Source organism: Xiphophorus maculatus, chromosome 14 (genome assembly GCF_002775205.1).
Source record: "Xiphophorus maculatus strain JP 163 A chromosome 14, X_maculatus-5.0-male, whole genome shotgun sequence".
NCBI classification, from domain to species: Eukaryota; Metazoa; Chordata; class Actinopteri; order Cyprinodontiformes; family Poeciliidae; genus Xiphophorus; species Xiphophorus maculatus.
In genome coordinates, this window is record NC_036456.1 from 25,398,359 (window position 1) to 25,677,823 (window position 279,465).

Sequence of the window (279,465 nt, forward strand, 5' to 3'; positions counted from 1 at the left end):
TGCATGGATTTGCATGTCTAAAAACATGAAAAACATTAAACTGTCAGGTTAATTAGTTTCTCTAAATTCTCCCAAAGTGTGAGTGTGTGTGTGCATGGTTGTTTGTCCTGTCTGTCTCTGTGTTGCCCTGCGACAGACTGGTCACCTGTCCAGGGTGACCCTGCCTCTCGCCCAGAACTTTAGCTGGAGATAGACACCAGCACCTCCCGACCCCTTTAGGGACGAGGGTGGATGGATGGTTTATACTCAGTTCAGAGAATGTGTATCAATGTGTGGCTGCGTTCAATAGTGTGAATATTCAGTTTATAAAGACCTATTATTAGTTTAATACCCAGAAGCAGTTTTGGTTGTGTAATTAACAGTTTCTGGGTTCAGTAGGTATTCTCTTGAGATGAGTATCTCAGATCAATCAATCAATCAAGTTTATTGGTATAGCACATTTCAGCAACAAGGCAGTTCAAAGTGCTTTACATCATGAAAACATAAAAACATAAGAACTCCATACAGTCAACAATTGTGAAAACCAGTAACAGATATTGCATGTTAGCATCATCAATACTCATCAGATATGTTGATCAATATTGGATTTTTTATGGTTTGAAAGCAACCTAAAACAGTGTCTTGATTTAAAGGAACTCAGTGTTTCAGCTGTTTCGCCTTTTCTTTAAGTTTGTTCCAGATTTGCGGTGCATAGAAGGTGAATGCTGCTTCTCTGTGTTTGGTTCTGGTTCTGGGGATGCAGAGCAGAACCAGAAGACCTGAGAGGTCTGGAAGGTTGCTATGACAACAGCATAAAAGAAATTATAACGGTTGACTGATGGTTTTGGATAAAAAATCACCCCAAAAAATATATTTATGACTTCTGAAAATACATTTCCCTTTAGAGATCAGTTAGTTCTTGGTGATGTTCCTCTAGGGGCTCGGTGTTGTGACGACCACTTGACCGCTGCTCAGGAGGCGAAGACTTATGGTTGAAGGCAGCCCTTTGTTAACCAGTGTGTTTTTAATCTGCGGAAGAAAAGACAGGTTGTTAAGATAACTGATTGTTTGTTTGAGACACTTAAGACTTTACAGGATAATCAGCCCAACCTGTTTGGCTGAAACTGCTTCTTTATCATTTGTAGTCAAGAGGTTTACTGACCAGAGCAATGATGGCATCAGAGCCGTCCTCCATTGACAGCGAGGTAGAGATCATCATATTCAGAGCGATGATATATGGTGTGCCTGTAAACAGAAAGCCAGATTTACATTAGCCTCAGGAATGAAGAAAACCCCTGATGCATTTTAAAACACGATGAATAAGAGAGAAATCTACTCACCGTTTCCAACCGTCACGATAACACACCGAAGGTCAGAGTGTAACAAAGTGTTCGAGTAACTGTGGAAGTAATTTAAAACAGAAGTTTTATTACTAGATTGTATATAAAGTTGAACAGTCATTCCAGAAACAAAGTAAGTTTATCTATGAGAACATATGAGAAAACGCAAATATTCCTACAGTTACAGCTGCAAAGATCAAAACATTTTTGTCATAAATGCTAATATTAATTATGACAAAGTGTTATAACTAGCTAACTGTATGGACCTTCTTCATTAAGACTGGTATCAATTGGTAAACCAACTGGTTTACAAAACTATATGGTGTGGTAAACCGAACCGCACCATTGCTGGTTTGGAGTAAGTATTAAGGAGTATTGGTTGGTATTATATAACATGTCATGTTAGTGGAATTAAATTAAAACCTATAATATCTACATAGTGGAAGATATTTGAATTGAAAGATGATAAATGTAAAATACATTGAAACCCACTGATCAGCCCAGTTATACCCAAATGATACAGCTTTACTTTATCAGCAATGCTCTTCAGTGTGGATGGTGTTACTAAGTGAAGAGGACAAAAGCTGCTTTCTGTATCAGTTAAATATTTTAAGCTCCTTTAAAGGAAACTATGTTTTCTGTTGTTCATTCAGGATGCTAGCATAACAATTAGGCTTATTATAATTATTATTATAATTATAATCACATCAATCTAGTTTGTACCTTACTTACATCCTCAGCCTGTAGTTGGGGATGCTGGGTTTGGAAATATTCCCAGTGTAAGTCTGTCCATTAGACATCACTAATATAATATAATTTAAATATTAATGACAGTTTAGTCATTATTTTTCCCACTTATGATGATTTGTGGAAAAGGAATAAGTACCTATTACGTCTCGAGAGGAGCAGTGGGCATATTTGAAAGCAGCTGCAAAACTCAACCATCAGGCATCACTAATATAATATAATTGAAATATTAATGACATTGTGGTCATAATCGGTCATCACAAGACACTGACCTTGCCTGGACAACAAAACAGATGGGGTGGCTCTGTCCATCTTCACTGGCCGATGGCGTCCAGGTCAGAGAGAAGTTTCCTGATCCCGATGACGTCTTCACCACGTTGTAAGGTCCGCTGTACCGGAGGCCGGTGATGCTTTTAACAGAACACAAACAGATTGGTTTGGTTTTTCTTTAGGTCTTAATTTAAATAATCCAGAGAGTCAGATGAATTTCCTTGACTGTGGTTTTCTCATACTTAACACGAGAGGGATTGTCGCATAGATTTCTTTTGTTTTAGTGAACTTCCTGCTTCTGTCGTGCAGTTATGTGACAGAACATGCAGAACCGAATTCCTGACTGGTTAAAACCTGCAAAGCTGGTATCCAGTTTGGCAAGTTTTTAAGTTTCATTAACTGCAGGGTGGAAGTTTGGAAGGAAGCCAATGCAGGTCAAGTTCTTAGATTATAATTAGACTTTAGTATTTATGCTTTCATTCATTTATGTTTTGGCAGAATAAAGTTTAGCAAAGCAAAAGAAGGGCTTAGTTTTTGGGTTGAGTACTTTCCTTTCTTTGTTGTCTTACTTTAACAGCAGTAGATTATTGATAAGACATGCAAAGTCTAAGCAAGAAAATGTGTAAAAGTATACTCATATGATAACCACGAATTCCAGCCGACCATTGGTCGGCTGGAATTCAAACTTTGCCCGTCAGTGAATTTCAGGAAATGTGTTTTGATTTCACTCACACAGACTGAGTCGCCTCAGCTCTGATGTTGATTACCAGAGCCTGACCAGCGGGGGCGAAGAGCTGAGCTCTGTTTTCTGGAGTTGGAGGCAGAAATCTGGGCAGATAGGCGCCATCTTCACAGGACGGTACTGGTGGACCCACTGAAGACACAAAAGCAGGAAAGAAACTGAGCCGAGATGTTAAGAACGTCTGACAAAATTTCTATCAGGGAAAGAAAATTTTTTATTTGGAATCTTAATGTTTGAGATCTTTGTGTTGAACTCAATTCTTGTTTTCCTGCATGTGCAAACATTTTATTGATTTTACTTATAGATGTCTAGCTGCAGATGTTAAGGTATTGTACCAAGATTTTGGTCAAAGAAAATCATAAATGGACTTTTTAAACTCCAGCGCAGCATTTCATCGCCGTAAAACAAGACGCCCTCAGTGTGGGCTTGTACCTTTCAAAACAAACTGCAGAGGTATCTTGCTGATGGCATCATTGGTAGTTTTTACCACCTGTGAGCCGTTAGTTTGAGTCAGAATTATGTCCTGTTTGGGAAAATCCTCGATCACCAACTGGACGGCGTATGGAAGCACAGTATTGCTGTATGTTGGGCTGAATGACAGAGAACAGTTCTACAACGAGACAGAAAAGAGACACAAACATGAGCAAAAACTTAATATTTTATAATTATTAGCTCTACTGGATTATCACATCACATGAGAAAAACCTTCAAATTTTACAATTGTTAGAATAATTTCAATGTGTAATAATTAAACATTTCTCCACTCACACCTATGTTGCTTACTTTTGTAAAACTTTGATTGCATACCAGGATATTTTATATACAGTTTTTATTCATTTATCAAATCAGTCACTTTTAAAACTCTACAACCAATGAGCTGTGTGCATCATGAAAATCAGAAATCAGGATGTTGTATTTATTATTTATTAAATATCTGGGGTTGGGTGACTTCTTAAGTGATTTTTAACAGTAAAGATGTGACCCTTGCTCTCACGTCTCCAGTGAAAATGTTGCTTCAGTGTAAAATTATTATCATCGTCTTTAAGATTAAAACCTTTGAACTTCCATAAATTATTCAATATTCTATACAGACAATCTCTTTGAGACAGGAGCTCTCACTCTGCATAAAATAAAATAAAATGTAATAGAGTAAAAATTATATGTTGCTGGACAACTTAAATAGTCTTTTAGGATTTAAATTTTTTTTTTTTGCCCAATGGAAAGCGACATTTCAAAAACAAACAAACATATGAAACATCTAAACTGATCTTATTAATGCATCACGGAGGGAATAACTTTAATAACTGTGATAAAGTTTGATCAAATATTTACTTAAACTGCAAATATCTTAGAAAGAGGATAACCATAAATGTGTAAGATTATTAAAATTCTCTCCAACTGTTTGGATCACCAATAAATGTGACCTTGTTACTTACGGATGAGACGTTGAGGACAGACGGCGGTGTACACGGGTTACACTCTGAAGCTGATGTGTTTCCATATCTGCATCTCACTTTGTCTCCATCAGGGTCAAAGGCCAATAAATCTATGTTTTTGGCACAGTTTGAAGGAATTCTGGGAGAGAAGAAACCTCCATATTAACATCACAAACCTTAATTTGTATCTCGGGATCTTGTTCACGAATGGGGGAAGAAGGGAGCGGGAGATCGACAGGCGGATTGGCGCAGCGTCTGCTGTCAAGCGGGCGTTGTACCGGTCCGTCGTGGTGAAGAGAGAGCTGAGCCAAAAAGCGAAGCTCTCGATTTACCGGTCGATCTACGTTCCCACCCTCATCTATGGTCATGAGCTTTGGGTCATGACCGAAAGAACGAGATCGCGGATACAAGCGGCCGAAATGGGTTTTCTCCGCAGGGTGGCTGGGCTCTCCCTTAGAGATAGGGTGAGAAGCTCAGTCATCCGGGAGTCACTCAGAGTAGAGCCGCTGCTCCTTCACATCGAGAGGAGCCAGTTGAGGCTCGGGCATCTGGTCAGGATGCCTCCTGGACGCCTCCCTGGTGAGGCGTTCCGGGCACGTCCCACCGGGAGGAGGCCCCGGGGAAGACCCAGGACACGCTGGAGGGACTATGTCTCTCGGCTGGGAACACCTCGGGATTCCCCCGGAGGAGCTAGAAGAAGTGGCCGGGGAGAGGGAAGTCTGGGCCTCCCTTCTGAAGCTGCTACCCCCGCGACCCGACCCCGGATAAGCGGAGGAAGATGGATGGATGGATGGATGGAACCTTAATTTGTGGCTCAGTGGGCAGAGTATTTGTCATGCAGTCGGAAAGTTTGACTCCAGACACCGAACACCAAGTTGCCGACTGATCTGCATATGATCTATTGAAGATGACTTTACTATAAAACTGCAGAAACAGTTTTGCAGAGTTAAAATCAGAGGATATGTGCCTAAAAATGAGGGTGATGGCAAAGACCCCAACCAAGATCCATGGTGCTAATTGTCAAAGACAAACTTTGAAAAATACCAGACAAGTCATGCAGAACTCGTCAGAACATTTCAGTCCCAGTTAGAGTTTTTCCATTGGTTGTTAGAAGAGGTGTAAATCATTTTCCATAAGCAAAGTTTTGCCAAATGTAATAAAAATTAGAAGAAGCTCTTTTCCCCCAAATTAAATCCTCTGTGCATTGCCAATCTTTAGAGAAGTTCCTGTATCATTTATGTACAAGCATACATTTTTCATGGTTTAATGAAGCATCCATATTGTACATCGTACCTCAAAGCAGGGAGGATGGTGGTCTGTGGGGATGTGTTGGGTTTTCCGATGTCCGACCGGTTCCTCATTTCAACGGCAGTCACAGCTCTCCAGGATGAAATCCCATTTTGTATGCTATTGATCCAGTTTCCACTAGCCAACCTACAGTGGACATTATTGAACAGGTTTTCAGACATAGCAAGAGTTAATTCAGATCCACAAAACCTAGGAAACAGCTACATAATGCATATCTGTGATGCCTGATCATATTTGTAAATATTTCTTTATTATTGAAAGGAAGTGTTTTTTACTGGCTGAATAAAGTTGTGAAAATAGATCTTTAGATTTGGTTACTTCTCAGTGATATTTTTAAAGTGAAGAACTCACACAGTCTCAAATCCAGCGTTGTTGGGCAGCAGACGAGTTATCGCTCCTTCTCTCTGACACCATTCACCGCTTACTTCCTCAACCACAGACAAGTTGAGTGTTTGTGTTTGTGCTCCACAGTTGCCATTACATTGCCATGCATCACTATCTATGCATGAGACAAAATTCAACTTATAGCGAAGGATCACCTGTGGATTTAAAGCAAAGACATTTTAAGTGCAATCAAACCCTAAAAGACAAATAAAAAATTTGCCAAAGAATCTTGTCTTACTGAGACTGAACCATCTGCAAAAGTTTTCCCTGGGTAGTAGGTCATCATGGTGCCCAGAAAATGAGTGGCTTGTGAAGCTCTGACCAGCAGCAGCAGCAGCAGCGGCAACAAGGAGAGCAACATGGTGAAGGAGTCAACGTCTCTTCATAAATGCTGAGAGACAACAGAGACGAGGAAACACTTATATTCCTCTCCGCCTCTGTTTCAAATTATTTTAATGTGTCTTGACAGACAGATGGTGGAATGTTGTTAAACGTGTAGTTAAACCCATTTACACGTAATCGCTGTGTGACAAAATCAGGATGGTAAAAAGGAAGTACCGTGTTTTCTGCACTATAAGGCGCACCTAAAAACTTTCAGTTCTCTCAAAAGCCAACAGTGCGCCTTATAATCTTATATATGGACCAATATTGAGCCACAACTGGTCTCGCAACTACGGTAAGCAGCCGCCGACTTCATTTTCCCCCATAGAAGAAGAAGCGCGCGGTGCAGGCTGGGTTTTGTGTAAAGACCCCAAAATGGCTCCTATTAAGAGACACGCTTACGACGCCGAGTTTAAGCTCAAGGTGATCAGTGACACAGTAGAACATGGGAACAGAGCAGCAGCAGAGAGAATTTAACATGAACGAATCAAAGGTGCGGAAGTGGATATATATTGTGATTGCACTAACGTTTGATTTACCGTAACAGTATCAGACTGTTTTTTACGTGTTTATTGAATCGAGGAAAAGTTCCCCTCCACTATATGTTATACCTTGCTGTTGTTAAAAGATAAACTGTGTCACCAAAATACCACGTCACTGACTTTACCTCGGGGAAAATAATAAAACAGCTGTTTATTCATTTTGGGAATGAATGGAGTTTTCAGAACGCTGGTTTGTAATCTATTAATAAAGTTTGACTGACCTATCTGACTATTTTGTTGACATTCCCTTTAGCGCAGTTCCATCTAATGGATGCATAACGTAACTCCAGCCTCTAATGTAGCGTCTATTCTATGCGCCTTATATATGAAAAAAGTTTTTAAATACGCCATTCATTGAAGGTGCGCCTTATAGTGCGGAAAATACGGTACATTTTTATTTGTACAGCACTTTTCACAGGTAAAATCACAAAGTGCTTCACAAACCAGACTTGACTAATTGAGGAAGCTAAGAACCTCTGGAGATGATCATGCAAAGAAGGATTCTTCATAAAATCGAGAAGATTATGGACAATCCTAACCATCCTCTTCATGAAACTGTCTCTTCAGTCAGAGGATTCTTCAGATTTGCTGTAAAACAGACTGCTACAAGAGATGGTTCCTTCCAACAAACATCACAGTCTAAACATCTCTGAAGAATTTAAATTAATGAGCTGCAGCAACATTTAATTTCCCTTTGGGATTAATAAAATATTTTTGAACTGAATTAAATTTGAATTGAATATAAGCAGTATCTGCACCCACTACCAGTGTCCAGACCCAACTCTCAAAAGACAAGTTTTCCTCTGTAACAGAGTCAACAGGCTGAATTTACGCTCCATTAATTACATTACATTACCATTGTTATCCAGTAGGGGCCGCTGTTGTAATTTCTATGATTTCCATGGTACCATTGTTGGAAAGCCTGTTATGGATTCTGTGTTTTTCTTTCTCTCTTTTGTCATGTTTTATCTGCTTACACGGACATGCTGCAGCTTATGTAGCCATCTTTTTGTGTGACTGTCGCCAGTCATACATAAACAGACTGGAACTGATTAGACTCCTTTAGGGAGGAAACAGATTACAGAAAAGAATAAAAGCTAAACTCTTCCTACAGTCTTCGTCTCACTCGGTTTCATCCATAAGATGAGCTCAGTGTGGCGCAGCGCTGGACGGTGAATGAAACTAGGGCACTTGAACGCCTCATTGCGCCAGAGCAGGGTGATAGCTGCTGCTAAGTTGCTGCTGCATGGAGGTGATGGGAGCGTTTTATGAACACTAAGTTTGATGCCACTGAGGGACTTTCATAGCACCTTTTCTTGAATATTTGTTTAGATGTGTTACCTTGAGCTAGTTTAGCAGAGTCCAATCACACTGATGTTTGTATCTGCTGTCCAGGAATAGCTAGAGTATTACATGTGGAGTCAGGCCTTACTTTTGTTTATATCAGTTCACAAGTTTGTGCATAGATGCTGTGTTTGTATGTTTATGATAGTGACAATTCTGCTTCAGATGTCTGACGTTGGGAAGGAAGCTGTAGCTGTTGCTCAATGTGTTGAAAAGATATCCTCACCTGACGTTGTTCTACATCCAGAAGGCAACTGCCTCTTTATCGGGTAAAATATTTAAATCAAACCAGAAAGAAATTAAAGATAACATTACTATTAACAGCTTTAATAATAATTTATTTCAAAATGTGAAATAAAGAAAAACAGTATGAGATAAAAACCACCAGTCAAAAAGAGTATTTATGATTTCTGAAGATATATTTTCATGTAGAGATCAGTTAGTTCTTCATGATGTTCCTCTAGGGGCTCGGTGTTGTGACGACCTCTTGACCTCTGCTCATGGTGCTAATACTTATGGTTGAAGGCAGCCCTTTGTTAACCAGTGTGTTTTTAATCAGCAGAAGAAAAGGCAGGTTGTTAAGATGATTGGCTGTTTGAGCTTTTCACCTATTTCCCACTTGTCATGTTTAAAGATTATCATGCAAAGACACGACACAGAGGAGGAAGACACTTAAGGCTTTGCAGGAAAATCGGCCCAACCTGGTCAATAAAAGGTCGAAAACAAGAGGATTTCTGACCAGAGCAATGATGGCATCAGAATCATTCTGATATAGACAGCGTGGTAAAATGTTGTTAAACTTGTTAATTAACTCAGTAAAACCATAAAATCATCTGGTATGATGGTATTAACTGGAACTGAAAAACCGACTGTGCAGTTTACACGTCACAGGTCACCTTTTATAAATCAAAGATGAAATATTTTTTACAATGAAGTCAGTCAAGAAGTTCTGTCACACATACAAGCGTTATCTTTGGGTAAAAAGAAGTGACATATTCCTGTACTCTGAAGTTTCTCTTTGTCTTTTTCTGTCTATTATGTTTGATTTTTCTCATCATATTTACATGCAGTGAAGACGAAGAAAGAGGCTGTAGATGCCACAGTTGTGTTAACCGAATATTTTCCTTCTCTTCAAATCTGAATGCATTTTTTCTTTTTCACAGATTGCAATTCACACCTTGTTCATTTGGTGAAGAATAAGCATATAAATGATCATTTATCTCTCTTGATAAATAACTAAAATTATCACAGCAGCTCAGAGTCAGCTAATGTTGATAAAAGAGGTAAAAACAGAGGGACTGATGCAGTGGTGGATGAAGACAAAGTAGCGATCAAGCAGCAACAAGGAGGCCAGGAGGAAAAGCAGAAGTTCTTGTGTCTGAGAAGAAAAGATGGGAAAATGTTCTGCAACAAATATAAACTATGATAACAGGCAGTTATCAACGGGTCGCAAGCCCCACCCAGCAGGTAGGCCGACTCCTTAAATTACTCCTTAAAGATGTTGCCATTTAAATACATTTAGCCTTTTAGTTGTAATATAACACATTTTGAAAAATGCATTTAAAATTCACACTTAATCATAAATTTTCTACAATATTTTCAGACAATGAATAAAAAGTGCCTTGATATAGAACTGTTTCTCCAATAAAAATATATTCCATATATTCCCTAAAGCTATTTATATCTGAATTAATATAAACATATTTTCATTATTTTTTAATGAATAATCTGCTACTTTGAACAATAATGGCTATGCATGCCCAAATTATAATACTAATATAAAATCCACATTGCATTAAAATTTTTTTTAAAAATATTCTAAAAAGTTTTTGGCAACAAGAGGAATAGTTTTAACTGTTCTATGTTCTTATATTTTTCAATAAATATATAAATATACGAAGTCATTAAAATATAAAAGTATTTCCAGGTGGCCAGGTCTAGATGTTGAATTGCATAAGTAACTTATAAAGTTCATCAATTTAATACTTTTTCAATTAAAATGTTAGATTAAATTTTATTACACAACAGCCCAGATTAATAAATTAATGAAAAATCCACAATTCATCAGAAAAGTACCAAAATATTCAACATATGAATAAATGTGAAATCCTGTTCTCCATGTCCATGAACTTAATCGTGTATTTTTTAAATAAAACATTATTATCTGCAATTTTATACCATAACGACCAAAATGAATAGATTTTTTGATAGTCGACAATTCATTAAGAAATTACCAAAATACTCTCAGATGAACATCTACAGATAAAATCATATTCCTTTCTTCAAATGTCTCTAGATGAAATTCTTCTTTAACAAGCATTTGTTAGCTGCCATTTTACCACACCAGTCAAAACTAATAAATTAAATAAAACTCTGTATTTTATGAATAAACTGGCAACATTTTTCAGAATGTAATGTTTGCATGCAGAATAAGATCAAACTTTTCTCAGGTCCACAGATTAAATCCTGTTTCACCCCCAAAATTATCAAAATATTCTCAGATATTCATGTACATGTGGAAACATAATGCTATATTTACCTGCTACATTCCAATGGTGTTTCAGAAACAAATGTTAACTATCATTTTATTCCATACAAATACAGATTTTTGTAACATAAAATCCACAGAAATTACAAAAAATTGAGATTATATGTGGAATCATATTATTATATTTTCTTATATCCAGAAATTGTACAGGTTGATTGATGGTGTTAAAAACACAAAAGGATTTTTTTTAAATCACCCCTAAAAAAAGATATTCATGTCTTCTGAACGTATTTTCCTGTAGCGATCAGTTAGTTCTTGGTGATGTTCCTCTAGGGACTCGCTGTTGTGACGGCCACCAGACCGCTGCTCAGGAGGCGAAGACTTATGTTTGAAGGCAGCCCTTTCTCAATCAGCTTGTTTTTAATCTGCAGAAGAAAAGACAGGTTGTTACCACGACTCAATGAGCTAAAATCGGAACTTCTTCTGAAAAATTCCAGTTATTTCCCAGTTGGCATGAGCTGTTCCTGTCAAGACGCGAAGATGCCACACAGGTTTACAGGAAGAAGACGATTAAGACGTTACAGGAAACTCAGTCCAACCTGTTCAGCCGAAACTGCTTCCTTATCATTAAACAGGGCTACTAACCAGAGTTATGATGTAATCAGAATTATTCCCCAGCGACAGCGTGGTAGAGATCATCATGTTCAGAGCGATAATATATTCTAGAAACAGAAAGAATTAACTTTATGATCTGGGCCAGTAAAATATGCTTAACTTTGTGACAGAAACTGCAAACTCACGAGGTCCTGGAGCCGAGGTTGTTACGTTTGCTCCGGTTGAAGCCAGGGTGGTGGGGGTGGTAGTAGCTGTAGTTATAGCTACGGTGGTTTGCTCGGTCGTTTGGTTTGTGGATACTACAATGGGGATTGGTGTAGTAGTAGTAGTTGTAGTAGTAGTTGGAGCTTCGGTGGTTTGCTCAGTCATTTGGTTTGTGGATACTACAGTGGGGATTGGTGTAGTAGTAGTAGTTGCAATTGTAACTGCTGTACTTTGGAGAATGGTCTGGTTTGCAGCTGATACAGTGAGGTTTGGTGTAGTAGTTGTAGTTGTAGTTGTAGTTGTAGTTGGAGCTACGGTGGTTTGCAGAGTCATTTGGTTTGTGGATACTACAGTTGGGATTGTTGTCGTTGTTGGGCCTGCAAATAGAAAACCAGTTTTGTTTTAACCTCAGGAATGAAGAAAACCACCAACTGACTTTAAAACATGAACGACAACGGAGAAATCTACTCACTGTTTCCAACCGTCACGATAACACACCGAAGGTCAGAGTGTAACAAAGTGTTCGAGTAACTGTGGAAGTAATTTAAAACAGAAGTTTTATTGTTGTATTTTTAGAAAAATATAAAATGTAACAGTTAGTAAGGAAACAGAGTAAGTTCATCTATCATAGGGTGTGAGAAAACTAAATTGTTCTATTGCATTTGCAGTTGAAAACGTCATCAAGTTTTTATCATCCATCCATTTTCTTTACAGCCTAGTGAGGTCAGGAGGCTGTCGGTCTCCAGCAAGACATTTCAGACGAGAGGCGGAGTCACCCTGGAGACAGAGTTACCCTGGAGACAGAGTCACCCTGGAGACAGAGTTACCCTGGAGACAGAGTCACCCTGGAGACAGAGTCACCCTGGAGACAGAGTAAGACAGACAGGACAAACAATCACACACACCTGAGGAGAATTTAGAGAGACCAATTAACCTGTGGGAGGAAGCCGGAGTACCCAGCGAGAATCCACCATGCACAGAGAGAACATGCCAACTCCATTCAGAAAGACCCTGGCCAAGAAATAATCTGCCAAGGGAACTAGATCTTTTTCATCAATACTAAGAAATTCCTGACTTAAATAAAGCTCCTGTTTCTGGCTGAAAAGTTACTTGGAAATTAGTTTAGTCTTATTTCAAGCATACTAAGATATTTGAACTAGAAAGTGATGATTGGCCAAAAATACTTGGTAGAATTTTGTGTTTTTGCAGTAAAAGCGGAAGCTCTTTCGATGTAAAGATGTTTGCGCTGGTAAATGTGGACAGGCATTTATAAATGAGCTGATTTTCAACCTGATCAACTGAACAGATACTCCAACAGCAGCACTGGACACATTTACAGCACTGGTTGGTATGAAAGGGGAATTACATCACAGTCATAAAGTAAAAGTAATTTAAGATTCAGCAGAAGAGACACTGACTTTGCCTGAACAACAAAACAGATGGGGTGGCTCTGTCCACCTTCACTGGCCGATGGCGTCCAGGTCAGAGAGAAGTTTCCTGATCCCGATGAATTCTTCACCGCGTTGTAAGGTCCGCTGTACAGGAGGCCGGTGATGCTTTTAACAGAACACAAACAGATTGGTTTGGATAAGTTTTTATCAGATTATTATCTAAATGATCTGGAGAGTCAGCTGACTCTCCTTCACGGTGGTTTTCTCATACTGTGCCCAGGAGGGACATGTTTTTCTTGTGTTTTTGTAAACATTCATGCGTCTGTGACCCAACAGATAAAAACCAAATTCCTGACTCTGGGTAAAACTTGTCAAGCTGGAATCCAGTTTGGCAAGTTTTGCAACTTTCATGAGCTACAAACTGAAGGTTTGGAGGAAAAGCCAATTCAGCTCAAGTACTTTAAAGCAACTTCAGGTTGCTGCTGGGACGTATTCGGTTCATAATTAGACTTTGCTGTTTTTTAAAGTTTCCCCAGAATATAACTTGGCAAAAGAAAAAAAGGGTTTCATTTTCGGGTCGAGTAGTTTGCATATCTTGTCAGTAACCTGCAGCTGTTAAAGAAGACAATGTTACTTTGAAGAAAGCAAAGCCTCAGCAGCACATTGTCTAAATTTACGTAAAGTGACTCTTTGAAGGATAACCAGATTTATTCTGTTGAAACGTACTTCAGTGATCTAGAATTTAAAGATGAAATGTGTTTTGATTTCACTTACACAGACTGAGTCGCCTCAGCTCTGATGTTGATTTCCAGAGCCTGACCAGCGAGGGCGAAGAGCTGAGCTCTGTTTTCTGGAGTTGGAGGCAGAAATCTGGGCAGATAGGCGCCATCTTCACAGGACGGTACTGGTGGACCCACTGAAGACACAAAAAAAAGAAAGAAACTGAGCCGAGATGTTAAGAATGTCTGATAAAAATTACAATCTTTCTCACTATCAGGGAATTAAAATGTCACTTCAGAAAATCAATCTGCAACTTTTATGTTCAACTTTTTGCAGCTCAACTTTATTTCCTGCATTATTCAGTGTATGAATATTTAATTCCCTGTACTAAATATCTAACTCAGAAGTTGGAAAGATATCGTATCCACACTTTACGTCAGTGAGGATCATAAATTGACTTTTTAAACTCCAGCGCATTTTCATCGCCATAAAACAAGACGCCATCAGTGTGGCTTGTACCTTTCAAAACAAACTGTAGAGGTATCTTGCTGATGGCATCATTGGTAGTTTTCACCTCCTGTGAGCCGTCAGTTTGAATCAAGTTCATGTTTTGTGTGGGAAAATCCTCGATCACCAACTGGACGGCGTAATGAAGCTCCGTATTGCTGTAGGTTGGACTGAATGACAGAGAACAGTTCTACAACGAGACAGAAAAGAGACACAAACATGAGAAAAAACTTAATATTTTACAAATATTAGCTCTACTGGATTATCACATCAGGGTTTAAATATGTCAAATAATTAGCTGCGCACTTATTCCAGTGCTTTTGTACATTTCTAAAACTATAGTTACATATCTAGACATTATATACAAACATAATAATGACATATTTATTTATTTACCAAACAGAAGCAGTGAACTTGCTCATTTTGAAAACTCTTGAACTCATGTTTGGATCACCAATAAATGTGTAAAATTATTAAAAGATTATTAAAATTCTCTCCAACTGTTTGGATCACCAATAAATGTGACCTTGTTACTTACGGATGAGACGCTGAGGACAGACGGCGGTGTACACGGGTCGCACTCTGAAGCTGATGTGTTTCCATATCTGCATCTCACTTCGTCTCCATCAGGGTCAAAGGCCAATAAATTTATGTTTTTGGCACAGTTTGAAGGAATTCTGGAAGAGAAGAAACCTCCATCTTAATATCACAAACCTTAATTTGTGGCTCAGTGGGCAGAGTATTTGTCATGCAGTCGGAAAGTTTGACTCCAGACACCGAACACCAAGTTGCCGACTGATCTGCATATGATCTATTGAAGATGACTTTACTATAAAACTGCAGAAACAGTTTTGCAGAGTTAAAATCAGAGGATATGTGCCTAAAAATGAGGGTGATAGCAAAGACCCCAACCAAGATCCAGGGTGCTAACTGCCAAAGACAAACTTTGAAAAATACCAGTGAAGTTATGCAGAACTCGTCAGAAATTTTAAAATATTTCAGTTCCAGTTAGAGTTTTTCCATTGGTTATCAGGAGAGGTTTAAATTATTTTCCATAAGCAAAGTTTTGCCAAATGTAATAAAAATTAGAAGAAGCTCTTTTCCCCCAAATTAAATCCTCTGTGCATTGCCTGGGTTTAATGAAGCATCCATATCGTACATCGTACCTCAAAGCAGGGAGGATGGTGGTCTGTGGGGATGTGTTGTGTTTTCCGATGTCCGACCGGTTCCTCATTTCAACGGCAGTCACAGCTCTCCAGGATAAAATCCCATTTTGTATGCTATAGATCCAGTCTCCACCAGCCAACCTACAGTGGACATTATTGAACAGGTTTTCAGACATAGCAAGAGTTAATTCAGATCCACAAAACCTAGGAAACAGCTACATAATGCATATCTGTGATTCCTGATCATATTTGCAAATATTTCTTTATTATTGAGAGGAAGTGTTTTTTATTGACCGAATAAAGTTGTGAAAATAGATCTTTATATTTGGTTACTTCTCAGTGATATTTTTAAAGTGAAGAACTCACAGAGTCTCAAATCCAGCGTTGTTGGGCAGCAGACGAGTTATCGCTCCTTCTCTCTGACACCATTCACCACTTACTTCCTCAACCACAGACAAGTTGAGTGTTTGGGTTTGTGCTCCACAGTTGCCATTACATTGCCATGCATCACTATGTGAGCATGAGACAAAATTCAACTTATAGCGAAGGACCACCTGTGGATTTAAAGCAAAGACATTTTAAGTGCAATCAAACCCTAAAAGCCAAATAACATTTTTTTTTACAAAGAATCTTGTCTTACTGAGACTGAACCATCTGTAAAAGTTTCCTCTGGGTAGTAGGTCATCATGGTGCCCAGAAAATGAGAAGCTTGTGAAGCTCTGACCAGCAGCAGCAGCAGCAGCGGCAACAAGGAGAGCAACATGGTGAAGGAGTCAACGTCTCTTCATAAATGCTGAGAGACAACAGAGACAAAGGACATTTATACTCCTCTTCCTCTGTTTCTTATCTTCCCACTGGGACTCGACCCAGAAACGGTGGAATGTTGTTAAACTTGTGGGTAAACTCAGCAAAACCAGGAAATCACCTGGTATGTGAACATTTGTTGGAACTGGGACACTTATCAGATCAGATACGTATGAAGGTCATGTTTCTTTATACATTTAATGTTAGAAAAAACAAAATTATTATCTCTGGTAAAAATAAAGCTGTTTGTCTTCTTTTGTTCTACTGATGGGTTAAATTATTCTCATTTCATTCAGATTTAGAGAAGACAGAGAAAGAGATTGCAGGTTCTATCGCACTTAAAGATAATATCATTTTGAGTTTTTACGTAAATCTCTGACATGCATTTCTTTCTGCATGAATGATTTTGTTCAATGTTAGTTTAGAAACAAAACCCAACTCCTCATCCCCTGGCTCAGAAAAATCCTCCCTTGCAAAAATAAAAAACACTTTCTAAAGCTTCTCCAGCACCACAAGATTGTTTTTTTTACTCTGATGTATTAGTGAGAGGCTAAAATTTAGATATCAGGGAAAGCAAAAAATTAGTTTAATATAAGAACAAATATTTTCCATCTTACTTAACATTTTCCATTTACAAAGAAATACATTTACGTGAAAAACTATTTCAGCGTCAGTAAAAAGTTACAACATTTGATTTCCAGTCTGTTCAGCTGCTCAGTTAACATGAAAAATATTTTTTCCAAAATATCTTGAATGGACAATATACACAGAAGAATATAAATCTATGCAAACTTGTGGTTATCCAGCATATTCTGTAATCATCTGATTGCTCTAAATGGCTGCTATTACCAAGGCTGAATTATGCATTAAAATGTCACATAAGAAACAAAATCAAGGTAAAGACATTAAAATGTAACATTTTTTTATTATTCTGGCACATCTAAACATTTAGCTCATAAGTAGTTGTCTTGAATTTATTTACATCATGAGAGACGTTTACATGCATTCTTTAGAAATATAAAAAATTGTTCCAGGTTCCAACAGAGAACAAAAAAACAGATGACAAAAACCATTTAAACCACCAACTTTCTAACGTTCAGTAAAAAAGCTGTTCATATGACAACTTCAAGGAATCCACACGAAAATTTATTCGACAACCAGAAATAAAATTGAATTATCCACATTATTTTCACATGTGATTTATAAATAAACCAGTTAAATGCATGTATAGACATCAAATAAAATATAGTCAACAATATACAGACAGGAGATGAAACAGTGAAGCTGAATAAAAACATCTGGAAACCCATTTCATTTTTCCACAGAGTTCAGTAACATTCTGACTTTTAGCCACTAGGGGGCAGCTGTTGTCATTTCCAGTGCACCTTTTCTCCGGATGGTTACGATTATGTTTTGTGGTAATCCTTTATCAGTCAGTTCATTCTTAATCTGTAAAAGAAACAAAAAGTTTAGTTATGATTCAACTATGTTTGGATTACACGGATTATTCAGTTTTCTTTCACCAAACTGGTGGATCCGTCACTAGACATCAGAAATTATCTCTTCCATTCATCAGTTTTTGTCACATAGTTTCAGCATAAAGTAACTTTAAGTATCTTTTGCACACGAACAGATGCATGAACACTGCACAAACATACAGTACAATCTTGTTCATTAATTTTACACATAGTCATGAGTTCCTGAAGATATAGTGATAAACTGTAAAATTGACAAAAAGACTTCCAAAGAACTATAAAACTAATTCAAATTGTTGATTTCATGTGAAGCTTCCACAATTAAGTTAATAACAGCAATTTGTACATTTTGCCTTTGTAAAATCATATTATATGTTGTTTTTATGTTCATTCTTGGAAAAACATTGTTTTCCTTAAGTTAAAACATTTTGTTTTACAGTAAAACAATGACTCCAACATTTAAAAAAATAATATTACCAATGACAGAGCCATCTAACCAGGAAAGAAAAAAAAATGTTTTATCGTAATTTTACACACGAACTCTGGCAACCACAGCTGCCGGCATTTGACCGTGAAATTTACTTTTTTTTTTTTTACAGTGTACGATGAAACAATAACAGTTAAAATAATAATATTAATAATAATAAAAGAACAGTTTTGGATGTAAGAAGGGAGATTTTTCTCTGAACCTCATGTGAAATCTACATTTCTTTTACCATTCCACATTCAGAACATTTTCAAACTGCACTAATAACTAAAACAATTTAAAACATGCAGAAGACGTTTGTTGCTGCTCGAGTGAAAGTCACATAATTTACGAACCAGTTGGATGATTGTGTTGTAGTCATTCTCCAGTGAAAGTGTCGTTGAGATCTTTGCATTCAAAGCCATAACATAATCTAGAAAAAAAAAAAAACATGGAATCAATACAATAATCTATCACAGAAAAGCTTAATTTATATAAATACTTCAACTTCAACAACATCTCACACATTTTTAAAAATTGAATTTATTTATACAGATTCGTTGCACATGGAGTGATCTAATTTCATCATCAAAATCAATTTTTCTTTATTAATTATTATCTAGATTATAAATAATAATGTTCATTTCTATAACTCAATAATTGGTTGTTTTGATAGCTGCCTTCAAGTTGTTTCCATATCCTTGTTACAGGTTAACCTTTTCCTCCCACATTTTTTATTGTCTGAAACTTAATTTTGTGTTTTCATCATCTGTAGGCCATGATAATCAAAATGACAATAAAGGATTAAAATATTTTAGTTTACATGATGAATCTTTAAAATCTATTAGACTCAAAAAAATATCCAACTTTTTTAAGATTGTCAGATTTTTTTAGTTGTACCTGTAAACACATTCTGATAGTGAAACTACTTAACATACGTTGGTCATACTTACATGGTCCTGGATCCGATGTGCTTGTAGGCGGCGGAGTTGTTGGCGCACTGGTCTGAGTTGGTGGTGGCATGACTGGTGGGACTGTTCCGAAGACAACTGTAGTTGTAGTTGGAGCTGTTGGTGCGGCTGTAGTTGTAGTTGGAATGTGGGTTGTTGTCGGAACAGTTGTTGGGAAAACAACAGTTGTAGTTGGGAGTTGGATGGTTGTTGTTGGCCTGGGTCGCATGGTAGTTTCTGGGTAGGTGGTTGTTGTTGGCATGGGTGGCAAGGTAGTTTCTGGATAGGTGGTTGTTGTTGGCATGGGTGGCATGGTAGTTTCTGGATAGGTGGTTGTTGTTGGCATGGGTGGCATGGTAGTTTCTGGATAGGTGGTTGTTGTTGGCATGGTAGTTTCTGGATAGGTGGTTGTTGTTGGCATGGTAGTTTCTGGATAGGTGGTTGTTGGTGGCATGGTAGTTTCTGGATAGGTGGTTGTTGGTGGCATGGTAGTTTCTGGATAGGTGGTTGTTGTTGGCATGGGTGGCATGGTAGTTTCTGGATAGGTTGTTGTTGTTGGCATGGGTGGCATGGTAGTTTCTGGATAGGTGGTTGTTGTTGGCATGGGTGGCATGGTAGTTTCTGGATAGGTGGTTGTTGGTGGCATGGGTGGCATGGTAGTTTCTGGATAGGTGGTTGTTGGTGGCATGGGTGGCATGGTAGTTTCTGGATAGGTGGTTGTTGGTGGCATGGGTGGCATGGTAGTTTCTGGATAGGTGGTTGTTGTTGGCATGGTAGTTTCTGGATAGGTGGTTGTTGGTGGCATGGTAGTTTCTGGATAGGTGGTTGTTGTTGGCATGGGTGGCATGGTAGTTTCTGGATAGGTGGTTGTTGTTGGCATGGGTGGCATGGTAGTTTCTGGATAGGTGGTTGTTGGTGGCATGGGTGGCATGGTAGTTTCTGGATAGGTGGTTGTTGTTGGCATGGGTGGCATGGTAGTTTCTGGATAGGTGGTTGTTGTTGGCATGGGTGGCATGGTAGTTGTTGGGACGGCTGTAGTTGTAGTTGAAGCAAGATATGAGCAGAAACATGATTAGCAGTGCAAAATAAAGAATTGATTTATGAATAATAGGAAATAAGAAAAAATTTTACTCACAATTTCCAACTTTTACAGTGACGCATCTAAGGTCAGACTGATACACGGATGAAGCCAAGCTGTGGAAATAATTTAGTTTGGTAGCTTTATTATTATAAAATTATTGCCTTTATTTTAACTTAGTTAAGTCTAAAACCAAACATTTTTATAGACACATTTGTCATACCTAAAAAAATTCATTTGCATGAATTTAAATGATGAGTACTTGGCCTTTATTCACTCATAGCCAGCTTTTAGCATCTCTGCTAGCTTCTGAGATTAGGCTAAATGGTCACTCTACAATGAGCTGCGTGTGTCTACGGTTGCTTATTCTGTGTTGCCCTGGGAGGAACTGGTGTCCTATCCAGCCTGATGGACAGGAAACAAACCGACCTGAAACCACATCTTACAACTATTTGAAGAAAACCAACTTACCTCGACTGGACAACAAAGCAGATGGGATGGCTTTCTCTGCTTTCAAAATTAGATGGCGTCCATGTCAAGGTGAAGTTTCCCAATGCCTGTGAGTTTTTCACCACATTATGGGGACCGCTGAACAGGAGACCAGAGATCCTTTAGGAAACAAAACATTAAGATGTTTTTAGGTGATAAACGCAGTGCTTCCCAATCTAACCTCTGTTGTTTTGCTTCTGCCTACGTGGATTGAGTGGCCTCTGCTCTAATGTTGATTTCTACTGCTTGATTGACATTGGTGAGGATCTGGGCTCCGTGGTCCGGAGTTGGAGAAAGGAATCTGGGCAGATAGACTCCTTCGGAGCAGGACGGCACAGCAGGATCCACTGGAACAACAAAGGAAAGCAAGAAATTTAGCCCTGGTGATATAATTTAGGATGGAAAGCCTGATATTTATTTCCACAAGTTGCACCAAAAGTCTCTGAGTAGCATAACAATGTAACTACTTGCAAACTCAACCATAAATGATAAAATGTCAACTTCTCAATGCTAGATTGGACTTTAAAACGGCTCCTAATGGTTGTAAAACCCTGAAATCTGAAAATAGTGTTGCACCTTTCAAAACGAACTGGACTGGAATCTTGCTGATGGCTTCGTTGGTCGTCTTCGGCACCGAGGAGCCGTCGGGTTGAACCAGATTTATGTTCTGCCTGGGGAAGTCTTCCATCACCAGCTGCACTGCGTACGGCCCTTCGTTGCTGCTGTTTGTTGGACTGAATGACAGAGTGCAAGACTGCAAGAGGACAGAAAACATCAACGCTAAGTGATCTAGATCAGAGGTGTCAAAAGTGTGGCCCAGGGGCCATTTGTAGACGTGGACTGATTTTTTTGTGGCCCCCAAATGCATTTCAAAAATGATACAAATTTGGCCCGTCGATGCAGATGGAGGCTTTTAATTTATAATCAGGGTAAAAATTGTTACCACATGATTTTCTTTCACAGGTAAAATACAACACAAAGTATTTGTCTTATTATAATCAAGTTTTAACAAAAGATAAAACCAAATTTCACCGGAGACTTTTAATAAAAAGCCAACTTTGCTGCACAGAAATCAGCTTTTATTCTTTCTTGAATTTGGCTAAATATAGCAAATGTTTTGAAACGAAGGACAAATCCTGTTCTTCTTAATGGAAGTAAAAGTATTCACTTGAGCCCAAATGGAGCTGAAAATGAGATGTTTCTTTTTACTACAGCAAACATGCAAAATTAAAGTAGGAATAAGTAGTAAGCTTATGACAATTTCTAGAGATCTTGGAAAATTTCTAAAACAAACAAAGAAATTTGCTAGAAATTTTTGTTAAGTTTTTAGGTTAATAGAAATTTTCAACAAAAAAATTTAATTTCTGCATTTCAATTGTTTTTAGTAAATTTTTGAGATTAATCACAGAATTTCTGAGTTTTTGGCAGAAATTAATTTTTTCCATATAAAATGGTGCTATTACACTTTAAAGTTTTGAATCTACAATAAATATCGAGCTACTTTATTTGCTTAATTGTTGCTTGTTGCTCTTGGGTCCGCTGCTACTTTGGAGTCCACAATTTTGGCCCATGTGGTAAAAAATCTGGACGCGCCTGATGTGTCTCTTCCCACATATGTTTGCCATGTATTTTGAAAGCGCCAATAAAAACCAAACAACACAGAAGCGTTTTGTGAATTTAGGCGCCGTTACTTACAGATGAGAGGTTGAGGACGGACGGAGGTGTGCACGGGTTGCACTCTGAAGCTGATGTCATCCCATTTCTGCATTTGACCTCGTCTCCATCGGGGTCGAACGCCAACAAGCTGACGTTTCTCGGACAGTTTGAAGGAATCCTGAAATCGCAGGATTAAAAAGTCACAAATAATTTTCCACAGCCACGCCCAGACTCCTTTGCCTTAATGTGCTTGATAAAAGTTGCCTAACTTGTTCTTTTGAGATTTTATTTTCGTCAGGACATTAGTGTTAATCTTCTCTTTAGGGAACAAAATGGTAAAGACACTATAATGAGTCTGGCTGAACTTTTCTGCGATTGTTAAATCTTGTTTTGGAAACCATCTTCTCAACTTAAACACATGACTCACAATTAAATACCTGTAGCAAGTCTTATCTTGACTGCCAAATTGTGTGAATATAAAAATAAAAACTGTTTGCAGTGTTAATACACTGTAAGAACTCAAAATCTTACCAAGTCTAGTTTCTAATGCAAATATCTGAGTACACTTGAAATAAGACAAAATTAGCTTACAAATAACATTAAAGCAAAAATATATGAACTTCTTTTAAGTCAATAATTCCCCAATATCGATGAAAAAGTATGAAATTATTTCACTTATAACAGGATATTTTTCTTATGCTTTTATCCTATAATCTGCTAATGAAACTAGAACCTTTTCATCAATATTATGGAATTAATTGACTTAAAACAACCCTATATATCTTAATGAGAAGTTACTTCTAAGTTAGTTTTCTCTTAAATGTTTTAAGATATTTGCACCAGAAACTGGACTAAAGATACACGGTACGGTTTTGTGTTTTTGCAGTGTAATGTCCACATGTGTGAAACTTTTGCGCCATTTCTGAATCAATTTAAGGTTCATGGACCTCCTCTTTGTGCCACTCTAGTGCAAAAAAATGAAGATTCACAGAGATTTAAATGCAAACATTGTGTCTTAGAAGATACATTTAAAGTGTAACAACGCTGAAAAATTGAATCCTGCAGGTTCACCTCAGAGCTGGGAGGATGGTGGTCACTGGCGAGGTGTTGATTTGGTTGCTATCAGACCGGAAACTCAGCTCTACGTCGGTCACGGCTCTCCAGGACACGATGCTGTTTATGATTCCAGTTATCCAGTTTCCACCATCCAACCTGTAGGGGGAGCAATTGAGAAGCTGAACTTAAGACCTTTAGAGACGTGACGATGGAGGTGCAGAGTTTTCATCGCTCATTTTCAATTTAAAAATCACAAGAGGTGGGTAGTAATTAGTTCATTTTAGTTTACTACTACACCATACTTTTTACTTTTAATTGAGAAATATTATTTTGAAGCATCTCAACTCTTACTTGAGTAAAATTTCTTGATACTTCACCCAATGCGAGTTCTTTCACTTAAAGAAGAACAAACATATTTTAGACAAAAATGAGATAGATGTACAATTTCTGTTAAAGTGAGACCTCTTGTTCGTAGACAAGCTTTGTTGTTCATTCTATTTTCTATCTGCTGAGACTTTTGTGTTGTTTAGAGATCAAGTAAATATTCTGTAAATATCATATCTCGCTCCTATACTGATTTTTACCCTGTTTTAGCATGCAGTTGAAACCAGTTAAGAATAAAAACACAAATACAAAACCAGACCAAACTTTTCTTGTTTTAAATAAATCAGAATGACCTAACTTATTTCAACTTGCAAAATGCCACAACAATAAGAGAAAGAACGAGTTTACACACATAATGGTTACTATCTCTTTTAACAATGAGGACAATGTGGCTTCAGAAACCTTTGGTAGGCCGACTGAGACATTTAAGTTAATTACAGTCACGCCTGTGGATGTACTTTAAGGCCACACCTGGAACTGTCTGCTCTCATGTTTGACACGATGTGAAAGTAAAAAGAAATCAGCCAAGATATCAGGAACTGTGCAGCTTCACCAGCCTGTTTCATTCTGGGGAGGAATTTACAGACGCTTGACTGTGCCGTGTTGATATGTCCAAACAATTATATGAAGTACTGACATGATGGAAATGTCCAACCATCATACCGCTCAGGAAAGAGACGGGTTCTGGTCCAAAATGTGCAGATTGGCCCCAGAACAAAAGGTAAAGACCTGAAGCCATTTCTCCAAAAGAAACATCACAGGTCAGAAAATAGTTTGCAAATGAACAGAGGGACAAATAAATTCATTTTTTCCAACATCTCCTGACACTTAGGTGGAACAGTTTGATCATGATGACCATCGTTACGTTTGGAGGAAAAACGAGGATCCTTGTACAATCCTAACAGTGAAGTACGGGGGTGGCAGCATCATGCTGTGGGACTGTTTAGCTGGTACAATAATAACCTTCAGCATGCAGCCAAAGTGGTTACAAAGTGGCTTCAGGACACGTTAGTTTGGTGCAGCCAACACAAAGCCCTGATCTCAGTCCGATGGAGAAGTTGTGGGTAGAAACGACTTCAGAAACTTCAGGAATTTCAGCGTTAGACCCAAACGAACAGCTTCACAGAAAATTATTCCTGATGCTCACCAAATGTACATAAAAATCAGAATTGAAAGAAAGCTACAAAATCTACTCGCAAAGGTTTCCGTGTTTATTTGGTGTATGTAAACATTTGGTTTCCACTTTACATAGTCATTATGTATTTTATGTTTCAGTTTTATAAGTTTAATATTGAAAAAAAATTATTTGTAAAGTGTTTCACCTGCTTAAGGTTTGGTACACTGAAAAAAAACACAAAATCTTACCAAGTAAATTTGATCCATCATTTCTTGTGCAAATATCACTTAAAATAAGACAAAACTAACTTATAAATATCTTTTCAGCAAAATATGAAGGATTGTTTCAAGTAAGTAATTCTTTAATATTGATGAGGAAGTTTTAGTTCCACTGGCAGATTATTTCTCTTATAACAAGACATTTCTTTCATAAGTTAAATAATCAATTGATTAGAACTAGTCCTAGAACTTAATTGTCAATATTAGGGGATTACTTAGTTGAAAGAGCTAATTTTTCTAGCTGAAAAGTTACTTAAAAGTTAGTTTTGTCTCATTTCAGGTGAGAAAATATGGATCAAAACTACTTGGTAAGATTTTGTGTTTTGCAGTGTAACTTTGTTATTTATTTGTAGGATTTTTTTTCATCTTAGTTTTTAAAATGTCACAATTTGCTCACAGCTTTACATTCTTTGTCTGCCTGGAAAAAGTTACATTATTTCACAGGTTAACTTTTAATTCGTACTTCTGTAATTTGCTTCTACTGGAGTAAACAAATGTTGAAGTAGTTTTAGTTTTTACTCGAGAACAACCTGGCCATCACCAAAGCCTGACTCACGAAAGCTGAAACGGAGCGGTGCCAGACACCAGGCGGGTCGCGACGCCTTCTCTCTGGCACCATTCCCCTGGGCTTTCCTCCACCACGCTCAGCTCAACATCCGCCGTCTCACTTCCACAGTTGCCGCTGCAACTCCACGTGTCGTTGGCTGCGCAAGCGGCGAAGCTCAGCTTGTAGCGAACATTCACCTGCAGATTAGTAACAAAAGGTGTGAAGGGAAGCTGAAGTTTGGAGGTTGTTTTCAGGGAATCTCATCTTACCAAGAGAGATCCATTGGTCGTCATGTCCTTTGGGTAGTAGGTCATCACGGTGCCGTAGTAATTGTCGGCTTGTGACCCGCAAACCAGGAGCAACAGCAACGCAGAGAGCAACATGTTGACAGAGTCGACAATGAGCTCTACACTTTCAGAGTCAGCCTCTTATCCGCTGCCTCTCCTTGTTCATTCTCATAAAAATAAGATGAAGGTGTGGTTTCCATTCAAAGAACATGAATTACACAGCAGGGATTAACTATGCAGCAGAACAGGACCTAAAGAACCCAGTGGGTCTAATTAAACCAATCAAACTGCAAAATTACAAAATCTTTCCAAGTATTTTTTGATCCAGTTTATTGTGAAAATATCTTGGGAAACATGAAATAAGATAAAACTAACTTCAGCAAGTCACAGGAGTTTGTTTTAAGTCAATTATTTAGTAAAGTTGGCAGATTATTTCACTTATAAATGGAGAAAAATGTCTTGTCTGCCGGTGGAACTAAAACTTTTTCATCAATATTAGAAACTTAAAACAAGTACCAATTTCTTTTTAATTATTATTTCTTTTAATTTAGTTGCATCTTGAGTTGTATGATTGCTCATGTTTTCAGTTTCTTTGTCAGCAACTTCATAACTTCAACTGCTACTTTCAAAGCCTCTTCCTGCAAATCATTATACAGTCCAGGTAACAATGTGGGAATATTTCAGTAAATTAATCAGTCGAAATTTTGTTTGTTCAACTCACAAAATGAAATTAACTTCACAATATATGGCTCATTACACACTATGATATGTTAAACTCATTTATTTGAGTTAAATTTAATGAATGATACTGAAGAAAACACAAATATTCAGTTTCTTAAAACGTTTTGAAATGACAACATCGTGGTATAAAGTTTGATTAACTGAGAAAGAGATCAATAAATAAAAATTAAGTGTACAATCACTTTGTTGGGCTCCTTTTACATAAATTACTGCTGCAGTGCAGCGTGGCATGGAGGTATTTTACTCAAGCAAGAGTAAAAATACTTCATAATACAATTACGCAAGTAAAAATAAAAAGTACAAGGTAGTAAAAATACTCCTAAAAGGAAATTTTTAAAAAAGTTAATTAAGTAAATGTAAATGAATAAACCTAACTCTGTCTCTTAATCTACCAAACATGCACATATTTTTTAATCAAGGCTGGATGGATAAATTTATCTGAATTACTTTTAGATTTCAGATTAGTTGCTTTCACTCATTCGCTTCTGACGTTTTGACGTCAAAACAAAAAGTCCTGCCTTCAAAGACCACAATTAAATCTGACATTTACCTCGTCGCCTAGCAACACATTTTACTTTAATCACGTAAACAATACCAAGCCTTCGAGGCAGCTGCTTTTACTTTCTGTTTGTTACAAGAAAATATTTTTATGATCAGATTAGGCGAACAACTGCTGCGTAGCAAAGTAAAAAAAAAAAATTAAAATATTTAAACAAATTAAATTCAGTTTATTTTTGTAGCTCCGATTTACAATTTGTCTGTTTACAAAAAAACTCAAGTCAAATAAATCATGCAGGCGGATTCTAAGGTAAGTTCATCCACTCCAATTAATTCTGGTTGTAAAATAATGCAGTAAAGTCCAGGTTTTTATTCAGTGGTTAAAAAGTTTTCTATCCAAGAATATTTGCAGCATTCACTCCTGGAGAATCATGCAGCGACAGTTTTACTCAACGTTACATAACAAAACAAGAGGCGGAGTCTCACCGGTTTGGTAAATATGAGGTCGACAACGTAAGTAGCCATTCCTGTTTATCAAAATAAATATTAAAATAGACACAGAGGAGAAGAAAACAGGAATTAAAAGAAAAACAAAACAAAAATCTATGAAGTTTAGTAAAATCTGTCTTGGCCAGTTCAACCAAGTGAAACTGTGGCTGTTCATGAAGGAGGGCGGTGACCTGATTTACAAAAAGCCTCAGTTTTTGTTATTCTGTGTCACTTTTTCATCAATATTATGGAATTAATTGACTTAAAACAACACTTTATATCTCATATTTTACTCTAAAGAGTTAGAGTAAAATATGAGGAAGTAGACCAACTCTTATGTCATCACAATTTTTCGGTACTCTACCCTCCTCTGATAAACACAGGAAGTCATCGTTAGATTAGTCTAAAAATATATAAGATAACAAAATAAATTAAAAATCCTAATCATTCATTTTTATTTCTGTCTCCAACAGAGAGGCACTGCTTTCAGTGAAAAGTGAGCAACAAGCCTCGAGAGAAACGCATCAATAACTTAGACTTTCTGTGTTACTTCACATGAAGCAAAATGGCAGCAGATTCATATCCTGCAAAATAAACATATTTACTTTACAACTTTACTACTTGAAATCTGCATAAGTGAAACATATCCGGTTTTCTTTTGTGGTTTAGTTTGATTTTCACTTTCCATTTCAAAGTCTTGACACTAAAGATTCAGGCATGTCTCTTTGACTGTCAAGATACAAAAGATATAATTAAATTCCTGGCTTGTTTACCTTAATTACTGCTAAATGTAGCCAAACCAGAATCCCTCCTGAATAACAACAGCTGCTTGTTGGCGTCCAGCTGGTAAATCCTTTTTAATTGTGCTTTGTTTTTATGTTTGTAGATGGATTTTCTTCTGCTTTTGCTGTTTATTTCACCCCACAAAGTCTGAAACTTTAAAAGTCTTTTTTTTTTAAAAGGAAGCATTCATGAGATTCTGTTTATGCAACAGCCACAGAGTTTCACACTACTGTACACAAAGTAACTTTAAAAACTTGCTGCTTTTAATGAGTAAACCAACCATTAAACTTTGACATTTTCATCTCAAATAAACTCAAACACGGATCTAAATTATCATATTTTGACACTAATGTCAACCAGATGTGTTTAGAGCAGGCAAAATGGGATAAAAGCAGAATTACTTATAAATATTTGTTACTGAAGTCCACAGAAAAAATGTAATCATCTAAACAATGACACAAGTAATAGGAGAGTTGGGTAGAGACTAGTTACATTTAATTAATTACAATTAACTGAGTAACTGTTTTGAAAAGGTTTAGTTTTAGGAGTATTTTTACTTTTTGTTTTTACTTGAATACTTTTATTATTGTTAGAGGCTGGAGTTTTTGTAGAGAGCTGTTTTGTCCACCAGGGGGAGCCACAAGGAGGCTTCTGGAGGAGGATGGTCACCGCGCACCTGTGCGTTATCAGCCTCATCAGCACCAGCAACACCAGGGTGGCCAGTTCGCCGGCGCCGGAGTGTTATACCTGTTTTGGTACCCTGAGCCCCTCTGAGCTTAGTTCTCTGAGAATTAATTTGTGTACTCTGCTAATCTGAGCCTTTTTCCTCTGACCTTCTCTCAGGATTCCTCCAATGGAACCGTCCCTCGGTCGACTACTGTCCGACTACCTGCCCGCCCTCCGACGTGCCCCCCTTCGGCTACTCCCCGCCATCGGAACCCTTCTCTTGTGCAAGCACCCGGACTCCAGCCTCTCTACGACCTACCTCCCTGGCGAAACCTCTTCATCTCTCCCAGTAAGCAGCTCCATTCCTCCTTCCCCATAATTCCAACTACCCACTTACCTGTCATCTCTCCAGTCCTCAGATCACTGACGCCCCGGATCCAGTGGGGCTCGAACTAATTCGTATTTCTCTACTGTTGATCTGTTCATCAATAAATTTTGTTTATCTGATTCCTCCATCTCCTGTTTGTGTTCTGCATGTGGGTTAAGCGAATAGCGTCCAACATGACAGTTATGAAGTATTTCTGCTCTTACTGGAGTAAAACTTCTGTATTTTCTATTCATTGAAGGAAAAACAAACATGTTTTAACCAGAAACCCACCAGACACAAACACACACCTGCAGTTTTTGTTAAAGTTTCAAACATTTTTTATTGACAGGAAGTGTTTTAATTTTTATTTTTGTTTGATTATTATTTTGTTATTATAGAAATTATTGTCATTTTTCCCATTAAAATCCCCAAATTTCCAAATGACTTCATATTTTGGTCCGTCTGATCATTAAATTTTTAAATATTAAATGATTTATAATTTGATCAGTCACTCAGTACTTGAGCAAACTTTTTACCAAATACTTTTTCAAGCTACTTTTTACTTTTACTTGAGTAAAATTTTTGAATACTGAGTAACAGTAAAAATAAAAAAGAGTATTTGGGAAAACTAGTATTAAAGTGTTGCGTAACTGTTTCATCATTACGTCTGATTTAATTTTAAAGTTATGCAATTATGTTGTAATAGTTTAATCATTATGATGACTCAGCTCCAACAGCTTCACTTTTTTTTCTACTTGTATAAAATGCTTAATTAGCAAAGTTATCAAACATACTGAGGGCGAAGATGGTGGGAAACAAGCAGAGTTGTAATTTATTCTCCAGTAATTTTGTGGTTTTTGTTTTTGTTAGGGTGAGTTTCACCTTTCACCTTTCACCTTTCACCTCATGATTTCTGCAGATTTTCACCAGCAGCTTCACGGCCGTAGCTTCGCTTTTATAAGTAATAAAGTAATCAGCAACTAAGTAATTATTTTAAGATGATCAATAGTTTATTAGGCACCAGTAAATCATAATAAATATACTCTGAATCATTCAGCTTTGACTATGCTCTGAAGTTTATACACTCACCTGTTCTGTTTTAATTGACCAATTGTAACCCCTCTGTGACATGATGGTCGATCATTTAGTGATCATTACAGTTTTTGGCGTCTATTATATCCAATTCTTTCTGATAATGTGATGATAAAGGTATATTCCCAATTATAAAATGACATCTGGTCATTGAGAAATAAGTCATAATGCATCAAAATATGGACTCAATATTTCACTGTTTTCACCATAATGTCGACTTCATTTCATTTGCACTTTGATTCTGATCAATTTATGACAGTGATTGATTATTGGGGTCTTTCTGCATTGAGTCTCTCCACTCTGGCTAATTTTAAATGATTTTGAATTAAATTTTTCTTATGTCAAGATGAATCAATCTAATATCTTAAGTTAAACTTTTATGTATTTTCATAATTTCCTGTATGTTGTTATGAGCTGATCAACTCTTGCATCATGGGAAACATTTGTTTAGAGTTTGGCTCTTAATCTACTGTTTTATTATCAGTTTTAATCAGTGCTGTCCACAACTATTTAAATTCTGACCCTTTATTAAAGAAACTATTTAGTTTTTGCTTTAATTTTGTGGAATTTACAGTATCTATATTTCTTTTTTGAAAACAAAATCTGCTTGTTGTATTCATTTTTCAGATGTACTTTGTTTTTGTATCTGGATATTTAGTGAGAAACAATAGACAAGACAATTTCCCTCCATCTTCTGGTCTCAATTCTGAATTACATCTTGTGTTTGCTCCTGTCATTTTAACCATTACCAAATTATCACCCCATAAAAAATGAGTAACACTCTAAATGTGAAAGTAAAATCAAACTTTCCTATATCCTAAAGTATCCTAAAGTCTTACTTTATGACTTAGTTTGCTGAAAACTTCAGGAATAAGTTGGATTAAGACGTACAAAGAAATCAGAAAAGCAAACACTTTCCCCTGCAGGAATCAAGCTTCATTCTCACAATTTTCCACTAGGGGGCAGCAGTCATATGCTGTTATTTCCACTGAGTTGGAGTAACGAAGAAGAGACTAGAAAAAGAAAATCTGAACTGGTCTGGAAGGTTAATACAACAACAATAATAACAATAATAATAATAACAGATCAAACCATCCAGTGATTTATAAACTAAGAATAAAAAGTTTATTTCTTACAAAATACTTGAATAATCCTGCCTTCACTTTAAGGCTGTACCACACAAGCATGTTTTTAATTAGGACAAAATTTTAAATTAGTGCTTGAATATTTGAAATCTTAAACTTTTTAATATATGTATATATTATACCAAAGTAAATAAACTAGATGCTCTTATTCAGGGTTGGTAGATAAGTATAGGTAAATATCCTCTGGTCTAATTCCTTTTCAGGGTTAGAATAAAAAGTCTAAAAAGTCTAAAACGTTGTTGCTAAGGAAATTTTTCTGGATTCTAGTCCTTGTTCTGAGTTGCTAAATAAATGTAAGTAAGTAATTATTCTCTGGACTCTAAGTGCGCTCTGAATTTGTGAAAGTAATCAGTTCTCCACCGTTTCATATTTTCTAAGAAAGTGTTTAAGTGTTCAAATGAAAAAAGAAATTCATTCTTTCTAATAAGTTGCTTCTACTTTGTCAGATAAGCTGCCAGACCTGGAGTTCACCTGGTATGAGGAAACGATCTACAAAGCAATCGGAGATTAAAATCTCACACAGCAGTGAGAACTTCATGTTTGTAGATCACTGAACCAATATTTCCTACCCTGAAACGTTGATACTTCATTACTTTTTTATGTTATTTCAAATAACAGAAAATAAGATAAGAAATTTCTTCTCAAAGACTTTTATGAGATTTATGCAACCCTTCCAGATTCAACTAGAAACGTTTGAGTCAATAAAATGGGCACCAGGTTGGTATTAACTTTTAAATACTTATTTTATTGCAAAACAAGCATTTTTTTGTATTCAAAATAATTTTATTGTATGTCACATCTTCAGTCTAACATTCATTCCCAGCTAAGCCATGTAAAATCAAAATGAAATCGAATATTTTGATGTTCATCATCATGCAGAAAGCTTCATAAATGTGGTTGATTACAGAGTGTGAAAAATAAAATCCTGAATCAACGAGTCACTAAAACCATTTTCCTGCAAGAAGTCGCCACTATGTGGCATTTTTTACTTCCAATGAACCGCTGCTCAGGATCCTAATGCTGATGGTTTGTGGCAGCCCATAGCTAATCAGTTCTTCCTTAATCTGGAAAAGAAAACACACAGTTGTAAGTGAGATAGAATCAGTGCTTCATCATAAACATTATTGATTCATTTCTGTGCTCAGAACAAATTTAAAATGTGTTTAAAGCTTAATAATGTCATGATGTGTGCTTTGATGGTTGACTGAAATGCAGAAAGGCAGAGAAGTGAAGTAAAAGAAAATGTTTAATAACAAAAATGATGGAAAACTTTTTCTTTTCTTTTTTATTTTTTTTTTATCACAGGGAGCCAGAGCAGAACAAAAACCATAAATCCAATGGAAAGGCCAGCAGGGAACCAGGGAAGAAAGAAGACAGTAACCGGGTTTAACAAGAGGAACCAGCAAGGACTGAAAATGAAAACTGAAAACCTCCTTAATACCAGGAGGTTGAATTATGAACAAGAGAGAGAGAGAGAGAGAGAGAAAAGCAGTTTAACTAGAAAAACCAGCTGAAGCTGGGATTGCTGTTACTCACCAGCTGGGCGAGGGCCTCCTTATCATTTATCAGTGACACGGTGGCTGAGATCTTTGCATTCAGGGCAATAACATAATCTAGAAGATTAGGACACAAATTTAGCACAGAATAGTTCAGATTAACACCTATTTCATATTAAAGGTCCCAGTAACAGCTTCAAAAGTGAAACTCTGATACTTACATGGTCCGGGTTCAGGTGTTGTTTGGTTTGCAGCGGTACTGATGGATGTAGTGCTGGTCGTTGGTGGTCGGGCTGTTGTTATGCCCACTGCAGCTGTTGGTGTACTGGTAGTGGGTCCGGTTGTAGTTACAGCTGCAGCCGAGTCTGACAAAACAAGAGATCAGCAAAGAAAAATCAGAGGAGTTCAGGAACAAATGGCAGCCATTTTTTAAAAAAGGAGAAAGATTGAAGGCTTCCACTGACTTTCTGCAACCGTCACAACGACGCAGCGAAGGTCAGAGGTTAACACGGAGCTGGAGAAGCTGTGGAAGAAAGTCAGAGAAACTTTATCAACCCTTTAAATACAGTTTACTCACAGCGATGCGTTAATATCCACAGTGAACACATTTCAGAAAGATTTACACCCTTTGATTTTTCATATTCAGTAGCATTACAGTCAAACTTCAGTGCATTTTATTAGACTGATGGATCAACAGAAAGTAGTTCTGTTGTCTTTACTATTATCAATTTTTTAAACTATTGAAAAAGATTCTACAATAAATGACTCAAGCATTACCAGATTATGGTAACATTTTAGTCAGGATACAGAAAGTTGATTTTTTTAATAATGCCACTCAATTAAATAAAAAGTAAATAAATTAATATGAAAATAAAAATTATTTAAAGCGATATTCATTCTTTAATTTATCAAACAATGACATCATGTTCTGTAACAATTTAAAGTGAATTAATTGCAGTAGTTGGAGTTAATTACGGTGTTCAGTGTTGAAGTGTCTTAGACAGAATATTATTGCAACACAATATAACTTACTAGTATCCTGCAGATCTGTATCTATTTAATAGTTTGTCTTTTACTGACTGCTGATGTTTTACACATGGCAGATAAAAATTTCATAGATATAATTGATGAAGACTGTGCTAGCTTTGATTATACTTTGAGACCAACTGCACTTCTGATTTTAATGTGTCTTACTGGTAAATGGAAAAAATGTGATGTTTTAATTGCTCATTTCGTGTTTTCATGTTTTAAAGTGCTATACACATAAAACTTGATTAGATTTTTTGGATTTGATTTTAAAGCTTTACAGTGACTTTCTTCAGTTTCAGTGTTAGTGAAGACGTGTTGGACGGTCGAACGCTACGGATGAGTCCAGTGAAAACCTGAAATCATCTGAGATCTGGACCAAACTGCTTCTCATCTCGTCTTGTGAATATTTTCAAAAAAATATTGAAAATCACAAACTGTGGATTGTCTGTTAACAATTTGAAGGCACATTTTTCTGAGATAGTCCCTTATTGACTCTCTGCCACAAAGAGTTTCTTTTCTTTTTAAGATTTTTTTTATCATTAGTGACCTTTATTGACAAAAATGAGACAGGAAATGGGCATAAAAAGGAAGCAAAGATATGCAGCAAAGGATTCAAGGTCTGGAATTAAATTGAGGATGGATTTAGCAAACTTTCATGTAATAAAAAATATTGATGCGAGTGGATACTAACTTTGCCCGGACAACAAAGCAGATGGGATGGCTAAGTCCTCCTTCAGAGTCAGATGGCGTCCATGTCAGGGTGAAGGTTCCCGACCCTGATTCGCTCCTGATCACATTGTACGGGCCGCTGAACAGAAGGTCAGTGATCCTTCAAACACAAAAATCAGAACTGTTAGGTGATATTTCGCGAATTTCCACATGACTTCACATTTTAAATGACCTCCTTTGTCCATCCATCTATCGTCTATACACACTTATGCTTGTAGGGTTGCAGAAAGGAGACTGACTGCTGGAAACAGTGATTTTTTCCAGCAGTCATTGGGTGAGAGGCAGGGCACACCTTGGACAACCACACATACCTACAGACAACTTAAATCAGGGGAATCCAAACTTTTGGCCAAATGTATACACAATTGTACATTCAAACGTAATCACATTTGAAAAACCAACACACCTAAAATCAAGCTAACAAAGTAGCTTCATGTTTATTGTTAGTCCAAAACTTGAAAGGAATTTTTGCAGCGGTTTATTCAGGCCATTGTAGATATATATATAAAAAAGGATTACATTTCTGCCTAAACCTTTTGTGATTCATTTTGTGATTAATCTCTGAAATCTTCCAGAAATGTGGAAATTTATTACTTACTACTCCTTTAATTTTGCATGTTTGCTGTATTACAAGAAACACAGTTTTCAGTTTCTCTTGGGCTCGATTGAGTAAATTTATTTTGAGTAATAACAGGATTTGGGTCACTTTCTTTCAAAACATTTGCTATATTTAGCCAAATTCAAGAAAGAATAAAAGCTGATGTGGGTGCAGCGAAGTTGCTTTTGCTGCACCCACTGGGTTTTACCTGTTGTTAAAACTTGGTTATGAAAACATGAATACTTTGTATTGTACTTTACATTTCCCTGCATTAGAAAATTACGTTGGTAGCAAATTTGACCCCAATTACAAATTAAAAGACTCCATCTGCAGTCCCAGAGCCACAAATGGCCCCCGGGCCGCACTTTGGACACCCCTGATTTAGCGAGACCAATTCAGAGTATGTGGAGAAAATGCAAACTCCGTGCAAAAAGAGTTCAGGCCTGGATTTGAGCCCAGGACATTCTTGATGCAAGCATCACAGCTACCAGTAAACACCACACGCTTCTTTGCAGTGAAACTAAAACTGTTGAATGACTAATAACAAAAACAGTCAAGTTCAATCCTACCCCTTGTTTCTACTTTAAGCTCAATCCAGTCTCAACAAACCCGTCGAGCTGGAACCAGTTCTTTCTACCAGGTTGTTGTGTTCAGCTCAGCCTCTTTGAAACAGTTTTTGCTTTCTCTTACTCAGACTGCGATGCTTCGGCCCTGACAGTGATTTCCAGGGTCTGATTGATGGTGGTGCTGATTTTTGCCCCATTGTCTGGAGTTGGAGGCAGGAATCTGGGCAGATAGACGCCTTCAGTGCAGGACGGTGCAACAGGATCAACTGCAACAGAAATAGTACATTTGTAAAGCGCATCATTAGAATCACTTCAGGTGTTGGTGTATAAGCACAGATCAGTCTTTCTCAAGCTGTGCCCCCAAAACCCTGGTGGTCCGCAGGTGCCCCCTAGTGGTCCTCGACGTACTGCATATACAGTAAATGACAGTTTATTTAAGCTCAAAGTGTGACACTTACAGTCAGCTTACCAAAGAATTGTGTTTAAAAATAACAATGGATAATTAGCTTAAGCCTGGGTCACTCAAAAGAAAAGCTAAAGATGCCAGGATTACCTATATGATCAGAGGAATTCATGTCTGCAGGAATATTATTTTTGCAGTTTCTCAGATCGAACGTCTGTTTTTAGAACATTATTACAATACACAGCATGCCACCAACACCGCTGCACCCCACGCTGACTAACTGCATCTTAGCACCTAAAATAAAATGAATATTTACTTCAGGCTTTCTTTGACTGACAGAAAACTTTAGTTTCTGCCGAAGCAATTCAGGTTTATTATTCTTTTATTATGCTTCTAAACTATAAATGTACTTGTAGTAAAGCACGGTTTTTAATCTTTTTTTATCTCCATGTGTTTTACATCATAGGAAAACTTAGAATCTACACTTTCAGAATCTGCAAAGAACTCAAAAAGTAGACTTACAAAACAGAACCATCCATCTCATTAGGATGAACAAAGAAGACTTGAGTAATTTTCTGTACATGTAAAAGAGTTTAATAAAAGCCTTTGTTGTACCTTTAAAAACAAACTGGACAGGTATCTTGTTGAGGACGTCTCCTGTGTACCTCTGTGACATTCCACCATTTGCTTGAGTCAAGGTGATCGTCTGTCCGGCAACGTCCTCCATCATGAGCTGCACAGCGTACGAACCTTCATTACTGCTGCTGGTGGGGCTGAATGTCAGAGCACACGACTGCAAGAAAGCAGAAAGAGAAGAAAGGGTCTAAACTAAAATCACAACAAAATGTTTACACAAGCTGAAACCCTGAAGGTCAAACAGACTCAGGAGAACTGAGTTATTTCTGTGAGCACATGATTCAGATTTCAGTCAAACAGAACAATTGCCTACATTTCCTGTAACAAATTCCTTTATTTCTCTCGATCTGGAAGAATGTTGGAAAGTTTGATGAGCTCCCAACTCCACAGAGTGAATACATGCATGTGCATTTAGATCAGTGTTCAACTGAGTCAGGACCAAGAATGCAGCTCTGGAAAAAATAAGAGCCCACTGCACTGAACCCCATTGAAAACCTCATAATTATCCCACCAAGTATTGATTTCTGAACTCTTCCTGAGTTAAAACGTCAGTATTGTTGTTTCTAAATGAATGTGAACTTGTTTTCTTTGCATTATTTGAGGTCTGAAATCGTTGCATCTTTTTCCTAATACTGACCATTTCTCATTTTCTGCTAATAAAAACTAAATTTTTGCTTGGGAAAAAAGAGACATGTTGTCAGTAGTTTATAGAATAAAAGAACAATGATCATTTTACTCAAACATATTATAAAAAAGCAAGATCAGAGAATCTGACCAGTTTAAGAGGTCTCTTAATTTTTTCCAGAACTGTATTACTTATTACTCTGATGTCAAATTCTACTCAGTTTATATGGTATATAAAATGATCACCAGCCAAATAGAAGATCAATTTTAATTTATAAGACTCACATTAAGGTGTCATTTTCTTTTTATCTTTTTTACCTTTGACTTTGGAAAAGTTTCCTTGATGACTAGAGGACAACTGGCAGATTTGTAGTTTTTAAAGCTTATCTTTAACCTGATTACCTGTCTAGAAATATAAATAAGTTTATATATGGTATATATATATATATATATATATATATATATATATATATATATATATATATATATATATGCAAAACGTACTTAAATTTATAGTTTGGTTGGTTAATCAGTTTTAACCTGAGTGAGTTAGACTTGATTAACTCACTGGCTTAAATAAAGTTTAATTTATTGAAAATTGCATAGATATTGTTTCTTACTGTAGCTGCAGAATTCTTATAATTGTCATTAAAGAATAATTAGTTATCTGTTCTTTTACTACAGACCTGATCCAGGTGTTACTTACGGATGAGAGGTCGATGACAGGTGCCGGTGTGCAGACGTCACACTCGGATGCATTTTGTGCATCTCTGCATCTTATTTCATCTCCATCCGGGTCAAATGCCAACAGGCTGATGTTTCTCTGACAATTAGAAGGAACTCTGGAACAACGAAACCAACAAATGTTTTACACCCACATTTTGATCCTATCAGTGGTTAAAACCCTCAGTTTGTTCACAGTTTAAAAGAAAAGTGTTGTGTTCAAGTATCTTGACTGATCAGTTCTTCTACGTTTCTTTTCTCTACATTGTTTTGTTTCAGCTGCATAAAAAGCATTTCGTCCTTTAAGGAAAAACTTACCCTAACAGAACCCATTCTCTCCTTAAGTATATAATTTACGTCATAAAACATTTTCTTGTATGTAGTTTTTGAAAAAGACTTTAGCAAAGTGTGAATGTTGTTTTGTCCCTAAGCAAATATGTGAGAGGAAATGCTAGATTACCAAAATATGTTAATTTTCATGTTGTTTTTTGTATGTTAGCATTATTGCTTAGAGTTATTGTAAAGATAAAACTGACTTAGATGTAAAGCCTGTCGTTTGAAGACGGGACTTACAATCAATAAGACTAAAACTCAGATTGAGGTTTAACAATTTTAACAATTATATATGATGCAAATACCAAGAAGGGAAAAATTAAAATCACCTCAGAACAGGAAGGACCGTGGTCAGTGGAGATGTGTTGGGTTTGCCGGTATCGGAGCGGATTCCTCCCTCATCCTGCATTTGGACTCTGAACGAAGCAATCCCATTCCTGTTGTCTGTCCAGTTCCCACCAGAAAACCTGCAAAGGGACAAGTTATCAATCAATCAATCAAATTTTATTTGTATAGCACATTTCAGCAGCAAGACATTTCAAAGTGCTTTACATCATTACAAACACAGAAACACAATGCAACATAGAATCAATCATTAAGTCAAGTTACATCAATAAATTTGTAATTGATTACATTTCAAATACAATTCTAAACAGGTGGGTTTTTAGTTGAGATTTAAAAGTTAGAAAGTTTTCAGACGTAACTGGTAGCCAGAGAACCCAAAAACTGCAACATAAGCACTGAAAAATTAAAGGTATAAAGAATCCATCCAAGAAATGACTCAAGTTAGAGTAAAAAAGTATTTTGTAAAAAGTCTCAAGTACTGAATAACTGATCAAATTATTAATCGTTTGGGTGAAAATTACATCAGATGAACCAAAACATAAAGCTAAGTGGAAAGTTTGCTATTTTCAGGACGAAAATTACAATAATTCATGTAAGTAACAAAAATAACAAAATCAGGCAAAATAAATGTTTCCATATCCGTTTCCTTCAATGAAAAACTTCAGAAACTTTAACAGAAACTGCAAGTTTTTGTCTGTCTGGTGAATTTCTGGTTAAAACATGTTTGTTTTTCATTCAGTGGGTAGAACATCCTGAAATTTTACTCTAATAAGGATAGAAATACTTGATAATAAAGTTACTCAAGTAAAAGTACAAAGTACAGTTTAGTAGAAATACTCCAAAAAGAACATGTTTCCAAAAAAGGTACTTAAGTTAATGTAATTGAGTAAAAGCTACCCAATTCTACTAAGTATCTCCAGAACAATGATTAAATGTCTTCACGTTGATCAGTTCTGAGTTTATTCCTGTGTTACTCTGAGGTGAACTCACCCAAACTGACTCAGCTGGCTCCCATTATTCACACTGGTAACCAGTCTTTCTTTCTGACACCATTCGCCGCTGATTTCCTGGATTTTGTTCAAGGTTATCTCTGAAAAATTGCAGCCGTTTCCACAAACCTGTGCATCAACCTCTGCACATGTGCTGAAGCTGTACAGGTAGCGAGCCACGGTCTGTGGATTGAAAATAGGAGAGTTTAATAAAATCCAGAGGAAAGGAGAAGCTATAAAATGGTTGAACTCACCGGGAATCCACCTGCTTGGAGGTCTTTAGCTGAGTAGCTGTACACAAAGCCATAATAATCAGCCTGTGACCCGCTGATCAGAAGCAGCAGCAGCAGGACAGACGATAACATGTTGACTGAATCAGTGCCTCTGTGCACAGACTGGATGTTGTTAGAAACAAAAGGCTTTGTGCTTGAAGAGACTCCCACTCCTTCCCTCTTTGTCTGCTAAGCATCACAGATACTGAAGGTCAGACAGGATAAAGTCACACAAAGGAAACAGACTTTACCTGGAATGAGGAAACGTCGCCGTCTTTGGGGTGGAAGGTGTTGAAATACAGCAAAAACAAATTACAAATTACATTTAAACAGGAATTTAATTCAGTAAAGGGACAAATTTTAAACTCTGATATTTGTGAAATTGTTCGCACAATATTTCTGTTTATGTTTCTTATAGGATTTTATTTATTTATTTTTTTTACTCTACGGGTGTTTTTCACAGTTCACTGTATTGATGGACTTTAAAATATTGTTGTCAGTTTATAAATCACTGGTTCTGGTTCTGGTTCTGGTCTGAATCCCCAGAACCAGAACCAAACATGGAGAAGCACAAACCCAGCTGCTTAGAGTTACTTTTGGATATTAATAAATGAAGCTTTGACCAACATTTTGAGGTGCAATGATGGCACTTGATAAAATGCAATGTTTACTTGTTTACTGTCTTTTATGACTTTGTATTTTTGTGACTTTGAAATACCTTGTTTTAAAAATAAAATTGATTGATTGATTGATTGATTGATTGATTGATTGATTGATTGATTGATTGATTGATTGATTATGTGTTTCTTGGTGAATTTATTTGAGTTTCTCCTGCTCCGCCTTTTCTTTTTGCTTACGCCATCAAATTTTACTGCTACATTTCTCAGAACAGGTTCCTCTTTGTCTCTGTTGTTCTGCCAGGAAACATGTTGGCATAATGAGTCACAGTCAAACCTCTTAATGGGTCACATTCATCACTTCACCTTCTTTCACACCTGGATGAATGTACCAGCAGAGCTTGATCCACCTCGGACATGACAGACACGTCCCTGAAGGCGGCGTTTGTTTGGCCTCTTAGTTTTTCATTTTTACTCCTATTGCATAAACATGTGGGAAAGATTTCCTTTTTTTTTTTTCCTAAACAGGACGGATTACTAGTCCTGGTATATTTAGTTAAAATTACTTCTAAAGATAAAACCTTATCTGAACAAGGACAGATTTTACATATCTTTTTTCCTTTTCATAAATACAAGCAAATCCATTTAATTGCACAGAAGAAGCCATAGTTTAATACAAGTGTTGAAGGATTACTCTGAAACTCATCATGTTTTGGTCATAAACTTTATTTACATAGGGAGAACAAAAAAAAACAACAAAAAAACTGTGTTTTCCCATTTTCTCTGTTTTTATTCTCACATGGCCCTGCTGGTGCATAAAACACAATAATGCAAGAGGGAATACATCAAATAATTGTTTAAGGCTTCTAATTTTTTACCTTTAAACTCATCAGCATTTCATAACAGAACAATTACTTTCATGTGGATCATTCCTCTCACGCCAAGTTTTGTTCATAACCAGAACTTTTCACTTTCGCCTTTTCAGCTTTTTACGTTTATTAACCATGATAGACTGTGTCTACATAAAATACTTTTAACAGAAATTTATTCTGCACAAAAACAGAAAGGTAAAGCCGTCAGCAAAATATCATCAAGAACCGTTTCCAGCGTAAAATGCAAAGAATGCAGAAAACCTTGATTTTAACATCGAGAAGCGAGTCTGGGATCCTAAATGAAGGACCTTTGATTTTGTTACCAAGCTCTTCTGGAAACTGAATTTTATCCAAAAGCTGTCTTTTTAAAGGCTTTATTCTATTACTAGGAAAAAAAACAGTGTTACTATACAATTTTATAATTGGTAAACAACTGGAAATATTATGCATTAGAGTATTCTGGATAATAACTTTTCATTAAGGTTCACCAAAATAAGTATAACCCCCTGAATGTGAAGAAAAACTGAAGGAAACATATTTCTAGCCACATTGAGGCTCAGATTCAGGCTGTCGCCTTCACCACACCATCACTTAACAGCTTTAACATTATATCTGGAGGCAGCCCTCGTCTTTTCAGCTCATCTTTGATCTGGAGAGGAAAACACAATTCCCTAAGTTAAAATAACATTTTGTCAAGGAAGAATAGCAATGCACAAAAGGAAAACAAAAGTAATTTACTGCAGAAACAAATAAACTTAGCAGATTAGAATAAAACTGATAATCATTAACATTGAGCAAGGTTACTGACCAGCTTTATGATGGTTGCAGAGTCATTCTCCAGTGATAGTGAAGTGTAAAGCTTTACATTCAGAGCCAAAACATAATCTAGAAGAAGCACAGAGAGTCAACATTACTACTTAAAACAGGATCATTAATCAATAAGGATCATTGGCCATGTATTCTGTGGTGAGTCATCTTTTCCAACATTTAAATCTTTAACATTCATTTTAAACCAAATGCAAAAATATGTGTCCCTATGGAATATTTTGTCCATTAGCTTCCATTCAAACTCCATTTTGTTGAAATGCAATTTAGTTTCTGTTTTCCTGGAATTTAAATTCCTTATATATGTTTTACAAATATCTTTATTCATTATTTCCCTAAATAGTGATAGTAATTATCATTATTATTATCATTATCATTATTATTATTATTATTATTATTATTATTATTATTATTATTATTATTATTCACTAAAAAATAGTTTACTGTCAAATAATGTGTGGGTATTATTTATTATTATTATTATTATTATTATTATTATTATTATTATTATTATTATTATTATTATTATTATTATACTCTTATTACCATAGCAACCAGTAACTGGCGGCTCCTCCCCCTTTTTTCTGTTGCTGTCTGTTAACTGTGTTAGCATCAGCTCTGTTTTTTTTTACAAGTATTATATTTTCACATATATTTTCAACAAATTTAAATGTATACATTGATTCATGTGTATTGTCATTATTAATGCTGCTCATTTTAGCTGTGTTTAATTTTACAGCTAACTGTTGCTAACTGTGGCTAACTGCTGCTAACTGTTGCTCACTGTTCATTGGGAAATATTGCCCTGTAGTTTGTTTAGGGTTATTTGCTCGTTTTTATTTAATGTAAAGGGGCAGAAGCTGTCAGACTGATGTTAACTACCAACTTGATTTTCTCTTTTAAACAAATACAATGAATCAGGTTGCCTCTGTTGTGAAGTCGGCCATATTGGACCAGAGATGAACATAGAAGAGTTACACATGCACAAGCCAACATTCTTGTTCGTAAGTGCAGATTGTGTTCTGTTTCAGTGAAAGTGGATTTTTCTAAAGTAAACTGTACTCCTTTGTATTCAGTATACAGAAATTCAAAGTGGCGTGTAATGATGTAATGAGGATGTAATGAGGATGTGATGAGGATGTGATGAGGATGCTGCTTAGGATGAGGCACAGCAGTTGATGATGAACCATCTACTGTCAAACAATATGTGGATGGAAACTTTCAAAAGACCATTTCTTTAGTTCCAGGGACAACGATGGAGCACTTCATCAAGAAAAATGTAACCATAAATGTTGCTGCTAGTTCCCTGCCATTACTTATAATAGCAAATCTAAAAAACTACAAATTTAGCAGGTTTGGTGAAGATCTCTAACTTCAACTTCAGTCACACTTACATGGTCCTGGTGCAAATGTTGCAGAGGGTTGGTTGGTAGTTGGTGGGAACACAATCGTAGTTGAAGGAAGTGCAGTTGTTGTGGTGGGTTGATCGGTTGTAGTTGGTGGAGGTGCAGTCGTAATTGGTGGGGGTATGGTTGTAGTTGGTGGGGGTGGAGGTGCAGTCGTAAGTGGTGGAAGTATAGTTATAATCGGTGGAGGTGCAGTTGTTGTTGGTGGGGGTGCAGTCGTAGTCGGTGGAGGTGCAGTCGTAGTCGGTGGAGGTGCAGTCGTAGTCGGTGGAGGTGCAGTCGTAATTGGTGGAAGTATAGTTATAATCGGTGGAGGTGCAGTTGTTGTTGGTGGGGGTGCAGTTGTAGTTGGTGGAGGTGCAGTTGTAGTTGGTGGAGGTGCAGTCGTAGTCGGTGGAGGTGCAGTCGTAGTCGGTGGAGGTGCAGTCGTAGTCGGTGGAGGTGCAGTCGTAATTGGTGGAAGTATAGTTATAATCGGTGGAGGTGCAGTTGTTGTTGGTGGGGGTGCAGTTGTAGTTGGTGGAGGTGCAGTTGTAGTTGGTGGAGGTGCAGTTGTTGTTGGTGGTGGTGCAGTTGTAGTTGGTGGGGGTGCAGTTGTAGTTGGTGGGGGTGCAGTCGTAGTCGGTGCAGTCGTAGTTGGTGCAGTTGTAGTTGGTGCAGTTGTAGTTGGTGAAGGTGTGGTTGTGAACGGAGGTTGGATTGTCATGAACATAGTTGATGGGGTTGCCGTTGTAGTCGGAGGGGAAACAGTTGCTGCAGCTGTGGATTATGCAGCAGATCAGCAGCAACATTATCACTTCAGGAAAATGTTGCTTGAATTCAAACTGAAAAGAAAAGTTGAGATTTCCACTCACTGCTCCCAGTCGTCACAAAGACACATCGAAAGTCAGACTGGTAGACGGAGCCGGAGGAGCTGTGGAGGTAATTAGAGAAACAGCTTAGATATAAAACTATAACCCATCAATTCAGTTTAACAACATATTAAAAAGGTAGATTATACAAACACAAATTAAGCACTAAATGATTTTGGACTTTCTCAATAATTAACCATGCAGATCCCTTTGGTGTTAAGAGATCGGAATAGAAATAACAAGACCACACGTAAAAAATATGAAGCAGCATTTTGAGAAATATTAAGAGTTTAAGCTTTTTTCCATACATTAATAAGATAAGACACTAACTTTGCTTGGACAACAAAGCAGAGAGTTTGTTTCAGTCCTGCATCCCTGGCTGATGGTGTCCATGTCAGGCTGAAGTTTCCTGATCCTGATGAACTCTTGGCTAAACCTATTGGTCCGCTGAACAGGAGCTGAGTGGTCCTTTAATAAACAGGAGAGACAGTTTGTTACATTTATATTTCCAATTTTTCCAACCTGCAAAGGCATCAGGTGTTTTTAAAGTCACAAACTCAGGTTATAAAATGTGGATTCAACCTTCAAAGTCATAATTCTACCATGTTTTTCATCCAGTAATAAATATCACAGTTTCAAATTAAATTTTTAGCTGTCTAATTAGTTAATTAACCAACTAATCTGCCTTCAGGCAGAAGATTCAGAGCAACCAGAACAAGAACCAACCGTCTCAGAGACAGTTTCTACCCGATAGCAATAACAAAACTAAATGCAATCAAAAACAACCATTAATCATCATGAATGATGTATGTGAGAATGTGGCTGTTCTTATTGATTAGTTGTTGTTTTTTTTACCAGTTATTTGTTAATTCTTACATTGTGTGTAAATTGTGAGACAGTTATTTTTTGTTTTTAAGCATATGCACTGACTGATGGCACTTTTTAAATTTCGTTGTTCTTGTGACAATGACAATAAAGATTTATCTCATCTTATCTTAAATATTTAAGTTGAAGCTAAATATTTTGCTCATAGCTAAATATTTAGGTAATTAAGTAAAGTAAGTTCACTTGCTGGTAACCGTTAATGGACTACCAAAGTAAACTCCTGCTTTCAAATCAGTTCCTGTCATCTCTTTATCATCATTTCTTGCTTTCTTTTCTTGTACATTTCAGCTTAAACCAAGAGATGAGCCATTTTAAAGTTATTACAGACCCTTACCAATGGATCTACAGCAACAGTTACTGCTAAGGAAGGATTCAGTCTGACCAGGAAGTGACATGGACGTTCTCAAGACCCAGTTTTTATTTTGATAGTCAACATGTCAAAGTGCGGTTGTAGGATGGTGAGGTAGGCGCGGTGGATCCAGGTTATGGTGAGAAAAATGATGATTTAATTATGAAAGTACAAAACATCCAGGCAGCACAGGTGAGCAAAAGGCTAGGAGCTCAATCTCTGGTAGCAACTGGTACAGGGCAAAAGCAAAGACATGTGACACGACAGGATAAACACAACAGGGATCCGACAAGGAGCAGGGAACCTTCCTTGTGTATTCCTTCCTTAAATACACAAGGAAGGTAATCAGGGGAAATGAGGGACATCTGAGGACAATCAAGGGCTAAAGGGACAACATGGAGACAAAAAGGGAACACAGAAACCTAAATAAAACATAGAAAAACCAAATCCTCACACAACATCCACTTATTGGTAGTGAATTTGCATATTAACACAAACATGCTAAATATTTAGTTTGCAAACTAAGTTTGCAGCTTAAAGTTGAGCTTAGAGCTAAACTAAATATATATTGATCTAAATAAACAGCTTGCTAAAAAATTTAGTTTGGAGATAAAAAATAAATTTTGAGCTAGATAATTAGTAGGTAAAATAAATATTTAGCTTGACGGTAAAACTGTCATTTGGAGCAAAATATATAACTGACAAATTAGCTTGCTTATTAAATATTTAATTTGAAACTGACATTTATACACAAATGAATAAAATGGTGAAAATATGACTTGTGATATGTAACAGGCTAAATCACCCAAATCTTTGCTGATCAGTTTTGACCGTGTAACTTTAAAAACGGCAGCCGGCCGTTTCTGTTGGCATTGGCAACGCTTTTTGTTGGCATCATAACTGTTATGCTCAGACAACGGCTGTTTATACTGTTTTTTCAGTCAGAAACAAAATGAAGAAAACTTTTCTTGATTCTTGTTTCATTTGTATTTGATTCATCAATGTTGCTGCACTTGATGGGAGTTATTTAATGCATGAGGTTAGATTAAACTCCATGAAGGGTTAATTTTAGAGATCACTCACTCAGCCTGAGTTGCTTCTGCTCTGACGATGATTTCTAGAGTCTGGTTAACGTTGGTGAGGATCTGAGCTCCATGTTCAGGAGTTGGAGGCAGAAACCTGGGCAGATATTCACCTTCTGTGCAGGAAGGAGCTGCAGGATCCACTGGAAGAAAATAACAAAGAAACAAGTTAATTCTAGCTGAAAGGAACTGGTCAGTTTGGTCATTAAATCAAACATGAAGCTGCTGGAAGGTTAAATTTTGTTTCATCATGTTCGTTCATGAACTTTGGGCCAAAGTTGTGACTGTCTATTTTAATCGGTAATTGCTGATATTTCAAATGTTTTCCAACAAATCCAACATATTCAGCTCAGAAACAAACACTTCAAGTCCAGAGCAGCTCAATGTAGCTCAAACTAAGCTGATAAACTGCAGTTTTACCTCTGAAAACAAATTGGATAGGAATTTTGTTGATGGCGTCACTGGTTGTTTTCACTTCCTGAACACCAACACTATTAGTCAGAGTGACGTTCTGCCTGGGAAAATCCTCCACCATCATCTGAACCGCATACGGACCTTCATTGCTGCTGTTAGTGGGACTGAATGACAGAGAACAAGACTGGAAGAGAACAGAAAGGAGAAGAAAAAGATCCAAACTGAATCAAAGATTAAGTGGAATATTTTTTATTGTCATTTTACTGAAAATCAGATTCAACAGATAAGTAAGTAAAAGTAAACTAGATGAATAAAAATACAGTAAAGTACAAATAAAATTATTAAAAGTCCAATGTTAGAAAGTGCATGGGTTGCATGCAGGAATGAACTCTTTCTAATTCACTCATTAGTCACGTTTAATAAAGCATGAAGTAAATCCAGCCTAATCCAGTTCCTGTAACTCAAACATTTAATACTCACTGATGAGAGGCTGAGGACAGACGGAGGAGTGCAGATGAAACACTCTGAACCAGCTGCATATCTGCATCTAATGTCGTCTCCATCTGGATCAGAGACCAGCAGGTTGATGTTTCTCTGACAGTTTGAAGGAACTCTGACAGAAAAAGAAAAACACACCTCTATCAGTCCTTCAGGTGTTTGCTTCATAATATTAACCTGTCTGACTGGATCTTCATGTTTCTTCCTGATAAGACTTTGTTTTTAATCATCACTGTGTTTCCTTATGGAACAAACTACAGAATAATTTCAGTTCAGTTTGTAATGATAAACTTTCTACAGAACAAACCGACCGATTTATTGTCCATTGATTTATCTGATTAATTGTTTCAAATACAATATTGTTCACTTAGAAGAATCAGCATCAGCTGGATTATCAAATGAATAAAATCTACTTTTGTAAAAAAGCTAATAATCATTTTTTGCTTCTGATTCACAGAGTTTCATCTGCAAATGCTGACAAAAAATACAACGATGATCATCTCAATACGTTGCAGTCAGTCAAAGGCTTTAATAATGGATAAAATATTGTAAATAAATAACAGGATTACCTCACTAGAGGGATGATGTTGGTCTGGGGTGATGAACCTGGTTTGTTGATGTCAGAACGGTTTCTCAAGTCTAAGTGCAATTCAAAAACTGATGATACAATCCCATTTCTGTTTTCTGTCCAGGTTGTAGGAATAATCCTACAGTGGATGATAAGATCTACATTTTTATGGTTGAAATAATGCAGCATTTAAGATAAAATCTCTAAAGACAAACAAAACTATGTATTATTTTTATGAACTGACGAAAGATTTTCTTCTTTAGAAAACAGGAAAACCTAATCAGCCCAACTGATCAATCTGTCTTGCAGGAGTTTAGCATTTTTATCTGTTTTCAGTTATAATTTGAACATAATAAAATATATTTATAAAAATTTCTGATATATACTTACACAGTACTATATGAATTCAGGGATGACAAGCCAATCTCAATATTTACTTTCTGACACCATTCACCTCTGCTTTCATCGATTAGATAAACTGTCCTCCCACTACAGTCTCCACCACAAAAAGAAGAGACAAACTCTTCACATGAGCTGAAGCTCGCCCTGTAGTCCTCGGTTTTCTGTTTATTTAAAGAGAAGATTGGTGAATACATTTTATTTTTTCCTGAAAAAAATCTAATACTTTATTTTACAAATAAGCTCAACTTACTTGGTATCCTAATGGCTGAAGTTCTCCAACAGAGTAGCTAAAGACGACGCCATAGTAAGAAGCTTGAGCTCCGCTGATTAACAGCAGCAGCAACACAAACGACAACATGTTGACAGAGTGAAGGTTTCCTGAGAAAGACTGAAGGTTACTAGAGACAAATGAAGTTATTCTTCCACAGACAGGCTCTGGTCCACACCCACTAGTGATGGTTCACTGGTATGTCACAGCATAATGGACCAGGATGTCGTTTACCTGGTATGAGGAAAAAATCTGATGGCACAAAGATTACATTCAAGTTTAAAAAAGTGTGAAATATGATTTACAGTAACTGAAAAAGTCATAAATCTTTTGTTTAAGAAAATAAATGCACTAAGTGAGAGGAAACAATTTTATTTGTGAACAGATTTTAAAACTCAACCAGCTTCTTTTGAAGAAACGTCAAGTTTTTATATCAACACAGCTCAATATTTAGCAGCATCCATTAAATCCAGCCTTTATTTAATATAATGTTTTGATCATTCAAAATGTGAATTTATGTCAACAAACCTGTTGGAAAAAACATCAACTTAGAGATTAAACAAATTTAATGACATTTTATATTGATAAACATTTAATGACTTTAAAACAGATTCATATATTTAATACATTGTGTCAAAAAAAGTTAATTTAAAATAAAAATGTTGGTTTTGTGGTTGCTATTTGTAAACCTAAATAATATCCAGCTGTTGGTTGGAAGGTAAATATTTCATCCACCAGATATTTCTCCAGCTCACCTGAGGTTAAATTTAGTTTTGTTACATTCCTTCATGTAGTTTAGGTGAAAAGTGTCTATATTAATGTGTAGTAATTATTGATATTTCAAATATTTACCAACAGATTCAACATTAGCATGAATATAAATTCCTCTCTGTGGGTCCAAATCAATCTGATCGATCTGTGCAGCTTTTCCTCTGAAAACAAACTGGACAGGGATTCTGCTGATGGCGTCGCTGTTAGTTTTCACTTCCTGTGAACCGTTATTGTCTGTCGAGTGAAAATCCTCCACCATCATCTGAACCGCAAACGGACCTTCAGCACTGCTGTTGGTGGGACTGAATGACAGAGAACAAGACTGGAAGAGAACAGAGAGGAGAAGAAAAAATCCAAATTAAAACTGAATCAGACAATTACAGATTAAGTGAAATATATTTTATTTTCATTTTATTGTAAGTTACATTTAGCAAAACATGACAGGGAGCCTGTGGAATCATTCAACAGATAAGTTGATAAAATTAAACTAATTACCTATATAAATACTAATCAGTATGTTTCTGTGCAGGTGCCCCCTAGTGGTCCTCGACGTACTGCATATACAGTAAATGACAGTTTATTTAAGCTCAAAGTGTGACACTTACAGTCAGCTTACCAAAGAATTGTGTTTAAAAATAACAATGGATAATTAGCTTAAGCCTCGGTCACTCAAAAGAAAAGCTAAAGATGCCAGGATTACCTATATGATCAGAGGAATTCATGTCTGCAGGAATATTATTTTTGCAGTTTCTCAGGGCGAACGTCTGTTTTTAGAACATTATTACAATACATAGCATGCCACCAACACCGCTGCACCCCACGCTGACTAACTGCATCTTAGCACCTAAAATAAAATGAATATTTACTTCAGGCTTTCTTTGACTAACAGAAAACTTTAGTTTCTGCCAAAGCAATTCAGGTTTATTTTTCTTTTATTATGCTTCTAAACTATAAATGTACATGTAGTAAAGCACAGTTTTTAATCTTTTTTTATCTCCATGTGTTTTACATCATAGGAAAACTTAGAATCTACACTTTCAGAATCTGCAAAGAACTCAAAAAGTAGACTTACAAAACAGAACCATCCATCTCATTAGGATGAACAAAGAAGACTTGAGTAATTTTCTGTACATGTAAAAGAGTTTAATAAAAGCCTTTGTTGTACCTTTAAAAACAAACTGGACAGGTATCTTGTTGAGGACGTCTCCTGTGTACCTCTGTGACATTCCACCATTTGCTTGAGTCAAGGTGATCGTCTGTCCGGCAACGTCCTCCATCATGAGCTGCACGGCGTACGAACCTTCATTACTGCTGCTGGTGGGGCTGAATGTCAGAGCACACGACTGCAAGAAAGCAGAAAGAGAAGAAAGGGTCTAAACTAAAATACATGCATGTGCATTTAGATCAGTGTTCAACCGAGTCAGGACCAAGAATGCAGCTCTGGAAAAAATAAGAGTCCACTGCACTGAACCCCATTGAAAACCTCATAATTATCCCATCAAGTATTGATTTCTGAACTCTTCCTGAGTTAAAACGTCAGTATTGTTGTTTCTAAATGAATGTGAACTTGTTTTCTTTGCATTATTTGAGGTTTGAAATCGCTGCATCTTTTTCCTAATATTGACCATTTCTCATTTTCTGCTAATAAAAACTAAATTTTTGCTTGGGAAAAAAGAGACATGTTGTCAGTATTTCATAGAATAAAAGAACAATCATCATTTTACTCAAACATATTATAAAAAAGCAAGATCAGAGAATCTGACCAGTTTAAGTGGTCTCTTAATTTTTTCCAGAACTGTATTACTTATTACTCTGATGTCAAATTCTACTCAGTTTATATGGTATATAAAATGATCACCAGCCAAATAGAAGATCAATTTTAATTTATAAGACTCACATTAAGGTGTCATTTTCTTTTTATCTTTTTTACCTTTGACTTTGGAAAATATTTCTTGATGACTAGAGGACAACTGGCAGATTTGTAGTTTTTAAAGCTTATCTTTAACCTGATTACCTGTCTAGAAATATAAATAAGTTTATATATATATATATATATATATATATATATATATATATATATATATGCAAAACGTACTTAAATTTATAGAGTTTGGTTGGTTAATCAGTTTTAACCTGAGTGAGTTAGACTTGTTTAACTCACTGGCTAAAATAAAGTTTAATTTATTGAAAATTGCATAGATATTGTTTCTTACTGTAGCTGCAGAATTCTTATAATTGTCATTAAAGAATAATTAGTTATCTGTTCTTTTACTACAGACCTGATCCAGGTGTTACTTACGGATGAGAGGTCGATGACAGGTGCCGGTGTGCAGACGTCACACTCGGATGCATTTTGTGCATCTCTGCATCTTATTTCATCTCCATCCGGGTCAAATGCCAACAAGCTGATGTTTCTCTGACAATTAGAAGGAACTCTGGAACAACGAAACCAACAAATGTTTTACACCCACATTTTGATCCTATCAGTGGTTAAAACCCTCAGTTTGTTCACAGTTTAAAAGAAAAGTATCTTGACTGATCAGTTCTTCTACGTTTCTTTTCTCCACATTGTTTTGTTTCAGCTGCATAAAAAGCATTTTGTCATTTAAGGAAAAACTTACCCTAACAGAACCCATTCTCTCCTTAAGTATATAATTTACGTCATAAAACATTTTCTTGTAAGTAGTTTTTGAAAAAGACTTTAGCAAAGCGTGAATGTTGTTTTGTCCCTAAGGAAATATGTGAGAGGAAATGCTAGATTACCAAAATATGCAGTAAATGCCTAAGTACTAACTTTTCATGTTGTTTTTTGTATGTTAACATTATTGCTTAGTGTTATTGTAAAGATAAAACTGACTTAGATGTAAAGCCTGTCGATTGAAGATGGGATTTACAATCAATAAGACCAAAAATCAGATTGAGGTTTTGTCATGATGGGTGCGTTTTTCAAGCCCACATGCAGAACACCACACAGGAGAGCAATGTGAAATAAATTTATTGAAAAACACTGCTGGCAGGAATAGTTGGCTCGGGTCGGGTCCAGGGAGAGAGGCTGGTTCAGGGAATCAAACAGTTCACTAGAGAGGCAGAGGGAGGTGATGAGTTCAGGTTTGTAGGAAATGACAACGTTAAGAGTGAAGGGGCAGATCTTACTTGTGATCGGCAGGTTAGAGAAGTGGGAGGGTAACTGCAGCGTCCGGGGTTTTAGTTCTCAGAGGTTCCAGGTGGTCGTCTTGTCTGACAGCGGGGATCCAGGAGGCAACGGGAGTACGTCGGAGGAGGAAACACCTTGAGGCAGGAGAAGCAACAAAGAAAACTTTCACTAGGAGCAGATCAACAAGACAAACCAGAAACAAGCTTCTAGGGGCTCAGAGGTACCGTGACTGGCTAACACTCAGGCGCCGAAGGACTGGCAGTCAGCTCCTCTTGAACATCTCGCTGATGAGCCAAAACTCGCATCAGGTGTGGGATGACGTCATCCACGCCCTCCGACGGAATGGTAAAGGCGCCATCTAGTGGTGGAGAAAAACGAGTGCATGCACAAAAACTCCACAAAGGAGCTAAAAGACCCCGGAACATGACAGGTTTAACAATTTTAACAATTATATATGATGCAAATATCAAGAAGGGAAAAATTGAAATCACCTCAGAACAGGAAGGACCGTGGTCAGTGGAGATGTGTTGGGTTTGCCGGTATCGGAGCGGATTCCTCCCTCATCCTGCATTTGGACTCTGAACAAAACAATCCCATTCCTGTTGTCTGTCCAGTTCCCACCAGAAAACCTACAAAGGGACAAGTTAGAAAGTGTTCAGCCGTAACTGGTAGCCAGAGAACCCAAAAAATGTACTCAAGTAACAGTAGCACTCAAAAATTAAAGGTATAAAGAATCCATCCAAGAAATGACTCAAATTAGAGTAAAAAAGTATTTTGTAAAAAGTCTCAAGTACTGAATAACTGATCAAATTATTAATCGTTTGGGTGAAAATTATATCATCAGATGAACCAAAACATAAAGCTAAGTGGAAAGTTTGCTACTTTCAGGACAAAAATTACAATAATTCATGTAAGTAACAAAAATAACAAAATCAGGCAAAATAAATGTTTCCATATCCGTTTCCTTCAATGAAAAACTTCAGAAACTTTAACGGAAACTACAAGTTTTTGTCTGTCTGGTGAATTTCTGGTTAAAACATGTTTGTTTTTCATTCAGTGGGTAGAAAATCCTGACATTTTACTCTAATAAGGATAGAAATACTTGATAATAAAGTTACTCAAGTAAAAGTACAAAGTACAAAGTACAGCGCAGTAAAAAATACTCCTAAAAGAACATGTTTTCAAAAAGGTACTTAAGTAAATGTAATTGAGTAAAAACTACCCAATTCTACTAAGTATCTCCAGAACAATGATTAAATGTCTTCACGTTGATCAGTTCTGAGTTTATTCCTGTGTTACTCTGAGGTGAACTCACCCAAACTGACTCAGCTGGCTCCCATTATTCACACTGGTAACCAGTCTTTCTTTCTGACACCATTCGCCGCTGATTTCCTGGATTTTGTTCAAGGTTATCTCTGAAAAATTGCAGCCGTTTCCACAAACCTGTGCATCAACCTCTGCACATGTGCTGAAGCTGTACAGGTAGCGAGCCACGGTCTGTGGATTGAAAATAGGAGAGTTTAATAAAATCCAAAGGAAAGGAGAAGCTATAAAATGGTTGAACTCACCGGGAATCCGCCTGCTTGGAGGTCTTTAGCTGAGTAGCTGTACACAAAGCCATAATAATCAGCCTGTGACCCGCTGATCAGAAGCAGCAGCAGCAGGACAGACGATAACATGTTGACTGAATCAGTGCCTCTGTGCACAGACTGGATGTTGTTAGAAACAAAAGGCTTTATGCTTGAAGAGACTCCCACTCCTTCCCTCTTTGTCTGCTAAGCATCACAGATACTGAAGGTCAGACAGGATAAAGTCACACAAAGGAAACAGACTTTACCTGGAATGAGGAAACGTCGCCGTCTTTGGGGTGGAAGGTGTTGAAATACAGCAAAAACAAATTACAAATTACATTTAAACAGGAATTTAATTCAGTAAAGGGACAAATTTTAAACTCTGATATTTGTGAAATTGTTCACACAATATTTCTGTTTATGTTTCTTATAGGATTTTATTTATTTTTTTTTTTTACTCTACGGGTGTTTTTCACAGTTCACTGTATTGATGGACTTTAAAATATTGTTGTCAGTTTATAAATCACTGGTTCTGGTTCTGGTTCTGGTCTGAATCCCCAGAACCAGAACCAAACATGGAGAAGCACAAACCCAGCTGCTTAGAGTTACTTTTGGATATTAATAAATGAAGCTTTGACCAACATTTTGATGTGCAATGATGGCACTTGATAAAATGCAATGTTTACTTGTTTACTGTCTTTTATGACTTTGTATTTTTGTGACTTTGAAATACCTTGTTTTAAAAATAAAATTGATTGATTGATTGATTGATTGATTGATTGATTGATTGATTGATTGATTGATTGATTGATTGATTGATTGATTGATTGATTATGTGTTTCTTGGTGAATTTATTTGAGTTTCTCCTGCTCCGCCTTTTCTTTTTGCTTACGCCATCTAATTTTACTGCTACATTTCTCGGAACAGGTTCCTCTTTGTCTCTGTTGTTCTGCCAGGAAACATGTTGGCATAATGAGTCACAGTCAAACCTCTTAATGGGTCACATTCATCACTTCACCTTCTTTCACACCTGGATGAATGTACCAGCAGAGCCTGATCCACCTCGGACATGACAGACACGTCCCTGAAGGCGGCGTTTGTTTGGCCTCTTAGTTTTTCATTTTTACTCCTATTGCATAAACATGTGGGAAAGATTTCCTTTTTTTTTTTTCCTAAACAGGACGGATTACTAGTCCTGGTATATTTAGTTAAAATTACTTCTAAAGATAAAACCTTATCTGAACAAGGACAGATTTTACATATCTTTTTTCCTTTTCATAAATACAAGCAAATCCATTTAATTGCACAGAAGAAGCCATAGTTTAATACAAGTGTTGAAGGATTACTCTGAAACTCATCATGTTTTGGTCATAAACTTTATTGTCTAAACATAGGGAGAACAAAAAACAAAAAACAAAAAAACTGTTTTCCCATTTTCTCTGTTTTTATTCTCACATGGCCCTGCTGGTGCATAAAACACAACAATGCAAGAGGGAATACATCAAATAATTGTTTAAGGCTTCTAATTTTTTGCCTTCATGTTGATGGTGAGTGTATGTAAACTTCTGAGTTGAATAAAACTCGTCAGCATTTCATAACAGAACCATTACTTTCATTTGGATCATTCCTCTCACGCCAAGTTTTGTTCATAACCACAACTTTTCACTTTCGCCTTTTCTGCTTTTCACGTTTATTAACCATGACAGACTGTATCTGCATGAAATACTTTTAACAGAAATTTATTCTGCACAAAAACAGAAAGGTAAAGCCGTCAGCAAAATATCATCAAGAACCGTTTCCAGCGTAAAATGCAAAGAATGCAGAAAACCTTGATTTTAACATCGAGAAGCGAGTCTGGGATCCTAAATGAAGGACCTTTGGTTTTGTTACCAAGTTCTTCTGGAAACTGAATTTTCTCCAAAAGCTGTCTTTTTAAAGGCTTTATTCTATTACTAGGAGAAAAAAAAAACAGTGTTACTATAAAATTTTATAATTGATAAACAGCTGGAAATATTATGCATTAGAGTATTCTGGATAATAACTTTTCATTATGGTTCACCAAAATAAGTATAACCCCCTGAATGTGAAGAAAAACTGAAGGAAACATATTTCTAGCCACATTGAGGCTCAGATTCAGGCTGTCGCCTTCACCACACCATCACTTAACAGCTTTAACATTATATCTGGAGGCAGCCCTCGTCTTTTCAGCTCATCTTTGATCTGGAGAGGAAAACACAATTCCCTAAGTTAAAATAACATTTTGTCAAGGAAGAATAGCAATGCACAAAAGGAAAACAAAAGTAATTTACTGCAGAAACAATTAAACTTAGCAGACTAGAATAAAACTGATAATCATTAACGTTGACCAAGGTTACTGACCAGCTTTATGATGGTTGCAGAGTCATTCTCCAGTGATAGTGAAGTGTAAAGCTTTACATTCAGAGCCAAAACATAATCTAGAAGAAGCACAGAGAGTCAACATTACTACTTAAAACAGGATCATTAATCAATAAGGATCATTTTTCATGTGTGATGAGTCATCTTTTCCAACATTTAAATCTTTAATATCCATTTTAAACCAAATGCAAAAATATGTGTCCCTATGGAATATTTTGTCCATTAGCTTCCATTCAAACTCCATTTTGTTGAAATGCAATTTAGTTTCTGTTTTCCTGGAATTTAAATTCCTTATATATGTTTTACAAATGTCTTTATTCATTATTTCCCTAAATAGTGATAGTAATTATCATCATTATTATTATTATTATTATTCACTAAAAATAGCTTACTGTCAAATAATGTGTGGGTATTATTTATTATTATTATTATACTCTTATTACCATAGCAACCAGTAACTGGCGGCTCCTCCCCCTTTTTTCTGTTAACTGTTAACTGTGTTAGCATCAGCTCTGTTTTCTTTACAAGTATTATATTTTGACATATATTTTCAACAAATTTAAATGTATACAGTGATTCGTGTGTATTGTCATTATTAATGCTCTGCATTTTACCGGTGTTTAATTTTACAGCTAACTGCTGCTAACTGTTGCTAACTGCTGCTAACTGTTGCTAACTGTTCATTGGGAAATATTGCCCTGTAGTTTGTTTAGGGTTATTTGCTCTATTTTATTTAATGTAAAGGGGCAGAAGCTGTCAGACTGATGTTAACTACCAACTTGATTTTCTCTTTTAAACAAATACAATGAATCAGGTTGCCTCTGTTGTGAAGTCGGCCATATTGGACCAGAGATGAACACAGAAGAGTTACACATGCACAAGCCAACATTCGTGTTCGTGCAGATTGTGTTCTGTTTCAGTGAAAGTGGATTTTTCTAAAGTAAACTGTACTCCTTTGTATTCAGTATACAGAAATTCAAAGTGGCGTGTAATGATGTAATGAGGATGTAATAAGGATGTAATGAGGATGTGATGAGGATGCTGCTTAGGATGCGGCACAGCAGTTGATGACGAACCATCTACTGTCAAACAATATGTGGATGGAAACTTTCAAAAGACCATTTTTTTAGTTCCAGGGACAACGATGGAGCACTTTATCAAGAAAAATGTAACCATAAATGTTGCTGCTAGTTCCCTGCCATTACTTATAATAGCAAATCTAAAAAACTACAAATTTACCAGGTTTGGTGAAGATCTCTAACTTCAACTTCAGTCACACTTACATGGTCCTGGTGCAAATGTTGCAGAGGGTTGGTTGGTAGTTGGTGAGAACACAATCGTAGTTGAAGGAAGTGCAGTTGTTGTGCTGGGTTGATCGGTTGTAGTTGGTGGAGGTGCAGTCGTAGTTGGTGGAGGTGCAGTCGTAGTTGGAGGGGGTGTAGTCGTAGTTGGTGGAGGTGCAGTCGTAGTTGGTGGAGGTGCAGTCGTAGTTGGAGGGGGTGCAGTCGTAGTCGGTGGAGGTGCAGTCATAGTTGGAGGGGGTGCAGTCGTAGTTGGAGGTGGTGCAGTCGTAGTTGGAGGGGGTGCAGTCGTAGTTGGTGGAGGTGCAGTCGTAGTTGGTGGCGGTGCAGTCGTAGTCGGTGGAGGTGCAGTCGTAGTCGGTGGAGGTGCAGTCATAGTTGGAGGGGGTGCAGTCGTAGTTGGTGGAGGTGCAGTCGTAGTTGGTGGAGGTGCAGTCGTAGTCGGTGGAGGTGCAGTCATAGTTGGAGGGGGTGCAGTCGTAGTTGGAGGTGGTGCAGTCGTAGTTGGAGGGGGTGCAGTCGTAGTTGGTGGAGGTGCAGTCGTAGTTGGTGGCGGTGCAGTTGTAGTTGGAGGGGGTGCAGTCGTAGTTGGTGGAGGTGCAGTCGTAGTTGGAGGGGGTGCAGTCGTAGTTGGTGGAGGTGCAGTCGTAGTCGGTGGAGGTGCAGTCGTAGTCGGTGGAGGTGCAGTCGTAGTTGGTGTAGGTGCAGTCGTAGTTGGTGGAGGTGCAGTCGTAGTTGGAGGGGGTGCAGTCGTAGTTGGTGGAGGTGCAGTCGTAGTCGGTGGAGGTGCAGTCGTAGTTGGAGAGGGTGTAGTCGTAGTTGGTGGAGGTGCAGTCGTAGTTGGTGGAGGTGCAGTCGTAGTTGGAGGGGGTGTAGTCGTAGTCGGTGGAGGTGCAGTCGTAGTCGGTGGAGGTGCAGTCATAGTTGGAGGGGGTGCAGTCGTAGTTGGAGGTGGTGCAGTCGTAGTTGGTGGAGGTGCAGTCGTAGTTGGTGGCGGTGCAGTCGTAGTTGGAGGGGGTGTAGTCGTAGTCGGTGGAGGTGCAGTCGTAGTCGGTGGAGGTGCAGTCATAGTTGGAGGGGGTGCAGTCGTAGTTGGAGGTGGTGCAGTCGTAGTTGGTGGCGGTGCAGTTGTAGTTGGAGGGGGTGCAGTCGTAGTTGGAGGGGGTGCAGTCGTAGTTGGTGGAGGTGCAGTCGTAGTTGGAGGGGGTGCAGTCGTAGTTGGTGGAGGTGCAGTCGTAGTTGGTGGAGGTGCAGTCGTAGTTGGTGGAGGTGCAGTCGTAGTCGGTGGAGGTGCAGTCGTAGTCGGTGGAGGTGCAGTCGTAGTTGGTGTAGGTGCAGTCGTAGTTGGTGGAGGTGCAGTCGTAGTTGGAGGGGGTGCAGGCGTAGTTGGAGGGGGTGCAGTCGTAGTCGGTGGAGGTGCAGTCGTAGTCGGTGGAGGTGCAGTCATAGTAGGTGGAGGTGCAGTCGTAGTTGGTAGAGGTGCAGTCGTAGTTGGTGGAGGTGCAGTCGTAGTTGGTGGAGGTGCAGTTGTAATTGGTGGAGGTGCAGTCGTAGTTGGAGGGGGTGCAGTCGTAGTTGGAGGGGGTGCAGTCGTAGTCGGTGGAGGTGCAGTCGTAGTCGGTGGAGGTGCAGTCGTAGTCGGTGGAGGTGCAGTCGTCGTCGGTGGAGGTGCAGTCGTAGTTGGTGGAGGTGCAGTTGTAATTGGTGGAGGTGCAGTCGTAGTCGGTGGAGGTGCAGTCGTAGTCGGTGGAGGTGCAGTCGTCGTCGGTGGAGGTGCAGTCGTAGTTGGTGGAGGTGCAGTTGTAATTGGTGGAGGTGCAGTCGTAGTTGGTAGAGGTGCAGTCGTAGTTGGTGCAGTTGTAGTTGGTGCAGTCGTAGTTGGTGGAGGTGTAGTTGTGAATGGAGGTTGGATTGTCATGAACATAGTTGATGGAGGAGCCGTTGTAGTCGGAGGGGAAACAGTTGCTGCAGCTGTGGATTATGCAGCAGATCAGCAGCAACATTATCACTTCAGGAAAATGTTGCTTGAATTCAAACTGAAAAGAAAAGTTGAGATTTCCACTCACTGCTCCCAGTCGTCACAAAGACACATCGAAAGTCAGACTGGTAGACGGAGCCGGAGGAGCTGTGGAGGTAATTAGAGAAACAGCTTAGATATAAAACTATAACCCATCAATTCAGTTTAACAACATATTAAAAAGGTAGATTATACAAACAGAAATTAAGCACTAAATGATTTTGGACTTTCTCAATAATTAACCATGCAGATCCCTTTGGTGTTAAGAGATCGGAATAGAAATAACAAGACCACACGTAAAAAATATGAAGCAGCATTTTGAGAAATATTAAGAGTTTAAGCTTTTTTCCATACATTAATAAGATAAGACACTAACTTTGCTTGGACAACAAAGCAGAGAGTTTGTTTCAGTCCTGCATCCCTGGCTGATGGTGTCCATGTCAGGCTGAAGTTTCCTGATCCTGATGAATTCTTGGCTAAACCTATTGGTCCGCTGAACAGGAGCTGAGTGGTCCTTTAATAAACAGGAGAGACAGTTTGTTACATTTATATTTCCAATTTTTCCAACCTGCAAAGGCATCAGGTGTTTTTAAAGTCACACACTCAGGTTATAAAATGTGGATTCAACCTTCAAAGTCATAATTCTACCATGTTTTTCATCCAGTTAGAAATATCACAGTTTCAAATTAAATTTTTAGCTGTCTAATTAGTTAATTAACCAACTAAATATTTAAGTTGAAGCTAAATATTTTGCTCATAGCTAAATATTTAGGTAATTAAGTAAAGTAAGTTCACTTGCTGGTAACCGTTAGTGGACTCCTGCTTTCAAATCAGTTCCTGTCATCTCTTTATCATCATTTCTTGCTTTCTTTTCTTGTACATTTCAGCTTAAACCAAGAGATGAGCCATTTTAAAGTTATTACAGACCCTTAACAATGGATCTACAGCAACAGTTACTGCTAAGGAAGGATTCAGTCTGACCAGGAAGTGACGTGGACGTTCTCAAGACCCAGCTTTTATTTTGATAGTCAACATGTCAAAGTGCGGTTGTAGGATGGTGAGGTAGGCGCGGTGGATCCAGGTTATGGTGAGAAAAATGATGATTTAATTATGAAAGTACAGAACATCCAGGCAACACAGGTGAGCAAAAGGCTAGGAGCTCAATCTCTGGTAGCAACTGGTACAGGGCAAAAGCAAAGACATGTGACACGACAGGATAAACACAACAGGGATCCGACAAGGAGCAGGGAACCTTCCTTGTGTATTCCTTCCTTAAATACACAAGGAAGGTAATCAGGGGAAATGAGGGACATCTGAGGACAATCAAGGGCTAAAGGGACAACATGGAGACAAAAAGGGAACACAGAAACCTAAATAAAACATAGAAAAACCAAATCCTCACACAACATCCACTTATTGGTAGTGAATTTGCATATTAACACAAACATGCTAAATATTTAGTCTGCAAATTAAGTTTGCAGCTTAAAGTTGAGCTTAGAGCTAAACTAAATATATATTGATCTAAATAAACAGCTTGCTAAAAAATTTAGTTTGGAGATAAAAAATAAATTTTGAGGTAGATAATTAGTAGGTAAAATAAATATTTAGCTTGACGGTAAAACTGTCATTTGGAGCAAAATGTGTAACTGACAAATTAGCTTGCTTATTAAATATTTAATTTGAAACTGACATTTATACACGAATGAATAAAATGGTGAAAATATGACTTGTGATATGTAACAGGCTAAATCACCCAAATCTTTGCTGATCAGTTTTGACCGTGTAACTTTAAAAACGGCAGCCGGCCGTTTCTGTTGGCATTGGCAACGCTTTTTGTTGGCATCATAACTGTTATGCTCAGACAACGGCTGTTGATACTGTTTTTTCAGTCAGAAACAAAATGAAGAAAACTTTTCTTGATTCTTGTTTCATTTGTATTTGATTCATCAATGTTGCTGCACTTGATGGGAGTTATTTAATGCATGAGGTTAGATTAAACTCCATGAAGGGTTAATTTTAGAGATCACTCACTCAGCCTGGGTTGCTTCTGCTCTGACGATGATTTCCACAGCCTGGTTAACGTTGGTGAGGATCTGAGCTCCATGTTCAGGAGTTGGAGACAGAAACCTGGGCAGATATTCACCTTCTGTGCAGGATGGAGCTGCAGGATCCACTGGAAGAAAATAACAAAGAAACAAATGAATTCAAGCTGAAAGGAACTGGTCAGTTTGGTCATTAAATCAAACATGAAGCTGCTGGAAGGTTAAATTTAGTTTTGTCAAGTTCCTTCATGAACTTTGGGCCAAAGTTGTGACTGTCTATTTTAATCTGTAATTGCTGATATTTCAAATGTTTTCCAACAAATCCAACATATTCAGCTCAGAAACAAACACTTTTAGTCCAGAGCAGCTCAATGTATCTCAAATTAAGCTGATAAACTGCAGTTTTACCTCTGAAAACAAATTGGACAGGAATTCTGCTGATGGAGTCACTGGTTGTTTTCACTTCCTGAACACCACTGCTATTAGTCAGAGTGATGTTCTGCCCGGTAAAATCCTCCATCACCATCTGAACCGCATACGGACCTTCATTGCTGCTGTTAGTGGGACTGAATGACAGAGAACAAGACTGGAAGAGAACAGAGAGGAGAACAAAATGTCCCAAATTAAAACTGAATCAGGTGATTATGTATTATGTCAAATCTATTTATTACCATTTTTCTGTAATGTTTGTTTCTCTGTCATCACTGAACTGATAAGAATACGCATATAATAAAATAGATTAAACAGATAAACCAAAACACAAACAAAATACATCATGTCTATTTAAGTGCCTCATTTTAGCAGCAGTTCAGCTTTTCAACAGGCTGATGGAGTCTAGTGGCTCTTAAACAGACTAGATTAGATCAACGTTATTGCTTTTCAGACAACAAAGAACAATTGCAGAGAAAATGCAAAAATAAATTTAAGAATTGCAATAGTAGCTTAAGCTAAAGGCAGCATTGGGTGGCCCTCGCATCTCTGCACTGCCACTCCATTGCAATTGTGAACGCTCTCATGACATCTATGCATTTGAATGTCACAAATGCATGACATTCAAGCCATTTTTCACATTTAATGACAAAGTAGAAAAATCCAGACTATCCTGTGTCACTGACTGCAAATGTCAAGATTTGATACTCACTGATGAGACACTGAGGACAGACGGAGGAGTGCAGATGTTGCACTCTGAACCAGCTGCATATCTGCATCTAATGTCGTCTCCATCTGGATCAGAGACCAGCAGGTTGATGTTTCTCTGACAGTTTGAAGGAACTCTGACAGAAAAAGAAACATTTATTAGAACATCACAACCACACCTCTATCAGTTCCTTCAGGTATTTGCTTCACAATTCAAGCATGTCTATCTAGTTCTCCAAGGTTTCTTCACCACAACAATTTTATTTCAGTGGTTTTGCTTTCTTATGGAACAACCTCCAGAATAGTTTCAGTTCAGTTTTCTAAAGATGAACTCTCTCCACAGAAAACACCTACTTAGATTTAGTTTACATTTATTTATCTGACAGGTTGTTTTAAGTACAATAATGTTCACTTTGTAGAATAACAATAACCTCTGAATTATCCCATCAAAACATCAACATATGTAACCGATTTTGTAAATCAGGAATAACCGTCCGATTTTTATTATATTGATTATCTTTTGCTTCTGATTTGCAGAGTTTCATCTGTATATGCTGATGAAGAATAAAAAACAAAACAAACGACAGTTATCTAAATATTTTTACTGTCAATAAAATGCTGTGTTTGTAGATAAAATATTGTAAATGATAACCAGAATTACCTCAGCAGAGGGATGATGGTGGTTTGGGGTGATGAGTTTGGTTTGTTGATGTCAGAACGGTTTCTTATTTCAATGAGCCGTGTAGCTGCTGATAGTTCAATCCCATTTCTGTTTTCTGTCCAGTTTGTAGCATGAAACCTACAATAGATCATATTGAGATGTTTAGGAAAATAATGCTGCACAACCATATCATCAAAGACCAATAAAACTAGATAATCAACTGATTGTAACAGGTATTCCTCCTTAGAAAGTAGGAAAACCCAATCAGCCCGACTGATGAAGCTGTTTGGTTTAGGATTTTTCAGCATCAGTCCTCAGTTTTAATGTGAACATAGCAAAATTATATTTCCATTAATGTTGCAGTTAACTTACGGAGAATCTGATGCAGTCAGGAATGAGGTTGAAAAAGTCTCAATGTAGGCCGTCTGACACCAATCACTTCGTCTTTCATCAACTGGATAAACTGGGAACTCGCTACATTCTCCATCACATAACCAAGAGTTAAACTCTGCACAAGAGCTGAAGCTCACCTTAAAGTTATTGGATTCCTGTGAAATTTCAATGAGGAGGTGTTGAATACACTCTTTATAAAAAGCCAGTGTGATATTTTATAAAGAAGCTCAACTTACTGGGTATCCATCTGGCTGAAGGTCTCCAATAGAGTAGCTAAAGACGACGCCATAGTAAGAAGCTTGAGCTCCGCTGATTAACAGCAGCAGCAACACAAACGACAACATGTTGACAGAGTGAAGGTTTCCTGAGAAAGACTGAAAGTTATTAGTGTCGAATGAAGTTATTCGTCCACAGACAGGCTCTAGTCCACACCCACTGTGCCATTTATAGAAGATTTAATGGTATGCTCTGATATAGTTGGCCTGAGGCTACCTGCTATGATGAAAATATCTGATGGCTGAATGTTTACATTCAAAAGTGCAAAATGTGAATGATGAGTTGTAGTAACTACAAAAGTCACAAAACTTTTGCTTAGAAATACGAATAAATTAAGAAGAGAAAAGATTTTAAACTCAGCTTCTTTTATAAAAATATCAATCTCTTCCAGCCTATATTTATACCAACACAGCTAAATATTTAGTATCATCCACTGAAAACCACCACACAGAGTAGCTGCCTTTGTTACAAGATACAATGTTTGATTATTAAAAACATGAATTTCATCCATCCATATATTTTCTTGTGCTTATCTGAGGCTGGGACTCGGGGTTAGCAAAGCAGGGAGACCCAGACTGCATGAAGGTTGTGGTTGATGAACACAGTACTGGTTTACATAAATTATCTGTTTATAACCATAACTCTTCACCTTTCACCTTTTCAGCTTTTCCATCATGACAGGATGTATCTGCCAAACAAAAATCTAAAACCTGCAGCTGTGGTCATCAACAACCATCCCCAGTGTGAAAAACAAAGAGGCTTTTATGTAACTGCAAGGAAGGCAGAAAAACTTTATTTTAGCATCATGAAATGAGTTGGGATTCAGAGACATGAATGATATGAAAGATCATTCAGGTCTCTTTTAAAAAACTTGATGTTGTTAGGCCAATAAACAGTAGCACCATATCATTTTATTCTGTTTGTGTTGGGAACTGAGGTTTTGGTTTCTTTGTGGGATTTTTTTGTTTGCCTGCTGCTTTCCCCCTTCATCCACTAGAGTATATGAGGAGCAGGCTGCCAGCACTTCAACGCCTGAGTGTTTGCCAGTAATGGTACTCTGCGCCCTTCCGAGCAAGCACTCTGTGTTATCCCTGAGATTACTTCTAGTAATCATCCTCTCTCTCTCAGGTGTTTCCTTGTGACGCCTTGGAAATTCCCCTGTGAAGCCCAAGTTCTGGCTTTCTGGATTTTCCTCCCTCGTAACGCTGTGGATTGTTACCCACTGGTTGCCCGAGTACCATCTTCGTCCCTGCAGATCTTCAATAAACTGTTCCTGGATTCTCAGCTGGCAGTCGGTTTGCTCCTCTTTCCTCTGCACCTGAACTTACCTGTCCGCCCTCTACATCCCCAACAAGAAACTCACTCAGTCAAGACCTCACACTGGAACCCGGATCACTTCAAGGACACCCACAAAGAGACCATACCCTGGAGACCACTGTATTACCCCCTGGTGGAAGTTTTTCTTCATATCAAGTAAGATCAGTCTAATTCTCCCTAAAGTTCCAATTTCCGACAACCTCAAACTCACCATCTCATTCTCACTGATCTTCAGTGTACAGACGACACCGGTTGCCAATTCCCAAGGACAAGAATCACACAATCTCACTTTTTATCATTGTTTAAATAAACTTTATTTATCTGATCTTCTGTTCTCCTGGTGGTTTTCTGTATGTGGGTAAAGAAATTGGAACCCAACATGGCAGACTGCTTTTATTGACAATTAGAAATTATATGCCTAAGAACATTTTGACTTTAAAGTATTTGATCACATTTAAGGCAACAATATAAACTTTTCATTTGCATTAATTAAAATAAGTTTTACCCAGTGATAGATGAAAGAAAGATGAACAGTTATAGAAAACACATTTCACAGGAAAGATCAGATTTATTCTCATTTTTAGCCACTAGGGGGCGGGAGTTGTAACTCCCACTAACCTACTGCTCAGCAGCTTTAGAGTTATGTCAGAAGACAGTCCTTGTCTTTTCAGCTCCTCTTTGATCTGGAGAGGAAAAACATGAAATCAGTTTTAAATTATATAAACAATAAGTCACACAACAAAACTCAAACACAGTTTCTTGCTCAAAATTAGAGTTGAGCTTTGTTTCAGGTATACAAATCCTTCAAGTTAAAGTCATATTTTGTGTAACACATACAAAGAAAAGACATCCATCCATTTATTTCCTTCCTGTTATCTGATGTTGCAGCCCAAAATGTGTCTACTCAGCATTGTCTAGGATATCTGTTCCCTTTGTGACCTGTGTTTGGTTGAGGATGTTGGAGTAAGAAATTCCTTCTACAGCCTGTGAAAATAAATGATTCAAACAAAAGGAGATGTCGGTATGTCTAGGTGTGTGTGTGTGTGTGTGTGTGTGTGTGTGTGTGTGTGTGTGTGTGTGTGTGTGTGTGTGTGTGTGTGTGTAATAATTGTAATAAGATTCTGTTGCACATCCCTGCTTCAGAGCAGAGGTAGAGCTGGGTTGTGTTGTTACTCTGTCCTCCTTGCATGTGTTTGACACATTGTCAACCATCTTTGTTTATGGGTTTCCTACCATCTCATCCTTTCAGTCATTACTGAAAGCTTGTGATCATAGATGAGGAAGGGAACGCAGATCGACCAATAAATCAAGAGCTTCACCTTTCGACTCAGCTGTTTTTCACCTTGATAAATGTGTAGAGTTCCAGCAAATCAGAAACAAAACTCTGGCTAAACCTGTTGGACTAGAATGAATCACATTGTTGTCTTTAACATTGACGTCAACAAGGTTACTGACCAGGTTGGTGATGGTTGCAGAGTCAGTCTCCTGTGACAGTGAAGTGGAGATTTTTGCACTCAGAGCCAAAACATAATCTAGAAGCACAGAGAGTCAACATTACTATTTATAACAGGATAATTAATCAATAAGGTCACAAATTCTGGTTTGAATTTTAGGTTTCCACATTTTTCTCTTGTAAAACTGATTTGCTTGATGAATGTCTTTTTGTCTATTGACTCTATGGGATAGAAGTAAAAAAAAAAAAAACATTTTCATAGTTTTTTAAATTATAATAATATTGAAATATGCATTTTGAATGGAGAGGACTGAAGGTCAGAATAGAAGCAGAAAATTAAAAGACCCTTAAGGCTAATAATGAAAGGCTTCTGTTAAGAGTCTACATTTATTCATGAACTTCTGTCACACTTACAAGGTCCTGAGTCTGGTGTTGAGTTTAGGAGGGAGGTTGTAGGAGGTGTAGTTGTTGTGGTTGGTTGTAGTTGTTGGCGTAGTCGTAGTTGGTGTAGGTGTCGTTGTAGTCGGAGGGGAAACAGTTGTTGGACCTGTGGATGGAGCAGCAGATTAGCAGTAACATTATCAGATCAATGAAAAGCAGATTGACTTCAAACTCAAGACCAAAGCAGAGATTTCCACTCACTCTCACCAGCTCTAACAAAGAAACATCAAAGGTCAGACTGGTGCACAGAGTCGGGGGAGCTGTGGAGGTAATTAGAGAAACAGCTTAGATATAAAACTATTATTTAAATGACCAGTCAATTCAGTTTAATGAAATCTTAAAACAGCAGTTTCAGCAGAATTTCAGAAACATGACTATGATTCAGTTGTGATGAACTCAATGTTTCACCATTTTCCTCTTTCTTCTCTTCGTTTGTCAGAGTAGATTTTAAAATTCCATGATTGGTCCATAAAACTCTTAGTGTTATTGGCCCGAAATATATTTGACTTGTCTCTCAAGAATGAACCATGCAAGAATTTCTGCTGTTAACTGTTAATACTGTTAACAGTATCAAAACTAAACCATGGAAGCAGCACTTTGTCATGGTGGGTGTTGGCAAAAGACTGCAGAGGTAATATGACATCAGCAGGTGCTTTGCAGAATGATGCATATTTATCAAACTGAAGACGATATTTTGCAATCAGGATGCACAAGCTGGATAGTCACATTAACAGATGGATAACAACATATGACCAATGAGTGAACAAGAAACACAAACCTGGCAGAACTACTGTTTTTGGTCCCAAAAATGTGAGGGTCAAGATCAGTCCTGCAACAACCAAAATGCTGCTGCTGAGTCCTGAACAACAGTGGTTCATAAATCACTGGACCAGCGCATCTTCTGGACCCTCGGGTCAGTGAATGATCATAATGACTGTTACCTTGCTGGCCAGACATTTTGCCCCAAAGCGAAGTCATAGTGCACCAGATTGTCTAATGCCAGCTTCGCCAGCGACCAGGTGAGTCAGTCCATCTTTTCATAACTGACCTGCAATGTCTGGCAAGCCTTTGTGAATTTGGAACTTTAGAAGAGGAGATTATTTGAGACCAGCAGAACATACAGTACAGACCAAAGGTTTGGACACACCTTCTCATTGAATTCAATGAGAAAGTGTGTCCAAACCTTTGGTCTGTACTGTACATCCAACCCTAATCTATGGAAGATACTGTTTATGTCACCAGACAACTTCTAGCTGTCACAGGCAGTTGGCATGAACAGCTGGAGTCTGGTGCTTTGCTAACATCTCAGCTAGTGCTTCCTGAACTGGCTCCTTTATTATCTGCCATGCTGGCAGAAGTCGTAACCCCAACAGCTCAGCTTTTCGAACCTACATCTCTTCATTGAAGTAAACGTGGCGGGACACCAGAGTGCCACAACACCCCAATCCTGTGGTAAGTGTGGTTCACCCTCCCATCTCACATTTACACCAGCATGTCCATCCTCGGGACAGAGGTGCCAACGCTGCAGAAAACTGAACCATTGCTCTAAAGTGTGTCGCTCTTCCTAACTCCACAAACTCTCCACTTACTCATTCAGCCCAACAACCATTCACTCTGTGGACTCCTGCTGCAGGCCGTTTAGATGATGCATGGTGGAGTTGGACAGCGTCTGCTGTTGGACACCACTGTCTCCATATCTTTGCTCAATGAGTCCACAGCCCGGTGGCTCTTTCCCCATCAGGTTATCACAGAGGCCCAGAGACTTACTGCTATTGACACTAAAATTGACATTTTGTGCAGTGCCACCTTTTCTGTCTACTATGGCACAAGAACTTTCCCAATAATCACATTCACAAGTGTATCTTTTCAGCATCTGTCATTGAGTTTGCTCCATTCAAATGTGGACACCATAATCCACACAGCTGTGCAGGAACTCCTGAGTATCTAGTCATGTTGGTCATGATCGGCCTTTCACACAGTTTTATTGCACCAGCCTGTTTCAAGCTTTCTTAAACTTAGAGGTTTTTTAGCATGGGGGGTCTGATGTAGCATATAATATGCTTCATCAGCCTGACAACTGCCACAGGTGAACTGAGTTGTAAATGCAGAAAGTTAATAAAAGAAAGACACTGTAAATACAAAACAAGATTTCTGGCATGTCTAAATAATCAAATGTATTTTCTAAATTCTAATTTGTGCAGTTTTATGGTCAATGGAAACACAACTAATAAAGATTATTAGATTAATCTGTTAACTGGTACGATTAATTTTTAACCACAATCTCCAGCTTTTTTTGGGAGATGATATAATGTTTCCAGGACAGTAAGGATGTCCTGGAGGATTTACTCCAGAAAGTATCTACTAGAAAGCATCCAAGAAGCATTTTAATCAAAAGCCTGAAATTAATTGAGACCTTTCACCTCTTCAGTTTTCATCTTGTCAATCAATCAATCAATCAAATTTTATTTGTATAGCACATTTCAGCAGCAAGGCATTTCAAAGTGCTTTACATCATTACAAACACAGAAACACAAAGCAACATAGAATCAATAACCAAAACAAAGCATTAAGTCAAGTTCCATCAATAAATTTGTAATTGATTACATTTCAAATACAATTTTAAACAGGTGGGTTTTTAGTCTAGATTTAAAGGAACTCAGTGTTTCAGCTGTTTTACAATTTTCTGGAAGTTTGTTCCAAATTTGTGGTGCATAGATGCTGAAAGCTGCTTCTCCTTATTTGGTTCTGGTTCTGGGGATGCAGAGCAGAGCAGAACCAGAACTTGAGAGGTTCTGGAAGGTTGATACAACAACAGCAGATCTTTAATGTATTGTGGTGCTAAGCCGTTCAGTGATTTATAAACTAACAACAGTATTTTAAAGTCTATTCTTTGAGCTACAGGGAGCCAGTGGAGGGACTTTAAAACTGGTGTTATGTGCTCCATCTTCCTGGTTTTAGTCAGAACGCCAGCAGCAGCATTCTGGATCAGCTGCAGCTGTTTGATTGATTTGTTGGACAGACCTGTGAAGACGCTGTTGCAATAATCAATACGACTGAAGATGAACGCATGGATGAGTTTCTTTAGATCTGGCTGAGACATTAGTCCTTTAATCTTGTCAACCTTTATTAGCATCAGTAATTTATTCTGCAACCAAAAAAATGCTAAAACCTGCAGTCAATTTCTTCAAGAACCATCTGTAGTGAAAGGAAAGATGAGTCGTTGATATAACTGCAAGGAAAACAGTAAACCTTGATTTCACCATCTTAAAGTGAGTTTGTGATTCAGAGATTTAAATGACATGGAAACTTTCAACCTGACATGATTTTATCCAAAAACTGTCATTGCAAAGATTTGATGCCCAAGCGACAATTATACCTGTAGGGATTTGGTTTTTCTTTGTGTTTATTTAGTTTTCTGTGCTCTGTTGAGTCGCTGTGTCTTGTTGACCTCCTTGTGCATTTAAACCCACCTGTGTTCCTTGTTCTTTGTCGGGTCCTCGTCTCGTCTTGTCTTCTTGTCTGTCGTCAGTTGTTCGATACGTACCAGAGACTAGTGCCTGGCCTTGCTCACTCTGTGCTGTGCTTCTTGTGTTGTCGTCATGAAACCATCATTTCCTCTTTATAAGACTATGGAGAGTTCTCAAAGAGTTTATTCAAACTGTCAGAAAAACATCAACTTTTTGGTTTTAGACCCAGAAGGAGACGACATTAAATGCTGATGAGCAGCTAATAAAGTGTATTATCTGCTCTTCACTGAATGTCCTCAGTGTTTCATCAGTAAGAATCAAATGTTGATAATAAATAAGATGGATTTGCAGTCAGCTTCATTAATCAGTCTGGATTAGAAAGAGTTCCCTCCTCTGAAATGCTTTACACAACTTTTTAAAACTCCTACGATGATGTAAAACCTGAGAGAAAAGTGGTTTTCAGTTTTAAGTTGAGATCAGATTATTGGTAATAAAATATTTGTCTGAGGTTTGCTGAATGTTTCCAGGATCTCTGCAAGCTGCTGCAGGATCAGAGCTCTGAGCTTCCTGACACAATCATATTCTTTCAGCTGCTGGTATCAGACAAATATAAGTCTAACAACTACTAGACTGTTTCAACTTATTAAATATATGAATCTGTTTTAAAGTTATTACCGGTAAATGTTTATCAATATAAAATGTCATTAAATTTGTTTAATCTCTAAGTTGATGTTTTTTCCAACAGGTTTGTTGACATGAATTCACATTTTGAATGATCAAAACATTATATTAAATAAAGGCTGGATTTAATGGATGCTGCTAAATATTGAGCTGTGTTGATATAAAAACTTGACGTTTCGTCAAATGAAGCTGGTTGAGTTTTAAAATCTGTTCACAGATAAAATTGTTTCCTCTCAATTAGTGCATTTATTTTCTTAAACAAAAGGTTCATAACTTTTCCAGTTACTGTAAGTCATATTTTCACATTTTGAATGTAATCTTTCAGCCATCAGATTTTTTCCTCATACCAGGTAAAGGACATCCTGGTCCATTATGCTGTGACATACCAGTGAACCATCACCAGTGGGTGTGGACCAGAGCCTGTCTGTGGAAGAATAACTTCATTTGTCTCTAGTAACTTTCAGTCTTTCTCAGGAAACCTTCACTCTGTCAACATGTTGTCGTTTGTGTTGCTGCTGCTGTTAATCAGCGGAGCTCAAGCTTCTTACTATGGCGTCGTCTATAGCTACTCTGTTGGAGACCTTCAGCCATTAGGATACCCAGTAAGTTGAGCTTATTTGTAAAATAAAGTATTAGATTTTTTTTCAGGAAAAAGTAAGATGTATTTACCAATCTTCTCTTTAAATAAACAGAAAACCGAGGACTACAGGGCGAGCTTCAGCTCATGTGAAGAGTGTGACTCTTGGTTTTGTCGTGGAGACTGTAGTGGGATGTCAGTTTATCTAATCGATGAAAGCAGAGGTGAATGGTGTCAGAAAGTACATATTGGGAGTGGCTCGTCATCCCTGAATACATTTAATAGTATGTAAGTACATATCAGAAATATATTTTATTATGTTCAAATTATAAATAAGAACAGATAAAAATGCTAAACTTCTGCAAGACAGATTGATCAGTTGGGCTGATTAGGTTTTCCTGTTTTCTAAAGAAGAAAATCTTTCGTCAGCTCATAACAAAATACATAGTTTTGTTTGTCTTTAGAGATTTTATCTTATATGCTTCATTATTTCACCATAAAATTGTAGAACCTATCATCCACTGTAGGGTTTCTGCTGGAAACTGGACAGAAAACATAAATGGGATTGTATCATCAACATATGGATTGCACTTAGACTTGAGAAACCGTTCCGACATCAACAAACCAGGTTCATCAGCCCAGACCAACATCATCCCTCTAGTGAGGTAATCCTGTTCATTATTTACAATATTTTATCCATTATTAAAGCTTTTGACTGACTGCAACGTCTAGAGATGATCACCGTTTATATTTTGTATTTTTTGTCAGCATTTACAGATGAAACTCTGTGAATCAGAAGCAAAAAATGATTATCATAAAAATAAAAGCTTTTTTACAAAAGTAGATTTTATTCATTTGATAATCCAGCTGATGCTGTTTCTTCTAAGTGAACAATATTGTATTTGAAACAATGAATCAGATAAAACAATATAAAATAAATCTTTAAGTTTGTTCTGTAGAAAGTCCATCATTACAAACTGAACTGAAACGATTCTGTAGTTTGTTCTATAAGAAACTAACCAGGTAAAGGTAAAGATGATTAAAACAAAGTTTTATCAGAAAGAAACATGAAGATCCAGTCAGACAGGTTAAAATTATGAAGCAAACACCTGAAGGACTGATAGAGGTGTGTTTTTCTTTTCCTCTCAGAGTTCCTTCAAACTGTCAGAGAAACATCAACCTGTTGGTCTCTGATCCAGATGGAGACGACATTAGATGCAGATATGCAGTTTATCCAGAGTGCATCATCTGCACTCCTCCGTCTGTCCTCAATGTCTCATCAGTGAGTATTAAATGTTTGAGTTACAGGAACTGGATTAGGCTGGATTTACCTCAAGCTTTATTAAATGTGACTAATGAGTGAATTAGAAAGAGTTCACTCCTGCTTGCAACCCATGCACTTTCTAACATTGGACTTTTTAATCATTTTATTTGTACTTTACTGTATTTTTATTCATCTAGTTTACTTTTACTTACTTATCTGTTGAATCTGATTTTCAGTAAAATGACTATAAAAAATATTCCACTTAATCTTTGATTCAGTTTGGATCTTTTTCTTCTTCTCTCTGTTCTCTTCCAGTCTTGTTCTCTGTCATTCAGTCCCACCAACAGCAGCAATGAAGGTCCGTATGCGGTTCAGATGGTGGTGGAGGATTTTCCCAGACAAAACGTCACTCTGACTGATAACAGTGGTGGACAGGAAGTGAAAACAACCAGTGACTCCATCAGCAAAATTCCTATCCAGTTTGTTTTCAGAGGTAAAACTGCAGTTTATCAGCTTAATTTGAGCTACATTGAGCTGCTCTGGACTTGAAGTGTTTGTTTTTGAGCTGAATATGTTGGATTTGTTGGAAAACATTTGAAGTATCAGCAATTACAGATTAAAATAAACAGCCACAACTTTGGCCCAAAGTTCATGAAGGAACATGATGAAACTAAATTTAACTTTCCAGCAGCTTCATGTTTGATTTAATGACCAAACTGATCAGTTCCTTTCAGCTTGAATTAATTTGTTTCTTTATTATTTTCTTCCAGTGGATCCTGCAGCTCCATCCTGCACAGAAGGTGAATATCTGCCCAGGTTTCTGCCTCCAACTCCTGAACATGGAGCTCAGTTCTCAACCAATGACAGCGAGACTCTAGAAATCATCGTCAGAGCAGAAGCAACCCAGGCTGAGTGAGTGATTAATACAAATTAAAGTTGGATTGTGTCAACATTTTCAGGAGTCAAAATCTGGTGTTAAATTTCTCTGACTCTAAGAATGAATAAAGTAAAAACATGATATTGTAACACTAAGATGTTGGGTAAATTTATGTTACCATAAAATAGGAGGTCATAGGTGGAGAAACAGCAGAACACTGAGAGGAATAGCGTAGCTGTTGAAGGTTATCCTGCAATAGTCAGCCCCGCCCACTCCTCACTACTACCCAGGGCTGCCTACTGACCAGTTCTCTGTCTAACAGGTCCGGAAAATCTCTGAGACCTGGGTATTACCCTAAAAGTACTCTATAAGAGATAATCTATTTAAACTGGTGGCGAAAGTGATTCGTCTAGCTCTAACTACCTCCAATCCAGAAGTTATGACCCTTTACAGTTAAGAAACAATCAGCTGAGTAGCCCTCACAGCTGCATAATTCCAATAACCACTTCTGTTAACGGTAGCCCACTTTCTAAATCATAACTTGCACTTGGAACCGGCTAGATTATGTTTAGTGACTTAGATGTAAGTCCCAGGGTCATTATTTATTCTCGCCAAAGGAAATTATGAAGCCTCCTATTTACTGGAATCATGTACATTAGTTTTACCTTAATTAAAAGAACTGAACGAAGATTAAATGACTCTATTAATTCCAATGTCCACCAACCTCTTTAGAATTTTATAGTATAAATTTATTACGCAAGCTTAAGCAGGGATATGCGACATACAAATCAATAATCAATCGTAAATAATTTAAAAACAGTGTAATAAAATTTACATGTACAATCATACTACCCTGTCCTCTTTTCCCTGACTAAAGTCGCAAGTTCTGAGATGGAATTTTATGAGCAGATTCAACTCATACCCAGACGATGGTGGATCTTTGGCAACAGGAATTTCTAGCATCCTTGGTTGAGGTCTTTGCCTGGTGTGGAAAAAACCCTCTTTAGAAAAGAAACAAAGCAGAACGGGTCCGAATCCTTTTGCAAAACCCAGTTCCTCATCCCTGAGGGAGCTTTGTCCTTCCTCCAAGTCTTGTTGCAGAGTTTGTAATTGCTGGGCTGAGACGAGACCGACGATCGAATGAAGAACCAGGGATGGGGCGATGGAACCCAGTCCTTTCTTGGCGGTGTGAAGTCCGAGCTCCCCCGTGGTTCTGAAGTGCGGTCCGTGGCTCAATCTGCTTCAGCAAGTTGTCTCTCCTTCTGCGCCGTCGGACTGGGAACGGCTGGTTCCTCTTTTCAGCCCCTTTTTATGCATCTCTCCACCATGTGTGTGTATGGGGAGGTTTGGCCTACGTGACTTTCTCCACATCTGCTGTATCTCATGAAAAAGTCCTCACATTGCCCAATCTATTTCTGCTGACCATGGTGGAAAGTCCCGTACTTCCCCTTTCTCCGTTGCTTCAGCCAAACTCAACACTCCAACCATCCTGTGCGCTCTGACCATCTGTTCAGAACTGCTTGCGACATTTCCTGTTACAGGACTGTGCTGTATTCCTCTCTTTTTCTATAACCCACTATTATGTATTATAGCTCATTAAACACATTAAATCTGTTGTTAAACCTGTTTGAATTAATTTCAAATGATTACAACTTCACATCATCACAAGTTTGATCCTTAGTTAACAATCAATCACATCTCTTACTTATTATAATTCATCAACCATAATCTTTCCACAGTTAATTCATTACAGAAATCATTACAGATCACATTTCAGAAATCATTACAGATCACATTTCAGATAATACATTTCAGAAGGTTATTATGTGATTACTTGTATTCATTTTACTATTCCTTCATATTCAATTTAATTAGCTTTTAATCAACTACAAGATTACTTATTTTCTCTCAGGCCTCTATGCACCTTTTCTGCATGCACCCGGAAAGATCTCACACCCTATGCCAGTTTTCTTGACACCCCCTCCATGAGATCGGACGGTGCTTCGCAGAAAACACAGAGTCCAAAGTCAAAAGAGATCAAGTCCATCATCACAAGTGATAGTGAGGATGTCCCGCTCATAGCAGGTAACCGGAGACAATGAAGGTGTCCAGGAATCCACAACCGCATACTCCGACAGATTGGATGGCGGAGAAAGCCAGCGTTCTGCGCCCAAATCGTTGTCAAGTGTAGAGTCACCTGAGACGGAAAGGGTGGAACGTTCCAGCGGAGGCGGCAGAGGCGAAGGCAAGTCCATGCCGAAGTCTGGCAGCGTTGATGGATTGTTGCAGTAGCCGTCCAACTCTGCCAGCAGATCCTGGAAATCCATATCACTTGGTGATGGAGATGAAGGGGAAAGGATGTCCTCAGTCTGGCATGCTTGGGGAGATGAACTGAGGTTCTCAGTTTGGGTACCTCTCTCGTTAGTCGCACTGCTGGCTTGGCATCCGACGTCGATAAACAAATCCGGAGACACGGGACGTGTAGGCGGAAGATAGTCGCCCACCGCCACAATTCGGCCATCCAACAGATGTAAAGTGGGGAGGCATTGCCGAGTAAGTTGGTGTTCCCACAACTTATGAATTACGGGCAGCCGTAGCCCCGTATACAATGGAGATGCTGGGAAGTCGTCGTCGGCTAGGCCAAATGCAGAGGTCCACACGATTTTGTGCACCCGTTCCAGGGATCTAGATGTGGAATCCGCTATGTAGGGCAAATCCTCCAGCCCTGTGGCGCAGAGAATTGCCGTTACATCATTAAAATGGCTGCTCACGCATTTGTGACACCAGCGGGCGGACGATGCCACCCAAATGAATCCATAGGATTCTGCGGTGATCCCACATCCCACACAGCAGGTTGATGCCTGAGGAGAAACAGTAACCCAGGTAACTTCATGATTAGTGGTTATCGATTAACTACATGTACTTACAATGACGAAAATGCTAAAGCGAAAGCTGAGAGAGTAGGCTGGTTTTAAGCCCGTGTGCCAGCTTGTTTTGCGAGCCAAGGTGAATTAATCACAGGAGCCGAAATGTCATGATCTGGTGCCGGTTCACCTCGATCATAGACATGAGCTGAATCATGGAATATTGCCGCGTAGGTCATCAGCCAGACAACAATGGCGAGGTCCGAGGTCTCATGAAGCCAGTAGAGGACCACCAGGATCCCCCAAACCGTTGCCCAAAGAGCCAGAATTACCCACTTTTGCATCCAAATTCGCCGTCCTCGACCCTTGATAGCCAAGGCCTGGCGCGCTAAGTAGATGAGGATAGATACTGCGAAAAGCCCTTCTAGAATGGCTGTGAGAATCTTAAATGGGGCGGTTCGTGTAGCTTGTGCGCCCCCCAGGACCAATTCCAGTATCAGGGCTGCGGTATCGGTGATGAGCCACAGGCAGACCACAACGCCCCTGCGCCAATTGATGCGAGTACGGCCCATCAAGTAACAGGCAAAGAGGGACGAAGCCAACCCCCATCTGTGGAGAATGATTGGACGGAGGATAAGCTTGGCATATCCTTGTAGCGCGACGAAGATCCTCATAGGATGTCCCTTGGGCCAAGGACCGGTGTGGCAGAAGACTACCCAGGCCAGGGTAATCCCTAAGTGCTCAATGGTACTCACTTGAATCGGTGCAAAAAGTGAGTTGGGATTTGATGAGTTGGTCGAAGAGTTGTTTTCCATGATGTGAGATGATGGTCGCTCTGGATCAGATCCTGTCGGCAGCTGCGATGAAGGTTGAATGGCTCGCAGGCACACGGCAGCTCTCTCTTATGCAGAAGTAGGCTCCTCCTTAGGGGGGAGGGGCTGGTAGTTCCTCTTTTTGCAACGACAAAGTGCTTTCAGCCACGCCTCCAAGACGATTTTGCCGATGAGTATTGCTACGGCGACGCCCAGGAGTCCTAAGAGATATGGCCATAGCACGCTCAAAGCGTCTAGCAGCCACTGTTCAACAATGTTGAGGCCTTCTTCTACCACATGAGCAATTTCTTCCACAACCTCGGTGGCGACGGCCACCAAAGTTGCTCCCATAGTCTCATACCAGAAACAGTCATGTCTATTAGAGCCTTCTCCACATTGCTGCCAATGCTCCATAGTGGTGGAGCAGGTGAGATTGGAATACAACAGGTTGGGTCCTACCCAGTCAAACCCTGAGTCGATGTTCCCTTCACACAGACTTTTCCGAAAAGCATGTCCTTCGGCGATGGCTATAAGGGGATTTGGAATGAACGGAACGGGTAGTCCAAGAATGCTCTTGCGCTTCTGGAGATGATATCCTAGGATTGCGTCGGTGCATGTCCGTCCGCTCACTATGGCCCTCCGCCATGTGCCATTGATTTTCCGCCAAGTAACCTCAGAAGAGTGAGTGTCATACTCATCTGCATAATGTTCCTGGCAGTAGCTTTCCCAACCTCGGACGGTTTGGCAGGGTCTTCTGGCCAAACTGATTGTGCATTCGAGGACCCGTCTTGTTGTGTTTCTACAGGTCATGCGCCAAGGTCTCGGGTTGACATAACTGTCAGGTCTCCAAAAAACTCCAGGCCAAATCATGCGATCTTTTGAATAAGTCGTGGCGATGTACTGGTACTTGACCCAGTAGTTTGTTGATTCCGTGAGGCATGGTGTTACCCAAGCTTCAAACTCATCTTGTTGGAGTCCCCACCACTCGTAGTCCCAATTGCGAGTGTAATCCTCGTACCAGGCTCGCAAAGCCCATTTGGCAGTAGGTGCTTTATCAGGGTCAGGGCAGTTGTACCTCCAGGTGGAGTGAATAGCGTTCCCAGTTTGCCAGAGGTCACAACGTGGCGATGAGTGGGTTTTCCTCCAACAGGTGTCATTAAGGCTCTCAAAAATTCTTTTGGCGACACATTTGTCAATTTTTGCAAAGTCCGTTTTAGGAGCGCTCAGAAGGTCATCAGGAGTTGGAAGGGGTTGTGTACGCAAATTGGCAATGTGTAGCTCCTCCAAACCAGTATGAGAGCGAACCGTTCCCTCCGGGAAGTCTCCCATAAAGAACGTCTGGTCTTTGGCTATGTATGTCCAGGGGAATGAGTTGTTCAGCCAGGTTTCAACTTCTGTACGGACTGTGCGTGTAGAGTGCCACAAATCCGCCCAGTATTCTTCTATGGCTGTAACTATATAATTCTGTCCTGCACATTGCACAAACTTATTCCAGAGGCAAGGATTTAACCAACTAAAGTGGTGTCTATAACAGTGCTTTTGCTCCTCTTCATACATAAACCGTCTAGGTCCTTGTCTGATCAGGAAAGCCGTCATGTTGGTCAAATTGGCTGATGTAGGCGGCATCGTTGTATTGATTGGAAGATTACCTCGGGAGGCATTTCGATAGGTCCAGTTGCCCGTTGGTGCTGTTGGGATGATGTCATCCTTTCTGCAGTTCAGGTGGATGTCTCCCCAAAACTCCCCTCGTGGAAGCCAGGCCCGACAGCCTGAGGACCTGTGTGGGGCTGGGTATACTACTTCGGTATCCCAGTACCCTTGACTTGGCATCAATAGCAGCGATCGACAAGCCATGTTGCAATGCCATTCTGGCATACCTCGGTCCGGGTGAATCCAGTTGCATCTGACGGTCCGTCGTTCTTTGTTGTGCAGAACCCGTATCCAGCAGAGCACTCCAGTCTCGAGGAAGTCATAGTTGTAGATCTCCCAGGTGCGATTCAGAAGGTCGTCCAGTGTGGAGTCGTTCAATTTGAAGGCTCGGCGTTCCACGTACTTTTTCCCGTTGTCTTTGGCGAACAGCCCGGTTCGGTTCTGGACAGATGTGTCGTTGTTCCATGGTACAAAAATAGCCGTAGTGCTTGTATTCCAACAATTGAAGTTAGCGTACTTAGAATGTCCGTAGGTGACTCTTGTATGCGTAAGATACCACGGTCCAACTCCGATGAAGTAGAAGATAGTAGCAAGAACAGCAGCAGCAAACAGCAGGGCAAGAAGCGTTAGCAGCCCTTTCAGGCATAGGGTTTTTCTGGTTATCGTAGTCGTTTTCCGTAGCAAGGGTTCGTTAGAGGTCTCCGAGTCGTCGTCAGTGTCAGTAGAGCTGTCTGAATCCGATGTGATATCCAGGCAATTCGGGTCTGTAGGCTTGCGCCTCATGCCGATAGCATCCATCCTGGCCAGATTAGTGCTTCCCTGGGATCCGCTGTATCAGGCGTAGTGCAGATTTTTCTCAGAGAGTTGAAGTGGCCCTGGTTGGCAGGGTTCTTTCCAACCCGTCTGGTGGCCCTTCTCTGCTGCAGGGCTGTATATATGGGAGAGGGGTAGGGTAAATCAGGCTCCAACCCCCTCCACACCCACTTCCAGTGGAACACCCTCCAGTAGTCCGGCCTAGGGAATGGGCCTGGGGCGGTTCCATTTTTCAGCGCCTGGTCTTGCCAGGATTCGTGTTTGTACCCTATTGGGGCAGGTACTGAGACGTAGGTGTACAATGATTGTCCATGCAGAGTTAGTCTAGTGCGGTACCCCCAGGTTGACGGAGTAAAAATCCTCTGGTGTGGTGGATTGGGGTAGACCCTGTCTATTTCCAATTTCAATGGAAGCCTGGTGTTATTAAATATATAACATTCTGGATTTATTTCCCTCTTTACTATAGTTCTCGCCATACTTCGTGAAGTGGTCCAAATGACCATGTCATTGAGTGAAATTTCACAATACAGTCCTTGCAGTGGTTCAAGATAATGGGGACCCCACCTAATCCGTAGCTCGATCCCCTGTAACCTGAAATACACTGTATTAAAAGTCCATGGTAGAGATCTTGGGCACATAGGGGAGATTGATGCAACATTAACCGTGTTGTCGGATCCTCTTCCTTTCCAAGCGGGCGGTGCGGTAGGGATAAATAAATGTGGCTTCATGGCAGGGGGCGTCGTGTATTCTTCACTTTCCCCCACCTCTTTTACGTTTTGGAAATTGGTGGGTCGGAGATATATGAGATACTTAAGAAAATAGGCCTCAGTGAGCGGATTGGAAACAGTGAAATCTTCTCTTGGCATATCTAGTAGAATGGAGGTGGTAGGGAGTTTTAAAAACGGGCCTCTGTCTGATAGTCCCGATGAGACTCCAACCCCCACTTTGAACAATCTAGTCACAAAACACTGTCTCCCCTTTCGTTTTTTGGTTTTTTGCTGACCTGCAGACTCGACGACTCGTTTTCCTCCTTCCGGTGCGTCCATCAGTCTTGGTTTGTCTTTCTCCATGGAAATGCTGAGGCGAGCTTCTGCCAGGCGTGAGTTTTGGATTTCTTCTTGGGAGGCTCCGGCTCCGTACTGGACACGGTGGCGTGAGTCTGCTCGTCTGGTACCACTTTGATGGCTGCTCCGACTGAGTAGATCCCTTTATAGGGGACGGTGATCATGCGCACTGACAGCTGGACATGACAGGAGGTGCTAGGATCAGAGGGCGTACTCGCCCTGTGAGCCACGCCTCCCGGGTGTTGCAAAACTCCATCCCGAAACTGGGATTCCGCTGTTACCCAGTACAGGCAAGACTTCTCCTTTGGTCTCATCGCATTGCTGCCCCATCCGTCCACCTCAGTGGTGTAGTAATACATATCTGAGCTGCGCACCCCATCTTCCCTTGGTGCATCCGGCAGATCCACTATGGGTATCGTGCAGTCATTGATGACCTCCAAAATTAGATGTGCCCAGGTGGTCAGTTCCCAGGGGCCGGTCCACCCACCGTTAACAGCTTGCTCTCGGGCGTCATCCGGGAGTGCACTTAGCTCCTCAGCTGATGGTTGGTACGCATGAGGCCGATGTACCCGGAAGACCACAGGAGAGTGGTTGGTATTCAATGGTGGAAATGACAGGGATGCTCTAGCAGCGTCATATGGCCAGGCGGCTTGAACAGAATCCCACAGGACATCATGGGGCCCTTCTTCCCTCTTCCACACCCATGGGTCCAGTTCCTCCGGAGTGTTCGGAGGGGCGGAAGGTCCTGGTAATATTATCGGTATGGAGCTCCCATAATTCGGCTGCACTTGCCCATAGGTTCTGTAATATCGCAGCGAGCTGTAAAACCTTGTCACTTGCCACCCTTCAGCTTCGCCTGTCAGTGTTACCTCTCCACTCTTCAGCTGTTCCTCGCACACAGGGCAGTGGTGTAGCTCATCTCCGTCCCACGTGCAATAACAAGTTCTTGGTTTTTCCTGGAGCCACCCCCATTGGGTTTCCAACTTAAGCCGGGGCAGGTAACCCACTCGGCAGTTCCCACAGACTGTGTTGTTCAATACCGTGACTGGGGAGACGCGAAGGTGTTGTAGCATCTCTGCGGTAGCCTCCTGGTGTCTTGGCTTCTCACGGCCCGGTCCTTCCCAGATAATGGGAAGATGGTGGTCGGCTAAACAAACCGGGCAGCCGCTTTTAGCTTTCCTCCAAACCAGCATCTCTCTGTCCTCCGACAGGACTCCATTTTTGGCCCAATCCAATTTCTTCAGGGCTCGTCCTGCCCAAATCCCTGAAGGCGTTCTTCTAATTACAACCACCCCTTTCACGGTGGCCAGTCCGAGATAGGGTGGAATGGTACATGATTCACTGGCCATTTCACCGGCTTCTGTTTCGCTTTAGTCAGGAACCGGCTTGAGCTGCTCGACTCCTTGGATCCCTTTTCTTTCCAGCAATACTGTGTTCCTATCCAGTACTCTCTTGACGATGTCAGTTGTCTCAAACTTGGGTTTTACTGCTGCATGTACAGGTTGTTCTCTTGCTTTGACCCACACGCGCTGTCCCTCTCGGAATGGCACTCTGGGCGTCAGCTTCTCCTTTTTGTCGCTGGAGCCCCGCCCCACTTCCTTCGTGGTGAACGGCCGTTGGTTGAGTTCCATCGCAGGGGCGGGTCTTTCGGCTCTGCTTCTGTCGTTCAGGGCCTGCCCTATTTCCACCGCTTGGGTGCTCCAACTGTTGGTGTTAGCATTTTTAGCTATCCAGCTTTTCACTAACCCTATGGCTCGTTCCACCACTCCGTTAGCTTGTGGGGTGTAGGGTGGCGAGTAAACTCGCATTACTCCATACTTCTGACACCACTGGTCAACCTGTGAATTACGGAAATGAGTCCCATTGTCCGTGCGCAGCTCTTTCGGGATTCCCAGGGCACTGCATACTTGTTCCAGCATGCCGACAACGCTATTGCCGTTTGCTTTCCTGGCTGCTTTTGTAGTTACAAACCCCGACATGGAATCCACCAGCACTAAGAGGTACTTCTCACCTCTCCTTCCTGTTATCCCCATGGGTCCTGCAACATCCATGCAGACTGAGCCCCAGGGGACTGTGCTTTTGATGGACAACCCATCCATCCGCTGCCCTCGGCGACCTGCGTTGTATTGACCACACACTTCACAGTCCCTTAGCACGCGTTGGACTTGTTTCACTGGGATCCAAAGGTCTTGCTCCTCCAGTTCCTTACGGGTAGGTCGCACGCCTGCATGTCCAAGGGCCTCATGCACGCTCCGCACGACCTCAACCACGTATTCTTCTGGGACCTCCCGTCCTTTGGGAGTTCTGTCCCACTTCTCGGTACCGACAAAGACGATCTTCCTTTGTTGGACATAACAGTCCACTTCATCATTCCCACGCCAATGAGCTCCCTCATGCGTGTGTGCTCTTTGGTGCTGCACTTCTATTTCCAACTGCAGCTTCAGCTCAGCAATCTTTTTCCACAAATCTTTGTGTGCCACTGGCTTGCCCTTTGCTGTCTCGAAACCATTTTCTTCCCAAATGGCCAAGTCCTCTCCGAGAGCCTGAGCGCAGTAGTAACTGTCGGTTACTAACCTGGCACTTTTGATTTTCCTTTTCACCAGCTCCAGCAATCCTTCCAGTACTGCCGTCACTTCTCCGGCTTGAGCACTACCCGGGGCCTTTCCTTTCTGGCGGCATTTCTCTTTGCCGTCCTGCTTCAGAATAAATCCCCAGTATGCCGACTGGTCGGACCCCTTTCTGGATCCATCGGTGTAGATTGTCCATTCCGGTTGTCCTGGCTTCTCAAGTGTTTCTTGTGGTTTTTTCTTACTGGTAGGTTGTGCTGGCCCAATTTCAAGCTCCGGGTCCAGCAAGATGTCCTCCCATCTTCCCCACCGAGTATTGGTGGCTTTAGTACTTTCCACAGTTCCTTTTCTTAGGTACTTGTGAACTTGGCTTTGTGTGATGACTTTGACTGGTTGTCCTTGTGCTAAATCTTTCAGCACACCCCAATAGCGGGCTAACACCGCTAGCTCTTTCTCTTCCTGCGGATATTTCTTTTCAACAGAAGTTAGGGTGTAACTCCACAGGGTAACTAAGCCTCCATTTTCGTTACTCACTTTGATCATGGCATCGTCATTCTCGCAGCTGATCTCTGCCACCAGTCTTTCTGACAAACTCCTTGGTTCCAATCTCACAGCTGCTTGAATGGCCCTTCTCAGTTCCTCTAGGTTCTGTTGATTTGCTGCTGTCCAAACCCAGGGTCTTTTTCCGTCTTTCTCGTCGTCCTCACTTTTCCTCAGGCAGTGGTACAAAGGTTTGGCATATTTCTGATAGTTGGGTACATGGTCTCTGACATAGTTGCACAGTCCCAATATTTTCTGCAAGTCATTTTCTGACTGTGGTGGTTGAATGTTCGTCAGCTTTTCTCTGTACCCATCCGAGAGTCCCAAGTCCGACGTGACTTGGAAACCCAGATAGTTCACTTGGAACTGTCCAAATTGACATTTCTTGAGGTTTAGCTTCAAACCTGCCTTGGTGAGATTTTCAACCACTTTTCGTAGCCTCTCTAGGTGTTCTTCTTCTGTGTCATCAGCAATAAAAACATCATCAATGTACACAGTTGCACCCACGTCCCCCAATACTTCCATCACTGCTGACTGGAACACGTTTGGGGAGTTCTTGTATCCCTGGGGTAACCTTTGCCACACATAGCTCTTGCCTTTGTGGGTGAATGCAGTTTTACCTTGCGACTGTCTGGCGAGTCGTAGAGAGAAAAATCCATTGGCTAGATCGATGCAAGACTTGAACTTTTTGACTCGAAGAGTTTTCAACGCTCCTTGTGGATTGATCAAACTGGCTCGGTTTGCTATCGTTCTCCGATTCAGGGCCTTGAAGTTGATAACTGGCCTCCAACCCCCTCCAGCCGATTCAGGTTTCTTCACCGCCTGGATGGGGCTGTTGGTGATCGGGTTGAGCTCCTCTCTGATGATCTCTAGGGCGCCTAGTTCCTTCACGATCTTGTCCATCTCCTCGACTGCTCCGGGGTTCAACGGATACTGCCGAACAGGTGGATGAACCCCACCTTCGATGTGATGAACAAACTTTGGGCCCAAATCTCCACAATCGTTCTTGAACCGTGCCACCTGTGCTGTAGCGATGATTTCACGTAGCTCCTCTTTCCCAGCCGGGGAGAAGTCACTCTCTTCAATTTTCTGTTCTGTCACCGTTGGTATGTCGACCGGTTTGTACCAGTCTTGCTTCTCTGATCCTGTTTGTGTTGGGCCGACTTTCACCAATCTTGCTTTCAAGCTCGTCAGCCTTCGCTCCAGTCGGCGATGTGTGCCTTTCTTTTTACTGAGTTCGTCTAAGTCTTTTACTGTGAGGAGATTGTAGGGACCTTTCACCCATACTACTCCTTTCCAGGTCCCGTATGGCATTTCTTCTATTTTCCCATTAGCAAACTGAACCTTCAGGTGTCCTGCTGTTTTTAGGTCTTTGCGGGTCATCGACACCTCCGCTCCGGTGTCCACTAGGTAGGGCACTCCTTCCACTTTAGCATAGATTTCGTCCCCTTCCCAGTAGGCATTTTCTAAAACGACCCGCGACCTGGACGCCATTACTTTGGTGACCCTCCGGCCCCGGCTTTACGGGACTCACGGAGGGCCGTCCTCTCTTCTTGGCTCAATTTCCTATACTCCTCATCTGTCAGGAACTGACCTTTTCCTGGCTGGTTTGATGAAGCCGGAGGGTTGGTCGGTTTCCCTTGCGGTCCTGGTGGTTTCTGCTGGAACGGCCGGTTCCGGAAGTTGGATGGCGGTGTTCCTTGTTGAAACGGTCTGCTCTGGAAGTTGGATGGCGGTGCTCCTTGCTGGAACGGTCTACCCTGGAAGTTGGCTGGTTGTCTGATGTTAACCCTTCCAGGTGGCTTTGCCGGTTGGCTAGCCTCCTTCTTCCTTTTGTCCTCGTAGTACTGTTGTTCCAGGTCGAATCCCTGCACCGCTACATCCATCTGAGCGACCGTCGTGCTTCTCACTGGCAACTTCACGAACACGATCTCCCCTCTGCGTCCTTTTGTCACCTCACGCAGTACTTTCACATATCTCGCAGGGGAAACGGTCTGTTTAAGTGTGTGCCACAGCGGTTCCAACCGGCTTCCCTTGTCCAGTCGTCCTCTAGCTCTCTTCACCTGGGACTCTTCATCATCCATGTCCTCCAACACCAGCCTTTCATAGTTGCTCTGTGCTGAATCTGTTCCAACCATCGGGTCCGAGGTCACGCTGGTCAGCCACAACTTTTTGGCTCCCTCGTGGTTGGTGGTAGACAACACGGTTGGCCAAACATCTTTCAGATACTCCTCATTGTTTTCGTCTGCGTTTTTACTCCTAATCACCAGCCTTAGATTCTTCAGCTCGGCGTAAGCGTCCTGTCCCGTATTAGCGGCAGGTAGCTGAGCCAACGCCCCTGGTGGTCTCACCGGGATCTGTGGTCCTGGCTCCGAAGACGTCGCCTGGGGTTCCTCTTCATCAGCCGACACTTCGTCCAGCTTCTGTCGAGCCTCCCTGGAGTATTTGAAGGCGGCTTTCTTCAGTCGTCGCAGCATCACATCATACATAATTCCAATGTATGCATTCCTGAAGTTGGTAGTCAGGGAATAGTGTGCTGTCAGTGTAGAGCAGGATGGTGTCATCAGGATGTTAGCCCATTCTCCGACTGTCGCTTCCACCTCGAGCAGCACACGGTCTCCCAATCTGCTGGCCCATCCTGCCGGGATCTGGTACTCGGTCTGGCCGACTTCTGGTACATACGTACGCCGTCCGTCTTTAGCCTGCACGGGACCCCAGGTCACGTCTCTTGCCAGTCTCTCAGAAGATCCTTCGATGTCAAAGGTTTCTATTTCTTTCTTCTTACCCCGGTGCTGTCCTGTTCGGAGTGTCCTGTGCTCGGCCGGTAGTTGCTTTGGGTCGGAGAAGACGCTGCCGTGATCGCTCTCCCCTTCTTCTTCTCCATGATGTTCGATCTCCGGTTGCTCCTCTTCGTCCTCCGAGTCACTGATGTCCTCATACTGCTGTTGTCGAAGAGGTTCTCTCCTGGGGGAGTTCAGCGGTCGAATCTTGGCTGGTTTCATCGGTCCTTCTTCTTCCGGGACCGTCGGCTGCTCATTCTTGACTCTTCCCGCTTTGGGTTTTTTCAGTTCACTGCGGCTCTCTTCAAACGAGAACTCCTTAACGTACTTTGCTGCGGAGAACCCTGGTTCAACAGGTGCCTCCTTTATCTTTATCCTGGGTGGCTGCACGGCTTTGGCTTTACCTATCTGGGTGGTGTTGGAAACCCCACTCTGGGGAATTTTCAAGGGATATTTCTTGATTTCTTGTGATGGATGGCTAATGCGGCATTGCTCCTCTAACTCAGCTGCCAATTTCACCCCTTGCTCAGTACGGAGTCGATGCAGACGGGGGTCAATCACCACCACCACCTCTTTGAACACAAAGAAATGACTGTTGGTCTTGGCTATATTCACCACTCCATTCTCCGCGATTGATCTGGCGGTGTCCCTTGGCAGATCTGGCGATCTCAGTCCCTGTACACTCACTATCACTCTTCTCATGCATTCGTTGCTGGCCGCCGTCAGGCCCCGCTCGAGTCCATGCCACATCTTCTTCCGATATTCCTCCAAACTCTCTCCTTTTCGGTAGACGTCAATCGGGACTAGGATTACAGCCCCATAAGGGAGACTATAGCCGTTCATCAAGACTACTTCTCCCCTTGTTTTTGGGCTACAGGTGGCTTCTAGCAATTTTGAATCCATTTTGTAATTTTGCCCTGCTTGGTCCTCAAGGCTGTGTCTGAACTTTCGATTGTGGATCTTGTATTTGTCATTGGTGAACACAATCAGTCCGTCACCTTCAAGATCCCATATTCTTCCAATAACCTGATAAACCCGGAGGCCGGTCTGCAGCCTAACGTTGCTGGCCCCCGGTGGTAGTTCGGCTAATTCTCGGGCCATCCTCCAGGTGTCCGATTTCTGAGTCTTCTTCTTGGGGCGACCGGGGCCCCGCTGCTCCTCGTCCGATTCCTCCTCGTCCTCGTCGGAACTGCTGGCTGCTGGGGTCTTCGAAGGTGGTAGTAGATGCCTCCTCTCCGTGCTGTGGACTCGGGGATGAAACCCGGGCCCCTGACTTTGTCGAGGGGACCAGTCCCTGGCCTCTTGCTCCAGTTGCTCCTCGGTGAAACCGCCGACGAGTGGTCCCTCGGGGTCTTCCTCATTGGCCGGTGCAGGTGGGATGTCCTCGTTCCGCGATGGACCCGGTGGAGCTGAGGGACCTCCATCGTTGTCGTCGCTGCTGTCACCGCCGCCGTTGTCGTCGCTGCCGCCCGTCAGGTCTATCAGATCCCTCGGAGGTTGCTTCTGCTGGCGAGTCGGTGTCGTGGTTCTGCTGGGCAGTCGGGATGGGGCCTCAGCCACCTCCGACTCTACCTCTTCGAGGGCTTGCTCCTTTTCCTTGCCTTCTTTGTAGGTTGAAAGTCTCTGCATGACCTCAGTATACTCTTTATATTGGCGCACTCCTCTAACGAGAGGGTTCACCAGGATTCCGTCGATGCCCGCTGCCAGTGTAGCTGTTTTTACTATGCTGTCATACTTTTCGGAGGGGCTGTAGACAGTCCGCAGCTTACCATCTGTCCATCCTTCAAGGAGTCTAGCGAACCATTCCAGCCACTCCCCAACCTCCGCCTTCTTAGCAACCTTCACCGGGCATCTGACGACCCCCAGGCGGTGGCCATGGTTGAGCTGGGTGCAGTAGTATATGTGATTCCTCACTAGGATCTCCATTAATTCCTGAGCCATGTCTTTACCGGTGGCGTAGTGAGATCCAAAGAACATCTTCTTATTTATTTCAGTCCAGGATTCCAATCCATCACCGAGTAATATTAACTTTGTAGGAAGTCGTGTTATAGTGGATTGGGAAAGACGGGATTGATGACTCCTCCAGTCCCGGCTGGTGTCGCTTGCCCCTTGTCCCATTGCTGGCTTTTGCAGGGGATCCAGTTCCCCTCTTTCTTCTTCTTCACTCATAGTTGTCTTTGTCTTTCGAGTCGCCTATCCCCCAAAGCCTCTCTTTGCACTTTCGAGTAGGGATGGGTCCAGGCTGTGTTGGCTACTGGCTTCACTGTCTGGATCTGGTCATTCTATCCTCAGTAGAAGCTTTCCCTCACCTGTATGCTATACAGTTACTGCGAGGGTTGTGACTGATGGCCTTGTCAGTCACCACTAACTCTCTTCCCTAAGAGTTAGAAACCCAAGTGAGCTATTCAGAGTCTCGCATCTGTTTTCACTGACTTGGTGTCTTTGGGGCCCGCCTACTCAGTTGTGCGCCGCCCCACGTTGGGCGCCATGAAGGTTATCCTGCAATAGTCAGCCCCGCCCACTCCTCACTACTACCCAGGGCTGCCTACTGACCAGTTCTCTGTCTAACAGGTCCGGAAAATCTCTGAGACCTGGGTATTACCCTAAAAGTACTCTATAAGAGATAATCTATTTAAACTGGTGGCGAAAGTGATTCGTCTAGCTCTAACTACCTCCAATCCAGAAGTTATGACCCTTTACAGTTAAGAAACAATCAGCTGAGTAGCCCTCACAGCTGCATAATTCCAATAACCACTTCTGTTAACGGTAGCCCACTTTCTAAATCATAACTTGCACTTGGAACCGGCTAGATTATGTTTAGTGACTTAGATGTAAGTCCCAGGGTCATTATTTATTCTCGCCAAAGGAAATTATGAAGCCTCCTATTTACTGGAATCATGTACATTAGTTTTACCTTAATTAAAAGAACTGAACGAAGATTAAATGACTCTATTAATTCCAATGTCCACCAACCTCTTTAGAATTTTATAGTATAAATTTATTACGCAAGCTTAAGCAGGGATATGCGACATACAAATCAATAATCAATCGTAAATAATTTAAAAACAGTGTAATAAAATTTACATGTACAATCATACTACCCTGTCCTCTTTTCCCTGACTAAAGTCGCAAGTTCTGAGATGGAATTTTATGAGCAGATTCAACTCATACCCAGACGATGGTGGATCTTTGGCAACAGGAATTTCTAGCATCCTTGGTTGAGGTCTTTGCCTGGTGTGGAAAAAACCCTCTTTAGAAAAGAAACAAAGCAGAACGGGTCCGAATCCTTTTGCAAAACCCAGTTCCTCATCCCTGAGGGAGCTTTGTCCTTCCTCCAAGTCTTGTTGCAGAGTTTGTAATTGCTGGGCTGAGACGAGACCGACGATCGAATGAAGAACCAGGGATGGGGCGATGGAACCCAGTCCTTTCTTGGCGGTGTGAAGTCCGAGCTCCCCCGTGGTTCTGAAGTGCGGTCCGTGGCTCAATCTGCTTCAGCAAGTTGTCTCTCCTTCTGCGCCGTCGGACTGGGAACGGCTGGTTCCTCTTTTCAGCCCCTTTTTATGCATCTCTCCACCATGTGTGTGTATGGGGAGGTTTGGCCTACGTGACTTTCTCCACATCTGCTGTATCTCATGAAAAAGTCCTCACATTGCCCAATCTATTTCTGCTGACCATGGTGGAAAGTCCCGTACTTCCCCTTTCTCCGTTGCTTCAGCCAAACTCAACACTCCAACCATCCTGTGCGCTCTGACCATCTGTTCAGAACTGCTTGCGACATTTCCTGTTACAGGACTGTGCTGTATTCCTCTCTTTTTCTATAACCCACTATTATGTATTATAGCTCATTAAACACATTAAATCTGTTGTTAAACCTGTTTGAATTAATTTCAAATGATTACAACTTCACATCATCACAAGTTTGATCCTTAGTTAACAATCAATCACATCTCTTACTTATTATAATTCATCAACCATAATCTTTCCACAGTTAATTCATTACAGAAATCATTACAGATCACATTTCAGAAATCATTACAGATCACATTTCAGATAATACATTTCAGAAGGTTATTATGTGATTACTTGTATTCATTTTACTATTCCTTCATATTCAATTTAATTAGCTTTTAATCAACTACAAGATTACTTATTTTCTCTCAGGCCTCTATGCACCTTTTCTGCATGCACCCGGAAAGATCTCACACCCTATGCCAGTTTTCTTGACACTGTCCAGACTTTTATTCAGCCTTCAAGTTAACAGACCAGAACCCGTCTCGGGCCCTCCTTACAAAAACCCACAAAGAAGAAGCAAGCAGCTCATCTTAAAGGCACAGCGCATTTCCTTAGCTATAGATCAACGTTAGTAAATGACTGTATGTAGCCACATTAATTGAAAAGGAAAAATAAATCATCTTACAGTATCAATAAAGAAACACAAGAAGATCCTGTCTTTGCAGGTGGAGAAGCTTTGGACATATAAATCCAACAAACTGTGTCTCTCCTGTTTATTAAAGGACCACTGAGATCCTGATCAGCGGGCCGGCAGGTGTAACCAAGAGTTCATCTGGATCAGGAAACTTCACCCTGACATGGACACCAATTGCCAGTGATAGAGGACTGAACAAAACTCTCTGCTTTGTTGTCCAAGCAAAGTTAGTGTTTTATTTAATTTACTGTTGTTTCAACTGTTAACTTTTTGTTTTCTCTCAGATATTTTTCTCTCCATTGAAGCTCCATCTGGTCTGGCATTTTGTTTGGTCTGATTCTTTCCTGGACGGCATCAGCTGAGATAATCCTGCTGTCTAATAATCAATCTCCCTCTAACATTTTAGTTTTATGAACAACAGAAATAATCCTAAATCACCTAATTAATCTGTTTCTTTCTTCTCAAACCTCCATTCGTGGCAGACGGCCACTTGTATTGACCCAGGTTCTGGTTCTGGTTCTGCTGGAGATTTCTTCCTGCTATAGAGGAGTTTTTCCTCTCTATTGGCTCAATGTGCATGATCGGCATGAGGGATTGCTATAGAGTCAATGATGCAATACAAGAGCTACGTGCTCATCCAGGAGGAATGAATGTTGCAACTCAATGACTTGATGTAATCTGCTGGGTTTCCTTACATAGAATGTTTTTAATCTAAATTGAATAATTAATTGTTATTTAAAGTCATAAAAGAACAAAGATGTTTAAAACAGGTAGTTAGTGATTGTTGGGTTCATCACAGCAGAATCATAATTTAATTTTCAGAAATCGTGGCATTGATAGTTGCTTTATATTTGCTTAATAGTTTGAGTTTATACAAACTGTTGTTTAAAATCTTCATTAAACTGAATTATCTGCTTATTTTATTAATAGTTTTATATCACAGCTGTTGCTTTTGCTTTATTTACCTCCACAGTTCCTCTGGCTCTGTGTACCAGTCTGACCTTCGATGCGTCTTAATGACGGCTGTTTCCCACCCGAGTACAACTGCACCTCCACTAACTACAACCAACCAACCCACAACAACTACACCTCTTGCATCCTCCACCCCAAATTCAACACCAGTCCCAGGACCAAGTAAGTGTGACAGAGGTTCATGTTAGAAAACATCACCAAACCTGATGAATGTCACCTGAAGCCTTTTTATCAGTAACCCCATTAACCTGCAGCTGAACGCCTGCATGTCGTTTCTCCATTGTATTTTCCAGGGTAAAGAGGTTTTAACCTTATGGACACTTTAAATCTGCTCTTGACCAAATATATGTTCATGAAATGTTTTCTTCTTCACAAATAGCTTTAAAAATAATGCAAGACAACAATTAGCAACATTGATAATGAAACTTTTGATCCATCTGTGTTCCTGGGGCATAAAAAGTCTTTTCAATGTTTTATTTAGCGATATGACATCATCTTTTCTTTAACAAATGCAATTATTAGCTTCATTCCTTCTGATAAATATTGTAGATTTTTACTAATTTAAAATATAAAAACTGTACTTTCTTCTATCCCATAAATTCTCTCCTTTCTAACACAATGGTCTACCCCATGTAAAAAAAATAAAATAAAAATAAATAAATAAACAATCAGCACCTCTTTCTCTCCTAAAGATGTTTAGGGCAAAAACAAACAAACAAACACAAGAAAACCCCAAAGAAAAAACAATTTTGGCAAAAAATGACACTTTAAGACATTATTTTAGGAATGTGGTGATGTTTAAATTGGCTTATTTATTTTACAAAATACCTTCACCAACTGGAAAATAATGTTATTTCTGAGGAATTTCAACACCAGAGATAAAACAGAAACTAAATTGTATGACGAACAAAATGGAGTCTGAATGGGAATTAGCAGCCCAAACGTTGCCAAAGGGACAGAAAATTCTGCATTTAGTTTAAAAGGTGCATTAAAGCCTTAAAGGGGGAAAAATATGAAAACATAAAACTTGCATGAAAATTCACCGCCTGATCAATTTCTTCTAAGTTTGCATAAACACAGCCAAGTGTTGCTTATGGATTAATGATCCTGTTTTAAGTAGTAATGTTGACTCTTTGTGTTTCCAGATTATGTTTTGGCTCTGAATACAAAAATCTCCACTTCACTGTCACTGGAGACTGACTCTGCAACCATCACCAACCTGGTCAGTAACTTTGTTGACGTCAATGTTAAGGACAACAATGAGGTTCATTCTAGTCCAACAGGTTTAGCTGCTCCTGCAGTAAAGATTTATATTTGTCTTCTGCAGCATTCCTTTTTAGATGAACAGATTTAGACAAAATGTTATTTTAACATAAATGTTAATATTTTAACATAAAGAAGTTGCAAGTGAAGAGCTCATTTAGCTCAAAGCCCCTGATTCAAAGCTCAACCCTGATTTTTAGCATAAAAATGTGGTTTATTTTTGTGCTGTGTGATTTTCTGTTCATATTATTTTAGCTCTGATTTGATGTTTTTTCCTCTCCAGGTCAAAGAGGAGCTGATAAGACGAGGACTGTCACCAGATATAACTCTAAAGCTGTTAAGCAGTGGCGCGGTGCAAGTCACAACCGCCGCCCCCTAGTGGCTAAAAATGAGAATGAATCTGATCCTTGCTGGGGAAAGTGATTTAATGTATAAGGTTTTAATCTCTCATCTGTTTCTTGTGGTTATACTTATTTTAATTCATTTAAATGAAAACGTGTTTTATTTTAATCTGAACAAATACTGTAAAGTCAGAACATTCTCATGCATATTATCTCCAGTTGTTCATTATTGCAAACGGAATAAAATTACATGATACTGTCATGATGTGTTGTGGTGAGATGGTGAGGCAGACGCAGTGGACCAACAAGTTTATGTTTTTCTGACAGTTTGAATGAACTCTGTGAGAAAAGTCAACAGTTATGTTTTCCATGTGTTTGTTTCATTATTTAAAACCTGTTTTTTCCCCACAACATTTTGTTTTTACTAAAACAACCCATTCAGTTTCATCTAATTATAAACTCAACTACTGTACACACAAACAAATTTATTTTATGCTGAATTACCTGATTAGGTGCTTTAAATAAAATAATGTTCACTTTGAAGCATCAGATTAACTTTCCCATCAAAGAATCAACTTTTGTGATCGATATTGTATTTAACAATAGGAGTAGCTGTCAGGTGATGATGAATGTAAATCATAAAATCTTAAATAATTTTAGTCAAGAAAGTCTGAAAAAGTTTAATTATACTCCGGGAAACTTATTTTTCTGCTGTGCTAAAATATCTTCTAATATTTAGACACTATGTCTGTTTTCCAAATAAGAAACATTTCACATGTGAAAGTTTGACTCAGTTCTGGTTTAAACAGTTCATCTGTGATAAATCAGGGAAACATTATCAAGATACCTGCTGGAATAAGAATAAGTAGAATGACTTTTTGTTTAGTTATTATGAAAACAAAATACATTAATCTAAATAATAAACCTTGTTGTGGTTCAGATGAAGAAGGATTACACTGGGACAAATCATATATTTGTCAGTTTTTATTGTCTAACGAATTTCAAATACCTCTGCTGTCACACATTCTCTATTTCTGTGCTGTTAGTTTGCTCTTGTGGTTGTGCTGCTAAAGTTGGAGGATGGTGATCTGTCAGGTTTGCTCACCTAGATCATCAAATTCAGACACAAGGAAAGACAAGAGACAGTTAGATTCTTTCGACTCGCGAGGAGAACGGACAGAAACCTACTCCAGTTACAATCTCTACCCGCTCTGAAAACACAAACCGCCGCATCCTCTCTCTTTATTTCATTCAGGGCGTTCCCTAGTTACAATGCACATTTCATCTCTAAGGTCACACAGCTGCAATGTGATTCAGAGTTACACTGCATATCTTCTGGAACACATGTCCATGTACGATTAAACTAAAACAAGTTATACAGATTCACGCAATCTTTCATGTCAAGGGCACAGGAACTTCTTGCCGAGCGATTATCTGCTGAAACCGGCCGCAACCGCTCCCTTACTCAAAACATTCATGTCGACCGCTTCCTTCAGTCCTTAAATATAATGATTAGTATTTATATAGGTTATAATTTTAATTCTATCACGATCAGCGGTGGTTTCAGGAAATCATTAAGACACAACAATGCAAAAAGGAAAATAATGATTGTTGAAAACCTCAGGATTTATGATCTTTATATCGATGGTGAGCGTATGAAACTTTAGACTGGAACAAAACTCTTCAGCGTCATTAAAATATTGTTGAATTATATAACTTTGATTTGTTTATAACCTTAAATGTTCACCTTTTACCTCTTCAGCTTTTCCATCATGACAGAATGTATCTGCCAAAGAAAAGCTAAAACCATCCCCAGCGTACAGAGAAACAAAAAGAGAAAGAGACAGAATTTTTATTATTACTATTTTACCATCTGGAAGTGACTTGATGAAAGATCTTTGTTTAGTTCTCAAAGATTTTATCCAAAAACTTTGTTTAAAAGAGGTGATATTATTACTCCAAGTAACAGTATTGGCATATCATTTTATTATGTTTGCTTTTATTGACAATTAGAAATAATTAATGAGAACATTATGGATTCACAGTATTTGCTCATATTCAACACAAAACTATTACATTTCCATTTGCATTGATTAAGATAAGTTTTACCCCATGAACCAGATGAGAAGTTATAGAAAACACATTTCCCAGGGAGGATCAGATTTATTCTCATTTTTAGCCACTAGGGGGCGGGAGTTGTAACTCCCACTAACCTACTGCTCAGCAGCTTTAGAGTTATGTCAGAAGGCAGTCCTTGTCTTTTCAGCTCCTCTTTGATCTGGAGAGGAAAAAACATAAAATCAGTTCTACATTATATAAACAATAAGTCACACACAAAAAAACTAAACCACATTTTTATGCTAAAAATCAGAGTTGAGTTTTGAATCAGGTTTACAAATCCATCAAGTTAAAATCATGCTTTGCGAAATATTATATAAGGAAAGTAAGTACATCCATTAATTTTCTTCCTCTTATCTGGTGTTGCAACTTAAGTAGGGAGTCCCAGAATGTGTCTACTCAGCATTATCTAGGATATCTGTTCCTTTTGTGACCTGTGGTTAGTAGAAGATGTTGTTCTAAAGCCTGGGTAAACAAATAAAGGAAACATGGTACATCTATGTGTGTATGCGTGTTTCAGATCAGAGCTATAGCTTGGGGAAGCATTGTGTTGTTACTTTGTTCTCCTTGTATGCAAATATTTTGACATAATGTCAATCATCTTTGTTTAAAGTTTCCATGTCACCACAATCTCATTCTTTCAGTCACTACCCAAAGCTCGTGATCATAGATGAGGGAATGCAGATCGACCGACAAATCAAGAACTTCACCATTCAGCTATTTATCACCTCGATAAACGTGTAGCGTTCCCGCAAATCAGAAACAAAACTCTAGCTAAACCTGCTAGATTAGAATGAAACTGAATATCTTTAACATTGATGTGAAAGAGGTTACTGACCAGGTTCATGATGGTTGCAGAATCAGTCTCCATCGACAGTGTTGTTGAGATCATTGCATCCAGAGCCAAAACATAATCTAGAAGAACAGAGAGTCAACATTACTATTTAAAATAGAATAATAACAGAAAAAATTAAGTTTAAACATAATATGTTATCCTCTATATCCTTTAGACATAATCTAAACTATAAATGAAGGAAGCCATCAGGTTAGGACCTTGTTAACAGTCTATATTTAACAGGTTTGGTGATGTTTTCTAACATGAACTTCTGTCACACTTACTTGGTCCTGGGACTGGTGTTGAATTTGGGGTGGAGGATGCAAGAGGTGTAGTTGTTGTGGGTTGGTTGGTTGTAGTTAGTGGAGGTGCAGTCGTACTCGGGTGGGAAACAGCCGTTACTAAGACGCATCGAAGGTCAGACTGGTACACAGAGCCAGATGAACTGTGGAGGTAAATAAAGCAAAAGCAACAGCTTTGATATAAAACTATTCATAAAATAAGCAGATAATTCAGTTTAATGAAGCCTTTAAACAACAGTTTGTACAAACTCAGTATTAAGCTGATATAAAGCAACTATCAATGCCACAATTTCTGAAAATTAAATTATGATTCTGCTGTGATGAACCCAACAATCACTAATTACCTGTTTTAAACATCTTTGTTCTTTTATGACTTTAAATAACAATTAATTATTCAAATTAGATTAAAAACATTCTATGTAAGGAAACCCAGCAGATTACATCAAGTCATTGAGTTGCAACATTCATTCCTCCTGGATGAGCACGTAGCTCTTGTATTGCATCATTGACTCTATAGCAATCCCTCATGCCGATCATGCGCATTGAGCCAATAGAGAGGAAAAACTCCTCTATAGCAGGAAGAAATCTCTAGCAGAACCAGAACCAGAACCTGGGTCAATACAAGTGGCCGTCTGCCACGAATGGAGGTTTGAGAAGAAAGAAACAGATTAATTAGGTGATTTAGGATTATTTCTGTTGTTCATAAAACTAAAATGTTAGAGGGAGATTGATTATTAGACAGCAGGATTATCTCAGCTGATGCCGTCCAGGAAAGAATCAGACCAAACAAAATGCCAGACCAGATGGAGCTTCAATGGAGAGAAAAATATCTGAGAGAAAACAAAAAGTTAACAGTTGAAACAACAGTAAATTAAATAAAACACTAACTTTGCTTGGACAACAAAGCAGAGAGTTTTGTTCAGTCCTCTATCACTGGCAACTGGTGTCCATGTCAGGGTGAAGTTTCCTGATCCAGATGAACTCTTGGTTACACCTGCCGGCCCGCTGATCAGGATCTCAGTGGTCCTTTAATAAACAGGAGAGACACAGTTTGTTGGATTTATATGTCCAAAGCTTCTCCACCTGCAAAGACAGGATCTTCTTGTGTTTCTTTATTGATACTGTAAGATGATTTATTTTTCCTTTTCAATTAATGTGGCTACATACAGTCATTTACTAACATTGATCTATAGCTAAGGAAATGTGCTGTGCCTTTAAGATGAGCTGCTTGCTTCTTCTTCGTGGGTTTTTGTAAGGAGGGCCCGAGACGGGTTCTGATCTGTTAACCTGAAGGTTGAATAAAAGTCTGGACAGCTACGTTATTCCTCTCAGTGTTCTGCTGTTTCTCCACCTATGACCTCCTATTTTATGGTAACATAAATTTACCCAACATCTTAGTGTTACAATATCATGTTTTTACTTTATTCATTCTTAGAGTCGGAGAAATTTAACACCAGATTTTGACTCCTGAAAATGTTGACACAATCCAACTTTAATTTGTATTAATCACTCACTCAGCCTGGGTTGCTTCTGCTCTGACGATGATTTCTAGAGTCTCGCTGTCATTGGTTGAGATCTGAGCTCCATGTTCAGGAGTTGGAGGCAGAAACCTGGGCAGATATTCACCTTCTGTGCAGGATGGAGCTGCAGGATCCACTGGAAGAAAATAATAAAGAAACAAGTTAATTCAAGCTGAAAGGAACTGATCAGTTTGGTCATTAAATCAAACATGAAGCTGCTGGAAGGTTAAATTTAGTTTCATCATGTTCCTTCATGAACTTTGGGCCAAAGTTGTGACTGTCTATTTTAATCGGTAATTGCTGATATTTCAAATGTTTTCCAACAAATCCAACATATTCAGCTCAGAAACAAACACTTCAAGTCCAGAGCAGCTCAATGTATCTCAAATTAAGCTGATAAACTGCAGTTTTACCTCTGAAAACAAACTGGATAGGGATGCTGCTGATGGAGTCACTGGTTGTTGCCACTTGTTGTCCACCACTGTTAACAGTCAGAGTGATGGTTTGTCTGGGAAAATCCTCCATCACCATCTGAACCACATACGGACCTTCATTGCTGCTGTTGGTGGGACTGAATGACAGAGAACAAGACTGGAAGAGAACAGAGAGAAGAAGAAAAAGATCCAAACTGAATCAAAGATTAAGTGGAATATTTTTTATAGTCATTTTACTGAAAATCAGATTCAACAGATAAGTAAGTAAAAGTAAACTAGATGAAACAAAAATACAGTAAAGTACAGATAAAATGATTAAAAAGTCCAATGTTAGAAAGTGCATGGGTTGCATGCAAGAGTGAACTCTTTCTAATTCACTCATTAGTCACGTTTAATAAAGTTTGAAGTAAATCCAGCCTAATCCAGTTCCTGTAACTCAAACATTTAATACTCACTGATGAGACATTGAGGACAGACGGAGGAGTGCAGATGTTGCACTCTGGATAAACAGCATATCTGCATCTAATGTCGTCTCCATCTGGATCAGAGACCAACAGGTTGATGTTTCTCTGACAGTTTGAAGGAACTCTGACAGAAAAAGAAAAACACACCTCTATCAGTCCTTCAGGTGTTTGCTTCATAATTTTAACCTGTCTGACTGGATCTTCATGTTTCTTCCTGATAAGACTTTGTTTTTAATCATCATTGTGTTTGTTTCTTATAGAACAAACTACAGAATCGTTTCAGTTCAGTTTGTAATGATAAACTTTCTACAGAACAAACTTACCGATTTATTTTATATTGATTTATCTGATTCATTGTTTCAAATACAATATTGTTCACTTAGAAGAATCAGCATCAGCTGGATTATCAAATACATAAAATCTACTTTTGTAAACAAGTTTTTATTTTTATGATAATCATTTTTTGCTTCTGATTCAAAGAGTTTTATCTGTAAATGGTGACGAAAAATACAAAATAAAAACAATGATCATCTCAATAAGTTGCAGTCAGTCAAAGGCTTTAATAATGGATAAAATATTGTAAATAATGAACAGGATTACCTCACTAGAGGGATGATGTTGGTCCGGGGTGATGAACCTGGTTTGTTGATGTCGGAACGGTTTCTCAAGTCTAAGTGCCATCCATATGTCGATGATACAATCGCATTTCTGTTTTCTATCCAGTTTGGAGGAGAATACCTACAGTGGATGATACATTCTACAGTGTTATGGTGAAATAATGCAGCATTTAAGATAAAATCTCTAAAGACAAACAAAACTACGTATTTTTTTATGAACTGACGAAAGATTTTCTTCTTTAGAAAACAGGAAAACCTAATCAGCCCAACTGATCAATCTGTCTTACAGGAGTTTAGTATTTTATCTGTTCTTGGTTATAATTTGAACATAATAAAATATATTTATAAATATTTCTGATATATACTTACACATCACTATATGTATTCAGGTATAACGAGACCCTCCTAATATATACTTTCTGACACCATTCACCTCTGCTTTCATCGACTAGATAAATTGGATACGGACTACAGTCTCCACGACAAAACCAAGAGTCAAACTCTTCACATGAGCTGAAGCTCATCCTCCAGTCCTCGGTTACCTGTGGAATTAAAGTGAAGATTGGTAAATACATCTTATTTTTTCCAGAAAAAAATCTAATACTTTATTTTACACATAAGCTCAACTTACTGGGTATCCAAATGGCTGAAGTTCTCCAACAGAGTAGCTAAAGACGACGCCATAGTAAGAAGCTTGAGCTCCGCTGATTAACAGCAGCAGCAACACAAACGACAACATGTTGACAGAGTGAAGGTTTCCTGAGAAAGACTGAAAGTTACTAGAGACAAATGAAGTTATTCTTCCACAGACAGGCTCTGGTCCACACCCACTGGTGATGGTTCACTGGTATGTCACAGCATAATGGACCAGGATGTCCTTGTTTATTCTTATTCTGTTGTATGTTGTTTTTAACTTCTTTGTACAAGCACTTTGAATTGTCTTTGGCTGAAAGGTGCTATATAAATAAAGTTGCCTTGCCTTTACCTGGTATGAGGAAACAATCTTATTGCTGAAAGATTACATTCACACTTAAAAAATGGGAAATATGATTTACAGTAACTGGAAAAGTTATGAACCTTTTGTTTAAGAAAATAAAATCACTAAGTGAGAGGAAACAATTTTATTTGTGAACAGATTTTAAAACTCAACCAGCTTCTTTTGAAGAAACGTCAAGTTTTTATATCAACACAGCTCAATATTTAGCAGCATCCATTAAATCCAGCCTTTATTTAATATAATGTTTTGATCATTCAAAATGTGAATTCATGTCAACAAACCTGTTGGAAAAAACATCAACTTAGAGATTAAACAAATTTAATGACATTTTATATTGATAAACAGTTAATGACTTTAAAACAGATTAATATATTTAATACATGGTGTCAAAAAAAAGTTATTTTAAAATAAAAATGTTGTTGGTTTTGTGGTTGCTATTTGTAAACCTAAATAATATCCAGCTGCTGGTTGGAAGGTAAATATTTCATCTACCAGATTTTTCTCCAGCTCACCTGAGGTTAAATTTAGTTTTGTTACATTCCTTCATGTATTTTAGGTGAAAAGTGTCTATATTAATGTGTAGTAATTATTGATATTTCAAATGTTTACCAACAGATTCAACATTAGCATGAATATCAATTCATCTCTGTGGGTCCAAATCAATCTGATCGATCTGTGCAGCTTTTCCTCTGAAAACAAACTGGACAGGGATTCTGCTGATGGCGTCGCTGTTAGTTTTCACTTCCTGTGAACCGTTATTGTCTGTTGAGTGAAAATCCTCCACCATCATCTGAACCGCATACGGACCTTCAGCACTGCTGTTGGTGGGACTGAATGACAGAGAACAAGACTGGAAGAGAACAGAGAGAAGAAAAAGATCCAAATTAAAACTGAATCAGACAATTACAGATTAAGTGAAATATATTTTATTTTCATTTTATTGTGAGTGACATTTAGCAAAACATGACAGGGAGCCTGTGGAATCATTCAACAGATAAGTAAATGAACAAAAAATAATAAAAAAGATGAAATTCAAATGCAGCAAAGCACAAAAAAATCAAATAATACAAAGTGGATCATTTTAATGATAATTCAACTGCTTAATAAGTTGAAACAGTCTAGTAGTTGTTAGACTTATATTTGTCTGATACCAGCAGCTGAAAGAATATGATTGTGTCAGGAAGCTCAGAGCTCTGATCCTGCAGCAGCTTGCAGAGATCCTGGAAACATTCAGCAAACCTTAGACAAATATTTTATTACCAATATTCTGATTTCAACTTAAAACTGAAAACCACTTTTCTCTCAGGTTTTACATCATCGTAGGAGTTTTAAAAAGTTGTGTAAAGCATTTCAGAGGAGGGAACTCTTTCTAATCCAGACTGATTAATGAAGCTGACTGCAAATCCATCTTATTTATTATCAACATTTGATTCTTAGTGATGAAACATTGAGGACATTCAGTGAAGTGCAGATAATACACTTTATTAGCTGCATATCAGCATTTGATGTCGTCTCCTTCTGGGTCTAAAACCAACAAGTTGTTTTTCTGACAGTTTGAATAAACTCTGTGAAAAGTAAACAGAACATATTTTATGTGCAGGTTTTTCATGTGTTTGTTTCATAATTTAAAACCTGTTTTTACCCACAACATTTTGTTTTTACTAAAAAAAAACATTCAGTTTCATCTAATTATAAACTCAACTACTGTACACACATAATCAAATTTATTTTATGCTGAATTACCTTATTAGGTGTTTTAAATAAAATAATGTTCACTTTGAAGCAACAGCATCAGATTAACTTCCCCATTGTTGAGGGAAAATGATTATTTTTAGTGCTTAATACAGTTAATCTTACGGCACGTCTAAAAGGTATATTGAACATTCTTATTTTGAACAAATTTCTTAATTTTGAACAGGTTTGTGTTAAAGATTTAAAACTAAACTATTGATGGGCAAGCATTCAGAGAGCAGTGACCAAATGCAGAACAAAGGGGATCTCTCGGTGAGGCTCCTGCGGTGTTATCAGACAACGGAAGGCCATAAAATTAGCATCTCCTGGAAGGGCACTATCACTTGAGCCTGGAGGAGAGAAGCCTGTTTGGTTCACAGAAGATCAAAAGTCTTCCAGAACTAACATCTGGGATGGTGTAAAACTGAATACAACATAGAATGTTGAAACAACTAACATTTAACTTCTAAGACATTTTTCTAAATATTAATAGCATGTTTTTAATGAAGATTGTATTATCTAATTTTAGAACTACTAATCTAGTAAATGATGAATGTATTTGAAAATTGTACTATCTGTGACAATATCAGAATCAAATGGAAATTGTTTGAATGAAAATGTTTTGTTTAGTATTAGAAGATTGCTCAGGAATTATACCTCATTTTTGTTCTGTTGATTTTATGTGTTATTTTTGACAAGACTCAATCTTTTGAGGTGCTGGGTGCAGAGGAGAAAAACTGGGGTTTGTAAAGATAACCTTTCTTTGAACCGAATTACTGGATTTAAGTTTGCCTTGAGAATTTATGTAAGGAGAGATAACGGGAGAGACTTCGGATTTCACAGGTATCTGTGAAATCTTATCTTTTCTTTTTCTTTACCCAAATGACCATAGAACTCAGGAGGCCAGGATGCAGCTGTTTGCTCTTTTGTCGAATCAGAGAGCAAATGGCCTTTGATGTTTGGCGTAAATTAGGGGGAGTTCTAAGTTTTTCTGAGTGTCCAAGGTAGCTTCCAGTTGGTCAACCAGAGGTACGCCTTAATTGAATATATTAAAAAGGAAAGACACACCTTTAGTATAAGAGTTCGTGCACAGGAGTAATAATTCAGACAGCTGCCACCATTTTGCTTTTTGCATCAGCTCTCTCCAAAGACGCGTCTGTCTCGTCTTTGTTTGTCTTTGTCTTTGACGCGTCTTTGCCTTTTCTTTGTTTTTCTTTCTCTATTTTTCCTGTCTCAGGTAATGAATGTATATCTCTGTTCCTCTGCAGTTTTGTTGTTAATTCATGCGTTGCTTTGTATGGGATTAAACTCTGTGATTCTGTGACGTCAACGCGCAGTGTTGTTTTCTCTGTGGCTGCACGTCGCCCGCTGAGAGGACCCGGGAGTTGAAGGAAGAGAGAGCCAAACTTTTTTCCAAAGTTAATTTATAAATTATTCTTCCTTAATACCATCAAAGAATCAACTTTTGTGGTCGGTACTTAAACACAGTTTCTTGCTCAAAATTAGAGTTGAGCTTTGTTTCAGGTATACAAATCCTTCAAGTTAAAGTCATATTTTGTGTAACACTATACAAAGAAAAGACATCCATCCATTTATTTCCTTCCTGTTATCTGATGTTGCAGCCCAAAATGTGTCTACTCAGCATTGTCTAGGATATCTGTTCCCTTTGTGACCTGTGTTTGGTTGAGGATGTTGGAGTAAAAAATTCCTTCTACAGCCTGTGAAAATAAATTATTCAAACAAAACGAGATGTTGGTATGTCTAGGTGTGTGTGTGTGTGTGTGTGTGTGTGTGTGTGTAATAATTGTAATAAGATTCTGTTGCACATCCCTGCTTCAGAGCAGAGGTAAAGCTGGGCTGTGTTGTTACTCTGTCCTCCTTGCATGTGAGTACTTTGACATTGTCAACCATCTTTGTTTATGGGTTTCCCACCATCTCATTCTTTCAGGGATTACTGAAAGCTTGTGATCATAGATGAGGGAGGGAATGCAGATCGACCAATAAATCAAGAGCTTCACCTTTTGATTCAGCTGTTTTCATCATCATTTCCTCTCCATAATCTTATGGAGAGGATAACCTGGTTCCACTGTGTCTGTCTCACCACCTCACCACAACACATCATGACAGTATCATGTAATTTTATTCTGTTTGCAATAATGAACAACTGGAGATAATATGCATGAGAATGTTCTGACTTTACAGTATTTGTTCAGATTAAAATAAAACACGTTTTCATTTAAATGAATTAAAATAAGTATAACCACAAGAAACAGATGAGAGATTAAAACCTTATACATTAAATCACTTTCCCCAGCAAGGATCAGATTCATTCTCATTTTTAGCCACTAGGGGGCGGCGGTTGTGACTTGCACCGCGCCACTGCTTAACAGCTTTAGAGTTATATCTGGTGACAGTCCTCGTCTTATCAGCTCCTCTTTGATCTGGAGAGGAAAAAACATGAAATCAGAGCTAAAATAATATGAACAGAAAATCACAAGAACAAAAATAAACCACATTTTTATGCTAAAAATCAGGGTTGAGCTTTGAATCAGGGGCTTTGAGCTAAATGAGCTCTTCACTTGCAACTTCTTTATGTTAAAATATTAACATTTATGTTAAAATAACATTTTGTCTAAATCTGTTCATCTAAAAAGGAATGCTGCAGAAGACAAAAATAAATCTTTACTGCAGGAGCAGCTAAACCTGTTGGACTAGAATGAACCTCATTGTTGTCTTTAACATTGACGTCAACAAAGTTACTGACCAGGTTGGTGATGGTTGCAGAGTCAGTCTCCAGTGACAGTGAAGTGGAGATTTTTGTATTCAGAGCCAAAACATAATCTGGAAACACAAAGAGTCAACATTACTACTTAAAACAGGATCATTAATCCATAAGCAACACTTGGCTGTGTTTATGCAAACTTAGAAGAAATTGATCAGGCGGTGAATTTTCATGCAAGTTTTATATTTTCATATTTTCCCCCTTTAAGGCTTTAATGCACCTTTTAAACTAAATGCAGAATTTTCTGTCCCTTTGGCAACGTTTGGGCTGCTAATTCCCATTCAGACTCCATTTTATTCATCATACAATTTAGTTTCTGTTTTATCTCTGGTGTTGAAATTCCTCAGAAATAACATTATTTTCCAGTTGGTGAAGGTATTTTGTAAAATAAATAAGCGAATTTAAATATCACCACATTCCTAAAATAATGTCTTATAGTGTCATTTTTTGCCAAAATTGTTTTTTCTTTGGGGTTTGTCTGTGTTTGTTTGTTTGTTTTTGCCGTAAACATCTTTAGGATAGAAAGAGGTGCTGATTGTTTATTTATTTATTTTTATTTTATTTTATTTTTTTTAAATGGGGTAGGCGATTGTGTTAGAAAGGAGAGGATTTATGAGAGAGAAGAAAATACAGGTTTTATAGTTTAAATTAGTAAAAAACTACAATATTTATCACAAGGAATGAAGCTAATAATTGCATTTGTTAAAGAAAAGATGATGTCATATCGCTAAATAAAACATTGAAAAGACTCTTTATGCCCCAGGAACACACATGGATCAAAAGTTTCATTATCAATGTTGCTAATTGTTGTCTTGCATTATTTTTAAAGCCATTTGTGAAGAAGAAAACATTTCATAAACATATATTTGGTCAAGAGCAGATTTAAAGTGTCCATAAGGTTAAAACCTCTTAACCCTGGAAAATACAATGGAGAAACGACATGCAGGCGTTCAGCTGCAGGTTAATGGGGTTACTGATAAAAAGGCTTCAGGTGACATTCATCAGGTTTGGTGATGTTTTCTAACATGAACCTCTGTCACACTTACTTGGTCCTGGGACTGGAGTTGAGTTTTGGATGGAGGATGCAAGAGGTGTAGTTGTTGTGGGTTGGTTGGTTGTAGTTAGTGGAGGTGTAGTTGTACTCGGGTGGGAAACAGCCGTTACTAAGACGCATCGAAGGTCAGACTGGTACACAGAGCCAGAGGAGCTGTGGAGGTAATTAAAGCAAAAGCAACAGCTTTGATATAAAACTATTAATAAAATATGCAGATAAATCAGTTTAATGAAGACTTTAAACAACAGTTTGTACAAACTCAGTATTAAGCTGATATAAAGCAACTATCAATGCCACAATTTCTGAAAATTAAATTATGATTCTGCTGTGATGAACCCAACAATCACTAATGCCCTGTTTTAAACATCTTTGTTCTTTTATGACTTTAAATAACAATTAATTATTCAAATTAGATTAAAAACATTCTATGTAAGGAAACCCAGCAGATTACATCCAGTCATTGAGTTGCAACATTCATTCCTCCTGGATGAGCACGTAGCTCTTGTATTGCATCATTGACTCTATAGCAATCCCTCATGCCGATCATGCACATTGAGCCAATAGAGAGGAAAAACTCCTCTATAGCAGGAAGAAATCTCCAGCAGAACCAGAACCAGAACCTGGGTCAATACAAGTGGCCGTCTGCCACGAATGGAGGTTTGAGAAGAAAGAAACAGATTAATTAGGTGATTTAGGATTATTTCTGTTGTTCATAAAACTAAAATGTTAGAGGGAGATTGATTATTAGACAGCAGGATTATCTCAGCTGATGCCGTCCAGGAAAGAATCAGACCAAACAAAATGCCAGACCAGATGGAGCTTCAATGGAGAGAAAAATATCTGAGAGAAAACAAAAAGTTAACAGTTGAAACAACAGTAAATTAAATAAGACACTAACTTTGCTTGGACAACAAAGCAGAGAGTTTTGTTCAGTCCTCTATCACTGGCAACTGGTGTCCATGTCAGGGTGAAGTTTCCTGATCCAGATGAACTCTTGGTTACACCTGCCGGCCCGCTGATCAGGATCTCAGTGGTCCTTTAATAAACAGGAGAGACACAGTTTGTTAGATTTATTTGTCCAAAGCTTCTCCACCTGCAAAGACAGGATCTTCTTGTGTTTCTTTATTGATACTGTAAGATGATTTATTTTTCCTTTTCAATTAATGTGGCTACATATAGTCATTTACTAACATTGATCTATAGCTAAGGAAATGTGCTGTGCCTTTAAGATGAGCTGCTTGCTTCTTCTTCGTGGGTTTTTGTTTTAGGAGGGCCCGAGACGGGTTCTGGTCTGTTAACTTGAAGGATGAATAGTCTGGACAGCTAAGTTATACCTCTCAGTGTTCTGCTGTTTCTCCACCTATGACCTCCTATTTTATGGTAACATAAATTTACCCAACATCTTAGTGTTAATATGTCATAATGTTTTTACTTTATTCATTCTTAGAGTCAGAGAAATTTAACACCAGATTTTGACTCCTGAAATTGTTGACACAATCCAACTTTAATTTGTATTAATCACTCACTCAGCCTGGGTTGCTTCTGCTCTGACGATGATTTCTAGAGTCTCGCTGTCATTGGTTGAGAACTGAGCTCCATGTTCAGGAGTTGGAGGCAGAAACCTGGGCAGATATTCACCTTCTGTGCAGGATGGAGCTGCAGGATCCACTGGAAGAAAATAACAAAGAAACAAATTAATTCAAGCTGAAAGGTACTGATCAGTTTGGTCAGTAAATCAAACATGAAGCTGTTGGAAAGTTAAATTTAGTTTCATCATGTTCCTTCATGAACTTTGGGCCAAAGTTGTGACTGTCTATTTTAATCGATAATTGTTGATATTTCAAATGTTTTCCAACAAATCCAACATATTCAGCTCAGAAACAAACACTTCAAGTCCAGAGCAGCTCAATGTAGCTCAAATTAAGCTGATAAACTGCAGTTTTACCTGTGAAGACAAACTGGATAGGAATTCTGTTCATGGCATCACTGGTTGTTGTCACTTCCCATCCACCACCGTCCTCAGTCAGAGTGATGTTCTGCCTGGGAAAATCCTCCACCATCATCTGAACCACATACGGACCTTCATTGCTGCTGTTAGTGGGACTGAATGACAGAGAACAAGACTGGAAGAGAACAGAAAGGAGATGAAAATAATCTAAACTGAATCAAAGATTAAGTGGAATATTTTTTATAGTCATTTTACTGAAAATCAGATTCAACAGATAAGTAAGTAAAAGTAAACTATATGAAACAAAAATACAGTAAAGTACAAATAAAATGATTAAAAAGTCCAATGTTAGAAAGTGCATGGGTTGCATGCAGGAGTGAACTCTTTCTAATTCACTCATTAGTCACGTTTAATAAAGCTTGAGGTAAATCCAGCCTAATCCAGTTCCTGTAACTCAAACATTTAATACTCACTGATGAGAGGCTGAGGACAGACGGAGGAGTGCAGATGATGCACTCTGGATAAACAGCATATCTGCATCTAATGTCGTCTCCATCTGGATCAGAGACCAACAGGTTGATGTTTCTCTGACAGTTTGAAGGAACTCTGACAGAAAAAGAAAAACACACCTCTATCAGTCCTTCAGGTGTTTGCTTCATAATTTTAACCTGTCTGACTGGATCTTCATGTTTCTTCTTGATAAGACTTTGTTTTTAATCATCATTGTGTTTCCTTATGGAACAAACTACAGAATAATTTCCAGTTCAGTTTGTAATGATAAACTTTCTACAGAACAAACTGACCGATTTATTGTCCATTGATTTATCTGATTAATTGCTTCAAATACAATATTGTTCACTTAGAAGAATCAGCATCAGCTGAATTATCAAATAAATAAAATCTACTTTTGTAAACAAGCTTTTATTTTTATGATAATCATTTTTTGCTTCTGATTCAAAGAGTTTCATCTGTAAATGGTAATGAAAAATACAAAATATAAACGATGATCATCTCAATACATTGCAGTCAGTCAAAGGCTTTAATCATGGATAAAATATTGTAAATAATTAACAGGATTACCTCACTAGAGGGATGATGTTGGTCCGGGGTGATGAACCTGGTTTGTTGATGTCAGAACGTTTTCTCCTGTCCAAGTGCAATTCAAATGTTGATGATACAATCCCATTTCTGTTTTCTATCCAGTTTGGAGGAGAGGTCCTACAGTGGATGATAAGTTCTACAGTGTTATGGTGAAATAATGCAGCATTTAAGATAAAATCTCTAAAGACAAACAAAACTATGTATTTTTTTATGAGCTGACGAAAGATTTTCTTCTTTAGAAAACAGGAAAACCTAATCAGCCCAACTGATCAATCTGTCTTGCAGGAGTTTAGGATTTTTATCTGTTCTTATTTATAATTTGAACATAATAAAATATATTTCCATTTATTTCTGATATATACTTACACATAACTATGTGAAGTCAGAGGTAAACTGCCAATCCCAATAAATACTTTCTGACACCATTCACCTCTGCTTTCATCGATTAGATAAACTGGATTCGGACTACAGTCTCCACCACAAAACCAAGAGACAAACTCTTCACATGAGCTGAAGCTCATCCTCCAGTCCTCGGTTTCCTGTGGAATTAAACTAAAGTGTTGGTAAATACATCTTATTTTTTCCTGATAAATCTAATACTTTATTTTACAAATAAGCTCAACTTACTTGGTATGCACCTAACTGAAAGTCTCCAACAGAGTAGCTATAGACGACGCCATAGTAAGAAGCTTGAGCTCCGCTGATTAACAGCAGCAGCAACACAAACGACAACATGTTGACAGAGTGAAGGTTTCCTGAGAAAGACTGAAAGTTACTAGAGACAAATGAAGTTATTCTTCCACAGACAGGGTCTGGTCCACACCCACTGGTGATGGTTCACTGGTATGTCACAGCATAATGGACCAGGATGTCCTTGTTTATTCTTATTCTGTTGTATGTTGTTTTTAACTTCTTTGTACAAGCACTTTGAATTGTCTTTGGCTGAAAGGTGCTATATAAATAAAGTTGCCTTGCCTTTACCTGGTATGAGGAAACAATCTTATTGCTGAAAGATTACATTCACACTTAAAAAATGGGAAATATGATTTACAGTAACTGGAAAAGTTATGAACCTTTTGTTTAAGAAAATAAAATCACTAAGTGAGAGGAAACAATTTTATCTGTGAACAGATTTTAAAACTCAACCAGCTTCTTTTGAAGAAACGTCAAGCATTTATATCAACACAGCTCAATATTTAGCAGCATCCATTAAATCCAGCCTTTATTTAATATAATGTTTTGATCATTCAAAATGTGAATTCATGTCAACAAACCTGTTGGAAAAAACATCAACTTAGAGATTAAACAAATTTAATGACATTTTATATTGATAAACAGTTAATGGCTTTAAAACAGATTCATATATTTAATACATTGTGTCAAAAAAAGTTAATTTAAAATAAAATTGTTGTTGGTTTTGTGGTTGCTATTTGTAAACCTAAATAATATCCAGCTGTTGGTTGGAAGGTAAATATTTCATCTACCAGATTTTTCTCCAGCTCACCTGAGGTTAAATTTAGTTTTGTTACATTCCTTCATGTATTTTAGGTGAAAAGTGTCTATATTAATGTGTAGTAATTATTGATATTTCAAATATTTACCAACAGATTCAACATTAGCATGAATATCAATTCATCTCTGTGGGTCCAAATCAATCTGATCGATCTGTGCAGCTTTTCCTCTGAAAACAAACTGGACAGGGATTCTGCTGATGGCGTCGCTGTTAGTTTTCACTTCCTGTGAACCGTTATTGTCTGTTGAGTGAAAATCCTCCACCATCATCTGAACCGCATACGGACCTTCAGCACTGCTGTTGGTGGGACTGAATGACAGAGAACAAGACTGGAAGAGAACAGAGAGGAGAAGAAAAAGATCCAAATTAAAACTGAATCAGACAATTACAGATCAAGTGAAATATATTTTATTTTCATTTTATTGTAAGTTACATTTAGCAAAACATGACAGGGAGCCTGTGGAATCATTCAACAGATAAGTAAATGAACAAAAAATAATAAAAAAGATGATGTTCAAATACAGCAAAGCAGAAAAAAATCAAATAATACAAAGTTGATCATTTTAACGATAATTCAACAGCTTAATAAGTTGAAACAGTCTAGTAGTTGTTAGACTTATATTTGTCTGATACCAGCAGCTGAAAGAATATGATTGTGTCAGGAAGCTCAGAGCTCTGATCCTGCAGCAGCTTGCAGAGATCCTGGAAACATTCAGCAAACCTTAGACAAATATTTTATTACCAATAATCTGATTTCAACTTAAGATTGAAAACCACTTTTCTTTAAGATTTTACATCATCGTAGGAGTTTTAAAAAGTTGTGTAAAGCATTTCAGAGGAGGGAACTCTTTCTAATCCAGACTGATTAATGAAGCTGACTGCAAATCCATCTTATTTATTATCAACATTTGATTCTTACTGATGAAACATTGAGGACATTCAGTGAAGTGCAGATAATACACTTTATTAGCTGCATATCAGCATTTGATGTCGTCTCCTTCTGGGTCTAAAACCAACAAGTTGATGTTTTTCTGACAGTTTGAATGAACTCTGAGAAAAGTAAACAGAACATATTTTATGTGCAGTTTTTTCATGTGTTTGTTTCATAATTTAAAGCCTGTTTTTTCCCCACAACATTTTGTTTTTACTAAAAAAAACATTCAGTTTCATCTAATTATAAACTCAACTACTGTACACACAAATTTATTTTATGCTGAATTACCTGATTAGGTGTTTTAAATAAAATAATGTTCACTTTGAATAAACAGCATCAGATTAACTTTCCCATCAAAGAATCAACTTTTGTGATTAATATTGTATTTAATAATAGGAGTAGCTTTCAGGTGATGATGATGAACATAAATCATAAAATCCTAAAAAGTTTTATTATACTTCAGGAAACTTATTTCTCTGCTCGGTTATAACATTTTCTGATAATTAGACACTAGGTGGTTAGTTTGATTCTGTGTTTGTGCTGCTAAAGTTGGTGGTTGATGATCACAGCAGTGGTTTCAGGAAATTATTAAGACAATCCTGAAAATGGAATATAACTAATGATTATTTAAAGCCCCATATTTTATGACCTTCATGTCGATGGTGAGCGTATGTAAACTTATGAGTGGAACAAAACTCTTCACCATCTTCATAATAATGTTGACTTATATAACTTTGGTTTGTTTATAACCACAACTCTTCACCTTTCACCTCTTCAGCTTTTCCATCATGACAGGATGTATCTGTTAAAGATGAAACTAAAACTGTCTTCAAGAACCGTCCCCAGTGTAAAGGAGATAAGAGTCTAAAATACAATCAGAAAGCAGAAAAATTTTATTTTAGCATCTTGAAGTGAGCTTCAGATTCAAAGATCTAAATTATATGAAAAATCTTTTGTTACGTCAGCAAGATTTTATCCAAATTTGTCTTTTAAAAAAACTTGATGGACAGACGTGCCGTGTCATATTGTTATGTTTGCTTTTATTGACAAAACAATTACAAATTATATGCTTAAGAACATTGTGACATTACAGAATTTGTTTACATTCAAGACAACAATATTTACTTCTTACTTGCATTAGCTAAAATACCCTATGAATCAGATGAGAGGTTAAATAAACATTATAAATCAAAACACATTTCCCAGGGAGGATCAGATTTATTCTCATTTTTAGCCACTAGGGGGCGGGAGTTGTAACTCCCACTAACCTACTGCTCAGCAGCTTTAGGGTTATGTCAGAAGTCAGTCCTTGTCTTTTCAGCTCCTCTTTGATCTGGAGAGGAAAAAACATGAAATCAGTTTTAAATTATATGAACAATAAGTCACACAACAAAACTAAACCACATTTTATGCTAAAAATAAGACTTGAGCTTTGGATCAGGGTTACAAATCCCTCAAGTTAAAATCATATTTTTTGTATAGCTAAACAAAGAAATGAAATCCATCAATTTTCTTCCTTTTATCTGGTATTGCAGCCTAAGTAGGGAGGCCCAGAATGTGTTTACTCAGAATTGTCTAGGATATCTGTTCCTTTTGTGACCTACAGTTAGTAGAATATGTTCTAAAGCCTGGGTAAACAAATGACATAAACAAAAGGAGTTGATGGTACGTCTGTGTGTGTGTGGATGTGTGTGTGTGTGTGTGTGTGTGTGCGTGTGTGTGTGTGTGTGTGTGTGGGTGTGTGTGTGTGTGTGTGTGCGTTGGTGTATGTGATTTAGCAGGACATTTTGTCAGAATACACACAACACTAGAAGGACATTTTGAATTAACAGGAGGTGTCCTGCTAATTCTGACAAAAATCTAAAAACGTAGAAAGGTTTCTATTGGTCCATAAACCCCAAAAATGCAAAAAAAAGAGATGTCCGCTTAATACACATAAACCTGATTTTGTGTATAATCTGTGTATCACCACAGTGCCCCCTATGGCAGGTTTGTGTAATAGCAATACCTCATGAATATTCACACAAGGTCTTATTCTGATTGGTTGTCTGCCGGAAGGTCCTGCTAATGACTACACTGTCCTTCTAATTCATGTGTCGCTATTTACACTGGGGATGAGTTGGCAATATGATTACTCTGTGCTATAAGAGTGAATATTTTATAAAGGTCAGGATCTTTTCCTTAGCTGTGTTTATTTTTAGTTTCTGTCTCTCTGAGTCTCCGTGTTGTCCTGTCTCCCCTTGATTGTTCCCAGGTGTTTCTTGTCTCCTTGATTACCCTCTGTGTATTTAACCCCACCTATGTTCTTTGTTCCTCGTCGGGTCTTTGTCGTGTTTGTCCAGTACCTGTTGTCACTATCTGCGAGCTTCTGCATCCGCTCCTTTGTGCTGCCTGGACTTTGTATGTTTTTGGATTTCTGGACTTCTTTCATTATTAAACCATCTTATTCATCTTACCCTGGGTCTGCTGCCTCTGCCTCACCACCCAAATCATGACAAACCCAACCTTTTGTCCAACCTTGGAATGTATGTGGCACCTAAAAATATACAGAAATTAATATATATTTTGATCAAATATTGTTTATTTAAAACATTATGGTTAATAAATGTGTGAAATAAGTGCATGGATTAAAAGAAATATGAACCATAAGACAGCCATTTTTTCACCAAACTATTTTTGCACTCCACTAATAACATTTTGTTGATTCTGGTCTGCTCTGCGTCCCCAAAACCAAGCATTTTGAAGCAGAATTTATGTCTAGACTTTGACTTTGCCATACTAACACATAAATATGTTTTGATTTAAACCATTCCATTATAGATCTGGCTTTATGTTTAGGGTCATTGTCCTGCTGGAAGGTGAACCTCCACCACAGCCTCAAGTCTTTTGCAGACTCCAGCAGGTTTTCTTCCAAGATTGCCCTGTATTTGGCTCAATCCATCTTACAATCTTTCCTGTCCCTGAAGAAAAGAAGCACCACCAGAGCATGATGCTGCCACCACCATGTTTGTTAGTGGGGAAGGTGTGTTCAGAGTGATGTACAGTGTCCGTTCTCCGCCACAAATAGTGCTTTGTATTTTTGCCAAAAATTTCAATTTTGGTCTTGTCTTATCATTTTTGCTGTATCGCAACATGGCTTCTGGCGAACTGCAAATGGGACTTCTTATGGTTTTCTTTATATAATGGCTTTTTTATGGCCACTCTTCCAGAAAACCACATTTGTGCAGTGCATGACTAATAGTTGTACTGTGAACAGATTCCCCCATCTGAGGTGTGGATATCTCTGCATTTGGTCCAGAGCCACCATGGACCTCTTGGTTGCATCTCTGATCAGTGCTCTTCTTATTCAGCCTGTAAGTTTAGGTGGATGGCCTTGTCTTGGTAGGTTCACAGCTGTGCCATGCTCTTTCCATTTCCAGATTATTTGTGGAACAGTACTCTGTGAGATATTCAAAGCTTGGAAAACATGTTTATAGCCTAAGCCTGCTTTAAGCTTCCCCACAACTTTATCCCTGACCTGTCTGATGTGTTCCTTGGACTTGATGATGTTGTTTGCTCCTAAATATTCTCTTAACCAACCTTTGAGGCAGTCATAGAGGAGTTGAATTTTTACTAAGATTAGATTACACACAGGTGGACTCTATTTAGTCATTAGTAGTCATCAGGCAACTTCTGAAGGCAATTGGTTGCACTTAGGGAAAGGGGGTTGAACACTTTTGCACACTGCACTTTTCAGCTTTCATTTGTAAAAAATGTTTTGAATCATGTATAGTTTTGTATCTACTTCACAAATGTATACCACTTTGTGTTTGTCTTTCCCATAGAATTCTGTAAAAATATGTTTGCGGTTGTAATGTGACAAAATAGAAAGGTTCAAGGGCTATGGACACTTATGCAAGCCACTGTACCTACAATAAGTAAGGCAAGTCCAATGAGAGAAACAAGGTCCAGACAATCAACAGCTATGCATTCACAGTTATCATATAGCCTGCTGGGATGATAAGATGGAAAAGGGAGGAAATTCAGTCCACTGATATAAGAATACAAAAGCTGCTGATGATGCATGGAAAATTGTGCTGCTCAGGTTGTAGCACATTGGAGTAGTTCTGTTCTTTCATTGATAATTTTACTTTTAAACTTTCATTCCTGCCTTTCTGGGGGAAAAATAGCTTTTGTTTGGACAGTTCCTTCTTGTTTTGGATACTGTGTATTTGGACTGATTTTTGGAAATATTTTTCATACTTTGCTATTTGTTATGATGCACAACCATAACAACAGGGTGTTTTACAACAAAGAGTAAACAATACTACCAATGGACAGAAAGACTTAGACTGAAACACAGCACAGAGGTAGTATTCATGGTGGCACATAAGCAGGTGCCTAGCACCAGAGCAATAGCGGCCCTCTATAATACCAAGCAAGATCTTAGGTGCATGGTATGCAGAGTCCCCTGAGACAATCTAGTATCTAAATCCAGGATGTAAGATGGTAGCATGAAAAGAATACATGGAATGCCACAACCAAGTACCCGGAATAGTGTAAAGAAACATCTGAAGGGAATGTAACCTTGAACACACCTCGATAAAATCGAAAATGCCACATATGGTGGTAGAAAATGAACAAACTAAGATCGTGTGGGACTTCCAGATACAGAAAGACAAATGGGAAAAGTAAACCAACTGGACATGGTGATCACTGAGCAGCAGAGCAAAGCAGTTGTAATGATAAAGCTATCCCAAATTATCAGAAGGAACAGAAAAAACTAGAGAAATACCAAAGGCTCATAAAAAGCATCATCCTCCTGGAGTCTGAGAAAAACATTTTCCATATAAGTGGATGACTTATTTTGGGCTGTCTAGTCCACAATACTAAATTTTGCTCTACATGGGGTCTGGTGTCTGCATGTTAGGTCATTATTTTATGACTTAGTGGTGGTGGAAGATTATAACACATTACAGGCTAGACCCAAGATGTTCAGTGTTTATTGTTGTGGTGTAAGTTTACAAAAGTTAGCAACTGTAGAGATTTACAAAGGCGCTAAATATGGTGATTTAAAATGAATAAATATTTTTCTGAAAAAAAAAATGATGTCCACATATCATGTAGAAAGATAATTCTTTGTTTTTGGAATCATTAGGTCCCAATCAGCCCAAATATCGAAGACGAATTAATAATGCATGCCATGCATGATAGGAGGTTAAAAGAGTGAGGAAGGTGATGGCAACAGTAGTGCCTGTGGTCACTGAAACCCTCAGGGTGATAACCCCTAAACTGGAAGAGTGGCTCAAACAAATACCTAGAAATAAATTGGAATGCATGATGCAGAGAAGCACACCCTTGGGAACTGCTAATATACCGTGAAGACCACTCAGACTCCAAGGCCTGTGGTAGAGGACCCAAGCTTTTTTTAATTTAATTTCCCTTTTAGGATCAATAAAGTATTTTTGAATTTGAAAGAAGGGATAACTATTCATGGAGTAATACAGAATTACAAATATAAAAATAAAAAGCATTTATTTAAATAATATTTAAAGTGCCAAAAATATGATTACTTATGTTACTGTTAGCACAAAACTTTAAAAATTGATATTTTGTCATTATCTCAATGTTGCTACTCTGCCTACATGCAGATTAGGTAGTCTAATTTGTCTGTAGGCAGGTACAACAGACAACCATTTTCTGCTGGTGTTGTGTCTGTCATTAGACAACAGTTTTTGTTTTTATGATATAAACTGAACTGCACTGCTGCTGAAATGTGCTATACAAGTAAACTTGATTAATTGATTGAACAGAAATGATTAAAAGAAGTGACTTTCCTTTTAAATGATGAAACATTGCTGGTGGGAGATACCATCTGACTGCTGCCTCCTAATTAAATAAAAATGTATGATAAACTATTTAACTTTGAAATATTGAAGGAAAGTTACAAAATATTACTCAAATAAATTAATTTTCTTGTTCCTGAAAAAAAATCAAACCTTGTATGCTTCCAAAACAAAATGGATTTCTCCTTTTGTTGTACCCCTCCTCCTCTATCAACGTGGTACAGTCCGTCAAGACCAGGTGCAAGCAATTAGTGCTAATAGAACTTCTTTTGCTTGGAGGAAGAGGTAAGACTCATACAGACTCTCTTACGATATGTAACATTGTAATTCTGAAGAATGTTGTAGGTTACTTGATGTTTGGATACACCAAAGCATCTGATTTGCTGCAGTTTAGCTAGTTCTTACCAACCATCTTAGTCAGCGTACCAGAGTTTAAAGGGAAGGTGACTCACTCCAGAATTAGACAAAACTGTATTTGGTCATTTTCTGTGTATCAGTGAGTGATATTCTTTCACAGGCACAAATTATCTAGGTAATAATCATTAGTATTAAGATAATGTTTTAATATTTGAAGGTATTGAGAACTTGTCAATAGAAAGTCAATTATGTAATACTGTGTACTTCAATACAGCATTTTCTCATACAATAGCATCAAATCATATTGTGTACAGCAGAGGTGTCAAACTCAAGTTCTTGAGGGCTTGTGTCCAGCAACTTTTAGATGTGTCTGTGATGCCACACGGCTGGATCAAATGGGGTGGTTATCAGCAGGTCATCAACTTGACTGCACTTAGAAGCTAATTCAGTCATATAATTCAGGTATTTTGGACCAGAGGAACATCTAAAAGTTGCAGTACACTGGCCCTCGATGCCTGGAGTTTGACACCCCTGGTGTACAGTGTCATGTTGTTACTCAACAGCACGTTACTCTGATCTTTGCAGGAGATGTCAGCAACAAGGTCTCAGAGAGCAAACAGAAATCCCAAACATGATGCCAGTTATTATTGCTCCTTAGGTGAAGATAAAGAGGGATTTGATGAAAATACATTAATTCATTTAAAGGTGAGTTGTGACTTTATTATGCACATGATTCCACAGGTTTGCACAGGTTTATTGAAGGATTGCTTTTTTCTTTAATCTTGCGTTTTGACATTTAAACTATTTTTATACCGCACATTATTAACACATATATATATATATATATATATATAAATATATATGTAAAGGAGGACTGAGTTTTGAAATTACAAGTACAAAAGAATGAGTGACATTTAGAAGCACCATTCTGTTGACAAACAAATGTTTATGTAATCACAGAAAGACATCAAATTAGATCAATTAAGTGATTTTGAAAAATGTTAATCTCATTTGCTACTGTTTGAAAGATCTGCATTGTTTAAAGTTTATTCTACTTTACTCCTTATGTTTACCTACAGGTCGGGGTGTGTTCAGTTGCCGGTGCTTTCAAAAAGGAGATTCTTATTGAGTACAGAGGGGAAGTCATAAGTAGAAAGGAACAAGAAAACCGATTGAAAATTTACCATGATGCACTCGAGGCTTTTATGTTTGATTTCAAGTTCAATGGACAACAGCTTTGGTATGTGACTGTTTTAAGGTTGTTTTTTATTTTATATTTAAACAAAGTGATGTAAACATTTTCAGCTTCATCAGTAAAAGTAGTTTTAGTTGGTGGAGGAATATTCTTCCGACATGCAAACATGCAAAATCCTTTCCCTTGCATGGTATAATTATTCTTATTGCTTACTTAATATTTTAGTGTTGATGCTGCCAGAGAGGATGGATCATTGGGGAGGCTGGTAAATGATGAAGAGATGAACCCAAACAGCAAATTGAAAGTTACAAGGGTGGATGGAAGACCTCATCTTTGTTTATTTGCACTCAAAGATATTGGTCCTGGGGAAGAAATCACTTATGTTTATGGTGATTCTGACTGGCCATGGAGAAGAAAGGTATTGATAAGAGTGAAAATTCTATCACAAGTCATTTTACTAGCATTGAAGACATTTTTGAAGGATATGTCATGTTGTAGTACAGAGTTTCATTATAGTTGAAAACAAGAAGTGATTAGCAGTGCCTAAAAAAACAGATTTTGGAGAAAGACTTAATCAGACCAATATTTCAACTTGGTTCAGTGCTATCCAAAATGCTAGAAACTGTCATATGTAAATTAATTTATTCTAACCTTATATTTATGAACATTTTATAGCAGGAGATATATTTTGTAGTGTCAATACACAAAGGTTCTGGTTAACAATCAGCTGGACAGGTTCATTCAGTAGTAGGTTTAGAAGTACGGACTCATTCAGTGTACATCCCTTCATTTCAGATTTCCAAAGATGAACTGTGTCAGGCTGTTGACGTGGACGCATGCGGATCCTGTTCAACTAACCCTCCAGAGGTAATTTTGGTTTGAAACGACCAACATATTTTCTAAAATAAAGTAATTGAAATGATATTTAGTACTGTTCAAACACACAGGACTTGTGTAATACTTGACATGTAAGCTGCATAAAACGGGAGGACTGAGGTTTGAAATTACAAGTACAGAAGAATTGAAAGTTGCATTTAGAAGCGCCCATACACACAGGTCCTGTGTAATACTCAACATGTAAGGTACCAGAATAAGGAGGACTTAGTTTCGAAATTACAAGTACAAAAGACTGAAAGTTAAATGTAGAAGCGCCCATACACACAGGTCCTGTGTAATACTCAACATGTAATGTGCTGGAATAAGGAGGACTGTTTTCTACATTGGGAACAAACTCATATTCAGTGAGTGTTCTTTACATTTCAGATTTCCAAAGATGAAAGGTGTCAGGCTGGTGACGTGGATGCATGCGGATCCTGTTCAACCAACCCTCCAGAGGTAATTTTGGTGTCCAACAACCAACTTATTTTCTAAAATTAAGTCATTGAAAGGATATTAAGTACTGTTCAAACACACAGGTGTTGTCTAGTATTTGATATGTAAGCTGCATAAAAAGGGAGGACTGAGGTTTGAAATTACAAGTACAAAAGAATGAATGTTACATGTAGAAACGCCCATACACACAGGTCCTGTGTAATACTCATCATGTAAGGTGCCAGAATAAGGAGGACTGAGGTTTGAAATGACAAGTACAGAAGAATGAAAGTGACATGTAGAAACGCCCATACACAGAGGTCCTGTGTAATACTCAACATGTAATGTGGCTGAATAAGGAGGACTGTTTTCTACATTGGGAACAAACTCACATTCAGTGAGTGTTCTTTACTTTTCAGATTTCCAAAGATGAGCTGTGTCAGGCTGGTGAGGTAGATGCATGCAGAACCTGTTCAACCAACCCTGCAGAGGTAATTTTGGTCTCCAACAACCAACTTATTTTCTAAAATAAAGTCATTGAAAGGATATTAAGTTCTGTGCAAACCCATAGGTCTTGTGTAATACTTGATATGTAAGTTGCCTAAAAAGGGAGGACAGAGATTTGAAATTACAAGTACATAAGAATAAAAGTTACATGTGAAAACACCCATACACACAGGTCCTGTGTAATACTCAACATGTAATGTGCTGGAATAGTGAGGACTGTTTTCTACATTGGGAACAAACTCACATTCAGTGAGTGTTCTTTACTTTTCAGATTTCCAAAGATGAGCTGTGTCAGGCTGGTGAGGTAGATGCATGCAGAACCTGTTCAACCAACCCTGCAGAGGTAATTTTGGTCTCCAACGACCAACTTATTTTCTAAAATAAAGTAATTGAAACGATATTAAGTGCTGTTCAAACACATAGGTCTTGTGTAATACTTGATATGTAAGCTGCCTAAAAAGGGAGGACAGAGGTTTGAAATTACAAGTACATAAGAATGAAAGTGACATGTAGAAACGTCCATACACACAGGTCCTGTGTAATACTCAAATGTAAGGTCCCGGAATAAGGAGGACTGTTTTCTACATTGGGAACAAACTCACAATTAGTGAGTGGTCTTTACATTTCAGATTTTCAAAAATGAACTATATCAGGCTGGTGACCTGGATGCATGCAGATCCTGTTTAACCAACCCTCCAGAGGTACTATTGGTCTCCAACGACCAACTTATTTTCTAAAATGAAGTCATTGAAATTATATTAACTACTGTTCAAACGCACAGGTCTTGTGTAATAGTCATCATGTAAGGTGGTGATATCAGGAGGACTGAGTTTTGAAATTGCAAGTACAAAAGAATGAAAGTTACATGTAGAAGTGCACAGACACACATGTCCTGTGTAATATTCAACATGTAATGTGCAGGAATTAGGAGGACTGTTTTCTACATTGGGAACAGACTTACTGTACATTAAGCGAGTGTTCTTTACTTTTCAGTTGATTAACCCCATAAAGGAGTGTTTTGGACTTCACAGTTTAAGGAACCTACCTACAACAAATAAATGCTCATCCAGACCATTATTTTTTTATATGTTCTTCTTTTCAGCACAAAGTAAACACAGAGATGGTAAGGGGAAAGAACTCAACAGAAAACTAAAACGGAAGGACATAGAGCCCCGCAGAAAATGAACACAAATAAAAATTCTGGTAAGTCACCACACCTACACAAGTCAAGAAACACCAATCTACTTAAGCTCAAAAGCACAACTGAAGCATGGTCAAAAGTAATGATCCACACCACTGAAAGGCAATAGGATGACCATTTTCTTCTTTATGCATAATATTTTGAGCAGACATGATCCAATATGTCATCTGGCTTAAATTACCATGCACATACCATATAAAACTGTACCTTGTATTAAAATGATAAACTTTCACATAGTCAATGTTCAGATGCTAGAAAATCTAATTTAGTGATGAGTAATGGGACTGTTTATACTACTTTCTCTATGCCAATCTTAATCTGAAATACATTCACATAGTTATATTTTTTCAAAGTAGCAAAGCACCACAAAACTGTAATAAGCAAAGTAATTGGAATATATCTTTAAATTTGGTTAATTTTAAGATATTCACCAAATTTAAGATGTTAAATTTGGTTAATCTCTGGTTTAAGGAAATCAGAGATATCAATCAATGGGCCTTTGCTGATGCTGCACCTGTACAGAAATGTATTTTGGTGGAATCAGTGAGATGGTTCTGAGTGGGATCTCTTTCACTGGAAAAAAGACTAGGAACCAGCATGAGAAGGAAGAACAAGTCTTTTGGCTTTGGATGGTTCTTCACCAGCTGCTGAGGCCTGTTTGTCAAACAAATGCAATTTTAGATTATGAAAAATATTTGTTTTTCCAAAATTCAGTCAAATAATCAGTCATACATACCAAGCAACCATACCAAGTGTTAACAGCAGTATAAGCTGTTTGGCATTTGCAGAAATTAATTTTCATCGGTGCAACCTACATGCTCATTTCTGTAGCTTGTCCCACTAATGTAAGTTCTTTATGAATGCTCATTTGAAAAGGGGAATAAACAGGCATTACATAATTTATAACAAAGAAAAATTAACAATTGGAGTTGGTTTTTAATAATGAATTATTTGTCTTTTTTCTAGCATCTCTGGAAAGTGCTAGGAGAGCAAAAAAGCATCCATGGTCTCCCGTAGAGGTTGCTGCGGTCATGAGGCACTTTGGTGAACACATCAAGAAAGGACAACTGGCCACTATGATAGAATGCCAGCAATGCAAAAAGGCTGAGGATCCTGCTCTAGCTAGTTGTGATATCCAAAACATAAGAGATTTTGTGAGAAATCAGGGTGTAACATTGAAAGTACTTTCAATAAATTAATCCAGTATTTCTACTGATACTATGAGTAAGTTCATCTTGTTCACACAATTTGTTTTATCTTTTTGATTTAACAATAGACCTGTAATTCATTTAATTTTGGCATTCACAGATTTTCCTTTATGTTCACAAATAGAATTGTTGCTCTAGTTCTTAGAGCAGAAGGTGCTGTAAATGCAGTCCACTTTCTGCGTAGTTATATTCCATATTTCCATGTTTGGACTTAATACAAATACATTTCATGTTTGTGTATGCCATGGTCCTGATAAATAAAGTTGGCCCTGACAATTACTGTTGGTGTCATGGGCGGAGCCAAGCACCTCATTATCGTTTGTCCTTTTAATACAGCATTGCGTCAGGTTCTTGTATTTTGAGTTCTGATGTGTGTATCTAAATTTTCAAGTGAGATCTATGTTGTGTAACTCAAACAAGATTTTTGACAACTTAGTAGGTCTTCCTAGCACAAGTGGAAAGGGGTGACTGTTTAGTGTTGCAAAAAACTGGTTTGAAAAAAGTATCCCTCTAATCCACCAAAACCAGTATGCGTGTGTGTGTGTGTGTGTGTGTGTGTGTGTGTGTGTGTGTGTGTGTGTGTGTGTGTGTGTGTGTGTGTGTGTGTGTGGGCGTGTGTATGCAATGATAATTGTAATAAGGTTTTGTTGCACATCCATGCTTCAGAACAGAGGTAAAGCTCTGTTCTCCTTTGAAACATTCTCAACCATATTTGTTTAAGTGTTTCCCACAATCTTATTCTTTTGATCACTACCAAAATCTTGTGATCATAGATGAAGGAAGGAATGCAGATCAGCAGATAAATCAAGAGCTTCACCATTCAGCTGTTTTTTCGCCACAATATATATGTAAAGTTTCCACAACTCTATCGCCAAGATGAAAACAAAACTCTAGCTAAACCTGCTAGACTAGAATGAAACTGAAAATCTTTAACATTGATGTGAAAGAGGTTACTGACCAGGTTCATGATGGTTGCAGAATCAGTCTCCATCAACAGTGTTGTTGAGATCATTGCATCCAGAGCCAAAACATAATCTAGAAGAACAGAGAGTCAACATTACTATTTAAAATAGAATAATAACAGAATGAAATATGTTTATACATAATATGTTATCCTCTATATCCTTTAGACATAATCTAAACTAAAAATGAAGGAAGCCATCAGGTTAGGACCTTGGTAACAGTCTATATTTAACAGGTTTGGTGATGTTTTCTAACATGAACTTCTGTCACACTTACTTGGTCCTGGGTCTGGTGTTGCATTTGGGGTGGAGGAAGTAGGAGGTGTAGTTGTTGTGGTGGGTTGGTTGGTTGTAGTTGTGAGTGTAGTTGTAGTTTGTGGAGGTGTAGTTGTTGTGGTGGGTTGGTTGGTTGTAGTTGTGAGTGTAGTTGTAGTTTGTGGAGGTGTAGTTGTACTCGGGTGGGAAACAGTTGCTATATAAACAGATAAAGCAGCAGATCAACATCAACATTATGAGTTTAGGAAAAACTTAATTCAGACCAAAGTGTTGATTTCCACTCACTGTTTCCAGTCGTCACAAAGACGCATCGAAGGTCAGACTGGTACACAGAGCTGGAGGAACTGGGAAGGTAATTAGAGCAACAGCTTAGATATTAAACTATTCATAAAATGACCAATCAATTCAGCTTAATGGATATTTAAAATGACAGCTTCTACAAATTTAAAGCAGCTGTCAATGCCAGAGTTGCATATTTTCAGAAAACATGGTTTTGATTCAGTTGTGATAAACCCAACTTTTCACCAGTTTCCTCCTTCTCTTATTTTGCCAAAGTCTAGATTTTTAAAATACGACAAATGGTCTATAAAGCTCTAAATGGTTTTTGGTCAAACTATGTTTTAAGGGGAGGAGAGGCTATTTTTTTTTATTCATATAGTGCCATTTTATACCACAATCAATTAACCGTTATGAAAATGGTCTGTATGTCAAAAACAAGCCACATCTAAAATTGTCACCTGTCTCTTGAAGAAGCTTCAACTCTTTCCGACACTTTTCATTTCATCACAACAAATCTTCTCCATGATGTTTCAATAACTGTTTTGGACGTATTGTGGCATTTTATAGTAAATCACGTAACTGTTACCTTCAGCTGCTATAAAAATGCTACACAAAATATGATTTAAACTGTTTTAAATACACTAATAAATTAAGACACTAACTTTGCTTGGACAACGAAGCAGAGAGGGTAGTTCAGTCCTCCGTCACCGGCAATTGGTGTCCATGTCAGGGTGAAGTTTCCTGATCCTGATGAACTCTTGGCGGAACCGGGCGGTCCGCTGAACAGGAGCTCAGTGGTACTTTAAGAAACAGGTGATAAAAAGTTTGCTAGACTGATATTTCCAAAGCTTCACAAGATGACAGGCTTTCTTGGCATTGGCATCATATTTTCAATGTAATGTAATGGTTGGACAGATGCTGTTACTGTTTTTAGTTGGGGATTTTTTGTTGTTGTTTTTTGTTTTTTCTGTTGTTAATATTTTGGTTCTAAGAAAACTTACCCCAAAACACTTTTTTTTTTGTTTTGCTTGATATATTTATATTTCAATAATCTATGTTACTCAAATGGATTTGTGTAACTTAACACATCAGATTAGCTTCAGTTTCAGACTGTTTCTCCTGAGAATGTGGACAAAACCTTTATATCTGGAAGTTCCTGTATTGATCACTCACTCAGCCTGGGTTGCTTCTGCTCTGACGCTGATTTCCACAGCCTGGTTAACGTTGGTGAAGATCTGAGCTCCATGTTCAGGAGTTGGAGGCAGAAACCTGGGCAGATATTCACCTTCTGTGCAGGATGGAGCTGCAGGATCCACTGGAACAAAAAATACTAACGTTACAAAATAATTCAAGATGAAAAAACTGGTCAGTTTGTTCATTACATAAAACAAACTTCAGCTGCTGATTGGAAGGAGAGTATTTAATTGGCTCAACATTGGTTAAATTTAGCTTTGGTAAATTTCTTTATGTACTTTGGGTGAAAACAGATTCAAGACATTCGGCTAAAAACAGACTTTTCTTGTCCAGAGCCGCTCTATGTGGTTCAAATCAAGCTGATCAATCTGTGCAGTTTTACCTCTGAAAACAAACTGGAAAGGGATGCTGCCGATGGCGATGCTGGAAGTTTTCACTTCCTGTACACCAGTATTGCCATCAGTCAGAGTGATGGTTTGTCTGGGAAAATCCTCCACCATCATCTGAACCGCATACGGACCTTCATTGCTGCTGTTTGTGGGACTGAATGACAGAGAACAAGACTGGAAGAGAACAGAAAGGAGAAGAAAAAGTCCCAAATTAAAACTGAATCAGAGGATTAATCTATAATCCAGAGATAATCCAGACACTATAGATTTTGTTAAATCTGTTTATTGTCACTTTATTTTGAATCAGAAGCAAAAAAAACCCAACACAACAGTTATTCTGTGATCCTTATTACCATTTTTTTATTTTGAACATGATAAAATCATGCAAAGAAAAACTAATTTAAAAGACATATATTTGTACCACAGTAATCCTAACATGCTTGAAAAGTAATAGGAAGACGTATCAATATTTTGATCTCAACTTGAAAACCACTTTGTGCTCATTTTTTAAGAAAATCCAGACTAATTAATGTTAATGACTGATTATTTATTGTCAACATTTAATACTCACTGATGAGACACTGAGGACAGACGGAGGAGTGCAGATGTTACACTCTGAACCAGCTGCATATCTGCATCTAATGTCGTCTCCATCTGGATCAGAGACCAGCAGGTTGATGTTTCTCTGACAGTTTGAAGGAACTCTGAGAGAAAAAGAAACATTTAATTGAACATCACAACCATACCTCTATGAGTCCCTTCAGGTATTTGTCAAATAATTTAAACCTGTCTGACTGGTTCTCCAGTGTTTATTCCCAACAAGACTTTGTTTTTAATCCTTATGTTTCCTCTGGATTTGTTTCAGTTCAGTTTCCTCTAATGATAAATTCTCTCCAAGAAACACTTTAGTAAATTTATTTTATACTGATTTATGTGATCAATTATTTTAAATAGAACAACGTTCACTTTTAACAACATTATCAGCTGAATTATTGCATCAAGCAGTTATTTATATCACCAATCTTGTTTTTAAAATAACAAGAATAGCTGTTTTGTTATATTTTTTTTAAATATGTCTTTGGCTTCATGTAACTTCATGTCTCTGGATGATTGATTCACAGAGTTTCATCTGAAAATGTTGAATAAGTAACAAAACATAATCATTTACTAATGTTGCAATCAATACAATCTGTTTACATGTGACAATTTGCAAATGAGGAACAAAATTACCTGACTAGAGGGATGATGGTGGTCTGGGGAGTTGAGTTTGGTTTGTTTATGTCAGAGCGGTTTCTCAAGTCGTTGTTCACTACTACCCTCGTTTGTACAATCCCATTTCTGTTTTCTATCCAGCTTGAAGAACCAACCCTGCAGTGGATGATGAGTTCAGCAAAGTTATTAGGAAATAATACAGCAAGACCAAATATCTAAAGACTGACAAGGCAGAATATGTTTCCACCAGCTGTTGCTTTCTAGATCTTCTTTCTTAGAAAACAGCAAAATCTAATCAATCCAAACGATGAATCTGACTTGGATTTCAGGATTTGGATCAGTCATCAGTTGAAATCTGAACATAGCAAAATATATTTCTATTTAATGATAAAGTAGACTTACGAATGTTGGTATGTAAATGTGTTTGGGCCGTAGCTATTGTAAATATCAACTCTTGTTTTTTGACACCATTCATTCCTGCTCTCATCAATTGCATAAACTGGTGGAGTGGTACAGTTTCCACCACAATGCCAAATGTCGACCTCTTGACATGAGCTGCCGCTCTCCTTAAAGTGATAGGGTATCTGTGTAATTAAAATGAAGAGTTAATTTTTTTTTTCTGAAAAAAGCTAACGTAATATTTTACAAAGAAGCTCAACTTACTACGAAGGGCTGAACGTCTCCAAAATAGTAGCTAAGGACCGCACCATAATAAGCAGCTTGAGCTCCGCTGATGAGCAGCAGCAGCAACACAGACGACAACATGGTGACAGAGTGAAGCTTTCCTGAGAAAGACTGAAAGTTTTTAGAGAGAAATGAAGTTATACTTCTACAGTCAGCCTCTGGGCCACACCCACTGCTGCTTTCTCGGAAGATTTACTGGTATGAGAAAAATGAAGTTACCTGGAATGAGAAAAATATCTGATTGGTGAAAAATTACTGGAAATCAAAATGTGAATTATGATTTGCAGTAACTGGAAATGTCACAAACCTTTCATTCAGAGAGAGGATTTTATGTGTGAACAGATTTCAAAACACAACCAGCTCCACACAGTTCAGCAGCATCCATTAAAACCAGCACACTGAGTATCTGCTTTGTTATATAATACAATGTTTGTATTTTTAAAAAGAAATTATTAAGAAACGTCTTGGAAAAATATAAACTGAGAGATTAATTAAATACATTTAACACACATTTATTTTTGATTAACAAAATATGACTTCAAAACTCAGTCATGTATTTAATGTATTGTGTCAAAAAATAATTTAGAATAAATATTTAAATCAGGTCCTGTTTGGTTGCTACTGCCTTATGAACATATTTGAAAACCTAAATAATTTCAGTCATGAAAGTCCAAAAATGGTGAAAATCTTAAACTTCAGGAAACATTTCTCTGCTGGGCTAAAATATCTTCTAATAATTAGACACTAGGTGGTGCTGTTGTACCAACTAAGCAACATCTCAGCAGGTGAAAGAGTTTGACTCACAGCCCTGGTTCAACAGTTCATCTTTATCAGAGCTACGTTATCGAGATACCTGATATGTAGAAAACCTTTCTGCTCAGCCACTTTGAAATAAAAAAAGTTAATGTGCACACTAAGCCATATTGTGGTTCAGATGAGGAAGGATTACACTCGGAGAACTCCTGTTTTGGTTACAATTTTTTATTGCTTAAGCAAAGTACAAAAACCAGAGAAAACACCAGTGCTTGCACAGATTCTGTTTCTATCCTATTTGACTCTGTGGCTGTGCAGCCGAAGGTTGTGGTTGGTGATCATAGCAGTGGTTTCAGTAAATTATTAAGAAAACAGCCATGCAAAAAGGAATAGATCTAATAAGTAGCACAAAACTCTTCAGCATCTTTATTATAATGTGTATTTATATAACTTGACTTTGCCAAGTTCATTTATAACTATGACTTTTCCCCTTTCACCTTTTTAGCTTTCACATTACGACAGCCTTTGACTGCTTCAGCAGTTTACTCTAAACCCAAACAAAAAGCGAAAACCTGCAGCCAACAGTATCAAGAATCATAGCCAGCGTAAAGAAGAACAAGGAGTTGTTGATATAACTGAAAACTTTCAATTTAACATCTTGAAGTGAGTCTGGGATTATATGAAGACACCTATGTTACAGAGCTCAGTTATCAAAATATTATGTAAACTAACAACTAAGAGTTTATTTAGAAACTGTCTCTTAAAATACTTTATACTATTATGAGGCCAAATGAGAGTGTGAAAATCTAATTTCACTCAGTTTGCCTTAATTAATGAAGAACTGTGAATATTCCGACTCCTTATGATTTATTAAAATAAGTATAACTATGAATCAAAGATTAAAGAAAACATTTTATATCACGCTTCCCAGCCAGGATCAGATTCATTCTTATTTGTGTCCACTAGGGGGCGATTTGCACTCCACCAATGCCCAGCAGCTTCACTATTATTCCTGCTGGCAGTCCTTGACTTTGCATCTCCTCTTTGATCTGGAGAGAAAAATCGCATGAAATCAGAGCTACATTATATAAACAACAAGTCACACAAAACAAAACTAAACCGTATTTTTATGCTAAAAATTAAGCTTTGGATCTAAAGAGGCTCTTCACTTAGTAATTTTTTATGTAAAAATCATATTTTCAGTGCAGAAGACGAAAGTAAAACTCATCGTGAAGCAGCAGAACCTGTTAGACTAGCATGAAGCTGATTGTTCTCGATAACACTGACGTGAAGGAGGTTACTGACCAGGTTGAGGATGATTGCAGATTCATTCTTCAGTGACAGTGAAGTGGAAAGCTTTGCACTCAGAGCCAAAACATAATCTAGAAGCACAGAGAATCAACATTATGATTGACATTCGATTGTCAGCGGATGTCTTCCTGCGATTAGCAGGAATGCAACGAGTGGATTCTGGACAGGAAGACAACAACGAAACACTTGTCTCTTCCAGTAGTCGGTAAACTAGCTGACCAAACTCTCTGGAACTCTCCTTGGGTTGCCAGGTAACCGGTTTTGGTTGCTAGGTAACGGGCAAAAGTTTTTCAAACTGTTCATTTTCTGCACACAAGAAAACATGAACTTATTGCCAAATGACAGCTGATTGTTTTTTATTTTTACGCCCTTTGGCTGTTTGTAGAAGCAGTTGAGACCCATTTGGAAGTACAAAAACTTTCAAAGCATGAATTTTGCATTGGAGGTCCGCTTTAAGTGCTAAGTGTCCAGAACAAGGTGGAGTCTGGAAGAGAGGTGAGGAAACGACTGCAAGATGGTTGGAGTGGGTAGAGAGAAATGTCAGGTTTGATAAGTACGAAAGGAAAGGCGTGCTAACCAGCGGTGAGATCACATTTTATGGTGCAGAGGCCATAAACTACTGGAATATTTAGTAAGTATGGTCAGAACTAAAGTTATTAACAATATTCATAAAAAATGAAAAGGAAAATATTGTGTTTGTTCAAGTTATTTGGATAGGAACTGTGAAAATAACTTTATTGGGGTCTCAATGAGGCTGATGGCTCAATTTATTTAGAAAAAACATAAATGATAATTGGTCTGCATCTGTGTAGGATTTTATGACTTAAGAGGACTTCAAAGCTCTTTATGCTTAAATTGGTAATTCATCTATTTACACACATATTCACATGCTGATGGGGGCGAGCTGCTGGATAGTAGTCACAGCTGCCTTGGGGCAGTTTGACAGTGATTTAATTTATTCAGCACCACCGGACCATCTGAGCACGACCAGCAGACAATTCGGGTGAAGAGTCTAAACCAAGTTCAACAATGACTGAGCTAGACGTAAATATAAATATCATTTTATTTTTGTGACCAGGGTACTCAGAGAAACCACAAGATGAAGGGACCCATAAGACTTAGACACTTGGACTTATTTCATTGGTTAATAATAAAATGCTTCAGGTAATAGTCTTTATGCTCTCTAACATCAACTTCTCACACTTACATGATTCTGAGGCTGGTGTTGAGTTTGGGTTGGAGGATGAAGGAGGTCCAGTTGTTGTGGGTTGTGGAGGTGCAGTTGAGGGTTGTGGAAGTGCAGTTGAGGGTTGTGGAAGTGCAGTTGAGGGTTGTGGAAGTGCAGTTGAGGGTTGTGGAAGTGCAGTTGAGGGTTGTGGAGGTGCAGTTGTGGGTTGTGGAGGTGTAGTTGAGGGTTGTGGAGGTGCAGTTGTGGGTTGTGGAGGTGTAGTTGTGGGTTGTGGAAGTGCGGTTGAGGGTTGTGGAGGTGTAGTTGAGGGTTGTGGAAGTGCAGTTGAGGGTTGTGGAGGTGCAGTTGTGGGTTGTGGAGGTGTAGTTGAGGGTTGTGGAGGTGCAGTTGTGGGTTGTGGAGGTGTAGTTGTGGGTTGTGGAAGTGCGGTTGAGGGTTGTGGAGGTGTAGTTGTGGGTTGTGGAGGTGTGGTTGAGGGTTGTGGAGGTGTAGTTGTGGGTTGTGGAGGTGTAGTTGTGGGTTGTGGAGGTGTAGTTGTAGTTGGAGGGGAAGCTGTGACTGGACCTGTGGATGGAGCAGCAATGTTATTAGTTCAGGAGAAATCAGACTGACTTCAAATTAAAGACCAAAGTGTTGATTTCCACTCACTGTTCCCAGCCGCCACAATGACGCATCGAAGGTCAGACTGGTAAACAGAGCCGGAGGAACTGGGAGGTAATTAGAGCAAAAGCTCAGATATAAAATTATTCATAAAACGACCAATCAATTCAATTTATCTAAGTATTAAAAAAGCAATTTCAACAAATCAATACAGCATCTGGTAGAGATTCTGAATTTTAGGAAAAAATCTTATGATTATCATTTCTTATTATTTTCCTCAGCCTTCTTCTCTTTCATTAAAATGTCCAAACTTGAATGTCTTTGACCTCAAAAATATTTGCTTTAGCATCTAAATCAGGTTTGTGTCCCAATAAGAGTCGATTCAAATGGCTAAAAACATGACAACCGTAAAAAAAAAAAAGCATTCCTACTCTTTAAACTTTTCACATTTTGTCAAATTACCATCTAAAACTTTAGTATGCTGTTTGTACAAACTGCATCTAAAATGGATGATTTTAAAGTTTTCATCACTTTGGACTTTCATGCTTTAACTTTTTAAAACCGGAGGACCTTCAGATTTTATGGTGGAATTGTAGCTATTTTCCAACCATTCATTTGATTTCTTAAAGCTCCCACACATTCAGGCTCTGTGCACAAATGAGATTTCATAGTCAAGTGTGCTGATTGTATATAGTCACTGGAAAAAGCACAATATCTTATCAAGTAATTTTGGTCTAGTTTCTAGTTAAATTATCTTGAAATAAGACAAAACAAAGAGCTTTGAGTCATTTATTTCAAAATTTTGATGAAAAACTTACTTGTTCCATTGGCAAATTATTTCACTTATAACAAGACATTTCCCCCAAGTTAGAAGTAAAATAATCTGCCAGTGGAACTAGAAGCTTTTCATCAATGTTAAAGAATCGTTCACTCATAACAAGTTCTTATTTCTTGCTGAAAAGGTATTTGTAAGTACTGCAGATGTAGACACTAGATCAAAAATACTTGGTAAGTTTTAGTGCTTTTGCAGTGTTTCTTGTGCCAAATAGATAAAAGCAGGTTTTATGAGTTAGAGACGTGCCTTTGCACCCGCTCTTGTCCACCAGATCTTTTAGAGCGGCATTCATCCATGCAACCGTTTCAGCTGACGCTCAACCTTATCAGCCCAGTCAAAAAAGTTTGATAAAAACTCTGTTTCCTGCTCACACCGATACTCGGAGTGAGACTGAGTATTATTTAAGCAGTTTTTAAAAGCACTAATGAAATAAGACACTAACTTTGCTTGGACAACGAAGCAGAGATGATGATTCAGTCCTGCTTCACTGGCCGATGGTGTCCATGTCAGGGTGAAGTTTCCTGATCCTGATGAACTCTTGGTTAATCCGGACGGCCCGGAGAACAGGAGCTCAGTGGTACTTTAATAAATAGGAGAGACACGGTTTGTTAGATTGATATTTCCAAAACTTCCCCACCTGATAGGCATGACAGAATCCCAGATAGCAATAGATGCTAATTCAATGTTGAGTTACTGGTCGAAAAGGTCGATTGATTGGTGACTGATGGTGGATCAACCGTCAAACAATCATCCAATTCCAGCCAATTAGCTCATGTTGAACAGATGTGATTGAATCAATGTTGTTTTGGTTTTGAATACTAATGACTGAAATCCCAACATCTAATGAATGTTGAATCAATGTTGAATCAATGTTGACTCAATGTTGAACGCTGTTTCGAGCGTTTAATCATTGGGTCAGAGTTCATTGTGTTTGAAATTAGGCACTACATGTTGAAATGAACCAATACTGATTCTTTAACTTTGATTCAATATAAAAGCAACAGATATGAACATGTAGATCCAAATTTAGATGATGGTTCAATCAACTTTGAACCAGCATGGGTTAACTGAACATGTCAGTCACCGACCACTTTTTCTATATTTTAAATGTCCGGCTTCAACGTGGTTTTAATATTTCTGTCTAGCTGTATTTCACTCATATTTTTGATATCTGGGATTGTTCATTGACACCACAGCAGCTCCAGAAGGTAATTTATTTCAACTTTTTCACTGTTTATGTCCAGGGTAAAAAAAGAACTGTAACTTTTCAGGAGACTCCATTTTCTGAAGACTTTATGAAGTTCCTGTATTGATCACTCACTCAGCCTGGGTTGCTTCTGCTCTGATGATGATTTCCACAGTCTGGTTAACGTTGGTGTTGATCTGATCTCCGTTCTGTGGAGTTGGAGGCAGAAACCTGGGCAGATATTCACCTTCTGTGCAGGATGGAGCTGCAGGATCCACTGGAAGAAAATAACAAATAAACAAATGAATTCAAGCTGAAAAGAGCTGGTCAGTTTGTCACTAACTCAAACAAACTCCAGCTGTTTGTTGGAAGGAGAATATTTAATATAATCAGATATTTCTCTGGCTCATTGGTTGTTAAATTGAGTTTGGTAACATTACTTCATCGGTGAAAAGTTTGATTCTCTGTGTTAATTTGTAACCCTGAGTTGATATTTCAAAGGTTTACTAGTAGATTGAACATATTCAGCTAAAAAGCAAACTTTTATAATTCATTCTAGCTCTATGTGGTTCAACAGAAGCTCAAACTCTGCAGCTTTACCTTTAAAAACAAACTGGACAGGCATGGTGCTGATGGCGTCGCTGGCAGTTTTCATCACTTGTATACCAAAGCTATTAGTCAGAGTGACGTTCTGCCTGGGAAAATCCTCCACCACCATCTGAACCGCATACGGACCTTCATCGCTACTGTTAGTGGGACTGAATGACAGAGAACAAGGCTGGAAGAGAACAGAAAGATCCAAGTTAGAGAAGGTCAATTTATTTAAAATCACATTCAACAAAACATGACAGTCTTCCTCTGGGATCATTCAGCAGATCGGTAAATGAAAACTTTTTATATTCACAGACTAAGCGAACTGCATCTCCCAGCTGGAGAAATCAAGGGCCGTCTTTGGAGATGCACATGCACTTTGGTCCACATTTTTCTTTTGACTTCCTGGCCAGAAAAGACGACTCTTTCAAACCTTCAAAGTGTGAAATGGAGGACGTTTAAACGCTGTCTGTGTGTCCAGATTGATCATTTTTGTCAAATCTCTGAACATCATTTGATCAGAGTGACTGAGGTCAACACGTAGAAAGAGGTCATCTTAAAGTATCTGGGCTGAAACTAGATAAGATAATTTAGTCAGAAAATATGTACGTTCCTTTTGTCTTTTTAATCAGTAGCTAAATTGCATGTCAGCAGTTAGAGAAAGAAGGTATTTGCAGGATATTTCAGTTTAAAGAAGGACTGGTTTGTTAATTTTCAGACCTAAGCAGAGTTTGGTAGTAACTAGTTACATTTCCTTGAGTATCTTTTTTGAAAAAACTTACTTTTAGGAGTATTTTTTACAACGCTGTACTTCAGTAATTTTATTTTGAAGTATTTCTACTCTTTCTTGAGTAAAATTACTGGATTTTCTACCCACTGAATGAACACAAACATGTTTTAACCAAAGATTCACCAGACAAAGGCACACACATGCAGGTCTTGATCAAAGTTTATCAGTTTTTTATTTAAAAAAAAAAAAACTGCTTCAGAAAAACAATTATTTTATCTGATTTTGTAGTTTTATAATTGTCTTATTTATATGAATCATTTTGGTCTTTAAAATACCAACATTTCCACATAACGTTATATTATATTTTTTAAAAAGTAAGAAAATCCAGACTAACTAGTGTTAAATTTAATACTTACAGATGAGAGGCTGAGGACAGACGGAGGAGTGCAGATGTCACACTCTGATCCAGCTGCATATCTGCATCTAATGTCGTCTCCATCTGGATCAGAGACCAGCAGGTTGATGTTTCTCTGACAGTTTGAAGGAACTCTGAGAGAAAAAGAAACATTTCAACACAGACGGGAAGAGCAGCCAAAAAATGTAATTCAGTAAAAAAGTATTTGGTAAAATGTCTACTCAAGGACTAACTGATCAAATTATCCATCAGGTAATATTTTAAAAGCACATCATCAGATAAACCAAAATATAAAGTTAAGTGGAAATATTGGTGTTTTAAAGATGAAAATAACAATAATTTATATGAGCAACAAAAAAATAACAAAACCAAGTAAAAGAAAATGTTCCAAATCAGTTTCTTTCAATTAGAAACTGATGAAACTTTAACAAAAACTGCAGATGTGTGTCTGCTGAATCTGTGGTTAAAACATGTTTGTTTTTCATTCAGTAGGTTGAAAATCCATAAAGTAACTCCTGAAAATGTTATTGAGTAGTTACGACCAACTCTGCACGTCTATCAGTCCTTTCATGGATTGACTGGTTCTGCAGGGTTTATCTTCCCAAACCACTTTAATTGTTTCTAATCTGTTTTCTTTAAAACTGTTTCAGTTCAGTTTTCTCTAATGATAAAGTCTCTCCTCAGAACACAATCAAATGTATATTATTCCGATTTATCTGATTAACTGCTTTGAATAGAAACACTTTGAAACAAAAGCATCAACATCCAATTTAAAAAAATAAGAAACGTTTGTGACTGATCTTTTATTTTTATGACAATAATCATCTTTTCTTCAAGTAACTCTAGTTTCTTCTTCAGGACTGAGTCACAGTTTCATCTGCCAACGCTGATAAAGATTATGAAGCAAATTATAAAAAAGTAATCCTTTAATATCAACATTTAACTGTCTGTAACAAGCTCTGTTTTTAATTTATCATTATAAATGATAAGCAGGATTACCTGACTAGAGGGAGGATGGTGGTCCGGGGCGATGAGTTGGGTTCGTTGATGTCAGACCGGTTTCTCAAGTCAAACTGCAAAACTGCTTTCGATGATACAATCCCATTTCTGTTTTCTGTCCAGGCTGAAGTACTGACCCTACAGAGGATGATAGTAAGATGCTCTGAAATGTTACAGAAAAATAATGCAGAAAGACCAAATCTCTAAAGACAGAAGATATTTCCATTATTCTAAAAAAAAAAACCCTGAAAAACCCAAATGAGCCCAGCTGATGAATTTGTCTTGTTAGAGTTTAGGATTAGATTACAATCTGAATAAAATAAATTATATTTCCATTTAAAGTTGAAGTGGACTTACGATTGAACTAACATATCCAGGTATGGATAATAGAAAGTGTCAGCATATCCTTTCTGACACCATTCACCTCCGATTTCATCGATTGAATAAGTTGGCCCACTACAGTATCCATTACAAGTCTGAGTGTTGAACTCTTCACAGGATTTGAAGCTCAACTTAAAGTCATATGGTACCTGTGGATTTACAGTGAAGAGTTGGTAAATAGGTCTTTTTTCCTGGAAAATGCTAACATAATATCTATAAAGAAGCTCAACTTACTGCGTATCCACTTGGCTGAAGGTTTCCAAAAGCGTAGTTGAAGACAACACCATAAAAAGAAGCTTGAGCTCCGCTGATTAACAGCAGCAGCAGCAGCAACACAGGTGGCAACATGTTGACAGAGTTAAAGTCTGCAGAGTAAAACTGAAAGTATTCAGAGGCAAATGAAGTTATACTTTCACAGACAGTGTCTGGTTCACACCCTCTGTTCCGTTCAACAACGGTCTAATGGTATGCATTAGCACAATGGACCAGGATTTCACCTGGTATGAGGAAAATGATGGCTGACAGATTATATTCTAGAGCGAATCATTATGTGGAGTAACAGGAAAAGTCACAGTTTGCTTTGGAATGTGAATTCATTAAGAGAAGAGAGAGAATTTTTTCTGTGAACAAAATTCAAAACAAACATCTTAGATTCATAGCGACAGGTAAATACTTAGTGGCATCAATTAAAACCAGCTTACAGAGCAGCTTCCTTTGTTACATAACAATGTTTATGTCATTAAAAACATTAGACGACTGAGACAACTTCAAAGTGAGTTAAATTTAATTACAAACATTTATTTAAAACAACTTAAAACATTGTGTCAAAAAAATGTTAATTCAAAAATAAAACATTTGGGTTGTATATTTGTAAATCTAAATAATTTCAGAGAAGAAAGTCGGGCAAAAGTGAAAATATTTAACTTCAGGAAACATTTTTCTTCTGGGATAAAATACCTTCTAATCACTAGACAGTAGGGGGCGCTGCAGTAGCAACTGTTTCAGTCGCTTTTATTCAGGATGTTTTTACACACGCAGGTGAGAGACGGATTGCAGAGAAACCTTTATCCTCTTCAGCCTCTATTTGCATCCAAATAAAAAGCGAAAACTTGCAGTCAATGTCATCAAGAACCTCCACACAGAAAATAAGAAGAAAGAGACTTTGACATAATTCTAAGAAGAGCAGAAAAATTTATTTTCTCTGGGATTTAGGGACTTAAAATGCCACAAAATATGTTTGGCTACATCACCAAAACATTATCCAAAACTGTCTCTTAAAAGACTTGATGCTACTAATTGGTATCATATAATTTCATATAAAATATGAATCAGAGCATTCTGACTTAATGGGACCAAATAACAGACTGAAGAATATTTTAAATATCAAACCATGTTAAATCAACCAGGATAAAGAAGTCGCTGTTTTCTTTCCCAATCTTTACAGATAAAAGAAACTAAAGCAAAAGAAATCCCTGTTACACATAATAAAAATACATCTTCATTATTTATCAATAAGTGTAAAAAATTATATGATATTAAGATCAATAAAATCCCCACAGCCATAAATGTTACACATGGAAGACGGTAATAAAGAAAAACCAAACCCTCAGTAAATATCTGCCTTAATAAATACTTCCGGTGACATTAATATTGATTTTATTCACTTTTTCTTCTGTTCATTATCTTATTATTAATAACAAATAAACAAGTATAGAAATTATCTGCATTTTATAAAGATTTTCACACAGAAATAAAAATTCACTCTACTGTTTCTGCTTATTGCAGTAACTAATTAGTCCCACTTTCCCACCATAGGCCTCTAGATTTAAAACACATAAACCCAGTAATATTCCTCTGCATGGATCAGATTCATTTTCATTGTTAGCCACTAGGGGGCGGTTAGTTATTAACCTTCACTGAACCGTCGCTCAGCAGGCGGACCTTTATGTCTGGAGGCAGCCCTCGTCTGATCAGTTCATCTTTAATCTGCAGAACAAAACATGAGATGAATGTGAGATACAGTCAGTGGTGAATTATAAAATATACTGAACAGAATCTGATTAAGGTACAAAAATATGTCTTTTGCATTCCTTGTTCTTGTGCGTGATTTTATACTACTATCGTGTTCGAAATAAAGTTTAATTTCATTTCATTAATATTAAAAATATCAGGATTTAACTGCATCTCTGCAGGTGATCACTTTGGGTTATGATTCGACATTTTGGGTAAATTAGTTTGGGCTGAACTCAAAGTCCAGAACATCACTGACCGCTTTCTCGATTTCATCCTTGTTGTCTTTCAGTGACAGCGTAGTCGAGATCTTCAGCTTCAGAACCGTAAGACGAGCTGGAAGAACAAGAGATCCTGAAAGTAACAGGAAGTAGTTCTTTATACCATGGTATAAAGAACTACTTCCTGTTACTTTCACTCCTGTTTTCATCCTACTTACATGTTTTCGGAGGAGGACTTGTAGGTTCCATGGTGGGTACTGGGATAAAAACAGCAGAAACATCATGAGTTTGGAAAATAACAAATAAAAATAGATTAAAGATGTAAAAGAAAGAAATGACTCACTGTTTCCAACCGTCACAATAACACATCAAAACTCAGACTGGTAGATAGAACTGGAGGCACTGGGGAGATAATTTAGCACAGGAAATCTTAATATCTTACTAAATAACTAATTAGGTGCACATGTGCAATAAATTATGTCACTGTTATCAAACAGACCCAGTATGAATATGGACAACAGTCTAACATTTTATATTCTGAACATAGGATGCACCAGTTTACAAAATGAACTATTAAAAGTTATTTGTGAAAGTTTTTATAATGCAATGAAATAATTTTGTATTGATCCACTTTCCTGTTTAGAGTTAAATAACCTTTTTTGTTTGGTCAATTACATTTACTTGAGTAACTTTTTGGGGGGGAAATAGGAGTATTTTTACTATTCTGTACTTTTTACTTGAGTAATATTATTTTGAAGTATTTTGACTCTTACATGAGTAAAATTTCTGCATTTTCTACCCACTGAATGAAAAACAAACATGTTTTAACCAAAAATTCAAGATGTTTTATCTTCACTGGAGTAAACATGTTGAAGTAGTGCTATTCTGACTTGAGTTAGATTTTTGGGTTCTCTACTGCCTCTGTTTGCAGATGATCTGGTGTTGACTGGTGAAACTGAGATTAAGTAGCAGAAAACGTTTGATATTTTGAGAATACATCATATTTCTGATTCACATTTACCCACTGGGTCTTTGCTAACGACCCAAATGACTCTTGAGTATGAATGTGGATAAATGGCTAACATTTATAAACATCTGAAACCAGGATTTGTTTCCCTGTAAGGAAACAGTTTATCTTTAAATCTTAGTTCCCAACTTGAACACATAATTATTTGCTGCTTTTAGCTCCTTTATATTTTGGGTAAACAGTGTGAAAACATTAAGTTTTGTTTGTTCTCTTTTGTGTATTTTGAAATTATTTATTATTCATCGGATCAGATACTGACGTTGCCTGGACAACAAAACAGATGGGATGGCTTTCTTCATCATCAATGGCAGACGGCGTCCATTTTAGGATGAAATATCCTGAACCAGATGAACTTTTGATCATCTTGATCGGTCCGCTGAACAGGAGCTCAGTGATCCTTTAACACATCAGGAAACACATCAGTCTGTTTGGTTATATGTGCAAAATGCCCTCAGACCAGCCTTAAAATTATATTCAAAATATTTTCAACATGAAAACTTACCTCTGATTAGAAACAATATTTATTTTCTACTCACTCAGACTGAGTCGCCTCTGCTCTGATGTTGATTTCTATCGTCTCAGTAACTTTTATGAAGAACTGAGCTCCATGTTCAGGAGTTGGAGGCAGAAACCTGGGCAGATATTCACCTGCTGTGCAGGACGGAGCTGCAGGATCCACTGGAGCAACGCAGGGAAAAATAATTCAGATAAACTAAAGAAACATATTAAAAATTGTTTGTCTAAGAGACAACTCTGCAGCTTTTCAAATGATGAACACAGTAAAGTAGCACAGGTGCATTTTTGTTTTGTTAGAATTGTAAAAGTCTGATGTCTGTCAATGATATTTATAATTTAAAATTGACAGATACTGAAAGGACACCAAATTAGAAAAATGATTGACTCTATTGTTGCTCTTTGTGAGGTAAAACAAGCTGATTGATGTATGAAATCAAACCTTTGAAAACAAACTGGACAGGGATTCTGCTCATTGAACTGCTGTTGCTTATCGACGCTGTTGAACCAGTGTAACCAGTCAGAGTGATGGTCTGTCTGGGAAAATCCTCCATCATCATCTGAACTCCATATGAACCTTCATCACTGCTGCTGGTTGGACTGAATGATAGAGAACAAGACTGGAAGAGGACAGAGAGAGAAATCAAAGATTTGACATCATCACATTATGGGTTTTATTTGTGTTTTTTGTTCATTCTAATAATATTTGTTCTCATTTCAATTAATTAGCAGATTCTGCATGAGTCATTAATATTCATTCATTAACTGACTGTACCGGTACTTTTTGTATTTTTTTCTCTTTCTCACTCAGTGTACAATTGCTGTCTATCTTGGGCTGTGATGTTGTATAATAAATAAGTATTCCTTCAAAATATAAAAAAAATCTAATCTCTAGAAGAGGAGATAGAACAAATAAAATATCATAATCAGTTCAGGGTTCATTTTAGAGACCTGCTTGTTAGACAAACTTTTTCTGTAAAAGAAAACAAAACTAACAAAGAGTTTGACATAAATCGACAAATTGAGGAATAATGTTTCATTTCAGTCATTTACGGTTAGTTACAGAATCAGTAAATTCTGCTTAGTAACCTTTGAAAACTAGATTTAGTTTTCCTGTAACCCGACACCAATATTTATAACTCACTGATGAGAGACTGAGGACAGGTGGAGGTGTGCAGGTGTGGCACTCCTGGATGTCAACTGCATATCTGCATCCAACATGATCTCCATTAGGGTCAAAGGTCAACAGGTCAATGTTCCTCTGACAGTTTGAGGGAACTCTGAGAGAACCAGAAACACAAACATCATGAAGTCACACCTGAAAACAAACAAATTACTTTATTTGCATCGGGAATCTTCAGGATCTTGACTTGTATTTGTCTGTTCTTTCCATCCTTGTTCGGTTCTTCAGCTTCTGTCTAAACATTGTTTCTATGTAGAACCCGACGGACCCACCGGTGGGTCCGTCGGGTTCTGGAGGTTAACAGAGACTGAAAACTCCAATGGGTTAAGGGTCAAATGGTACCTTTGCTGAGGATGTTTGATTTTAATCTGCTTCAAATTTTAATAACAAAACCTCAAGATTTGATTTAATCTGTGAGTAATTTTAAATGAAAGAGTCAAATCACGAATATTATAAAAAAGCAATGCATTCAGATGTGGACATTTTTTAAATGTTAAAGTTTAAAAACACAGAGCAAAAACAGATATTAAAGGTTTCAGGTACTTTTTGGCATGATATAAAAACTGAATTACCTCAGAACAGGGATGATGCTGGTCTGAGGTGATGAGTTTGTTCTGTTGATGTCGGATCGTTTTCTCAGCTCACGAAGCATCATAGCTTGTACATTTGAAGCGTCGTTTCTGTTGTCTATCCAGGTTCCCACAACCCACCTGTCAGAGAAGATATTAGAAAGCTTTCTGAATTCAAAATTCACAGAAAACATTACAGGACAGCAGACCAGAAAACTGATAGAAAAATGTGTCTCTTCTTGGCAACAACTGAAAATTTTATGTATTTTTGTATGATGTTGAGATTCAGCCACCCAGTCCAGTATGAGGCAAAATCCGCATCTGTCAACTTCTTGGTATCGGTAAACTCTCCCAGACACCATTCAACTCTGATTTCATCGATCTCATTCGTACAGCCAGAACAAGACCATGAATCAGTCTCCTCACATGAGCTGAAGCTCAACTTAAAACGTTCCACAACCTGCAGATCCAAAGTGTGCAGCTGTTAGGTACAATTCAACTTTTTAAAAAAGGAAAATGAAAGAATAAAAGAATCTCAACTTACTGTAAATCTGTCTCCTTGTACGTCTTTAGTGGTGTATGAAAGCACAGCACCGTAATAACCAGATTCTGTCTGGCTGATTATCATCAACAGCAGCAGCACAGAGAGCAACATGATGAATGAATCGGTTCGGCCAAACTAATGTCGGATCATCAGAGACAGGTGACTTTATACAGTCACTGTTCCAGATATGACAGATATATTTTATGGTCCACGTCTACATAATGGACCTCCAAACATCAGATGGTTGGGTAATAACAATCAGACATAAGAAACAAAGGATCTCCAGAAAATGCAGAAGTAATAAATCTTTCATTACACCAAGCAGGAGACACGATTTGCATCCAAAACAAATTCTACTTTTGTTTCAGCCTGAGGTCTTTTATGCTCCTGCAGCTCTGCAGGGTTAAATATTATCTCTCCTGGTCAGTGTGTCTAGGCAAATTAAAGATGCTCGGAAACAGAAGAATAGCAGAGCTGTGGGCACTTCTGGTTTCATCAGATGAAAACAGCATCATGGAAAATCTGACATAAAACAATCATTTTCAGACTCCACTCTGGTTAGTGGTTCATTTTGAGTCATTTATTTATTTATACATCTTCTTTCAAAGAATCTCAATATGATTAATCCATTTTATTTAATGCCCCACTGGTGCTCAGCCCACATGGGTTTATAGACTCTCTACATACAAAACATGCAAAGCAAAATGGCTGCATACGAATCACGAGCTCCACAGAAATACCATTACATTTTCAACTCAACCAGGATAAAGAAGTCGCTGTTTTCTTTCCCAAGCTTCACAGAGAAAAGCAACTAATGCAAAAACGTCCCTATTATACATAGTAAATATCCATCTTCATTATTTATCAATACCTGCAGAAAATGACATGATATTAAGATCAATAAAAACCTCACAGGTATAAATGTTACACATGGAAGATGGTAATAAAGAAAAACCAAACCCTCAGTAAATAACTGCCATAAATATTGATTTTATTCACATTTTTGTCTGTTCATTATCTTATTAGTAACTGATAAACAATCACAATTTATCTTTTTGAAGTATGCATATTTGATATAGATTTTCAAACAGATATAAAATTTCACTTTGCTTTTTCTGATTAATGTCATAACTAAGTTTAGTCCCATTACCCAAGACAACCATAAATTCCTACATTTAAAACAGATAAACCCGGCCATATTTTACTGCATGGATCAGATTCATTCTCATTGTTAGCCACTAGGGGGCGGTTAGTTATTAACCTTCACTGAACCGTCGCTCAGCAGGCGGACCTTTATGTCTGGAGGCAGCCCTCGTCTGATCAGTTCATCTTTAATCTGCAGAACAAAACATGAGATGAATGTGAGATACAGTCAGTGGTGAATTATAAAATATACTGAACAGAATCTGATTAACAATAAAAACAGAATTTGGCATTTGAGTGAAATGTGTTTGTGTTAAAGTCCAGAACATCACTGACCGCTTTCTCGATTTCATCCTTGTTCTCTTTCAGTGACAGCGTAGTCGAGATCTTCAGCTTCAGAACCATAAGACGAGCTGGAAGAACAAGAGATCAATTACTTTCACTCCTGTCTTCATCCTACTTACATGTTTCTGGAGGAGTCGCTATGAAAGGTACTGGGAAAACAGCTTCTCGGCCTTTTGGCTAAGACAGCGGTCCCCTCCTTTGGGTGGTGATAGCGGTAGTCTTTGTGACTTGGCTGTTGCCACTGATTTTGAGGTTCAGTAAATTTAGTCCCTGGGTGAGATATTGACCACTAAGTAGTGGAAAATATCTTTTACCTTTTATTTGTATTTATTGGTGTTTTTTAACTATTTATTGGTTTTAGTAAAGGTTTTAAACCTTTAACTGGTGGTGCCTCCACCATGGCGGCTATCCATGCCGGCATGCGGAGGCACCACAGTGTTCGATTTTTATTTAAGGAAAGAGAAGAAGAAAATAGAGTAACAAGATTGGACTTTTCCAGAAAACTAATCCAACAGGTGCTGAAGTTTCGGCCAGATGACCTGAATTGTATCCTTACCCTGCCTTTCAACAAAGGATATGACGTAAGTTTTTGCTCTGCCGCACTTCTCAAGGATTTTTGGACACGGTTTGAAAATGCTAAGACCCAGTTTTCAGCTTTTGACGTCGAGAAACTGACTGACAACTCCCTGAAAACGGTGATTGTCAGGATGTTCAATGAGACTGTCAGTGCTGAAGATATCTGTATGTGGCTGGGTAGACACTGCACTGTGAGAGGCCAGGCTATGAAGGTGCGGGATGTGGACGGCATCTGGAACTGTGCTTGGCGGGTCCCCATTAAACAATGGGAAGACCCCCAAGGCTTCCAGGGCCTGAAGCATCTCCCCTCAATGATAGTCCTGGGGGAGAACAGAGGCTACATTCACTATCAAGGCCAACCCAAACTGTGTCGGAAGTGCGGCGAGCATGGTCATCTGGCCGAAACTTGTGAGAAAGTTTTCTGTGGCAAATGTCGAGAAGTGGGACACACTTTTGATGAATGTACGAACGGGCGGAAATGTAATTTGTGTGGTGGACAGGATCATTTGTTCAGAGACTGTCCACAATCGTTTGCGAACAAACTGAAAAAAGGAAAAGAGACGGTAACGGAAACGGCTAATGAGCAAGTGGAAGCAGCTGGGTCGGAAAATTCAAATCTCCCGCCAGGTCCTCTGATTGGAGGAGAGGAGGAGAGGGCGGGAAGCGGGGAGGGGAAGGAAGCCCCCCCCCAGACCGAAACATCCAGTGAGGGGGGGGAGATGCTAACCGAAGGCGGAGCTAGCTCGGACTCTGAGGAAGAACAGACGGACAGCAGCGATGATGCCCCCCTCCCCGACGCCCAGCTGGCTAAGAGGCCGGCATCTGAGTCACCTCCCGACCTTACCCCCAAGGTAGGGAAGAGAGGAAGGCTGGAGGAACTCTTCGGTTCTTTCGGAGAGGAATCCAAAGCCTTCCTCGCTGGCTCATCCAATGAGGTCTCGTTCCTAGATTTTGCTCACCAATCAACCCCGAAGGACCCGAACAAGGTAACGGCTTTAGAAAGACGGCCGACACCGAGAGCCCGAAGGGGGAATGGAGCTCCAACCCGACCTGCACCACCATGTGGGAAGGAAGAGCTCTGTTCACAGGACAGTCTCTGAACCCGCCTTGTTTTAAATGACCGCCCGTTTTTTAACATGGTTTAAATTAGTCTTATCTTGTCTTTAATCCTTTAAAATGTCGTACTTGATTTTAGCCATCATACTCATGACTCTCACCTTCTCAACCATCAATGTTAGAAGTGTGAAGTCGCGAGTTAGAGCCCAGAGTGTTTTATCCTTTTTAACCTCCGTACAGTCAGATGTGTTTTTACTACAAGAATGTGCACTCCCGTTTTTAAAGAACTACACCCGGTGGCAGGACTTGTGGCCACGGCCGTCTATATGGAGCGGCTCCAATGAAAATAAAAATGACGGCGTGGCCATTTTAATAAATAACCCGCACATCTTGGTGGAGGGGAGCACCGTGGTGAGAGAGGGACGAGCACTTTTAGCAAATCTGACTTTTAACGGACAGGATTTTAACCTCTTAAATATTTATGGCTTTAATGACAAACAAGACAGGTATGACTTTTTAGACAGAAAAAGATACAGAAAATTAAAAATAAGAGATTCTAGAACCCTAGTAGGTTTTAAACTTTCTCTTATATATGCTTTTATTCGGAAATTTTTAGAACATTTTGGACTGGAAGGAGAGGAGAACAAGATTTTAACTAATCGTTTTATTGTCCCTGTTGTGCAGGACCGGGAACCAGTGACTCCAGTGCGCGGCCTCCTGTATGGAGACGCCTCCACCGTTTGGCGCAACGTGAGCCATCCCGTCCTTCCAAACAAACTCCAGGACCTGTCATGGATGGTGGCTCATGGGATCCTGCCGGTCGGAGCCGTTATGCACTCCCGCGGCATGTCTGCAACGTCCATCTGCCCCCGACCCGGTTGTGGCGCGCCGGAGTCGGTGAGGCACCTGCTGTGGGAGTGCAGTGCTGCTGTGGACCTGTGGGCGAAGGCCGGCTCCTTGCAATTCCCACACTTGCCAGCAAGGGAGGTCCTCCATGGACAGCTAGTGCTGTACGGGGTGAGCCAGCAGAAAACAAAGAAAAAGGACTTTGCTGAGATGTGGCTCACCCTAGCCACCATCAAAGACGCCATTTGGACCTCCAGAAACTTGCTGGTGAGCAGGCGCAGGCAGATGCCCCCCGTGGCTGTGCTCCGGATGGCGGCAGCAAAAAGGACAACATCAAGGGCTGCAGGTGGCGCGCCAAGGACACAGCCACCAAGAAGAATCGCCTGCGCCTCCGTGGACGAAGGAGCCGGCGCTCCACGAGCAGAGGTCCAAGCAGCGGCGGCCTGGCTCTCCGGGTGAGGCAGGAGGGAAGGAGCTTCAGGGCGGGATCCCCTCTGAGCACCAAGCGCTGTCTGGAAGGTCGGGATGGCTCCGGACTTGGGAAGGAGTCACCCCAGTCCTGCTCAACTTTTAACACACAGAGATTTTGTATTTTATAATTCTTGTTCTTAGCTTCTTTTAGCTTAAATTGATGAATTTGTAAGTTTTTAGAAATTTCTGAATAATTGCAACAATGTAATGTTTTTTAAATGTTTACAGTAACAATAAAAATTTTTCGAAAGAAAAAAAAAACTGGGAAAACAGCAGCAGAAACATCATGAGTTCAGGAAATAACAAATGAGAATAAATTAAAGACGTAAAAGAAAGAAATGACTCACAGTTTCTAACCGTCACAATGACACATCGAAGCTCAGACTGGTAGATAGAACTGGAGACACTGGGGAGATAATTTAGCACCAAAACTTTAATATTAAACTCATTTTAAAATGGCCATTAAAATATTTTACAAATAACCATAAAGGAGACATGCAAATTAAATAATTTTTGTGTGTACTTTGAGTGTCTAGGCTTGCAAAAAATGTAATTTATTCTCTCCTGGTGTTGCATAGATATTTTTATATTTGTTATGGGTTATATTTTTCTGTCTGTTAATTTTGCTCTATTGGCTTTAACATTTTTTTGGCGATGATTTCACCACATTTGCTGTGGAACTGCTAAACAAGGCTTCCAACTAATCAGTTCTATGAATCCGCCTTTTTTTTCCACACACTGATTTTGTCGTCCAATTCAGTTATGTCAAAGTTGCAGGTAAACAAGTCAAAATATTCAATTATAGAGTGAATTAATGCAGAGGATTCCTTACATCGCCTCCCAGCATCAGAACCTCTTCAAATGTCTGATTATGTTTTCCTTTTTTCTGTAAAGTTTGTTTTTGGAGATCTTATGGATCACTGCTTCAGAAACTTTCACCAGAATCAAGAGGGATTTTCAGGAAGACATTTTCTATCACTGAAGATGAAAATTATTTTTTTTACATTTGTACTTAAGTGCATTTTAAAACAAGTACTTTATACTTTTATTTAAGTAAAGGAGTTACTATTACTAGATAAGTATCTGTAAGTCTTATGTGGAGAATGTGAAGACTTCTGACACCTTTTCAGATCAGATACTGACGTTGCCTGGACAACAAAACAGACGGGACGGCTTTCATTATCATCATTTTGACTGACAGACGGCGTCCATCTCAGGGTGAAATTTCCTGAACCAGATGAATTCTTGACCATGTTGATCGGTCCGCTGAACAGGAGCTCAGTGATCCTTTAACACACAGGAAACACATCAGTCTGTTTGGTTATATGTGCAAAATGTCCTGAAAACAACCTTATAAATTGTCTTCAAACTTCTCTGATAGCAAAACACAAGTTTGTCTACATCATCCATGCAGGTTTTTATGTTGCTGCAAATTTGATCTTCATCACAACAGTAAAGATCAAATTTCAGATTTTCACCTTCAATTATTTAGAAACTTACCTCTGATTAGAAACAATATTTATTGCTACTCACACAGACTGAGTCGCCTCTGCTCTGATGTTGATTTCTATCATCTCATTAACGTTTATGAAGAACTGAGCTCCATGTTCAGGAGTTGGAGGCAGAAACCTGGGCAGATATTCACCTGCTGTGCAGGACGGAGCTGCAGGATCCACTGGAGCAATGCAGGGAAAAATAATTCAGATGAACTAAAGAAACACATTAATAATGGTTTGTCTAGAGTCTAGACAGATAAGTGGACAGTTAGTTTAAAAGATAAATTCAGTGAAGTTACACAATTGGTTCATCTGATCCGTTTTTATGATAGATGATCTTGTTGCTTTAGATTTCTGAGAAATTTCTGAGAAATGTAAAAGTCTGATGTCCTGTAATAATCTTTAGTTATTGATCAACTTAAAACAAACAAATACTTATTGGCAGTGGTGGGCTGTCAGGGCTAAAAGACAGCTAGCCTTAGGAATTTGAAAAGAAAAAGTGTAAAATGTTTTAATCATATTTAATTTTATCTATAATTTAATTTTTACTCTACAAACGAGTTGCTTATTGTTATTATTGAGGTTTCACTTTAATTTCCTACTTTAACGTGCCTTAAACGCATCTGGTGAGCAGCTCCACCTCAGCTTCAGCTACCCCTTCTTCAAAGATGCTGTGCAACAGGCCTGGTCAACATGCAAGGTCCACAGGCCAAGCTGAAGGTGCAGAGCTTCCCCTGCATCTCCCTCACTGTAGTTAACTTGGTAATTACAAAATGGCAGCCGCATCCGCTTCACCTCCGTTGACCTATTTGCAAACTTGCCTTTTTCAAGAAGCTCTCTTACGGATAAAATAGAAATAACTAAAAATGGAAAATCCATACCATACCTGGATCCACTAACACAGACCAGTAAGAACTTTGTAAGGCATGTTAAAGACTTTATCCATGAGCGCTACGAGTGGCTAACAGCTAGCACTGAGCACAACAACCTGTGGATTTTATTAACAAGTAGTGGGCGAGGGTTACTTTTCTGTTACATTCTCATACAAACTTTACTTTATATTTTTTCTTTTAATTGTTCACGTGCTATTTGAGCAGTTTGGATTAATGTTGAGATTAACAGGGGAAAAGTTTTGCTTAATTGCTGTCTGTTCAATTATGTGCACAAAATATACATTGAAATATTGCTTGATCTGCATTCTTGCTTTACTTGGCGTATTTTTAATTATTTTCATATTATTGGAGGCATGTTGCTTGGTGTGGTGCATAGTTTTTGCATTGTCCTGCAGGGACAAGGTTGACCTGAACCACGCACAGGTTCAGGTCCTGAACCACGCACAGGTTCAGGTCCTGAACCACGCACAGGTTCAGGTCCTGAACCACGCACAGGTTCAGGTCCTGAACCACGCACAGGTTCAGGTCCTGAACCACGCACAGGTTCAGGTCAACCTGTGTATCCAGTACACAGGTCCAATAACGCCACTGGTTATTGAATATTAAATGTATTTGCACCAGTGTTTCTCTTTGTGAGGTAAAACAAGCTGATTGAAACAATAAATCAAACCTTTGAAAACAAACTGGACAGAGATTTGGCTCATGAAGCTGCTGGGGCTCCATGAATACGTTAAACCATCATAACGAGTCATATTGATGGTCTGACTGGGAAAATCCTCCATCACCAGCTGAACTGCATATGAACCTTCATCACTGCTGTTGGTTGGACTGAATGAAAGAGAACAAGACTGGAAGAGGACAGAGAGAGAAAGATTACCAATGTTATATTTAATGTTCTCTGTTATGGATTTATGTTGTTTTTGTTCATACCAACAATATTTTGTTGTTCATACCAACAAAGTTCCAGAGTAATGTTTTATCATTAGTTATTTATAGTTAGTTAAATAATCAGTAAATTTTCCTTAATTACCTTTGAACATTATGCCTTCCTGTAAACTGACACCAACATTTATTACTCACTGATGAGAGACTGAGGACAGACGGTGCTGTGCAGGTGTAGCATTCATAGATACTGGGATTGGATCCATGTCTGCATTTAACATTATCCTCATCAGGGTCAAAGGTCAACAAGTTGATATTCCTCTGACAGTTTGAGGGAACTCTGAGAGAAACAGAGAACAAACATCACAAAGTCACCTGAGAACAAACAATCTGCTCTAATTATTTTATTTACATGATGAATCTTCAGTATCTTGACTGATTTGTATTTCAGTGTTTTTATTCCATTATGTTTTAGTTTATTTTGCTCCATTTATCTCTTTGGTCTCTTTTAAAGATAAAATCAATTCACAGCATTTGGATATTATTTGGAAACTTTTTCTAATCATTAAAGTTTTATGGTTAGCCTTAAAAAAGGACAAAATACCAACAAACTAAACCTACAGTTTATGCTCAACAAAAGACATCTAAAGGTTCCAGGTATTTATTAACATAACATAAAAACTGCCTGATTTACCTCATAACAGGGACGATCGCTGTCTGTGGTGATGAATTCGGTCTGTTGATGTCGGATCGTTTTCTCAGCTCATATGTTATCCTAAATCTCCCAGCTGAAACACCGTTTCTGTTGTTTATCCAGGCTGCAGGATTCCACCTTTAATAGAAGATATTGGGAAGATTTCTGATGTTACTCAGAGTTTCTAAAACACAGAAAACTTTACAGAACAGGAGACCAGAAAATTGACTAGAGATTTAATTCAGTAGGAATTTTAGATTTAGTTACTTCTTGGCAACAACTGAAAAATGTTAGATATGTTTGTATGATGTTGAGATTCAGTTACCAGTCCCAGTAATATTGGAAACTCCAACCAGTAATCTTGTTGGTGTACTCTTTCAGACACCATTCACTGCTGCTTTCATCAATCTTCTTAGTGCAGCACCACCATGAATCAATCTCTCCACATGAGGTGAAGCTCAACTTAAAGCGACGCACAACCTGCAGATTTAAAGTGAAGAGGTGTTGGACAACATACGATTCTTTTAAAATAAGAAAATGAAATAAACTTCAAGAAGTCTGAACTTACTGTAAATCTGTCTCCTTGTACATTTTTAGTGGTGTGGGAAAGAACAGCACCAGTATAACCAGCTTCTGTCCAGCTGACCATCATCAGCAGCAGCAGCACAGAGAGCAACATGATGAATGAATCAATTCTGCTAAACAAAGATCAGATCATCAGGTCACCTTTGTGACAGCTGCTGTCGTAAGAAGCTTTGATTATGCAAACATCTGAAGACCAAAGACGACAAAGTGATGCTTTACAAATATTTAAACGAGTTTGTAGGAGTGAGCTCCTATTTATTTAGTTTTCTCCTTTTTATTTAGGAAGGTAAACTTTTGTCATTTGGTTTATTTACTTTCAAGTTGTAAGTCTTGGTTAATTTTATAATTTTCTTTTGTTTGTAATTTTTGCCCTTATAGCTCAGTTTCCTGTAAAGTTAGTCAAATTTAAAATGATCCAGTTGAAAGAAATGAAATCAGGAAACTATGAGAACTCTTCTGTTTGTTCCTCTTTAGAGTTTTGCTGCAGAGATTTAGATCGAGTGAAAGATAATTATTTTATTGATGAATGTCAGATTTACCTTAGAAAGAAGATAAAAGCACTAAAACCTGCATGTCTTACCTGTTTGGATGTCAATGTTTGTATCTAATAGTATCTAAGTTATAATGTGCATTGATGATTAATTACGTGATGTGAACTAACTTTGTGCACACCAACTTTGTGTTTATTTAAATTATTGATGCAAATGTTGAGCATTGTGGTAGCTCTCATTGTTTGCTATGCAAATAACTAATTAGTATACTGGTAGTCAAATTGGAATAAACCCAACACAGTCTGAGCTAAAGGCTGTCAAATTCTGCCTAGATTATCCCTGCAGGCGTTTATAATGTTTTATAGGTTGGACTTAATGTGTTATTTTATCACAACACTACAGACCAAATTTCAGATTGTTGCCATGAACTATTTCAGATTTTTACTGTCTGTGCAGGATGGAGCTGCAGGATCCAGTGGATCAAAACAAGAAGCAACAGATTTAGAGAAATGGGTCGATGAAATATGGTTTATTTACTGCACAAACAACTCTGTGGCTTTTTCAAAAGATGAATTCAGTAAAGTTACACAGTTGCATATCTCAGCTGTTCTTATAAGAGGAAGGTTTTTGTTTTGTTGCATGTCTGTATTCAGACATTTAAAGGTCAAAGGTCCTTCAATAATCTTTAGTTTTTGTTTAATATTGACAGCTAAATAAGGAACACCAGATATATTTTAAAAAATTGACATTAATGTGAGTTAAAATAAGCTAACTGAAACATTTAATCACATCTTTGAAAAGAAACTGGACAAAGTTTTTGCTCGTGGCTTTTCTGGAGCTACATAAGTGTGTTGAACCAGAACCATCAGTGAGAATGATGGTTCTGGTTCTCTTTAGGAAAGTCATCCATCATCAGCTATACAAAAATATTTAATAAAGATAGATTCATCTTTCATTTTCAATCAGTTTATCAGCATGTTTGCTCAGCAGCTGTTGGTAAGTAAATAAGCAAATGTAATTCAGATAATTTATTTCACAGAAAATACAAATAAAAACCATCACTTCCTTTAAAATGTAAATATTAAAACATGATTAAAAGTTCAAAAATAGTCAGGATATTAAAATGAACCAGTGCAAAGACAGGAGAACAGGAAAACATGAGCTCTTCTGTTTGTTTCCGTTTTGCTGCAGAGATTTGGATCAAGTGACAGAGATAATTTTTTATTGATGGTCAGAATTACCTTAGAAAGAAGATAAAATCACTAAAAACTTGTTTCTTACATGTTTGCCTGTCAATGTCTGCATGTAACAGTAAATTAAAATGTGCATTGATGATTAATTACGTGATGAGAACAAATTTTGTGCACACCAACTTTGTGTTTATTTAAATTATTGACGCAAATGTTGAGCTTTGTGGTAGCTCTCATTGTTTGCCTTGCAAATAGCTAATTAGCATAGTGCTAGCCTTTCGCTCACACTGAGTTACATCTTGCATGGTAATGTTGCAGCCTGGGGTGGATTTTCTTTAAGGTCGTGAAAACAAATAGGGGATGTTAAAGTGAAATAAACCAGCAACGCCACCTGGAATAATAATCCAGGGAAATTGAACTGTAATAAGGACACACGTAATTTCTGCTGGAAGAAAGAGACAAGATTCAAAAAGCTCTAGAAAATGTATTGAAGTTCAGTATTTAAAAGCACTTACCAAATGGCAATGTGCTAAAACAGAAAGGTTAAGACACGGTGAATGTGGTTCAACAAAATTGTTGGTTGAAGTAAAATATTTAAATCTCAACAGAGAACGAGGTTTACCACTGGGGGACGTCGTGAGGGAAAGGGATCACCATGGACACGATGAAAACACAGCAACCAAAGAAAGGTGCTCCGACAAAATAAACACACTTAGACACCACCACCACAGGAGCCTCAATCCCTGACATAAATAAACAAAATAAAACAACCTGAATGAAACAGTGGACTCACAGTATTACTAAATATAATATTGCACTTAGTTCATATAAGAGGTGCAGTAAACGACGCAGCCAGCAGGGGAAGAGTTGATATTTTAAAATGTTTTCCATAGGCAAAACAGCAGCAAACATCCCAGAGTGAAAACTGGTAGAAAGGCTCATCAGGCACTTAAAGTGAAACAGACTATTAGTGAAGTAAGTCAAGTTTATTTATAAAGCGCTTTTTACAGACATAAAATCACAAAGCGCTGTACAACATAAATCATATAAAGCATAAAACCAACATAGGAACCACATTAAAATCAAGAAATAACAGCCTGGGAAAATAAAAATGTTTTTAGTTGTTTGTTTAAAAGCCTCCACAGAGTCAGCAAAACGGAGCTGCAAGGGTTAACCGTTCCACAGCCACAGGGCCTCCAGCACAACATCCAACACAGCATCCAACACAACATCCAACACAACATCCAACACATCAGTGCAGTTACACATTTTACATCATCTCAATTTAATTGTCAAAATCACATCTATAATCTCTTTAGCTTCTCTGATTTAGCATTAAAACAATATTAATACAAGTATATTGCTTTGGTTTTATTCAATTACTCAAAGTGATAAAGATTAATTTAAATGTACAAGAAGTAAAACCCAGTAATATTCCTCTGCATGGATTAGATTCATTCTCATTGTTAGCCACTAGGGGGCGGCCGTTTCTTTAACCTTCACTGAACCGTCGCTCAGCAGGCGGACCTTTATGTCTGGAGGCAGCCCTCGTCTGATCAGTTCATCTTTAATCTGTAGAACAAAACATGAGATGAATGTGAGATACAGTCAGTGGTGAATTATAAAATATACTGAACAGAATCTGATTAACATTAAAAACATCAACAGCAGAATTTAACTGCATCTCTGCAGGTGATCACTTTGGGTTTGATTTGACATTTGAGTGAAATGAGTTTGGATTAAACTCAAAGTCCAGAACATCACTGACCGCTTTCTCGATTTTATCTTTATTGTCTTTCAGTGACAGCGTAGTCGAGATCTTCAGCTTCAGAACCGTAAGATGAGCTGGAAGAACAAGAGATCAACATGGTATAAAGAACAACTTCCTGTTACTTTCACTCCTGTTTTCATCCTACTTACATGTTTTAGGAGGATGACTTGTAGATGTCAGAAGAACAGTCGTTAAATTCAAAGTTGTTGCTAAGGTAACAGAAACATGAGTTCAGGACAAGCAGCAAAAATAAATCAAAGAAAAACAAATAAAGAATTGGTTCATCATCCGACTTACATGTGTTGACAGGACTAGTGGTTGTCAAAGGGACGGTTGTTGCAGCAACAGGTGTAGAAGTCACATCTGGTGCAGAGATATCAACAGCAGAAGCAGGGAGTTCAGGAAATAAAAGGTCAGATCAAATCAAAAAACAAAATGAAAGATTGACTCACCGTTTCCAACCGTCACAATGACACATCCCAGCTCAGACTGGTAGATAGAACTGGAGGCACTGGGGAGATAATTTAGCACATAGGTTTTCATATTAAACTCTTTCTGAAATGAGCATCAAATAATATTTGAAATAACCTTAAAGGGTCAGGTCAGATAACATACAGCTATTGTACATCTTTTTGTGTTTATCTTTCTACAGCAACAGGAAAAGCTTTCGTTTTTATGTTTATTTATGCACAACAGAAGTCAGTTACACAATTTCATCTGCAGACTTCAAATTCATCAATGTTTTTAAATTCATCATAAAAACCTAAAATCCTCAGTGAGAGATTTTTACTCCAGACCCAGAACTTGGACTATCTTTCACTTTGAGTCACACAGCGCAGGATATTTATTTGAGCTTGAGATGGGCAGTGATAATGTTTATACCGACTTCTACTCACCGCCACTTGATTACATACACCTGTCCAAAGGTTCATTAACGCAAATGTTGAATTAGCCAATCACAAGGCAGCAACTACCTCATTTCTGTATTTAGAAATTAGTTATTGATTAGTTTAAAATAATAGTTATTGGATACTAAATTTATTGACACCAGTGTTGCTCTTTGGCAGTAAGACAGCCTGACTGAAACATGAAATCACACCTTTGAAAACAAACTGGACAGGGATTTCGCTGAAGTGGTAGCTGGGGCTCGGTGAATATGTTGAACCATCGTAACCAGTCAGAGTGATGGTCTGTCTGGGAAAATCACCAGCTGAACTGCATATGAACCTTCATCACTGCTGTTGGTTGGACTGAATGATAGAGAACAAGACTGGAAGAGGACAGAGAGAGAATATGTTATATTTGTTGTGTTTTTGTTCATATCAAGAGTAATTTTTCATCATTAGTCATTTATAGTCATTAAATAATCAGTAAATTCTGTTTTTATTACCTGTAAACATTTTCTATTGTATTCCTGTAACCTGACACCAACATTTATTACTCACTGATGAGAGACTGAGGACAGACAGAGGTGTTGCAGGTGTGGCACTCTGACGAAGAGGTTGCATGTCTGCATTCAACATTATCTCCATCAAGGTCAAAGGTCAACAAGTTGATATTCCTCTGACAGTTTTGAAGGAATTCTGCCATGATGTGGTGGTGTTGGTGGTGAGGCAGACGCTTGAGACCCAGGTTGAAATGAGATGATGGTGTTTAATAACGAAAATCCAAGAATACACAGTCCAAACAAAATCCAAAACAGTCCGAAAACTTGGCAGCACAGTTGAGCTGAAGACTAGGGCTCAGCACTGGTGGCAACAGGAAACACGAGGGGACAGAACGACGGGCTAGACAGATTAACGCTTGCAAACGACAAGGAGACGCAGAGACGCAGAGACACAGGTGACATTAAATACACAGGAGGTAATAAGGGAACGAGACACACCTGGGAACAATCAAGGGGAAGACAGGACAACATGGAAACTCAAGATAAATACATAGAAAAACACAGATCCTGACAAATTCTGAGAGAAACAGAAAACAAACATCACAAAGTCACCTGAGAACAAACAATCTGCTCAAATTACCTTATCTTAAATTTACGCACAACCTGTAAATTTAAGGTGAGGAGCTTTTGGATATTTTTTTTAAAAGAAAAACTAAATAAACTTCAAGAAGTCTGAACTTACTGTAAATCTGTCTCCTTGTACATCTTTAGTGGTGTATGAAAGCACAGTGCCATAATAAGCAGCTTCTGTATGGCTTATTATCACCAGCAGCAGCACAGAGAGCAACATGATGAACGAGTCAGTTCTGCTAAACAAAGATCGGATCATCAGGTAACCTTTGTGACGGCTGCTGTCGTAAGAAGCTTTGATTATGCAAACATCTAAAGACCGGAGACGACAACGTGATGCTTTGCAAATATTTAAAAGAGTTTGTAGGAGAGAGCTGCTATTTATTTTTGCACATAGTTTTCTCTTCATTTTATTTAGGAAGGTAAACCTTCATCATTTGGTTTATATACGTTCAAATAGTAAGTCTTAGTTAATTTTAACAGTTTTCTTTTGTTTGTTATTTTCAGCATTAAAGCTCACTCTCCTATTGTTGCAACATCTCATGTCAAATACATTTTAAATAAAAAACATCATAAGATGTTTAGAGCCAGGATGGCCACACCTTGACAGTTCATAACACTTTATACCCTCCTTATTCTGTTCACTGGTTTTATGGACTGCATTTACATTTGATCAGACAAACATTTATTTTAAAAAGATAACGTTTTCTTTGCAAACTGTGAGAAACAATAAATCTATTTTTAGTTTCCTACAGGGTTAATTATTAATCTCTTCTGGACAGTTTTTGTGTCTCAGTGGATTTTTAGTGCCACTGATATAAGCTGAGCATTCCCTCCGAATACAAACATAAAGTTTACTAAATCTCTAAAACTGCCATGTAAAGTATTTGGTGTATATTTCACAAAAAAACAAACAAAAATCAATATTTTTTTAAAAATTGATAGTTTTTTTCTTCTTATTCTCCCATTTTTGCCGTGGTTCATCATATATTGAAGTCAGCTGATCTGTTACACCAGATGTTTGCTAATTGCTGCTGGCTAGTCTGAAGGAGCTGAGTGGGGGAGGGCTGCTCCATGGGGTCTAAGCTTTGAAGCTTGGAAACTGCAGCTCTAAGGAGGGGATGTACCTCAAAGGCAGGGTTGGGTCCCTCTAGGCGTTATGAAAAGCTGAATGGTTGCCATGGAGATTAAAGGATTTAAATGTGCATGAAAGAATCAAAGCAACACTCCAGTTGTGTTTTAGACAAGGGGAAAACATCATAACATGATGTAAAGCTGAAAAAGGTCAACTTATAAAATACTTTCTCTTTGTTGATGATTTATTTTTTTACTTTCCATTAAAAATTATTTTTTACCTCTTTTGGTATAATTTCTTTCATCATATTATATCCTCACATGTACAAATTTGAAAGTTAGTCAGGATTTAAAACTGAATCAGTTGAAAGAAATGAAAACAGGAAAATATGAGAGCTCTTCTGTTTGTTTCTCTTTAGAGTCTTGCTGCAGAGATTTGGATCAAGTGACAGAAATCATTTTTTATTGATGAAGGTCAGAATTACCTTAGAAAGGAGATAAAAGCACTAAAACCTCGTCTCTTATCTGCTTGGATGTTAATGTCTACATGTAACAGTAAATTACAATGTGGTTTGAGGATTAATTACCTGATGTGAACTAACTTTGTGCAAACAAACTTTGTGTTTATTTAAATTATTGATGTAAATGTTGAGCATTGTGGTAGCTCGCATTGTTTGCCTTGCAAATAACTAGTTAGCATATTGGTAGCCTTTAGCTCATACTGAGTTACATCTTACATGGTGACAATGTTGGGTTTGGTCCAGTTTCAGTGTCATTATCATTCTGCTAACATTGGTGGCAGTCAGCTCTAAATTGCTGCTGATTTCATTTTCTTGAATAAATAATTAACTTATTAATCCTGATATGTGAAACATGTTTGACTAATCAAGCACTAAGAACATGATGTGCAACACATCCAGGTCAGTGGTGAACAAACATTTTGTAATGTGAAATAAAACTTTTCAGAAGTGAACTGTGAACTGAACATATGATCTGTTCAGAGGCCACAAATGAACCCACTCTGCACTTTAGACAGCCATTCCATCCATCCATCCATCTTCTTCCGCTTATCCGAGGTCGGGTCGCGGGGGTAGCAGCTTCAGGAGGGAGGCCCAGACTTCCCTCTCCCCGGCCACTTCTTCTAGCTCCTCCGGGGGAATCCCGAGGCGTTCCCAGGCCAGCCGAGAGACATAGTCCCTCCAGCGTGTCCTGGGTCTTCCCCGGGGCCTCCTCCCGGTGGGACGTGCCCAGAACGCCTCACCAGGGAGGCGTCCAGGAGGCATCCTGACCAGATGCCCGAGCCACCTCAACTGGCTCCTCTCGATGTGAAGGAGCAGCGGCTCTACTCTGAGTCCCTCCCGGATGACTGAGCTTCTCACCCTATCTCTAAGGGAGAGCCCAGCCACCCTACGGAGGAAACCCAGTTCGGCCGCTTGTATCCGCGATCTCGTTCTTTCGGTCATGACCCAAAGCTCATGACCATAGATGAGGGTGGGAACGTAGATTGACCGGTAAATCGAGAGCTTCGCTTTTTGGCTCAGCTCTCTCTTCACCACGACGGACCGGTACAGCGCCCGCTTAACGGCAGACGCTGCACCAATCCGCCTGTCGACCTCCCGCTCCCTTCTTCCCCCATTCGTGAACAAGATCCCGAGATACTTAAACTCCTCCACTTGGGGCAGGACACCCCCCCTGACCTGGAGAAGGCACTCTACCCTTTTCCGGCTCAAGACCATGGCCTCGGATTTGGAGGCACTGATCCTCATCCCGGCCGCTTCACACTCGGCTGCGAACCGCTCCAGCGAGAGCTGCAGATCACGATCTGATGAAGCCAAAAGGACCACATCGTCTGCAAAAAGCAGAGACGAGATCCTAAGGCCACCAAATCGGATCCCCTCAACACCTTGGCTGCGCCTAGAAATTCTGTCCATGAAAGTGATGAACAGAATCGGTGACAAAGGGCAGCCCTGGCGGAGTCCAACTCTCACCGGAAACGAGCCCGACTTACTGCCGGCAATGCGGACCAGACTCTGACACCGGTCATACAGGGACCTGACAGCCCGTATCAAAGGGCCCGGTACCCCATACTCCCGGAGAACCCCCGACAGGGCTCCCCGAGGGACACGGTCGAACGCCTTCTCCAAGTCCACAAAACACATGTAGACTGGTTGGGCGAACTCCCATGCACCCTCCAGGACCCTGCCGAGGGTGTAGAGCTGGTCCAGTGTTCCACGACCAGGACGAAAACCACACTGCTCTTCCTGAATCCGAGGTTCGACTATCCGACGGACCCTCCTCTCCAGTACCCCGGAATAGACCTTGCCAGGGAGACTTAAGAGTGTGACCCCTCTATAATTGGAGCACACCCTCCGGTCCCCCTTTTTGAACAGGGGGACCACCACCCCAGTCTGCCAATCCAGGGGAACTGCCCCCGATGTCCATGCGATATTGCAGAGTCGAGTCAACCAACACAACCCTACAACATCCAGAGCCTTAAGGAACTCTGGGCGGATCTCATCCACCCCCGGGGCCTTGCCACCGAGGAGCTTTTTAACCACCTCGCCGACCTCGTCCCCAGAGATTGGAGAGCCCAACCCAGAGTCCCCAGGCTCCGCTTCCTCAATGGAAGGCATGTTGGTGGGATTGAGGAGGTCTTCGAAGTACTCTGCCCACAGGCCCACAACGTCCCGAGTAGAGGTCAGCAGCACACCATCCCCACTATAAACAGTGTTGGTGCTGCACCGCTTCCCCCCCCTGAGACGCCGGATTGTGAACCAGAATCGCCTCGAAGCCATACGGAAGTCTTTCTCCATGGCCTCTCCAAACTCCTCCCACGCCCGAGTTTTTGCCTCAGCAACCGCCCGAGCCGCATGCCGCTTCGCCCGCCGGTACCCATCAGCTGCTTCCGGAGTCCCACAGGCCAAAAAGGCCCGATAGGACTCCTTCTTCAGCCTGACGGCATCCCTCACCGAAGGTGTCCACCAACGGGTTCGAGGGTTGCCGCCGCGACAGGCACCGACAACCTTGCGGCCACAGCTCCGATCGGCTGCCTCGAAAATGGAGGCACGGAACATGGTCCACTCAGACTCCATGTCCCCCACCTCCCCCGGGACGTGTTCGAAGTTTTGCTGGAGATGGGAGTTAAAGCTCCGTCTCACAGGGGATTCCGCCAGACGTTCCCAGCAGACCCTCACAACACGTTTGGGCCTGCCAGGTCTGACCGGCTTTCACCCCCACCACCGGAGCCAACTCACCACCAGGTAGTGGTCAGTGGACAGCTCCACACCTCTTTTCACCCGAGTGTCCAAGACATTTGGCCGCAGATCCGATGAAACAACGACAAAGTCGATCATCGAACTGCGGCCTAGGGTGTCCTGGTGCCAAGTGCACATATGGACACCCTTATGCTTGAACATGGTGTTCGTTATGGACAATCCATGGCGAGCACAGAAGTCCAGCAACAGAACACCATTCGAGTTCAGATCGGGCGGGCCATTCCTCCCAACCACGCCCCTCCAGGTCTCACTGTCGCTGCCCACGTGAGCGTTGAAGTCCCCCAGCAGAACAAGGGAGTCCCCAGGAGGAGCACTCTCCAGTACCCCCTCTAAGGACTCCAAAAAGGGTGGGTAATCTGAACTGTCGTTCGGCCCGTAAGCACAAACGACAGTCAGAACCCGTCCCCCCACCCGTAGGCGGAGGGATGCTACCCTCTCGTTCACCGGGGTAAACCCCAACGTACAGGCGCCGAGATGGGGAGCAACAAGTATGCCCACTCCTGCCCGACGTCTCTCACCCTGGGCAACTCCAGAGTGGAAGTATGTCCAGCCCCTCTTAAGGAGACTGGTTCCAGAACCAGAGCCATGCGTCGAGGTGAGACCGACTATTTCTAGCCGGAACCTCTCGACCTCACACACTAGCTCCGGCTCCTTCCCCACCAGAGAGGTGACAATCCACGTCCCAAGAGCCAGTTTCTGCAACCGAGGATCGGACCGCCAGGGTCCCCTCCCTTGGCCGCCACCCATCACACAGTGCACCCGACCCCTTTGGCCCCTCCCACGGGTGGTGGGCCCATGGGAGGGGGGGCCCATGTTTCCCTTTCGGGCTGAGCCCGGCCGGGCTCCATGGGTAAAAGCCCGGCCACCAGACGCTCGCCATCGTGCCCCCCCTCCAGGCCTATCTCCAGAATGGGGCCCCGGTGACCAGCGTCCGGGCAAGGGAACACTAAGTCCAAGGTTTTCTTTCGCCATTGGGGTCTTCGGGCTGCGCTTTGTCTGGTCCCTCACCTAGGACCTGTCTGCCTTGGGTGACCCTACCAGGGGCATGAAGCCCCAGACAGCATAGCTCCTAGGATCATTGGAGCACTCAAACCCCTCCACCACGATAAGGTGGCAGCCCAAGGAGGAGTAGACAGCCATTATTTAGGCAAAACCCTTCTCTGAGAACTCGATAACAAACATCACAAAGTTACACCTGAACACCTGAGAACAAACAATCTGCTCAAATGCCTTGATTTAAATTGCAAAGTTTCAGAGTCTTGACTGATTTGTATTTCAGTGTTTTTCTTCTGAGCTTTTTTCTGTTTTTAAACTGTTCAAGCATTGTTTCTTTGAGAAATTACTGAAAGGTTCCTAAACTCAATGTGGCTAGTTCAATATGTATTTTTCAGTTTCACATGTTAAGAATAAAACCTAAAAGTTGTTTCTGATCTCTGACTATTTTTACATTTAACAGCTGAATCACAAATATCTGAAACACAATAATTATTAAATCTGCTTTTGCTCCCTGTAACTTTTTATAAAATCAATTCACAGCATTTGGACACAATTTGGGAGTCATTTCTAATTATCAAAGCTTCATGGTTAGACTGTAAAAGAAAAACAAGCTTAGTTCAAAATTTCAAAAAACATAAAATGATTTAGAAACATGAAAATAAAAGATATCACATCTATAGTTAGTTTTATAAATGAACAATGAAGTTCCAGTTGGTTGTAGTTTTCCCCCATTACTTAGTGTTTTTGTTTAAAAAGTTTTCTCAGTTTCAGGTTTTCTGATCTCATTAGCTTTAGTTCACTATAATAACCTCCATCACTGTGAACTGGGTGAGATTCTGGTTGAGGATGTTTGGGTTGAAGGCTGAGCAGAAGTCCACCAATAAGATACACGTCTCTGGGTGGTTTGAGGTGGTTCAGGATAAAGTGTTGACTGCGTCATCTGCAGAGAGCCTATGATGTCACTTCCTGTTTTCAAATATTTTCAGAAATCACAATTTTTCTCCTTGTCTTCTGACTAATGTTCATTTTAATGTTTTTTATGTGTTTGTGGTGTACGGCGCTTTGGCCAACTGTGTTGTTATAACATGCTTTTTAAAATAAACTTGCTTTGTATGAAGGGGAGACACTGTCAGGTTGTGAAATTTCCTGTATTTCGGATACTTTCATATTTATTTAATGTGTCCAGGATTACGAGACCCAGTAGAACCTGATCTTGTCCACCGTATGGAAAATCTGTAGCTCTTAGAACATCCAAGTATTAATGTTAGTTTTAGACAAGGGGGTCAGTGGTTAATTTTGAAATATTTATTTATTTAAAGAGCTGTTTCTAAAGACAATCAAATAAATTCCCACATGGGTTTATAGACTCTCTACATACAAAACATGCAAAGCAAAATGGCTGCATACGAAACACGAGCTCCACAGAAATACCATTACATTTTCAACTCAACCAGGATAAAGAAGTCGCTGTTTTCTTTCCCAAGCTTCACAGAGAAAAGCAACTAATGCAAAAACGTCCCTATTATACATAGCAAATATCCATCTTCATTATTTATCAATACATGCAGAAAATGACATGATATTAAGGTCAATAAAAACCTCACAGGTATAAATGTTACACATGGAAGATGGTAATAAAGAAAAACCAAACCCTCAGTAAATAACTGCCATAAATATTGATTTTATTCACATTTTTGTCTGTTCATTATCTTATTAGTAACTGATAAACAATCACAATTTATCTATTTGAAGTATGCATATTTTATATAGATTCTCAAACAGATATAAAATTTCACTTTGCTTTTTCTGATTAATGTCATAACTAAGTTTAGTCCCATTACCTAAGACAACCATAAATTCCTGAATTTAAAACAGATAAACCCGGCCATATTTTACTGCATGGATCAGATTCATTCTCATTGTTAGCCACTAGGGGGCGGTTAGTTATTAACCTTCACTGAACCGTCGCTCAGCAGGCGGACCTTTATGTCTGGAGGCAGCCCTTCACTGATCAGTTCATCTTTAATCTGCAGAAGAAAACATGAGATGAATGTGAGATACAGTCAGTGGTGAATTATAAAATATACTGAACAGAATCTGATTATCATGATTTGACATTTGCGGGAAATCTATTTGGATTAAACTCAGGTTGTGATGGTTTGTGTTAAAGTCCAGAACATCACTGACCGCTTTCTCGATTTCATCCTTGTTGTCTTTCAGTGACAGCGTAGTCGAGATCTTCAGCTGCAGAACCGTAAGACGAGCTGGAAGAACAAGAGATCAACATGGTATAAAGAACTACTTCCTGTTACTTTCAGTTTTGTTTCCATCCTACTTACATGTTGTAGGAGGAGGACTTGTAGATGTCAAAGGGAGAGCAACGGTGGTTGAAGTCACAGCTAAGACAACAGAAACGAGTTCAGGACATAAAAAGTAAAAATAAATGAAAGATGAAAAATAAAGAATTGACTCATCGTCCTACTTACATGTTGTAGGAGGACTTGGAGTTGCTATGGAGGATACTGGGAAAACAGCAGCAGAAACATCATGATTTAAGAAAATATAAAATAAGACTGATGGTCAAACAGAAAGAAATGACTCACTGTTTCCAACCGTCACAATGACACATCGAAGCTCAGACTGGTAGATAGAACTGGAGGCACTGGGGAGATAATTTAGCACCAAAACTTTAATGTTAAACTCTTTTTGAAAATAACCGTAAGATGCTAAATCTATTTTTTAGTCCTTAAATATGTGTTTTTTGTGTCTCTGGTTAAATTTGACTTTTCTCATAATTGTACCCACATCAGTGGGGAAAGTCCATTTGTTTAGTTCTTATGGATCACTGCTTCAGCAACTTCTGTCAGGATCAGGAGGGATTTTCCTAAAGTCATTTTGTATCACTGAAGGTGACCATTATTTTTATTACTTTGTACTTAAGTACATTTCAAAACCTGTCCCTTATACTTTTACTAAAATAAGCTAGTTATGTTTATCAGTGTTTTTCAGATAAGTATTTGTATAAAGTTTCAAAAGTTCTGATCAGATTAAATACTGACTTTGCCTGGACAGCAAAACAGATGGGATGGCTTTCTTCTTCATCATGTTGACTGACAGACGGCATCCATCTCAGGGTGAAATTTCCTGAACCAGATGAATTCTTGTTCATGTTGACCGGTCCGCTGAACAGGAGCTCAGTGATCCTTTAACATAAAGATCAAATTTCAGATTTTCACCTTGAATTATTTAGAAGCTTATGTCTGATTAGAAACAATATTTATTTCTACTCACACAGACTGAGTCGCCTCTGCTCTGATGTTGATTTCTATCGTCTCAGTAACGTTTATGAAGAACTGAGCTCCATGTTCAGGAGTTGGAGGCAGAAACCTGGGCAGATATTCACCTGCTGTGCAGGACGGAGCTGCAGGATCCACTGGAGCAATGCAGGGAAAAATAATTCAGATAAACTAAAGAGTCACATTAAAATTGATTTGCCTAGTTGAAAGTAATGAATTATTATTGATCAACTTTCAACAAATAGTTATTGAATATTAAATTTATTCAAACCAGTGTTTCAACCAAAGATAAGCAACATGATTAAAATATGAAATCAAACCTTTGAAAACAAACTGGACAGGGATTCTGCTCATAGAACTGCTGGGGCTTATTGACACTGTTGAACCATTGTAATGGGTCAGAGTGATGGTCTGTCTGGGAAAATCCTCCATCACCAGCTGAACTGCATATGAACCTTCATAACTGCTGTTGGTTGGACTGAATGATAGAGAACAAGGCTGGAAGAGGACAGAGAGAGAAATCAAAGATTTAACATCAAGTTTAATAATGTTTTATTTACTGTATTTCATTATAGGTTTTATTTGTGTTTGTTTAAACTGACAATATTAATTTCTATTTAACTTAAGTTGCAGATTTATTTCTCTAAGCACATCAACTGAGAGTTCATGATGAGAGCACAGATTAGTTCATTGGCAACATAAAATATTTTGTGGAACCACAAATATTTTTCCAATGAGTTGGACTCTTTTCAAACCCCTGGGGTCAAACGTAAATATAAATATAAAATCTGAGAATGAAAACAATTATTTTTATAGATTTTTGGCAGTGACACACAGGTCACTGAAACATTTAAGTACTTAAACGTGTAATGCTGTTGGGTGAAAGTATTAACAATGAAATGCAGTGAACTAATTTCAGATTAGTTTATGAAACTATTTAAAACTACTTCGATTATTTGCAAAAGTCTGAGATTCCAAAAAACTACAAATTTCTGTATTTTTACGACTCCGCCTCCAGGGTTTGCTTTAACATTTTGTCCACCAGGGGGCAGTGTTCACCCGTTTGAGTTTCAATCATTTTGCTAGGCTGTAGCTACATTGTAGCTCATGTATCAGAGAGAAAAGTGTGTATGTATGTGTATGTGAATTTTACCCAAAATAGTAATAATAATAGCATGTATTTATAATAAGATTTTTAATAGATACATATGTTTAGAGCCACCTGGTGGTGAGATGAGAAACTGCATGCAACGTCTCCTTCAGGCGCTCTCATGGCTTCCCCACCACAATGCTGGTGGAGGTGCGAGGGAAGCAGCTCTTCACTACTTTTTTTTTTTTAACTTATTGTTGAATTTTTCTAGTTCAATAATTAATAAAATACTGTAATAACAGTATAATCAGCATTTCTCCTTGTGCTTTTTCTCCCACCTGTCAGTGACAGTTTGACTGAAGGATATTTACTTCCTCTCTTCTACCTGTGAATCTCACATTTTCCTTTCCTGTAACTTAACATCAACATTTATTACTCACTGATGAGAGACTGAGGACAGACGGAGGTGTGCAGGTGTAACACTCATAGTTACTGGGATTGGATCCATGTCTGCATTGAACATGGTCTCCATCAGGGTCAAAGGTCAACAAGTTGATATTTCTCTGACAGTTTGAGGGAACTCTGAGAGAACCAGAAAACAAACATAATTACACATAATTACAAGTGAACTCTGGAGAACAAATAATCAGTTTAAATGTTTTCATTTACACAGAGGAGCTTCAGTATCTTGACTGATTTGTGCTTCAGTGTTTTTCTTCCATCATTTTTAGGGTCTTAAACTTTTGTTTGAGTATTGTTTCTTTGATAAATTACCAAATGGTTCCTATATTCAATATGTCTAATTTAATCTGTATATCACAGATTAAAGTTTTTAAAGAGAAATTTTATTTGTAAGTAACTTTTAATGAATTACAAAATCTGGTTTTGTTTCCATGTAACTCTTTGGTCTCTGTTACAGATAAAATTGATTCACAGTGTTTGGATCTTATTTTTCTTTAAAAGAAAAGAAACTAAATAAACTTCAGAATCAAAATACAGTTTATGCTCAATCAAAGACATCAAAGGTTTCAGGTATTTATAATTAAAATGATAGAAAAACTGAATTACCTCATAACAGGAAGGATGCCGGTTTGTGGTGATGAGTTTGGTTTGTTAATGTCAGATCGTTTTCTCCCTTCAACAAATATCACAGCGACGCCAGTTGAAACACCGTTTCTGTTGTTTATCCAGGTGCCAGTATTCCACCTTTAACAGAAAACATTGGGAAGATTTCTGATGTTACTAAGTTTCTAAAACACAGAAAACTTTACAAACCAGCAGACCAGAAAACTGACAGGAGGAATTTTAGACTTCTCGGAAAAAACAGAAAATTATTAGATATATTTTTGCAGGATGTTGAGATTCAGTCACCCATAGTAGGTATTGTAGAAACTCCTACTGTCCCACCAGGTGTACTCTCTCAGACACCATTCACCGCTGCTTTCATCAATCTTCTTACTACAGCCAGAACAAAGCCATGACTCAAGCTCTCCACATGAGCTGTGGCCAAACTTAAAGCGATGCAAAGCCTGTAGATTTAAAGTGAAGAGGCTTTAGATCAGGGGTGGGCAACTCCAGGCCTCGAGGGCCGGTCTCCTGCAACTTTTAGATGTATCTCTACTTCAACACACCTGAGTCAAATAATGAGGTCATTAGCAGGACTCTGGAGAACTTGACTGCACTTAGGAGGTGATTCAGCTGTTGGATTCAAGCGTGTTGGAACAGGGAGACAACCAAGAGTTGCAGGACACCGGCCCTCGAGGACCAGGATTGCCCACCCCTGCTTTAGATACAAGACAATATTTTTTCAAAAGGTAAAATAAAAAAAACTTCAGAAAATCTCAACTTACTGTAAAACTGCTTCCTTGTACATCTTTAGTGGTGTGTGTAAACACAGTACCAGTATAACCAGCTTCTGTCCATCTGACCATCATCATCATCACCAGCAGCACAGAGAGAAACATGATGAACGAATCGGTTCTGCTAAACAAAGAAAATCAGAGGCAGGCAACTTTATACAGTCACTCCTTATTCACTCTGTTTACTGTTAGAAACATGTAGAACTCGTTTATGGACTCTATTTACATAATGAACCAGGAAATGTCAGACACCTGATTCATAACCATCAGAAACAAGTTTCCTTGAAGGTAAAATTTTACTTTGCAAACTGAAAAATACTAAATCTATTTTTGCTTCATCTCAATGTTTCTAAATCCTGCAGCACTATCAGGTTAATTATTTATCCCTCCTGGTCGGTTTTTGTGTCTCAGTGAATATTTAAGATGTTCACAGATCAAAGCTGATCACTACCAGTTCATCACCAGACCCAGAAGGTGGAGACGACCAGGTTAAATGTTCTGAGCTCCAGATTAGCAGATCAGCTAAACATGTAAAGGAGAAGCACAAGACAGACACCAAAAACACCTGGAACCAGTTCATGAGGCCCAGGCCCATAACACTAACCTTCAACCAGAGTCGGGAAGTAACTACTTACATTTACATAAGTAACTTTTTTGAAAACATGTAGTTTTAGGAGTATTTTTACTATGTTGTACTTGAATCATTTTTTATGAAGTATTTCTACTTTTACTTGAGTAAAATTTCTGGATTCTCTACCCACTGAATGAAAAACAAACCTGGTTTAACCAAACAACAGATATGATCACTTTCCAGCACATTCAGAAAACTGGTCCAACAAGGAAATGCACAGTACACTGGATTGTTTTGTTGTTTTGTTTTCTTTTGCTGAGGTCACAAAACGGGCAGAGGGCAAATTAGGGTAAAGATGGCCTGAAAAATTCATTTCTGTAGGTTCAAAAGAAAGTGTAAAAAATCTGAGAATATTCTGAGAAACAAATTCAAATGCACAAAAAAGGAAACAAATAAACCAAGAAACTAAACTAAAAGTGGTGAACTATATGGCAACACCTTAGTACCAATAATGAAAATAAAGAAATTACGTAAACCTGCTAATATATGGGAAAGAAAATCAAAACAAAAGCAGCAATAAATCATGACAACTGTTGTTTCTGCATCTTAAATTAATGATGAATAAACATGTTTACATTTCATATATTAGCTTAGCACAAGTTCAGCCCAAAATAGTAGTCTAGAGTATCTATGTCCAAGATACTCTAGACTACTATTTACTATATTTACTACTGCTTTTAGGAGACACAATCTTTCACCATGACACAATAAATCTTACAACAGAATATAAATATTTTTTTAAATCTCGAGGCTCACTGTAGGACCCAGACAGTGTCTAGTTTTTGATGACAAAAACAGAAGTAGAAGACGAGTCCAATGTTCATCATTCTTTAGAGATTCTTTCTACATTTGACAGATTTCCCCATTTTGTCTGCAAATTTCTGTTAAATCGACTCATTGAAGTAAAATCCTCCTTTGCTCGGATTAGTCAATGTCAAAAGACTTTTGAAAAACTCCATGGAGCTTTATGATGCCAGGATTTTAAAAGTAACAGAATCCAATTATGCAAAAAAATTGGGCTTGGAAGACAAAATGTTTGAACATAAATACATATTAAGGCTTTGAACGTTGATGCGTTAACGCGTATGATTGATCTGAAATGTTCAACTTGTTAATTTTCCATAACTTAACAAGTTTATTTATGTAAAAATTAAGTTGTTAATTTATGTAACAAATTAATTGTTACATAAATGAACAAGTTTTAATTTATGTAAAAATCAACTTGTTTGATTGTTACTTTTTTCAGCTTGAACTCGCCATCTAGTGGAGCAGAAGTGTAATATTAATCACATTTCCTATTTTAGTCACAGTGTGCAGAAAGGCAAAGAGTACTCAATGCAGAGAGGCAGAGGCGGGGAACAGATTTGTTGTTTTAAATTTTAAAAAAACGACAAACAAAAGAACGCATGAAAACCACAAGGAACACAGGAAGTCAGTTATAACGGGATTAAACGAGAGGAACCAGCCAGGAGGAATGGGAAAGAGGTAATTAAATGCTGAAACAATCGACCAGATTGGTTGACTAATAAGTTGCAGGTGTGATGGGAGGAGAAAGAGAGAGAGGGAAAGGCACAGGGGGCGAGGGAGAGTACTCAACAGGAAAAAGCTAACATAAAAGAATAACTACAGTAACAAGGAATATAATAAGGAACATAATAAACTAGAATCACCGAAGGACTGTGAGGACTTTAGTTCAGTGACTGAACTAAACTAAAGTAAAATAGAAACAAAACTGATCTAATAAAATAGAAGGAATACAGAATAAACCAACTCAAAAGCAATTCAAACAACCCAGGACACAACAATATTCACCTAAACTATTTTCTCCCACTCAGAGTTAGTTCACAGCAACATGTTACACAGTATTTGTGCTGCGTTCAACAACACACAGTCATACTGGTGTGCAGCAAATTTCACTTAAAAAGATACAAACAAAAGAAAGTTAGCCAAAAAATAATCCAAAAATATAAATTAATCAGATATAAAACTATAATTACATATGTAATTTAATCAACAGTGAACAAAATGTGAATAAAAAGTTGTGACAAAATAGTGTGAAAATTATCCGTTTCAGAGTATATAACGGCACATGGTTTTATAATATATAGTATTTTTCTAAAATATCCATCACAATCAGCTAAGGATTAATTGAAGAAGAAATGTTATATAACTCACCACTAGGTGTCACTGTTGTTACAAACTCAGGTGATCCATTTCTTCTGACCTTCAATGTAATTCCTTGTCTAATGAGTTTATCTAATAAGTAAAACCAAAACAGTTTTCAGATAAAATATATACATATATAACATATTTTAGAAAGGAAACTAAACTGTGTCTGCATGATGGAAATCAGAGTTGCTCTGTCAAAGAATAGATGTATGTTTATAGATGTAAATAAAGAAATTATGAATGAAGTCACTGACAAACCCGTCCTGGTTCCAATTACGCATTAAAACTGACTTCTCTACTGAAGTTGCAGTCGATGCTCCTCAAAACGCCATTTCTATTCGCTTAGCTTTCTTTTTGTTAGCTTCCTTCGTCTTGTTATGATTTTTGAGACTGTGGGCTACCATTGCTCAACAACTTTAAAATCCATACATACATGGCGGAATCCATTATTACTTCCGTAAACAGTGCGCTGCCGTGTGACGTCATTAACGTTCGTCTACTGCGCATGTCGCTTTGGGATCGTCAACATTCACGTTTCTTCCTAAAATAATGGCTTCTTTTTTGCCAAAAGTGTTCTTGAATAAATAATTAAATTATTAATAATAATAATTACCACCTCAATCTTTCCACAATATATTTTAGGCAAAATAAACAAATAAATAAAAATCCAATTTAAGCTAAACATCTAAATTGAGTATGGGCTCTTTGCACCTCAGCTTCCGCGTTCGGGGGAAAGTGGCTCCATCGTTTCCGATCTATTGAAACTTTACACTGGGTGTTTGAAGGGCTTGTCCAAGGTAACAATTAATGATGTACATCGATCCGAAGCCCCAACAATAAGCTGGAGGAAGGTTTTAAGATGTTCGCCTCGTTATACATTCACAGATACAAAGGTGAGTTTTACTTTCTTTAAACTTTGTGGCTAACATTAGCTTTAGCTTATGCTAGTAGGCAATATTCTCAATGTGCTATTTAAGTATCTAAACATTTTTCATCCATTCTAACGGACAATGTTTTTACCTTGTTTTCAAGTATATTACCTGCGTTTATTGTCGTTAGTATCAGAGACCAAGTAACGGGGATTTTACGGTTCAGGCTTTTTGCTTCTGAAGCCTGAGGAACAACAAGCCCATAGCTTAACAGTAGAGCAGCTCTGGTGTCGGAGTTCTAGTTCAGCTGACTGTTCAGGTTTAAAGTTGTTGCTTTTAGAAAAATATGGCCGTGTTCCTTAACGTCTCCATGTTATTTCATTTTATTAGTTTTGCATGTTTCTTGTGAAGCAGGACGGTGTTTACAGCAGTGTTTACAGGCGGATCAGTAGCTCGGCTGTCTGGCTCTGGTCTGCTCTCTGGTTCCCATAAACTCTCTTTCAGGCTGAATACAGAAGTGATTCCATGGAAATAACACAGGAGGCTCCTTTACCTTCTGCTTTAGGCTGAAGAAGCTGATCCGGAGTGAAGTGAAGGCTGTAAACTTTGCTGTGCGGCGTTAGCTTTAACTGGTAGCAACGAATATTTACAAGCCACCGTCTTCTTAATTCAGGGCCGCTTAGAAATCCATGAAAACTTAAAAGCCCATTATATTAGGAAGACAACAAAGTGCATAGTGTTGTTTTATTTGTGTCTGAAATACGACTTTGTCTTTTCTAGCTGTCATGGTAACTCAAAGCGGAAAAAAGAGAGCTGCATTTGCGCATGCGGTTGTGACATCAGCGCGGCAGGTGCAAAGAGCCCATTGATACCTGATGGGTGAATATAGCTATAGATTTTAAAGTGCACTTTAACTTTTCCAACTAAATTACTTTTTAATAGTGATGGGAAAAAATATATTGCAAATTCTTTATCACAATAAGACTGTACTCAATGTGTGTATTGAGAAAAAGATAATCATGCTCAATGTTTAATATTTAACATTTCGCAACTGCTATTAAAATGAAATAACAAAACTTTAATGTGAATTTTAAATTTCTAGATTGAGAGACCACCGTCAGCCCAATAACAGGGAAACCTCAAGGTTGTGTGCTCGGCCCTCTGCTTCTCACACAGCAGTGAATTTACAGATAAGGCCTGAAAATGTACTTTATGGGTGGTTTCACTGTTGAGGGGCTCATTTATTGGAGTGATGACTCAATGAACAGGGAGGAGATCCACCTGTAAGACTTTATATAACAATAGTAAACCATATGTGTATATATATAGAGAGAGAGAGAGAGAAAGAGAGAGAGACCAGAAGAGAAGCTTGCAGTCCTGATTATTAAAAAAAATGTATTAATATATTTCTTTTAAATAAAAAAACACCGACTCCAAACAACTTCATAAAACAACTTCAGTCGCTCAGTTCAATACTCCCGTCCCTCACTTCACGTCATGGCGCCTCGCATGATTAAGTGTCGCCGTTGCAAAGGGGCAATAGTTTGGGTCATGCAGATCTGATCTGATCGTTTCCATAGCAATGAGCAGAAACAAGACATTCCCCCAGTGACCTCATTGTAGTTATGACCTCATCTATGACAAGGGGCTCTACATCAAAGAACATCTGAGGTTATGAATCCTTGTGTTTCAAAACCTCAGTTCATATCCAAGCAACTCTTCGAACCTCAACATTGTTTCTCGCAAGGATTTTCAGGATGGCAGAGATGTTGGTCGGCATGTTTTTTCCCCTGGGTTTTGGCCTTGGATATTTAGTTACCACCGGTATGAAGAGAGTTTTTGACAAACTACTTCCTGGCAGCGATTTAGAACAAAGTAGTTCTCAGGATGAGAGCACTTTTTCTGAGTATGATGCATTTGATGCATTTCTTTTCAATCCTTCACCAACTGAGAAGCAAACCTCCCCGGCTGGGGAGGTCGACAAAAGTAGCTCTCAGGATGAGAGCACTTTTTCTGAATACGATGCATTTCTTTTCAATCCTTCTACAATTGAGAAGCAAACTTCCCCGGCTGGGGAGGTTTGCTTCACTGAATATGATGTTTATGAGTCTTATATTTCTTATCCTTCTCCAACTGAGAAGCAAACTTCCCCGGCTGGGGAGGTTTGCTTCTCTGAATACGATGTTTATGAGTCTTATATTTCTTATCCTTCACCAACTGAGAAGCAAACCTCCCCGGCTGGGGAGGTTTGCTTCTCTGAATACGATGTTTATGATTCTTATATTTCTTATCCTTCACCAACTGAGAAGCAAACCTCCCCGGCTGGGGAGGTTTGCTTCTCTGAATACGATGTTTATGATTCTCATCTTCTTGATCCTTCCCCAGTTGGGAAGCAAACCTCCCCGGCTGGGGAGGTTTGCTTTGAAACAGAGACAGTTGAGTCTGAAAGCTCAGCATCTGCTTTGAAGAAGACGGCATTTGAAGAAAGTACCCACGAAGAGAGCGCCGTCCAGACCACTGTTATAGGGAACGATTTCTCTAATCTTCCCAAAGATCAAACTTCTGTGGCTACAGAAGTTTGCTTTGAAACAGAGACAGTTGAGTCTGAAACCTGTGTTGCTTTGAAGAAGACATTTGAAGAAAGTACCCATGAAGAGAGCACTGACCAAGGGAACGATTTCTCCAATCTCTCAATAGAACCAACTTCCCCGACTGAGGATGCTTGCTCTGTCGATGAGAAAGTTCTCTCAGAAACAACAGATGTCATAAAGAACCAAGTCCGCAAAAATGAAGAAAGTGACATTGGCAATTTTTGTACGTTTTCCAACTCTTCAAAAAATGGTTGGATTAACGCCAGTTTTCAAGGCATTCTGAACTTGAATTTTACCAGAAAGTGCCTTTCTCAGAATCCCCAGAAGTTTTTTGAATCGTCATCAGCCACACCGTTATGTGCCAGTATCATCTCTACAGCTGTTCACAATCCGGGGAAATATTTTTCCCCACTGGAAATGTCCCGAGTTCAGGTGGAACTGAGAGAAAGTGAACTGTCGTCTGACTTGGGTAAAGACTATCAAACTTCAAACTTACTGGAAGCTATTTTAGACTGGCTAAATTCAAGTGACAGAAACATGGATATGCTGATGAACAGTGAGAAGACCTGCGTAAAGTGTAAGGGAGATTTCCTAGACCTCTTGAACAGCAGTCCCCTTGTTATTCTGCCTGCACTTCCTTCCAACACCATCGCCTCTCTGTTTAAGTTTTGGATGGATAACAGTAGGGAAACTCACTGTTCAAACTGCAAGTCAGTCTTTAAGAGAAAACACTTCCTAAGTAACAATGAAGCGATAGTCTTGTTCCTGCGACAGTCGGCCAGGTCTTGGAGTCCAACAGTGATTCCAAATGCAACGCTTGACGTGCCCGGACAAAGTGGAAATCAGCTGTACCATCTTTCTTCCATCATCTGTTGTGATTCGGAGCTGATCCACTTCTGCACCTACCTGATCCGTGGACAACAGATATTCAAGGCTGATGACGACGGTGTTAGGCCTGCATGTGGCCACGGCAAGCAAGACATTCATGAAAGGGGATTTGTCTACATTTATGAGAAGAAAACACCAAATGTGACGTCCTACCCTGCTCTCCCTCTCCAAAGCAGCCAGGCAGTTTTTCTACGGGAGCCAGAATCGTTAAAAGTTGCTGAAAACAAGACAGAAACCGTTTCTGAGGCTGGAGGGACCGTGAAAGAGACAGAAGATGTGTTTAGTCACCTAAAGAGTGTATGGGAATATATATACAAGAATATATATAGATGGGAGTCATTGTTGTTAATTTTGTGTTTATTTTGCATTCTGATGGTTATTATTAGCTTTTGTGATTTTTTCATGTTTTTATTTTTTCTAATTTCTGTCTGTGGACTTACTTATGTGTCGGCAGCATCATGCCAAGCATTGGATGCTTAGCATTAAATTTAATTACAACTGGTGAAACGTATTTACCAGTTGTAATTAAATTTCCTGTTTCAGTTTAAAAATATTTTATTGATCACAAAGAAAATTAAATGTTCATCAAGATTCCTCAAAGAGCCATTGAAGACAAGACAATCCCAAGACAATCAGATGAAGAGGATGGTCAAGATTGTCCCTAATGTTCTTGATCCTATGAAGAATCCTTCTCTGCATGACCATCTACAGAGGTTTCCCAGAACAGAACCAGAACAGAACCAGTCTTCTTTACCAGGCTGTTGAGCGTTTTTAGGTCCCTGGCTCTGATGCTGCTGCCCCAACAGATGGCGCTCTCAACAAGACTTTTAGAAGATCTGCAGCATGTTGAAGGACCTTAGCTTCCTCCAGAAGTCCAGTCGGCTCTGTCCTTCTCATAGACGCTTCCCTGTTGCGTCTCCAGTCCAGTCTGTGGTCCAGATGAACATCGAGGTGTTTATATTCCTCAACCACTTTCACTTCTTCTCCCATGATGGAAACAGGCTTTGATCTAATCCTGTTCCTCCTGAAATCAACAATCATCTCCTTTGTTGTTTCAGGTTCTTTCTCAGGCTTCCTCCATCAGTCCAAAAAGATTTTGTGCAAATTTGATAATGAATTGGCAATGGAAGAAAATGTGAACTTGTTTATAATAACAATGATAATATTAATATACTAATATTATTATATTAGTACTAATATTAGTATATTAGTACTTATACATATATATTTAGTTTTTAGTACATAAAATTATATATATATATATATATATATAATTTATTACAAAATAGTTAGTATTAAATACTAAATATTTAGTGTATATATATATATATATACTGTAGATATATATATATACAGAGAGAGAGAGATTGATCTACATCTATAGATATATCTATATATAGATCTATCTATCTATACGTATATAGATATATGTGATTCATCCTTTATATATATATATATACAACTATATATATAGATACATCTCTCTATATATAGATATACAGAGAGAGATCTAAATCTATAGATCTATAGATATAGATGGTATCTATATCTATAGATACTATCTATAGATATACTTTGTATAGATATAGATAGTATCTATATCTATAATATATTATATGCTACATTAAAGCTCTTCTGTAAGGCTTGATTGATCATAATTATCTCTGTAACAATTTTGATCAATCAGTTTTATTATTAAGAGTTATTGGTAGACCCCAACAATCCTCGTTCCATTTACAGGTTCAGTCCCATTTTGTTGATCTTTTCCTGCCATTTTAATTTTCTATTTACAAATAAAATTATTTTAGTTTCATTTATATTTTTGTCTGACAAAAAATAAATTAATTATTCAATTTATTTGCAAGCAGAACAAAAAACAGGATAAACATTTCAATATTTGTAACATAATTCATCCTTAATATATAAAATAAATAATTTGGGTCCTAACACTCGACCTTGAGGGATACCAGAAGTGATGCCAAATAATTATAAGCTGCTGTCATTCAGGTAAACAGTTCCCTCGTTATTCTATATCTCTTATCTACATTGAAAATTAATGCATAACATTCCTTTTTTCCAACTCATAATGATCTTTATAGAGATGTTTATCTGCTTGACCTGAAACCATAGTGACTGTCACAGAGTAGATTATTTACAAATCTCTAAACATTTCTAATTGGTTTACAGTTTATTGCATTTGTCCATTTCAGCTCCACTGTCGCCATCTAGTGGAGCAACAGAGCAACTGTTACCACTGATGCTTCACAGAAAGATTTCTACTTTATAATCTCAGTTTGCACATTTTTTGTTGGAGATTTTTGTGTCAAGATTTTTCTTTTTAAAAACATATTTTCCACATAAACTAATCTAACATGCAATAACATCCATTTATTTTATGCGTGGGGCGGGACGGAGAATAAGGCGAACCAACTGCCAGAAAGAGCTAACGGCTCCAACGGCTCTAACGGCAATAACTGAAGTTCAGTCTTTATACTCGATAAACATTTTCCAGCTTAGAAGTTGGATGATCAAACAGCAAATCTATTTACAAAAAGAGTTTGTTTGCAGTTCGTATATAATACAGTTTGTATATAATACGTTAACTGTCTCAGTACATACGCAGCTCAGCAGTCTCAGTACGTCAAATCTCTTCCGCAAACCAACAGTGCTGCTGACTAGTGAGTTGACTAATAAGTTGTAAGGTCCCACCAAAACTTAGACCCAATCTACGCCCTTGGACTGAATGATGGAGAACAAGGCTGGAATAGGACTAGTGATGGGATTTTCGGCTCCTTTTCGAGATGCGGCTCTAATGGCTCTTCGTACTGTGGAGAGCCGGCTCTTTCGGCTCCCAAACGGCTCCCCATATATATTTTTGACATTATTAATTACCGTAATTAATAGCTTAAACCTAATTTTATAATATTTTGTTTCATTATTGACATTGTTAAGCACTTATGATGAGTAAAAATGCCGCATAACAATGCTATAGCAATACCGATGCGTGTGATGTCCGCATGTGCCTGTGCAGGTTGTTTGTCGAGCCTGCACGATAGGAAATGCTGACTTTGCACAGTCTGCACTCTGCCCTGGAGCTTGATGTAGCATTAAAATGAGTCCAAATCTTGCCCCGTTTTCTGTCACTCATTTATTTTCACCTATTCAGTTCTCACACTGACTCCCCTTCTTTCTGTGCTTCTTGACCGCTGAGTGAGTGTCTGTACATAAACACCTGCCGACGAACGCTATACAGGTTGGCCAATTGCCTGCCGTTTCCACAAAAAAAGTGGAGATAAACTTTTTTTTCAGTGTTTTCCCGCCACATTATTAATTGAAACTGTGTGTGATTGGTCAGATGTGGAGCACACGCTTGACATGAGGGCAGTGGACCGAGGGAAAAAAAACTCTCCGCTCTAGCAGAAGAGCAAAACGCGCAAGGAGAGGGAGAAGGGGGGGAGAGACAGCGAGGCACCGCAGGACAAAAGAAAACGATGTGGGGAAAAACTATCGGCTCTGGCACTTGCAGAGCACAAGCACAACGACAGGGAGGCGGAGAGACAGCGATATACTGTAGAAAAAAACCCGGCTCCCAAACAGGATCCTAAAACGGCTCCCATTGTGGAGCCGGTTCCATTCGTTCACTTCAAAGAGCCGGTTCTTAGAGCCGGATCGTTTGCGACCGACACATCACTAAAGAGGACAGAGAGAGACATCAAAGATTTGACATCATCACATTATGGGTTTTATTTGTGTTTTTTGTTCATTCTAATAATATTTGTTCTCATTTCAATTAATTAGCAGATTCTGCATGAGTCATTAATATTCATTCATTAACTGACTGTACCGGTACTTTTTGTATTTTTTTCTCTTTCTCACTCAGTGTACAATTGTTGTGTATCTTGGACTGTGATGTTGTATAATAAATAAGTATTCCTTCAATATATAAAAAAAATCTAATCTCTAGAAGAGGAGCTCAAACAAATAAAATATCATAATCAGTTCAGGGTTCATTTTAGAGACCTGCTTGTTAGACAAACTTTTTCTGTAAAAGAAAACAAAACTAACAAAGAGTTTGACATAAATCGACAAATTGAGGAATAATGTTTCATTTCAGTCATTTACGGTTAGTTACAGAATCAGTAAATTCTGCTTAGTAACCTTTGAAAACTAGATTTTGTTTTCCTGTAACCTGACACCAACACTTATTACTCACTGATGAGAGACTGAGGACAGGTGGAGGTGTGCAGGTGTAGCACTCCTGGATGTCAACTGCATATCTGCATCCAACATGATCTCCATTAGGGTCAAAGGTCAACAGGTCAATGTTCCTCTGACAGTTTGAGGGAACTCTGAGAGAACCAGAAACACAAACATCATGAAGTCACACCTGAAAACAAACAAATTACTTTATTTGCATCGGGAATCTTCAGGATCTTGACTTGTATTTGTCTGTTCTTTCCATCCTTGTTCGGTTCTTCAGCTTCTGTCTAAACATTGTTTCTATGTAGAACCCGACGGACCCACCGGTGGGTCCGTCGGGTTCTGGAGGTTAACAGAGACTGAAAACTCCAATGGGTCAAATGGTACCTTTGCTGAGGATGTTTGATTTTAATCTGCTTCAAATTTTAATAACAAAACCTCAAGATTTGATTTAATCTGTGAGTAATTTTAAATGAAAGAGTCAAATCACGAATATTATAAAAAAGCAATGCATTCAGATGTGGACATTTTTTAAATGTTAAAGTTTAAAAACACAGAGCAAAAGACAAACATTAGTGTCAACAAAAGACATTAAAGGTTTCAGGTACTTTTTGGCATGATATAAAAACTGAATTACCTCAGAACAGGGATGATGCTGGTCTGAGGTGATGAGTTTGTTCTGTTGATGTCGGATCGTTTTCTCAGCTCACGAAGCATCATAGCTTGTACATTTGAAGCGTCGTTTCTGTTGTCTATCCAGGTTCCCACAACCCACCTGTCAGAGAAGATATTAGAAAGCTTTCTGAATTCAAAATTCACAGAAAACATTACAGGACAGCAGACCAGAAAACTGATAGAAAAATGTGTCTCTTCTTGGCAACAACTGAAAATTTTATGTATTTTTGTATGATGTTGAGATTCAGCCACCCAGTCCAGTATGAGGCAAAATCCGCATCTGTCAACTTCTTGGTATCGGTAAACTCTTCCAGACACCATTCAACTCTGATTTCATCGATCTCATTCGTACAGCCAGAACAAGACCATGAATCAGTCTCCTCACATGAGCTGAAGCTCAACTTAAAACGTTCCACAACCTGCAGATCCAAAGTGTGCAGCTGTTAGGTACAATTCAACTTTTTAAAAAAGGAAAATGAAAGAATAAAAGAATCTCAACTTACTGTAAATCTGTCTCCTTGTACGTCTTTAGTGGTGTATGAAAGCACAGCACCGTAATAACCAGATTCTGTCTGGCTGATTATCATCAACAGCAGCAGCACAGAGAGCAACATGATGAATGAATCGGTTCGGCCAAACGAATGTCGGATCATCAGAGACAGGTGACTTTATACAGTCACTGTTCCAGATATGACAGATATATTTTATGGTCCACGTCTACATAATGGACCTCCAAAACATCAGATGGTTGGGTAATAACAATCAGACATAAGAAACAAAGGATCTCCAGAAAATGCAGAAGTAATAAATCTTTCATTACACCAAGCAGGCGACACGATTTGCATCCAAAACAAATTCTACTATTGTTTCAGCCTGAGGTCTTTTATGCTCCTGTAGCTCTGCAGGGTTAAATATTATCTCTCCTGGTCAGTTTGTCTAGGCAAATTAAAGATGCTCGGAAACAGAAGAATAGCAGAGCTGTGGGCACTTCTGGTTTCATCAGATGAAAACAGCATCATGGAAAATCTGACATAAAACAATCATTTTCAGACTCCACTCTGGTTAGTGGTTCATTTTGAGTCATTTATTTATTTATACATCTTCTTTCAAAGAATCTCAATATGATTAATCCATTTTATTTAATGCCCCACTGGTGCTCAGCCCACATGGGTTTATAGACTCTCTACATACAAAACATGCAAAGCAAAATGGCTGCATACGAATCACGAGCTCCACAGAAATACCATTACATTTTCAACTCAACCAGGATAAAGAAGTCGCTGTTTTCTTTCCCAAGCTTCACAGAGAAAAGCAACTAATGCAAAAACGTCCCTGTTATACATAGCAAATATCCATCTTCATTATTTATCAATACATGCAGAAAATGACATGATATTAAGATCAATAAAAACCTCACAGGTATAAATGTTACACATGGAAGATGGTAATAAAGAAAAACCAAACCCTCAGTAAATAACTGCCATAAATATTGATTTTATTCACATTTTTGTCTGTTCATTATCTTATTAGTAACTGATAAACAATCACAATTTATCTTTTTGAAGTATGCATATTTGATATAGATTTTCAAACAGATATAAAATTTCACTTTGCTTTTTCTGATTAATGTCATAACTAAGTTTAGTCCCATTACCTAAGACAACCATAAATTCCTACATTTAAAACAGATAAACCCGGCCATATTTTACTGCATGGATCAGATTCATTCTCATTGTTAGCCACTAGGGGGCGGTTAGTTATTAACCTTCACTGAACCGTCGCTCAGCAGGCGGACCTTTATGTCTGGACGCAGCCCTCGTCTGATCAGTTCATCTTTAATCTGCAGAACAAAACATGAGATGAATGTGAGATACAGTCAGTGGTGAATTATAAAATATACTGAACAGAATCTGATTAACAATAAAAACAGAATTTGGCATTTGAGTGAAATGTGTTTGTGTTAAAGTCCAGAACATCACTGACCGCTTTCTCGATTTCATCCTTGTTCTCTTTCAGTGACAGCGTAGTCGAGATCTTCAGCTTCAGAACCGTAAGACGAGCTGGAAGAACAAGAGATCAATTACTTTCACTCCTGTCTTCATCCTACTTACATGTTTCTGGAGGAGTCGCTATGAAAGGTACTGGGAAAACAGCAGCAGAAACATCATGAGTTCAGGAAATAACAAATGAGAATAAATTAAAGACAGAAAAGAAAGAAATGACTCACAGTTTCTAACCGTCACAATGACACATCGAAGCTCAGACTGGTAGATAGAACTGGAGACACTGGGGAGATAATTTAGCACCAAAACTTTAATATTAAACTCATTTTAAAATGGCCATTAAAATATTTTACAAATAACCATAAAGGAGACATGCAAAATCTACTTTTGTCAGTAATTAAATAATTTTTGTGTGTACTTTGAGTGTCTAGGCTTGCAAAAAATGTAATTTATTCTCTCCTGGTGTTGCATAGATATTTTTATATTTGTTATGGGTTATATTTTTCTGTCTGTTAATTTTGCTCTATTGCCTTTAACATTTTTTTGGCGATGATTTCACCACATTTGCTATGGAACTGCTAAACAAGGCTTCCAACGAATCAGTTCTATGAATCCGCCTTTGTTTCCCACACAGTGATTTTGTCGTCCAATTCAGTTATGTCAAAGTTGCAGGTAAACAAGTCAAAATATTCAATTATAGAGTGAATTAATGCAGAGGGTTCCTTACATCGCCTCCCAGCATCAGAACCTCTTCAAATGTCTGATTATGTTTTCCTTTTTTCTGTAAAGTTTGTTTTTGGAGATCTTATGGATCACTGCTTCAGAAACTTTCACCAGAATCAAGAGGGATTTTCAGGAAGACATTTTCTATCACTGAAGATGAAAATTATTTTTTTACTTTTGTATGTAAGTGCATTTTAAAACACATACTTTATACTTTTATTTAAGTAAAGGAGTTACTATTACTAGATAAGTATCTATAAGAGTCTTATGTGGAGAATGTGAAGACTTCTGACACCTTTTCAGATCAGATACTGACGTTGCCTGGACAACAAAACAGACGGGACGGCTTTCATTATCATCATTTTGACTGACAGACGGCGTCCATCTCAGGGTGAAATTTCCTGAACCAGATGAATTCTTGATCATGTTGACCGGTCCGCTGAACAGGAGCTCAGTGATCCTTTAACACACAGGAAACACATCAGTCTGTTTGGTTATATGTGCAAAATGTCCTGAAATCAACCTTATAAATTGTCTTCAAACTTCTCTGATAGCAAAACACAAGTTTGTCTACATCATCCATGCAGGTTTTTATGTTGCTGCAAATTTGATCTTCATCACAACAGTAAAGATCAAATTTCAGATTTTCACCTTGAATTATTTAGAAGCTTATCTCTGATTAGAAACAATATTTATTGCTACTCACACAGACTGAGTCGCCTCTGCTCTGATGTTGATTTCTATCATCTCATTAACGTTTATGAAGAACTGAGCTCCATGTTCAGGAGTTGGAGGCAGAAACCTGGGCAGATATTCACCTGCTGTGCAGGACGGAGCTGCAGGATCCACTGGAGCAATGCAGGGAAAAATAATTCAGATAAACTAAAGAAACACATTAATAATGGTTTGTCTAGAGTCTAGACAGATAAGTGGACAGTTAGTTTAAAAGATAAATTCAGTGAAGTTACACAATTGGTTCATCTGATCCATTTTTATGATAGATGATCTTGTTGCTTTAGATTTCTGAGAAATTTCTGAGAAATGTAAAAGTCTGATGTCCTGTAATAATCTTTAGTTATTGATCAACTTAAAACAAACAAATACTTATTGGCAGTGGTGGGCTGTCAGGGCTAAAAGACAGCTAGCCTTAGGAATTTGAAAAGAAAAAGTGTAAAATGTTTTAATCATATTTAATTTTATCTATAATTTAATTTTTACTCTACAAACGAGTTGCTTATTGTTATTATTGAGGTTTCACTTTAATTTCCTACTTTAACGTGCCTTAAACGCATCTGGTGAGCAGCTCCACCTCAGCTTCAGCTACCCCTTCTTCAAAGATGCTGTGCAACAGGCCTGGTCAACATGCAAGGTCCACAGGCCAAGCTGAAGGTGCAGAGCTTCCCCTGCATCTCCCTCACTGTAGCTAACTTGGTAATTACAAAATGGCAGCCGCATACGCTTCACCTCCGTTGACCTATTTGCAAACTCGCCTTTTTCAAGAAGCTCTCTTACGGATAAAATAGAAATAACTAAAAATGGAAAATCCATACCATACCTGGATCCACTAACACAGACCAGTAAGAACTTTGTAAGGCATGTTAAAGACTTTATCTATGAGCGCTACGAGTGGCTAACAGCTAGCACTGAGAACAACAACCTGTGGATTTTATTAACAAGTAGTGGGCGAGGGTTACTTTTCTGTTACATTCTCATACAAGCTTTACTTTATATTTTTTCTTTTAATTGTTTACGTGCTATTTGAGCAGTTTGGATTAATGTTGAGATTAACAGGCGAAAGGTTTTGCTTAATTGCTGTCTGTTCAATTATGTGTGCAAAATATACATTGATATATTGCTTGATCTGCATTCTTGCTTTACTTGGCGTATTTTTTATTATTTTCATATTATTGGAGGCATGTTGCTTGGTGTGGTGCATAGTTTTTGCATTGTCCTGCACAATCTGTGTGTGGTTCAGGTCAACCTGTGTATCCAGTACACAGGTCCAATAACGCCACTGGTTATTGAATCTTAAATGTATTTGCACCAGTGTTTCTCTTTGTGAGGTAAAACAAGCTGATTGAAACAATAAATCAAACCTTTGAAAACAAACTGGACAGAGATTTGGCTCATGAAGCTGCTGGGGCTCCATGAATAATTTGTTCCACTGTAATGGGTCAGAGTGATGTTCCATCTGGGAAAATCCTCCATCACCAGCTGAACTGCATATGAACCTTCATCACTGCTGTTGGTTGGACTGAATGATAGAGAACAAGGCTGGAAGAGGACAGAGAGAGAAAGATTAACAATGTTATATTTAATGTTCTCTGTTATGGATTTATGTTGTTTTTGTTCATACCAACAAAGTTCCAGAGTAATGTTTCTTCATTAGTTATTTATAGTTAGTTAAATAATCAGTAAATTTTCCTTAATTACCTTTGAACATTATGCCTTCCTGTAAACTGACACCAACATTTATTACTCACTGATGAGAGACTGAGGACAGACGGTGCTGTGCAGGTGTAGCATTCATAGATACTGGGATTGGATCCATGTCTGCATTTAACATTATCCCCATCCGGGTCAAAGGTCAACAAGTTGATATTCCTCTGACAGTTTGAGGGAACTCTGAGAGAAACAGAGAACAAACATCATGAAGTCACCTGAGAACAAACAATCTGCTCTAATTATTTTATTTACATGATGAATCTTCAGTATCTTGACTGATTTGTATTTCAGTGTTTTTATTCCAGTATGTTTCAGTTTATTTTGCTCCATTTATCTCTTTGGTCTCTTTTAAGGATAAAATCAATTCACAGCATTTGGATATTATTTGGAAACTTTTTCTAATTATTAAAGTTTTATGGTTAGCCTTAAAAAAGGACAAAATACCAACAAACTAAACCTACAGTTTATGCTCAACAAAAGACATCTAAAGGTTCCAGGTATTTATTAACATAACATAAAAACTGCCTGAATTACCTCATAACAGGGACGATCGCTGTCTGTGGTGATGAATTCGGTCTGTTGATGTCGGATCGTTTTCTCAGCTCATATGCTATCTTAAATCTCCCAGTTGAAACACCGTTTCTGTTGTTTATCCAGGCTGCAGGATTCCACCTTTAATAGAAGATATTGGGAAGATTTCTGATGTTACTCAGAGTTTCTAAAACACAGAAAACTTTACAGACCAGAAAACTGACTAGAGATTTAATTCAGTAGGAATTTTAGATTTAGTTACTTCTTGAGAACAACTGAAAAATGTTAGATATTTTTGTATGATGTTGAGATTATGTTACCCGTTCCAGTAATATTCGAAACTCCAACTAGTGATCTTGTCAGTGTACTCTTTCAGACACCATTCACCGCTGCTTTCATCAATCTTCTTAGTGCAGCACCACCATGAATCAATCTCTCCACATGAGGTGAAGCTCGACTTAAAGCGACGCACAACCTGCATTTTTAAAGTGAAGAGGTGTTGGACAAAATACGATTCTTTTAAAATAAGAAAATGAAATAAACTTCAAGAAGTCTGAACTTACTGTAAATCTGTCTCCTTGTACATTTTTAGTGGTGTGGGAAAGAACAGCACCAGTATAACCAGCTTCTGTCCAGCTGACCATCATCAGCAGCAGCAGCACAGAGAGCAACATGATGAATGAATTGATTCTGCTAAACAAAGATCAGATCATCAGGTCACCTTTGTGACAGCTGCTGTCGTAAGAAGCTTTGATTATGCAAACATCTGAAGACCAAAGACGACAAAGTGATGCTTTACAAATATTTAAACGAGTTTGTAGGAGTGAGCTCCTATTTATTTAGTTTTCTCCTTTTTATTTAGGAAGGTAAACTTTTGTCATTTGGTTTATTTACTTTCAAGTTGTAAGTCTTGGTTAATTTTATAATTTTCTTTTGTTTGTAATTTTTGCCCTTATAGCTCAGTTTCCTGTAAAGTTAGTCAAATTTAAAATGATCCAGTTGAAAGAAATGAAATCAGGAAACTATGAGAGCTCTTCTGTTTGTTCCTCTTTAGAGTTTTGCTGCAGAGATTTAGATCGAGTGAAAGATAATTATTTTATTGATGAATGTCAGATTTACCTTAGAAAGAAGATAAAAGCACTAAAACCTGCATGTCTTACCTGTTTGGATGTCAATGTTTGTATCTAATAGTATCTAAGTTATAATGTGCATTGATGATTAATTACGTGATGTGAACTAACTTTGTGCACACCAACTTTGTGTTTATTTAAATTATTGATGCAAATGTTGAGCATTGTGGTAGCTCTCATTGTTTGCTATGCAAATAACTAATTAGTATACTGGTAGTCAAATTGGAATAAACCCAACACAGTCTGAGCTAAAGGCTGTCAAATTCTGCCTAGATTATCCCTGCAGGCGTTTATAATGTTTTATAGGTTGGACTTAATGTGTTATTTTATCACAACACTACAGACCAAATTTCAGATTGTTGCCATGAACTATTTCAGATTTTTACTGTCTGTGCAGGATGGAGCTGCAGGATCCAGTGGATCAAAACAAGAAGCAACAGATTTAGAGAAATGGGTCGATGAAATATGGTTTATTTACTGCACAAACAACTCTGTGGCTTTTTCAAAAGATGAATTCAGTAAAGTTACACAGTTGCATATCTCAGCTGTTCTTATAAGAGGAAGGTTTTTGTTTTGTTGCATGTCTGTATTCAGACATTTAAAGGTCAAAGGTCCTTCAATAATCTTTAGTTTTTGTTTAATATTGACAGCTAAATAAGGAACACCAGATATATTTTAAAAAATTGACATTAATGTGAGTTAAAATAAGCTAACTGAAACATTTAATCACATCTTTGAAAAGAAACTGGACAAAGTTTTTGCTCGTGGCTTTTCTGGAGCTACATAAGTGTGTTGAACCAGAACCATCAGTGAGAATGATGGTTCTGGTTCTCTTTAGGAAAGTCATCCATCATCAGCTATACAAAAATATTTAATAAAGATAGATTCATCTTTCATTTTCAATCAGTTTATCAGCATGTTTGCTCAGCAGCTGTTGGTAAGTAAATAAGCAAATGTAATTCAGATAATTTATTTCACAGAAAATACAAATAAAAACCATCACTTCCTTTAAAATGTAAATATTAAAACATGATTAAAAGTTCAAAAATAGTCAGGATATTAAAATGAACCAGTGCAAAGACAGGAGAACAGGAAAACATGAGCTCTTCTGTTTGTTTCCGTTTTGCTGCAGAGATTTGGATCAAGTGACAGAGATAATTTTTTATTGATGGTCAGAATTACCTTAGAAAGAAGATAAAATCACTAAAAACTTGTTTCTTACATGTTTGCCTGTCAATGTCTGCATGTAACAGTAAATTAAAATGTGCATTGATGATTAATTACGTGATGAGAACAAATTTTGTGCACACCAACTTTGTGTTTATTTAAATTATTGACGCAAATGTTGAGCATTGTGGTAGCTCTCATTGTTTGCCTTGCAAATAGCTAATTAGCATAGTGCTAGCCTTTCGCTCACACTGAGTTACATGTTGCATGGTAATGTTGCAGCCTGGGGTGGATTTTCTTTAAGGTCGTGAAAACAAATAGGGGATGTTAAAGTGAAATAAACCAGCAACGCCACCTGGAATAATAATCCAGGGAAATTGAACTGTAATAAGGACACACGTAATTTCTGCTGGAAGAAAGAGACAAGATTCAAAAAGCTCTAGAAAATGTATTGAAGTTCAGTATTTAAAAGCACTTACCAAATGGCAATGTGCTAAAACAGAAAGGTTAAGACACGGTGAATGTGGTTCAACAAAATTGTTGGTTGAAGTAAAATATTTAAATCTCAACAGAGAACGAGGTTTACCACTGGGGGACGTCGTGAGGGAAAGGGATCACCATGGACACGATGAAAACACAGCAACCAAAGAAAGGTGCTCCGACAAAATAAACACACTTAGACACCACCACCACAGGAGCCTCAATCCCTGACATAAATAAACAAAATAAAACAACCTGAATGAAACAGTGGACTCACAGTATTACTAAATATAATATTGCACTTAGTTCATATAAGAGGTGCAGTAAACGACGCAGCCAGCAGGGGAAGAGTTGATATTTTAAAATGTTTTCCATAGGCAAAACAGCAGCAAACATCCCAGAGTGAAAACTGGTAGAAAGGCTCATCAGGCACTTAAAGTGAAACAGACTATTAGTGAAGTAAGTCAAGTTTATTTATAAAGCGCTTTTTACAGACATAAAATCACAAAGCGCTGTACAACATAAATCATATAAAGCATAAAACCAACATAGGAACCACATTAAAATCAAGAAATAACAGCCTGGGAAAATAAAAATGTTTTCAGTTGTTTGTTTAAAAGCCTCCACAGAGTCAGCAAAACGGAGCTGCAAGGGTTAACCGTTCCACAGCCACAGGGCCTCCAGCACAACATCCAACACAGCATCCAACACAACATCCAACACAACATCCAACACATCAGTGCAGTTACACATTTTACATCATCTCAATTTAATTGTCAAAATCACATCTATAATCTCTTTAGCTTCTCTGATTTAGCATTAAAACAATATTAATACAAGTATATTGCTTTGGTTTTATTCAATTACTCAAAGTGATAAAGATTAATTTAAATGTACAAGAAGTAAAACCCAGTAATATTCCTCTGCATGGATTAGATTCATTCTCATTGTTAGCCACTAGGGGGCGGCCGTTTCTTTAACCTTCACTGAACCGTCGCTCAGCAGGCGGACCTTTATGTCTGGAGGCAGCCCTCGTCTGATCAGTTCATCTTTAATCTGTAGAACAAAACATGAGATGAATGTGAGATACAGTCAGTGGTGAATTATAAAATATACTGAACAGAATCTGATTAACATTAAAAACATCAACAGCAGAATTTAACTGCATCTCTGCAGGTGATCACTTTGGGTTTGATTTGACATTTGAGTGAAATGAGTTTGGATTAAACTCAAAGTCCAGAACATCACTGACCGCTTTCTCGATTTTATCTTTATTGTCTTTCAGTGACAGCGTAGTCGAGATCTTCAGCTTCAGAACCGTAAGATGAGCTGGAAGAACAAGAGATCAACATGGTATAAAGAACAACTTCCTGTTACTTTCACTCCTGTTTTCATCCTACTTACATGTTTTAGGAGGATGACTTGTAGATGTCAGAAGAACAGTCGTTAAATTCAAAGTTGTTGCTAAGGTAACAGAAACATGAGTTCAGGACAAGCAGCAAAAATAAATCAAAGAAAAACAAATAAAGAATTGGTTCATCATCCGACTTACATGTGTTGACAGGACTAGTGGTTGTCAAAGGGACGGTTGTTGCAGCAACAGGTGTAGAAGTCACATCTGGTGCAGAGATATCAACAGCAGAAGCAGGGAGTTCAGGAAATAAAAGGTCAGATCAAATCAAAAAACAAAATGAAAGATTGACTCACCGTTTCCAACCGTCACAATGACACATCCCAGCTCAGACTGGTAGATAGAACTGGAGGCACTGGGGAGATAATTTAGCACATAGGTTTTCATATTAAACTCTTTCTGAAATGAGCATCAAATAATATTTGAAATAACCTTAAAGGGTCAGGTCAGATAACATACAGCTATTGTACATCTTTTTGTGTTTATCTTTCTACAGCAACAGGAAAAGCTTTCGTTTTTATGTTTATTTATGCACAACAGAAGTCAGTTACACAATTTCATCTGCAGACTTCAAATTCATCAATGTTTTTAAATTCATCATAAAAACCTAAAATCCTCAGTGAGAGATTTTTACTCCAGACCCAGAACTTGGACTATCTTTCACTTTGAGTCACACAGCGCAGGATATTTATTTGAGCTTGAGATGGGCAGTGATAATGTTTATACCGACTTCTACTCACCGCCACTTGATTACATACACCTGTCCAAAGGTTCATTAACGCAAATGTTGAATTAGCCAATCACAAGGCAGCAACTACCTCATTTCTGTATTTAGAAATTAGTTATTGATTAGTTTAAAATAATAGTTATTGGATACTAAATTTATTGACACCAGTGTTGCTCTTTGGCAGTAAGACAGCCTGACTGAAACATGAAATCACACCTTTGAAAACAAACTGGACAGGGATTTCGCTGAAGTGGTAGCTGGGGCTCGGTGAATATGTTGAACCATCGTAACCAGTCAGAGTGATGGTCTGTCTGGGAAAATCACCAGCTGAACTGCATATGAACCTTCATCACTGCTGTTGGTTGGACTGAATGATAGAGAACAAGACTGGAAGAGGACAGAGAGAGAATATGTTATATTTGTTGTGTTTTTGTTCATATCAAGAGTAATTTTTCATCATTAGTCATTTATAGTCATTAAATAATCAGTAAATTCTGTTTTTATTACCTGTAAACATTTTCTATTGTATTCCTGTAACCTGACACCAACATTTATTACTCACTGATGAGAGACTGAGGACAGACAGAGGTGTTGCAGGTGTGGCACTCTGACGAAGAGGTTGCATGTCTGCATTCAACATTATCTCCATCAAGGTCAAAGGTCAACAAGTTGATATTCCTCTGACAGTTTTGAAGGAATTCTGCCATGATGTGGTGGTGTTGGTGGTGAGGCAGACGCTTGAGACCCAGGTTGAAATGAGATGATGGTGTTTAATAACGAAAATCCAAGAATACACAGTCCAAACAAAATCCAAAACAGTCCGAAAACCTGGCAGCACAGTTGAGCTGAAGACTAGGGCTCAGCACTGGTGGCAACAGGAAACACGAGGGGACAGAACGACGGGCTAGACAGATTAACGCTTGCAAACGACAAGGAGACGCAGAGACGCAGAGACACAGGTGACATTAAATACACAGGAGGTAATAAGGGAACGAGACACACCTGGGAACAATCAAGGGGAAGACAGGACAACATGGAAACTCAAGATAAATACATAGAAAAACACAGATCCTGACAAATTCTGAGAGAAACAGAAAACAAACATCACAAAGTCACCTGAGAACAAACAATCTGCTCAAATTACCTTATCTTAAATTTACGCACAACCTGTAAATTTAAGGTGAGGAGCTTTTGGATATTTTTTTTAAAAGAAAAACTAAATAAACTTCAAGAAGTCTGAACTTACTGTAAATCTGTCTCCTTGTACATCTTTAGTGGTGTATGAAAGCACAGTGCCATAATAAGCAGCTTCTGTATGGCTTATTATCACCAGCAGCAGCACAGAGAGCAACATGATGAACGAGTCAGTTCTGCTAAACAAAGATCGGATCATCAGGTAACCTTTGTGACGGCTGCTGTCGTAAGAAGCTTTGATTATGCAAACATCTAAAGACCGGAGACGACAACGTGATGCTTTGCAAATATTTAAACGAGTTTGTAGGAGAGAGCTGCTATTTATTTTTGCACATAGTTTTCTCTTCATTTTATTTAGGAAGGTAAACCTTCATCATTTGGTTTATATACGTTCAAATAGTAAGTCTTAGTTAATTTTAACAGTTTTCTTTTGTTTGTTATTTTCAGCATTAAAGCTCACTCTCCTATTGTTGCAACATCTCATGTCAAATACATTTTAAATAAAAAACATCATAAGATGTTTAGAGCCAGGATGGCCACACCTTGACAGTTCATAACACTTTATACCCTCCTTATTCTGTTCACTGGTTTTATGGACTGCATTTACATTTGATCAGACAAACATTTATTTTAAAAAGATAACGTTTTCTTTGCAAACTGTGAGAAACAATAAATCTATTTTTAGTTTCCTACAGGGTTAATTATTCATCTCTTCTGGACAGTTTTTGTGTCTCAGTGGATTTTTAGTGCCACTGATATAAGCTGAGCATTCCCTCCGAATACAAACATAAAGTTTACTAAATCTCTAAAACTGCCATGTAAAGTATTTGGTGTATATTTCACAAAAAAACACAACAAAAAATAAAAATAAAACAAAAATCAATATTTTTTCAAATATGGATAGTTTTTTTCTTCTTATTCTCCCATTTTTGCCGTGGTTCATCATATATTGAAGTCAGCTGATGCTGACCAGATGTTTGCTAATTGCTGCTGGCTAGTCTGAAGGAGCCTAGTGGGGGAGGGCTGCTCCATGGGGTCTAAGCTATGAAGCTTGGAAACTGCAGCTCTAAGGAGGGGATGTGCCTCAAAGGCAGGGTTGGGTCCCTCTAGGCGTTATGAAAAGCTGAATGGTTGCCATGGAGATTAAAGGATTTAAATGTGCATGAAAGAATCAAAGCAACACTCCAGTTGTGTTTTAGACAAGGGGAAAACATCATAACATGATGTAAAGCTGAAAAAGGTCAACTTATAAAATACTTTCTCTTTGTTGATGATTTATTTTTTTACTTTCCATTAAAAATTATTTTTTACCTCTTTTGGTATAATTTCTTTCATCATATTATATCCTCACATGTACAAATTTGAAAGTTAGTCAGGATTTAAAACTGAATCAGTTGAAAGAAATGAAAACAGGAAAATATGAGAGCTCTTCTGTTTGTTTCTCTTTAGAGTCTTGCTGCAGAGATTTGGATCAAGTGACAGAAATCATTTTTTATTGATGAAGGTCAGAATTACCTTAGAAAGGAGATAAAAGCACTAAAACCTCGTCTCTTATCTGCTTGGATGTTAATGTCTGCATGTAACAGTAAATTAAAATGTGGTTTGAGGATTAATTACCTGATGTGAACTAACTTTGTGCAAACAAACTTTGTGTTTATTTAAATTATTGATGTAAATGTTGAGCATTGTGGTAGCTCGCATTGTTTGCCTTGCAAATAACTAGTTAGCATATTGGTAGCCTTTAGCTCATACTGAGTTACATCTTACATGGTGACAATGTTGGGTTTGGTCCAGTTTCAGTGTCATTATCATTCTGCTAACATTGGTGGCAGTCAGCTCTAAATTGCTGCTGATTTCATTTTCTTGAATAAATAATTAACTTATTAATCCTGATATGTGAAACATGTTTGACTAATCAAGCACTAAGAACATGATGTGCAACACATCCAGGTCAGTGGTGAACAAACATTTTGTAATGTGAAATAAAACTTTTCAGAAGTGAACTGTGAACTGAACATATGATCTGTTCAGAGGCCACAAATGAACCCACTCTGCACTTTAGACAGCCATTCCATCCATCCATCCATCTTCTTCCGCTTATCCGAGGTCGGGTCGCGGGGGTAGCAGCTTCAGGAGGGAGGCCCAGACTTCCCTCTCCCCGGCCACTTCTTCTAGCTCCTCCGGGGGAATCCCGAGGCGTTCCCAGGCCAGCCGAGAGACATAGTCCCTCCAGCGTGTCCTGGGTCTTCCCCGGGGCCTCCTCCCGGTGGGACGTGCCCAGAACACCTCACCAGGGAGGCGTCCAGGAGGCATCCTGACCAGATGCCCGAGCCACCTCAACTGGCTCCTCTCGATGTGAAGGAGCAGCGGCTCTACTCTGAGTCCCTCCCGGATGACTGAGCTTCTCACCCTATCTCTAAGGGAGAGCCCAGCCACCCTACGGAGGAAACCCAGTTCGGCCGCTTGTATCCGCGATCTCGTTCTTTCGGTCATGACCCAAAGCTCATGACCATAGATGAGGGTGGGAACGTAGATTGACCGGTAAATCGAGAGCTTCGCTTTTTGGCTCAGCTCTTTCTTCACCACGACGGACCGGTACAGCGCCCGCTTAACGGCAGACGCTGCACCAATCCGCCTGTTGATCTCCCGCTCCCTTCTTCCCTCATTCGTGAACAAGATCCCGAGATATTTAAACTCCTCCACTTGGGGCAGGACACCCCCCCTGACCTGGAGAAGGCACTCTACCCTTTTCCGGCTCAAGACCATGGCCTCGGATTTGGAGGCACTGATCCTCATCCCGGCCACTTCACACTCGGCTGCGAACCGCTCCAGCGAGAGCTGCAGATCACGATCTGATGAAGCCAAAAGGACCACATCGTCTGCAAAAAGCAGAGACGAGATCCTAAGGCCACCAAATCGGATCCCCTCAACACCTTGGCTGCGCCTAGAAATTCTGTCCATGAAAGTGATGAACAGAATCGGTGACAAAGGGCAGCCCTGGCGGAGTCCAACTCTCACCGGAAACGAGCCCGACTTACTGCCGGCAATGCGGACCAGACTCTGACACCGGTCATACAGGGACCTGACAGCCCGTATCAAAGGGCCCGGTACCCCATACTCCCGGAGAACCCCCCACAGGGCTCCCCGAGGGACACGGTCGAACGCCTTCTCCAAGTCCACAAAACACATGTAGACTGGTTGGGCGAACTCCCATGCACCCTCCAGGACCCTGCCGAGGGTGTAGAGCTGGTCCAGTGTTCCACGACCAGGACGAAAACCACACTGCTCTTCCTGAATCTGAGGTTCGACTATCCGACGGACCCTCCTCTCCAGTACCCCGGAATAGACCTTGCCAGGGAGGCTTAAGAGTGTGACCCCTCTATAATTGGAGCACACCCTCCGGTCCCCCTTTTTGAACAGGGGGACCACCACCCCAGTCTGCCAATCCAGGGGAACTGCCCCCGATGTCCATGCGATATTGCAGAGTCGAGTCAACCAACACAACCCTACAACATCCAGAGCCTTAAGGAACTCTGGGCGGATCTCATCCACCCCCGGGGCCTTGCCACCGAGGAGCTTTTTAACCACCTCGCCGACCTCGTCCCCAGAGATTGGAGAGCCCAACCCAGAGTCCCCAGGCTCCGCTTCCTCAATGGAAGGCATGTTGGTGGGATTGAGGAGGTCTTCGAAGTACTCTGCCCACAGGCCCACAACGTCCCGAGTAGAGGTCAGCAGCACACCATCTCCACTATAAACAGTGTTGGTGCTGCACCGCTTCCCCCCCCTGAGACGCCGGATTGTGAACCAGAATCGCCTCGAAGCCATACGGAAGTCTTTCTCCATGGCCTCTCCAAACTCCTCCCACGCCCGAGTTTTTGCCTCAGCAACCGCCCGAGCCGCATGCCGCTTCGCCCGCCGGTACCCATCAGCTGCTTCCGGAGTCCCACAGGCCAAAAAGGCCCGATAGGACTCCTTCTTCAGCCTGACGGCATCCCTCACCGAAGGTGTCCACCAACGGGTTCGAGGGTTGCCGCCGCGACAGGCACCGACAACCTTGCGGCCACAGCTCCGATCGGCTACCTCGAAAATGGAGGCACGGAACATGGTCCACTCAGACTCCATGTCCCCCACCTCCCCCGGGACGTGTTCGAAGTTTTGCTGGAGATGGGAGTTAAAGCTCCGTCTCACAGGGGATTTCGCCAGACGTTCCCAGCAGACCCTCACAACACGTTTGGGCCTGCCAGGTCTGACCGGCTTTCACCCCCACCACCGGAGCCAACTCACCACCAGGTAGTGGTCAGTGGACAGCTCCGCACCTCTTTTCACCCGAGTGTCCAAGACATTTGGCCGCAGATCCGATGAAACAACGACAAAGTCGATCATCGAACTGCGGCCTAGGGTGTCCTGGTGCCAAGTGCACATATGGACACCCTTATGCTTGAACATGGTGTTCGTTATGGACAATCCATGGCAAGCACAGAAGTCCAGCAACAGAACACCATTCGAGTTCAGATCGGGCGGGCCATTCCTCCCAACCACGCCCCTCCAGGTCTCACTGTCGCTGCCCACGTGAGCGTTGAAGTCCCCCAGCAGAACAAGGGAGTCCCCAGGAGGAGCACTCTCCAGTACCCCCTCTAAGGACTCCAAAAAGGGTGGGTAATCTGAACTGTCGTTCGGCCCGTAAGCACAAACGACAGTCAGAACCCGTCCCCCCACCCGTAGGCGGAGGGATGCTACCCTCTCGTTCACCGGGGTAAACCCCAACGTACAGGCGCCGAGATGGGGAGCAACAAGTATGCCCACTCCTGCCCGACGTCTCTCACCCTGGGCAACTCCAGAGTGGAAGTATGTCCAGCCCCTCTTAAGGAGACTGGTTCCAGAACCAGAGCCATGCGTCGAGGTGAGACCGACTATTTCTAGCCGGAACCTCTCGACCTCACACACTAGCTCCGGCTCCTTCCCCACCAGAGAGGTGACAATCCACGTCCCAAGAGCCAGTTTCTGCAACCGAGGATCGGACCGCCAGGGTCCCCTCCCTTGGCCGCCACCCATCACACAGTGCACCCGACCCCTTTGGCCCCTCCCACGGGTGGTGGGCCCATGGGAGGGGGGGCCCATGTTTCCCTTTCGGGCTGAGCCCGGCCGGGCTCCATGGGTAAAAGCCCGGCCACCAGACGCTCGCCATCGTGCCCCCCCTCCAGGCCTATCTCCAGAGTGGGGCCCCGGTGACCAGCGTCCGGGCAAGGGAACACTAAGTCCAAGGTTTTCTTTCGCCATTGGGGTCTTCGGGCTGCGCTTTGTCTGGTCCCTCACCTAGGACCTGTCTGCCTTGGGTGACCCTACCAGGGGCATGAAGCCCCAGACAGCATAGCTCCTAGGATCATTGGAGCACTCAAACCCCTCCACCACGATAAGGTGGCAGCCCAAGGAGGAGTAGACAGCCATTATTTAGGCAAAACCCTTCTCTGAGAACTCGATAACAAACATCACAAAGTTACACCTGAACACCTGAGAACAAACAATCTGCTCAAATGCCTTGATTTAAATTGCAAAGTTTCAGAGTCTTGACTGATTTGTATTTCAGTGTTTTTCTTCTGAGCTTTTTTCTGTTTTTAAACTGTTCAAGCATTGTTTCTTTGAGAAATTACTGAAAGGTTCCTAAACTCAATGTGGCTAGTTCAATATGTATTTTTCAGTTTCACATGTTAAGAATAAAACCTAAAAGTTGTTTCTGATCTCTGACTATTTTTACATTTAACAGCTGAACCACAAATATCTGAAACACAATAATTATTAAATCTGCTTTTGCTCCCTGTAACTTTTTATAAAATCAATTCACAGCATTTGGACACAATTTGGGAGTCATTTCTAATTATCAAAGCTTCATGGTTAGACTGTAAAAGAAAAACAAGCTTAGTTCAAAATTTCAAAAAACATAAAATGATTTAGAAACATGAAAATAAAAGATATCACATCTATAGTTAGTTTTATAAACGAACAATGAAGTTCCAGTTGGTTGTAGTTTTCCCCCATTACTTAGTGTTTTTGTTTAAAAAGTTTTCTCAGTTTCAGGTTTTCTGATCTCATTAGCTTTAGTTCACTATAATAACCTCCATCACTGTGAACTGGGTGAGATTCTGGTTGAGGATGTTTGGGTTGAAGGCTGAGCAGAAGTCCACCAATAAGATACACGTCTCTGGGTGGTTTGAGGTGGTTCAGGATAAAGTGTTGACTGCATCATCTGCAGAGAGCCTATGATGTCACTTCCTGTTTTCAAATATTTTCAGAAATCACAATTTTTCTCCTTGTCTTCTGACTAATGTTCATTTTAATGTTTTTTATGTGTTTGTGGTGTACGGCGCTTTGGCCAACTGTGTTGTTATAACATGCTTTTTAAAATAAACTTGCTTTGTATGAAGGGGAGACACTGTCAGGTTGTGAAATTTCCTGTATTTCGGATACTTTCATATTTATTTAATGTGTCCAGGATTACGAGACCCAGTAGAACCTGATCTTGTCCACCGTATGGAAAATCTGTAGCTCTTAGAACATCCAAGTATTAATGTTAGTTTTAGACAAGGGGGTCAGTGGTTAATTTTGAAATATTTATTTATTTAAAGAGCTGTTTCTAAAGACAATCAAATAAATTCCCACATGAGCTTATAGACTCTCTACATACAAAACATGCAAAGCAAAATGGCTGCATACGAAACACGAGCTCCACAGAAATACCATTACATTTTCAACTCAACCAGGATAAAGAAGTCGCTGTTTACTTTCCCATGCTTCACAGAGAAAAGCAACTAATGCAAAAACGTCCCTATTATACATAGTAAAAATCCATCTTCATTATTTATCAATACATGCAGAAAATGACATGATATTAAGATCAATAAAAACCTCACAGGTATAAATGTTACACATGGAAGATGGTAATAAAGAAATACCAAACCCTCAGTAAATAACTGCCATAAATATTGATTTTATTCACATTTTTGTCTGTTCATTATCTTATTAGTAACTGATAAACAATCATAATTTATCTTTTTGAAGTATGCATATTTTATATAGATTTTCAAACAGATATAAAATTTCACTTTGCTTTTTCTGATTAATGTCATAACTAAGTTTAGTCCCATTACCTAAGACAACCATAAATTCCTACATTTAAAACAGATAAACCCGGCCATATTTTACTGCATGGATCAGATTCATTCTCATTGTTAGCCACTAGGGGGCGGTTAGTTATTAACCTTCACTGAACCGTCGCTCAGCAGGCGGACCTTTATGTCTGGACGCAGCCCTCGTCTGATCAGTTCATCTTTAATCTGCAGAACAAAACATGAGATGAATGTGAGATACAGTCAGTGGTGAATTATAAAATATACTGAACAGAATCTGATTAACAATAAAAACAGAATTTGACATCTGAGTGAAATGTGTTGTGTTAAAGTCCAGAACATCACTGACCGCTTTCTCGATTTTATCTTTATTGTCTTTCAGTGACAGCGTAGTCGAGATCTTCAGCTTCAGAACCGTAAGACGAGCTGGAAGAACAAGAGATCAACATGGTATAAAGAACAACTTCCTGTTACTTTCACTCCTGTTTTCATCCTACTTACATGTTTCTGGAGGAGGACTTGTAGATGTCCGAAGAACAGTCGTTGCAACAACAGTCGTCAAATTCAAAGTTGTTGCTAAGGTAACAGAAACATGAGTTCAGGACAAGTAGCAAAAACAAATCAAAGAAAAACAAATAAAGAATTGGTTCATCATCCGACTTACATGTGTTGACAGGACTAGTGGTTGTCAAAGGGACGGTTGTTGCATTCAAAGCTGTTGCTAAAATGAATTCAGGACATAAAAACTAATAATAAATCATTTTTCGTCAAGATGAAAAATACAGAATTGGTTCATCATCCGACTTACATGTGTTGACAGGACTAGTGGTTGTCAAATGGACGGTTGTTGCAGCAACAGGTGTAGAAGTCACATCTGGTGCAGAAATATCAACAGCAGAAGCAGGGAGTTCAGGAAATAAAAGGTCAGATCAAATCAAAAAACAAAATGAAAGATTGACTCACCGTTTCCAACCGTCACAATGACACATCCCAGCTCAGACTGGTAGATAGAACTGGAGGCACTGAGGAGATAATTTAGCACATAGGTTTTCATATTAAACTCTTTCTGAAATGAGCATCAAATAATATTTGAAATAACCTTAAAGGGTCAGGTCAGATAACATACAGCTATTGTACATCTTGTTGTTTATCTTTCTTCAGCAACAGGAAAAGCTTTAATTTTTATGTTTATTTATGCACAACAGAAGTCAGTTACACAATTTCATCTGCAAACTTCAAATTCATCAATGCTTTTAAATTCATCATAAAAACCTAAAATCCTCAGTGAGAGATTTTTACTCCAGACCCAGAACTTGGACTATCTTTCACTTTGAGTCACACAGCGCAGGATATTTATTTGAGCTTGAGATGGGCAGTGATAATGTTTATACCGACTTCTACTCACCGCCACTTGATTACATACACCTGTCCAAAGGTTCATTAACGCAAATGTTGAATTAGCCAATCACAAGGCAGCAACACAATGCATTTAGGCATGTAGACATGGCCAAAACAATCTGCTGCAGTTAAAACCGAGCATCAGAGCGGGGAAAAAAGGTGATTTAACTGACTTTTAACGTGGCATGGATGTTAGTCTGAGTATTTCAGAAAAAAAAGAGAAAATATCCAGTGAGCGGCAGTTCTGTGGGCGCATATACGTTGATGCCAGAAGTCAAAGGAGAATGGCCAGACTGATTCGAGCTGACAGAATTGCAACAGCATCTCTGTGACGGCCCCTGCTGTGCGGTCCTGTGTGTGTGTGTGCTATGTGGCGGCTAAACTGTTTGTCAATTAAGGTCCTCGATTGTGGGAGGTGCTTTTGATTAAGTGGCCACCTGGATGGTATATAAGGAGTGCCGTTCCACTCGTGTGAGGCTGGCCGACGCAAGAACCGGGCACAGATGAGATCCGGACTCGAAGGCGGCGCCGGCAGATCACTTGACACCTTGGGGGGAGCTGAGACCTGTGGGGGCCAACCGGGTCCATGACTGCTGAAGGACCAGGCTGAGGGAGCGCTGGATTGTCATGTCTTGGGCTGCCACCCACTGCTCCCCTAGACAATCGTTTTCTTTTTAATAAATGCCTCTGAAGGGCTAAAAATGTTTCTGGTTGCCGTGTCCTCCCTATTTTTTGTTGCGGCCATCCGAGGTGGGCAGTAACAAATAACCATTTGTTACAACCGAGGTCTCCAGAAGAGAATCTCTGACTGCACAACATGTCGAACCTTGAGGTGGATGGGCTACAGCAGCAGAAGACCACACTGGGTGCCACTCCTGTCAGCTAAGAACAGGAAACTGAGGCGACAATCCGATTACTGCAACAGCATCTTCTCAAGTCTGCCTAACGAAATCAATCCTCCAGCTTCATCTGATCCAGAACACTGCTGCTGGAGTTCTGACTAAAACCAGGAAGTTAGAGCACATCACCAAATTCTAAAAACTGCCTCCCTGTAGAGAACAGACTTTAAAATACTGTTAGTTTATAAATCACTGAACGACTTAGCACCACAATACATTAAAGATCTGCTGTTGTCATAGCAACCTTCCAGAACCTCTAAGGTCGTCTGGTTCTGGTCTTCTCTGCATTAGAACCAGAACCAAACAGTTAGAAGCAGCATTCAGCTTCTATGCACCGCAAATCGGCAAGAAACTTGAAGAAAACTGCAAAACAGCTGAAACACTGAGTTCCTTTAAATCTAGACTAAAACCCACCTGATTAGAGTTCATTTTGAAACATAATCAATTAAACATTTAACGATGGCAATTGACTAAATGCAATGTTTCAGTTGTTGACCTTGTTTTATGACTTTGTGATGTTTGTGTTTTTATGATGTAAAGCATTTTGAAATGCCTTGTTTCTGAAATGTGCTATAGAAAAAAAAATATTTTATTTTTTATGATATGGAAAATCCACTTTTTTAACCCTTAAGCAGATAGTACTATGAGTTTCTAGTAGTGCAAAAAATTACAATTCATTCTCTCCCGGTGCTGCGTAGATATCTTTATATTTATTTTGGGTTTTATTTTTCAGTCTGTTAATTTTTTCTACTTGTTAAAACATTTTCTCGGCTATGATGTCACCACATTTGCTGTGGAGCTGCTAAACAAGGTCATGACTTCCAGCTAATTAGTTTTGCGAATCTGCCAATTTTTTTCCTAGCAGTGATTTTGTAGTAAAATTCAGATATGCCGAAGTTTCAGGTAAACAAGTCAAAATCTTCAGTTTCAGGGTGTATTAATGCAGAGGATTTCTTACATCGCCTCCCGGCATCAGAGCCTCTTCAAAGAGTTTGGTTGAATTTTATTTTTCTTGGGAAAGTCAATTTTTGGAGCTCTTATGGATTATTGCCTCAGCAACCTCCAGCCAGCAACTTCAGACTTTCAGAAAGCGATTTTCTGAAAGTCATTTTGTATCATTGAAGGAGCAAATTTTATTTTTTTTTTGTACTTAAGTACCTTTCAGAACCTGAACTTTTTAATTTTTACTAAAGTAAAGGAATTATTATTGTCAGTGTTTTTTCACACAAGTGTTTGTACTTCCTAAGTCAGAAATGTGAACGTTTTTGACACTTCTGATCAGATCAGATACTGACCTTGCCTGGACAACAAAACAGATGGGGTGGCTTTCTTTATCATCAATAGCAGACGGCGTCCATGTCAGGGTGAAATTTCCTGAACCAGATGAATTCTTGACCATGTTGAACGGTCCGCTGAACAGGAGCTCAGTGATCCTTTAACACACAGGAAACATATCAGTCTGTTTGGTTATATGTGCAAAATGTCCTGAAAACAAACTTAAATATTATCTTCAAAATTCTCCAACAGCCAAACTCAAGTTCGTCTAGGTCAGAGGTCACCAACCTTTTTGAGACTGGGAGCTACTTCATGGGTAAAGAGTAACACAAGCGGCTACTTGTTTGATACAGACATAAAATTTCTTGGGTCAACTTTTATAACAATAATACATTTACATATATATGATTACATTCTGCCTGATCATATTAATGTTAAAGACTACTCACAATAGTTATCAGTAACGATCTACCATGGCAGATATGGTTAATCAGTATTATGTGATCAGATAGTAGCTTTACGGCTATACGTACCTTGAGATTTTACTTTAAGTAAAAAACAGAAAAGAATAGTTATAGTATTTTTTATTATCTAACCCTCTTTACTATTAACAAAATTGTGGAGAAAAAAACATTTTTTGTGTCAAAACATCTTGTGCACATCTGTGTGAGTCTGTGGGAGTCAAAGGGCACGCCAAAGCCCAAAGGTTATTGGTCAGGTTACTTTTGCTTATTTGGCAGCTTGGCATTTTTTCTGTAAGCTAATAATGAATGAGCATAGTTTGACCATCCCTCAGTTCTAAGAGCAGTCGTTTGGATCCCACCTGAGCGTTTTGCTATGTGTGTGGTTCTGGTGGGTTGCCGGTTTAACTGCTTCTTTTTTTACGAACTGAAGAGCTGACCGGTCACCTGGTTGGCCGACGGTGACACCTGCTGTGCTCTTCCTGCTGCTTCACCTTCTCCTCCTCTGGAAGTCTCAGATACACCACCTGAACCTGGGAATCTCCATCCTCCTCCTTCCATGGATCACATGGGTAAGCGTTGCTTCTACGTCTTTATTATTTAGCATTTGTATTCCCTCCGATAATATTCTGCAGGCACCACTGTCGGAGGGTACGCACAAAACTCTCACTGCACCTGACCAGCAGGAGAACAATCACATCTCCAACAACCATCGTGTGTGTGGCACAAAACCAGCACAAACCTAAACCACATAAATATGGGTCACATGCATGTAAAGCCCATGGCCCACTAAAACAGCAGACCTATATATTTCTTTAAATTTTATTTTTTACAAATTACTTTATACATGAAACAATTTATTTTAAATGTTTTATAATTTAATTTTATTTAAATTCTTCATATGAACAAACGTTATTACTTCGATGTAAAAACATTTAATTCAATAATTTGTTTTGGCTCCATGGTGTTATTTCCAGAACTCGCTCTGCGGGCGACCAGGTGTCCGAGGGCACCGTGTTGGTGACTCCTGATCTAGATTATCCATTCAGGTTTTTATGTTGCTGCAAATCTGATTTCTATCACAACAGCAAAGATCTCACTTCAGCTTGAAACTTACCTCTGATTAGAAACAATATTTATTTTCTACTCACTCAGACTGAGTCGCCTCTGCTGTGATGTTGATTTCTATCGTCTCATTAACGTCTATGAAGAACTGAGCTCCATGTTCAGGAGTTGGAGGCAGAAACCTGGGCAGATATTCACCTGCTGTGCAGGACGGAGCTGCAGGATCCACTGGAGCAATGCAGGGAAAAATAATTCAGATGAACTAAAGAAACACATTAAAATTGATTTGTCTAGTCAAAGAATGGGAAAGTTAATTTAAAAGATAAATTCAGTAAAGTTACAAGTTGGTTCATTAGTCATTTTTATAATATGTGATTTCTCAGAGGGATTTCTCAGAGTTTGAAGGAACTCTGAGAGAATCAATAACTAATTTCTGTATTTAGAAATTAGTTATTGATTTGTTTAAAAAAATAGTTACTGGATATTAAATTTATTGACACCAGCGTTGCTCTTTGGCAGTAAGACAGCCTGATTGAAACATGAAATCACACCTTTGAAAGCAAACTGGACAGGGATTTCGCTGAAGTAGTAGCTGATGGTGCTCAGTGAATATGTTGAACCATCGTAATAAGTCAGAGTGATGGTCCGTCTGGGAAAATCCTGCATCACCAGCTGAACTGCATACAAACCTTCAACGTTGCTGCTGGTTGGACTGAATGATAGAGAACAAGACTGGAAGAGGACAGAAAAAGAAAGATTAACAATGTTATATTTGTTCATACCAACAATATTTATTTTTATTTAAAAAGTTTCAGCGTAATTTTTCATCATAAGTCATTTATAGTCATTTAAATGATGATTAAATTCTGTTTTTATTACCTGTAAACATTTTCTATTGTATTCCTGTAACCTGACACCAACATTTATTACTCACTGATGAGAGACTGAGGACAGACGGAGGTGTGCAGGTGTAGCACTCTGATCCAGCTGCATATCTGCATCTAACATTATCTCCATCAGGGTCAAAGGTCAACAAGTTGATATTCCTCTGACAGTTTGAGGGAACTCTGAGAGAAACAGAGAACAAACATCACGAAGTCACCTGAGAACAAACAATCTGCTCTAATTATTTTATTTACATGATGAATCTTCAGTATCTTGACTGATTTTCTTCCATTATTTTTTTTTGCTCCATGTATCTCTTTAGTCTCTGTTACAGATAAAATCAATTCACAGCACTGGATGTTATTTGGAAGCCATTTCTAATTATTAAAGCTTTATGGCTAGGCTTAAAAAGAAAAATGGACATAATATTAAACTATAGTTTATGCTAAATCAAAGGCGCCAAAGGTTTCAGAATGGTTATTAAGATGTTTTAAAAACTGCCTGAATTACCTCACAACAGGGATGATGCCGGTCTGTGGGGATGAATTTGGTCTGTTGATGTCGGATCGTTTTCTCAGGTCATATAGTATCTCAAATCTCCCAGTTAAAACACGGTTTCTGTTGTTTATCCAGGTTCCAGTATCCCAACTTTAATAGAAGATATTGGGAAGATTTCTGATGTTACTCAGAGTTACAGAACAGCAGACCAGAAAACTGGCAGGAAATTTAAATGTTTAAAAATAACTGAAATTCAGTAAGAATTTTAGATTTAGTCACTTCTTGGCAACAACCGAAAGTTTTACAAAATTTGTATGATGTTGAAATTCAGTCACCTATTATAGCGGTAGATAAAAATTGGATCTGTCCACTTCCAAGTATAATCTCTCAGACACCATTCACCTCTGCTTTCATCAATCGTAGGACAGCAAGGACACAACCATGACTGAGTCTCCTCACATGAGCTGTAGCCAATCTTGTAGCGACGCACAACCTGTAAATTTAAGGTGAAAAGCTTTTGGATATTTTTTTTAAAAGAAAAACTAAATAAACTTCAAAAAGTCTGAACTTACTGTAAATCTGTCTCCTTGTACATCTTTAGTGGTGTATGAAAGCACAGTGCCATAATAAGCAGCTTCTGTATGGCTTATTATCACCAGCAGCAGCACAGAGAGCAACATGATGAACGAGTCAGTTCTGCTAAACAAAGATCGGATCATCAGGTAACCTTTGTGACGGCTGCTGTCGTAAGAAGCTTTGATTATGCAAACATCTAAAGACCGGAGACGACAACGTGATGCTTTGCAAATATTTAAACGAGTTTGTAGGAGTGAGCTGCCATTTATTTTTGCACATAGTTTTCTCTTCATTTTATTTAGGAAGGTAAACCTTCATCATTTGGTTTATATATGTTCAAATAGTAAGTCTTAGTTCATTTTAACATAGTTTTCTTTTGTTTGTTATTTTCAGCATTAAAGCTCACTCTCCTATTGTTGCAACATCTCATGTCAAATACATTTTAAATAATAAACATTATAAGATGTTTAGAGCCAGGATGGCCACACCTTGGCAGGTCATAACACTTTATACCCTCCTTATTCTGTTTACTGTTTTTATGGACTGCATTTACATTTGATCAGACAAACATTCATTTTAAGAAAATAACGTTTTCTTTGCAAACTGTGAGAAACAATAAATCTATTTTTAGTTTCCTACAGGGTTAATTATTCATCTCTTCTGGACAGTTTTTGTGTCTCAGTGGATTTTTAGTGCCACTGATATAAGCTGAGCATTCCCTCCGAATACAAACATAAAGTTTACTAAATCTCTAAAACTGCCATGTAAAGTATTTGGTGTATATTTCACAAAAAAACAAACAAAAATCAATATTTTTTCAAAAATTGATGGTGTTTTTCTTCTTATTCTCCCATTTTTGCCATGGTTCATCATATATTGAAGTCAGCTGATCTGTTACACCAAATGTTTGCTAATTGCTGCTGGCTAGTCTGAAGGAGCTGAGTGGGGGAGGGCTGCTCCATGGGGTCTAAGCTATGAAGCTTGGAAATTGCAGCTCTAAGGAGGAGATGTGCCTCAAAGGCAGGGTTGGGTCCCTCCAGGCATTTTGAAAAGCTGAACGGTTGCCATGGAGATTAAAAGATTTAAATGTGCAATAAAGAATCAAAGCAACACTCCAGTTGTGTTTTAGACAAGGGGAAAACATCATAGCATGATGTAAAGCTCAGAAAGGTCAGCTTATAAAGTACTTTCTCTTTGTTAATGTCTTTTTTTATTTTCCATTAAAAATTTTTTTTTACCTCTCTTGGTATAATTTCTTTCAGCATATTATATCCTCACATGTACAAATTTGAAAGTTAGTCAGGATTTAAAAATGAACCAGTTGAAAGAAATGAAAACAGGAAAATATGAGAGCTCTTCTGTTTGTTTCTCTTTAGAGTCTTGCTGCAGAGATTTGGATCAAGTGACAGAAATCATTTTTTATTGATGAAGGTCAGAATTACCTTAGAAAGGAGATAAAAGCACTAAAACCTCGTCTCTTATCTGCTTGGATGTTAATGTCTGCATGTAACAGTAAATTAAAATGTGGTTTGAGGATTAATTACCTGATGTGAACTAACTTTGTGCAAACAAACTTTGTGTTTATTTAAATTATTGATGCAAATGTTGAGCATTGTGGTAGCTCGCATTGTTTGCCTTGCAAATAACTAATTAGCATATTGGTAGCCTTTAGCTCATACTGAGTTACATCTTGGTGACAATGTTGGGTTTAGTCCAGTTTCAGTGTCATTATCATTCTGCTAACATTGGTGGCAGTCAGCTCTAAATTGTTGCTGATTTCATTTTCTTGAATAAATAATTAACTTATTGATCCTGATATGTGAAACGTGTTTGATTAATCAAGCACTAAGAACATGATGTGCAACACATCCAGGTCAGTGGTGAACAAACATTTTGTAATGTGAAATAAAACTTTTCAGAAGTGAACTGTGAACTGAACATATAATCTGTTCAGAGGCCACAAATGAACCCACTCTGCACTTTAGACAGCCATTATTTAGGCAAAACCCTTCTCTGAGAACTCGATAACAAACATCACAAAGTTACACCTGAACACCTGAGAACAAACAATCTGCTCAAATGCCTTGATTTAAATTGCAAAGTTTCAGAGTCTTGACTGATTTGTATTTCAGTGTTTTTCTTCTGAGCTTTTTTCTGTTTTTAAACTGTTCAAGCATTGTTTCTTTGAGAAATTACTGAAAGGTTCCTAAACTCAATGTGGCGAGTTCAATATGTATTTTTCAGTTTCACATGTTAAGAATAAAACCTAAAAGTTGTTTCTGATTTCTGACTATTTTTACATTTAACAGCTGAACCACAAATATCTGAAACACAATAATTATTAAATCTGCTTTTGCTCCCTGTAACTTTTTATAAAATCAATTCACAGCATTTGGACACAATTTGGGAGTCATTTCTAATTATCAAAGCTTCATGGTTAGACTGTAAAAGAAAAACAAGCTTAGTTCAAAATTTCAAAAAATCCAAAATGATTTAGAAACATGAAAATAAAAGATATCACATCTATAGTTAGTTTTATAAATGAACAATGAAGTTCCAGTTGGTTGTAGTTTTTCCCCATTACTTAGTGTTTTTGTTTAAAAAGTTTTCTCAGTTTCAGGTTTTCTGATCTCATTAGCTTTAGTTCACTATAATAACCTCCATCACTGTGAACTGGGTGAGATTCTGGTTGAGGATGTTTGGGTTGAAGGCTGAGCAGAAGTCCACCAATAAGATACACGTCTCTGGGTGGTTTGAGGTGGTTCAGGATAAAGTGTTGACTGCGTCATCTGCAGAGAGCCTATGATGTCACTTCCTGTTTTCAAATATTTTCAGAAATCACATTTTTTCTCCTTGTCTTCTGACTAATGTTCATTTTAATGTTTTTTATGTGTTTGTGGTGTACGGCGCTTTGGCCAACTGTGTTGTTATAACATATTTTTTAAAATAAACTTGCTTTGTATCAAGGGGAGACACGGTCAGGTTGTGAAATTTCTTGTATTTCTGATACTTTCATATTTATTTAATGTGTTCAGGATTACAAGACCCAGTAGAACCTGATCTTGTCCACCGTATGGAAAATCTGTAGCTCTTAGAACATCCAAGTATTAATGTTAGTTTTAGACAAGGGGGTCAGTGGTTAATTTTGAAATATTTATTTATTTAAAGAGCTGTTTCTAAAGACAATCAAATAAATTCCCACATGAGCTTATAGACTCTCTACATACAAAACATGCAAAGCAAAATGGCTGCATACATACAAATCACATGTAAACACCTGCCCTCATTAAAAGTTCAGGTGGAACCAAATATTGATTTTATTTACATGTTTTTCTGTTCATTGTCTTATTATTAATAACTGATAGATAATTATAACCTACCTTTATGAAAGTATCATGATATTTTTTAAATTCACACAGAAATAGAAATTCTCTCTATTTTTGCTTAATTTCATTAGTAAGTTTAGTCAGACTACCTAAAGCAACCATAATCCCTACATAGAAGGTACAAGAAGTAAAAACAGATAAACCCAGATAAACATTTTACTGCATGGATCAGATTCATTCTCATTGTTAGCCACTAGGGGGCGGTTAGTTATTAACCTTCACTGAACCGTCGCTCAGCAGGCGGACCTTTATGTCTGGAGGCAGCCCTCGTCTGATCAGTTCATCTTTAATCTGCAGAAGAAAACATGAGATGAATGTGAGATACAGTCAGTGGTGAATTATAAAATATACTGAACAGAATCTGATTATCATGATTTGACATTTGAGGGAAATATATTTGAATTAAACTCAGGTTGTGATGGTTTGTGTTAAAGTCCAGAACATCACTGACCGCTTTCTCGATTTCATCCTTGTTGTCTTTCAGTGACAGCGTAGTCGAGATCTTCAGCTGCAGAACCACAACATAAGCTGGAAGAACAAGAGATCAACATGGTATAAAGAACTACTTCCTGTTACTTTCAGTTTTGTTTCCATCCTACTTACATGTTGTAGGAGGACTTGGAGTCGCTATGGAGGAAACTGGGATAACAACAGCAGAAACATCATGATTTAAGAAAATATAAAATAAGATCAATGGTCAAAAAGAAAGAAATGACTCACTGTTTCCAACCCTCACAATGACACATCGAAGCTCAGACTGGTAGATAGAACTGGAGGCACTGGGGAGATAAATTAGCACCAAAACTTTAATATTAAACTGTTTCTGAAAATAACCATATGATGCTAAATCTATTTTTTAGTCCATAAATATGTGTTTTTTGTGTTCTGTGAGTAGACTTTAAAGTCTCTGGTTAAATTTGACTTTTCTCATAATTGTACCCACATCAGTGGGGAAAGTCCATTTGTTTAGTTCTTATGGATCACTGCTTCAGCAACTTCTGTCAGGATCAGGAGGGATTTTCCTAAAGTCATTTTGTATCACTGAAGGTGAACATTATTTTTATTACATTGTACTTAAGTACATTTCAAAACCTGTACCTTATACTTTTACCAAAGTAAGCAAGTTATGTTTATGAGTCTTTTTCAGATAAGTATTTGTATAAAGTTTCAAAAGTTCTGATCAGATCAGATACTGACTTTGCCTGGACAACAAAACAGATGGGATGGCTTTCTTTATCATCATTTTGACTGTCAGACGGCGTCCATGTCAGGGTGAAATTTCCTGAACCAGATGAACTCTTGGTCATGTTGACCGGTCCGCTGAACAGGAGCTCAGTGATCCTTTAACACACAGGAAACACATCAGTCTGTTTGGTTATATGTGCAAAATGTCCTGAAAACATCTGTTATGATTTCTGTATCAAAATGATCTGACAGCTAAAAATAATTAATGTCCAGGTTTTATGTGTTTTGTACCAGTTTGGAGTCATTGTGTTATTTTAACACAATAAAGATCAAATTTCAGATTTTCACCTTGAATTATTTAGAAGCTTATCTCTGATTAGAAACAATATTTATTTCTACTCACACAGACTGAGTCGCCTCTGCTCTGATGTTGATTTCTATCGTCTCAGTAACGTTTATGAAGAACTGAGCTCCATGTTCAGGAGTTGGAGGCAGAAACCTGGGCAGATATTCACCTGCTATGCAGGACGGAGCTGCAGGATCCACTGGAGCAATGCAGGGAAAAATAATTCAGATAAACTAAAGAAACTCGTCTACTAAATAATTCTTCTGTCAGTTTAACGATTAATTCTGTAAAGTTACACAGTCCATCTAAGCTGTTAAAATAATATGGAATTTTCTTGTCTTGCATTTTTGTATTAAGAAATGTAAAAGTAATTCATTATTATTGATCAACTTTCAACAGATAATTATTGAATTTTAAATTTATTCACACCAGTTTGGCTCTTTGCAGTGAAGCAAAATGATTGAAATATGAAATCAAACCTTTGAAAACAAACTGGACAGGGATTCTGCTCATAGAACTGGTGGAGTTTATCGACACTGTTGAACCATCATAATAAGTCATATTGATGGTCTGACTGGGAAAATCCTCCATCATCAGCTGAACTGCATATGAATCTTCATCACTGCTGTTGGTTGGACTGAATGATAGAGAACAAGACTGGAAGAGGACAGAGAGAGAAACCAAAGATTTAACATCAAGTTTAATAATGTTTTATTTACTGTATTTCATTATAGGTTTTATTTGTGTTTGTTTATACTGACAATATTAATTTCTATTTAACCTAAGTTGCAGATTTATTCCTCTAAGCACATCAACTGAGAGTTCATGCTGAGAGCACAGATTAGTTCATTTGCAACATAAAATATTTTGTGGAACCAAAAATATTTTTCCAATGAGTTGGACTCTTTTCAAACCCCTGGGGTCAAACGTAAAGATAAATATAAATCTGAGAATTAAAACAATTATTTTTATAGATTTTTGGCAGTGGCAGGTCACGGAAACATTTAAGTACTTAAACGTGTAATGCTGTTAGGTGAATGTATTAACAATGAAATGCAGTGAACTAATTTCAGATTAGTTTATGAAACTATTTAAAACTACTTCGATTATTTACAAAAGTCTGAGATTCCAACAAACTACAAATTTCTGTGTTTTTACGACTCGGCCTCCAGGGTTTGCTTTACCATTTTGTCCACCAGGGGGCAGTGTTCACACGTTTGAGTTTCAATCAGCCTTTTGCTAGGCTGTAGCTACATTGTAGCTCATGTATCAGAGAGAAAAGTGTGTATGTGAATTTTACCCAAAATAATAATAACAATAGCATTTATTTATAATGAGATTTTTAATAGATGCATATGTTTAGTGCCACCTGGTGGTGAGATGAGAAACTGCATGCAACGGGTCCTTCAGGCGCTCTCATGGCTTCCCCACCACAATGCTGGTGGAGGTGTGAGGGAAGCAGCTCTTCACTACTTTTTTAGGGTCATATTTTTCTAGTTCAACAATTAATAAAATACTGTAATAACATTAAACATCTACGAATATAATTTGTAAAGTTTTCTCGTGGTTGGGCTGGAAAAATATGACCCTATGAGTGGGAGCTGCACCAGTTGGTGTTCGTGGCTGAACACTCATCACCACATTAACTGTGTCTTTTATTTTACAGCTGTGGGGAAACTTGCATGCAGTCAGAAGTCACATTGTGAGAGAGTTTCATTTTGTATCGCACTAGGTGGGTTCAAATTATTGATTCATGAATGTATTTCTATACAAAATGTGTTTTGTGAATGTTGTAACTGGTAACTGCTATGGCAGTTGTCTGTTATTTTACTGTTTTGTGTTGTAGGATCTTATTTTTGAATGATTTATAGAATAAGAATGTTGTGTTTTGTTTTTTTTGTTGTTAATTGTTTTTCTGTTTAAAACTATATGATCACATCTAAAGCAAAAAAAGACAAATAAAGGACTTTGAGGAATGCTGGTGGAGCTGTGGGGAAACTTGCATGCAGTTAGAAATCATTACACTGGTTATACTGGTGCCGTGACCCGGATTATGAGTGAAGGCTACACTCATAATGTGTTTCATGCAGGGAGGAAAGTAGCTTTGAATTCTTGGCTGTACAATGACTAAAATGAATAATTGTTTTTCTGTTCTCTGTGTCTCTGTGTATTTTACAAAGGAAAGTCCAAAACCAAACAAATAAAAACGTATCAATGTTTTACTTTTCTGCATGCTAAGCATTTCTGCTATTTCTATGGCAGAAATTACAAGATCTTGACGATATGAAAATAAAATAATTGTGAAGGTTAGACTACTGCCATGTCTGAATGAGTGACATTAACTTGCTGCAGTTAAATCATAATTGAAAAGTCAGAAAATGTTTTATTTTGATATGGTCACATAATATGCTGCTCTGAATACCCTGGAAATCCCCCTTATCTTTTCACATGCACACAAACACACACACACACACACACACACACACACATTTATTTCTGCATCTCTGCCGATATTTACTTCCTCTCTTCTACCTGTGAATCTCACATTTTCGTTTCCTGTAACTTGACATCAACATTTATTACTTACTGATGAGAGACTGAGGACAGACGGAGGTGTGCAGGTGGAGCACTCATTGGAATTGGATCCATGTCTGCATTCAACATGGTCTCCATCAGGGTCAAAGGTCAACAAGCTGATATTTCTCGGACAGTTTGAGGGAACTCTGAGAGAACCAGAAAACAAACATAATTACAAGTGAACTCTGGAGAACAAATAATCAGTTTAAATGTTTTCATTTACACAGAGGAGCTTCAGTATCTTGACTGATTTGTGCTTCAGTGTTTTTCTTCCATCATTTTTAGGTTCTTAAACTCTTGTTTGAGTATTGTTTCTTTGATAAATTACCAAATGGTTCCTATATACAATATGTCTAATTTAATCTGTATTTCACAGATTAAAGTTTTTAAAGAGAAATCTTATTTGTAAGTAACTTTTAATGAATTACAAAATCTGGTTTTGTTTCCATGTAACTTTTTGGTCTCTGTTACAGATCAAATTGATTCCCAGTGTTTGGATCTTATTTTTCTTTAAAAGAAAAGAAACTAAATAAACTTCAGAATCAAAATACAGATTATGCTCAATCAAAGACATCAAAGGTTTCAGGTATTTATTATTAACATGATATAAAAACTGAATTACCTCATAACAGGAAGGATGCCGGTCTTTGGTGATGAGTTTGGTCTGTTAATGTCAGATCGTTTTCTCCCTTCAATATACATCAGAGCGACACCAGAAGAAACACCGTTTCTGTTGTTTATCCAGGTTCCAATATACCTTTAACAGAAAATATTGGGAAGATTTCTGATGTTACTAAGTTTCTAAAACACAGAAAACTTTACAGAACAGCAGACCAGAAAACTGACAGGAGGAATTTTAGACTTCTTGGAAAAACAGAAAATTATTAGATATATTTTTGCAGGATGTTGAGATTCAGTCACCCATAGTAGTAACTGTAGAAACTCTGACTGCCCCACGTGGTATACTCTCTCAGACACCATTCACCGCTGCTTTCATCAATCTTCTTACTACAGCCAGGACAAGAAGAAAATGACTCAGCCTCTGCACATGAGCTGTAGCCAAACTTATAGCGTAACACAACCTGCAGATTTAAAGTGAAGAGGCATTCAGTATTTTTCAAAAGGGAAAATAAAAGAAACTTCAGAAAATCTCAACTTACTGTAAAACTGTTTCCTTGTACATCTTTAGAGGTGTGAGAAAACACAATGCCAGTATAACCAGCTTCTGTCCAGCTGACCATCATCATCATCAGCAGCAGCACAGAGAGAAACATGATGAACGAATCGGTTCTGCTAAACAAAGATTGGATCATCAGAAACAGGCGACTTTATACAGTCACTCCTTATTCACTCTGTTTACTGTTGGAAACATGAAAAACTCGTTTTATGGAATGTAATTACATAATGAACCAGGAAATGTCAGAAACCGGATTCATAACGATCAGAAAAACATTTCCTAAAAGGTAAAATTTTACTTTGCAGACTGAAAAATTCTAAATCTATTTTTGCTTCATCTCAGTGTTTCTAAATCCTGCAGCATTATCAGGTTAATTATTTATCTCTCCTGGTCGGTTTTTGTGTCTCAGTGAATATTTAAGATGTTCACAGATCAAAGCTGATCACTACCAGTTCATCACTGGTTTCACCAGATACAAACTTTAATAGCTGCAGACCAGAAGTTTATCTCTGCAGTTTACACCAATAATATCTGACATTTAATCCATGTTATGGTTTTTCTTTGCTTGTTTTTTATATCAATTTTTCCAGATGAATTTTAAACTGCTACTTAGTTTGGTGGAAAACCTTCTGCAGTCAATATTTAACTATGAATCTGTAAATGATCAATATTAATTATATTTATGTATTTAATTTGCTCTTCTGTCTGCTGATTATATAACTCAGTAATTTTAGTCATTTTTCCTGTTTTGTCCAGACATTTCAATGAACTCTGTGTTCTATACGTCTATGAAAGATAGACAGGTAGAACAACATCATGCAAAATGTTGTGTTGCATAATACTCATAAATATGCACTTCCTTGTTCGTTTACATATTTTTACAGGTGTGTGGAAATCACCTAACTGATGTCCTTTACTTTCATTTTATGTCCTCAATTGTAATTCTCTTCTCCTCATTTACTATGTTGAAGTATAAAAGTGTTATTAAAAGTGTTATTTAGGTTATTAGAGTTTAAATGTGTCTTTCATTCTTTATCTCTTTACTATGAGAAAACCTTAATATGTCATAATAGGTATATATATATATATATATATATATACAGAGAGAGAGATCTAAATCTATAGATACTAAAGATCTATAGATATAGATATACTGTCCATAGATATAGATAGTATATCTATAATACAATATATTCTACATTAAAGCTCTTTTGTGGGGCTTGATTGATCATGATTATCTCTGTAACAATTTCGATCAATCTGTTTTATTAATAAGAGTTATTGGTAGACCCCAACAATCCTCGTTCCATTTACAGGTTCAGTGTCAGTCCCATTTTGTTGATCTTTTCCTACCATTTTAATTTTCTATTTACAGATAAAATTATTTTAATTTATTCACAAGCAAAACAAAAAACAGGATAAAAATTTCAATATTTGTAACGCAATTCATCCTTAATATATAAAATAAATAATTTGGGTCCTAACACTCAACCTTGAGGGATACCAGAAGTGATGCCAAATAATTAAAGGCTGCTGTCGTTCAGGTAAACAGTTCCCTCGTTATTATATATCTCTTATCTACATTGAAAATTAATGCTTAACATTCCTTTTTTCCAACTCATAATGATCTTTATAGAGAAGTTTATCTGCTTGACCTGAAACCATAGTGACTGTCACAGAGTAGATTATTTACAAATCTCTAAACATTTCTAGTTGGTTTACAGTTTATTGCATTTGTCCATTTCAGCTTCAGCTCGCCATCTAGTGGAGCAACAGAGCAACTGTTACCACTGATGCTTCACAGAAAGATTTCTACTTCATAATCTCAGTTTGAACATTTTTTGTTGGAGATTTTTGTGTCAAGATTTTTCTTTTTAAAAACATATTTTCTACATAAACTAATCTAACATGCAATAACATCCATTTATTTTTTATGCAAAAGATATAAATTCATAAATACCTCCAGGTATTAAATACATGATAGGCCTTAGCGACTTGTTGCCACGGCCCTGAGAAGACGAACAATCATTGTTGGTGGCAGTCCTCGTCTGACCAGTTCATCTTTAATCTGCAGAGGAACACACAAGGCTCAGTTCAGATAAAATCAGTGGCACTTTATGAATTGTTCTCAAATTGTGTTTGTGTCAATCTGAACTACACTAAGTTGTTTTTAATAAGTTATGATTTGATTCTGCTCAAATTAAAGACAAGACATTTTAAAATCACCTTAGCAAGAGACAAAACAGGCAGCAGAATAAACGTCATCAGGTAAATGATTCAAATTAGATCATGATGAGCTTTAGAGTTCATGAAGTTACTGCCTGTTTCACAATGGTCTCATGATCATTTTCCAGTGATAAACTGGTGGAGATCTTGCCATTCAGAGCCACAACATAATCTAGAAGGAAAGAGATATTTTTATTCAGAACAGAACAGAAAATGAAAACCAGTTTTATTTCTATTTTCAGCATTATGGTGGACAAAACATGAACTTTAGCCAGACTTACACGGCCCTGAAGCAGGTGTTGAATTTGTAGGTGGGGGTGTTGCTTTAGCTGTAATCGTAGTTGGGGGTTTTGTTGTTGTAGTAGGTATAGAGATTTAAGCGATAAAACCAGCTGACCAACTCTTCTGGAGCTCTGCTGCGGTTGCTAGATGTGGGTCAATGCCTGCTGATTTGTGACGTTTGAAACAGTTCATTTTCCAGGCACCAAAAAACTTAAATTTACTTCTGAAAAAAACTATCTGGGTAGATTTAATTAAGCACTTTGGCTGTTACGTGCTAAATGTGAATTTGATATAGTAAATCCACTTTAAATTGTACTTCATGTGTACACAACACAGAGCAGATATGACAGGGGATTTGACTGTAGGGCATAAAGGACAGAAAGACAAAGAAATAAATAAAAACATCTAGAATGTAGCAGAATTGCCTCAGCGCTGGGAGGATGGTTGTCTGCGGTGATGTGTTGGCTTTGCTGATGTCAGATCGGATCCTTAGTTCAACATTAGTCACAGCTTTCCAGTTTATGATATTCTGTATGTTACTTAGCCAGTTTCCACTTGCAAATCTACAATGAAAGTTTTTGTCATAACTAAGTTAACAACCGTTGAGATGAGATATTTCTACTGTGGCTCGTTTTCACTTCTCGTCTCTCCAGGTCTGTAGATGCCAAAACGTAGAAGTGAAACCCAGACAACAATCACAGATCAATCAATATTTTATTCAATCAATAAAAAGCATAAAATCACACCAACATCCCAACATGATCATTGATTATCACAAATAAAAGGAAACATTAATCACCTAGATAAAGATATAGAGAAGTGTCTTCAGAGAGCACCGTGTCTCACCCAGTGATCTGACTGACTGTTGTAGCTCACATACATTTATACCTCGCTGTGTCCAGGTGGGTTTTCTACCTGGGTCGTCCTGACGTCGGCAGTCAGGAGATGGACGCTCTCCTTCATGGTGATTTTCCACCCAGAGATAATCCAGGTGTTATTTTGAACAAAATATTCTTCTCAAGGACGTGGGACTGAGTTTATCAGTAAACTGCAGCGTTCCACTAAGTTGTCCTCTCTACCATCCTAAGCAACCTCAGACTGGTTTCTGAGACCACACAGCGCTCTCCTTGACCCCTCGATGACCCCACATGTCAGAGTTAAACACAAGTTTGATTACAAAGAATTAATACACATACCAGATAATGTTCATTAAGACAATTGAATAACATAATCAGTTTAAGATCAATACAAACTTAAAAGATTAAATGAATGAAAACCTTATTAATTTAACTACAACTGATTAACCCATAAATGAAAGACTAAGTACTGTGTAACATCACTTAAAAATCACTCAAATCAAACTTGTATTCCCAAACTAACTAAAACAACCATAAGTCCCCAGATTTATTAAAACGTACAAGAAGTAAAAATAGATAAACCCAGTAATATTCCTCTGCATGGATCAGATTCATTCTCATTGTTAGCCACTAGGGGGCGGTTAGTTATTAACCTTCACTGAACCGTCGCTCAGCAGGCGGACCTTTATGTCTGGAGGCAGCCCTCGTCTGATCAGTTCATCTTTAATCTGCAGAAGAAAACATGAGATGAATGTGAGATACAGTCAGTGGTGAATTATAAAATATACTGAACAGAATCTGATTAACATTAAAAACATCAACAGCAGAATTTAACTGCATCACTGCAGGTGATCACTTTGGGTTTGATTTGACATTTGAGTGAAATGGGTTTGGATTAAACTCAGGTTGTGATGGTTTGTGTTAAAGTCCAGAACATCACTGACCGCTTTCTCGAGTTTATCTTTATTGTCTTTCAGTGACAGCGTAGTCGAGATCTTCAGCTTCAGAACCGTAAGACGAGCTGGAAGAATAAGAGATCAACATGGTATAAAGAACTACTTCCTGTTACTTTCACTCCTGTTTTCATCCTACTTACATGTTTTAGGAGGAGGACTTGGAGTCGCTATGAAAGGTGCTGGGAAAACAGCAGCAGAAACATCATGAGTTCAGGAAATAAAAAATAAGATAAATGATCAAAAAGAAAGAAATGACTCACTGTTTCCAACCCTCACAATGACACATCGAAGCTCAGACTGGTAGATAGAACTGGAGGCACTGGGGAGATAATTTAGCACCAAAACTTTAATGTTAAACTCTTTTTGAAATGGCCGTTAAATAATGTTATAAATAACATATCATGCAAAATCTTTTGTTGTCCTTAAATACTTGTTTTATGAGTAGTTTGAGTATCTAGAGTGTAAAATAATTAAATTTATTCTCTCCTGGTGCTGTGTAGATACAGTATGTTTCTATATTGTTTATGGTTTTATTTTTCAGTGTGTTAATTTTTCTCTTTTGCCTTTAACATTTTCTTGCATATGATTTCACCACATTTGCTGTGGAACTGCTGAACAAGGTCATGACTTCCAGCCAATCAGTTCTATGAATCCGACATTTTTTTCCTTGCAGTGATTTTATAGTCCAAGTTCAGTTCTGATGAAGTTGCAGGTAAACAAGTCAAATTGTTTTGTTCTATGGTTTATTAACAGAAGGTTTTTTACATTGCTACTCATCATCTGGTTACACTTTTTTTCTCAGTAATGTTCCCACATCAGATGAAAACGTCCGTTTGCGGGGAGCAGAGTGCTTCAGCAACATCTGCTGCTACAGAGGGATTTTCAGGAAGATTTTTGAGGGTTAGTTCCTCCTCTACAGAAATGATGGACACAGCAAAGCAATGAGCTCCAAATAACACTAAAATGACAACAAAACTACTTTACAGATGAATTTTATGTTTTGATCATGATGTCCTGGTCATTGTTTTGCTAGTAGCATTGAGCCTTTTGCTTCTGTTAGCGCTGTGTGCTAGCTTTTAGCTCCCTCTTTGAGGATATAACTGTACTGCATGTTTTGGATGTAATTCTTTGGTTTGTTTTTGTCTTGAGAAAAACAAGATCCAAATGCATTCAGTGATGTTAGCTAACTCATGAATTATCTGGAGGTTTTGTTTGCTTCATTCTCCTGCTCTGGATCAGACTCCGACTCCAACATGTATGGATGATGGATGATTGTTGACATTTTTAATAAACTTTTGGATTAAAAGTTTCTCTGCTTATAGATGATGTGTTGTTGCCGTCGTGGAGCTCTCTGTGACCTGGAGGGGGGCGGGGCTTGAAATGTCTCATTTACATTTAAAAATATCGCAGCAGCAAAACGAGTTGCTCTAAAACCTCAGAACAGGAGTAAACAAAGGGTCTGTGAAGCTGCAATAACCAGGAATTCAGAATAAAACATTGCAGTTCTGTTTGATATGAACCATAAATGAATAGTTTATTTAAAACCATTTGTCCACTTTAAACCTAATGTATTTTTGCATCTCCAAGAAGTGATTTTAGTTATTTAGCCAAACCAAAAATGACTTTGTATCATTAAGGATGGCAATTATTTTTTACTTTTGTACATAAGTACATTTCAAAACCTGTATTAGAACATTTGAAACTTCTGATCAGATTAAATACTGACTTTGCCTGGACAACAAAACAGATGGGATGGCTTTCATTATCATCATTTTGACTGAAAGACGGCCTCCATCTCAGGGTGAAATATCCTGAACCAGATGAATTCTTGATCATGTTGACCGGTCCGCTGAACAGGAGCTCAGTGATCCTTTAACACACAGGAAACACATCAGTCTGTTTGGTTATATGTGCAAAATGCCCTGAAAACAACCTTAAATATTATATTCAAAATGTGATTTTTTTTCCATGAGTTATGTCAACTTACCTCTGATTAGAAACAATATTTATTTCTACTCACTCAGACTGAGTCGCCTCTGCTCTGATGTTGATTTCTATCATCTCATTAACGTTTATGAAGAACTGAGCTCCATGTTCAGGAGTTGGAGGCAGAAACCTGGGCAGATATTCACCTGCTGTGCAGGACGGAGCTGCAGGATCCACTGGAGCAATGCAGGGAAAAATAATTCAGATAAACTAAAGAAACACATTAAAAATGGTTTGTCTAGATGAACAGGTGGGCAGTTAGTTTAAAAAATAAATGTTGTAAATTTACACTTTGGTCATATAATCCGTCTTAGGTGATCTTCTGTATCTGGTATTTAAAAGCCCAATGTCCTTTAATAATCTTTAGTTATTGATCATCTTTAAACAGACAATTATTGAATATTAATGTATTTGCACCAGTGTTTCTCTTTGTGAGGTAAAACAAGCTGATTGAAACAATAAATCAAACCTTTGAAAACAAACTGGACAGAGATTTGGCTCATGAAGCTGCTGGGGCTCCATGAATACGTTGAACCATCATAACGAGTCAGAGTGATGGTCTGTCTGGGAAAATCCTCCATCACCAGCTGAACTGCATATGAATCTTCATAACTGCTGCTAGTTGGACTGAATGATAGAGAACAAGGCTGGAAGAGGACAGAGAGAGAAAGATTAACAATGTTATATTTAATGTTCTCTGTTATGGATTTATGTTGTTTTTGTTCATCTATCTATCCATTTTCTGTTCACCCTTGTCCCTAATGAGGTCGGGAGGGCTGCCAGTGTCTATCTCCAGCTACGTTCCGGGCGAGAGGCGGGTTCACCCTGGACAGGTCGCCAGTCTGTCGCAGGGCAACACAAAGACATACAGGACAAACAACCATGCACACACTCACACTCACACCTATGGAGAATTTAGAGAGACCAATTAATCTGACAGTCATGTTTTTGGACTGTGGGAGGAAGCAGGAGTACCCGGAGAGAACCAACGCATGCACAGGGAGAACATACAAACTCCATGCAGAAAGGCCCCGGGCCGGGAATCAAACCCAGGACCTTCTTGCTGCAAGGCAACAGTGCTACCAACTGCGCCACTGTGCAGCCTGTTTTTGTTCATACCAACAATATTTGTTTTTATTTAAAAAGTTTCAGAGTAATTTTTCATCTTTAGTCATTTATAGTTAGTTAAATAATCAGTAAATTCTGTTTTTATTACTTGTAAATATTTTCTATTTATATATTTTCTATTGCATTATTGTAACCTGACACCAACATTTATTACTCACTGATGAGAGACTGAGGACAGACGGTGCTGTGCAGGTGTAACACTCATAGTTACTGGGATTGGATCCATGTCTGCATTCAACATTATCCCCATCAGGGTCAAAGGTCAACAAGCTGATATTCCTCTGACAGTTTGAGGGAACTCTGAGAGAAACAGAGAACAAACATCACAAAGTCACCTGAGAACAAACAATCTGCTCTAATTATTTTATTTACATGATGAATCTTCAGTATCTTGACTGATTTGTATTTCAGTGTTTTTATTCCATTATGTTTTAGTTTATTTTGCTCCATTTATCTCTTTGGTCTCTTTTAAGGATAAAATCAATTCACAGCATTTGGATATTATTTGGAAACTTTTTCTAATTATTAAAGCTTTATGGTTAGGCTTTACAAGAAAAAAATTAAAAATATTAACAGAATCAAACTATTCTTCATGTTCAACTAAAGACACCAAAAGTTTCAGATATTTATTTTCATGATGTAAAAACTGAATTACCTCAGAACAGGGAGGATCGCTGTCTGTGGTGATGAATTCGGTCTGTTGATGTCGGATCGGTTTCTCAGCTCAGATAGTATCCTAAATTGCACAGTTGAAACACTGTTTCTGTTGTTTATCCAGGTTACAGTACTCCACCTTAAATAGAAGATATTGGGAAGATTTCTGATGTTACTCAGAGTTTCTAAAACACAGAAAACTTTACAGAACAGGAGACCAGAAAACTGACAAGAGATTTAATTCAGTAGGAATTTTAGATTTAGTTACTTCTTGGCAACAACTGAAAAATGTTAGATATTTTCGTATGATGTTGACATTCAGTTACCCGTTCCAGGAATATTCGAAATTCCAACTAGTGACCTTGTAGGTATACTCTCTCAGACACCATTCACCGCTGCTTTCATCAATCTTATTACTACAGCCAGAACAAAACCATGACTCAAGCTCTCCACATGAGTTGTAGCCAAACTTAAAGCGTAACACAGCCTGTAGATTTAAAGTGAAGAGGTGTTAAATACAAAGCAATTTTAAAAATAATAAAAATAAAAAAAGGGCATGAAAGAAACTTAAGAAAATCTGAACTTACTGTATAAGTGTTTCCTTGTACATCTTTAGTGGTGTGTGTAAACACAGCACCAGTATAACCAGCTTCTGTCCAGCTGACCATCATCATCATCACCAGCAGCACAGAGAGAAACATGATGAACGAATCTGTTCTGCTAAACAAAGATCAGATCATCAGAAACAGGCGACTTTATACAGTCACTCCTTATTCACTCTGTTTACTGTTGGAAACATGGACAAATCTTTTTATGGACTCTATTTACATAATGAACCAGGAAATGTCAGTCACCTGATTCATAACCATCAGAAAAACATTTCCTAGAAGGTAAAATTTGCTTTGCAGACTGAAAAATACTAAATCTATTTTTGCTTCATCTCAATGTTTCTAAATCTTGCAGCATTATCAGGTTAATTATTTATCTCTCCTGGTCGGTTTTTGTGTCTCAGTGAATATTTAAGATGTCCACAGATCAAAGCTGATCACTACCAGTTCATCACTGGTTTCACCAGATACAAACTTTAATAGCTGCAGACCAGAAGTTTATCTCTGCAGTTTACACCAATAATATCTGACATATAATCCATGTTATGTTTTTTCTTTGCTTGTTTTTATATAAATTTTTCCAGATGAATTTTAAACTGATACTTAGTTTGGTGGAAAACCTTGTTATGCAGTCAATATTTAACTATGAATCTGTAAATGATCAATATTAATTATATTTATGTTTTAATTTGCTCTTCTGTCTGCTGATTATATAACTCAGTAATTTTAGTCATTTTTCCTTTTTTGTCCAGACATTTCAATGAACTCGGTGTTCTACACGTCTATGAAACATGGAAAAGTAGAACAACATCATGCAAAATGTTATTTTGCATAATACTTATAAATATGCGCTTCCTTGTTTGTTTTCATATTTTTGCAGGTGTGTGGAAATCACCTAACTGATGTCCTTTACTTCCATTTTATGTGCTCAGCTGAATGTCTCTTCTCCTCATTTACTATGTTGAAGTTTGAAAATGTTATTTAGGTTTGAAGAGTTTAAATGTGTCTTTCATTCTTTATCTCTGTAATATGAAGAAATCATTTTGTCTACCTGTTACGACTGGCTCAAGGTCATAACAAAAACCGCAGACCATGCAGTGGTTACGGTGTAGAAAATGAATATTTATTAAAAACTACAATGATTGTGAATGTCAGTGGCGTAAAGGAAATGCTTGGATGTGTTGGACGTGTTGAGGTGCAAAAACAAAGACAAACTGAAATGTGCCAGAGGAAGGGAGCTGAGGCCTGGCAGCAGGAGGCAGAGCGGACGCCGGAGGCGACCCAGAAGGTGGAGACAACCAGGTTAAATGTTCTGAGCTCCAGATTAGCAGATCAGCTAAACATGTAAAGAAGCACAAGACAGACACCAAAAACACCTGGAACCAGTTCATGAGGCCCAGGCCCATAACACTAACCTTCAACCAGAGTCGGGAAGTAACTACTTACATTTACATAAGTAACTTTTTTGAAAACATGTACTTTTAGGAGTATTTTTACTATTTTGTACTTGAATAATTTTTTATGAAGTATTTCTACTTTTACTTGAGTAAAATTTCTGGATTCTCTACCCACTGAATGAAAAACAAACCTGGTTTAACAACAGACAAACAGCAGATATGATTACTTTCCAGCACATTCATAAAACTGGTCCAACAAGGAAAAGAACAGTACACTGGATTGGTTTGTTGTTTTGTTTTCTTTTGCTGAGGTCACAAAACGGGCAGAGGGCAAATTAGGGTAAAGATGGCCTGAAAAATTCATTTCTGTAGGTTCAAAAGAAAGTGTAAAAAATCTGAGAATATTGTGAGAAACAAATTCAAATGCACAAAAAAGGAAACAAATAAACCAAGAAACTAAACTAAAAGTGGTGAACTATATGGCAACACCTTAGTACCAATAATGAAAATAAAGAAATTACGTAAACCTGCCAAAATATGGCAAAGAAAATCAAAACAAAAGCAGCAATAAATCATGACAACTGTTGTTTCTGCATCTTAAATTAATGATGAATTAACATGTTTACATTTCATATATTAGCTTAGCACAAGTTCAGCCCAAAATAGTAGTCTAGAGTATCTATGTCCAAGATACTCTAGACTACTATTTACTATATTTACTACTGCTTTTAGGAGACACAATCTTTCACCATGACACAATAAATCTTACAACAGAATATAAATATTTTTTTAAATCTCGAGGCTCACTGTAGGACCCAGACAGTGTCTAGTTTTTGATGACAAAAACAGAAGTAGAAGACGAGTCCAATGTTCATCATTCTTTAGAGATTCTTTCTACATTTGACACAGATTTCCCCATTTTGTCTGCAAATTTCTGTTAAATCGACTCGTTGAAGTAAAATCCTTCTTTGCTCGGATTAGTCAACGTCAAAAGACTTTTGAAAAACTCCATGGAGCTTTATGATGCCAGGATTTTAAAAGTGACAGAATATAAACTACGCAAAAAAAATGGGCTTGGAAGACAAAATGTTTGAACATAAATACATATTAAGGCTTTGAACGTTGATGCATTAACGCGTACCATTTAAATGTTCAACTTGTTTTATTTTTCCATAAATTAACAAGTTTATTTATGTAAAAATCAACTTGTTTGTTACTTTTTTCAGCTTGAACTCGCCATCTAGTGGAGCAGAAGTGTAATATTAATCACATTACCTATTTTAGTCACAGTGTGCAGAAAGGCAAAGAGGACTCAATGCAGAGAGGCAGAGACGGGGAATAGATTTGTTGTTTTAAATTTTAAAAAACGACAAACAATAGAACGCATGAAAACCACAAGGAACACAGGAGGCCAGTTATAACGGGATTAAACGAGAGGAACCAGCCAGGAGGAATGGGAAAGAGGTAATTAAATGCTGAAACAATCGACCAGATTGATTGACTAATAAGTTGCAGGTGTGATGGGAGGAGAGAGAGAGAGAGGGAAAGGCACAGGGGGCGAGGGAGAGTACTCAACAGGAAAAAGCTAACATAAAAGAATAACTACAGTAACAAGGAATATAATAAGGAACATAATAAACTAGAATCACCGAAGGACTGTGAGGACTTTAGTTCAGTGACTGAACTAAACTAAAGTAAAATAGAAACAAAACTGATCTAATAAAATAGAAGGAATACAGAATAAACCAACTCAAAAGCAATTCAAACAACCCAGGACACAACAATATTCACCTAAACTATTTTCTCCCACTCAGAGTTAGTTCACAGCAACATGTTACACAGTATTTGTGCTGCGTTCAGCAACACACAGTTATACTGGTGTGCAGCAAATTTCACTTTAAAAGATACAAACAAAACAAAGTTAGCCAAAAAATAATCCAAAAATATGAATAATCAGATATAAAACTATAATTATATATGTAATTTAATCAACAGTGAATAAAATGTGAATAAATATTTGTGATAAAATAGTGTGAAAATTATCCGTTTTAGAGTATATAACGGCACATGGTTTTATAATGTATAGTATTTTTCTAAAATATCCATCACAATCAGCTAAGGATTAATTGAAGAAGAAATGTTATATAATTCACCACTAGGTGTCACTGTTGTTACAAACTCAGGTGATCCATTTCTTCTGACCTTCAATGTAATTCCTTGTCTAATGAGTTTATGTAATAAGTAAAACCAAAACAGTTTTCAGATAAAATATATACATATGAAACATATTTTAGAAGGGAAACTAAACTGTGTCTGCATGATGGAAATCAGAGTTGCTCTGTCAAAGAATAGATGTATGTTTATAGATGTAAATAAAGAAATTATGAATGAAGTCACTGACAAACCCGTCCTGGTTCCAATTACGCATTAAAACTGACTTCTCTACTGAAGTTGCAGTCGATGCTCCTCAAAACGCCATTTCTATTCGCTTAGCTTTCTTTTTGTTAGCTTCCTTCGTCTTGTTATGATTTTTGAGACGGTACTGTGGGCTACCATTGCTCAACAACTTTAAAATCCATCCATACATGGCGGCATCCATTATTACGTCTGTAAACAGTGAGCTGCCGTGTGACGTCATTAACGTTCGTCTACTGCGCATGCGGGTCGCTTTGGGATCGTCAACATTCACATATCTTCCTAAAATAATGGCTTCTTTTTTGCCAAAAGTGTTCTTGAATAAATAATTAAATTATTAATAATAATAATTACCACCTCAATCTTTCCACAATATATTTTAGGCAAAATAAACAAATAAATAAAAATCCAATTTAAGCTAAACATCTAAATTGAGTATGGGCTCTTTGCACCACAGCTTCCACGTTCGGGGAAAAGTGGCTCCATCTTTTCCGATCTATTGAAACTTTACACTCGGTGTTTGCAGGGCTTGTCCAAGGTAACAATTAATAATGTACATCGATCTGAAGCCCCAACAATAAGCTGGAGAAAGGTTTTAAGATGTTCGCCTCGTTATACATTCACAGATACAAAGGTGAGTTTTACTTTCTTTAAACTTTGTGGCTAACATTAGCTTTAGCTTATGCTAGTAGGCAATATTCTCTGACATTTTTCTTGTAAAAACGTGCTATTTAAGTATCTAAACATTTTTCATCCATTCTAACGGACAATGTTTTTACCTTGTTTTCAAGTATATTACCTGCGTTTATTGTCGTTAGTGTCAGAGACCAAGTAACGGGGATTTTACGGTTCAGGCTTTTTGCTTCTGAAGCCTGAGGAACAACAAGCCCATAGCTTAACAGTAGAGCAGCTCTGGTGTCAGAGTTCTAGTTCAGCTGACTGTTCAGGTTTAAAGTTGTTGCTTTTAGAAAAATATGGCCGTGTTCCTTAACGTCTCCATGTTATTTCATTTTATTAGTTTTGCATGTTTCTTGTGAAGCAGGACGGTGTTTACAGCGGTGTGTTCAGGCGGATCAGTAGCTCGGCTGTCTGGCTCTGGTCTGCTCTCTCGTTCCCATAAACTCTCTTTCAGGCTGAATACAGAAGTGATTCCATGGAAATAACACAGGAGGCTCCTTTACCTTCTGCTTTAGGCTGAAGAAGCTGATCCGGAGTGAAGTGACGGCTGTAAACTTTGCTGTGCTGCGTTAGCTTTAACTGGTAGCAACGAATATTTACAAGCCACCGTCTTCTTAATTCAGGGCCGCTTGGAAATCCATGAAAACTTAAAAGCCCATTATATTAGGAAGACAGCAAAGTGCATAGTGTTGTTTTATTTGTGTCTGAAATACGACTTTGTCTTTTCTAGCTGTCATGGTAACTCAAAGCGGAAAAAAGAGAGCCGGTTGTGACGTCAGTGCAGCAGGTGCAAAGAGCCCATTGATACCTGATGGGTGAATATAGCTATAGATTTTAAAGTGCACTTTAACTTTTCCAACTAAATTACTTTTTAATAGTGCTGGGAAAAAATATATTGCAAATTCTTTATCACAATAAGACTGTACTCAATGTGTGTATTGAGAAAAAGATAATCATGCTCAATGTTTAATATTTAACATTTCGCAACTGCTATTAAAATGAAATAACAAAACTTTAATGTGAATTTTAAATTTCTAGATTGAGAGACCACCGTCAGCCCAATAACAGGGAAACCTCAAGGTTGTGTGCTCGGCCCTCTGCTTCTCACACAGCAGTGAATTTACAGATAAGGCCTGAAAATGTACTTTATGGGTGGTTTCACTGTTGAGGGGCTCATTTATTGGAATAATGACTCAATGAACAGGGAGGAGATCCACCTGTAAGACTTTATATAACAATAGTAAACCATATGTGTATATATATATATATATAGAGAGAGAGAGAGAGAGAGAGAGAGAGACCAGAAGAGAAGCTTGCAGTCCTGATTATAAAAAAAAATGTATTAATATATTTCTTTTAAATAAAAAAACACGCCGACTCCAAACAACTTCAGTCGCTCAGTTCAATACTCCCATCCCTCACTTCAAGTCATGGCGCCTCGCATGATTAAGTGTCGCCGTTGCAAAGGGGCAATAGTTTGGGTCATGCAGATCTGATCTGATCGTTTCCATAGCAATGAGCAGAAACAAGACATTCCCCCAGTGACCTCATTGTAGTTATGACCTCATCTATGACAAGGGGTTCTACATCAAAGAACATCTGAGGTTATGAATGCTTGTGTTTCAAAACCTCAGTTCATATCCAAGCAACTCTTCGAACCTCAACATTGTTTCTCGCAAGGATTTTCAGGATGGCAGAGATGTTGGTCGGCATGTTTTTTCCCCTGGGTTTTGGCCTTGGATATTTAGCTACCACCGGTATGAAGAGAGTTTTTGACAAACTACTTCCTGGCAGCGATTTAGAACAAAGTAGTTCTCAGGATGAGAGCACTTTTTCTGAGTATGATGCATTTGATGCATTTCTTTTCAATCCTTCACCAACTGAGAAGCAAACCTCCCCGGCTGGGGAGGTCGACAAAAGTAGTTCTCAGGATGAGAGCACTTTTTCTGAATACGATGCATTTGATGCATTTCTTTTCAATCCTTCACCAACTGAGAAGCAAACTTCCCCGGCTGGGGAGGTTTGCTTCACTGAATATGATGTTTATGAGTCTTATATTTCTTATCCTTCTCCAACTGAGAAGCAAACCTCCCCGGCTTGGGAGGCTGGGGAGGTTTGCTTCTCTGAATATGATGTTTATGATTCTCATCTTCTTGATCCTTCCCCAGTTGGGAAGCAAACCTCCCCGGCTGGGGAGGTTTGCTTTGAAACAGAGACAGTTGAGTCTGAAAGCTCAGCATCTGCTTTGAAGAAGACGGCATTTGAAGAAAGTACCCACGAAGAGAGCGCCGTCCAGACCACTGTTATAGGGAACGATTTCTCTAATCTTCCCAAAGATCAAACTTCTGTGGCTACAGAAGTTTGCTTTGAAACAGAGACAGTTGAGTCTGAAACCTGTGTTGCTTTGAAGACGACATTTGAAGAAAGTACCCATGAAGAGAGCGCTGACCAAGGGAACGATTTCTCCAATCTCTCAATGGAACCAACTTCCCCGACTGAGGTTGCTTGCTCTGTAGATGAGAAAGTTCTCTCAGAAACAACAGATATTGTAAAGAACCAAGTCCGCAAAAATGAAGAAAGTGACATTGGCAATTTTTGTACGTTTTCCAACGCTTCAAAAAATGGTTGGATTAACGCCAGTTTTCAAGGAATACTGAACTTGAATTTTACCAGAAAGTGCCTTTCTCAGAATCCCCAGAAGTTTTTTGAATCGTCATCAGCCACACCATTATGTGCCAGTCTCATCTCTACAGCCGTTCACAATCCGGGGAAATATTTTTCCCCACTGGAAATGTCCCGAGTTCAGGTGGAACTGAGAGAAAGTGAACTGTCGTCTGACTTGGGTAAAGACTATCAAACTTCAAACTTACTGGAAGCTATTTTAGACTGGCTAAATTCAAGCGACAGAAACATGGATATGCTGATGAACAGTGAGAAGACCTGCGTAAAGTGTAAGGGAGATTTCCTAGACCTCTTGAACAGCAGTCCCCTTGTTAGTCTGCCTGCACTTCCTTTCAGCAACATCGCCTCTCTGTTTAAGTTTTGGATGGATAACAGTAGGGAAACTCACTGTTCAAACTGCAAGTCAGTCTTTAAAAGGAAACACTTCCTAAGTAACAATGAAGCGATAGTCTTGTTCCTGCGACAGTCGGCCAGGTGTTGGAGTCCAACAGTGATTCCAAATGCCACGCTTGACGTGCCCGGACAAAGTGGAAATCAGCTGTACCATCTTTCCTCCATCATCTGTTGTGATCCTGAGCTGATCCACTTCCGCACCTACCTGATCCGTGGACAACAGATATTCAAGGCTGATGACGACGGTGTTAGGCCTGCATGTGGCCACGGCAAGCAAGACATTCATGAAAGGGGATTTGTCTACATTTATGAGAAGAAAACACCAAATGTGACATCCTACCCTGCTCTCCCTCTCCAAAGCAGCCAGGCAGTTTTTCTGCGGGAGCCAGAATCGTTAAAAGTAGCTGAAAACAAGACAGAAACCGTTTCTGAGGCTGGAGGGATCGTGAAAGAGACAGAAGATGTGTTTAGTCACCTAAAGAGTGTACGGGAATATATATATAAGAATATATATAGCTGGGAGTCGTTGTTGTTAATTTTGTGTTTATTTTGCATTCTCATGGTTATTATTAGCTTTTGTGATTTTTTCATGTTTTTATTTTTTCTAATTTCTGTCTGTGGACTTACTTATGTGTCGGCAGCATCATGCCAAGCACTGGATGCTTAGCATTAAATTTAATTACAACTGGTGAAACGTATTTACCAGTTGTAATTAAATTTCCTGTTTCAGTTTAAAAATATTTTATTGATCACAAAGAAAATTAAATGTTCATCAAGATTCTTCAAAGAGCCATTGAAGACAAGACAATCCCAAGACAATCAGATGAAGAGGATGGTCAAGATTGTCCCTAATGTTCTTGATCCTATGAAGAATCCTTCTCTGCATGACCATCTACAGAGGTTTCCCAGAACAGAACCAGTCTTCTTTACCAGGCTGTTGAGCGTTTTTAGGTCCCTGGCTCTGATGCTGCTGCCCCAACAGATGGCGCTCTCAACAAGACTTTTAGAAGATCTGCAGCATGTTGAAGGACCTTAGCTTCCTCCAGAAGTCCAGTCGGCTCTGTCCTTCTCATAGACGCTTCCCTGTTGCGTCTCCAGTCCAGTCTGTGGTCCAGATGAACATCGAGGTGTTTATATTCCTCAACCACCTTCACTTCTTCTCCCATGATGGAAACAGGCTTTGATCTAATCCTGTTCCTCCTGAAATCAACAATCATCTCCTTTGTTGTTTCAGGTTCTTTCTCAGGCTTCCTCCATCAGTCCAAAAAGATTTTGTGCAAATTTGATAATGAATTGGAAGAAAATTTTTACTTGTTTATAATAACAATGATAACAAATAATATTAATATACCAATATTATTATATTAGTATTAATATTAGTATATTAGTATTTATACATATATATTTAGTTTTAAGTACATAAAATTAGATATATATATATATATATATAATTTAATGTACTAAATATTAAATATTTAGTACATTATATTACAAAATATTTAGTATTAAATACTAAATATTTAGTGTATATATATACTGTATATATATATATACACAGAGAGAGAGAGATTGATCTACATCTATAGATATATCTATATATAGACCTATCTATATATAGATATAGATAGATAGATCTATCTATATATACGTATATAGATATATGTGATTCATCCTTTATATATATATATATATATATATATATACATCTATATATAGAGATATATCTCTATATATAGATATATATACAGAGAGAGAGATCTAAATCTATAGATCTATAGCTATAGATAGTATCTATATCTATAGATATATTATGTATAGATATAGATACTATCTATATCTATAATATATTATATGCTACATTAAAGCTCTTCTTTGGGGCTTGATTGATCATAATTATCTCTGTAACAATTTTGATCAATCAGTTTTATTAATAAGAGTTATTGGTAGACCCCAACAATCCTCGTTCCATTTACAGGTTCAGTGTCAGTCCCATTTTGTTGATCTTTTCCTACCATTTTAATTTTCTATTTACAGATAAAATTATTTTAGTTTCATTTATATTTTTGTCTGACAAAACATAAATAAATTATTCAATTTATTTGCAAGCAGAACAAAAAACAGGATAAAAATTTCAATATTTGTAACATAATTCATCCTTAATATATAAAATAAATAATTTGGGTCATAACACTCGACCTTGAGGGATACCAGAAGTGATGCCAAATAATTATAAGCTGCTGTCATTCAGGTAAACAGTTCCCTCGTTATTATATATCTCTTATCTACATTGAAAATTAATGCATAACATTCCTTTTTTCCCACTCATAATGATCTTTATCTGCTTGACCTGAAACCATAGTGACTGTCACAGAGTAGATTATTTACAAATCTCTAAACATTTCTAGTTGGTTTACAGTTTATTGCATTTGTCCATTTCAGCTTTAGCTTGCCATCTAGTGGAGCAACAGAGCAACTGTTACCACTGAGATTTCTACTTCATAATCTCAGTTTGAACATTTTTTGTTGGAGATTTTTATGTCAAGATTTTTCTTTTTAAAAGCATATTTTCTACATAAACTAATCTAACATGCAATAACATCCATTTATTTTATGCGTGGGGCTGGACGGAGAATAAGGCGAACCAACTGCCAGAAAGAGCTAACGGCTCCAACGGCTCTAACGGCAATAACTGAAGTTCAGTCTTTATACTCGATAAACATTTTTCAGCTTAGAAGTTGGATGATCAAACAGCAAATCTATTTACAAAAAGAGTTTGTTTGCAGTTCGTATATAATACAGTTTGTATATAATACGTTAACTGTCTCAGTACGTCAAATCTCTCCCGCAAACCAACAGTGCTGCTGACCCGGTGGAGAAGGGCGGGACCCACAACGGCAGTCTGCATTCTTATTGGTTCATACACTTTGGGAACTATGCTTCCCATTGGCCAACTAGACCACCAGCCTCCTTAACCTCCGTTTCTTAAAGAGGCATACCCACTTTATGTGGGTTACAGTTATATCCAGGTATTAAATACACGATTGGCCTTAGCGACTTGTTGCCACGGCCCTGAGAAGACGAACAATCATTGTTGGTGGCAGTCCTCGTCTGACCAGTTCATCTTTAATCTGCAGAGGAACACACAAGGCTCAGTTCAGATAAAATCAGTGGCACTTTATGAATTGATCTCAATTTGTGTTTGTGTCAATCTGAACTACACTAAGTTGTTTTTAACAAGTTATGATTTGATTCTGCTCAAATTAAAGACAAGACATTTTAAAATCACCTCAGCAAGAGACAAAACAGGCAGCAGAATAAACGTCATCAGGTAAATGATTCAAATTAGATCATGATGAGCTTTAGAGTTCATGAAGTTACTGACCTGTTTCACAATGGTCTCGTGATCATTTTCCAGTGACAAACTGGTGGAGATCTTGCCATTCAGAGCCACAACATAATCTAGAAGGAAAGAGATATTTTTATTCAGAACAGAAAATGAAAACCAGTTTTATTTCTATTTTCAGCATTATGGTGGACAAAACATGAACTTTAGCCAGACTTACACGGCCCTGAAGCAGGTGTTGAATTTGTAGGTGGGGTTGTTGCTTTAGCTGTAATCGCAGTTGGGGGTTTTGTTGTTGTAGTAGGTATAGAGATTTAAGCGATAAAACCAGCTGACCAACTCTTCTGGAGCTCTGCTGCGGTTGCTAGATGTGGGTCAATGCCTGCTGATTTGTGACGTTTGAAACAGTTCATTTTCCAGGCACCAAAAAACTTAAATTTACTTCTGAAAAAAACTATCTGGGTAGTTTTAATTAAGCACTTTGGCTGTTACATGCTAAATATGAATTTGATGTAGTAAATCCACTTTAAATTGTACTTCATGTCTACACAACACAGAGCAGATATGACAGGGGATTTGACTGTAGGGCATAAAGGACAGAAAGACAAAGAAATAAATAAAAACATCTAGAATGTAGCAGAATTACCTCAGAGCTGGGAGGATGGTTGTCTGCGGTGATGTGTTGCTTTGCTGATGTCAGATCGGATCCTTAGTTCAACATTAGTCACAGCTTTTCAGTTTATGATATTCTGTATGTTACTTAGCCAGTTTCCACTTGCAAATCTACAATGAAAGTAGAGATAATTTACAACAGTCTGATGCATTTTGGTGTTTTATGCATTTAATTAGAGGAATCCAACAGTCAAGCTTTTTTCCAGATATCTTGTGATTAGCCGAGCCACTGATATTTTAGAGTCGGCATGTTAGATCTAATATTTCCTCAGTGATATTGGAAGATTATAATTCAGTAAAGTGTCCAGAAGGACTTACTGAAGTGTAAGTGGAGAGTTGCTTGTCAGCTGTCGAGACGTCACTGCTTCTCTCTGGCACCATTCGCCAATAATTTCATCAACTTTGGTTAAACCAAGGATCTGGGTCTCAGTCCCACAGTTTCCAGTGCAAGACCAAGTGTCAGTGTATATGCATTGGTCATAGCTCACTTTGTAGTGAAGCTCAACCTGCAGATTTAAAGTGAAAAGGCGGTAAGTACAATCAAATGATAAAAGAGTAGATTTGAGAATCCCCAAAGATTTAACTTACAGAAGTAGATCCGTTTAGGTAAGCCTCCTTTGGGTCGTAGGCCATCAAGACGCCATAGAAATGTGCAGCGTATGAATGGCTGACCAGCAGCAGCAGCAGAACCACAGAGAGGAACATGATGACTGTGAAAGTGTCTCCACACAAAGTCTGAGTTTGTTAGAAACCAGGAGGATTGATGGTTTGGCAGCATGTGATCCGCGCCCTCTCACTGTTTACTGTCCCGGAAATGAAAATGTTTGTCTGTGGCTTTACACAGAAACCTGGCATGAGGAACATTTATTTGACTGAAAGATGATGATCAGAGATAAAGTGAGTGAAGTGAAAACAAGGATGTGCACTAAGTATTATTTATGAATGTAGCCCTCACTTAAGCAATATTAGTAAATAAGTGAGTTTTGGGTTCTTTACTTCGGTATACTCTCTACTATTTAATTTGAATCTCTCTAATACTTTTGGATCAATAAGCATTTGAACACTACTACAGTAAATTACACTACACACTGTGTAAAGTAGACTCAGTAACCCTTTTTAATTAGGCAAAAATAATAATAAAATAAGGAAATGGCAGGATTTGGGGTTTCAGGCAAAACAGAGCATTGTTCCAACAGTACAATGAATCTGCATATACAGTGTAAACACCAGGTATATAACCCACTATTGTAAAAACCTAACGCCGGCAGAAAGTATACTCTACGTTGCAGGCCTGTTCAGATGCTCATGCATGTATGAATCCCACCGACTCAACAGTCCAGAGCCTCTTCACTCAATGAGCAAAATATTAAAGTACAACTCAGTACCTTGTGTAATCGTGATTTTCCACAGATGAATCCAGGCAATACTTCGTCCTGTGTTCAGAAGGACCTCAAAGCGATCCGAAGAAACAGCGGTTCAGGAATGATACAGTGGTGTGGTTTCCATGTGCTCTCCACATGCTCCACATCTACTGGCCCTCAGTTCCCAAGTTGCCAGAGGTACTCTGAGCGACGCGGGCGCTAAGAGTGACTATCTGGAGTCCGGCTCTCGTTATCCAATCCGGTAACGATCTTCTGTAAACCTTTAAGTTCAAACTCTAGCAGCGAAACAGCGGCCTACATTAGTCCATGTTAGCGAACAGCTAGGTTAGCTTCGCTCTAACTCCCGAGTAAATACGGCGGCAAATAAACAAACATGCAGACCAACAGCTTCTCTTTGAAACTCTGCTGTTTCCTGCTAACTTGCATACTGTATATTATAACTTCTCCTTACGACAAGTCTCAGCTAACTTACTTCGAAACCAGCTAACTGCTCCTCCTCCGCTATCAGCTCTCCCGCTCAACCAACTCTCTCCTCCGCTCTTCTTCGCTGTTTTTTTCTCTTCACACCTGTGCTACCTTCACAGACCGTACTCCCGTAGGAAAATACAATTTTCACTGGCAATTCCCCACAAAGTAAAGATAACTTATTTTAAACAGTGCAAACATATTTTTATTAACTTTGTATGAACTTTGAAATGTTACTTGAAACAAAAGGATATAATAAATGAACTTATCCTTACTATTTATTATCTTATACATCTTTTATGTTTTTACTATCCAGGTTACATGAATATAGAGCTCTGGAAAAGATGAAGAGACCATTGCATTGAACCCATAGAAAACCTGATGGTTATTCCACCAAATATTGATTTTTGAACGATTCCTGACTTAAAACATTATTATTGTTGTTGTTTCTAAGTGAATATAAACTTGTTTTGTTGCATTACTTGAGGTCTGAAGGCACTGTGTCTTTTTCATTATTTTGACTATTGTTGTTGCGCAACACCCCCCCCCCTCCTTTCTGTCTCTACTCTCTCACTCTCTGCTTCCTCTTCTGAGAGGGGAGATGTGCTACCAGCTCTCCATCTAACGGGTTAATTGAGTTTCCTAAATCTGCCGGGATTTACCCTGTCCAGAACTGAAGTAAACTCTGTTTAAGCTGGTTTCGAGAAACGATTCGCCTGGTTTCTGACGGCCAACATCCAGGTGTCCCACCCTTCTTCCCCCTGTGAATTAGCCAGACTGAGCAGCCTACAGCCAACTAGTTTCACAGAGCACACCTGTTAACGGTCGCTCGTTCTCTATTTTACAACTTGCATTTGTTATTGAACCAGGTAGGTTTTAGTGACTCGGGCGAGTCCCAAGGATGATGTTTTACATTTGGGCTACCAGCAACCTAAAAACATTTTAAACTTTTTTCTCTCCAGAATCAAACATCATAGCTATTTTACAACCATCAAAGAACTTTAAGGTGACTCATTAACTGAATGTCCACAACATCTTTTAGATTTTCTTTATGCTAAATATTTTATTAGTAAGGCAGTTTTGCAAGGGTCAGTACAGCTTAATTCAGTAGCAGAAATAATCAAATAAGTAAAATCAATCATCTAGTCTGTCTTTCCCTACTGCTGACACTGAGAACTAAAAAAGGGAACCTTTGAGAGAGACGGACGGAGTTTGGTGTTTCGAACCCCAGACCTGGCCTGATGATGATGAAGGTGCTGCAGCAGGAGGAGGAAGTTGATCGATGAAGGCAGGGATCTCTGTAGGTCTGATGAGCTTCTTCTCCGCATGGATGCTGAGGTCACACAGGACTTGGTGCTGGCAGGAAGGCAGGCACCAGTTCTTCTTCTTTGTCTTTGCCTTTGTCTTCATCTTTGTCTTTGGGGTCTGAACCCAGCCGATGAGAGAAGTGCGATTCGAAGCCACAGGTTGTGGGGCTGACGGGTTGGTCCCCATGGCCGGACAGTCTTCGGCTCCGTGGCCCCGGCTCTTCTTCAGCTGCAGAGTTCTTTGTCCATCTCGATCTTGGCTCGAAGCTGCCCGGAGGATCCAACGAACGGTTCCTCTTTTGCACTCACCTTTTATAGGGTTTCTTTGGCTAGCACTGTTGCTGGGCTTGTTTCATTGGCTGACTGCTCAGATGATTTCATATCCATCACTGTCTTACAGACATTATGTCCTGATGTCTGTGCTAATGTCTCAGAGTTGCTCAACCTCCTGTCCATTGCCTGCACAACCTTTCACCTACTCTCTAAATAAGGCGTTGATCATCTCTGCTCTCCTGTTAGTTCCTTGCCTTTCACCTTTCACCTACTCTCTACCTCCAACATATCAGTGATGTTTAATTGCAGTTACACCTTTTTACACCATTTCAAGTTCAATGTCAAAATCACATTTATATCACATTTATTTTCTTTAGCTTCTCTGATTTAGCATTCATTTATAATTTTATAACCATAACTTATATCACATTTATTTTCTTCAGCTTCTCTGATTTATCATTCATTTATGATTTTATAACCATAACTTATTAATTATACTTATTATAATCTTAATGTGAGTTATTACAGATGTTTTTCTGAAAAGAAACCAAGAATAATACATGATTCTAATTATTTGATGCCAAAGTTACAGTTACTTGTTTTTCTTGTAAGTGTTCCCACAAATGTAAGTGTAAGTATTATTACAAGTAAACCAATATTAATATAAGTATTTTACTTTGAATCTTATGAAATTACTCAAAATATTTAGATTTCATTATTTAAAACTTTCATGCTTTAAGCTAAGAAATAGTCTCAGCTATTTTTATAAATCTGCAGGCTGGAAACTTACTTCCTCTTTTTCCAGGAAACCTGCTTTTCCTGTTTAATGACTCTCTCTGACTGACTATGATTTCTTATGATTAAATAGAGAAAAGTAGAATTAAAGCAAAGTTTGCTTTAGACAAAAATAACACACACAACCAGATTTATTTTATTGACACTTAAGTCTACTGTTGGGCCTTGATGTCACTTGAGTGATTCATTTGAAAGATAACTTTATTTATTATTACTGTTAAACTAAAATCTCCAGCATGGGGAAGTGGGATGAGCTCGGATTTTCTTGACACTATTTCTTCTAATATTTTGGTAATCCTAACTGGTCTTAAAAAGAAAATGTTTTGGCTCACTGGCTGTCAGGTCATCTGTCCTCTGAAACTGTGGATTTAAATATCAGGTTTCCAGTGAATCCGTGTTTTTAATAAACTCAGAGGAAGGTCTTTTATGGACGGATGCAGCCAGATTCAAATGAACCCTTTTTTAAAAACGTGGGTCTAACAAACAGCTGTAGTGAGCACCATAATTTGTTTGGCTGCTATTTTAAATGTGTTTTACAAATTATCTATTCATATGGATCTGCTTCTGCTCTGATGGTGATTAAAATATCCTGATTGATGCAGGTAGAGCTGAGCTCTGTGGTTTAGTGTTGAAGGCAGGAATAGGAGGAGCTCTGTGCAAGATCACACAACAAGATCTACAGGAAAAACAGAAAATATGTCAATTTAATCAATCAAGTTTATTTGTGTAGCACGTTTAAGGAACAAGGCAGTTTAACGAGCTTTATATCATAAAAACACAAAAATACAAAGTTGTAGAAAACAGCCAACAGTTGTCAAGTGCTGTTGATACAAATGTTGATCAATGTTTCATTGATTGTGTTTCAAAAGAAACTCTAAACTTCTGGGTTTTAGTCTAGATTTAACGGAACTCAGTGTTTCAGCTGTTCTGCAGTTTTCTGTAAGTTTGATCCAGATTTGTGGTGCATAGAAGCTGAATGCTGCTTCTCCATGTTTGGTTCTGGTTCTGGGGATGAAGAGCAGAACCAGAACCAGAAGACCTGAGAGTTCTGGAAGGTTGCTATGACAACAGCAGATCTTTAATGTATTGTGGTGCTAAACTGTTCAGTGATTTATAAACTAACAACAGTATTTTAAAGTCGGAGCTACAGGGAGCCAGTGAAGGACTTTAGAACTGGGTGATGATCTCTAACTTCCTGGTTTTAGTCAGAACTCCAGCAGCAGCAGCAGCGTTCTGGATCTGATTGATCTTCGACGTGTGAAGAAACTTTTGCAGTAATCAGTGTGACTAAAGATAAACACATGGATGAGTTTCTCTAGATCTCGCTGAGACATTAGTCCTCTAATCCTGGAAATGTTCCTCAGGTGATGGAAGGCCGACTTTGTAACTGTCTTTATGTGACTCTGTAGGTTCAGGTCAGAGTTATCCTTATGAAATTATTCGAATTTTATAACGTTTTTCACACAGATTTAAAAATCCACTGTACTATTTTTGTTTATTGCCATAACTAAGTTAACTGGATTGGTCAAAACACACTAGCCATCTGTATGGGAAAGTGCAGAGCAGGATGTACTTCCTGAGGAGACTGCGGTCCTTTAACATCTGCAGCAAACTGCTCTGGATGTTCTACCAGTCTGTGATTGCCAGTGTCCTCTTCTACACCGTGGTGTGCTGGGGAGGCAGCATATCCAAGAAGGACACGTCCAGACTGGACAAACTGACCAGGCGTGCCGGCTCTGTGGTCGGCATGAAGCTGGACTCTCTGGTGACGGTGGCAGAGGCGAGGACACTGAACAAACTGCTGGACATCATGAACGATAGCAGCCACCCTCTACACGTCGTCATCAGCAGCCAGAGGAGCCTGTTCAGTGACAGACTGCTGCTTCCCAAGTGCCGGACCAATAGATTTAAGAACTCTTTTGTCCCCCATGCCTTCAGACTGTACAATTCCTCATTGGGGGGGGGGGGGGGGGGGTGACACAGGACAGAGGGTGGAAGGAGTAGTGACCCCTTGTATTTTTCTCCATACTTATCAGGTCAAACCACATAGTGTAATACGATATCACTGGTCAATCTATCCGCCAAATTCTTATATTCTTTTTGTGTTGTATTTATATTTACTTATATTCTTATATTCTATATTCTTATTCCTTGTTTCTTGCATAATTTAAGGTTTTTCTTGCATAATTTAAGGTTTTGTTTACTCACATTTGGTGTGTACCTTAGTATTTAATTTGTATTTTGTATTCTTTTGCACTTTTGCTTACTGTGTGTTATCTTTGTTTTTTGCCTGGGAGCTGCTGGTAACTTCAATTTCCTGAGGGAGTCTTCCCAAAGGATCAATAAAGTACAAGTCTAGTCTAAGTCTAAGTCTAGTCTAAGTTAACAACCGTTGAGATGAGATATTTCTACTGTGGCTCGTTTTCACTTCTCGTCTCTCCAGGTCTGTAGATGCCGAAACGTAAAAGTGAAACCCAGACAACAATCACAGATCAATCAATATTTTATTCAATCAATCAAAAGCATGAAATCACACCAACATCCCAACATGATCATTGATTACCACAAACAAACGGAAACATGAATCACCTTGATAAAGATATAGAGAAGTGTCTTCAGAGAGCACCGTGTCTCACCCAGTGATCTGACTGACTGTTGTAGCTCACATACATTTATACCTCGCTGTGTCCAGGTGGGTTTTCTACCTGGGCCGTCCTGACGTCGGCAGTCAGGAGATGGACGCTCTCCTTCATGATGATTTTCCACCCAGAGATATTCCAGGTGTTATTTTGAACAAAATATTCTTCTCAAGGACGTGGGACTGAGTTTATCAGTAAACTGGAGCGTTCCACTAAGTTGTCCTCTCTACCATCCTAAGCAACCTCAGACTGGTTTCTGAGACCACACAGCGCTCTCCTTGACCCCTCGATGACCCCTTGATGACCCCTTGATGACCCCACATGTCAGAGTTAAACAGAAGTTTGATTACAAAGAATTAATACACATACCAGATAATGTTCATAAAGACAATTGAATAACATAATCAGTTTAAGATCAATACAAACTTAAAAAATTAAATGAATGAAAACCTTATTAATTTAACTACAACTGATTAACCCATAAATGAAAGACTAAGTACTGTGTAACATCACTTTAAAATCACTCAAATCAAACTTGTATTCCCAAACTAACTAAAACAACCATAAGTCCCCAGATTTATTAAAAAGTACAAGAAGTAAAAATAGATAAACCCAGTAATATTCCTCTGCATGGATCAGATTCATTCTCATTGTTAGCCACTAGGGGGCGGTTAGTTATTAACCTTCACTGAACCGTCGCTCAGCAGGCGGACCTTTATGTCTGGAGGCAGCCCTCGTCTGATCAGTTCATCTTTAATCTGTAGAACAAAACATGAGATGAATGTGAGATACAGTCAGTGGTGAATTATAAAATATACTGAACAGAATCTGATTAACATTAAAAACAAAAACAGCAGAATTTAACTGCATCACTGCAGGTGATCACTTTGGGTTTGATTTGACATTTGAGTGAAATGTGTTTGGATTAAACTCAGGTTGTGATGGTTTGTGTTAAAGTCCAGGACATCACTGACCACTTTCTCGATTTCATCCTTGTTGTCTTTCAGTGACAGCGTAGTCGAGATCTTCAGCTCCACAACCACAACATAAGCTGGAAGAACAAGAGATCAACATGGTATAAAAAATACTTCCTGTTACTTTCACTCCTGTTTTCATCCAACTTACATGTTGTAGGAGGACTTGTAGTTGTCAAAGGGAGAGCAACGGTGGTTGAAGTCACAGCTAAGATAACAGAAACGAGTTCAGGACATAAAAAGTAAAAATAAATCAAAGATGAAAAATAAAGAATTGACTCATCGTCTTACTTACATGTTGTAGGAGGACTTGGAGTCGCTATGAAAGGTACTGGGATAACAACAGCAGAAACATCATGAGTTCAGGAAATATAAAGTAAAATAAATGGTCAAAAAGAAAGAAATGACTCACTGTTTCCAACCGTCACAATGACACATCGAAGCTCAGACTGGTAGACAGAACTGGAGGCACTGGGGAGATAATTTAGCACCAAAACTTTAATGTTAAACTCTTTCTGAAAATAACCGTAAGATGAAAAAAAAAAATTCAGTCCTTAAATATGTGTTTTTTGTGTTTAACCAGAGACTTTAAAGTCTCTGGTTAAATTTGACTTTTCTCATAATTGTACCCACATCAGTGGGGAAAGTCCATTTGTTTAGTTCTTATGGATCACTGCTTCAGCAACTTCTGTCAGGATCAGGAGGGATTTTCCTAAAGTCATTTTGTATCACTGAAGGCAGTGATGTCAGTAACGCGTTACTGACGTCGGACCACTTTTTTTAACGAGTCATCTTAACGCGTTGCTATTTCAAATCCAGAAGTCAGACTACAGTTACTTATCTTAATCACTTTGCATTACTGTGCGTTATTGTTATCTTTTGTAATTTAATTTTATTTCCTCTACGCATCTTGGGGCGTGACCGACGTTTCTGTGCGACATCAGCAGCAGAAATGTAAACAATAAAGGGAGACGCGCATTTTGTTGCTGGGAAAACAGGAACTAATTTGAGTTTCGGTAGCCAAGTGATTATTATAAACGGCTTTGGACTTGCAAATTTAATGAGTCGCAAGCCGCGATTCTTTGACTAGGAAATAAGCAGACATACACGCCAGAATTTGTCTGACATGCAGTTAGTGTTAGTCAGACTCTCCCTGTCCATCATTTCCCGGATGAGCCGTCCCGCTGTGTCTTTGTTAATGTCAAGGTAACATGATGTTGAGGAAACAATGAGACTAATCTGATCAGCGCAATAAACGTGAAAACAGCCATGAATGAACATGTCCGTAAAGTTGAGCAACTAAACATTGTAATTATTAACAATAAGATAAGTGTCACAAATCTGTGCAGCAGCCATCTGAGTTGTGGAGCCGCAGGAGGAGCGCTGCGCTCTGACACCAAACCCAGGGCCGTAACGCACAACCTGGAGGCTGGGCGGAGGGTGGGGTTTGGGGAGTGGAGGGCTCTATTTATAGTTTTCCAGACAACAGTGGAACACACAATAATACGTACGGTCTGTGTGTCTGGTACGGCAGCAGCACATCTGTGGACAAGAAGGCGCTCCAGAGGGTTGTTAGGGCAGCAAAGAGAACCATAGGCTGCCCCCTCCCCACTATGGAACAGATTTACACTTCCAGGCTCCACAAGAAAGTTTTGGACATTTTAAATGACTCTTCACACCCTGGCCATGGTCTCTTCCAGCTGCTGCCATCAGGCAAGAGATACAGAGCAATAAAAACCAGGACAAATCGCCTAAAAAACAGTTTTTACCCGATGGCAATCATGGCACTAAATTCAAAGGCATTAGAACTTCTGCTCTTGACACCATTTTGTTAAAAATGTAAATTCTGTTGCGACACCTCCAGGCACTGCAACCATCTTCTGATGTCTATTTATTTCTCATTTTGTACTATTCATTTCTTTATCTTTTTTATGTATGTATGTATATGTATATTGTATATTATGTATATACACATAACCTGCATTTTAACTCGAGTCGAGCAAATCTCAATCTCGTTGTAATCTGTTGATGACAATGACAAATAAATCTTATCTTATCTAATACGCACAAATTACTAAAGTTTTTTTTTGTACTGTTGTAACCATTAAACAATTTCCCTTTCAGTTCAACCTTAAGAGTGGAGACACATTATTGATGTTACCATTATAAAATCACTTGCAATTAAGTTTTGGCAAAGCTCAATGTAATTTTCACAGGTGGAAAAGTGTTGTTGTTAGCAACTGCTGAAAGTAACTTAAAAAGTTACTTTTAATGTAACTTAGTTACTTTCCAAATCAAGTAATCAGTAATCTAACTAAGTTACTTTTTCAAGGAATAATCGGTGAAACAATTAAAGTTACTTTTTCAAAGTAACTATGCCATCACTGACTGAAGGTGAACATTATTTTTATTACTTTTGTACTTAAGTACATTTCAAAACCTGTTCCTTATACTTTAACTGAAGTAAACCAGTTATGTTTATCAGTCTTTTTCAGATAAGTATTTATACTTCTACTTAAATAAAGAATATGAGAACATTTGAAACTTCTGATCAGATACTGACTTTGCCTGGACAACAAAACAGATGGGATGGCTTTCATTATCATCATGTTGACTGACAGACGGCGTCCATCTCAGGGTGAAATTTCCTGAACCAGATGAATTCTTGATCATGTTGACCGGTCCGCTGAACAGGAGCTCAGTGATCCTTTAACACACAGGAAACACATCAGTCTGTTTGGTTATATGTGCAAAATGTCCTGAAAACATCTGTTATGATTTCTGTATCAAAATGATCTGACAGTTAAAAATAATTAATGTCCAGGTTTTATGTGTTTTGTACCAGTTTGGACTCATTGTGTTATTTTAACACAATAAAGATCAAATTTCAGATTTTCACCTTGAATTATTTAGAAGCTTATCTCTGATTAGAAACAATATTTATTTTCTACTCACACAGACTGAGTCGCCTCTGCTCTGATGTTGATTTCTATCATCTCAGTAACGTTTATGAAGAACTGAGCTCCATGTTCAGGAGTCGGAGGCAGAAACCTGGGCAGATATTCACCTGCTGTGCAGGACGGAGCTGCAGGATCCACTGGAGCAATGCAGGGAAAAATAATTCAGATAAACTAAAGAAACTCGTCTACTAAATAACTCTTCTGTCAGTTTAACGATTAATTCAGTAAAGTTACACAGTCCATCTAAGCTGTTAAAATAATATGGAATTTTCTTGTCTTGCATTCTTGTATTAAGAAATGTAAAAGTAATTAATTATTATTGATCAACTTTCAACAGATAATTATTGAATTTTAAATTTATTCACACCAGTTTGGCTCTTTGCAGTGAAGCAAAATGATTGAAACATGAAATCAAACCTTTGAAAACAAACTGGACAGGGATTCTGCCCATTGAACTGCTGGGGCTTATAGACACTGTTGAACCATCGTAATAAGTCATATTGATGGTCTGACTGGGAAAATCCTCCATCATCAGCTGAACTGCATATAAACCTTCATCACTGCTGCTGGTTGGACTGAATGATAGAGAACAAGACTGGAAGAGGACAGAGAGAGAAATCAAAGATTTAACATCAAGTTTAATAATGTTTTATTTACTGTATTTCATTATGGGTTTTATTTGTGTTTGTTTAAACTGACAATATTAATTTCTATTTAACCTAAGTTGCAGATTTATTCCTCTAAGCACATCAACTGAGAGTTCATGCTGAGAACACAGATTAGTTAATTTGCAACATAAAATATTTTGTGGAACCAAAAATATTTTTCCAATGAGTTGGACTCTTTTCAAACCCCTGGGGTCAAACGTAAATATAAATATAAAATCTGAGAATGAAAACAATTATTTTTATAGATTTTTGGCAGTGACACACAGATCACTGAAACATTTAAATACTTAAACGTGTAATGCTGTTAGGTGAAAGTATTAACAATGAAATGAGTGAACTAATTTCAGATTAGTTTATGAAACTATTTAAAACTACTTCGATTATTTACAAAAGTCTGAGATTCCAACAAACTACAAATTTCTGTATTTTTACGACTCCGCCTCCAGGGATTGCTTTACCATTTTGTCCACCAGGGGGCAGTGTTCACCCGTTTGAGTTTCAATCAACCTTTTGCTAGGCTGTAGCTACATTGTAGCTCATGTATCAGAGAGAAAAGTGTGTATGTATGTGTATGTGAATTTTACCCAAAATAATAATAACAATAGCATTTATTTATAATGAGATTTTTAACAGATGCATATGTTTAGAGCCACCTGGTGGTGCGATGAGAAACTGCATGCAACGTCTCCTTCAGGCGCTCTCATGGCTTCCCCACCACAATGCTGGTGGAGGTGCGAGGGAAGCAGCTCTTCACTACTTTTTTAGGGTCATATTTTTCTAGTTCAACAATTAATAAAATACTGTAATAACATTAAACATCTACGAATATAATTTGTAACGTTTTCTCGTGGTTGGGCTGGAAAAATATGACCCTATGAGTGGGAGCTGCAACAGTTGGTGTTCGTGGCTGAACACTCATCACCACATTAACTGTGTCTTTTATTTTACAGCTGTGGGGAAACTTGCATGCAGTCAGAAGTCACATTGTGAGAGAGTTTCATTTTGTATCGCACCAGGTGGGTTCAAAGTATTGATTCATGAATATATTTTTATAAAAAATGTGTTTTGTGAATGTTGTAACTGTTAACTGCTATGGCAGTTGTTTGTTATTTTACTGTTTTGTGTTGTTGGATGTTATTGTTGAATTATTATGGAATAAGAATGTTTTGTTTTGTTTTTTTGTTGTTAACTGTTTTACTGTTTAAAACTATATGATCACATCTAAAGCAAAAAAAGAAAAATAAAGGACTTTGAGGAATACTGGTGGAGCTGTGGGGAAACTTGCATGCAGTTAGAAATCATTACACTGGTTATACTGGTGCCGTGACCCAGATTATGAGTGAAGGCTACACTCATAATGTGTTTCGTGCAGGAGGGAAAGTAGCTTTGAATTCTTGGCAGTACAATGACTAAAAAACTCTCTGTGTATTTTACAAAGGAAAGTCCCCTAAGTATACACATACACTGCCTGGCCAAAAAAAAAGTCGCCACCAAAAAATGGTCACACTCTCTAATATTTTGTTGGACCGCCTTTAGCTTTGATTACAGCCCGCATTCGCTGTGGCACTGTTTCAATAAGCTTCCGCAGTGTCACAAGATTTATTTCCATCCAGTGTTGCATTAATCTTTCACCAAGATCTTGTATTGATGATGGGAGAGTCTGACTACTGCGCAAAGCCTTCTCCAGCACATCCCAAAGATTCTCAATGGGGTTAAGGTCTGGAGTCTGTGGTGGCCAATCCATGTGTGAAAAAGATGTCTCATGCTACCTGAACCACTCTTTCACAATGTGAGCCCCATGAATCCTGGCATTGTCCTCTTGGAATATGCCCGTTCCATTTGGGAAGACAAAATCCATTGATGGAATAACCTGGTCATTCAGTATATTCAGGTAGTCAGCTGACCTCATTCTTTGGGCACACAACCTAGACCTGACCACCTGCAGCAACCCCAGATCGTAGCACTGCCCCCACAGGCTTGTAGGCACTAGGCATGATGGGTGCATCACTTCACCTGCCTCTCTTCTTACCCTGATGCACCCATCACTCTGGAACAGGGTAAATCTGGACTCATCAGACCACATGACCCTCTTCCATTCCTCCAGAGTCCAATCTTTATGCTCCCTAGCAAACTGAAGCCTATTTTTCTGGTTAGCCTTACTGATTAGAGGTTTTCTTACGGCTACACAGCTGTTCAATCCCAACCCCTTGAGTTCCCTTCGCATTGTGCATGTGGAAATGCTTTTGCGTTCACAATTAAACATACTCCTGAGTTCAGATGTTGTTTTTCTTCGATTTGATTTGACCAAACGTTTAAGTAATCACCGATCACGATCATTCAGGATGTTTTTCCGACCACATTTCTTCCTGGAAGACGATGGTTCCCCACCATCCTTCCAGTTTTTAATGATGCGTTGGACAGTTCTTAACCCAATTCTAGTAGTTTCTGCAATCTCCTTAGATGTTTTCTCTGCTTGATGCATGCCAATGATTTGACCCTTCTTAAACAGACTAACGTCTTTTCCACGACCACAGGATGTGTCTTTTGCCATGGTTGTTTAAGAAATGAGGAGTTACTCATTGCATCAGCTGGGGTTAAATAACTTGTTGCCAGCTGAAAGATAATCGCCTATGCAGTACTTATCCAATAGGAGGCTTGTACCTATTTGCTTAGTTAAATCCAGGTGGCGACTTTTTTTTTGGCCAGGCAGTGTATTTATTTCTCCATCTCTGTATCTAACCCTTAACTTAACCAAAACTCAACTCACACATCATTCTTAAACTTATCAGAACATTTCTGTTCTGTTTATCAGAACAGAAATGTTCTGATAATCAGTATTTCTCCTTGTGCTTTTTCTCCCACCTGTCAGTGACAGTTTCACTGAAGGATATTTACTTCCTCTCTTCTACCTGTGAATCTCACAATTTCCTTTCCTGTAACTTGACATCATCATTTATTACTCACTGATGAGAGACTGAGGACAGACGGAGGTGTGCAGGTGTAGCACTCATAGTTACTGGGATTGGATCCATTTCTGCATTGAACATGGTCTCCATCAGGGTCAAAGGTCAACAAGTTGATATTTCTTGGACAGTTTGAGGGAACTCTGAGATAACCAAAAAACAAACATAATTACACATAATTACAAGTGAACTCTGGAGAACAAATAATCAGTTTAAATGTTTTCATTTACACAGAGGAGCTTCAGTATATTGACTGATTTGTGCTTCAGTGTTTTTCTTCCATCATTTTTTGGTTCTTAAACTTTTGTTTGAGTATTGTTTCTTAGATAAATTACCAAATGGTTCCTATATTCAATATGTCTAATTTAATCTGCATTTCACATATTAAAATTTTTAAGGAGAAATTTTATTTGTAAGTAACTTTTAATGTATTACAAAATCTGGTTTTGTTTCCATGTAACTCTTTGGTCTCTGTTACAGATAAAATTGATTCACAGTGTTTGGATCTAATTTTTCTTTAAAAGAAAAATGAACAGAACAACATCAGAATCAAAATACAATTTATGCTCAATCAAAGACATCAAAGGTTTCAGGTATTTATTATTAACATGATAGAAAAACTGAATTACCTCATAACAGGAAGGATGCTGGTTTGTGGTGATGAGTTTGGTCTGTTAATGTCAGATCGTTTTCTCTCATCAACAAACATCCCAGCGTCGCCAGATGAAACACCATTTCTGTTGTTTATCCAATATAAATAAGAATTCCACCTTTAACAGAAGATATTGGGAAGATTTTTGATGTTACTAAGTTTCTAAATCACAGAAAACTTAACAGAACAGCAGACCAGAAAACTGACAGGAGGAATTTTAGACTTCTTGAAAAAACAGAAAATTATTAAATATATTTTTGCAGGATGTTGAGATTCAGTCACCCATAGTAGGAATCGTAGAAAATCCTACTGCCCCACCAGGTATACTCTCTCAGACACCATTCACCGCTGCTTTCATCAATCTTGTTACTACAGCCAGAACAAAACCATGACTCAAGCTCTCCACATGAGCTGTAGCCAAACTTAAAGCGTAACACAGCCTGTAGATTTAAAGTGAAGAGCCTTTAGATACAAGACAATATTTTTTCAAAAGGTAAAATAAAAAAAACTTCAGAAAATCTCAACTTACTGTAACACTGTTTTCTTGTACATCTTTAGAGGTGTAGGTAAACACAGCACCAGAATAACCAGCTTCTGTCCAGCTGACCATCATCATCATCACCAGCAGCACAGAGAGGAACATGATGAACGAATCGGTTCTGCTAAACAAAGATCGGATCATCAGAAACAGGCGACTTTTTACAGTCACTCCTTATTCACTCTGTTTACTGTTGGAAACATGAAAAACTCGTTTTATGGAATGTATTTACATAATGAACCAGGAAATGTCAGTCACCTGAGTCAGAACAATCAGAAACACGTTTCCTAAAAGGTAAAATTTGTTTTGCAAACTGAAAAATACTAAATCTATTTTTGCTTCATCTCAATGTTTCTAAATCCTGCAGCACTACCAGGTTAATTATTTATCTCTCCTGGTCAGTTTTTGTGTCTCAGTGAATATTTAAGATGTTCACAGATCAAAGCTGATCACTACCAGTTCATCACTGGTTTCACCAGATACAAACTTTAATAGCTGCAGACCAGAAGTTTATCTCTGCAGTTTACACCAATAATATCTGACATATAATCCATGTTATGTTTTTTGTTTGCTTGTTTTTTATATACATTTTTCCATATGATTTTTAAACTGATACTTAGTTTGGTGGAAAACCTTCTGCAGTCAATGTTTAACTAGGAATCTGTAAATGATCAATATTAAAGATATTTATGTATTTAATTTGCTCTTCTGTCTGCTGATTATATAACTCAGTAATTTTAGTCATTTTTCCTTTTTTGCCCAGACATTTCAATGAACTCTGTGTTCTACACGTCTATGAAACATGGACAGGTAGAACAACATCATGCAAATTGTTGTGTTGCATAATGTTTATAAATATACACTTTCTTGTTTGTTTACATATTTTTGCAGGTGTGTGGAAATCACCTAACTGATGTCCTTTACTTTCATTTTAAGTCCTCAGCTGAATGTCTCTTCTCCTCATTTACTATGTTGAAATATAAAAGTGTTATTTAGGTTATTAGAGTTTAAATGTGTCTTTCATTTTTTATCTCTTTAATATGAAGAAATCATTTTGTTTACCTATTACGACCTATATATATATACTGTATATATATATATATGTAGATAGATAGATATAAAAATTCCCTTGTCACCCACCGCGGGTGGTTCTTATCCTCTGAGCTCGGGTCCTCTACCAGAGGCCTGGGAGCTTGAGGGTTCTGCGCAGTATCTTGGCTGTGCCAAGGACTGCACATTTCTGGACTGAGATGTCTGATGTTGTTCCTGGGATCTGTTGTAGCCATTGGTCCAGTTTGGGGGTGACTGCCCCGAGGGCCCCGATGACCACAGGCACCACTGTGGTCTTCACCTTCCAGGCCCTCTCCAGTTCCTCCCTGAGGCCCTGGTATTTCTCTAGTTTCTCGTGCTCCTTTTTCCTGATGTTGCAGTCGCTTGGTATTGCTACATCTACCACAACGGCTTTCCTCTGTTGTTTATCCACTACGACAATGTCTGGTTGGTTCGCCATTACCATTTTGTCTGTCTGGATCTGGAAGTCCCACAGGATCTTAGCTCTGGCGTTCTCCGCCACCTTTGGGGGTGTTTCCCACTTTGATCTCGGGGTTTCCAGTCTATATGCCTGCAACTTGGTTATGTCGTTCCATGTACGCTTTCCCTGCCAGTATCTTGCACCCTGCTGTTATGTGCTGGACTGTCTCAGGGGCCTCCTTGCACAACCTACACCTTGGGTCTTGTCTGGTGTGGTATATCTGGGCCTCTATTGCTCAGGTGTTTAGGGCCTGTTCCTGGGCGGCCAGGATGAGGGCCTCTGTGCTGTCCTTGAGTCCAGCTTTTTCCAGCCATTGGTAGGATTTACTGATATCAGCCACTTGGGTTATTTGCTGGTGGTACATCCCGTGTAGGGGCTTGTCCTCCCATGATGGTATCTCTGGCACCTCAACCTCCGTTCCCTGTTGTCTGAGACATTCACTGAGCACATTGTCTGTTGAGGTTTTGTCCCTGATGTATTTATGGATCTTAGTTGTTTCGTCCTGGACTGTGGTTCTCACACTCACTAGTCCTCTGCCTCCTTCCTTGCGGCTCGTGTACAGTCTCAGGGTGCTGGATTTGGGATGGAACCCTCCATGCATTGTTAGTAGTTTTCTAGTCTTAATATCCGTGGCTTTTATCTCCTCCTTTGGCCAGCTAATTATTCCAGCAGGGTATCTGATTACTGGCAGGGCATAGCTGTTTATCGCACGGATTTTGTTCTTGCCATTGAGCTGGCTTCTCAAGACTTGCCTTATTCGTTGGAGGTATTTAGCTGTGGCTCCTTTCCTTGTGACCTCATCGAGGTTGCCATTTGCTTGTGGTATACCTAGGTACTTGTAACTGTCCTCTATGTCTGCTATTGTTCCTTCTGGGAGTGAGACCCCTTCTGTGCGGATGACCTTCCCCCTCTTGGTGATCAGCCGACCACACTTCTCTAGTCCGAATGACATCCCAATGTCCGTGCTGTAGATCCTGGTGGTGTGGATCAGTGAGTCGATGTCTCGCTCACTCTTGGCATACAGCTTGATGTCATCCATGTAGAGAAGGTGACTGATGTTGGCCCCATTTTTGAGTCAGTATCCATAGCCAGTCTTGTTGATGATTTGGCTGAGGGGGTTCAGGCCTATGCAGAACAGTAGCGGGGACAGAGCATCTCCTTGGTATATGCCACATTTGATGGACACTTGTGCAAGTGGTTTGCAGTTGGCTTCAAGGGTGGTTTTCCACAGCCTCATCGAGTTTGCAATGAAGGCTCTCATGTTATACATCTCTAAGCATTCAATGATCCAAGTATGCGGCATTGAGTCATAGGCTTTCTTGTAATCAATCCAAGCACAGGTTGGTGTGTCGGGTTTTGCAGTCTCGGGCAACTGTGCGGTCTACGAGGAGTTGGTGTTTGGCTCCTCTGCTATTTACACCGATACCTTTCTGTGCCGTGCTCATGTGTTTATCCATGTGTTTGCTTATCTTGGCCTCTATGATGCCTGACATGAGCTTCCATGTTGTGGAGAGGCAGGTTATTGGTCGGTAGTTGGGTGGGACTGGACCCTTTGATGGATCCTTTGATGGATGATCCTTCTGGATTAGGATTGTCCGCCCTTCAGTTAACCATTCAGGGTGAGTCCCACTTTGTAGCAGCTGGTTCATTTGGCCTGCCAGTCGCTCATGGAGGGCAGTGAGTTTCTTTAGTCAGTAGGCATGGATCATGTCAGGCCCTGGTGCTGTCCAGTTTTTCATACCTGAGACTCTTTCTTGGACGTCTGTCACAGTGATGGTTACCAAGACTTGATGGTTACCAAGGCTTCCTCAGGGAGGTTAGTATGGTCCTCTCGTAGAGAGATCAACCACTGTGCATTGCTGTTGTGGGACGCCTCCCTTTCCCATATGCCTTTCCAGTATTGTTCAGTCTCCAGCCTTGGTGGGTCTACTCTGTTGTTATTACCCTGCCATTGAGAGTACACCTTAGCTGGTTGAGTGGAGAAGAGCCGGTTAATCCTTCTGGATTCATTCTCCCTTGTGTATCTCTTTAGGCGGCTGGCCAAGGCTTGGAGCCTTGTAGTTAAGTCCCCACAGTTCTGACATCCAGGTTCCTCCTTTTTGCCGTAGCATTTGTGTTGTATCTCGTCAATCTCAAGTTGTGATAGCAGTTGCCGTTTGCGGATGTTGGAACACTGAGCTACTAGTTGTTTAGCGCTTAGTGTTGACTGGGGATGTCGAAGTAACCATTCCTTCACCAGTCTTTGCATGTAACCTCTCTGATTAGGGTTACTTGAGTAGTAGCAATTGTGTGTGGCAGCTGAAGGAGCAACAGCTTGTCCTGCTCTCTCCCGTTTTTACTGATAACTTTGCCTGAGCTATTTTAAAGTGACAGTTTTTATAGTTATATTCACATTTTCAACATCATAACTGGATTACTACAAACCTAAGGACTGGGGGATTTTCTTACTTTTATTTTTACCTTACTTTTCTTCATCTCCAAGTTGAATCAGGACAAAATGCCTCCGGCCGACCCCAAGGACATTAGCAGTATTATACAACGACTTCAGTCTATAGAAATGAAGATCAAACAGCTGGAAGTGAACTTTGAAATCAACGCTAACTGTGGAAATCAGACAACTCTTCCTCAAATCAACGGAGAGGTTGTACGCCTCGCATCAAGCAGCTCACCCTGGAACACTCTGGGTGCCAAGCCGAAGCAAACGTCTCACACCGCAGATCCGATGAGGCGACTGACAGGGAGAACCCCTCACCTTGACGAATCAGCGTGGCCGGCTCTGAGACGAAACCCACCTTCAACCTCAACACCTGCTCCACCAAAGAAAAACAAACAACCAGCTGCAACCAAAACGGTTCCACCGACCCCGCTCCCAAGGACAGAGCGACCAGCCCGGGCCTCAAAACATTCTGACTCTGTGGGAATCCCACTGAAAAACAGATTTTCTGTACTCCAGCCTGAGCCTCTGAGTGAAACCTCGCTTTCAAACACCAACAATGAGGCAAGACCATCACATCCACCCCCTAAAGACAAAGCGGCTACCAGGAAAACGAAAGGTATGCCAAAAGTGCTTATTGTTGGAGATGAGGCAGTAAATGGAATCAGTCACGTTTGCAATCCCAAGAAAACGAGAGTGATTTCTTTTCCTGGTGACACTGTATCTGATTTAACTCGTAAAGTTCTTTCGCTAACCACTGATCAGCCAGATATTGAGTCCTTAGTTGTGCATGTTGGAGCCAACGATGTGGCAAAGCAGAAATCTGAGATTCTGAAAAAGGACTTTAATATTCTACTGAACACTATGGGAAAGTTAAAAATGAAGTTATTTCTCAGTGGTCCAATTCCATCACCTCAATGGGGAGACGAAAAACACTCCAGGCTGGACATGATAAACAAATGGCTGATTAAAAGCTGCTCTGCCAGCTCAGTGACCTTCATCGATAACCTCTGGATCTATTGGCAGCGCTTTCACCTCTTTGGAAGAAGTGGACGCAATCTTAATAAACATGGGATAAAGCTGCTCACTGCAAATCTTTTTCATTTTATCAACAAGGACAACAACGTGATCATCGCTACAGAACAGGCTCAAGGATTTCTGACTAGGAAGAAACCTTATCAGGAACAAACAGTTTCAAAAGCAGCTGATACATCGACTGGAGGCGGAGCGACTGGTTCCCTTCCTCCTTCTCCCCTCCCTCTCTGCTCACCCACTTATTCACAGGATTCACAAGATACACATGGAGAAATGTCTTCTGGACCGGAGTTTCTTAAATTTACAGATGGAATGAATCAACATGTTGTACTTGGGATGTCACTCCTTAGTGCTCACGTAGCAGACCTCACTTCATTTAAGCCACCTGACTCTAACGTCCCAGAGGATGTCAGGAAGTGGTGCGGGTGGTGAGGGTTGGTGAGGCAGAGGCAGCGGACCCAGGTATGAATAATGATGTTTTTAATGATAACGCACAGTCCAAACAATGAGCAGCAGGCACATGGAAACACTGACAACGAATAGACTAGACATTGACGAGGACCCGACGAGGAACAAGGAACACAGGTGGAGTTAAATACATGGGAGGGTAATGACAGAACGAGACACACCTGGGAACAATCAAGGGAAGGACAGGACAACGAAGAGACGCAAGGACACAAAAAACTCTAAATGAACACAGAAAACACAGATCCTGACAGAGGATCCATCACTCTGCGTTTCTGAGGTCTGAGGCCGGGGTCCAGACTTTATCTTTACACCCTTCTTGCTCCAGAATGTGTCTGGCCCCTCGGCACTGCAGAACAGGACATTACCTGTCCGGATCACTACAAGAAAATTTACAAGAAACAGAAACATAAAATATAGGGGACCTAATTCAAACATCAGACTGTTCCCCTGTCTAAAAGAACCCCAGACTGAGGATTTCTTGGCCTCCAAGTCACTTAAACTAGCTCTTTTAAATACCAGATCTCTCTGTGCTAAAGCTCTATTAATTAATGATTTCATCACTGAGCATAATATCGATGTTATGTTTCTGACAGAAACATGGTTGAATGATAATAATGAATCGATCGTACTAATTGAATCTGCGCCTCCTAAGTACAATTTCTTCAATGAGAATAGAAAACACAAAAAAGGAGGAGGCGTGGCTTCAATATTTAAGAATACCATAAATTGTAGTAAAATCTCTTTGGGTCACTTCACCTCTTTTGAGTATCTTGGAATTGAGGTTAAAGGCCACAAACGAACTTTGACTGTAACTCTATACAAAACTCCAACTTTTGTGGAAAATTTCTTTACTGACTTGAATGAACTTCTATCTCTCATATGCATTGATTATGATTGTTTAATAATTGTCGGTGATTTCAACATTCATGTTGGCAACCCCCAAGACAGAGGGGCAAAAAAGCTCGCTAATATTTTAGAGACTTTTGGTCTAACACAACATGTCAAACAAGCAACACACACTCAAGAACACACACTGGACCTGGTTATCAGTAAGGGTGTGAATATTTCCAATGTCTCTGTAACTGATGTCACCCTGTCGGATCACTTCGCTGTTATTTTTGAAAGTTCTTTATCTTTTAACCCACTTGGACAAACAGCAACCATCACAAAACGTTCTCTCACTGAAAACACAGCAGAAACTTTTAATCAAATCTACTCTTCTTCCTCACCCTTAAGCTGTAATGATGTAGATAAGTTGGTAAATGATTTTCAGTCTAAAGTCTCAGATATTATTGACTCCATTGCCCCAGTTAAAATGAAGGTTGTGTCTGGTAAAAAGAAATCTCCATGGAGAAATACACAAACAGTTAGATCTGCAAGACAACTCTGCCGTAGGGCAGAACGAAAATGGCGTAAAACTCAACTCCACGTTCATTGTGACATATATAAGGAAAGACTACGTAACTATCATTTAACACTAAAACATGCAAGAGAGGCTTTCTTTGCAGATGTCATAAACAAAAACATTAACAATGCTCGAGCTTTATTTGCAACAGTTGACAGAATCACAAACCCTCCTGTGACGTTACCGCCTGAATTCCAATGTATTGCCGCCTGCAACCAGTTTTCCAGCTTCTTTTCAGAGAAAATTCAAAAAATCAGAGGATTAATCTGCACATCCACTATAAAGTCAGTACCAATGCTGAGCCCAAACAAAACAAATACAGGAAAAATGACCCAATTTCAACTACTTAATTATAAAACCCTACAGGACATTATAAGTGTTGTTGCGCAACACCCCCCCTCCTTTCTCCACTCTCTCACTCTCGTACTTCCTCTTCTGAGAGGGGAGATGTGCTACCAGCTCTCCTTCTAACGGGTTAATTGAGTTTTCTAAATCTGCTGGGATTTACCCTGTCCAGAACTGAAGTAAACTCTGTTTAAGCTGGTTTCGAGAAACGATTCACCTGATTTTTGACGGCCTACATCCAGGTGTCCCACCCTTCTTCCCCCTGTGAATTAGCCAGACTGAGCAGCCTACAGCCAACTAGTTTCACAGAGCACACCTGTTAACGGTCGCTCGTTCTCTATTTTACAACTTGCATTTGTTATTGAACCAGGTAGGTTTTAGTGACTCGGGCGAGTCCCAAGGATGATGTTTTACATTTGGGCTACCAGCAACCTAAAAACATTTTCCACTTTTTCCTCTCCAGAATCAAACATCACAGCTATTTTACAACTATCAAAGAACTTTAAGGTGACTCATTAACTGAATGTCCACAACATCTTTTAGATTTTCTTTATGCTAAATATTTTATTAGTAAAGCATTTTTGCAAGGGTCAGTACAGCTTAATTCAGTAGCAGAAATAATCAAATAAGTAAAATCAGTCATCTAGTCTGTCTTTCCCTACTGCTGACACTGAGAACTAAAAAAGGGAACCTTTGAGAGAGACGGACGGAGTTTGGCGTTTCAAACCCCAGACCTGGCCTGATGATGAAGAAGGTGCTGCAGCAGGAGGAGGAAGTTGATCGACGAAGGCAGGAATCTCTGTAGGTCTGATGAGCTTCTTCTCCGCATGGATGGTGAGGTCACACAGGACTTGGTGCTGGCAGGAAAAAAGGCACCAGTTCTTCTTCTTTGTCTTTGCCTTTGTCTTCATCTTTGTCTTTGGGGTCTGAACCCAGCCGATGAGAGAAGTGCGATTCGAAGCCACAGGTTGTGGGCCAGACGGGTTGGTCCCCATGCGCAGGACAGTCTCCGACTCTGTGGCCCCGGCTCTTCGTCAGCTGCAGAGTTCTTTGTCCATCTCTTGGCTCGAAGCTGCCCGGAGGATCCAACCAAAGGTTCCTCTTTTGCACCCACCTTTTATAGGGTTTATCCACCCATTTGGTGCGTTTGCATTGGCTAGTACTGTTGCTGTGCTTGTTTCATTGGCTGTCTGCTCAGACAGATGATCTCATATCCATCACTGTCTTACAGACATTATGTCCTAATGTCTGTGCTAATGTCTCAGGGTTGCTCAACCTCCTATGTCCCTTGCCTGCACGACCTTTTCTCTAAATAAGGCGTTGATCATCTCTGTTCTCTTGTTAGTTCCCCTTTTTCTCCTTAACCTTTCACCTTTCACCTACCATCTACCTCCAACATATCAGTGATGTTTAATTGCAGTTACACCTTCTACACCATTTCAAGTTCAATGTCAAAATCACATTTATCACATTTATTTTCTTTAGCTTCTCTGATTTATCATTCATTTATAATTTTATAACTTATTAATTACTCTTATTATAATCCTAATGTGAGTTATTACAGATGTTTTCTAAAATGAAACCAAGAATAATCCATGATTCTAATTATTTGATACCAAAGTTACAGTTACTTGTTTTTCTTGTAAGTGTTCCCACAAATGTACGTGTAAATATTATTACAAGTAAACCAATATTAATATAAGTATTTTACTTTGAATCTTATCAAATTACTCAAAATGTTTAGATTTCATTCTTTAAACTTTCATGCTTTAAAATAAGGAATAGTCTCATTTATTTTTATAAATCTGCAGGCTGGAACTTACTTCCTCTTTTTCCAGGAAACCTGCGTTTCCTGTTTAATGACTCTCTCTGACTGACTATGATTTCTTATGATTAGATAGAAAAAAGTAGAATTAAAGCAAAGTTTGCATGAGACAAAAACAACACACACAACTAGATTTATTTTATTGACACTTAAGTCTACTGTTGGGCCTAGATGTCACTTGAGTGATTCATTTTAAAGATAACTTTATTTATTATTACTGTTAAACTAAAATCTCCAGCATGGGGAAGTGGGATGAGCTCGGATTTTCTTGACATAAGTCAACTAAGCTCCAGTTCCTGCTGTCTGGATGTTTTACCCACAAATTTCTTTAAGAAAGTCCTGCCTGTTATTGCTGCTGATCTGATCCAAATAGTAAACTCATCGCTCTCATGAGGCGTTTTCCCCCAGGCTTTGAAAACAGCAGTAATCAAACCACTTATAAAAAAGAACAATCTGGACAAATCACTAATGCAGAATTACAGGCCGACCTCTGACCTCCCATTCATCAGCAAAGTTATTGAAAAAGCTGTGTGTAAACAATTAACTAGCTTCCTAACTATAACCAACCGCTTTGACTCCTTCCAGTCTGGTTTCCATGGTTACCACAGCACAGAGACCGCCCTCATAAAAGTGTTCAATGACATCCATATAAATACGGACTGTGGCAGAACCACAGTGCTGGTTCTGTTGGACCTCAGTGCAGCTTTTGACACTGTTGACCATGACATATTACTGAGTCGACTGGAGAGTTGGGTCGGACTCTCCGGTCCAGTGCTTAACTGGTTTAAATCCTACATAAAGAACAGGGATTTCTTTGTTTCAATTGAAAACTTTTCATCAAAGAGGTCAAAGGTCACATGTGGGGTACCCCAAGGTTCAATCCTAGGACCCCTTTTATTCAATATTTATATGCTCCCACTAGCTCAGGTTATAACAGGAAATAATATTAGTTACCATAACTATGCAGATGACACAAAGCTCTACATTACGATGTCACCAGGTGACCTTTGACCCCATCCAATCACTGAACAGATGCTTAGAACAGATAAATGTGTGGATGTGCCAAAACTTTCTCCAGTTGAACAGAAACAAAACTGAAGTTATTATTTTTGGACCTAAAGAGGAATGATCTAGAGTTATAGATCTAGAGTTATAGATCTAGAGTTATAGATCTAGAGTCAATGCACAGCTTCAGTTATTACAACTGAAAACCAGCGATCAGCCCGAAACCTGGGAGTAGTGATGGACTCTGACCTGAACCTCCAGAGCCACATAAAGACAGTTACAAAGTCGGCCTTCTATCACCTGAAGAACATTTCCAGGATTAAAGGACTAATGTCTCAGCCAGATCTAGAGAAACTCATCCATGCGTTCATCTTCAGTCGTATTGATTATTGCAACAGCGTCTTCACAGGTCTGTCCAACAAATCAATCAAACAGCTGCAGCTGATCCAGAATGCTGCTGCTCGCGTTCTGACTAAAACCAGGAAGATAGAGCACATAACACCAGTTCTAAAGTCCCTCCACTGGCTCCCTGTAGCTCAAAGAATAGACTTTAAAATACTGTTGTTAGTTTATAAATCACTGAACGGCTTAGCACCACAATACATTAAAGATCTGCTGTTGTTGTATCAACCTTCTAGACCTCTCAGGTCTTCCGGTTCTGGTTCTGCTCTGCATCCCCAGAACCAGAACCAAACGAGGAGAAGCAGCTTTCAGCATCTATGCACCACAAATTTGGAACAAACTTCCAGAAAACTGTAAAACAGCTGAAACACTGACTTCTTTTAAATCTCAACTAAAAACCCACCTGTTTAGAATTGTATTTGAAATGTAATCAATTACAAATTTATGGATAGAACTTGACTTAATGCTTTGTTTTGATTATTGATTCTATATTGCATTGTGTTTCTGTGTTTGTAATGATGTAAAGCACTTTGAAATGTCTTGCTGCTGAAATGTGCTATACAAATAAAATTTGATTGATTGATTGAACAGACACTAAGTCACGTTATTGCTTGGATTTTACGGCGCCACCTTAAAGTCCCTGAACTTCATATTTTAATGACAAAAAGAGAGCAGTGCGACTTGGATGTAACGAGTAACGCGACACTTTTGTAGAAATGTAGTGAAGTAGAAAGTACAGATACTTACTGTAAAATGTAGTGGAGTAAAAGTAGAAAGTACCCATTATTAAATCTACTTAAGTAAAGTACAGATACATGAAAATTGTACTTAAGTACAGTAACGAAGTACTTGTACTTCGTTACTTCCCACCACTGTTCGTGGCTGAACACTCATCACCACATTAACTGTGTCTTTTATTTTACAGCTGTGGGGAAACTTGCATGCAGTCAGAAGTCACATTGTGAGAGAGTTTCATTTTGTATCGCACTAGGTGGATTCAAAGTATTGATTCATGAATATATTTTTATATAAAATGTGTTTTGTGAATGTTGTAACTGTTAACTGCTATGGCAGTTGTCTGTTATTTTACTCTTTTGTGTTGTTGGATGTTATTGTTGAATGATTTATGGAATAAGAATGTTTTGTTTTGTTTTTGAGGAATTGTTAACTGTTTTATTGTTTAAACTACACGATCACATCTAAAGAAATAAAAAGTAAAGGATTCAGATCAATACTGGTGGAGCTGTGGGGAAACTTGCATGCAGTTAGAAATCATTACACTGGTTATTCTGGTGCCGTGACCCGGATTATGAGTGAAGGCTACACTCATAATGTGTTTCATGCAGGGGGGAAAGTAGCTTTGAATTCTTGGCTGTACAATGACTAAAATAAATAATTGTTTTTTGTTCTCTGTCTCTCTTTGTGTATTTTACAAAGGAAAGTCCAAACAAAAACATATAAAAACGTATCAATGTTTTACTTTTCTGCACACTAAGCATTTCAGCTATTTCTAAGGCAGAAATTAGAAAATCTTGACGATATGAAAATAAAATAATTGTGAAGGTTAGGCTACTGCCATGTCTGAATGAGTGACATTAACTTGCTGCAGTTAAATCATAATTTAAAAGTCAGAAAATGTTTTATTTTGATATGGTCACATAATATGCTGCTCTGAATACCCTGGAAATCCCCCTTATCTTCTCACACACACACACACACACATTTATTTCTGTATCTCTGCCGATATTTACTTCCTCTCTTCTACCTGTGAACTTCACAATTTCCTTTCCTGTAACTTGACATCATCATTTATTACTCACTGATGAGAGACTGAGGACAGACGGAGGTGTGCAGGTGGAGCACTCATAGTTACTGGGATTGGATCCAAATCTGCATTGAACATGGTCTCCATCAGGGTCAAAGGTCAACAAGCTGATATTTTTCTGACAGTTTGAGGGAACTCTGAGAGAACCAGAAAACAAACATAATTACACATAATTACAAGTGAACTCTGGAGAACAAATGATCAGTTTAAATGTTTTCATTTATACAGAGGAGCTTCAGTATCTTGACTGATTTGTGCTTCAGTGTTTTTCTTCCATCATTTTTAGGTTCTTAAACTTTTGTTTGAGTATTGTTTCTTTGATAAATTACCAAATGGTTCCTATATTCAATATGTCTAATTTATTCTGTATTTCACAGATTCAAATTTTTAAAGAGAAATCTTATTTGTAAGTAATTTTTAATGAATTACAAAATCTGGTTTTGTTTCCATGTAACTCTTTGGTCTCTGTTACAGATAAAATTGATTCACAGTGTTTGGATCTTATTTTTCTTTAAAAGAAAAGAAACTAAATAAACTTCAGAATCAAAATACAGTTTTTGCTCAATCAAAGACATCAAAGGTTTCAGGTATGTATTATTAACATGATATAAAAACTGAATTACCTCATAACAGGAAGGATGCCGGTCTTTGGTGATGAGTTTGGTCTGTTAATGTCAGATCGTTTTCTCTCTTCAACAAATATCTGAGCGAGGCCAGATGAAACACCGTTTCTGTTGTTTATCCAATATATTCCAGAATACCACCTTTAATATAAGATATTGGGAAGATTTCTGATGTTACTAAGTTTCTAAAACACAGAAAACTTTACAGAACAGCAGACCAGAAAACTGACAGGAGGAATTTTAGACTTCTTGGAAAAACAGAAAATTATTAGATATATTTTTGCATTCAGTCACCCATAGTTGTAATAGTAGAAACTCCGACTGCCCCACCAGGTGTACTCTCTCAGACACCATTCACCGCTGCTTTCATCAATCTTCTGAGTACAGCCAGAACAAAGCCATGACTCAAGCTCTCCACATGAGCTGTAGCCAAACTTAAAGCGATGCACAGGCTGTAGATTTAAAGTGAAGAGGCATTCAGTATTTTTCAAAAGGGAAAATAAAAGAAACTTCAGAAAATCTCAACTTACTGTATGAATGTTTCCTTGTACATCTTTAGTGGTGTGTGTAATCACAACACCAGTATAACCAGCTTCTGTCCAGCTGACCATCATCATCATCACCAGCAGCACAGAGAGAAACATGATGAACGAATCGGTTCTGCTAAACAAAGATCAGATCATCAGAAACAGGCGACTTTATACAGTCACTCCTTATTCACTCTGTTTACTGTTGGAAACATGAAAAACTTGTTTAATGGAATGTATTTACATAATGAATCAGGAAATGTCAGAAACCTGATTCATAACCATCAGAAAAATATTTTCTAGGAGGTAAAATTTGCTTTGCAGACTGAAAAATACTAAATCTATTTTTGCTTCATCTCAATGTTTCTAAATCCTGCAGCACTACCAGGTTAATTATTTATCTCTCCTGGTCGGTTTTTGTGTCTCAGTGAATATTTAAGATGTTCACAGATCAAAGCTGATCACTACCAGTTCATCACTGGTTTCACCAGATACAAACTTTAATAGCTGCAGACCAGAAGTTTATCTCTGCAGTTTACACCAATAATATCTGACATATAATCCATGTTATGGTTTTTCTTTGCATGTTTTTAAATATACATTTTTCCAGATGAATTTTAAACTGATACTTAGTTTGGTGGAAAACCTTCTGCAGTCAATATTTAACTATGAATCTGTAAATAATCAATATTAAAGATATTTATGTATTTAATTTGCTCTTTTGTCTGCTGATTATATAACTCAGTAATTTTAGTCCTTTTTCCTTTTTTGTCCAGACATTTCAATGAACTCGGTGTTCTACATTTCTACGAAACATAGAAAAGTAGAACAACATCATGCAAATTGTGTTGAATGATGCTTATAAATATGCACTTCCTTGTTTGTTTACATATTTTTACAGGTGTGTGGAAATCACCTAACTGATGTCCTTTACTTCCATTTTATGTCCTCAGCTGAATGTCTCTTCTCCTCATTTACTATGTTGAAGTTTGAAAATGTTATTTAGGTTATTAGAGTTTAAATGTGTCTTTCATTCTTTATCTCTGTAATATGAAGAAATCATTTTGTCTACCTGTTACGACTGGCTCAAGGTCATAACAAAAACCATGCAGTGGTTACGGTGTAGAAAATGAATATTTATTAAAAACTACAATGATTGTGAATGTCAGTGGCGTAAAGGAAATGCTTGGATGTGTTGGACGTGTTGAGGTGCAAAAACAAAGACAAACTGAAATGTGCCAGAGGAAGGGAGCTGAGGCCTGGCAGCAGGAGGCAGAGCGGACGCCGGAGGCGACCCAGAAGGTGGAGACGACCAGGTTAAATGTTCTGAGCTCCAGATTAGCAGATCAGCCAAACATGTAAAGGAGAAGCACAAGACAGACACCAAAAACACCTGGAACCAGTTCATGAGGCCCAGGCCCATAACACTAACCTTCAACCAGAGTCGGGAAGTAACTACTTACATTTACATAAGTAACTTTTTTGAAAACATGTACTTTTAAGAATGTTTTTACTATTTTGTACTTGAATAATTTTTTATGAAGTATTTCTACTTTTACTTGAGTAAACTTTCTGGATTCTCTACCCACTGAATGAAAAACAAACATGTTTTTAAAAAAACAACTGTTACGGCTACTCTTGCATGATAACAAGTTTCCAAAAACCAAAAGGTGCCAGAATAGTTTCTAGGAGGAGGTTTTCGACTCATCCAAAACAAAAAGCACTCGCGGAGAGTTTCCTGGTTGCAAAATGTGAGCTTTCTTTACGTACAAAAATAACAGAAACACTCTCCGAATTGACTTTCAAAAAATGTAAAAATAAACTTTATTTGGTGGTAGAAAAACTATTTCACTCCTTAACCAAACAATCAGATCAACCACAGCAGCTGTTTCTGCTTGTTATCACAGCAGGAGGCTTTCTGACAAGGAGGAGGGTCTAAGCAAAACAAATAAATAAGCAAGTAACAACAGATCTACCATTCACATAACTTAAAAACAAAACATAACAAAAAAATAATAATTAATCTAATTCTTAATAGGCTCCAACAACAACAGATATGATCACTTTCCAGCACATTCAGAAAACTGGTCCAACAAGGAAATGCACAGTACACTGGATTGGTTTGTTTTTCTGTTTTCTTTTGCTGAGGTCACAAAACGGGCAGAGGGCAAATTAGGGTAAAGATGGCCTGAAAAATTCATTTCTGTAGGTTCAAAAGAAAGTGTAAAAAATCTGAGAATATTCTGAGAAACAAATTCAAATGCACAAGAAAGGAAACAAATAAACCAAGAAACTAAACTAAAAGTGGTGAACTATATGGCAACACCTTAGTACCAATAATGAAAATAAAGAAATTACGTAAACCTGCCAATATATGGCAAAGAAAATCAAAACAAAAGCAGCAATAAATCATGAACACTGTTGCTTCTGCATCTTAAATTAATGATGAATAAACATGTTTACATTTTATATATTAGCTTAGCACAAGTTCAGCCCAAAATAGTAGTCTAGAGTATCTATGTCCAAGATACTCTAGACTACTATTTACTATATTTACTACTGCTTTTAGGAGACACAATCTTTCACCACAACACAATAAATCTTACAACAGAATATAAATATTTTTTTAAATCTCGAGGCTCACTGTAGGACCCAGACAGTGTCTAGTTTTTGATGACAAAAACAGAAGTAGAAGACAAGTCCAATGTTCATCATTCTTTAGAGGTTCTTTCTACATTTGACACAGATTTCCCCATTTTGTCTGCAAATTTCTGTTAAATCGATTCGTTGAAGTAAAATCCTTCTTTGCTCGGATTAGTCAATGTCAAAAGACTTTTGAAAAACTCCATGGAGCTTCATGATGCCAGGATTTTAAAAGTGACAGAATATAAACTACGTCAAATAAATTGGCTTGGATGACAAAATGTTTGAACATAAATACATATTAAGGCTTTGAACGTTGATGCGTTAATAAATTAACAAGTTTATTTATGTAAAAATCAAGTTATAATTTTATGTAAAAATCAACTTGTTTGATTGTTACTTTTTTCAGCTTGAACTCGCCATCTAGTGGAGCAGAAGTGTAATATTAATCACATTTCCTATTTTAGTCACAGTGTGCAGAAAGGCAAAGAGGACTCAATGCAGAGACGCAGCGGCGGGGAACAGATTTGTTGTTTTAAATTTTAAAAATCGACAAACAAAAGAACGCATGAAAACCACAAGGAACACAGGAAGCCAGTTATAACGGGATTAAACGAGAGGAACCAGCCAGGAGGAATGGGAAAGAGGTAATTAAATGCTGAAACAATCGACCAGATTGATTGACTAATAAGTTGCAGGTGTGATGGGAGGAGAGAGAGAGAGAGGGAATGGCACAGGGGGCGAGGGAGAGTACTCAACAGGAAAAAGCTAACATAAAAGAATAACTACAGTAACAAGGAATATAATAAGGAACATAATAAACTAGAATCACCGAAGGACTGTGAGGACTTTAGTTCAGTGACTGAACTATACTAAAGTAAAATAGAAACAAAACTGATCTAATAAAATAGAAGGAATACAGAATAAACCAACTCAAAAGCAATTCAAACAACCCAGGACACAACAATATTCACCTAAACTATTTTCTCCCACTCAGAGTTAGTTCACAGCAACATGTTACACAGTATTTGTGCTGCGTTCAGCAACACACAGTCATACTGGTGTGCAGCAAATTTCACTTTAAAAGATACAAACAAAGGAAAGTTAGCCAAAAAATAATCCAAAAATATGAATTAATCAGATATAAAACTATAATTACATATGTAATTTAATCAACAGTGAACAAAATGTGAATAAAAATTTGTGATAAAATAGTGTGAAAATGATCCGTTTTAGAGTATATAACGGCACATGGTTTTATAATATATAGTATTTTTCTAAAATATCCATCACAATCAGCTAAGGATTAATAGAAGAAATGTTATATAACTCACCACTAGGTGTCACTGTTGTTATAAACTCAGGTGATCCATTTCTTCTGACCTTCAATGTAATTCCTTGTCTAATGAGTTTATCTAATAAGTAAAACCAAAACAGTTTTCAGATAAAATATATACATATAAAACATATTTTAGAAAGGAAACTAAACTGTGTCTGCCTGATGGAAATCAGAGTTGCTCTGTCAAAGAATAGATGTATGTTTATAGATGTAAATAAAGAAATTATGAATGAAGTCACTGACAAACCCGTCCTGGTTCCAATTACGCATTAAAACTGACTTCTCTACTGAAGTTGCAGTCGCTGCTCCTCAAAACGCCATTTCTATTCGCTTAGCTTTCTTTTTGTTAGCTTCCTTCGTCCTGTTATGATTTTTGAGACGGTACTGTAGGCTACCATTGCTCAACAACTTTAAAATCGATCCATACATGGCGGCATCCATTATTACTTCCGTAAACAGTGCGCTGACGTGTGACGTAATTAACGTTCGTCTACTGCGCATGCGGGTCGCTTTGGGATCGTCAACATTCACATATCTTCCTAAAATAATGGCTTCTTTTTTGCCAAAAGTGTTCTTGAATCAATAATTAAATTATTAATAATAATAATTACCACCTCAATCTTTCCACAATATATTTTAGGCAAAATAAACAAATAAATAAAAATCCAATTTAAGCTAAACATCTAAATTGAGTATGGGCTCTTTGCACCTCAGCTTCCGCGTTCGGGGAAAAGTGGCTCCATCGTTTCCGATCAATTGAAACTTTACACTGGGTGTTTGCAGGGCTTGTCCAAGGTAACAATTAATGATGTACATCGATCTGAAGCCCCAACAATAAGCTGGAGAAAGGTTTTAAGATGTTCGCCTCGTTATACATTCACAGATACAAAGGTGAGTTTTACTTTCTTTAAACTTTGTGGCTAACATTAGCTTTAGCTTATGCTAGTAGGCAATATTCTCTGACATTTTTCTTGTAAAAACGTGCTATTTAAGTATCTAAACATTTTTCATCCATTCTAACGGACAATGTTTTTACCTTATTTTCAAGTATATTACATGCGTTTATTGTCGTTAGTATCAGAGACCAAGTAACGGGGATTTTACGGTTCAGGCTTTTTGCTTCTAAAGCCTGAGGAACAACAAGCCCATAGCTTAACAGTAGAGCAGCTCTGGTGTCAGAGTTCTAGTTCAGCTGACTGTTCAGGTTTAAAGTTGTTGCTTTTAGAAAAATATGGCCGTGTTCCTTAAGGTCTCTATGTTATTTCATTTTATTAGCTTTGCATGCTTCTTGTGAAGCAGGACGGTGTTTACAGCGGTGTGTACAGGCGGATCAGTTGCTCTGCTGTCTGGCTCTGGTCTGCTCTCTCGTTCCCATAAACTCTCTTTCAGGCTGAATACAGAAGTGATTCCATGGAAATAACACAGGAGGCTCCTTTACCTTCTGCTTTAGGCTGAAGAAGCTGATCCGGAGTGAAGTGAAGGCTGTAAACTTTGCTGTGCAGCGTTAGCTTTAACTGGTAGCAACGAATATCTACAAGCCACCGTATTCTTAATTCAGGGCCGCTTGGAAATCCATGAAAACATAAAAACCCATTATATTAGGAAGACAACAAAGTGCATAGTATTGTTTTATTTGTATCTGAAATACGACTTTGTCTTTTCTAGCTGTCATGGAAACTCAAAGCGGAAAAAAGAGAGACGGTTGTGACGTCAGTGCAGCAGGTGCAAAGAGCCCATTGCCACCTGATGGGTGAATATAGCTATAGATTTTAAAGTACTACTGTGCACTTTAACTTTTCCAACTAAATTACTTTTTAATAGTGCTGGGAAAAAATATATTGCAAATTCTTTGTGTCAGGTCTAAATACCTATTAAACAAACACAGGAAAGACAAGAGAGTTAGATTCTTTGTTTCTCGCGAGGAGAGCAGACAGAGATGTGCTTTCAGTTACAAATCTCCAAACTGCTCTGAAACACATCTGCCTGCTTCCTCTTTTTTATTGCTTTCAGTGTCCCTATCACAGAGAGCATTGCAACCCCAAGGGGGTGGGGTTAACAATTCATCACATGGTTTCAGCGCTAAATAACATTCACTATCTAGACCAGGGGTGTCAAACTCCAGTCCTCAAGGGCCGCTGTCCTGCAACTTTTAGATGTTCCTCTGCTGCACCACACCTGAATAGAATAATTAGGTCATTAGCAAGGCTGGGAGAACTGATCTACACAAGGAGGAGGTAATTAAGACATTTCATTTCAGTGTTTTGTAGCTGTGGCACATCTAAAAACTGCAGGACTGCGGCCCTCGAGGACTGGAGTTTGACACCTGTGATCTAGACCAGGGGTGGGCAATCCTGGTCCTCGAGGGCCGGTGTCCTGCAACTCTTATATGTCTTCCTGGTCCAACACACTTGAATCCAACAGCTGAATCACCTCCTAAGTGCAGTGAAGTTCTCCAGAGTCCTGCTAACGACCTCATTATTTGACTCAGGTGTGTTGAAGTAGAGATAAATCTAAAAGTTGCAGGAGACCGGCCCTCGAGGCCTGGAGTTGCCCACCCCTGATCTAGACACATGTTATCTACACTCTACATCCCTTTTGCTCCAAGCACGGCGTCGAATCGGACACGTTGTATAGCTTCAAAGCAACGGCTTTGTAGCACAAAGAAGCACCAAGCAGAGTTTATTGTCAGGCTTGTAAAACTCTGCTGGGAGCAACTAACACCTCCATCTCTCAGGGAGTCCTGCTGAGAATATCTGTCACCTCTCTCTTCCAAGGAGGGATTAGGAAGGAATAAGAATTAATTAACACACAGAAACATTATCTAAATGTAACTACAAGGCTACATGATACAACGAATATTTGATAATACTAATAATACAATTTACCCAACACTTTGTTATCACAATAAAACTCTACTCAGTGTGTGTATTGAGAACAAGATAATCATGCTCAATGTTTAATATTTAACATTTCGCAACTGCTATTAAAAAGAAATAACAAAACTTTAATCTGAATATTAATTTCTAGATTGAGAGACCACCGTCAGCCCAATAACAGGGAAACCTCAAGGTTGTGTGCTCGGCCCTCTGCTTCTCACACAGCAGTGAATTTACAGATAAGGCCTGAAAATGTACTTTATGGGTGGTTTCACTGTTGAGGGGCTCATTTATTGGAATAATGATTCAAAGAACAGGGAGGAGATCCACCTGTAAGACTTTATATAACAATAGTAAAGCATATGTGTATATATATAGAGAGAGAGAGAGAAAGAGAGAGACCAGAAGAGAAGCTTGCAGTCCTGATTATAAAAAAAAATGTATTAATATATTTCTTTTAAATAAAAAAACACCGACTCCAAACAACTTCATAAAACAACTTCAGTCGCTCAGTTCAGTACTCCCGTCCCTCACTTCAAGTCATGGCGCCTCGCATGATTAAGTGTCGCCGTTGCAAAGGGGCAATAGTTTGGGTCATGCAGATCTGATCTGATCGTTTCCATAGCAACGAGCAGAAACAAGACATTCCCCCAGTGACCTCATTGTAGTTATGACCTCATCTATGACAAGGGGCTCTACATCAAAGAACATCTGAGGTTATGAATGCTTGTGTTTCAAAACCTCAGTTCATATCCAAGCAACTCTTCGAACCTCAACATTGTTTCTCGCAAGGATTTTCAGGATGGCAGAGATGTTGGTCGGCATGTTTTTTCCCCTGGGTTTTGGCCTTGGATATTTAGCTACCACCGGTATAAAGAGAGTTTTTGACAAACTACTTCCTGGCAGCGATTTAGTACAAAGAAGCTCTCAGGATGAGAGCACTTTTTCTGAGTATGATGCATTTGACGCATTTCTTTTCAATCCTTCACCAACTGAGAAGCAAACCTCCCCGGCTGGGGAGGTCGACAAAAGTAGCTCTCAGGATGAGAGCACTTTTTCTGAGTACGATGCATTTGATGCATTTCTTTTCAATCCGTCTCCAACTGAGAAGCAAACCTCCCCGGCTGGGGAGGTTTGCTTCACTGAATACGATGTTTATGAGTCTTATATTTCTTATCCTTCTCCAACTGAGAAGCAAACTTCCCCGGCTGGGGAGGTTTGCTTCTCTGAATACGATGTTTATGATTCTCATCTTTTTGATCCTTCCACAGTTGGAAAGCAAACCTCCCCGGCTGGGGAGGTTTGCTCTGAAACAGAGACAGTTGAGTCTGAAAGCTCAACTTCTGCTTTGAAGAAGACGACATTTGAAGAAAGTACCCATGAAGAGAGCGCCGTGCAGACCACTGTTATAGGGAACGATTTCTCTAATCTTCCCAAAGATCAAGCTTCTGTGGCTACAGAAGTTTGCTTTGAAACAGAGACAGTTGAGTCTGAAACCTGTGTTGCTTTGAATAAGACATTTGAAGAAAGTACCCATGAAGAGAGCGCTGACCAAGGGAACGATTTCTCCAATCTCTCAATGGAACCAACTTCCCCGGCTGAGGATGCTTGCTCTGTCGATGAGAAAGTTCTCTCAGAAACAACAGATGTCATAAAGAACCAAGTCCGCAAAAATGAAGAAAGTGACATTGACAATTTTTGTACGTTTTCCAACTCTTCAAAAAATGGTTGGATTAACGCCAGTTTTCAAGGCATACTGAACTTGAATTTTACCAGAAAGTGCCTTTCTCAGAATCCCCAGAAGTTTTTTGAATCGTCATCAGCCACACCATTATGTGCCAGTCTCATCTCTACAGCCGTTCACAATCCGGGGAAATATTTTTCCCCACTGGAAATGTACCGAGTTCAGGTGGAACTGAGAGAAAGTGAACTGTCGTCTGACTTGGGTAAAGACTATCAAACTTCAAACTTACTGGAAGCTATTATAGACTGGCTAAATTCAAGTGACAGAAACATGGATATGCTGATGAACAGTGAGAAGACCTGCGTAAAGTGTAAGGGAGATTTCCTAGACCTCTTGAACAGCAGTCCCCTTGTTATTCTCCCTGCACTTCCTTTCAACACCATCGCCTCTCTGTTTAAGTTTTGGATGGATAACAGTAGGGAAACTCACTGTTCAAACTGCAAGTCAGTCTTTAAAAGGAAACACTTCCTAAGTAACAATGAAGCGATAGTCTTGTTCCTGCGACAGTCGGCCAGGTGTTGGAGTCCAACAGTGATTCCAAATGCAACGCTTGACGTGCCCGGACAAAGTGGAAATCAGCTGTACCATCTTTCCTCCATCATCTGTTGTGATCCTGAGCTGATCCACTTCTGCACCTACCTGATCCGTGGACAACAGATATTCAAGGCTGATGACGACGGTGTTAGGCCTGCAGGTGGCCACGGCAAGCAAGACATTCATGAAAGGGGATTTGTCTACATTTATGAGAAGAAAACACCAAATGTGACGTCCTACCCTGCTCTCCCTCTCCAAAGCAGCCAGGCAGTTTTTCTGCGGGAGCCAGAATCGTTAAAAGTTGCTGAAAACAAGACAGAAACCGTTTCTGAGGCTGTAGGGATCGTGAAAGAGACAGAAGATGTGTTTAGTCACCTAAAGAGTGTATGGGAATATATATACAAGAATATATATAGATGGGAGTCATTGTTGTTAATTTTGTGTTTATTTTGCATTCTCATGGTTATTATTAGCTTTTGTGATTTTTTCATGTTTTTATTTTTTCTAATTTCTGTCTGTGGACTTACTTATGTGTCGGCAGCATCATGCCAAGCTTTGGATGCTTAGCATTAAATTTAATTACAACTGGTGAAACGTATTTACCAGTTGTAATTAAATTTCCTGTTTCAGTTTAAAAATATTTTATTGATCACAAAGAAAATTAAATGTTCAAGATTCCTCAAAGAGCCATTGAAGACAAGACAATCCCAAGACAATCGGATGAAGAGGATGGTCAAGATTGTCCCTAATGTTCTTGATCCTATGAAGAATCCTTCTCTGCATGACCATCTCCAGAGGTTTCCCAGAACCGAACCAGTCTTCTTTACCAGGCTGTTGAGCGTTTTTAGGTCCCTGGCTCAGATGCTGCTGCCCCAACAGATGGCGCTCTCAACAAGACTTATAGAAGATCTGCAGCATGTTGAAGGACCTTAGCTTCTCCAGAAGTCCAGTCGGCTCTGTCCTTCTCATAGACGCTTCCCTGTTGCGTCTCCAGTCCAGTCTGTGGTCCAGATGAACATCGAGGTGTTTATATTCCTCAACCACCTTCACTTCTTCTCCCATGATGGAAACAGGCTTTGATCTAATCCTGTTCCTCCTGAAATCAACAATCATCTCCTTTGTTGTTTCAGGTTCTTTCTCAGGCTTCCTCCATCAGTCCAAAAAGATTTTGTGCAAATTTGATAATGAATTGGCAATGGAAGAAAATTTTAACTTGTTTATAATAACAATGATAACAAATAATAATATTAATATACCAATATTATTATATTAGTATTAATATTAGTATATTAGTACTTATACATATATATTTAGTATTTAGTACATAATATTAAATATATATATATATAAAATTTAATGTACTAAATATTAAATATTTAGTACATTAAATTACAAAATATTTGGTATTTAATACTAAATATTTTGTATATATATACTGTATATATATATACAGAGAGAGAGATATCTACATCTATAGATATATCTATATATAGATCTATATCTATATACAGATATAGATAGATAGATCTATATATGTATATAGATATATGTAATTCATCCTATATATATATATATATATATATATATATATATATATATATATAACATGAACTTTAGCCAGACTTACACGGCCCTGAAGCAGGTGTTGAATTTGAAGGTGGGGGTGTTGCTTTAGCTGTAATCACAGTTGGGGGTTTTGTTGTTGTAGTAGGTATAGAGATTTAAGCGATAAAACCAGCTGACCAACTCTTCTGGAGCTCTGCTGCGGTTGCTAGATGTGGGTCAATGCCTGCTGATTTGTGACGTTTGAAACAGTTCATTTTCCAGGCACCAAAAAACTTAAATTTACTTCTGAAAAAAACCATCTGGGTAGTTTTAATTAAGCACTTTGGCTGTTACATGCTAAATATGAATTTGATATAGTAAATCCACTTTAAATTGTACTTCATGTGTACACAACACAGAGCAGATATGACAGGGGATTTGACTGTAGGGCATAAAGGACAGAAAGACAAAGAAATAAATAAAAACATCTAGAATGTAGCAGAATTACCTCAGAGCTGGGAGGATGGTTGTCTGCGGTGATGTGTTGGCTTTGCTGATGTCAGATCGGATCCTTAGTTCAACATTAGTCACAGCTTTCCAGTTTATGATATTCTGTATGTTACTTAGCCAGTTTCCACTTGCAAATCTACAATGAAAGTTTTTGTCATAACTAAGCAGTGTTGTATAAAGTACTGAAATCTCAGAGTCAAGTAAAAGTACAAGTACCTCTCCAAAATATGACTTTGGTAAAAGTCGAAGTCACTGACTGAAATGTTACTTGAGTAAAAGTCTTAAAGTATCTAAAGCTTCTTGTACTTAAGTATGGAAATTACTGTAAAAATGGATGTACTGAAGTAATGTAATGAAAAGTACAAGTAAAAAGTAAAACAAAGCAAATGCAGTTTGAATGACATTTTTTATATTTTGGTAAACTTGTCAAATACACTTAAAATAATGTACCCAACCAAGTGCAGGCAAAATTAAACCTGCTAATAGATATACCTACAGGCATCGTTTAGTTAAGAAAATTAGGTGCTTTACCTATAGCACAAGGTTAACTTAACCTGCTTTACAACTGAACCAGCTTCTTAGTAAACCCTCCAGGACAGAAAATACAAAGTTTTTGTAA

General features: G+C 38.5%; 19 protein-coding genes and 1 long non-coding RNA gene across 28 annotated transcripts; 2 read left to right on the forward strand and 18 right to left on the reverse strand.

The window, feature by feature from the left end:
* Nucleotides 1–370: 370 nt before the first annotated feature.
* LOC111610789 lies at nucleotides 371–6,615 on the reverse strand. Its single transcript, XM_023345715.1, has 10 exons — nucleotides 6,445–6,615; nucleotides 6,174–6,361; nucleotides 5,808–5,948; nucleotides 4,515–4,653; nucleotides 3,511–3,688; nucleotides 3,069–3,210; nucleotides 2,339–2,476; nucleotides 1,320–1,378; nucleotides 1,142–1,224; nucleotides 371–1,008 (listed from the first exon to the last, which is right to left on the reverse strand). The coding sequence occupies exons 1-10, from the start codon at nucleotides 6,565–6,567 to the stop codon at nucleotides 913–915; spliced, it is 1,287 nt and encodes a 428-aa protein (XP_023201483.1). The 5' UTR covers nucleotides 6,568–6,615; the 3' UTR covers nucleotides 371–912.
* A 3,862-nt stretch (nucleotides 6,616–10,477) lies between these two features.
* Nucleotides 10,478–16,394, reverse strand: LOC102217703 (mucin-5AC-like). 2 transcript variants are annotated; one of them, XM_023345694.1, is made up of 11 exons: nucleotides 16,205–16,393; nucleotides 15,931–16,118; nucleotides 15,565–15,705; nucleotides 14,937–15,075; nucleotides 14,411–14,588; nucleotides 13,946–14,087; nucleotides 13,199–13,336; nucleotides 12,253–12,311; nucleotides 11,762–12,157; nucleotides 11,607–11,683; nucleotides 10,478–11,386 (listed from the first exon to the last, which is right to left on the reverse strand). In XM_023345694.1, exons 1-11 carry the CDS (start codon nucleotides 16,325–16,327, stop codon nucleotides 11,291–11,293), a joined length of 1,677 nt encoding a protein of 558 aa, XP_023201462.1. In that variant the 5' UTR covers nucleotides 16,328–16,393; the 3' UTR covers nucleotides 10,478–11,290. The 2 variants fall into 2 exon arrangements, with proteins under 2 accessions (XP_023201462.1, XP_023201463.1); XM_023345695.1 differs by lacking the exons at nucleotides 10,478–11,386; nucleotides 11,607–11,683; nucleotides 11,762–12,157; nucleotides 12,253–12,311 and adding an exon at nucleotides 12,323–12,642 and having other exon boundaries at nucleotides 16,205–16,394.
* Nucleotides 16,395–16,988: 594 nt separating this feature from the next.
* LOC111610778 (mucin-2-like) lies at nucleotides 16,989–26,284 on the reverse strand. The gene is made up of 11 exons (XM_023345684.1): nucleotides 26,134–26,284; nucleotides 25,874–26,061; nucleotides 23,554–23,694; nucleotides 22,522–22,660; nucleotides 21,403–21,580; nucleotides 21,032–21,173; nucleotides 20,809–20,946; nucleotides 20,395–20,453; nucleotides 19,263–20,291; nucleotides 18,666–18,742; nucleotides 16,989–17,817 (listed from the first exon to the last, which is right to left on the reverse strand). The coding sequence occupies exons 1-11, from the start codon at nucleotides 26,245–26,247 to the stop codon at nucleotides 17,722–17,724; spliced, it is 2,301 nt and encodes a 766-aa protein (XP_023201452.1). The 5' UTR covers nucleotides 26,248–26,284; the 3' UTR covers nucleotides 16,989–17,721.
* A 6,450-nt stretch (nucleotides 26,285–32,734) lies between these two features.
* LOC102220445 lies at nucleotides 32,735–40,771 on the reverse strand. Its single transcript, XM_023345711.1, has 11 exons — nucleotides 40,658–40,771; nucleotides 40,405–40,586; nucleotides 39,399–39,536; nucleotides 38,720–38,855; nucleotides 37,369–37,546; nucleotides 36,475–36,616; nucleotides 35,149–35,286; nucleotides 33,893–33,951; nucleotides 33,650–33,793; nucleotides 33,469–33,545; nucleotides 32,735–32,996 (listed from the first exon to the last, which is right to left on the reverse strand). Exons 1-11 carry the CDS (start codon nucleotides 40,766–40,768, stop codon nucleotides 32,904–32,906), a joined length of 1,398 nt encoding a protein of 465 aa, XP_023201479.1. The 5' UTR covers nucleotides 40,769–40,771; the 3' UTR covers nucleotides 32,735–32,903.
* A 1,239-nt stretch (nucleotides 40,772–42,010) lies between these two features.
* Nucleotides 42,011–49,853, reverse strand: LOC111610779 (mucin-5AC-like). The gene is made up of 11 exons (XM_023345686.1): nucleotides 49,695–49,853; nucleotides 49,433–49,605; nucleotides 49,044–49,181; nucleotides 48,457–48,589; nucleotides 47,983–48,160; nucleotides 47,564–47,705; nucleotides 45,577–45,714; nucleotides 45,250–45,308; nucleotides 44,384–45,154; nucleotides 42,973–43,049; nucleotides 42,011–42,813 (listed from the first exon to the last, which is right to left on the reverse strand). The coding sequence occupies exons 1-11, from the start codon at nucleotides 49,800–49,802 to the stop codon at nucleotides 42,727–42,729; spliced, it is 2,004 nt and encodes a 667-aa protein (XP_023201454.1). The 5' UTR covers nucleotides 49,803–49,853; the 3' UTR covers nucleotides 42,011–42,726.
* A 501-nt stretch (nucleotides 49,854–50,354) lies between these two features.
* LOC111610795 lies at nucleotides 50,355–55,322 on the reverse strand. The gene is made up of 6 exons (XM_023345724.1): nucleotides 55,206–55,322; nucleotides 54,953–55,134; nucleotides 54,129–54,266; nucleotides 52,783–52,918; nucleotides 51,649–51,826; nucleotides 50,355–50,805 (listed from the first exon to the last, which is right to left on the reverse strand). The coding sequence occupies exons 1-6, from the start codon at nucleotides 55,314–55,316 to the stop codon at nucleotides 50,765–50,767; spliced, it is 786 nt and encodes a 261-aa protein (XP_023201492.1). The 5' UTR covers nucleotides 55,317–55,322; the 3' UTR covers nucleotides 50,355–50,764.
* Nucleotides 55,323–57,305: 1,983 nt separating this feature from the next.
* Nucleotides 57,306–61,392, reverse strand: LOC111610906 (low-density lipoprotein receptor-related protein 2-like). Its single transcript, XM_023345977.1, has 5 exons — nucleotides 61,300–61,392; nucleotides 60,973–61,031; nucleotides 58,889–60,877; nucleotides 57,588–57,664; nucleotides 57,306–57,428 (listed from the first exon to the last, which is right to left on the reverse strand). Exons 2-4 carry the CDS (start codon nucleotides 60,996–60,998, stop codon nucleotides 57,610–57,612), a joined length of 2,070 nt encoding a protein of 689 aa, XP_023201745.1. The 5' UTR covers nucleotides 60,999–61,031; nucleotides 61,300–61,392; the 3' UTR covers nucleotides 57,306–57,428; nucleotides 57,588–57,609.
* Nucleotides 61,393–62,950: 1,558 nt separating this feature from the next.
* LOC106700223 lies at nucleotides 62,951–65,526 on the reverse strand. The gene is made up of 6 exons (XM_023345978.1): nucleotides 65,393–65,526; nucleotides 65,136–65,311; nucleotides 64,764–64,901; nucleotides 64,107–64,239; nucleotides 63,374–63,551; nucleotides 62,951–63,096 (listed from the first exon to the last, which is right to left on the reverse strand). The coding sequence occupies exons 1-6, from the start codon at nucleotides 65,498–65,500 to the stop codon at nucleotides 62,951–62,953; spliced, it is 879 nt and encodes a 292-aa protein (XP_023201746.1). The 5' UTR covers nucleotides 65,501–65,526.
* A 7,733-nt stretch (nucleotides 65,527–73,259) lies between these two features.
* Nucleotides 73,260–95,863, forward strand: LOC111610786 (mucin-5AC-like). The gene is made up of 10 exons (XM_023345712.1): nucleotides 73,260–73,393; nucleotides 73,484–73,656; nucleotides 73,896–74,033; nucleotides 74,518–74,650; nucleotides 74,948–75,125; nucleotides 75,403–75,544; nucleotides 93,114–93,251; nucleotides 93,999–94,159; nucleotides 95,143–95,219; nucleotides 95,544–95,863. The coding sequence occupies exons 1-10, from the start codon at nucleotides 73,286–73,288 to the stop codon at nucleotides 95,637–95,639; spliced, it is 1,344 nt and encodes a 447-aa protein (XP_023201480.1). The 5' UTR covers nucleotides 73,260–73,285; the 3' UTR covers nucleotides 95,640–95,863.
* Nucleotides 95,864–97,580: 1,717 nt separating this feature from the next.
* LOC111610787 lies at nucleotides 97,581–102,656 on the reverse strand. Its single transcript, XM_023345713.1, has 10 exons — nucleotides 102,523–102,656; nucleotides 102,261–102,433; nucleotides 101,875–102,012; nucleotides 101,266–101,398; nucleotides 100,790–100,967; nucleotides 100,371–100,512; nucleotides 99,745–99,882; nucleotides 98,839–98,999; nucleotides 98,558–98,634; nucleotides 97,581–97,879 (listed from the first exon to the last, which is right to left on the reverse strand). Exons 1-10 carry the CDS (start codon nucleotides 102,628–102,630, stop codon nucleotides 97,784–97,786), a joined length of 1,344 nt encoding a protein of 447 aa, XP_023201481.1. The 5' UTR covers nucleotides 102,631–102,656; the 3' UTR covers nucleotides 97,581–97,783.
* A 4,084-nt stretch (nucleotides 102,657–106,740) lies between these two features.
* On the reverse strand, nucleotides 106,741–112,265 carry LOC111610788. The gene is made up of 10 exons (XM_023345714.1): nucleotides 112,132–112,265; nucleotides 111,871–112,043; nucleotides 111,484–111,621; nucleotides 110,877–111,009; nucleotides 110,401–110,578; nucleotides 109,982–110,123; nucleotides 109,354–109,491; nucleotides 108,448–108,608; nucleotides 107,384–107,460; nucleotides 106,741–107,060 (listed from the first exon to the last, which is right to left on the reverse strand). Exons 1-10 carry the CDS (start codon nucleotides 112,237–112,239, stop codon nucleotides 106,965–106,967), a joined length of 1,344 nt encoding a protein of 447 aa, XP_023201482.1. The 5' UTR covers nucleotides 112,240–112,265; the 3' UTR covers nucleotides 106,741–106,964.
* A 2,734-nt stretch (nucleotides 112,266–114,999) lies between these two features.
* On the reverse strand, nucleotides 115,000–130,647 carry LOC111610784 (cell wall protein DAN4-like). Its single transcript, XM_023345701.1, has 11 exons — nucleotides 130,531–130,647; nucleotides 130,270–130,451; nucleotides 129,886–130,023; nucleotides 129,227–129,359; nucleotides 128,649–128,829; nucleotides 128,246–128,387; nucleotides 127,735–127,872; nucleotides 127,079–127,137; nucleotides 126,795–126,989; nucleotides 126,514–126,590; nucleotides 115,000–115,284 (listed from the first exon to the last, which is right to left on the reverse strand). The coding sequence occupies exons 1-11, from the start codon at nucleotides 130,630–130,632 to the stop codon at nucleotides 115,189–115,191; spliced, it is 1,443 nt and encodes a 480-aa protein (XP_023201469.1). The 5' UTR covers nucleotides 130,633–130,647; the 3' UTR covers nucleotides 115,000–115,188.
* On the forward strand, nucleotides 121,240–122,664 carry LOC111610802. Its single transcript, XR_002753782.1, has 4 exons — nucleotides 121,240–121,373; nucleotides 121,554–121,746; nucleotides 122,124–122,195; nucleotides 122,592–122,664. It is a non-coding gene; the product is annotated as an uncharacterized LOC111610802 (long non-coding RNA).
* An 869-nt stretch (nucleotides 130,648–131,516) lies between the features above and the next one.
* Nucleotides 131,517–139,928, reverse strand: LOC111610781 (flocculation protein FLO11-like). The gene is made up of 11 exons (XM_023345691.1): nucleotides 139,776–139,928; nucleotides 139,518–139,690; nucleotides 139,161–139,298; nucleotides 138,163–138,295; nucleotides 137,026–137,203; nucleotides 136,561–136,702; nucleotides 135,682–135,819; nucleotides 134,453–134,511; nucleotides 133,823–134,368; nucleotides 132,610–132,686; nucleotides 131,517–132,353 (listed from the first exon to the last, which is right to left on the reverse strand). Exons 1-11 carry the CDS (start codon nucleotides 139,887–139,889, stop codon nucleotides 132,267–132,269), a joined length of 1,785 nt encoding a protein of 594 aa, XP_023201459.1. The 5' UTR covers nucleotides 139,890–139,928; the 3' UTR covers nucleotides 131,517–132,266.
* Nucleotides 139,929–141,414: 1,486 nt separating this feature from the next.
* On the reverse strand, nucleotides 141,415–145,729 carry LOC111610793. Of its 2 annotated transcripts, none has more exons than XM_023345721.1 (11): nucleotides 145,609–145,729; nucleotides 145,358–145,524; nucleotides 145,068–145,205; nucleotides 144,457–144,592; nucleotides 143,755–143,932; nucleotides 143,336–143,477; nucleotides 143,059–143,196; nucleotides 142,116–142,174; nucleotides 141,991–142,029; nucleotides 141,811–141,887; nucleotides 141,415–141,527 (listed from the first exon to the last, which is right to left on the reverse strand). In XM_023345721.1, the coding sequence occupies exons 1-8, from the start codon at nucleotides 145,717–145,719 to the stop codon at nucleotides 142,141–142,143; spliced, it is 1,044 nt and encodes a 347-aa protein (XP_023201489.1). In that variant the 5' UTR covers nucleotides 145,720–145,729; the 3' UTR covers nucleotides 141,415–141,527; nucleotides 141,811–141,887; nucleotides 141,991–142,029; nucleotides 142,116–142,140. The 2 variants fall into 2 exon arrangements, with proteins under 2 accessions (XP_023201489.1, XP_023201490.1); XM_023345722.1 differs by having other exon boundaries at nucleotides 141,811–141,905.
* A 781-nt stretch (nucleotides 145,730–146,510) lies between these two features.
* On the reverse strand, nucleotides 146,511–184,303 carry LOC111610785. Of its 5 annotated transcripts, XM_023345703.1 has the most exons (17): nucleotides 184,181–184,303; nucleotides 183,930–184,096; nucleotides 183,640–183,777; nucleotides 183,016–183,151; nucleotides 171,646–171,778; nucleotides 171,167–171,324; nucleotides 170,864–171,001; nucleotides 170,236–170,377; nucleotides 169,026–169,203; nucleotides 168,701–168,842; nucleotides 168,469–168,612; nucleotides 168,013–168,071; nucleotides 167,896–167,931; nucleotides 167,749–167,808; nucleotides 167,597–167,673; nucleotides 157,774–157,848; nucleotides 146,511–146,869 (listed from the first exon to the last, which is right to left on the reverse strand). In XM_023345703.1, exons 4-17 carry the CDS (start codon nucleotides 183,099–183,101, stop codon nucleotides 146,858–146,860), a joined length of 1,440 nt encoding a protein of 479 aa, XP_023201471.1. In that variant the 5' UTR covers nucleotides 183,102–183,151; nucleotides 183,640–183,777; nucleotides 183,930–184,096; nucleotides 184,181–184,303; the 3' UTR covers nucleotides 146,511–146,857. The 5 variants fall into 5 exon arrangements, with proteins under 5 accessions (XP_023201471.1, XP_023201470.1, XP_023201473.1 ...); XM_023345702.1 differs by having other exon boundaries at nucleotides 183,640–184,096; XM_023345705.1 differs by lacking the exon at nucleotides 167,749–167,808 and having other exon boundaries at nucleotides 183,640–184,096.
* A 17,887-nt stretch (nucleotides 184,304–202,190) lies between these two features.
* Nucleotides 202,191–212,722, reverse strand: LOC111610782. Of its 2 annotated transcripts, XM_023345697.1 has the most exons (13): nucleotides 209,663–212,722; nucleotides 209,426–209,583; nucleotides 209,103–209,240; nucleotides 208,642–208,774; nucleotides 208,259–208,439; nucleotides 207,794–207,935; nucleotides 206,202–206,339; nucleotides 203,573–203,631; nucleotides 203,418–203,483; nucleotides 203,274–203,330; nucleotides 203,111–203,185; nucleotides 202,959–203,035; nucleotides 202,191–202,816 (listed from the first exon to the last, which is right to left on the reverse strand). In XM_023345697.1, the coding sequence occupies exons 1-13, from the start codon at nucleotides 209,957–209,959 to the stop codon at nucleotides 202,730–202,732; spliced, it is 1,608 nt and encodes a 535-aa protein (XP_023201465.1). In that variant the 5' UTR covers nucleotides 209,960–212,722; the 3' UTR covers nucleotides 202,191–202,729. The 2 variants fall into 2 exon arrangements, with proteins under 2 accessions (XP_023201465.1, XP_023201466.1); XM_023345698.1 differs by lacking the exon at nucleotides 203,274–203,330.
* An 83-nt stretch (nucleotides 212,723–212,805) lies between these two features.
* LOC102226805 lies at nucleotides 212,806–218,482 on the reverse strand. Its single transcript, XM_005816221.2, has 11 exons — nucleotides 218,321–218,482; nucleotides 218,082–218,242; nucleotides 217,783–217,917; nucleotides 217,171–217,306; nucleotides 215,063–215,240; nucleotides 214,641–214,782; nucleotides 214,250–214,393; nucleotides 213,773–213,831; nucleotides 213,656–213,691; nucleotides 213,504–213,580; nucleotides 212,806–213,343 (listed from the first exon to the last, which is right to left on the reverse strand). Exons 1-11 carry the CDS (start codon nucleotides 218,471–218,473, stop codon nucleotides 213,257–213,259), a joined length of 1,308 nt encoding a protein of 435 aa, XP_005816278.2. The 5' UTR covers nucleotides 218,474–218,482; the 3' UTR covers nucleotides 212,806–213,256.
* On the reverse strand, nucleotides 212,806–225,263 carry LOC111610796. Its single transcript, XM_023345725.1, has 8 exons — nucleotides 225,114–225,263; nucleotides 224,679–224,820; nucleotides 224,385–224,528; nucleotides 222,919–222,977; nucleotides 222,799–222,837; nucleotides 222,647–222,723; nucleotides 222,312–222,430; nucleotides 212,806–213,224 (listed from the first exon to the last, which is right to left on the reverse strand). The coding sequence occupies exons 1-7, from the start codon at nucleotides 225,223–225,225 to the stop codon at nucleotides 222,344–222,346; spliced, it is 660 nt and encodes a 219-aa protein (XP_023201493.1). The 5' UTR covers nucleotides 225,226–225,263; the 3' UTR covers nucleotides 212,806–213,224; nucleotides 222,312–222,343.
* Nucleotides 225,264–245,321: 20,058 nt separating this feature from the next.
* On the reverse strand, nucleotides 245,322–267,832 carry LOC111610783. Of its 2 annotated transcripts, XM_023345699.1 has the most exons (16): nucleotides 267,659–267,832; nucleotides 267,423–267,580; nucleotides 267,129–267,269; nucleotides 266,501–266,642; nucleotides 254,222–254,354; nucleotides 253,975–254,132; nucleotides 253,670–253,810; nucleotides 253,042–253,183; nucleotides 249,827–250,004; nucleotides 249,405–249,546; nucleotides 249,013–249,156; nucleotides 246,862–246,920; nucleotides 246,745–246,780; nucleotides 246,601–246,657; nucleotides 246,450–246,526; nucleotides 245,322–246,233 (listed from the first exon to the last, which is right to left on the reverse strand). In XM_023345699.1, exons 4-16 carry the CDS (start codon nucleotides 266,590–266,592, stop codon nucleotides 246,147–246,149), a joined length of 1,446 nt encoding a protein of 481 aa, XP_023201467.1. In that variant the 5' UTR covers nucleotides 266,593–266,642; nucleotides 267,129–267,269; nucleotides 267,423–267,580; nucleotides 267,659–267,832; the 3' UTR covers nucleotides 245,322–246,146. The 2 variants fall into 2 exon arrangements, with proteins under 2 accessions (XP_023201467.1, XP_023201468.1); XM_023345700.1 differs by lacking the exon at nucleotides 246,601–246,657.
* Between the last annotated feature and the right edge of the window lie 11,633 nt (nucleotides 267,833–279,465).

Excerpts from the sequence above, each read along its gene's own strand:
- LOC111610789 (XM_023345715.1), bottom strand. The coding sequence starts at position 6,567 with ATGTTGCTCTCCTTGTTGCCGCTGCTGCTGCTGCTGCTGGTCAGAGCT. Across the intron at positions 3,211-3,510 it reads TCTGCAGTTTGTTTTGAAAG|TGGGTCCACCAGTACCGTCC; the intron begins GTACAAGCCCAC and ends TTGTGTCTTCAG. Across the intron at positions 1,009-1,141 it reads CTGATGCCATCATTGCTCTG|ATTAAAAACACACTGGTTAA; the intron begins GTCAGTAAACCT and ends TTTCTTCCGCAG.
- LOC102217703 (XM_023345694.1), bottom strand. The coding sequence starts at position 16,327 with ATGTTGCTCTCCTTGTTGCCGCTGCTGCTGCTGCTGCTGGTCAGAGCT. Across the intron at positions 14,589-14,936 it reads CTGTCCTCAGCGTCTCATCC|AACTGTTCTCTGTCATTCAG; the intron begins GTAAGTAACAAG and ends GTCTCGTTGTAG. Across the intron at positions 11,684-11,761 it reads AACCTCGGCTCCAGGACCTC|AATATATTATCGCTCTGAAC; the intron begins GTGAGTTTGCAG and ends TTCTGTTTCTAG.
- LOC111610778 (XM_023345684.1), bottom strand. The coding sequence starts at position 26,247 with ATGTTGCTCTCTGCGTTGCTGTTGCTCCTGGTTTGCGGGTCACAAGCC. Across the intron at positions 21,581-22,521 it reads CCGTCCTCAACCTCTCATCT|TCTTGCACTCTGTCATTCAG; the intron begins GTAAGTAACGGC and ends GTCCTCTTGCAG. Across the intron at positions 18,743-19,262 it reads CACATCGGATCCAGGACCAT|ATTATGTTATGGCTTTGAAT; the intron begins GTAAGTATGACC and ends TTTTTTTTCTAG.
- LOC102220445 (XM_023345711.1), bottom strand. The coding sequence starts at position 40,768 with ATGTTATCGTCTGTCCTGCTGCTGCTGCTTCTGATCAGCGGGTCACAG. Across the intron at positions 39,537-40,404 it reads AGCCAGCTGAGTCAGTTTGG|GTTTTCTGGTGGGAACTGGA; the intron begins GTGAGTTCACCT and ends GTCCCTTTGCAG. Across the intron at positions 33,546-33,649 it reads AACACCTGAACCCGGACCAT|ATTATGTTATTGCCCTGAAT; the intron begins GTAAGTATCAGA and ends CTAATCTTCTAG.
- LOC111610779 (XM_023345686.1), bottom strand. The coding sequence starts at position 49,802 with ATGTTGTCGTTTGTGTTGCTGCTGCTGTTAATCAGCGGAGCTCAAGCT. Across the intron at positions 49,606-49,694 it reads TTCAGCCATTAGGATACCAA|AAAACCGAGGACTACAGGGC; the intron begins GTAAGTTGAGCT and ends TTAAATAAACAG. Across the intron at positions 49,182-49,432 it reads CTGAATTCATATAGTACTGT|GATTATTCCTACAACCTGGA; the intron begins GTAAGTATATAT and ends CATCCACTGTAG.
- LOC111610795 (XM_023345724.1), bottom strand. The coding sequence starts at position 55,316 with ATGTTATCGTCTGTCCTGCTGCTGCTGCTTCTGATCAGCGGGTCACAG. Across the intron at positions 52,919-54,128 it reads ACGGTCCTTCCTGTTCTGAG|AGTTCCTTCTAATTGTCAGA; the intron begins GTGATTTCAATT and ends TCGTTGTTCCAG. Across the intron at positions 51,827-52,782 it reads CTGTCATCGACCTCTCATCC|TCGTGTGCTCTGACATTCAG; the intron begins GTAAGTAACACC and ends GCTTTCTTGCAG.
- LOC111610906 (XM_023345977.1), bottom strand. The coding sequence starts at position 60,998 with ATGTGTCTTTGTGACGACTGGGAGCA. Across the intron at positions 60,878-60,972 it reads CTTTGTGACGACTGGGAGCA|CTGCAGCAACTGTTTCCCCT; the intron begins GTGAGTGGAAAT and ends CATAATCCACAG. Across the intron at positions 57,665-58,888 it reads AACATTTGCACCAGGACCAT|ATTATGTTTTGGCTCTGAAT; the intron begins GTAAGTGTGACT and ends TGCTTCTTCTAG.
- LOC106700223 (XM_023345978.1), bottom strand. The coding sequence starts at position 65,500 with ATGTTGTCGTTTGTGTTGCTGCTGCTGTTAATCAGCGGAGCTCAAGCT. Across the intron at positions 64,240-64,763 it reads ACCATCATCCCTCTGCTGAG|AGTTCCTTCAAACTGTCAGA; the intron begins GTAATTCTGGTT and ends TTTTTCTGTCAG. Across the intron at positions 63,552-64,106 it reads CTGTCCTCAGTGTCTCATCA|TCTTGTTCTCTGTCATTCAG; the intron begins GTGAGTATCAAA and ends GTTCTCTTCCAG.
- LOC111610786 (XM_023345712.1), top strand. The coding sequence starts at position 73,286 with ATGTTGTCGTTTGTGTTGCTGCTGCTGTTAATCAGCGGAGCTCAAGCT. Across the intron at positions 73,394-73,483 it reads TTCAGCCATTAGGATACCCA|AAAACCGAGGACTACAGGGC; the intron begins GTAAGTTGAGCT and ends TTAAATAAACAG. Across the intron at positions 93,252-93,998 it reads TGCTTTGTTGTCCAAGCAAA|TTCCTCTGGCTCTGTGTACC; the intron begins GTTAGTGTTTTA and ends TTACCTCCACAG.
- LOC111610787 (XM_023345713.1), bottom strand. The coding sequence starts at position 102,630 with ATGTTGTCGTTTGTGTTGCTGCTGCTGTTAATCAGCGGAGCTCAAGCT. Across the intron at positions 102,013-102,260 it reads CTGAATACATATAGTGATGT|GTATTCTCCTCCAAACTGGA; the intron begins GTAAGTATATAT and ends CATCCACTGTAG. Across the intron at positions 101,399-101,874 it reads AACATCATCCCTCTAGTGAG|AGTTCCTTCAAACTGTCAGA; the intron begins GTAATCCTGTTC and ends TTTTTCTGTCAG.
- LOC111610788 (XM_023345714.1), bottom strand. The coding sequence starts at position 112,239 with ATGTTGTCGTTTGTGTTGCTGCTGCTGTTAATCAGCGGAGCTCAAGCT. Across the intron at positions 112,044-112,131 it reads TTCAGTTAGGTGCATACCAA|GAAACCGAGGACTGGAGGAT; the intron begins GTAAGTTGAGCT and ends TTAATTCCACAG. Across the intron at positions 111,622-111,870 it reads CTGACTTCACATAGTTATGT|GACCTCTCCTCCAAACTGGA; the intron begins GTAAGTATATAT and ends CATCCACTGTAG.
- LOC111610784 (XM_023345701.1), bottom strand. The coding sequence starts at position 130,632 with ATGTTGTCGTCTGTGTTGCTGCTGCTGCTCATCAGCGGAGCTCAAGCT. Across the intron at positions 129,360-129,885 it reads ACCATCATCCCTCTAGTCAG|AGTTCCTTCAAACTGTCAGA; the intron begins GTAATTTTGTTC and ends TTTTTCTCTCAG. Across the intron at positions 127,138-127,734 it reads TGCTTCGTTGTCCAAGCAAA|TTCCTCCAGCTCTGTGTACC; the intron begins GTTAGTGTCTTA and ends TTACCTTCCCAG.
- LOC111610781 (XM_023345691.1), bottom strand. The coding sequence starts at position 139,889 with ATGTTGCCACCTGTGTTGCTGCTGCTGCTGCTGTTAATCAGCGGAGCT. Across the intron at positions 139,299-139,517 it reads CTGGATATGTTAGTTCAATC|GGTCAGTACTTCAGCCTGGA; the intron begins GTAAGTCCACTT and ends CATCCTCTGTAG. Across the intron at positions 134,512-135,681 it reads TGCTTCGTTGTCCAAGCAAA|TTCCTCCGGCTCTGTTTACC; the intron begins GTTAGTGTCTTA and ends ATTACCTCCCAG.
- LOC111610793 (XM_023345721.1), bottom strand. The coding sequence starts at position 145,719 with ATGTTGCTCTCTGTGCTGCTGCTGTTGATGATAATCAGCCAGACAGAA. Across the intron at positions 145,525-145,608 it reads TACAAGGAGACAGATTTACA|GTTGTGGAACGTTTTAAGTT; the intron begins GTAAGTTGAGAT and ends TTGGATCTGCAG. Across the intron at positions 142,175-143,058 it reads TGTTTTGTTGTCCAGGCAAC|TGCCTCCAGTTCTATCTACC; the intron begins GTCAGTATCTGA and ends TTATCTCCCCAG.
- LOC111610785 (XM_023345703.1), bottom strand. The coding sequence starts at position 183,101 with ATGGAGATCATGTTGGATGCAGATATGCAGTTGACATCCAGGAGTGCT. Across the intron at positions 171,002-171,166 it reads TTCTACAATACCTACTATGG|GTGGAATACTGGCACCTGGA; the intron begins GTGACTGAATCT and ends TTTCTGTTAAAG. Across the intron at positions 168,613-168,700 it reads GCAGAGGCGACTCAGTCTGT|GATCACTGAGCTCCTGTTCA; the intron begins GTGAGTAGAAAT and ends TTTATGTTAAAG.
- LOC111610782 (XM_023345697.1), bottom strand. The coding sequence starts at position 209,959 with ATGAAGAGAAAACTATGTGCAAAAATAAATGGCAGCTCACTCCTACAA. Across the intron at positions 203,484-203,572 it reads CATTGTGACGGTTGGAAACG|ATGTGACTTCTACACCTGTT; the intron begins GTGAGTCAATCT and ends TTTCTGCACCAG. Across the intron at positions 202,817-202,958 it reads AAGATAAAATCGAGAAAGCG|ATTAAAGATGAACTGATCAG; the intron begins GTCAGTGATGTT and ends TTTGTTCTGCAG.
- LOC102226805 (XM_005816221.2), bottom strand. The coding sequence starts at position 218,473 with ATGATCCAATCTTTGTTTAGCAGAACCGATTCGTTCATCATGTTTCTC. Across the intron at positions 217,307-217,782 it reads GGCATCCTTCCTGTTATGAG|AGTTCCCTCAAACTGTCCGA; the intron begins GTAATTCAGTTT and ends TGGTTCTCTCAG. Across the intron at positions 214,394-214,640 it reads GCAGAGGCGACTCAGTCTGT|GATCACTGAGCTCCTGTTCA; the intron begins GTGAGTAGAAAT and ends TGTGTGTTAAAG.
- LOC111610796 (XM_023345725.1), bottom strand. The coding sequence starts at position 225,225 with ATGGAGGATTTTCCCAGACAGACCATCACTCTGACTCGTTATGATGGT. Across the intron at positions 224,821-225,113 it reads TGTCCAGTTTGTTTTCAAAG|TGGATCCTGCAGCTCCGTCC; the intron begins GTTTGATTTATT and ends GCATTGCTCCAG. Across the intron at positions 222,838-222,918 it reads CATTGTGAGGGTTGGAAACA|CACCTTTCATAGCGACTCCA; the intron begins GTGAGTCATTTC and ends CTGTTTTCCCAG.
- LOC111610783 (XM_023345699.1), bottom strand. The coding sequence starts at position 266,592 with ATGGAGACCATGTTCAATGCAGATTTGGATCCAATCCCAGTAACTATG. Across the intron at positions 253,811-253,974 it reads TTCTACGATTCCTACTATGG|GTGGAATTCTTATTTATATT; the intron begins GTGACTGAATCT and ends CTTCTGTTAAAG. Across the intron at positions 246,658-246,744 it reads TCCAAGTCCTCCTACAACAT|CTGTGACTTCAACCACCGTT; the intron begins GTAAGTAAGACG and ends CTGTTATCTTAG.